Here is a 279,503-nt window from a genome sequence, read left to right on the forward strand (position 1 = left end):
CAGACACAGTCCATCGCAGGGAGTTTGCAGTCTTCTGCCTGGAAGATCCCTCCCTCCCCGCACTGCCCAGCCTGCTCCCCCCTATAAATATGGACAGAACTCACCTCCTCAATTTCTCAGGTCTTGAATCCACTCACCTTCTCCGTGAAAATGTCCTTTACTCACTTAAAACTGCAGGTTACTTGCCCCCCATCCCATCGCCCCCAATACTAATCCTTATCCTCTCTCCAGATTTATTTTTCTTCATAGTAGTTCTCACCACTTGATACACTACGCATTTTTCATTAACTTTGCTAGTGAACAAAGACCCATGTGCTGTGCCTTCAGCGCCTGAAAGGGTGCTTTGTCACACAGCAGAGAGCAGTCGCCTTCAGCAGAGTTGATAGAGGACCAGGAACTTAAGGGAGGAAACGGGTGAGTTCAGGAAGAGTTTCTGGAGGAGATGTGAGAGTTGGACTGTGAAGAAAGCTGAGCGCCTAAGAATTAATGCTTTTGAACTGTGGTGTTGGAGAAGACTCTTGAGAGTCCCTTGGACTGCAAGGAGGTCCAACCAGTCCATCCTAAAGGAGATCAGTCCTGGGTATTCATTGGAAGGACTGATGCTGAAGCTCCAATACTTTGGCCACCTCAGGCGAAGAGTTGACTCATTGGAAAAGACTCTGATGCTGGGAGGGATTGGGGGCAGGGGCGAAGGGGACGACAGAGGATGAGATGGCTGGATGGCATCACCGACTCGATGAACATGAGTCTGAGTGAACTCCCGGAGTTGGTGATGGACAGGGAGACCTGGCGTGCTGCGATTCATGGGGTCGCAAAGAATCGGACACTACTGAGCGACTGAACTGAACTGAACTGAACTGCAGTCCACCCCACCAACCGCCACTCCAAAATACCGCCCAAAAGGCGTAGGAGCCAGCCCCTCTCCCGCAAGCCACGCCCATCGAGGAGGAGCTATGGCCGGAAGCAGCGCCGCTAGCGGAAGCCGGGGCCGGCAGGCCGTCTAGGCCCTCCTCCCGACCTGCCCCGGGCTCAGGCCCCGCCCACCCGAAAGTGGGTGAAAGGTCGGCGGCGCCGGCGCCGCGGCTGGAGCAGTGGAGCGGAGCCGGCCGGGAAACCGCAGGCACTGTGACGGACGGACTGACCATGGCAGACGAGGTGAAGCCCATTAGCCCGCTCAAGAACCTGCTGGCCGGCGGCTTTGGAGGCATGTGCCTGGTGTTCGTGGGACACCCGCTGGACACTGTCAAGGTGCGAGGAGGCTGGGGCGCGCGGGCTGGATGGAGGGAGGAGGCCCTACCGAGTAGGGCGCGGAAAGCAGGGTCTCTCGCGACGTTTGGTCCGGGACAGAAGTGGGGCCCCGGAGAGCTTCCGTGAGAAATCCGGGGAATCTCCCTCTCGACCCTTTCGGGTGTGGAGGAAACTGTTCCTGCGCCCCATTAGACGGCGCAGAGTGAGAAGCCTCTAATCGCCCACCGAACACTCTTGATTTTAAAAAAGTTCTCTGTCCGGCAACCTTTTCTCATCTGGCGCCCCTACTTTGGGGATGGTAAAGAAAAAGCACCTGCTCAAAGTTCTAACTTCTGCAAACCCTAACATCAGCAAGGTTGAAACAGGTCATCTGTAAATCCTTCTTCTGGAAGAGAGCTAAAAGCAGGTTACTCTCGATATGTCTTTTGACACATTTCTCTGGGGCCAGAGTGCTCTGGCACTGTCTCTTTTGCACCTTTCGTAACCATCTTCAGTCTGTCGCCCCATGTTAACCTCAGCCGTCTCCTGTGGGAAGCAACAGTGCCCTCAGTGACTGAGTCCCTTCCAAGGAAATCAAATGATCAGCTTTGCCCAGGGCCAGGCTGATCCTCACAACTTGGTGTGGAAGCCATGGTCACATTGAGGCTCTGGGAAGGTGGAAACTCATCAAGGCTTGTTCCCTGGTTAGCCTCACATTGCACATCAACTCTTTCCCCTGCAGCACTTACAGCAAGGCCTTGCTGGAGACCAAAGTCCATACCCTATGACTTAGCATTCAAAGCTTCATCCTAGTTTTCTGACCTTATCTCTGCATACACTTGTAGCAAATTGACAGTTCATGGCCAGGGTGAGCCTGTGGGGAGCAGACAGGAGTCTTGCAGAGTGGGACTTCCCCTGTGTAGAGGAATTCTTGGATTGTTGAATTGGGTTTCCTCCACCAAAACAAATTGCTTTGGTGATGTTCTCTGAGTAAGTTTGGGCAGCAGGCTCTTTGCTACCTTTCATCTAGAATAAGATCTGGGGTCATTTTATCACAAGACTAGGATTAAAGCCATCGGGCTGGTTTGGGCACTGTGAAACATGAAATCAGATGTTTATTCAGTAGTTGGTAAATGCCATGTGTGTTAGGGCTTCCCCAACAGTAGTCGTTCTAAGCAACACTGATGTAGGGGAGAATTGTCTGGCCTCTCTTTCTACTCTTGATCTTGTTAGTTCTAGTTATCTGGGGCCTCCCTTTAAAGAAAAACAAAATCCTATTGCTCCCTAATACAAGTGTTGCTCCTATCTCCATATCCTTTGCCCTTCCTCCCCATCAGATGTCACTCCCAGGAAGGGAAGGATGATCTGTGTACTGAAATGTAAATGACTGAAAATGCTCACTGCATCTTTTTAAGTTTTTATCTTTTAAAAATCAATTACTTAATTTTACTTTTGACTGTGCCGAGTCTTTGTTACTTTGTGTGGGTTTCTCGCTGCTAGGTGCAGCGAGTCGGGGCTACTCCCTGGTTGCAGTGCACAGGTTTCTTATAGCAGAGGCTCCTCTTGTTGCAGAGCACAGACTCTCAGGCATGCAGGCTTCACTAGTTGCAGCACCCAGGCTCAGTAGCTGTGGCACTAGGGCTTCGTTGCTCCATGGCATGTGGGAACTTCCTTCACCAGGGATCGAACTATCATCTGTTACATTGCAAGGTGGATTCTTAACCACTGGACCACCAGAGAAGCCCTCACTGCATTTTAAAAAATCAGAATGTCTCCCTTTGATTTAAGCCAAACCCACAAATTGCTGACTACTGTCCTTTTGACCTCAGGGAGCCAGGTGGGCTCTGGTCAAAGCTTGGCCAAGAGATACTTTCAGAGACCCAAGGCAACTAACAGTGGTCTGGAAAGGCAGGAACTGAAGCTCTTCAGCTTGGAAAGATTTTATGGCAGGTGGTGAAGGGCTGGCTGAGTTCTAACTGGAGAAGTAGGGAGACCCAGATATTCCAGGCAGAGGGAAGGCAGGAGTGAAGGTGGATATAGGCTTGGCAGTGGGAACCAGGCTGTAAAAGAAGACCAGTCATGGAGGACTTTAATGTTCTTGCTGGGCCTAAATGATGGATGTCATGATGAGACAGGTATAAGTTTATACAAAATCACAAAAAAGGTATTAGTCAGAACTTTTGGTTCATCTCTCCTTCTACTAACTTGAGGAGTTTGTGCCTGACCATGGAGAATCTGAAGGCCAAGTAAGGGATATTGGATGTAAAGTAGTAGAGCCTCTGGGCATGTCTACTGTTCTGTTCCATAAACTCCTCAGCTTTGCATGTCACCTCCATTGCCTAGAGCGCAGGACTAACAAAAGCGCTCACAAAATCAAGAATGAAAAATTTGTTAGGTTGGTGCAAGAGTAATTGTGGTTTCGGACCCTGAATTTTAAATCATTATAGTTAGGCTCAAACACATCTTTATTAATCAAAATCAGAACCATTACAAGCAACACATTTTTGCCATTGAGAAATAAGTTTGTTGATTCCTGTAGCATAAAAAGCTATGCTTCAGGATTCGATGAACTCTTGAAAAGCATTTTCTGCATCCTGCTGATTGTGAAAGCATTTTCCCTGCATAAAGTTGTAGAGTTGCTTGAAGAAGTGGTAGTCGTTTGGCAAGAGGTCACATGAATATGGCCAATGAGGCCAAAGTTTGTAGCCCTATTCATTCAACTTTTGAAGTTTTGTTTGTGCAGTGTGCAGTCAGGCGTTGTCGCAGAGAATTGGTCTCTTTCTTTTGACCAATGCTGGCTGCAGGTGTTGCAGTTTTCAGTGCACCTCATTGATTTGCTGAGAATACTTCTCATATATAATGATTTTGCCAGGATTCAGAAAGCTGTAGTGAATCAGACCGGCAGCAGACCACCAAACAGTGACCATCACCCTTTCTTTGGTGCAAGCTGGCTTTGGGAAATGCTTTAGAACTTCTCAGTCTAGCCACTGAGCTGGTCATCACCAGTTGTATGCTATCTACTTTTTGTCACATGTCGCAATCCAATCGAGAAATGGTTTGCTGTTGTTGCATAGGATAAGAAAAGACAACACTTCACAACGATTATTATTTTTTTTTTTTTGTGATCCGCTCATGAGACACCTGCTTATTGAGCTTTTTCACCTTTCCAGTTTGCTTCAAGTGCCGAACAGCTATAGGATGGTAGACCTTGAGTTCTTGAGAAAATTCTCATGTAGTTGTGAGAGGATCAGCTTTGATGATCCTCTCAATTCAGTTCAGTACAGTTCAGTTGCTCAGTTGTGTCCACCTCTTTGTGACCCCATGGACTGCAGCATGGCAGGCTTCCTTGTCCAACACCAGTTCCCAGAGCTTGCTCAAACTCATATCCGTCGAGTTGGTGATGCTATCCAATCATCTTATCCTCTATCATCCCCTTCTCCTCCTGCCTTCAATCTTTCCCAGCATTAGGGTCTTTTCCAATGGGTCAGTTCTTCACATCAGGTGGCCAAAGTATTGGAGCTTCAGTTTCAGCATCACTCCTTCCAGTGAATATTCAGGACTGATTTCCTTTAGGATTGACTGGCTTGATCTCCTTGCGGTCCAAGAGACTCTCAAGAGCCTTCTCCAACACCACAGTTCAGAAGCATCCATTCCTGAGCGCTCAAATCCTCTCAGTTGGTCGTTGTCAACTTCTGATGGTTGGCCACTGTGCTCCTCATCTTCAAGGCTCTCATCTTCTTTGCAGAACGTCTTGAACCACCACTGCACTGTGTGTTCATTAGCAGTTCCTGGACCAAATGCAGTGTTGGTTTTGTGACTTGTCTTAGCTGCTTATGACCCATTTTGAACTAGTATAAGAAAATCACTCGAATTTGCTTTTTGTCTAACATCTTTTGCATAGTCTAGGATACATATAAAATAAACAGCAAGTAACAGTTCGTTAGCAAAAAACATAAAGCAGCAAATGTACATTAAAGATGTGTAATATAACCACAATTAAGAATGTATTCCAAAACAAAAAAAATAAATAAAGAAGAATGTATTTCAGTATCAAATGGCAGAGTTCAACAATCTAAAACCAAAATTACTTTTGCACCAACCTAAAAAAATAAAGGAACAGCATGATGAAAATGGTGTATTGGAAAGGTTAGTATGATAGCAAATTGAGAAGGATTAGGAAGTAGAACACAGAGCAGGAAAAAGACTGCAGAAATATAATGACTGGGTGTATCAGTTTTCTTGCAATGTAACAACTTACCCCAAAACTTAGTGGCTTAAAACGACAACAATAGGGACTTCCCTGGCAGTCCAGTGGTTGCAGCTCCGTGTTGCAAGGGGGCATGGGTTCGACCTCGATCCGTAGTTGGTTACCTAGGATCCTGCATGCTGCACAGCGCAGCCAAAACAACAACAGCATTCATTAACTCTCTTGATCTTTGTGAGACAGGTTTTGGGGAGCTGCTTAGGTGGGTAGTCTGGCTCAAGGATTTCTTGTGAAGTTGCAGATGTTGTCTGGGATCCAGAATATATAAAAGAACTCTTACAAGTCAATAACACAAAAAACAACCCAATTTAAGAATAAGCAAAGCCTCCTCCCAACCTTCTCCCCAGCCGGGCACTCGCGAGGGAGGCAGAGATGGCAGATGAGATCACCAAGGCTCAGGTCGCCCAGCCTGGCAGCGACACCATCTTCAGGAAGATGATTCGCAAGGAAATCCCAGCCAAAATCATTTATGAGGATGGCCAGTGTCTTGCTTTCCATGACATTTCCCCTCAAGCACCTACACATTTTCTGGTGATACCCAAAAAACATATATCCCAGATTTCTGCAGCAGCAGATGATGATGAAAGACTTCTTGGGCATATGATGATTGTTGGCAAGAAATGTGCTGCTGATCTGGGCCTGAAGAAGGGCTATCAAACGGTGGTGAATGAAGGTTCAAATGGGGGCCAATCTGTCTATCACGTTCATCTCCATGTTCTTGAAGTTTGGCAGATGAACTGGCCTCCTGGTTAAGCATGCTGTAGGGATAATTTTGCCTTCTGTCTGCAGTGATCAGGTTTGCAAGTTTCAATATGCTAAACAATTTTTTTTATTTTTGCCTGTGTATGGAGATATTGCAAAAATAATTGTAAAAACCCATATATAATAAAAGACATTGTTGTATGCCCTGAAAAAAGATAAAGTGCTTAAATATATATTTCTCCAAAGAAGATATATAATTGGAAAAAAACGTGAAAAAAATGTTCAGTATCACTAATCATTAGGAAAATGCAAATAAAAAATATAGAACGAATGGCTACTATCAATAAAACAAAATAACAAGGGTCAAGGAGGATGCAGAGACTCTGGAACCCTTGTGCACTATTATTGGGAATGTTAAATTGTACAGCCACTGTGGAAAACAGTATACCAGTATCTCAAAAAAGTAAAAATAGAATTACCGTATGATCCAGCAATTCTAGTTCTGGATATTTACCCCAAAGAATTGAAAGCAGAGTCTTGAAGAGATCTTTGTAGACCCTGTTCCTAGCAGCATTATTCACAGTAGCCGAAACATGGGAGCAACCCAAGTGTCCACAAATGGAAGAACAAATAAGCAAAATGTGGCCTATACATATAATAGAATATTATTCAACTTTAAAAAGAAGGAAATTCTGATACTTGCAACCACATGGATGAATTGAAACCATTAGGCTCAATGAACTCAGTCATTCATAAAAAGATATGTACTTTATGATCCTACTTATATGAGGTACTTTGAATACACAAAATCTTAGAGACAGAAAGTAGACTGGTTGCCCGGGTCTCGATGTAGGGCGGATGAGAAGTTACTGTTTAGTGGGAGGAGATAAAAAGAATTATGGATGATGGTGATGGTTGCACAACATTTTGAATGTATTTAATATCACTGAAAAGTGAAAGTGAAAGTCGCTCAGTTGCGTCTGACTCTTTGTGACCTCATGGACTATACAGTCCATGGAATTCTCCAGGCCAGAATACTGGAGTGGGCGGCCTTTCCCTTCTCCAGGGGATCTTCCCAACCCAGGTCTCCCGCATTGCAGGCAGACTCTTTACCAGCGAGTCACCAGGGAAGCCCAGTATCACTGAACTATGTACTTAAAAATGATCGAGATGGTAAATTTTATGTGTATTTTATGACAGGAAAAAAATTGGAAAGGGAAAAATGGGCAAAGAATCTGAATAGACATTTTTTCAAAGAAGATACACAAATGGCCAATAAACACATGAAAAATGTTCAACAGCATTATCCATCATGATAGGGAGATACCACCTAATATCCACCTAACACCAGCTATAATTTAAAAAAAAGGTAGATGACAGTCAGTGTCGGCAAGGATGTGGAGAATTTGGAATACTCATAAACTGTTTGTGGGAGTGTAAATGGTGCACCCTCTTTGGGAAACAGTCTGGAAGTTCCTCAAAAGGTTGAATAAACAGAGTTAGCATCTGACATAGCAATTCTCCTGTTGTGGTTAATTTTATGTGTCAACTGAGCCATAGGTGTCCAGATATTGGTCAAATGTTATTCTGGGTATATCTGTGAGGATGTTTTTTAATGAGATTAGCATTTAAGGCAGACTAAGTAAAGCAGATTTCCCTCCCTAATGTGGGTGATTATACAATGGAAGTGTATAATTATGATTATACAGTGGAAGTGAGAAATAGATTTAAGGGGCTAGATCTGATAGATAGAGTGCCTGATGAACTATGGACGGAGGTTCGTGACTTTGTATAGGAGACAGGGATCAAGACCATCCCCATGGAAAAGAAATTCAAAAAAGCAAAATGGCTGTCTGCGGAGGCCTTATAAATAGCTGTGAAAAGAAGAGAAGCAAAAAGCAAAGGAGAAAAGGAAAGATATAAGCATCTGAATCCAGAGTTCCAAAGAATAGCAAGAAGAGATAAGAAAGCCTTCCTCAGTGATCAATGCAAAGAAATAGAGGAAAACAACAGAATGGGAAAGACTAGAGATCTCTTCAAGAAAATTAGAGCTATCAAGGGAACATTTCATCCAAAATGGGCTCAATAAAGGACAGAAATGGTCTGGACCTAACAGAAGCAGAAGATATTAAGAGGTGGCAAAAATACACAGAAGAACTGTATAAAAAAGATCTTCACGACCCAGATAATCACGATGGTGTGATCACTCACCTAGAGCCAGACATCCTGGAATGAGAAGTCAAGTGGGCCTTAGGAAGCATCACTACGAACAAAGCTAGTGGAGGTGATAGAATTCCAGTTGAGCTATTTCAAATCCTAAAAGATGATGCTGTGAAAGTGCTGCACTCAATATGCCAGCAAATTTAGAAAACTCAGCAGTGGCCACAGGACTAGAAAAGGTCAGTTTTCATTCCAATCTCAAAGAAACGCAATGCCAAAGAATGCTCAAATTACCGCACAATTGCACTCATCTCACACGCTAGTAAAGTAATGCTCAAAATTCTCCACGCCAGGCTTCAACAATACGTGAACCATGAACTTCCAGATGTTCAAGCTGGTTTTAGAAAAGGCAGAGGAACCAGAGATCAAATTGCCAACATCCGCTGGATCATCAAAAAAGCAAGAGAGTTCCAGAAAAACATCTATTTCTGCTTTATTGACTATGGCAAAGCCTTTGACTGTGTAGATCACAATAAACTGTGGAAAATTCTTCAACAGATGGGAATACCAGACCACCTGACCTGCCTCTTGAGAAACCTATATGCAGGTCAGGAAGCAACAGTTAGAACTGGACATGGAACAACAGACTGGTTCCAAATAGGAAAAGGAGTACGTCAAGGCTGTATATTGTCACCCTGCCTATTTAACTTATATGCAGAGTACATCATAAGAAACGCTTGGCTGGATGAAGCACAAGCTGGAATCAAGATTGCCGGGAGAAATATCAATAACCTCAGATATGCAGATGTCACCACCTTATGGCAGAAAGTGAAGAGGAACTAAAAAGTCTATGCCCCAACCAGTAATGCTGAAGAAGCTGAAGATGAACGGTTTTATGAAGACCTACAAGACCTTTTAGAACTAACACCCAAAAAAGATATCCTTTTCATTATAGGGGACTGGAATGCAAAAGTAGGAAGTCAGAAAACACCTGGAGTAACAGGCAAATTTGGCCTTGGAATACGGAATGAAGCAGGGCAAAGACTAATAGAGTTTTGCCAAGAAAATGCACTGGTCATAGCAAACACCCTCTTCCAACAACACAAGAGAAGACTACACATGGACATCACCAGATGGTCAACACCAAAATCAGATTGATTATATTCTTTGCAACCAAAGATGGAAAAGCTCTATACAGTCAACAAAAAGAAGACCAGGAGCTGACTGTGGCTCAGATCATGAACTCCTTATTGCCAAATTCAGACTGAAATTGAAGAAAGTAGGGAAAACCACTAGACCATTCAGGTATGACCTCAGTCAAATCCCTTATGACTATACAGTGGAAGTGAGAAATAGATTTAAGGGACTAGATCTGATAGAGTGCTTCACAGTCATGACTGAGCGGCTGAACTGAACTGAACTGAACTGAACTGATGTGGGTGACCCTCATCTAGTCAGTTGAAGGCCTTAATAGAACAAAAGGCCAAAACTCCTCCGTCTTGACTGATTGAGCTGGGATGTTGGTCTTTTCCTGCCTTTGAACTCTAACTGAAATGTTGGCTCTTCTTGGGCTTTGAGCCTGCCAACTTTTGAAATGGGGCTTAGACCATCAGCTCTCCTGGTTCTCTCATCTTAACACTTGAAATAGAACTATCTCGTTGACTTTCCTGGGTCGCCAGCTTGCTGACTGCAGATCTTGCTGTTTGTCTGCCTCCGTAACTGTGTGAGTCAATTCCTTATAACAAACAAACAAATAAATAACTCTCCACATCCTATTGGTTCTGTTTCTCTGGAGAATCTTGACCCTTACAACACCCAAGAGAACTAAAAATGTATGTCCACACAAAAACCTATACACAAAAGTTTGTAGCACCATTATTCATAATAATAAAAATGGAAAAAATGTAATTTGTCATTATCTGATGAGCAGATAAACAGAACATAGTTTATTTGTATAGTAGAATATTATTTACCAATAAAAAGAATGAAGAACTGGTACCTTCTCTGACATAGGTGAACTTTGAACACTTTATGCAAGTGAAAGAAACCAGGCATGAAAGACCACATACTGTATGATTTCATTTACATGAAATACAGAAAATAGGAAAATTCATGGAGGCAGAAGGTAGCTTATTAATTGCCAGTGGCTGAGAGAAGAGGAGAGTGACTACTAATGGGTGTGGTGTTTCTTTTTGGGGTGATGAAGATGTTCTCAAATTGATTATAATGAAGGTTGCACGACTCTGCAACTGCTAAAAACCCTCTAACTGTGTAAAATGGGTGAATTTTATGGTATATGAGTTATATCATAATAAAGCTGTTTAAAAAAAAAATACTGAATCAAAAACCCTCCCTTCCAGTCAAAAACAACAAAAAGATGTTGGGCAGGACTGTACTCAGCCAAAGAATTGACTTGCATGTGGTTCATTCACATTCTGGCAGTTAGTGCTGGCTGTTGTCAAGAGGCCTTGTTTCCTCTACACATGGCCTCTTCAGGCTGTGTAAGTATCCTCATAGCATAGTGACGGACTCCGCAAAGCAAATAACCTGAGATGAACACAGGCATGACCTTTCTGTCACCTAGCCTTGGAAGTCACATGGCATCAATATCATCTCATTCTGTTTGATACAAGTGAGTCACTGAGTCTGGATCACATCCAAGGGGAGGGGATCTAGGTTTAACTTCTGAAGGGCAAGAGTATCAAAGAGTTAGTGGGCGTTTTTGAAAACTACCACACTGGGTAAGAATGGGCAAGCAGGAGGAAGACTTCAGATGGAGAGAGGAAGAAATTAGGATCCTGGAAGCATCTTGAAAGAACTTTCCATTTGCCATGGTGCCCACATGAATAAGAGGAGAAACACAGGAAATAGTTGGATGCTAGAGTTTCAAATCCCGAGAAACGGTAGACTGGTGGCTCTGGGACAAATGGGACATTCATCGAAAGGATGAGATTTTGGAGGTGATTTGAGTAGGGAGAGCTTCCCCAGGCAGTGAAATACAGCCCAAAAGGTGAGGTGAGAAGGTCTGAAGATGGCTGAGTAAAAGTCATCACTGAGCATAAGCTGAAGCCCTGGAATGTGTTTTCTGAAAGGGATAGTGGACCACCTGGGTAGGCTCCTTAGCCTTGGAGGGCACCTGGAATTGAACAGGAGACAAAGGAGGGAGTGCTAAGAGGGGATGTTTAAAGAGAGACAGTTGGAAGCATTGGATGCCCCGAAAGGTGGAGAAGGATGAGGACCAAGGAAAGCAGGGTATTAAATCGACCTCATTCCAAAATATCTTTGTCGAGCACGTTACCTAACCCCCAACAAGGCATTTCAGATGAGTGTGGAGAGTGCCTAGAATTGAGCTGAGCTTTGCAGTAGATAAATGATATCCAGTGTGGCTCAGATGGTAAAGCATGTGCCTGCAGTGCAGGAGACCCGGGTTCGATCCCTGGGTTGGGAATATCCCTTGGAGAAGGAAATGGCAACCCACTCCAGTACTCTTGCCTGGAAAATTCCATGGACTGAAGAGCCTGGTGGGTTACAGTCCATGGAATCGCAAAGAGTCAGACACGACTGAGCGACTTCACTTTACTTGCCTCAGCCAGGTCTAGTTACTGGCACATCACTGGACCTCAGTGAACCCAGTCTCCTCATTTGTAAACTGGTCATACCTATTCCATTTGGTCACCACGGGATCCTTTAGATAAGAAATAAATAGCAAAAGTAAGTGGCTGAGGAAATCAGAGGAACTGTCTCGCTCTTCAGAAGCATGCTACTGATGACTTGTGAGTACAAGGTTGTAATAAACTGGAAGAAAGAGAAGTCTGAATCCAGCAGATAAAGGGAATGCTGAAGATGTGCACACAGGTGCTGCTTTCTCTGTTGAGATTTTGGCAGATGGTCAGGCAGTTGCCTCCGACAGGCAGTTCTGCTTCTGGGAAATGACCGTGTTTTAACTTCTGGTTTTAGGTCCGACTGCAGACGCAGCCCCCAAGTTTGCCTGGACAGCCTCCCATGTATTCTGGCACCTTTGACTGTTTCCGGAAGACTCTGATGAGAGAGGTATGGAATCATGGTGCTGGGCATTTCTCCTATTCAGAGGAACACATTTTCAGATGGTTGGCGTGTTACTTCTCTGGGGGACTGGGGGATTGCATGGTTCTTCCAGCCCACATGCCTGGCTCTCTCACCCCCATGTCATCCTATGTCCTGTTGTCATCGCTCTGGAGTGTTTGAGAGTTCCAGTTACTGTTTTATGTGGATGAATGAAGCTAATAAAATGGTTCTTTCTCTCTTGGAAGGCAGAATCGAGACCACAGGGTATTCATGAGGAATAATTGGAGACATGAAATAAAAGAAAATGCAAAGCTGGTTCAGTCTGTTTGACAGGGATCAGTGTCAGAAGTTCACGTAAAATTTGGAGGAAAACTCAGCCTGTCTGAGAAAAAAGAGAGTGAAAGAGAGAATGAGTCTTCAAACCCATAGACAAGGAAACTAAATTGGTGTGAGGTTATTGAATTGTATAATCATTTTTCAGCTATTTCTTAGAGTGAAAACATGGGATTTTAAAAAAGTTTTAATGACTAGTGATGCTTATTACTGACTTCATTAGCACATAGGTAACAACCTTCGTTGCCTAAAATATAACTCTAATGTGAATAAACAGTAAATATATAGTCTTTATTAAATAAGTAGAAGTAAGAAGCAGGTATCACCCAGACAAAGAGGGGATGCTGGTAAGTGATGGACTCAGTCTAGAAGAAGCTGTTCCCAGGGCTCCTGCAGGACCCACGTGTGGGAGGAAGATTTTGAAGTGGAATCTACCCAATCATCCATGCTGGAGATGGTGCCATCTTTTCTTCTGTAAGGCTGTGTTTCTCTTATCAACCCAGAATGGAGTCTGATCGGTGTCCAGTGGAGGCTTTGAGCTTCCAGTCTGCTAAGAGTTCTCTGCCCTTACAGAGAGACAGGATTATATGCCTCTTGGTCAGCAAATATTATTGAGCACCTGTTTAGTGCCTCAGCAATGTGCTGGGTGCTGGAGGCTGGGTGAGAATGGCTTGTATAAACCCAACTCCCTGCAGTGTCAGAGAGGCTTCCTCAGTCCATATTTGTGCTTGTCTCTGGGTTTTGCTGTGCCAGATTGAGCTCACTTTCTGGTACTACTGGACGGGTCTTAGTTATTCTGCATGGAACTGGGTGGGCCAGACAGTGGAAGGAAGGCTGGAGGAGTTGTTGGGAGTTGTTGGCCCTCCAGCCTTGGGCATCCTTAGTCAGGTGGGAAGCTGTGGGAGGGGCTTTGGGAGGGTTTTGTCCCGAGGGGCTTTTGCAGATCCTTCCCAGAACCTTCTCTTCCTATTCACCCTTCCCTCTTTACCTCCTGTGCACACTGTCCTTGGAGAGTCTGCTTATAGCCTGTAGCCGTGTTAGACCTTTGCAGATCTGGGAGGAGTGCTGCAAGTACAGTTGTGCCCTTTAGTTCTGGAAAGAAGATGGGTTGTGAGCGCCCAGAGTCTGCAGTGAGGCAGGTTCTCCAGCCTAGGTCTGTGGACCCTCCCTTGTATGTAGCATCCCCCTCCCCTGCCCATTTCTCCTACCAGTTCCTGTAGGGAGCAACTGTAACATGTTTTTTAAAATCAGCCCTTATTTTGTATTAAAATGACACAAGCACTTAGTTTGTTATGAAGGACTTGTAACAAAGTAGCCCCCCACCCCAATCCTCTAGAAGTTGCTACTTTGTACCTTCTCGATTACCGTTTTTCCTCCTCCCTTTTTGGGAACTTCTCCCACCAAGGATTGCACCCCTCCCAGCTGCAGTGAAAGTTCACAGAGTCTTAACCACTGAACCATCAGGGAAGTCCCTCAGCTCCCTCAGTTATTAATGCTGTTTTCTACCGATCTGCATGCACGTATTTTATCCATTTAAAACTGTTTTAGCTACCTGTTTGTGGTAGATGGTTTTAACTCTTGCGTTCCTTAGCTCCTCTTTCTGCTCTGCCCAATAATTTTCATCATCCTTTGTGGTTTAATACAGTTCACTGTTTTCATGATTACAACTTAATGTATGTTTTTTCTCTGTTAACAAAGTAATGTCCTCCAGGGCACATTTCATTACTTGTACAGCTTTTTGTTTTTCTTGAGGTTGGGTGAACAATTGTGTCAGTTTCTCTTGCTTGTGTCTCTTTGAATCTCTACCTCTGTCATCCTGTGTCCTAAAGGTGCTGTAGAATGCTTTTGTTTGGTTTTTCACACTGCCTGTTTGTTGTTTGCTTTGTTTTTCTTATAAAACAAATAAACTCCTCCTGGAGTCCTGGGTCTCATACTCCCATGTCAACTGGCTTCTTCCCAGGCCTGCTGTACCCAACACCTTCCTGGGAACACCCCTCCCCTCTCTTGGGCCAAACCCTTGGTCTCTGGGTCCCAGATCTTCCTTGCCCTTGTTGTACTAACTTGTTTGGTTGGATTGTCTATTTGTCTGTCTGTTTATTGGCTACTACATAGTCAGTTTCATTATCTAAATGTACTGGTGAAAATTGATGTGCAGTCTTGCTGTTGTTTTTAACAATAAGAATCTTATGTCTTTTTTGGGAGGGGGCATACTGGGTGGCTTGAGTGATCTCAGTTCCCCAACCCAGGACCGAACCCAGGCCACCACAGGGAAAGCCCAGAATGCTAACCACTAGGCCACTAGGGAACTCCCCTCAGATCCTAATTCTTAGAAAATACAAAAATTTGTGTAATTAACCTCCAATTAAAATAAATAAATTTATATTAAAAAATTTTCATGTGAGAAAAAAAGATACATGCAGCCTCCCCCCAAAAAAAAAATTTCTTAAGCACCTGTATCTCACCCCCAATCAAGTCACATTGTACATTCTGTTTTGTAGCCTGCTTTTTTTTTTTTTTTTTTTACCAATTTAGTAATCTCATGTTACAATGTGATTGTATGGCTCTGTGATAGTCCAATATGAGGTTTCCGTAATTTGTCTCATTAATCTCCTATTTGGGAATGTTCCAAAATGCAGTGTGTAATAAATGCCTGATGTCATTCTTTTTTATATCTTTGAGTATTCCCTTAGAATATGTTTCTAGACAGGTAGTTTTCTGAGGGAAGTGTAAGCTACATGTTGCCAGTTTGCCTTCCAGACTAGAAGCTGTTTTCAGTTTCTCCAACAGTATATAAGAAGACAACCTTTTCTGATAAATGTGGGAAGATTCTTCCTTTTAAAGCTCTCCTTGCTTGGGGAAAGGAGGCCACAGGTCAGAGGACACACTGCTTCCATGCTTCAGTGATGTAGATGTTAGTTGTGTCTGTAAACAGCTTCCCCTCCTATGCTTCCTTGCAGGGCATCAGGGGTCTATATCGGGGCATGGCTGCCCCCATCGTTGGGGTCACCCCCATGTTTGCTGTCTGCTTCTTTGGGTTTGGTTTGGGGAAGAAACTGCAACAGAAACACCCAGAGGATGTGCTCAGGTGAGTACTTACTTACTAGCCCGGAGCACGTGATGCTGTTCTGCTGGTAATGTGATGCAGGCTACAGGAAAGAACTGTCAGACCGGCAATGGCTGTCCTCTTCTCCATATCAGGGAGGTACTTGGGTTTCCTTTGCCCTGTGGACCAACAGGGGAAAAGATAAAACCCAAAGCCCTCCCCCAACCCCCCTTACTAGATTGTCGTCATTTCTTATATGAAGTAGTCTTGCTTACTGGGAATATTAGTAATACCAGCCCCACAGCACTGGGTGGTCCAAATGCTAAAATGTGTATCAGATACCACCAAGGTACCTGGTGCTACAGTAATGACCGCAGCAGCCTTCTTTCTCATCCCCTGGATGGGAGAAAGGAAGGTTTCAGCTTCTGTCTTCCTTCATTTTCGTAACATGATTATAATTATTTCCAAGTATTGGTGTCTCTGTTGCAGGGAAAGAAATTAGTGTTTCCTTCCAGTAGACTTTCAGAAGTTGGATTTGGGTATGGAGAGGCAGATGAGGTAGAATTAGGGCTCAGAACTGACAAAGCAGTGAATGAAAACGGGCTTCTTGGGATGCAGGGCATGCTGAGTTGACACCCAGGATGACAAGGCACACTCAGTCTGGGATGACACCTGCGGGTGGGGCTGCACGCAGCACAGGGCCCACAGCAGCTGGCTAAGCTTAGATTCGAGAGCTCAAGGGAGGGAGCCTGGGGTGCCCTGTGGTTGACTTCGATCACTACTTCAGGCCGCAGCAGGCTGAGTAAGGGGCGAGGCATCAATAGAAATGCTCGTAACATGAAACTATTTCTGGAGTCTCCGTGACTCTCTGAATGTGGCCAGCTTCTATAAAAAGCCATAGGTAGCCCCAAATGTGAGTGTAGGGGGTGGGGTCCTTTGGAAGCTGTGTTTGACTTTTTTTAATGTATATTTTTATTTATTTGGCTGCGATGAGTCTAGTCCCCTGACCAAGGATCAAACTTGGGCCCCCTGCCTTGGGAATGTGGCACCTTAGCCCCTGGGCCACTAGGGAAGGCCATGCATTTGGCTGTGGTAGTCCAAATAGCCTATGGACACATGTCCTCTCTGAGCATCTGGGCTTTTAGCTCATATGCTAGCTCACAGCTGTATCATGAACCAGGGCCATGCCCAAGAATGTTCATGGGGTGACTGCTACTGCCTCAGCCTGTGGGTTGTATTCCCTGTACCGTCACATCAGTGCTCAGAGAAGTACCCTTCCTGCCTGAGCGAAGGTTGAGATACTCCGATCCCTGCCCCATAATCCTTCCATGTTCTGAATCCTCAATGTCAACCCTGCCACCTTCTCCTCCCCACTGTAGTATTTGGGCATAGTACAGAAAGGAACATTACCAGGACCTTGGGTGGAAGCTCAGGGGTCCAGACCTCACAGATGCTTCCCTGGGGTGAGTGAGGGGTGGCGGAATGGGCCACCCATGTTACCCTGTGTACATGCAGAGACCCTGTTCAGAGGAGAGTCCCCAGTCCCAGGAGATATGTGCAGCCTAAGGTCTGGGCATCCATGGAAGAAGAAATGTTGGTCTCACGAGGGGAAGTTCTGTCGCTGAAAGGGTGCCTCTTGGGGACAGCAGTGTGAACTAAACTGTGAAGGAGGCCAGGCATGAAAGCAGTTGAGCAAACAGCTCAGTGGCTGAGCAAACAGCCTGTGTGCTGGGCTTGCATGCCTGAGGTGGTTGTGTGAGGCCTGTCTGGGCTGAGTGCATGGGAAAAACAGCCATTGAGACCAGTGCCCTGCCTCGTGACCAAGGTTGTATTGCTCTTGGCACTGAGACCCCTGCCCTGGGAAACTTGATGTCAGGACTGGAAGTGGATGTCTCCCTATCTCCGTTTGACATCTCTTCTCCAGGTTTTGGGCTCCTTGTGGGGTGTGATAGTCCTGAAGGCTTGGCTTCTGGAGGCCTGGGGTCGGGAAGGGCTTGAGGGTCAGGCAAGAGGGTGAAGTTTTTCAGCAACTTGTTTTCAATTGTGGGAACTCTGTTGAAATCCATTGCCTCTGAGACCAGTCTGCCTGGAGACCAGATTTTCCTTAATCTTGGAAAGAAAAGGAGATGTCAGGGGCGGCACAGGCAGTGATGCTAGGAGCCTCCAGTTCCTCCATATACTCAGTGTGGTTCATTCTGTGAGGGCCACGGTGAGGATCCAGATCTCTGGCCACTGGAGGACTGTTCTCTGCACAGGAGCCATAGGACCCATCACACCTGATTGGGTACCATCCCTGACAGGGCATTTCCCAGCAGCTTACAGCACGTACCTCACAACTTGGCCTGTGGATATGGCCACAGCCATTCCCCTGGCCTTGACGCTGTCCTGTGTGAGTCTCTGCTTAAAATGTTATCAGGCTCTTGGTGATCCAGAGAAGGAGAGATTGGAGGACATCTGGGGTTAACCGAGGTCTACATCCTGGGTTATAGGCCATTTCTCACAACAACCCTGAACTTTGCAGATGAAGGCTCAGAGAGGCCTGGAAACTCGTCCATAGTCACCGCATGGCTGGCCAGGGGAGAACCTCTCCTGTGACTGAGGCCATCTGAGTGTGCCCGTGGGCCTTGTGACCAAGCTCATATTGTTCTCAGCACTGTGACCCTGCCCTGGGAAATTTGACGTCAGAATATACATAGAACTTGGCTTTGGTGTGAAACATAATCTATTTGTGCTGGACTTCCGCCCAGTCCGAGTACTTAATTTGATTTTTTTTTCTTTGCTGGGGCTGCCTCTGTTCTGAGTAGTTAGTCACAGGTTCTTGCCTCTTGTTTTTGTTTTCAATACAGCTACCCCCAGATATTTGCAGCTGGGATGTTATCCGGAGTGTTCACCACAGGAATTATGACCCCTGGAGAGCGGATCAAGTGCTTGTTACAGGTGAGGATGTGATCAGCGTTGGGGGAGATATTGCTTGGAGGCAGGCGGCTAGCTTTTCTCCTGGGTGTACAATTTTGTGTGGATGCGTATGTCCTTTTACCCTTTATAAAGGCTTCAGATCAGGTGTGCAAACAGTTTCAAGGTTTTCAGGAACATGGAAGCAGTTGTACTAGAGTCAAGAACCAGGACAGTGTAACAAATGAACCAGGTGTCACTCCTGTGATGGGTCAGTTCAGACTTATCCACCCTTGTTAGCAGCTACTTCAGGAACTCCAGAAGGTGAGTCGCGTGTCTTCAGAGGTGGAAGGGAGGCTGCTCTTGCCCAACATCGTCTGTCTCCACCCACTGCCCAAAGGCTCAGTGCCCTTAGAGTGTCTGGGCTTGTTCCCAGGCTAAGGCTGTGAACTGGCTGCCTGCCTTACCACACGGGGCTCCCTTTAAAAAAAAAGCAGTACTGCTTTTTTCTTCTAATGGCCAAAGCAATTTAATACATAGTCTTTGCTAGAAAAATTTTGGTAATGCAGAGAAGCATAAAGAAAACAATGTATTTATCACCCATGAGGTAACCACCATTATACTTTCTGTGTGAATTCTTCATCTTTTTAGTAAACATGTATATTTTTAAAAATTTATCTTTTGAAATAAAATTGGGGTCACATACTCCCGTAGTTTTGTAGCCAGCTTTTTTCATTTGCTATGTCACAGTATTTTTGTGATTATTTTTCTCAGACATCATTTTCTGTGCTTTATTTCAATTCAGGGCTGTAATTTACCCAATAATTCTTTATCTGGGGATAATCCAAATAACATATCATAGTGAACATCTTATGAATAAGTCTCTGTATGTGTTTCTTATTGTTTTCTTAGGATAAATGTCTAGACTTGAAATTGGTATATTTAAAGATACATACTTTTAAAAGAATTTTCAATGCATGTTGGGTTTCCTGGTGGTTTAGTGGTAAAGAATCCGCCTGCCAATGCAGGAGACTTGGGTGCGAACCCTGGGTAGGGAAGATCCCCTGGAGGAGAAAATGGCAATCCACTCCAGTGTTCTTCCTGGGAAGATCCCCTGGACAGGAGCCTGTGGGGTCGCAGAGAGTCAGACGTGACTGGGTGACTGAGTACACGCACATAATGTATGTGTTAGTAACGTAGGTTACTAAGTGGCCCTCCTAGAAAGGTCTGTCACTTTCTATTCCCATCAGTAGAAGAAGAGCTCTCCCTTCCCAGCAGATTCTGTAGCATCTAATCGACAATCTCTGCTAGTGTGCTGTGTGAAAAATTTGCAATTCTTTTAGTCTTTCTTGCTTTTTCTTGTCGGTGAGCTTAATTACTTTGATGCATATTAGCTGTTTATATCTCTCCTTCGTGAAATGCCTGTTTGTATTCTTTGCTCATCTGTCAGTTTGTTTGATTTATAAAAGCTTTAGACATGTTTTGATTTAGTATTATCGTAATAATATTAAACGTGGCGCATGGGATCTTAGTTCTCCGGCTAGGAATGGAACCTTGTGCCCCCTGCATTGCGAGTGCCGAGTCAACCACTGGACCACCAGGAAAGTCCCTGATTTAAAAAAATCTTTATACAATTTTTAGATGTTGCTCTCCTTCTACAGTTATTGCAAAATATTGGCTCTATTCCCCATGTTGTGCAATGCATCCTTGTAGCCTGTCTACACCCAATAGTTTATGCCTCCTACTCCTCCACCCCCTAAACACTTTGGACAGATTCACTTTGGACATACGAAGGTTATTAATTTCTTATCAAATGTGGCAAGTCTTTCTCATGCTTTGCATTAGTCGCTTAATTTTGTGCATTGTTTAGATTAAATGTTTTATTTTGAGATAATTAAAGGTTCACATACAGTTGTAAGAAATAATACAAAGGGAAGAAAAGAAATAAATATACAAAGAGATCCCACATGCTCTTTACCTCATTCTTCCACAGAGGCAACGTATTGTAAAACTGTAGTACAATATCGCAACCGGAATACTGACATTGATACAGTCAAGATGCAGAACAATTCTGTCATGCCAACGATGCCTCATGTAGCCCTTGAATAGCCACTTTCATTTTCCTTTCCCCACACCAGTCCTTTTTTTCTTTCGGCTGCCTGCACAGCATGTGGGATCTTTGTTCCCTGACCAGGGATGGAATCCACACTCCCTACATTGGAAGTTAGGAGTCTTAACCACTGAACTGCCAGGGAAGTCCCTCCACTTCAGTTCTTAACCACCCCAGCAATCACTAATCTGAGCTCCATTTCTGTAAATTTGTAATTTCAAGACATGTATAAATGGAATCATACAGTATGTAACCTTTTCAGATTGGCTTTTTCAACTTAACGTAAATTTTCTGGAGAGTTGTACAGATTGTGGAATGTATGAATATTTCATTCCTTTTTAGTGGACCCAGTATGGATGTACTACAGATACGTTTAATTTTTATCCATTGAAGGACATCTGAGTTGTTTCCAGTTTAGGGCTGTTATAAATAAAGATGCTATAAACATTCATGTACAGAGATTTTTCCAGGAAAATCCATCTTCATTTCTCTGGGATAAATGCCCAGAGGTATAATTGCTGAGTCATATGGTAGTTATGTGTTTAGTTTCTTTTTTTTGTTTCTTATGCCCACGCCACATGGCATGTGTAATCTTAGCTCCCTGACCAGGGATCGAACCCATGTCCCCTGCAGTGGATGTGCAGAGTCTTAACCACTGGACCCCAGGGAAATTCCATGCGTGTTTAAAGAAACTACCAATCTTTTTCTAGAGTAACTGTATCATTTTACATTCCCATGAGCACAGTATGAGTGATCCAGTTTCTGTGCATCCTAACCAACATTTGGTGTCATCACTATTCTTAATTTTAGCCATCCTGAGAGATGTGTAGCGATACCTCATTTTAATTTGTATTCCTCTAATAGCTGAAGGTGTTGAATGTCTTTTCATGTGCTCATTTGCTATCAGTATATCCTGTTTGGTGAAATGTCTGTTCGTGTGTTTTGCCCATTTTCTGATTGCATTATTTGGGTTTTTTTAAAATTATTATTATTACTGAGTTTCGAGAGTCCTTATTATTCTAGATACTATTGCTTTGTCAGATATGTGGTTTGCATATTATTTTCTCCCAGTGTATAGTTTACTTTTCATCTTCTCAACAGAGTCTTTAGAGCAAATGTTTAAATTTTGATGAAGTCCAGTTTGTTATTTTCTCTCATTTTGATGGAGTCCAGTTTGTTCATTTCTCTTTTATAGGTAGGGTTTTGGATTTTTAAGACATCAGATCTTAAGGAATCTTTACCTAGCCTGAAATCCCAAAGATTTTCTTATATGCTTTTTTCTGAAAGTTTTATTTATAGTCCACTTTTTCCACGTAGGTTTGTGAGTCCATTTTGAGTGAAGTTTTGTATCATGTATGAGAATTAGGTCAGAGTGATTTTCCCCCTCCGGGGCTGTCCAGTTGCACCATACCATTTCCTGGAGATTTACCTTTATTCTACTGAATTACATTTGCATCTCTGTTAAAAATCAGTTGAGCATATTTGTGTGGGTCTACTTCTGTGTACTCTGTTTTTTTTCATTAATTTATGCATCTTTCCCTTCACTAATATTACACAGTCTTCATTAGTATAGCCATAGGCTAAGTCTTAAAACTGTCTAGACTGATCCCTCCCACTTTATTCTTAAAAAAAATATTGTTTGGGACTTCCCTGGTGGTCTAGTGGTTGGAAATCTGCCTTCCAGGGCAGGGGGTGTGGGTCTGATCCCTGCTCCAAGAACTAAGATCCCACATGCCATGGGGCAACTAAGTCTGAAGACCACAACTGCTGAGCCCACACGCCCTGGAACCCATGCACTGCAACCAAGACCCAACGCTGTAACTAAGACTCAGCATAGCCAAATAAAATAAAAAACTGTTCTCGCTGTTCTAATTTCTTTGTTATTTCCATGTTAATTTTAGGATAATTTAGAAAACTGAGAAAATTCTTACTGAGAGTATGTTGAATCTGTAGATCAACTTGGGAGAATTAACACATTATTTTGAGTCTTCCAATACCCAGACATGTTACACCTCTCCATTTATTTAGAACTTTAATTTCTTTCATCAGCATTGTGTAGTTTTCAGCATATAAGCTCTTAATGTGTTTTCTTACACACCTAAGTCCTTTGTAAAGTGACATTGTAAATGGTATTATAATTTTAATTTTAATTTTGTTGTATGCATGTTCATTGCTAGTTTGTAGAAATACAATTGATTTTTTTAAATTTAAAAATATGTATTTATTTTTATTTTTGTCTGTGCTGGGTCTTTGTTGCTGCTCAAGGGCTTTCTCTAGTCACAGTGAATGGGGTCTAGTCTCTAGTTGCAGTGTGCAGGCTCATTGCAATGACTTCTCTTGTTGTGGAGTACAGGCTCAAGGGCACTTGGACTTCAGTAGTTGCAGCACATGAGCTCAGTACTTGTGACGCATGAGCTTAGTTGCCTGTGGCATGTGGGATCTCCCTGGATCAGGGATTGAACCAGTGTCCCTTGCATTGGCAGGCAGATTCTTAACCACTGGACTACCAGGGAAGCCTGAAACACAGTTGATTTTTGTATGTTAATTTTGTATCTTGTGAACCTTCCTGAATGCTTTTATTAATTCTAATTTTTTTTTTTTTAGATTCTTTGGGATTTCCTATGTAGATAATCTTGTTATTTGCAAACACGGACAGTTTTATTTCTTCATTTCTGATCTGTTTACCTTTTATATCCTTATTTCACTGGCTAGAACGTCCAGTACCATGTAGAATAAGACTGATGAGAATGGATATTTTTTCCTTGTTCCCAATCTTATGGGGAAGTATTCAGCATTTCACCATTAAATATAATCTCAGGGAGCCCAGGTGGCTCAGTGGGAAAGAATCCTCCTGCCAGTATAAGAGCTGCTGCTAAGTCGCTTCAGTCGTGTCCAACTCTGTGCAGGCCCATAGATGGCAGCCCACCAGGCTCCCCCATCCCTGGGATTCTCCAGGCAAGAACACTGGAGTGGGTTGCCATTTCCTTCTCCAAAGCATGAAAGTGAAAAGTGAAAGTGAAGTCGCTCAGTCGTGTCCAACTCTTCGCGACCCCATGGACTGCAGCCCACCAGGCTCCTCCGTCCATAGGATTTTCCAGGCAAGAGTACTGGAGTGGGGTGCCATTGCCTTCTCCAACCAGTTCAAGAGACACAGATGTAATTTTGGAGTGGGTTGCCATGCCCTCCTCCAGAACATCTTCCCAGCCCAGGGATCGAACCCAGGTCTCCCACATTGCTAGATGCTCTTTGTCAACTTGAGAAGGTTACCTTCTCTTCCTCTTTTTCTGAGAGTTTTATGGATATTGACTTTTGTCAAATGTTTTTTCTTCCTTTATTAATGTGATCGTGTGATTTTTCTCCTAAACTCTTAATATAGTGAATTACTTCCGTTGCTTTTTGAACACTGAACCAATTCTTCATTACTGGAATAAACTCCCCAACCTGGTATATGATTCTGTTTATATATTGCTGAGTTCTATTTTCTTATATTTTGTTAAGGATTTTTCATCTATAGTCATGAGAGATATTAGTCTGTCATTTTTTTCTGTATTGTCTTTGTCTGGTTTTTATATCAGAGTAACACTAGCTTCATAAAATGAATTAGGAATTGTTCCCTCTTCTAGTATAGAATATGTGTTGATTTTTCTGTAAACATTTGGTAGAATTGGTAGAATTTTATAGTGAAATCATATAGGCTTGAGATTTGGGGGAAGAAATTTTTAAATTATGAATTCAGCTTTCTTTAAAGTTACAGGCCTATTCAAATTACTTATTTCCTGTTGGGAAAATTGTGATAGTTTTGTTTTTTTATCTAAGTTGTCAAATATGTGTGTGTAAAGTTGTTTGTAGTACTCCTTTATTGTCTTTTTTATGTCTGCAGGGTCTGTGGTATTATCTTCTGTTTTATTCCTGGTATTAGTAATCTGTGACTTCTCTTTCTTTTTTCTTTGTCAGGCTCACCAGAGGTTTGTCAGTTTTTATTGATCTTTTCAAAAAAGATTTTTCTTTCTTTTTTTTTCTCAGCTGTGTAATGCAGCTTGTAGGATCTTAGTTCCTTGATCAGGGATTGAAACCAGGCCATGGCAATGAAAGCCCAGAATCCTAACCACTAGGCCAGCGGGGAACTCCCCTCTTTGATTTTCTTTATTATTTTTCTGTTTTCAATTCCATTGGTTTCTGCTTTTGTTTTTATGATCTCCTTCCTTTTGCTTGTTTTTGGGTTTAGTTTGCTTTTCTTTTCTCTCTCTCTCTCTTTTTTAAGCTTTTGAAGTGCAAGCTTAGAATATTGGTTTGAAGCCTTTCCTCTCTTCTGAAGTGTGCAGTCAGTGCTATAAAGTTTCCTCTCCGCACTGCTTTAGCTATGTCCCACAAACTCCAATATGTTTCAGTTTTCAGTCAGTTGAGTGTGTTTTCTAGTTTCCTTTGGGACTTCCTTTTTGAATTGCTTTGACGAGTGTTGTTCAGTTTCCAAGTGCTGGAGATTATTGATTTCCAGTTTGAGTCCATTGTGATTGAAGAACATATTCTGTATTATTTACATTCTTTTAAATTTCTTGAGGTTTGCTTTATGGCCTTGGATATGGTTTATCCTGTCTGTGCCACGGGCATTTAAAAAGAATGTGTGTGCTGCTCTTGTTTGGTGGCGTAATCTATAAACGTCGATTATATCCTGTTGGCTAATGGTGTTGAGGTCTTTATCCTTGATGATTTTCTGTCTAGTTGTTCTGTTTGTTGATGGAGGAATTCGAAATCTCCAGCTGTTACTGTGAGTTTGTTTCTTCTTTCAATTCCGTTAGTGTCCCTTCACATAGTTTGCAATTTTTTTGTTTAATGTATACACACTTAGAATTGCTATGTCTTCTTGGTGGATTGGCCTTTTTATCACTGTGTAAATGTTCTTCATATTACCATTATATAATATTCCATATTTTTGCTTACCGTGTTCTTCCTGATGTTCCAGAGTTCCTTCTTTTATAGTTTCTTTTCTGTTTAAAGAACTTCGTTTAGCGATTCTCTTGGGATATATCTGTGAATGACGAAATTGCTTAGTTTTCTTTCATCTAAGAATGCCTGATTTTCCCTTTATTCCTGAAGAATAATTTTCACTTGACATAGGATTCTGGGACGACAGTTCTTTTCTTTCAGCTCCTGAAGGATACTGTGCTACTCCTTTCTACCCTCCCTGGTTTCTGATGTCATTCTAAATATTTCAGTGTTGTGCTTCAGTTGCTAAGTCATGTCCAGCTCTTTGTGACCCCAAGGACTACAAGGCTTCTCTGTCCTTCACCATCCCCCAGAGTTTGTTCAAACTCATGTCCATTGAGCCAGTGATGCTATCCAAACATCTTCTCCTCTGTCGCCCCCTTCTGCTCCTATCTTCAATCTTTCCCAGCATCAACGTCTTTTTCAGTGAGTTGGCTCTCCACAACAGGTGGCCTAAGTATTGGAGCTTTAGCTTCAGCGTCAGTCCTTCCCGTGAATATTCAGGACTGCTTTCCTTTAGGATTGACTGGTTTGATCTTCTTGCAGTCCAAGGGCCTCTCGAGAGTTCAAAAGCATCAATTCGTCAGTGCTCAGTCTTCCTTATGGTCCAACTCACATCCATATGTTATTTTTCTCGGGCTACTCTTAAGCTTCTTTCTTTGTTTTCAGTTTTCGAGTAAGTTCATTTGCGATGTGCTCTGGCATGGATTTATTTGGGGGTATTCTGTTTAGGTTTGGGTCAGCTTCTTAAATCTCTATGTTTCAGTTCAGTTCAGTCACTCACTCATGTTTGACTCTTTGTGACCCCATGGACCGCAGCACACCAGGCCTCCCTGTCCATCACCAGCTCCCAGAGTTTACTCAGACTCATGCCCATTGAGTCAGTGATGCCATCCAACCATCTCATCCTCTGTCATCCCTTTCTCTTCCCGCCTTCAATCTTTCCTAGCATCAGGGTCTTTTCAAATGAGTCAGCTCTTTGCATCAGGTGGCCAAAGTATTGGAGTTTCATCTTCAGCATCAGTCCTTCCAATGAATATTCAGGATTGATTTCCTTTAGGATGGACTGGTTGGATCTCCTTGCAGTCCAAGGGACTGTCAAGAGTCTTCTCCAACACCACAGTTCAAAAGCATCAATTCTTCGGCACTCAGCTTTCTTTATAGTCCAACTCTCACATCCATACGTGACTACGGACCTTTGTTGGCAAAGTAATGTCTCTGCTTTTTAATATGCTGTCTAGGTTAGTCATAACTTCTCTTCCAAGGAGTAAGACTCTTTTAACTTCATGGCTGCAGTCACCATCTGCAGTGATTTTGGAACCCCAAAAATAAAGTCTGCAACTGTTTCCACTGTTTCTTCATCTATTTCCCATGAAGTGTTGGGACCAGATGCCATGATCTTAGTTTTCTGAATGTTGAGCTTTAAGCCAACTTTTTCACTCTCCTCTTTCACTTGCATCAAGAGTCTCTATAGTTCTTCTTCACTTTCTGTCATAGGGTGGTGTCATCTGCATATCTGAGGTTATTGATATTTCTCCCGGCAATCTTGATTCCAGCTTGTGCTTCATCCAGCCAAGCGTTTCTCATGATGTATTCTGAATATAAGTTAAGTAGGGTGACAATATATAGCCTTGACATACTCCTTTTCCTACTTAGAACCAGTCTGTTGTTCCATGTCCAGTTCTAACTGTTGCTTCCTGACCTGCATACAGATTTCTCAAGAGGCAGATCAGGTGGTCTGGTATTCCCATCTCTTTCAGAGTTTTCCACAGTTTATTGTGATCTACACAGACAAAGGCTTTGGCATAGTCAATAAAGCAGAAATAGATAGTGTTTCTGGAACTCTCTTGCTTTTTTGATGATCCAGCGGATGTTGGCAATTTGATCTCTGGTTCCTCTGCCTTTTCTAAAACCAGCTTGAACATCTGGAAGTTCATGGTTCACGTATTGTTGAAGCCTGGCGTGGAGAATTTTGAGCATTACTTTACTAGCGTGTGAGGTGAGTGCCTTTTGTGCAGTAGTTTGAACATTCTTTGGCATTGCCTTTCTTTGAGATTGGAATGAAAACTGACCTTTTCTAGTCCTGTGGCCACTGCTGAGTTTTCTAAATTTGCTGGCATATTGAGTGCAGCACTCTCACAGCATCATCTTTTAGGACTTGAAAGAGCTCAACTGGAATTCCATCACCTCCACTAGCTTTGTTCACAGTGATGCTTCCTAAGGCCCACTTGACTTCACATTCCAGGATGTCTGGCTCTAGGTGAATGATCACACCATCATGATTATCTGGGTCGTGAAGATCTTCTTTATACAGTTCTTCTGTGTATTCTTGCCACCTCTTCTTAATATCTTCTGCTTCTGTTAGGTCCATACTATTTCTGTCCTTTATTGAGCCCATCTTTGCATGAAGTGTTCCCTTGGTATCTCTAATTTTCTTGAAGAGATCTCTAGTCTTTCCCAGTTTACTGTTTTCCTCTATTTCTTTGCATTGATCACTGAGGAAGGCTTTCTTATCTCTTCTTGCTATTCTTTGGAACTCTGCATTCAAATGCTTATATCTTTCCTTTTCTTCTTTGCTTTTCGCTTCTCTTTTTTTCATAGCTATTTGTATGTCCTCCTCAGACAGCCATTTTGCTCTTTTGCATTTCTTTTTCTTGGGGATGGTCTTGCTCCCTGTCTCCTGTACAGTGTCACGCACTTCTGTCCATAGTTCATCAGGTACTCTATCAGATCTAGTCCCTTGAATCTATTTGTCACTTCCACTGTATAATTGTTAGGGATTTGATTTAGGTCATACCTGAATGGTCTCGGACTTCCCTGTTGTCTCAGAGGGTAAAGTGTCTATCTGCAATGCAGGAGACCTGGGTTCGATCCCTGGGTCGGGAAGGTCCCCTGGAGAAGGAAATGGCACCCCACTCCAGTACTATTGCCTGGAAAATCCCATGGACGGAGGAGCCTGGTGGGCTGCAGTCCATGGAGTCGCAAAGAGTCGGACACGACTGAGCGACTTCACTGTCACTTTCACTTGTCACTTTGAGTGGTCTAGTGGTTTCTTCAGTATAAGTCTGAATTTGGCAATAAGGAGTTCATGATCTGAGCCACAGTCAGCTCCCGGTCTTGTTTTTGCTGACTGTATAGAGCTTCTCCATCTTTTGCTACAAACAATATAATCAACTTGATTGCAGTGTTGACCACCTGGTGGTGTCCATGTGTAGTGTCTTCTCTTGTGTTGTTGGAAGAGCGTATTTGCTATGACCAGTGCGTTCTCTTGGCAAAACTCTATTAGCCTTTGCCCTGTTTCATTCGGTACTCCAAGGCCAAATTTGCCTGTTACCCCAGTGTTTCTTGACTTCCTACTTTTGCATTCCAGTCCCCTATAATGAAAAGGACATTTTTTGGGGGTGTTAGTTCTAGAAGGTCTTGTAGATCTTCGTAGAACCATTCAACTTCAGCTTCTTCAGCATTTCTTGTTGAGGCATAGACTTGGATTACTGTGATACTGAATGGTTTGCCTTGGAAACAAACAGAGATCATTCTGTCATTTTTGAGGTTGCATCCAAGTACTGCATTTCGGACTCTCTTGTTCACTGTGATGGCTACTCCATTTCTTCCAAGGGATTCTTGCCCGCAGTAGTAGATACAATGGTCGTCTGAGTTAAATTCACCCATTCCAGTCCATTTTAGTTTGCTGATTCCTAAAATGTCGATGTTCACTCTTACCATCTCCTGTTTGACCACTTCCAATTTGCCTTGATTCTTGGACCTAACATTCCAGGTTCCTATGCAATATTGCTCTTTACAGCATCAGATCTTGCTTCTATTACCAGTCACATCCACAACTGGTGTTGTTTTTACTTCAGCTCTGTTTCTTCATTCTTTCTGGAGTATTTCTCCACTGATCTAGAGTAGCATATTGGGCATCTACCGACCTGGGGAGTTCATCTTTCAGTGTCATATCATTTTGCCTTTTCATGCGTTCATGGGGTTCTCAAGGCAAGAACACTGAAGTGGTTTGCCATTCCCTTCTCCAGTGGACTACATTTTGTCAGAACTCTCCACTATGACCCGCCAGTCTTGGGTGGCCCTACACGCATGGCTCATAATTCCATTGAGTTAGACAAGCTGTGGTCCATGTGATTAGATTGGTTAGTTTTCTGAGATTGTGGTTTTCAGTATGTCTGCCCTCTGATGGAGAAGGATAAGAGGCTTATGGAAGCTTCCTGTTGGGAGAGACTAAGGGGGAAACTGGGTCTTGTTCTGATGGGCGGGGCCATGTAAATCTTTAATCCAATTTTCTGTGGCTGGATGGAGCTGTGTTCCCTCCCTGCTATTTGCCTGGGGCCAAGGCGGATTCTTGACCAGAGGGCTGTCAGGGAAGCTCTCTATGTTTATGTTTTGCCAAATTCGGGGAGTTTTCAGCAGTTGCTTCTTTGAGTACTTGTTCAGTCCTACTGTCTTTTCTCTTCTTCTGGGACTTTGAGGACACAAATATTAAGATTTTCTGACATAGTCCCATGGAGTTACAGTCCCTGAGGTTCTGTTTCATTTGTTTCAGTTTGTTTTGTGTCTTGTTCAGATTGAATATTTTCCAGTGTTTTGTCTTCTAATGCTTTTTTTTTTTTCTATCTCTCCTCTGTATTCTGCTGTTGAGCGAGCCATCCACTGAGTTTTTTATTTTGGCTGTTTTTCAGTTCTAAAACTTTCGTTTGGTTCTTCCTCATATCTTCTATTTCTGTGCGAAGATTTTCTTTCTTTGCTGTGGCTTTCTAATTTTTTGAATTTATTTCAAGCATATTCACGATTTGTCATTGAAGGATTTTTACAATGCCTGCTCTAAAATGTTTGTCAAAGGATTCGTACATCTCTGTCATCTTGGTGTTGGCCTCTACTGCTTCTTTTTTCTTTCAGTTTGAGATCTTCCTGGTTTAGGATATGATGTGCGATTTCCAGTTGGAACCCGGATATTTGCATATTTTATTGAGATTTTGGACCCTATATAAACTTCCTCTTTCTGTTGGCTTTCTCTGACACCACGCCAGTAGGAAGTGAGGGCTGCTGCCTTGTTACTGCCAAGTGAGTACAAGTGCAGGGGCCCCACTTGCCCTCTATTGACACTTGAGGGTGGGGCACTGCTTTTTACTGTTGGGTGGGTGTGGGAGTTCTAGTGACTCTGCTGACAACACAGGACAGGATACAGCTGTCAGGGATGAAAGTCCTCATTCCCTCCTTGGTCTTCTCTGACTACACCCGGGCAGCACGTTGGGTACCTCGTTACAGCCCTGCAAAGGAGGAAGTCCGAGCTCCCCAAATGGTCTTTGCTCATGTAGGTGAGGGTGAGGCTACAGTTTTTCCTATGATGTATGGGTGGAGTACAGTGCTTTTTGTCTAAAGATGTTCTGTCTTTCTAGGCTGTTCCTTTTCTGATCCTTTATCTAGGGAATGCAGGCTTTCATTGGGCCTTTTTAGTCGGTGCCTGTTGGCATTCCTGGATCACCAATATCTTTTGCCTCAAGTCTGAGATATGTCAACTGAGAATATACAGGGAATTCACCATGATGTCATTGCTCAAGGCCGAAAGTCCTTAGTGAGTCTGCTTCTCCTCTCCAAATTCTCAGAGCCCTCTTATATTTGTTTAAAACAAATAATGTTAGGGCTGTTTTTTTCTTTGGTATTTAGCAGGAAGAATAAAGACTTGCTAGAAGTATGTATATTGATTTTGAGTTAGTGAATGTTTATTTTCAGTAGCCTTGTCCATTAGCGTTTTCCATCATGGCTTCTTCCTTTTCTTTTATGCCTGAAGTCCTTTTTTTTTTTTTTTTGATTAATTAATTTAGTTAGTTAGTTTTGGCTGTGCTAGTCTTCATTGCTGCTCAAGGGCTTTCTCTAGTTGCAGTGGCTTCTCTTGCTGCAGATCACAGGCTCCAGGCACGCGGGCTTCAGTAATTATGGCCTACGGGCCCAGTTGCTCCATGGCAGGTGGGGTTTTAGTTCCCAAACCGGGGATTGAACCCGTATCCCCCGCATTGGCAGGTGGACTCTAAACCACTGGACCACCAGGGAAGTCCCCCTGATTTCTGCTCCTAGATAAGACAGGCCCTGTGCACTCCTCCACTCTGCTGGGTGGCTACTTTGTACCTCTCTTCTCTTCTTAAACCCGACCCTCTCACCAGATGACCTGGCTTTCTACTTCACAGAGAAAACTGAACCCACCAGAAGAGAACTTTACCAAATGCCCTCCACTGCCCCACTGGTACCTGACTACATCTGTGGCTGCCTGGCCTGTTTCCACCAAGAATGGCCCATGCTTATGCTTCTGCTTGACCCCACCTCCTAACCCCTCTTGCCCATTCAGAGACCTTGTTTCAGCAGTTCTTCTTTCTCTCCTTCAACATCAGTTTTTGCTTTCCAATAGATTGTTCTCTTTGGCAATAGAGGCATGAACCTGCTTCTGTTTTCGCCTTAAAAATACAGGCTTCTCTCTTTTACCATCCAGCTCCATTTCTGGACTTCCTGACTTTGCTCTGTGCATGGTTGTGCACGGGTACTTAGTCACTCAGTCATGTCTGACTCTTTGTGACCCCATTGACTGTAGCCCGCCAGGCTTATCTGTCCATGGGATTCTTCAGGCAAGAATACTGGAGTGGGTTGCCATTTCCTCCTCCAGGGCATCTTCCTGACCCAGGGATCAAATCCGAATCTCCTGTGTCTCCTGCATTGCAGGCAGATTCTTTATCCTTTCATCAAGGAAGCTCGGTCTTTACTCCCTCTTACATTGAAACTCTTTGAAAAGTTTTTCATTTTTGTTGTTTTTTCCCCACTCTTTGTCTCCAGTACCTCTTCTCTAATAGTTAAATATACATCAGACTGGCTTTTGCCTAACAACGCTAACAAAACTACTTTTATCAAGGTCACTAGTGACTTTTACACTAAGTCCAGTGTTCAGTTCTTGGACCTGGACATTGATCCATCTTGATTGGACTCAACTGGTCCCCTACTCTTCCTTGAAGAGGTATCTTCACTTGGCTTCTCTCCTGACTTTCTACCTACTTGGCTGCTCCTTCTCTATGTCTTTTGTTGATCCATCATCATCTTCTCGATCTTTTAATGTTCATGAGCACGAGACTCAGTGCTATTACACTCGTCTCACTGATGATTTTTCTTGTCTCATGATATTTAGACACAATCTGTATGATGATGATTTTCCAATTTGTATCACCAGCTCAGATTTTTCCTGCAATCTGGACTAGTTCATCCAATATTCCCACTGGACACTAATAGGCACCTCAAAGTCCCCATGTGCAAAGCTGAACTCCTGGTCTTCCTCAGTACTTGCTTCACTTACAGCCTTCTACAGCTCTGTTGGGGGCAATACCATCTGTCTAGTTGTTCAGCCCTAAAGCCCCAGAGTCCTCCTAGATTCCTTTTTGTCTCATTGTACACATGCCGTTTGTTGACCAATTAAGCTGGCTTTTACCGTATCCCGAATCTACTCCTTCCCACCACCTCCACTGTAAACCACGTGGCCCCAGGTCACCTTCATCACTGTGCTGGGTGCCTGTAAGGTCGTCCTCACTTGTCTCCCTGTTTATAGTCTGTACCGTACGTAACAGTGAGCGGATTCTGTTACTATGTCACTTCCGTGCTCCATCCTCTTTGTCCCCACAGGTCACTGTGAGTCAACTCTAGCATCCTCTGATAACATGGGCTACCCTGCCGTTCCTCAGACTTACCAGGTTCACCTGTGGCAGGATCATCTGGGGAAGTTATATTTTGTTTTAAAAGCCACTGATATGGAGAAGGAAATGGCAACCCACTCCAGTGTTCTTGCCTGGAGAATCCCAGGGACGAGGGAGCCTGGTGGGCTGCCGTCTCTGGGGTCTCACAGAGTCGGACATGACTGGAGCAACTTAGCAGCAGCAGCAGCAGCAGAGACAGTTTTTAATTGCTAAAACATGTTTTGCTTGTGGAACTATTCATAGCATCTACTGGGTAGGAGCCAGTCATGCTGCTAAACAACAAGTGCACAGGAAAGCCTCTTGCTAGGAAGAATGATCCAGACCAAATGTGTATAGATGCCAAGAGCGAGAAACCTATTCTCATCTAATAAGCTGTATGTCTATCTTACTGATAAAGTTACAGACTTGGGAAGTTGATGTTATCTGTTCAAGATAACTCAGTCTGATTCCACTGTTTTTTATATAATTAAATTTATTTTTAATTGAAGGATAATTGCTTTACAATATTGTGTTGATTTCTGTCAGATTCCACTGTTTTGACACTTAGCTTTTGTAGTAGATTCCTTGTTTTGGTCTGAATGTTTGTATCCTTTTGAAATTCCCATGTTGGAATTCTAGTGCCCACTGTGATGGTATTAGAAGGTAGAGCTTTTGGGAAGTGATTTGTTCATGAGGGTAAAGACCTCATGAGTAGAATTAGTAAGTACCCTTAAAAAAGATCCCAGGGAGCCCCTTAAAGCCACCCACCATGTGAGACAGGAAAAAATGCCAGCTATGAACCAGGAAGAATGCCTTTACCTGACCCTCTGGCACCTTGATCTTAGACTTCCTAGCCTCCAGAAGTGTGAGAAAGTTTTCCTGTGTACAAATCTCCCTGTCTGTGATATTTTATTATAGCAACCTAAATGGACTAAGACATTGCTAGACTTTGAAAAAGATATTTGGTGAGACACAGGCTCAGTGAGCCAGATTTTGAAGACATGTACCAATTGACTTCAAGGAAAGTGAACTCAATATTTATAGAACATCTAATTAATGTAACATTAAAGCGTGATGTTAGATCCTGTTACTAAGTGGTTCCTTTGGAGTATCGTTGTGTCCATTTTTCAGAGTAGGAAGCTGAGGCCCAGAAACAGTTTAATAACTTATTCAAATGCATAGTTACAGTAATGGAAGAGTAAGAATTTGAATCCAAATGTGTCTGACTCTAGAATTGAATGCTTATTAGGGCACAAAAATGGTAAGAGCTGAAACTGGGGACACGATAAAGGGTTTTTTTTCCCTCTTCCTTCTTAATGCAAAGTCCTTATGACAGTATTTTTTAGAACATGTACTAGATGTCTGAAATTGTGGATTATTCACGGCCTTTTGTTTCCAACCCCACATATCATAATTCCTAAAGGTACATGATAGCAGTGACAAGCAAAATCCAGAGTAAATTCATTCTCTAGTTTGTTAACCACTAAGTGATCACCTTCACTGTAACAAACTGCAGAATATATTTTGAAGAGATGTGGCTGTAAAATTTTTAATTGTTAAAATGAAAATAAAATATCTTTGTTTGAAATACATTATTAAAAAATGACTTCTGAAATTTATGATAATGAATAAAGTAGTTGGAGCATAGAAAAAAAAATAAAAATAAATAAATAAAAGCCACTGATACTCAGCTGACATTGAAGTTTATTATTTTTAGAGAAATTGACATCTTTCTGATTGAAAACTTTTCCTAACCAGAACTGTTGTTGTTGTTCTGCTGTTGCCAAGTCACATCTTACTCTTTTGAGACCCCATGGACTGTAGCCCTCAAGGTTCCTCTGTCCATGGAATTTTCCAGGCAAGAATCCTCGAGTGGGTGCTCTTTTCTTCTCCAGGGGATCTTCCTCACCCAGGGGTCACACCGCGTCTCCTGCATTGGCAGATGGATTCTTTACTAGTGTGCCACCAGGGAAGCCCAACTTTTTATTCACCTCTTCTTTTATATCCCTTGGAAAGGTTTTAGAGTTTTATTTACGCCAATCCTATGGCTTGATGCACATATATTTTGTTATTTTGAATAAGATTCTTTTCCATTATTCTTCCACTAGTTGTTGATATGTACAAAAATTGTCAGATTTATATATTTATTTTGTAACCATTTCTCCTTGGGAACTCTTAAATCTGAACTCCCTTTCCAACTTTAATTACTCTTTGGTTGATGCCCTCATATGTTTGGATTCCTCTTGACGCTGTACTTGCTTTGGATCCTGTACAGGCTCTCTTTCTCTCAGATCTTTTCTGGAATACCTCCTGCTTGCCCACAGGCTCTGGGCTCTTGGGGAAATGAACATATTTTCAGTAGGTTTCCCATATTTTTCTACATTTGCTTCCTTTTGTCCCTCTTCTCTACAAGGATGGTATTTTTAAAAATTAATGTACATTTAATTTTCTTAATTAATTAAGAGACTGGGACAGAGGGCCTCTCCTTGGCTGTCCCCTGGCTCTGCACAGGACCTCTGTCCAAGCACTTAGAACTCTGAATACAATTTCCAGTTTACCTTCTCTTAACCAAGCTTCATGATCACTTAGAGCTTGGAATGGATTTAGTATTCCATGGATATTTGTTGAATGAATAAGTAAATGACTGAAATATTTGTCTAGTCCTTTCTAGAACTTCCAACTACCTTTATTGGGGATAAAGATACTTGGGAATTTATTTTTCAAGTTACTTTCCAATTCTTCTGCTGTTTTTTATTTTTTCCTAATCAACGTGTGTATATTTTGTCATATTTTCACCTAGCCTTATTTCATAGTGACTTCCACCAATATTATACATTCTAAACAACTGTCGATTTGGCAGTGACGTCTTTCATTGATCTAACGCATAATGACCACTGGCACACTCACTATGTAATTTTCCGTATCCTTCTGAGTCTGTTGACTTGGATGTTGCTCTTGCTGACTTGATGACTCTTTCCTCCCTCTCAGATTCAGGCTTCTTCAGGGGAGACCAAGTACGCTGGTCCTTTGGACTGTGCGAAGAAGCTATACAAGGAGGCTGGGATCCGAGGGATCTACAAGGGGACTGTACTCACGCTCATGCGAGGTAACCTTTGAGCCCTCCACCTGTGGTGGATTTGCCACTGGGAGGCCTTGCCTGGATCTCTGGATTAGCCTTGGCACCATACATGCCACAGCCTTGATAGGGCTGGCACGGTGTGTCCTGGTTTTAGGCCATTTCACCTCTGGCCAGCATGGACACGCATGAGAATGGGGGGACCTTCCATCCTTCTGGTAGGCTGGCCCTCAAGGGTGGAAATCATGACAGTGGCAGTAGCAAGTAGATGGAAATCATGGCTGGAGGGATAAGTGGGAAAAAAGAATAACATACGAGGCTTCCCTGGTGGTCTGTGGTTAAGACTCCAAGCTTCCAATGCACGGGGCATGGGTTTGATCCCTGGTGCCATGTGGTGCAGCCAGAAAAAAGAAAAAAAGAATGACTTAGTAACAGTGGAGCTCTATTTGGCTTGAGAGGCATGTCCTACTGGAGTGGCACCAGGCATCAGAGATAGCCCTGAGATGGCAGCTTGGAGGAAGGCCAGATGTTAGCTCCAGTTAAAACTGCTTGGAGTGGGCATGTTAGTGGGGACCACTCAGAGGGCCTCTGAAGGTGAAATGATGTCATGCTTGTTTGTGCTCACTGACACCACTGCTGGCCCCAGAGCCACCTCTGATCACTGCAGGTAGGAAGTGCTGCTGAGGAACTTCTCAGGAAACCTTCAAGGGTCCAATGCCAAGGTTGGCTCTCCTAAGATCAAGAAATCTGTAAGGATTTTCTGTCATTTATTTTACATCTTTCTTGCCACTAACAGATGTTCCAGCCAGTGGCATGTATTTCATGACATATGAGTGGCTGAAAAATATCTTCACTCCAGAGGGAAAGAGGTGAGGAGAACAGAAGAGCTTAGAAGCCACTTTCCCTCATTACCGGTAGGTTGCCTTTTCCCATTAGTGGGTCTGAAGGCAGAAATGGGACCTGCTTCTGTCTCCATGTCTACTTCCCTCTTGTTACTGTTGAGCCCCAGCTAATACCAATACTCTTACTCTGTGCCTCGCCCAGTGGAGCAAGGGTTTGAAACAAGTACAGAAAACCTCCTCCAAAGAGCGGCAGCTACCTTGTCACAGGAGTCTTGGCCTTGGACCACCTCCGTCCAGCCAGTGCCTCCCTCTCTGTGGCCGCCAGGTCTGCACAGAGGGGGAAGATCTGAATGCCACTCCCGCAGCCTTTGTGTGACCAGGGCTGTGTTTGATGTTCTGCAGCGTCAATGAGCTCAGCGTGCCTCGGATCCTGGTGGCTGGGGGTTTTGCGGGGATCTTCAACTGGGCTGTGGCAATCCCCCCAGATGTGCTCAAGTCCCGTTTCCAGACTGGTTAGTAGGGGAGAAGAGGGGTGGATGGGGTTGGAGTGGGCCCCCAAACTGGTTGACCCTGGGATATGGAGCTCTTAAGGTCTTAGGCACACTCCCTCTCCACAGTAGCTCTCAGCGAGTATCTGGGCAGCACTCTCCCATGTAGTCATTTGTGTCCTGAGAATGTGAGACTCATTTTCTTGTCAGCCTAAACATAAAGTAACTGAGAGAAGGGCTTCCCTGGTGGTCCAGTGGTTAAGACTCCACTAGATGGGACACAGGTTCGATCCCTGGTGAACGAAGATCCACATGCTGCGCAATGTGACCAAAAAAGAGTGAGAGAAGAAGTCACGTGAGCCTTCCTTCCCCCACATGAGTGGAAGGACTATTTCATTGTTCATTCTTTTCCCCGTTTCCTCGGCACTAGTATAATCCAGACATTGGTTTGTTCCAGGGTGAACTGTGTTGTCTGTGGACTGGTCCTGGGTGACCCACACAGTAGCCTCTCCCTGGTGCTGTGGCCCTGCAGGAAGACTTGACTACAAAATTGTCCCCTTGTAGGTCACCATGGTCAGGTCAGAAAGCTTCTTGAAGCCTTAACGGTTGGGTTCTGCCCACAGCGCCTCCTGGGAAATATCCTAATGGTTTCAGAGATGTGCTGAGGGAGCTGATCCGGGATGAAGGCATCACATCCTTGTACAAGGGCTTCAATGCAGTGATGATCCGAGCCTTCCCAGCCAACGCGGTGAGTGACTAGCGGGGGCTATGCTTTTTCCGTTTGGGGCTCAGAGCAGAGTACAGGTGGTCCGACATTTGCTTGCTTCTGAGATTGAACTGGGGGCTCAGTTTTTCTGGAGTCCCACCCTCAGCCAGACCCTCCTTATTTGTCCCCTTTCCTAAACCTGTCAGATGAATTACCTTTGTGATTCCCCAAGGCGAGGAGCTTTGACTTCCTGCCATGGCCATCAGAAGTGGCCAGTTGTGGGACATTTATTTTCTTTCCCTATTAGGGATGAGAAAGCACAACTTGATTCCATGACTTGGGGGATGGGTAAGATTAGGAAGGGGTTTTGGTCCTGACAGGGCCAGCTGAGCACAACGCTGGGGGTCTCTGTGAGTAGCCACAATTCCTATTGGCTTTTCTCTTCCTTCCAACCCCTTCTCAGGCCTGTTTCCTGGGTTTTGAAGTTGCCATGAAGTTCCTTAACTGGGCCGTGCCCAACTTGTGAGGCTGAAGGCTGCTCCAGGCTTCAGGATGCCAGAAGCTGTCATCCAGGAGGAACAGTGGGCAGGACTAGGCGGTCCTGAGGTGTGAGGAGAGGGGGATGGTGGGATGAGAGCTCTGTGCATGGACCTGTCGAGACCATTGTCTTAATCACACCCTCTACCTGGTGTAATTTGCCATTTTGCAACTTGAATCCTCTCTTGTCAATTTAAGGGATCTCATGAGGACTTGGAGGTGGAGTAAGTAGCTTCTAGACCACATACCACCCGTGGCCAGGGTGCTGTCTGCCAGTTGACTACAGGCCCTCCTACACCCAGAATACTCTTCGAGAAAGAGGGACTGTCAGCCTCTCACTGGAGATACTCTGCATGTTTTCAGCCAGCTGACTAGGAGCTGGGGCCTTCCTGGATCCCTAGCCAGGAACACCCACCAGGGTATCCTCTAATCCTGGCCTGCACAGCTCCAGGTCCACTTGGGAACGTGGACCTGAGGCCCGCATCTGTCTGTCCAAGCAGACTGAGCAAATGTGCCTAGGGGCAGAGAGCCTGTTAACACTTGGGGTTTGTTTTGTTTTTTTAATGCATGCAAGTAATCAGAATTAAAACTAGAGTAGCCTAATTTCCCAGGAGTCGGTGGAAAGCTTTCCCTCCTACACAGCAGGGAGAGATTTGAATAGACCATCGCAGCTTGCTAGGATAAGTGAGAAAGTGAGAAAGCCCAGGGTGTAGGAAGACTCTTTTTATACACTCTTTTCTCATGAGAGCACCCTATTTGGACAGGAAATAATAAATATTGTTTCTAATTTTCGCATCGTGTGAAATTTTTTTCTTTTGATTCTGGGTCATTTCAGCAGCCAGGGGCCTCGGTGGAGGCTGTTAGGCATCTATCAGCCTTCCCTGGATGGAATTCAGACAGCAATTTCAGCAAGAGAAAGAGGAAGAAGTCTTGGCCCACCCGGCCTTCCCTGACTGCCCCGGCCCCGAGGGTCAGATTGGTGGGGTGGGATAAGGCAACCTGACTGGTAACTGTTCCCATAGCACTTGGGGGTCGCTGTATGATCTGATGTCTGGCCTTACTTATCAGGCTGAAGATGATGACCGGGTGCAGCCAGGGGAGATGAGGGAGTCAGAGTGGAGAGTGACACGCTAGCCCGTCCTTAGCTGGAGGAGAGAGAGGCTACCAGAGCTGGGCTTCTCTGGCTTTGACCCATCTGGCAGTCACACTTCCGCTGGCACTTCCTGCCTCACTGCAGCTGCACAGAGATCCTTGGACTTTGGCTTCAGAGCTATCAGTCAGCATAAATGGGTGAGAGGGTAAGGGACCCACCCCCATCTGGGAGTGGGTGTGGGACCCACCCCCATCTGGGAGTGGGTGTGGCCAATTTGCCCAGAAGCTGAAGATTTGGGGGTTTAAGGAAGGAAGCTTTATTCCTGGTAAGATATTTCTGGATGATGGTCAAGTAAAAAAAAAAATAACTGCTTCAAGGATGAAAATTGTTTGTTCTCTTCCTGGGAAGATTAATTAATTCAGTGTTAGGCTTTCCCATCTCATGCTGCAGGATACCTTTGTTTAATCTCTCACCGATGAGGAGATGGCCTCCGAGGTGTCTCCTGAAGCTCTTCTCGGCACTGCTCAGTCCTTGAGACAGTCCTGAGACCTCAACCTTTTCCCGGGAGCCCTGGGAGTGCGTTTGCATTCTAGCTAAATGCCAGCCATTCCCTTGGCTCAGGATCACCTTTACAGTCTCCTGCTTCTGAATAATTTGCCCTTTGAAACAGCTTCCATTGGAAAGTGGAATATTTTGATTCTTTGATGCTAGTGCTGGTGGATTCTTTTACTCCTCTGGGGATTCAAGAGATGTGAAGTCAAAAAAAGGGAAGCCCCTGGAGGCATATGTGTGAAGGGAGCAGAGCAGATGGTGAGTAACCCTCTTCTGGCTGGCACTTCCTGTTTATGATGCACTTTGAAATGCCACCTGTTCCTGATATGTCTCTTGTCTCCTTGATGGGGGTAAGGGTAGGGGAGAGATTGGGGCCCCCTTAAGGAATTTCTTAGACTGCTACAGACAGCATTAAGTAGAAGCCAGTAAGGGTTAAAACAACCAGCCAGTGAGAACAGCCTTATCCAAGCACAAAGAGGAGTATAACTGGGTCAAAGGTAAAGGACAGAGGGGAGGTTGTTCCAACCTCAGCCTGTTAGAAGCAATAGCAGCACCATTTCTGCTGTAAGGTCATAGCATCTCTACCCAGAGTTCTTTTAGGCTAGAGCCCCCTATTCCTTTCCTAACCTCTTCAGGGATTCATTCTCATCTTTTTACCCCATGTAACTCAGTGTTTGGGCTTCCCTAGGGGCTCAGTGGCAAAGAATCCGCTTGCCAATGCAGGAGATGCACGTTTGATCTCCGGGTTAGAAAGATCCCCTGGAGGAGGAAATGGCAACCCACTCCAGTATTCTTGCCTGGGAAATCCCATGAACAGAGGAGCCTGGTGGGCTACAGTCCATGAGGTCGCAAAGAGTCAGACACAACTTAGCAACTCAACAACAGCAACAAACTCAGTGTTTGATGGGTAGGGATTTATACCTCCACTTTCAGATGTGGAAGCCAAAGCTCAGATAGGGTAAACTTATTTACCAAGATCATTGCCAAGTGGATATCAGAGTGTGGCTGACAGAGTGGTGTCTCAGTGTCCACAGGCCTAAAGAAAAGCTTGTGACATTATCAGCAGTCCTGGGATTCCTTGACCCAAACTCCAAGAGCCTGCCTGTACTGCAGGATCAAACCCCGGGCAGCTGGCCTGTGTCAGGCCAGGGACGGCACACAGAGTCCCAGCAGACACAAGGAAGGTCAAGGGCTCCCCGAGGGCTCCTTTTTTCTACCTCTTTGCTCTAGTTGGCATGCAGGCCTGTGGCTCTCCAGCTAGGGCTCTCCTTTGCTTCCCAGGTTCTGTCCTTGCTCTGAGATGTCTCAGAGGCAGACCCTAGGTCCACTGTAGAGACTGACACTTCCTTGGGACAGTGTCTGGGGTTGGGGGTGGGGGGGAGTGGTGGTCATAAATGGCTCACAAGTGCAGAAACAAGCAGCCCAAGAATTAACTGCTCCTTTGAGCATGGCTGCTTATTAAAGTAACTGGACCAAAGGCAGTGGCTTCATGGGGGAGGCACTATGGAGGCTTGGGTGAGGGCAGAGGAAACAGTGTACTTCCTTACTCCCCTCTGGGCACTGGAGGCTCGTGGACACTTCTAATGCAAAATAGAAACAGGTGATGGTAGACACTAAGTATGAAGGGAGACTGGGCCAGGGGACTGGTATGTAGAGTGGGTCAAATGAACAAGTCCCAGGAGATGGGTGGGGGTTGGGCTAGGCTTAGAGAAGCAGCCCCTTGGGGCAGAGGAGAGGGAGGTGTTCCTGCTGGGGGTGAGTCCTCCAGACCAGGTGGAGGGCATCAGAGGGCAGACAGTGATGCCCTCTGTCTGCATCAGGGGGTCTGGGCCAAGAGCAGGGTGTCCTCCAGAGAAGTCTAGGGGACTATGAATGTCTCCCTTCTTCCTGGAAAGAGTCGGGGGTGGGGGAGAAACCTTTTAAATCATGAACCTGTCAAGAGCACAGGAAATAACTGTTCCATTGGAAATAGCAGTTGGTACCCTACCCATGTTCATTATCACCAGACTCACTGCTCTTAGACTAGACAGGTGCCCCACTTGAGTAAGCATCAGTTCAGTTCAGTCGCTCAGTCGTGTCCGACTCTTTGTGAACCCATATATTGCAGCACGCCAGGCCTTCCTGTCCATCACCAACTCCCGGAGTTCACCCAGACTCATGTCTATCGAGTCTGTGATGCCATCTAGCCATCTCATCCTCTGTTGTCCCCTTCTTCTCCTGCCCCCAATCCCTCCCAGCATCAGAGTCTTTTCCAATGAATCAACTCTTCGCATGAGGTGGCCAAAGTACTGGAGTTTCAGCCTCAGCATTATTCCTTCCAAAGAAATCCCAGAGCTGATCTTCAGAATGAACTGGTTGGATCTCCTTGCAGTTCAAGGGACTCTCAAGAGTCTTCTCCTAAGCATAGTTGTAAACAATTCTGAGAACTGGCCCATGGTGTCCATGTCTGTTCTGAGGTTGGTAGTGTGGCAGCCCGTGCAAAATGATGACTACCTTCTGGGTGGTGAGTATATCTGTGTTGAGTAGAGCATCTCGCAGGACTCTGGGGCCTCCTCTTCTGTCTACCATGGTCTCTGTATTTCTCTTGCTTTCGAAGGTCTCTGCTCTTGACCTTTCCCACCCACCATTACTGGCTGTTGGCAGCTGTTTCCCAGTTACTGGCTGCCTTCGGGTTCAGTTGCCATGGTAACCCCCAGTGGTTCTGGTGGACAGGCTTGAATGAAGGCAATCCTAGAAGGGTGAGGATCGAAAATGTGGGGCTTGGGCCTCTCTTATTCTCTCTTGTTCCAAGGCCCTGTTCTTTTGCCAGCTCAGCTGGACCCTCATGAAGGCCCTGGGAACTCCCCCTTGCTATTGAAGGGTTTCCCCAGAGGGTCAGAGATGGATCCCAGCTCTGAGGACCAGGTGCAAGGGGAGGAGAGTCAAGCTGGACCTGGAGGCTGGCTCTCCATCCTTCCTCTGAAGCTGGTCTTTGGAGACAGGTGAGGAGCAGCTATGCAATTCCCGATTTCTGTGGTCCTCATTTCCTCCAGGTCTGAAGATGCCTTTGAATGTCATGTTTGCTAGCTGGCTGGCTGGCTGACCAAGCTAGGGTATCTGAGACTAAGCCAGGAGGACCAACCTCCTTCAGGCAGGGGCTGAGAGGGGGTCCTTGGAGTGACTGAGAGAACCTGCCCACAGTCAGTTCTGTCGTCAGTCCTGGAGTAGCTTCCTCCTACCCTGTTTGCAACTGAAGTTGGAGTCCTGATTGTACAGCTGCCTTTCCCCTTTCAAATGTATAAAACCTGACAAATGGGAAAACTAGAGAGTGGAGTTGCGAATTTGCCTTTCTAAAAGGTTAATGGAAGGATTTCTTGAAGTAGGTCATATCCCCAGGTGTGGCAGGGCAGTGGGAGTCTCACCTTGGTTTCGAGTATGGGCTGACTCCTGGAAAACTTGGAAGGGTCAGTCTACACAGGAGCAGAGGAGAGTTGAGGAACCCTGCCCCTCCAGCTTCTCATTGCTCCGTCCTTACTGAAGTCTTTATATTCTGAGATCAGACACACAGCTTTGAATCAAAGGATCCTAATTCTGAGACTGAGGTCAGGAGAGCAGTCTCACTGGCTCTTCTTGCTGTGTGAAAATTTATTATTCATTTATTTAGTAAATCTTTAGCAAGACTGTGCAATAAGGACCCCAGCAGGGAATGAGCTGGACACTACCCTTCCCCTAACAAAGTTGATGGTTCAGAACTTCTCCCAGGAGTCAAGAAACTTGTCCAGGGAGACCTGCTCTTTGGAATCACAGACTTGCCTGGCCTGGGGGCTGGGTGGCTTCTGCACCAGTGGGGATCAGGTATTCCTGCTTCTAGATGCTCAGTTCCCGGCAGCACTGAGCTCCTGGATGTGTGCCAAGACAAAATGAGAGGTCCTAGTGAGGATTTAATTAATACTGGGTAATTACCAGGCAGAGCTTAACCATCCCAAATGCCTTTCAGATTCCCAAGGCTATATCTAGTCACTTTCTGACTTGACCCAGCAGAGAGACAGGATGCTGTCCCATGCTTACTGGGACTTTGGTCAGCACCTGGGCTGTGTTATGGACACACTGGGAAGGTTTCCACTTTTCTCTCTTCCTTTGCAATCTGCTGTAGGTGAAAGTGCAGCTTGGGAAATAGCATGGCCTCTCCAGATTGCTTAGGCCCCTTCCTAGGGACAAAGGATAACAGTGTTTTGCCATCTGCTGAAACACCATCAAGCAATGCTGGCCCAGGGCCCAGGGTCCAGGGCAGAGTATGGGGAGAGAATAGGTGTGCAGACCTAGTCCTGGGAAGCCTGATGGGAATCCTCAAGCAGAGAAACAGGCACAGTAGTCATTCCTGCCCTAGGCTTTATTCCTTTTTCTCAAGGAACATATTTTCTAACTCATTTTTCCAGATTTATCTGCCTGTGGCTCCCAAATTATTATACCATCGAAACTCCTACTGTCTACAAGGCCTTCTTTCTTTGACATCTCAAAGACCTCCTGCCAGACTTCGGAGGGTCCTGTGGTCATTCCACCATGCCACCCAACAGTCAGGGTGGTTGTGACTTTCCCTGGTCTTTACTCTTGTTGTCCTCTATGTCCACATGGCTTTCCTCTGGCTCTTCCTGTGGTTAGATCCTGCCCAGGTCTCGGAGTCAGCTTGAATGTCACCCCCTAAAGAGGGTCCCCTTGTTCTCCACCATATCTGGAACCACACCGAGATGGTAAGGTGGCATTCTTGCCTGTGGCTCTCAGCTATGTCCCTGGTACCCAGTAAGCGCGGGCAGATGGTTGGATCTTAGCGTTTGCTAAAAGAAGAAATGAAAGATAAGAGGCACTAACACTCCGCTTAGCGGGTAGACCTCTCATCCTTGTGCCTGGAGTGAAGATCACCAGGGTAGCCGGGCAAGCAGACGGCCCCTTGGCGCAAGCGCACTGAGGGCCGGCGCTCGGCGGGAGCGCGCACGCTCGCGGCCGCGTGCGTCACAACCCGGGCTCCCGCCCCGCCCGTCCCCCTCGCCCGCTCGTCGGTGCCCGCGGCGGCGGCGGCGGCGGCGGCGGCGGCTGCCCAGTGACAGCGGCGGCGGCGCCAGGCCGGCCGGAGTAGCGTAGGGTGGTGGGGCCCGGAGACACACACCCGGCCAAAGGGCGGCGTGGCGCGAGGAAGGCCCGACCCGGGTCGCGCGTGAGGAGACCTCGCGGGGCGCCGGGCGAGAGGCCGGCGTGAGGGAGCGCCCGCCTAGGCGGTGGCCGCCGGCGGCCCGGTCCCGCCTGCCGCCGCCGGCATGAGCCACATTCAGATCCCGCCCGGGCTCACGGAGCTGCTGCAGGGCTACACCGTGGAGGTGCTGCGGCAGCGGCCACCAGACCTCGTCGACTTCGCGGTGGACTATTTCACCCGCCTGCGCGAGGCCCGCTCCAGAGCCTCCACCCCGCCCGCCGCCCCTCCTTCCGGCTCCCAGGATTTCGATCCCGGCGCTGGCCTGGTCGCCGACGCGGTGGCGGACAGCGAGTCGGAGGACGAAGAGGAGTTGGACGGTAGGCGGCGGGCTGGGCAGGGGTTCGCGGTAAGGGGACCGAGGAAGCGGTGCCGGGGGGCGAGGGTCTCTCGAGATCCATAGAGGGGCTGCGAGGGGCCAGGCCCGCCACCCTGGGCCGGGACCTTGGAGTCCGCGAGGGGAGTTCGTCCGGGTTCCCCAAGCCGCCGGCGTGAGCCACTTCCAAATTGAGCTCGGCGATCCTACCAGCCCCGGAAAGCAGCGAGCGAGTTGTCAGATTCAGCTCGAGGGAAACGTGCGCGCTTTCGGCCCGCGTGCTGGCGCAGGGCCGGAGGGGCGTGGAGCCCACGGCCGCCTCACCTCGGCTGGAGAAGCTTCGCCCGGTTTCGTTGCGAAGACAAGAACGTTCGCCTACACCGACTCGAGTTTCCTAACCAGGACGGTAACTTGGGAAAGAACTCAGTTTGTGAAAAGTTATCGTGCAAAACTTTAAGCGTAGACAGAAATAGAAAAGGTGATCTGAACTCCCTATATACCGTCACCCACGTTACACAGTTGAAATATCTGTCACAAATGTTTCATCTCTCTCTCTATTTTTTCTCCTTTGCTGAAGTATTTTAAAGCAAGTCCCAGCATTTCACGTTCTTTCAGCCTTGGATACTTAAGTATATGTATAAAGATATATGTATAAAGATATATTTAATTTGCCTAAAATCACTGGATCAAATGTGGTGAGGGTCAACAATACACTTTTTTCTCATATGTGATGCAGGAAAGACGACTAGTAACACCTCTATATCTGATTTAAGCAAGATTGTCAAAAAGGAATTCCATTTTCCTTGATGGCTTCAACACAGACTTTGTCAGTTTAACGATAGAATTACCGTAGTTTTGAACAGCCAGAATTTAACAAAACAATGAAAACATTTGAGAGAAAACGTTAGAGACTTAGTGTTTACTAGCTCACACTGAGAAAACCCCCAACAACCTAGTTTTGAGTTGAATCCACATGTTAAGTTAGGCTGGCAGGGAGTTAATTATTGGTCATTGCTATTGCAGGTTGTAAGGTTCAGTGCTGTGGACAACTTCCCTTAGTTTATTCACGCTAAGAATGGAAATTGTTCGGCGGTGTTACCCTGGCTTTAATACACATTAAATTATGGGTTTTTCACCTTAAACCTGGAAATCAGAAATTATTTCACAAACCAACCCCTGCCACAGAATTGCTTTGTGGTCTAAGACAAGCCATGGAACTTGTCTGATTTCAAATTTGCTTATCTTTAAAATAGGGTTAGTGACCACAATCTCCCAGGAATAAATGTGTTTTTAAAAGATTTATTTCAGAAGTGACTTCTGCATTTGTTTCACTGTCATAACAATAAATCACAAAGTTGTAACTTGCTTTGCAACAATCTTTATTTACCCAAAATGTTATTGTTTTAGTCCTTAGTCGCAGGTGAGTAAAACAGAATTTCCAAGTTTTGTGTCATGTCTTTATATTTTGGTCATTTTTTATATATTTTTCAAAGTTGAATTGACTCAAATCTTTGTAACCCTGTGCTTTATTTTACTGGTATTTAATTTTTTTGTTTATATCTCTTCAGTGGCCAGGCTAAGTATAATTATAGCAGTCAACACAAGGTGAACTTCTGTTTACAGATAATAGACTAAAAATACACTGCACACAGTGAGATACCACTTCATAACCATGTGGTTGGCTATTATGGAAAAAAAAAAAAAAACCAAAAAACAGAAGAGCAAGTGTTGGTGAGGATGTAGTGAAATTGGAACTCTTGCTTACTGCAGGTGGGGATGTAAAATCTCCTGGCTGCTGTGGAAAACGGTTTGACTTTTCCTCAAAAAGTTAAACATAGAATTACTGTGTGATCAAGCAATCCCACTATGTGTATACCCCCAAAGAACTGAAACCAGGGAGTCAAACAGATACTTGTATGCTGGTGTTCATTGCTGCATTAATTCACAACAGCCAAAATATAGCCCAAGTGTTCTATAGACAGATAAATGTGTTATATATACAAACTGTGGTATATATGTACAATGGCACACTATTCATCCTTAAAAAGGAATGAAATTCTGATGTATACTGCAGCATGGATGATTCTTTTTTTTTTTCCAACAACGTTTCATATTTATTACTGAGTCTCATAGACTGATAGTGAGGAAACAAAGACCATCAGGAGCCAAGTATTACAGTAGTGATGTTCTTTTTTTTTTTTAGTAGTGATGTTCTCACTGTGATTTGGCTGGTTAAAAAAGTTGCCTTAACATGTGTGCCACTTTTTATGTGAGGCTTCTTATAGACCCAGCTTGGTTCTTCTCCAGTGTCTTCTCTGGGAATTGTACCTGATCTTATTGCCAGTTTTCATTCGAATCCATTGAGGAATGGGCCAATTCTGCTTTTGTTTCTTGGCCAGGAATCACTTGATCCTGAAAGTCTTGTGAGACGATATGGTGAGGAGAGAACTCAACCGCACATAAGATGGTGGAGAAGAGAAAAGAGGAAGAGCGTGGATGATTCTTGACGACATTATGCTAGTATAATATGCTAGACACAAAAGGACAGATATTGTATGAATCCATTTATAAGAAGTACCTGAAATAGGCAAATTCATGGAGACAGCAGAATAGATTACTAGGAGTTGGGGAGAGTGGACAGTGGGGAGTTACTGTTCACACTGAGGGCAGAGTTTCTGTTTGGAATGATGACACAGTTTTGAGACTGGATGGGGTGATGGTTGCGCAACGTTGCAAATGTTCTTAATACCATGGATTGTACACTTCAGTGGTTGAAATGGTAAATTTTATGTTATGCAGAAAACATATATTTTTGAAAAGATAAGAAATACTAGGATTAGAATGACCGAAAAGTTCATTCCGGCTTTTCTGTAACATCATACAGAACACATTGCATATCCAGTGATTAGGAACATTAGGATAATAAGTCCACAGTACCTAAAATTAGAAATAGGGTATATAGTATTAGAACCATAATATATCAGAGATGTTACTTAGTAGGGCTTCCCTGATAGCTCAGTTGGTATAGAATCTGCCTGCAATGTCAGTTGGTAGGGAATCCGCCTGCAGTGCAGGAGACTCCTGTTCTAATCCTGGGTCAGGATGATCCACTGGAGAAGGGATAGGCTACCCACTCCAGTAGTCCTGGGCTTCCCTAGTGGCTCAGCTGGTGAAGAATCCACCTGCAGTGCTGGAGACCTGGGTTCGATCCCTGGGTTGGGAAGATCCCCCTGGACAGGGAAAAGGCTACTCACTCCAGTATTCTGGCCTAGAAAATTCCATGGACTGTATAGTCCATGGGGCTGCAAAGAATCGGACATGACTGAGTGATTTTCACTTTCACTTTCACTAACCACCAGTTCAGTTTATGAAAGTGTATGCTGCTAGAAACACTCAAAAAGCTTCACTAATTGTTATTGGTTTAGTTTAACAACAGTTTGATATCAAACAACACATCAAATATGAAGTATTAGAATGAATATTTCATTCTTGGGAAAGCCTGAAGAGTTCAGACTTTCTTGACTTATTAAGTTACTCTGACTGCATCCTCATAAGAATAATAACTTGGCATCTAGACTTGATTCACTTCTGTAATTACAGTAAAACATTTGTGGGTCTCAGCATTTTTTTCTTTTTTGGTTTTTGGAGACATAATCCATATACCACATAATTAACCCATTTAAAGTGTATAGTTCATTGGTTTACTGTATCTACAAGATATGTACAACTGTCACCACAGTCAGTTTTAGAACATTTTTATCACCCCCCCCCCCAAAAGACACCCCGTACACTTCAGCCATCACCTGCCCACATCCCTATTCTCCTCAGTTTTAGACAGTTACTGATTTCCTTTCTGTCTCTATGAATGTGCCTGTCCTGGCCAGTTAATTTAAATGGAATCACAAAGTATATGGTCTTTTTGCTTCTGGCTTCTTTCCCTTAGCATAATGTTTTCAAACTTCATCAATATTGTAGCATATATTAGTGCTTCATCCCTTTTTATTGCTGAAACCTGCTCCATTGTGTGAATCTGCCACATTTTGTTTGTCCATCCAGCAGTTGATGGCCACTTAGGTTGTTTCCACTTGTTTATTGTTACGAATAATGCTGTTGTGAACACTCCTGTGTATAAGTTCCTGTGTGGACGTGGGTTTTCATTTCTTTCTGGTATATACACAGTAGTAGAATTCTTGCACCATGTGGTAACTTATACTTCATATTTTGAGAAACTGTTTTCCAAAAGTGGCTGTGCCATTTTACATTTTCTAACCAGCAGTGTAAGAGGGTTCTGATTCCTCTCCATCCTTGTCAATGCTTTTTATCTTTTCTATTATAGCCAGCCTAGTGGGTAGAAGAAGGCGCACCCTACTCCAGTACTCTTGCCTGGAAAATCCCATGGATGGAGGAGCCTGGTGGGCTGCAGTCCATGGGGTCGCTAAGAGTCAGACACGACTGAGCGACTTCACTTTCACTTTTCACTTTCATGCATTGAAGAAGGAAATGGCAACCCACTCCAGTGTTCTTGCCTGGAGAATCCCAGGGATGGTGGAGCCTGGTGGGCTGCTGTCTATGAGGTCACACAGAGTCGGACACGACTGAAGCGACTTAGCAGTGGGTAGGAAGTAGTAGCCACCTCATTGTAGCTTCACTTTGCAGTTTCCTAGTGATATTGAGCATCTTTCCATATGTGTGTTGGTCATTTGTGTATCTTTGAAGAAATGTCTATTCAGGTCCTTAGTCCACTTTTTAAAATTGGTTTGTCTTTTTATTGGTAAGTTCTGAGAGTTCTTTGTATATTCTAAACAAGTCCTTTACCAGATATATGACTAAAAAATGCACTCTGCATTTAGCAGGTTGTCGTTTTACTTTTTTGATACTGTCTTTTGAAGCATGAGTTTTAAATTTTTACTAAGTCCAGTGTATCGTCTTTTATTGTTTGTGCCTTGCTGCTACTGCTACTGCTAAGTCGCTTCAGTCGTGTCCGACTCTGTGCGACCCCATAGACGGCAGCCCACCAGCTCTGCCGTCCCTGGGATTCTCCGGGCAAGAACACTGGAATGGGTTGCCATTTCCTTCTCCAATGCATGAAAGTGAAAAGTGAAAGTGAAGTCGCTTAGTCATGTCCGAATCTTCATGATCTCATGGGTATCTTATTTAAGAAGCCATTGCCAGACCCAAGGTCATGAAGATTAACCTCTCTGTTTTCTTGTATGAGTTTTACAGTTTTAGCTTTACATTTAGATTGTAGTACTTTGGGTTTTTTTTTTTTTTTGGCCACACAACGTAGGAGAGAACTTAGTTCCCCAGGCAAGGATCAAACCTCTGCCCTGTGCAGTGGAAGTGTGGAATCTTAAGCACTGGACTGCCAACGTCCCTAGGTTGTAGTACATTTTTGTTATTTTTTGTTTAAGAAGTAAGGTACTTCGTTCTTTTATATGTGGTTTTTCCAGCACCACATTTTTTTTTTTTTTTTTTTTAGTATTTATTTATTTGGCTACACCAGATCTTAGTTGCACCATGTTGCAACTTAGTTGCGGCATGTGGGATCCAGTACCCTGATCAGGGATTGAATCTAGGCCCGATGCATTAGGAGCACAGAGTCTTAGTCACTGTGCCACCAGGAAAGTCCCCAGCACCACTTATTAAAAAGACTATTCTTTCCCCATTTAATTGTCTTGGTACTCTTGTTGAAAATCAATTGACTGTAAATGCGAGAGTCTGTTTTGAACTCTCAGTTCTATTCCATTGATCTGTATATCTGACTGTGTGCCACTTCTGCATTCCTTGACTACTGTAGATTTGTAGTAGTTTTGGAATCAGGAAATGTGAAATTTCCAACTTTGTTCTTTTTCAGAGTTGTTTTGCCTATTTGCATTTCCATATGAATTGTAGGATTAACTTGTCAATTTCTGCAACAAGGCCAACTGGGATTTTGATAGAAATTGCATTGAATTTGTAGATTAATTTGGCGAGTATTGTCTTTTAACAATGTTAAGTCTTCAGATCTGTGAATATAGAATGTCTTTTCATTTATTGAGATCTTCTGTAATTTCTAAATTAAAGAACCACAAGTGCCTTGTAGTTTTTAGAATATAAAGTTTTCACTTCTTTTATTAAATTTATTCCTAGGTAATTTATTTCTCATGAAGTGATTGTAAATGAAATTGTTTTCTTAATTTCATTTTCAGAGTGATCATTGCAAATGTATAGAAATACAGTTATTTTTAAGATATTGATCTTGTATCTTGCAGTCTTGCTGAACTTATTAGTTCTCTAGTTTTCTAGTGGATTCCTTAGGATATTTCCCCAGCATTTTTTATTCCACAGTATATGCCACATAACAGTTGGAGTTGGTTTAAATTGCATTATTGGAACTTTTTGAAACTTGCATAATTATAATATTTCTACAGTTCACATATCTGGGTCTCTCAGGAGGATTTTGACACAGTTGAACCAGCCCTCTTCGAACCTTTCTCCCTCCTTGGCATCGCTGTCTTTATTCCCCTGTGTCTTGACTCTCTCACCTCTGTTCTTTAAATGTCTGTTGATGATCCCCTGAATTTGGTTTGTTTACTGTTGCTCCCTCAGTGACAGTTCTCTTCCTAAGCACTGAACCTGCCTTGAACCTGAGCCTTCAGAATCAAAACTTGCTGTTAGACACACACACTATTTATGATTGTCTTGTCAGCTGGTCATCTCTCATTCATCTCTCAAACTCATGATGCCTAAAACTAATGTTGTCAACTTACCTGTCACACAGCTCTGTTTTCTCTGCAGTCACCTGTTTCTGATTTCTTCAGCAAGAAACGCAGAAATCCATCACTTTCTTCCTCTCTCTTTTGCACTCTTTCACTTTCATTTATTTTGATCTCTGGGTTCCCTCATCTTCTCTTTCCCTACTGTCCCTTCCCTGCCTTGGGTTTGCTTTTTATTACTTCTTAAAAGAGAAAAATTATTTGACTGCACCAGGTCTTAGTAGTGGCATGTGAACTTTCAGTTGCAGCATGTGGGATCTAGTTCATTGTCCAGGAATTGAACCCAGGCCCCCTGCATTGGGAGCATGGCATCTTAGCCCGTGGACCACCAGGGAAATCCTTATATTGCTTCTTAACTGGATGCGTCCTGTAGGTCTCCCACTCATCTGTCTTCCACCCATCTATACTCTACACTGTCACCAAAATCACCTTTCTTTCCTTTTACCTCCGTGTAAAGAATTGTGGTAAACTGTATGTAATGTAAAATTTGCCATTTTAACCATTTTAAGTGTACAGTTCAGTGCCATCAGCACAGTACATTCACAGTATTGTGCAGTCACCTTTCTTTTTCAGTCAGGTAAACTTTTTTTGAAGTAAAACGTGCAAAAAGGTGCACAAATCGCACATGTGCAGCATGATTGTTCATAAAGTGTACACACTATGTATTTCTTCAACTTGCTCTGGAAATATCAGCTGGAGGAGACTTTTTTTTTTACTCTTTTTCTACATTTTACGTAATTTACCCATAAATACTGTTCTGCGATTAGGACAGCTTGCATTTGTTAAGCCTTTATTCTTTATTAGTCTCAGTGCTCAGTTATTTTTTATGCATTATCTCATTGAATCCTGATCTTTTGAAAAAGGTAGGGACTATAATTATCTCCATTTTACAGATAAGGAAATTGAGACCTAGAAACTATCCAAGACCATATAATAAGCATGGTTTGACTTTAGGCTGCATTTAATGCCATTATACTATTCATTTTATTTCATGCCTCAACTGCCTCTCATTTTTTTCTTGCCTTATTATTATTATTTTTTTTTACAGAAAAGGCTATAAGCATTTAAAATTTTCTTTACATAGCTGTCATAATGCATTTTTTATTTTGATAGAATATACATAAAATGTACTGTGGTACCATTTTAAAGTATACAGTTCGGGGGCATTCAGTACATTCATGATTTTCTGTAACTGTCACCACTATTTTCTTCTTCTTTTTCAAGATTCTTTTGAGTTTTCAGGACTCCTTGCAATTCTGTATGAATTTTAGGATCAGGTTTTCCATTTCTGCAAAACAAAAACACAAAACTTGTTTTCTTAAACTTCATACTCAGTTTGTTGATTGTGAATATATGCGGCTGCACCTGATTTTTGTATGTTGATCTTGTACCCTGCAACTTATGGATTCTTTAGGATTTTTCTGTATATACGATCATGTAATTTGTGAATAGTTTTATTGTTCCTTTTTTATTTGAATGCCCTTTTATTTATTTAACTTGCCTAATTGCTCTGATAGGGCTTTCAGTACTATGCTGAATAAAGGTTACTGAAACCGGCATCAGTGGTGTTGGAAGCAGTGAACAGGTCAAATTGGATAAAGCCAGTGTTGAAATGATTGACTGAGCCGTGATTCTTGGGGATAGAGGCTCTAGTGGGGTTGTGATGGAAGAGGTCAGGTGCCAGTGGGTCAGGGAGTGTGTGTGTGAGAGAGAGAGAGAGGGAGGGAGGGAGGGAGGGAATGAAGGAGGAAATAAAGAAGGAAAGAAGACAGAGCCTGCAGAAGATTTAGATAAAAAATGGTGAGTATGTTTTGAAGAAGAAAGGACTTGGTGGTAGCTTGAAGAAGTACACATATGAAGGCAGGTCTCTGATTTTGTTTTGTTCAGAGTCACCATAAGCATGTTCACGTGCAGAGGGAAAGGAGCCCGTGGAGAGCTAGTGTCTGATGGAGCAAGGTCCTAGAGTCGGGGATGGGGAGCTGGATTAGAATGGAGGGAAAAAGTTGGGGACATCTCATATTCAGAAATGAGAGAGGAATGCTATTTGCTTTAGCTATTATTTAATTTAAAGGATAATTTAAGGTTTACTTCTGTGTGCTCTTAATTCAAGGCTTTGTCTTTTACTTATTTGAATCTCAGAGGTGAACATCTAAGCTAAGGGGAAACAGTAGGGAGGTTTTCCAAAAAAATTTAAAGAGAACTATTGTATGACTGAGCAATCCCAGTTCTGGGTTTTTTCCAAAAGAAAACAAAAACGCTAATTCAAAAAGATAAACACACCGCTGTGCTCAAGGCAGCATTATTTACAGAAGCAAGATAAGAACGCAACCTGAGTGCCCATTGTTAGGTGAATGGATAAAGATGTGGTATATATTTACAGGTGGAGTATTACTCAGCTAAAAAAGAGAATGACATCTTGCCATTTATGACAACATCGATGGACCTAGAGGGTATTATGCTGAATGAAATAGGTCAGACAGAGAAAGACAAATACTGTATGGTTTCACTTGTATATAGAACTTAAAAAATAAAACAGATTTACAAGTGTATTAAAACAGAAACAGACTAACAGATACAGAGAACAAACTGGTGGTTACCATAGGGGAGTAAAGTCAGGGGAAAGGTGAAATTGGTGAGGGAGATTAAGAGGTTCACACTTCCAATAATAAAACAAGTAAGTCACAAGGATGTAACGTACAGCCTAGGGAATATAGGTAATAGGATGATAATCATTTTTTATGGTGACAGTTGGTAGCAAGTTACTATGGTGATCATTTTGTAGCATATAAAAATATTAAATTACCATGTTATACATATGAATGGAGAAGGCAGTAGCACCCCACTCCAGTACTCTTGCCTGGAAAATCCCATGGTAGGCTGCAGTCCATGGGGTCGCTAAGAGTCAGACACGACTGAGCGACTTCACTTTCACTTTTCACTTTCATGCCTTGGAGAAGGAAATGGCAACCGACTCCAGTATTCTTGCCTGGAGAATCCCAGGGATGGTGGAGCCTGGTGGGCTGCCGTCTATGGGGTCGCACGGAGTCAGACACGACTGAAGGGACTTAGCAGCATACATCTGAAATTAATATAATATTGAAAGTCAATTATATTTCAAATAAAAAAAGATAACTTGATCTGCTAGGGCTCTTCTGGCATTTTGTATCATCACAATAAGTTTTTCTCATGTATGTATTTTTTCCTGTTTAGTGTAAAATGTAGTGTATGACTCTTTGGAATTAAAAGGTAATCATGAGGCTTCCCTGGTAATCCAGTGGTTAAGACTCCACGCTTCTACTGCAGATGAGGCCAGGAAAAAAAAAAAAAAAGACATGTTTATCTTATATTATTTCTTTTGCATTTGAGATTCTATTTAAATGAATTTAAGATTAAAAAATAGATGGTTTGAGTTTTTTAGTCCAAGCCCTGATATCTGCTAGGGAATTTCTTAATAACAGTTTTCAGATATGATACCCACAAGATAATGTGTGTGAAGACAGTGACTAAAGATGTCAAGATTTGGATGAAGATTTTGTTGGTAAACCAGTGGCCGGAGAATTATCGTTCAGTTTGCAATGTTACTTTTTTTTTTCTGCAGTATTATTATTAAACCTTTTTTTTTAGACATCCATTATTTTTAAACAAAAGTAGAACGATGATTAGAGGAGAATTTGCTTCATGCTGTAAATGCTTGATGACTGTCTTCAGAAAGATTATTAAAGCTTTTTGTTTGGTGACTCTATGATCATTAACAGGACAACTGCTCTGTCTTACTGTTACCAAACCAAGAGTCCAGTGTTCAACTAATGGGTTGGTTTCTCAACTCACAGAGAAGTCATGTCTGATTGGTGATGCTCTGGGTTGTTTTTTTTTTTTTTTTTTTCCTGTTGATAGTGATCCACAGATAATTCTCAGAGTATGGTTCAATTTAATGCATACCAGATTTTTAAGTGTTGTGTAGGTCTAGCAGATGATTCGGATCTGAAATGCCAACAAGTGAGAGAGGGATTTAACACCCTAAAATGAGTGGTCTTGTATAGCTTTTTTCATGCTTTCTTTATTTTTGTAAGTTGGCTAGAGAGTTTTCACAGTTTGTTTTTGTTGAATAATAAAGAACATGTCTGGCCTTTGTCCCAGATTCCTGGCACAGAACTTCTAAAACTCTTAGAATTTCCCAAGTAATGGAAATATTTTTGTTATACATAAGCCCCCTTGGATCAGACTTCAGTTTATGTGAATGAGATGATTCAAAATGGGGCCTGGTCACCAGAAAAACCAACCATGTAATTAGGACATTGGAGCTTTGAGCCAGTCTGACCTCTGGGGAAAGTTGAGGGACTGGAGATTGAATTTAACGTTGTAGCCCATGATTCAGTCAATCGTATCTGTGGAATGAAACCCCAATAAAGCTCTGGACATGAAAGCGTGGCAGAACTTCCTGGTTGATGATACGCTGGGAAGGTGAAGCACCCTGATTCTGTGAGAAGAGACAGAGAAACTCTTCAGGGTCCTCCCAGACTGTGCTGTCTGTGTATCTTCATTTAGCTACTACTGCTTTGTATCCTTTATAATAAAACCGTAATAATAGGTATGTGCTTGCTTGTGTGTGTTCAGTCATCTAACTCTTTGTGACTCCGTGGACTGTAGCCCGCCAGGCTCCTCTGTCCATGGAATTTTCCAGGCAAGAATACTAGGGTGGGTTGCCATTTCCTTCTCCAGGGGATCATCCCAACCCAGGGATCAAACCCGCATCTCCTGTGTCTCCTGCATTCTCAGGTGGATTCTTTACCCACTGAACTATCAGGGAAACCCCCAGGAACAGGTGTGTGTGAGTGCGTGCTCAGTCATATCTGATTCTTTGCGACCCCATGGACTGTGGCCTGCCAGGCTCCCCTGTACGTGGAGTTTTTCAGGCAAGAATACTGGAGTAGGTTGCCATCTCCTAAAGTCCTGTGAGTTGTTGTAGCAAATCAAACCTGAGAGTTGTGGGAACCTGTGAATTCGTAACCAGTTGGTTAGACATGTTGGTGGCCCAGGACCACTGAAGTGCAGTGGTCCCAGCTGGAGTAAGGGCAGTCTTGTTGGGGACCATGTCCCTGAAATGTGGACTCTGGTGCTACTCTGAGGGTTAGCATCAGAATTGTATTGAAGTTTACCAGTTGGTGTCAGAATAGTTTTATATTCCTGTTACAATTCAACTTAAATTAGTGGCCAGATGTGAGTTGATGAGGTGATATACCCAAGAAGGGGGGCATGGCTTTTAGTCCTTTCTGGCCCAACTAGGGCCTCATTCATTCAGTCCATCTACGTTTAGTGTCTGTGTATGACAAGGTCTGTGCCAGACAAAAGGTGGTAGGAACGTCCCCATACTTATTCCTTAGGAGTTTTTAATGTAATGTAGTAGACACATGGGATTTTTGCATTCTGTGGTAGAGAAGGAATCTCAGCTCTTGGATTGGCATTTTCATTCTTTGGCAGGACACTGGGGCTGGGTTAGAGATGGGTTTTCTAGGCAGTGGGTACTTTAGGACCAGAGAGATGTCCAGAGGATGGGGACAGGGGGTTGTGGGTGCCAATGGTTGTTTCAGAATAAATGACTGTTTGCTGGCTGGATGTGTGTATTAGGGCAGTGTTTTTGGAGAGAGGTTAAAATGGACCACTGTATCAGAATTTCTCTGTCCCCTGGCTCCCCTGTCCCCTCCCAGGAATGCTGGTTTTCTTTTCTACCCTTTTTTTAGTGATGAAACGTGTCGATGGACAGTAGTAAAATGAAGAGTGTAATATCCCCCATCGTCTCTTTATCCCCAACTCTGTTAACTCTTGGGCGGTGACTTGATTTATAGTGTTTGCTAATTTCTCTTGGGGAGTCTTTACCCATGTATTTACTATACCAGTATCAAGCTACCACACAATTTCACTGAACAAGAAGTTAGATACAGATTTTCAGAATCAGTTCTCCTGACCCCAGCTCGTGACTCAGACCACCTTCCTCTTTTATTACTTTTTTAAATATCAAAAATAATTTTATCCATAAGTATTTAGGTTTATGTTCCTCAGGACTAGTTCTAAAAATATATCCACAAAACTTTCACCATATCTAAAATAAACAATAATTCATTAATATCTAAAATTCAATCTCTATTGACACTTCTCCACACATCTTTAGATAAGGTCAAGAATTACATTTGACTGCCTTATCTTTTAAGCCTCTTTTAGTCTGTAGGATCTTTCTTGATCTCTCTCGTTTTCTTTGAAGACTATTTGTAGAATAAAGTTTATTTTATAGAGTTTTGCTGATTGCATCCCCATGATGTTTGCATCAAAGTTCCCCATCCCCTGTTTTTCCTCTCATTTCATAATTGGCACTAGAGCAGTGGTTTTCAAATGAGGTTCCAGGATCAGTAATATCAGCATCATCTGGGAAACTTATTAGAAATACAGATTCTTAGCTTCACTCCAGGCCTGTTGAATCAGAAACTCTGAAGAAGAGGCCTTCAGTCTTCTCAATGATTCTGGTGTATCCTAAAGTTTGAGGACCACTGCTACATCAGCTTGATCAGATTCTGGTTTGTCTCTCGCCCATCTCACTGCCTTACCCTCACCAACAATGGTAGGTGTCAGGGAGATGCAGTAGAATGAGGAAGGGACAGACAGGAAAGGTGAGCTGCCAGCCTCCCAGGGAGTGAGGAGCACGGCCGCGCTGCGTCTGGTGTCTGAGTTCTACTCAGGAGGAAGTTTTACTGTCCAGTGGGTACCTCCAACAGTGCTTTATCAGACAGACTGCCTTGATCATGAAGAACATTTATTTCTGAATTTGCTGACCTCCAATGCTTAGAAACATCTCTTTATTTTGTATCTTACAAAGTCTCACTATGCAGAGAGTTACCCTCTTCATGTTACTTAGTTTCTACAGGTGGTCAGCATGAATACTTTTTAGACTTCTCTCATTGCTGTAGAAAAATACAAATGTTCCAACTTTGCCTGCTTCCTTTCCAACTGACTTCCTTTAGTTTAGTTCATTAAATGTATTATAATTTCACCCCACAAAATCAAGATGAGCTCAGTCACAAAAGTGGCAAAGTGGTAGAAACAGTTATAAAGTAGTTAAGACTTTTTAAAAAGGTCATTCCATGTAAAAATTTTTTTTCTAATTAAATGAAAAAGAAGTGCTGGTCGTTGGGGATGAGAGTCTTCAAGAAAGAAGGTTAAATGGAGCGTGTCTGTAAAAAGGTAGAGCACACGTGCTCTGGTCCGGCTCCATTTTTTGGTCGCATCCCTAACCTCAGCACTTCCTTCATTGTCCGTCTCAGGCCAGAAAGTGGCTGTCCTGTGCCCAGACTGCAGGCTCTCACTTCTTCACCAAGTAGGCTTAGGAATCAACTCCACTAGATTTGAGTATTTATGGAGTGTTTGTTGACCTTATATAGAAATTCTACTTAATAGCGTATTTGAACAAATTGAACAGGATAGATTGAGAGTACTAAGGTGCCTTTCTGCTCTCACATAATCACATAATCATCAACTGCCCAATTTCATATAATAAAGAACTTTTTATCTAATTGAACCTTCTTTCAGGTTCCTCCTCCAAAGCTGTTTCCCTAAACATTTGTCTTCCAGAAAAGTATTTGGTGATGCGGGGAGAGAAGGAAATAGAAGCAGAGGTACATCACCATTATACTAAAAGTCGTGTGGGGAGTCAAATTTGATTCTGTTGGGCTACAGTTTCATAAGCCAGGTCTTAAAGAATTTCAGGTATCTCAGATTTTGCTCCTAGTAGCATGAACACTAATTCTGGCCTTAAAGGAATGAAAAGAAATGGTAGCAGAGTGGAAGCTAATGAAACAGTTGAACAATGAATTATATTTTCTTATTCGGATAGTGGTTTTTGTCACATCTCCTCCTACTGGATATGTGATACATTGTTCAAAGCAAATGAGGATGTTCAGGATAAGCCATTATTTAATCAGTGAGAATGAATATGCCCCTGCAGATGTTTTCACAAATATTTAGATAAACATTTTAACTTTAGTGTTTCTAAAGAAAAATAAATGATCAAAGTAACTTCTACCTATTATCAGTAATTGTAACAGATAATCCTTTGAAGAACAAAGATTCAAGGCCAGCAAGAAAGCAGTTATTGTAAAGTCCAGACTGGCTTACTGATCATGGACTTGAGAACTGTTTCTCAGCATCAAGTCACAGAGGAGAGGAGAGAGTATTTTTTTTTTTTTAAGATGATAGTGAATAAAAATTTGTTAGCTCTTCAGAAATAAGGATTTTTAGCAGTAATAAATAAAACTTTACATCAGTCATTAGAAATGCAAATCAAAACCATGATGAGATACTACTTTATACCCACTGTTATAACAGTAAAAAAGTATTAACAAGTGTTGACCAAGATATGGAAGAACTGGAACCCTCCCATCCTGCTAGTAGGAGTGGAAAATGGAAAACAGTCTGGCCGTTCCTCAAAAACTTAAGTATGGAGTTACCATGCAACCCACCAATTTCACTCCTAGATGTATACGCAAGAGAAGTGAAAACGTGTGAAATGTGTATACATGAAGGTTCATAGTAATGCTATTCTTAATAGCCAAAAAGTGGAGAAAACCCAGGTGTTCACCAGCTGGTGAATGGATAGATGAATGTGGTATATCCATGCAGTGGAACTGTCTGACAACAAAAAGAAATGAAGTACTAAAAGGTGCTGTGAAAGGCCACATATTGTATTCTGCTTATACAAAATGTCCAGAAAAGGCAAATCTATAGAGACAGTAAATTACTGGTTGCCTAGGGCCAAGGGGATTGGGTGGAATGGGGAGGGAGTGCTAATGGATATAGGGTTTCTTTTTGAGGTGTGGAAAAAGATCTAAAATTGATTATAGTAATGGAGACACAATTTTTTGAATATACTAACAACCGTTGCATACTATAAATGGTTAACTATGTGATATGTGGATTATATCTCAATAAGGCTATCACATTAAGAAAAATAAAGCTTTTTTTTTTTTCTTCCCATCTTATCTCTAGCTATTGCAATCCCAGGCCCCCCCTGAGAGGTTAAGCTGTCAAGTACAGTTATGGTTACTTCTGTTTTTCTTTATATTGACTCAGTCTTTATACTTAAAATGAACTTAAGTAGGGGAAAAAAAAAAGTTTTTAAAAGAACTGTTAATGCTGATCTTAGAAAAGTACTCAGTTTTGGACCAGGTTCATCAGTAAATTTTGATTAGTTGGTAAGTACTAATATTTGATAAACTGAATTAGTCTCATGTCAAGATTCCAAATGCAGATTTCTACCGGGGGCTCTAAACGTCATTTAAAAAGACATTTTAGACATTTCAAGAAGGAAGGTGCATTCAGACAGTTACAGTGATGTGAGTGTTACCTGGTGGCATTCCCGGGCTGATTTGGATGTTGTCCTTCCATGGCTGAGAGCATGGGCTATGAAGGTGAGAGTGCCTGCGCTCAGTCTGGTTCCACCTTTGTTAGTAGAATGAGTTATTTAACCTTTCTTGCCTTAGATTCTTTATCTAAGTGTAATAGCACCTCATAAGTTTATGTACTTAATGACTTCATAAATATGATAGTACCTCATAAAGTTTGTATCAGAGTTAAGTGACTTAATAACCATGAAGTGTTCAGGGCAGATCTTGGCACATAACTTTATTTTTTTTTCTTGACCAAGACGCATGTGGGATCTTAGTTCCCTGACCAGGGATCAAATTGGGAGTGCAGAGTCTTAACCACTGGACCTCCAGGGAAGTCCCTTCCTGGCACGTAAATGTTATATGTTTTTATTTATTTTCATCTCCATAATTTCCAGCATTGTTTGTTATCTGGATCAGCAGAATTTCCTTTGGCTTCTGCATTGACTTAAGATTAGGTTTTTTTAGATATATATCTGAAGAAAACGGAAACATTACTTTGGAAAGATACATACGCCTCTGTGTTCACAGCAGCATTCTTTACATTAGCCAAGATACAGAAGCAACCTGAGTGTCCATCAGCCAATGAATGCAGATAAAGACGTGGTGCAGGGACTTCCCTGGTGGTTGAGTGGTTAAGACTGTATTCTCTCGTGTAGGGAACATAGGTTCCATTTTTGGTTGGGGAACTAAGATCCCACATGAATCATGAACCAAAAAAAAAACCAGATGTGATGTATACGTACACATACACACACCCAGTGGAATATTAGCCATAAAAATGAGTGAAACCTTGTCATTTGCAGTAGCATGGATGGACCTGGAAGGTATTATGCTCAGTGGAAAAAGTCAGACTGAGAGGGAAATATGGTATGTTTTAGCTTATATGTGAAATCTAAAAAATAAAGCAAATGAATAAATATAAAAAACAGAAACAGACTCACAGATATAGAGAATTGGTGGTTACCAGTGGGGAGAGGGCTGAGGGAGGAGGGGCAAGATAGGGGAAGGGAATTAAGAGGTACAGACTACTAGGTATAAAGTAAATAAGATATGAGGATGTAATGTGTGGCCCAAGGAGTATAGCCAATGTTTTGCAGCAACTTTAAATGGATATAGTCTATAAAATTTATTGAATCATTGTGTTACACAGTTGAAAGTGAAAGTCGCTCAGTTGTGTCCGATTCTTTGAGAGTCCGTGGAATTCTCCAGGCCAGAATACTGGAGTGGGTAGCCTTTCCCTTCTCCAGGGGATCTTCCCAACCTGGGTATCAAACCCAGGTCTCCCTCATTGCAGGAGGATTCTTTACCAGCTGAGCCACAAGGGAAGTCCATTATACAGCTGAAACTAATGTAATATTGTAAAGCAACTATACTTCAGTTTGAAAAAGATTAGCTTTGTCTGTAAGTGGCAAAAAATTCAGGACAAGTAGAACAGGGGGCTTCGTGAGGTTAGGGATCCATGTCCTGCTACTTGGTAAGCCTTTTCCTATTCTTTTCCAGAGTTGAAAGACAAAGGGTAATTAAAACACATAAAATTCGTAGTGTAAGTTTGCTAAGGTAAAATAAATCCCAGGAGAAATAGCCAAAAGAGTTGATGCAGTTGCCCCTGGGGAGCAGGAATTGCAAGTAGGGAGAGATGGATTAGAAGAGGGCTCTGTTTTATTGATGTTTTCTTCGTTATAGCCTTATAGTACTAACTGGCTTTTAAATTTATGACATGTTAAAGTTTGATTTTTAGAAAATTAGGGTTATTTCATATAATGATTGTCAAACTTTTTTCTAACTTAACAGTATATCTACCTTGAAGGTCTCCCTGGCAGTTCATGTAGGTCTGTGGCATCCTAAATTTTAATGTGTGCGTAGAAGTTCATACTCTAGCTATACTAGTATTTCCTTAACTTCTTTTTCTAGACAACTTTTATTTTCACTTTTTCTGTTACCTAAAATACTATAGTGATTATAGTATTACATATAGTATTTTATATACATATATAAAACATATTCTTAAAAGTGGAATTATTGCTAGGTCAAAGGCAGTTCACAGTAAAAGTTTTGACAGAAACTGCCAGATTTTCTTCCAAAATTTTGAGATCACTCTGATGACTGTGTGGGGGATAGATTGATGTAGAGCGAAATGGGCTGTGGGAAGACAGGTTTGGAGGCTGTTGCAATCATCCTGGCAAGAAATGATGCCCTTCAGACTGGGGTGGATATGGAGAAAGGTAGACTGATTGAAGAAACAAGAGTGGGTGGGAGAGCAGATGGAATTGTTAATGAAGCAGATGTGAGCAATGAACGAAAGGAAGGAGTCAGGATGATTCAGGTGGACCCGTGACATCAATTACAGTTGTCATGTGAGATGAAACTTGCTTGCCATGACCAGATTAGATGAATTCATAAATGCTTTGCCACGCTGACATTTTATAACTTGGGGGTCCATGACAGCACCCTTATTTATAGACTGAATGAAGCGCATATTGAATACTTTTTCTTTTATAATTGTAGATGTATAACTTCAGTTGATGTTGTTACGGAGCAAACATTGAGTTTATCACTAAATGTTATAGATTTTAATCTTCTGTAAATCGTTAGACTCCTTTTATTTTCCTTCTGTCTGCAGCAACACATCTGACCAGTGCACTACCTCCTTCCACCAGCTGTAGTCAAGAGTGATCTTTATAAAATCCAGTCTGTGATGACTGACTCCCTTTGCTCCAGTTTCTTCATATTGAACAGAAATGCTGTGTCCACAGCTGATCCACTCACAGGGATCATTTCCAAGTGGTTCTCTCCAACTTCACTTTGTCTGGGGGTGTCTGAGCCCCCATCCTCTTTCCGTTGGTCTCACAGGTGTTCAAGACTGGGGGGAAGTAGAGAGCCCTCAGGTGGGGAATCAGTGGAGCAAAGGGATGGATATTCTATACTAGAAGACTTTGCTGCCACTCCCTAGTATTGGAATAGGGAATCCTTTCTTTCTTCTTCTCTCAACTGGTACTTCATCTCTCATTAAGCCTTGGCCACTCTGCTCCATATATTCCCTTCTGGTTTTGCAGTCATATCCAAGGGAATCTTTTTCAGGTTAAATCTTTGTTCCTCCTCTTCTCCCCCAGCTGAACAAAAAAGAAAAGATATTGCGATAACCATAGTTTATTACTTCTGAATATGGCTCTGCCACAGGTTGGCTTCCAAAATGACCCTTGCCCACTTCTTCTCCCTCGTCTCTGTGTTCCTCTCCCACATTGCTCATGCCGTACCATACGCCTTTCATTTCCCCAAATCCTAAGTCCACTCAGCTTCCATCCCAACCATGCCTAGACCTGACTATAGGCCCAGGCCTTCCTGGGCTTTCTGTAGGCACTCTTCCTGTGTGCTCACAGAACACTCTGTACTCGCCTTTGTTGTAGTATCAGTAGATATCACATCCTTATGGTGATAATTATTGGTCATTTTTAGATAGCTCCTAAGATCTTTGTTGGGCCTTCCTTGTGCTCAGCTGGTAAAGAATCTGCCTGCAATGCAGGAGACCTGGGTTTGATACCTGGTTTGGGAAGATCCCCTGGAGAAGGGAAAGGCTACCCACTCCAGTATTCTGGCCTGGAGAATTCCATGAACTGTATAGTCCATGGGATTGAAAAGAGTCGGACATGATTGAGCGACTTTCACTTTCAAGATCTTTGTGGGCAGGGGCCATATCTGAATCACTTTTATTCATATTTCCCCACTAGATCGCACAGTGCCTGTCATAGAAGGGCTCAGTAATTATTTGTTGAATGAATGAATATGTTTTTGGCACCAACCAATATTGAATTTATTGATTTTCATAAAGCCAATATTGATTTTTATTTAGCTCAAGGATAGAGGAAATAATACAGAAGAATAATATAAGGAAAATTGTGATTTTGGAAGAGGCTACTTTAATTATAGTTGGAAGCCAGGTTGCAAAAGCCTCAAAAAAAAAGAAAAAAAAAAGTGGTCAGCTCACAAAACAGTTCATTTGAGAAGTTTGATATTGGAGGGAAGTATTTATGTGCATGATATAGCTAGAGGCGCAGCAGGGTCTGCTAGGAGTTCTCTCTGGGTAGATTGTGGGAAGATGGATATCAGATGTTGGACAGACTAGAGAAATAGTTCAATGGGATGGACTTCATTATCATCATATAGTCACAGGTACTGGCAGAAACTACCATACCAGGGCAAACATACTGTTGGAGTTTTTGCTCTAAACCTCAATGACCATGTACCTTGTTCAACCAGCACAAGATTCTAGAAAGAAAAAGTGAAGAAAGGATAGCAGCATTCTTTCCCTCTTCTGACGCTCAGAGAAAGCAGAATTAAGTTGTGTGAACTCATGGAAGATACTTTATCTTTTCTCTTTTCCTTCTCTTTTCTTAATTGTGAACCAAGAGTGAGTCCTATAGTTTACTGATTGGGTCTCAGAACCCTAACTGGGTTGTGCTCAGTTGCTTCAGTCGTGTCCGACTCTTTGCGACCCCACTGACCGTAGCCTGCCAGGCTCCTCTGTCCGTGGGATTTTCCTGGCAGGAATACTGGAGTGGGTTGCCGTTTCCTTCTCCAGGGGATCTTCACAACTCGGGGATCAAACCTGAGTCTCCGTGCCTCCTGCACGGCAGATGGATTCTTTACCATTGAGCCATTAGCCAGCACTTTTTCTTGGGCTTCTCTTGCTTCACTGAGTGGTCCTCCCCTGACACCCTACTTCTCCCTCATCTGTTTCCAGGCACCCTGGGATATTTCTCCAGTCCAAAAACCTTCTTGCCTTTGGGGCTTTCCTCAAGCTTTGCCCAGAGATGCACTTTCACCCCCTGGCCTATGAGGGCCCACGCAGCACAATGTCACCCTTTGGTGGCAGCCCTTCCTGGCAGTCTCCATGTTGTGATTAACCGTGCTGAAGGGCCTGCCCTGACAGCTGCTCTGTATTCCACTTTTGAGATTTGCTATGCTGTGCTATGTTATAGTAGGCCGAGGTCCCCCAGACACAAGGCCCTCGTTAACGTCCTTCTTCTGTTCTCTGCCTCTGCACGCAGCTGGTGCTGCTAACATCCTACCAGCCTGGCTTTGAGTGTGCCTATTTGCCTTCCCCGGAGTCGCAGAGTCTTTCGTCCTGAGCTGTAGTAGTGTTAGTCGCTAGTCGTGTCTGACTCTTTGGGACCCCACGGACTGTAGCCTGCCAGGCTCCTCTCTCCATGGAATTCTGCAGGCCATTCCCTTCTCCAGAGGATCTTCCCAACCCAGGGATTAAACCCAGGTCTCCTGCATTACACATAGATTCCTTACTGTCTGAGCTACAGGGTTCTGCCCTGCCCTAATCGTGGTTGGGTTTTGTTCTCCAGGCTTTTGTGCCATTTCCTGCCATGGGAAAATTCTGTTATCTTGTCTATCATATTTCAATTTAAGAGAGACTTTGGGAAATGTTTTCAAATTCTCCAGATGTTCTTAATATTTACCACATAAAATATTCTGCATGCTCAAAGAACCATGTTTTAATTTTCAGAGTATGTCTGTGTTTAGGAGTTCATTTAATCAGTAATAATGATTTTTAGTTTCCATTGAGACTGCATTGGTTAATATTTTTGAGGCGCATGTTTTCAGATCAGATAACCTAAATTTTAAGTTTTCCTACTCCCTATCAGTATTTGTTTATGATAGAAAAGGAGAGCATTTTAGGCATTGTTTTCTGCTGGAAGATTTTCTCAGATTTACACTGGTTGAATACTTGGATTCACATAAAGTCTGATCTGCTGTGTTTTGAGCTCTCTAAGCAGTGGTGAAATTAGAATGGGTGGTCTCTGACTGCTGTAGTTACTGACTGCATCCTCTGTGTGCCTTGGCATTGTTATCTTCTTCCAACTGCAGCTGTTTCCACTGACCCTATAAAAGTTTTTAAGATGTGTACTAATTTAAAGTTAAATAACACATAGATTTATTAGGCAGCATGTCTGTGCCCATTTTGTTTACCTTTTCATCCAGCTAGTGATCCATTCGAGCTAAATGCCTTAAGTCTCTTGTTTTTAATTACATTTTACACTGCAAGTCAATTTTTTTTTTTTAAACACTTGAACTCTTTCAGTTTGTGGGAATGCTTTAGGAATTTTAAAAACTAATTTTGTCTTTTTTTTGCATGATAGATGGAAGTAGTGATTTTAACTTCACATTTAAAATTTTTGATTCCTTCTTTATGTCTTTGTTTTAAACATACAGTTCTTATTTTATGATAGGTCTATAATTTTTCTGTCTAGCCCTTTGAGGTATCCCGATAGCACCCATGCTAATTTGTTTCACTATGTGCTTTATAATTTCAGGTTGTATACTAATATTTGGTGGGGTTTTAATTATGGAAACCCCATGAGGCCTGGATTGAGGGCTTATGCTGGTGTATTTTCATCTGTTTACTGAGTGATGAGACGTGTATTTTCAAACGATCAAAGTTAACTCTCCCGCATTGCTCAAGCTTCATAAAATCAGGGATTTTTTTTGTTCACTAATGTTTTCTAAATTGTCTACTACAGTGCAAGGCATATACTAGGTACTTTGCTTGTATTTTTAATCCACTCTTTTATTGAGGAAGTAGTGACAGATTATTGTAGATACTTTTAGGAACCACTGGGATTTTCTTTTGATTATTGGCCTATTTGTTCCGGTAACATACCTTTGACCCTGTGCTATGCAAAATGATAATTCTAATCCTATAAGATGAGCATTTCCCTCCTTCCTGGGTCTATATTTGTTTCAGAAACTTTGCATTAGAGTTTGGCTCTCAGAGCCATCTTCAATTTCTTTTTCAGTAACCCTCAAATTTCTGTTTTTTGGAGATTAATAAGGCATATTCTGTATGTTTTTTAAAAATAAAATTAATCAGATTAATCTTCAAAGATAGAAAACCCCACCTTGTTCAGATGATATAGTTCAGTAGTAAGAATTCAGATAACCATCAAACACAAGGAATGATATAGGTGAGAAGCAGGAAAAATTAGCAAAAAGAAAAAAATTTTTTTAACTGAAAGACATGTGATACAGTTTTCTAATTAATACACTGACCATGGGTGGAGAAAACCCATCCATATTGAAAGGGAGTATAACTTCATGGTTCATTTTTTTATTTTTAGTGTAATACTCATTAAATTATTTTAAAAGGAAATGTAAATCCTATTAGTTAGCAGGTCTTGTAATTATTTTTAAAAGAAGAATATTTAAATGTTTGATATCATGACATTACCAGTAAATTTAGTAGACTTCTTACTTATCTGGTGTGATACAAATTAGATAGAACTTGAATGTGAGCAGAAATAAAATTGCCACTCATGTTAAAGTTATAAAGAGTTTGTTTTCAAAGACATATATATATTTTTTATGTTGTCTGTATGTGATCATGTTGAACCACTGTCTGTGGTTGATGATGAAAGAATATGAATTTACCCACCAACTTGATATTGAGTTTCCTGGTTCTGCTGTGAAAGATCTTTACAAAAAGGGGAAATAAAGATGGGTTGTGTGACAATGATGACTAAACGTTATTTTTTTGTTTTGCAGTTCCAATTCCTGGCAGATTTGATCGGCGAGTGTCAGGTATGTATTCTTTTTCATAACATACTACTAAAATGCTATTTTAAGATGGGATTATCTTAAATAAAAATAAGTTCATCTTTTTAATAAAAAGGTAAGTTGATAGCATTATAGAACATTATCAGAATTACCTATGATACCTTTGTTCTGTTTCATTTTGTTTTAAATAAATATGTGCTTATTGTTAGATTACTATAGTAAGTTTGTCTCATTTATGTCATTGATATTTTTCCATGTTCATAATTATGGCTTCTAAAAACAACTTTTCATATTACTATTTCTGGCATTCTAGATTATGCTTGCCATTAATTTTTTTTTAAGGTTTATTTATTTTTATTTTTTGGCTGTGGTGGGTCTTCGTTGCTGCACATGGGCTTTCTCCAGTTGAGGCGAGGGGGCTACTCCGTGTTGTGGTGCATGGGCCTCTCCCTGTGGTGGTTTCTCTTGTGAGGCACAAGGCTCTAGGGCGCTCGGCCTTCAGTAGTGGCGGTTTGCAGGCTCTGGAGCCTGGGCTCGATAGTTGTGGAGCATGGGCTTGGCACGTGCGAGCCTCCTGGAGCAGAGGCTGAATCCATGTCTCCTGCATTGGCAGGCAGATCCTTAACCACTGAACCACCGGGGAAGTCAGCCATTAACTTCTTGCTCGTGTTGTTGAGCCCCTTAAATTGCTTCCTCGGTTGCAGCGCTGGGAGTAGCAGTCTCTGGTCAGAGACGGAGCATTGCTTTGGCTTCTTCTTTGCACTGCTTTCAAGAGACAGTCTAGAAAATAGGCTACAGGGAGAAAGATGCCCTGCAAGACCTGTTCTTCACCTCCGTCTCACTAATATAGGCGGTGCTGACTCCTTTCATTTATATTTTAAATATATTTTTATATTCTTGACTTACAAATGTACTCCTTTAATTTAGAAGTAAAATAGTGCTTCGGATTGTTTTATCTGGCATTCCTTTGATTATTAACAAAAAATGAGTATTTCCAAATACAGGAGGTCTATTTTTATTTTTTTATATGCGACTAGTTTAATAATACATTTCCCATTTAACTGTTGTGATCTAGATCATTTAATTTTGCTCTTTTTTATTGACTTAAAAATTTGATCTGTGACTGGTACCTTGAATACTTGCTGGCACACAGCAAGTACTCAGTAAATCTGTATTGACTATATACATCTCTCTTTATTTCATGATTGTTCTTAAGCTGAGAAGGTCCCCATTTTTTCATAGAACTGATAAATATGTTTTCTGAAAGTTTTTCTTATAATTAAAATGCTAAGCTTCTGGATATATCTACTTTATTTGGTCGTACAGTTGGGATGTTAATGTGTTTCAAAATTGCTATGCAAGTTATATGTGTCCTGTCATTCTTTCATATCCCCTTGTTTGGGGAAAGTTTCTTGATTTTAAATTGTCCTGTGACCTAATATTTAGTAAGGCTCCAAATCCCTTTTCTAACAGTCCTTTTCTTTGAGAGAATCTGCTCATTTATGTTTTCAGAAAGTTTTTGCTAAGACTGTACACCAAAGTCTGTTGAAAGGAGATGGAAGAATGTGTTGTTTCCTATAAAAAGTCATTTACAGAGACAGGAATTTCCTGTGGTCCAGTGGTTAGGACTGAGCTGTCACTACAGGGGGCACTGGTTTAATCCCTGATTGGGGGTGAAAAGGGACTAAGATCCCTTATGCCTCAAGGTGCAGCTAAAAAAGAAAAAAAGAGTCATTTATGGAGAAGAAATAGAGTAGGAATTAAGGCTGGTATGAGACTTATGAGCTGCTATCTCCCATTTCTGTTCTTCCCTGCACCTCGTTTTATCCAAAGTTTCGTAATATTAGCTGTTTGCATCTGTGGGACAGGCCTGGGAAATGGAGAGTGCAGTGACACCTCCTCCAGAGGTCACAGAGGGTCACAGATGAATTGCTGCGTAGGCTCTTTGTCAGTGTGTTCAGTCCTCGAACTCTGCAGAACGCAGACAAGTGCTTGGTATTATCCCTCACCCTTAGCTCCTACAGTCTTATTGAAAAGTTAAAACTTGTTAATATCACTCAAATGTTAAATGAAAATAAAGAATTCTTAACGGAACCAAAAATGATTATGCAGCAGAGAAAATAGCTTGTTAGCAAGAGCTAATGGTTTTTTGAGTGCCGGCTGTGTACTCAGTACACATTTTTAAGGTCTTCCTAAATGCCTGCCTTGTGTTGTTGAATATAATCCTTACACTAACACTATGAGTTACATGCTCTGATTACCCCATTATTCGGGTGGGGAAACTGGGGCAAAGCAGAGGTTACACAACTTGAAGCAGTCAAGGTGATAAAATGCCCAAAGATAGCTTAATGCCTAAGTACTAACCGTCCCATCCCCAAGTACCCATTCTTGTACCCACTAGAACTCTTGCTCAGTCTTCAGCTACATCCCGTAAATTTCTTAGCCCATACTCTCAGTTCAGTCTTCATCATCATGATCTAGCTAAAGCGTGGCTTGCCCTCAAGCCTCACTTCTCTTTCCCTTTCCTTGTAACACTGATGGCAGATGTGTGGATGTCTCTGTTGATCCGCGTTGCTTCTAGACCTCTCTCTCTTCTCCCTAAACCCCTCAGCCTCAAGCCTCACATTATATTCTCCCAGCCACCCCCTCCTTGTTTTAGTCCTCTAATAACTCCAGGTTCGTTCTCATTTCTACATAAAGAATCCTCTCAGCGTCTGGTCCTTCCATTCCTTGACCTCTTCTTCTCCAGGGTTGTGGTCTTCCACCTGCTTCAGCTACTCACTGCTGTGGTTGTGCTGTGGTAGGACCAGCATCACAACTCTCCGTATTCTCAGTCAGTGCTCCAGGTCGCCCACCGCTGCCCGCTGTCTTCTGCCAGCTCCTGTGCTGTCCTCCTCCAGCTCTCACAACTCATTGATCTGTCTCCTTTTCGTTTTTTCTCAATTCCTCTTTACTAACCTTAAATTTCTTGATCAGTGATTATAACCACTTCCCTCAGTTCTCTTTTCCTTTTTTATTTGCTTGGCTAAGCCACACTCTGGTTAAACCCATTCCCCACATATTCTGTGTCTGCACCGCATCTGTACTTGGTAGAGGAAAGACACACAGCCTTGCTGACTGATCTTACCCTCAGTTCATGATCATTAACCTCTAGTACGCTCTTGGTGACCACAGTCATACTGTTTCTATACTTCTTTCACTCTCTTGTTCTCCTAGGTAAGTCTTTCATACCTTCTTTCTCCCCAAACCTATAACACCTCCTCCCGCTCCTATTCCTAGCAGATAATCTTCTCAATTTAACTAAAGAAACAGAAATAATAGAAGAGAATTTCCATAGACTCCCACGTCTGTCCTTCCCCACCTGCCTGTGAGTCCATTTGTCCACCTGTACACTAGATCTCAACCCTCATCCTTCCAGCAGTTACCTCCTCTTTATCCTGCATGATCTTCATCCTTCAGCTGGATTTTCTCAGCAGCATATCATTGGTGCTCCCTTCTTAAAATGAAACTTTTACAAATCACTCTTCCCTCTCCAGCTGCCACTCTTTCTCTCTGCCTATCTTTATAGCAAAACCTCTCCAAAGAGTGGTCCATACATGCTTCCCGTTCTCTTCTGTTCTCTCTTGAGCCCATTCTAGTCAGACTTTTGTTCCCATATCTCACCAAAGCTACCTGTGTGGACTGCTCACTCACATTCTTCAGACCCTCATGTGAAGGATACCTTCTCAGGCCTTAAGTAAGGCCTATCTGAAATCCTTGCCCCTCCCCAGCACACAAACACAGCCTATCTCCCTACTTTATTTTCTCCTTAGTGCCCTTCCTCTTTTAACTTACTTATCCCATTTACCATCTAGTTCACTATGCAAGGGTATAAATGCCAGTCAGGCAGGGGTATAAATGCCAGTCAGGCAGGGAATTTCATCTGTTTTGTTCACTGGTGTATCGTTAACATTTGCAACAGTGTTGGTAAATATGGCCGGATCAGGAAGGATCAGGAATCAGGAAGAGAAATTATTGTAGGCAGAAAAAAAATCAAGAAGCGCTTCTTGGAGGGAGGCAGAAATTGCACTGGAAGTTGAAAAACATGGTTATTCTTGGGCTAGTACCAAGAAGGATGCATTCCAGGTAGAAGAATGTCTGAAGCCTTGAAGGAGGATAAACGGGACCCAGCTGCTCTGGCCATAGGAGAGGAGATGAAATTGGAGGAGCTTCTCTGGCGGTCCAGTGGTTAAGACTCTGCTTCCACTGCAGAGAGCATGGGTTCAGTCCCTGGTCAGGGAAGATCTGCATGTGCCAATGAGGTGCAGCCAACGGAAAAAAAAAAAAAAGTTAATGAAATAAACTGGAAAGAGAGTTAGGGAATGGACTCCTGATGTGATCCAAGGATCTCAGCTAAACTATTTGTGTGAATACATGTGCTTCTGTCAGACACTGCAGAAGAGAATTCAGCTCTCAGGATGTCTGACTCAATAATAACCTGGAAGGTAAAGCAGCAGAGGAGAGCTCGCAGTTGTTGAGTGTCTCCTGTGAGCCAGGCCTTGTATTTAAATGTCTCCTCCTACTATTAACCCTTTAACATGGTTCTAGGATTGTTATACCGTCATACCGTTGAAGAGACCAAGGACTGGGGACGTAGAGAAATAGTGTGGAATAATGGATCCACCCTCAGACTGTAGTGTGAGTAGCTTCAGAGATGAGGCCTTCCCCTCTTTGATGCTGCCTCTCCCCTCCAAAGTATTGGAATTGAGAAACTGCAGCTTCCAAATCCTACGTTCTAGCAGAACAGCCCCTCTACATCAAGCAATGAATACATCAGTTGGAAGACAGTCCATAAATTCTTTAAAGGCAGATTTCTTGAATTTGTCCTAGATTAGCATTGACTGTCCTTGAGCTTGAAATATCAGTTTGATTCTGTTACTTTAAAAACTTAAAAAAGAAAAACCAAAAACCTTTCATTTTACAGACTACTGCTGTTTAAAAAGGCACCCAGTCTGTAGTGTTTTGTTATGGCAACCCTAGCTCTCTCATATACCAGGCTGTATCAACTCTTCACGGGAACCAGCAGGACAGCGCAGGGCCTGAAGCCAGTGACCAGGCCTGGTAGAAATGAAGGGGTTTTCTCTCACAAGTACATTTTAGTGATTCACATTTCTGGATGAAGAAAGCAGCCGTTAAAACCTAGAGGAGGAAGTAATGCTGGCTGATCTATTGTTCCTTTATACAGTTCCCTGTTACTAACTAGTGACATCTGCTGGACAGTGGGGGCAACATTGACTCCCTCAAGTGAGGGGCTGTGCTGTTCTTTTAGCCTTTGTCTTCAGCAGGTCTTGAGCATCTCAGGACATTCAGTGTAGTTCTTGAGGCTGCAGAGAGGATCACACTGACGCTGGGACTCCCCAGGTAACTTTTACACTGAGATAAGCTTCCTGATATTTAGAGCCATAAGGGACAGCAATCACAGAGACCTAAGAATAGATTTTTACATAGAAAATGAGAAAAGTAATTTGGGATCAGGATCAGGAAGAAGTAGAGAGGTTGAGGTAAACAGAGGAAGAAGAAAAAGGAGCTGTCTGGTGTTCAAAAAGAAAAGCGAAAACATCCAAACCAATTAAAAAAAATAAAGATACACTGTTTTTCTACTAATGTCTGTGTACTCAGTCGTATCCAACTCTTTGCGACCCCATAGACTGTAGCCCACCAATTTCTCTGTCCACGGGATTTCCCGGGCAAGAATTCTGGAGTGGGTTCCTACTTCCTTCTCCATTTTTCACAAATAGGAAACATTAATGATTTTAATGAAAATAATTGCTTTTGTTTAAATCATAGTGCTGTGTCTTAAGACTTCAGGATGTAACATTTGTTGCCTCAGTTACATTAATGTCTAAAAATACAAAAATGAGCTAAGTGCTACAGTACTTTCCTCCAAAATCAGAAGAAGAGCAAGCCTGAAAATAAGCGAGCTCAAGACTAAGTGTCATTATCAGTAAAATCCTGTCAGTCTCATCATTAAAAGACTTATTATTTTCAACTTTTTAAATGAAAAATTTCCATACATATGCAAAAGTAGAGAAAGTATAATAATCCCCATGTACCCACCTGTTTCCCAAATGAGGGTTTTTTAAATGCATTTTTCAAAGAAGACATTTTGAAATCCTGGACCAAGGAGTAACAGGGTAGATGGAATAAAGGTCAAGTATGAGAATATTTCTGAGGCAGAATTTGATGTAACAAATTTGGGTAACAGGTGGAAAGAAGGCAGTAATAGTGAGTTCCAAATTTCTAGTTTAGAAAACTGGGCTGACAATGACAGCATTAATCAAGAGCACAGAGAACCAAGAAGTTTGCAGTTTAACATAGTATCTGATGAGCTGCCTTCAAAACAGCTTCCTCAACCCCCTACCCAAATACCTATGAAAATGTGAAAAGTGACAGCAGTAACATCTAAGAACTCAGGAAGGTGTCTGCCTTAATCTTTAGGACAGACCTAAGATGAACTTGTTTCCTTGTGGAGACAAGAACGGCTTGGTGAAAGATAAGGAATCATTATATTCCATCCCTTACCTGGCTCAGCTCCAAAAGCCTGTGCTACCAGGGATTGGGCAGCGCTCTATACAGAACATTACCTGATGCTGTTTTAGGAATTAGAATGATGTCTGTTCTCTTACTCCCTTCTCCCGAGTTTTTCTCCGTCTCTTTAAGGATCCTGGTTTCCTATTAGGCAGAGAATTAATGGCAGTGCAGCACAGAAGGCATGGCCCACACCTATAGGCTGGACAAGAAAGGGCGTCCTGTCTACAGGTCATGTGGGGAGTCACCGTTTCTCAGGTATTCCATTAGTTCAGAAAATCAGTGGGAAGGAGGAAGCTGGAGGGCAGCTAGACCAGCACTGCAGGGAGTAAATGTCTCTAAGAAATCAGGGATTGAGAGTGGTATGTATCATCTCATCCCTTCATTGTAGATACATAGAGATTTTTAGCCATCATACAGAAGAATGGAGTGTAGGGTCAAGAACCAGTTATATTCCTTACCTGCTCACAAATAAGACGTAAACCCTAACAAACATTATAAGGCTTGTAAATGAACTTGGTGGATTAAGGATATAAGAAGAATGAAGATTAGAAGGGTCCACTACAGAATGCTAATTTGTTGTTCAGTTGCTCAGTCATGTCTGACTCTTTGCGACCCCATAGACTGCAGCACGACAGGCTTCCTTGTCCTTCACCATTTCCTGGAGTTTGTTCAGACTTATGTCCATTGATTTGGTGATACTATCCAACCATATCTGTCCTCTGTTGTCCCCTTCTTCTTTCAGTCTTTCCCAGCATCAGGGTCTTTTCTAGTGAGTCAGTTCTTCACATCAGGTGGCCAAAGTATTGGACCTTCAGCTTCAGCATCAGTCCTCCCAATGAGTATTCAGGGTTGATTTCCTTTAGGATTGATTTGATTTGATCTTGCAGTCTGAGGGACTCTCAAGAGTCTTCTCCAACACCACAGTTCCAAAGCATTAATTCTTCGGCACTCAGCTTTCTTTATGGTCCAACTCTTACATCCATACGTGACTACTGGAAAAACCATAGCTTTTGGAAAAACCATAGCTTTGACTAGATGGACATTTGTCAGCAAAGTAATGTCTCTGCTTTTTAATATGCTGTCTAGGTTGGTCATAACTCTTCTTCCAAGAAGCAAGCATCTTTTAATTTCATGGCTGCAGTCACCATCTGCAGTGATTTTGGAGCCCAAGAAAATAAAGTCTGTTGCTGTTTCCATGATTTATCCATCTGTTTGCCATGAAGTGATGGGTCCAGATGCCATAATCTTAGTTTTTTAATGTTGAATTTTAAGCCAGCTTTTTCACTTCTCCTCTTTCACTTTTATCAAGAGGCTCTGTAGTTCCTCTTCACTTTTTGCCATAAGGGTAGTATCATCTGTATATCTGAGGTTATTGGTATTTCTCCCAGCAATCTTGATTCTAGCTTTGCTTCATCCACCCCAGCATTTTGCATGATGTACTCTGCATATGCGTATAAGTTAAATAACCAGGGTGACAATATACAGCCTTGACATATTCCTTTCCCAATTTGGAACCAGTCTGTTGTTCCATGTCCGGTTCTAACTGTTGCTTCTTGATCTGCGTACAGATTTCTCAGGACGCAGGTTCAGGTGGTCTGGTATTCCCATTTCTTTAAGAATTTTCCACAGTTTGTTGTGATCCACTCAGTCAAAGGCTTTGGCATAGTTGCATGAGAGGGCAAGAGAAGTAAAAATTTTAAGGGCAAAATCTGTAATACAAGACAGCCTTGAAGAGAGGACAGTTGTTGAAAGAGCTCGGATAGAGAAAAGAACCAAGATAATGGCAATTAAAGTTCCAGAAAACCAGAACAAATGAAACGTGATAATAGCAGTAGTTCAACGAGTTGGCATTTACTGCCTCCTTACCGTGTGCCCCGCGCTTGTTTACTTGAAACCTTACAACAGTCTTCAGAGGGGAATTGCTACTGTTAGCTCCAGTGTGCAGAAGAGAAGGTGGAGATTTGAAGTAAACCAAGCCAGGTCACACAGTTATTGCAAATAATTGAGGATTTTTTAGAAGAAAAACTTTTCCTTAGCTGTAATGACGTATACTAAAGCTCTTGTGAGGAAGGAACAGGTTTGTAGCTTTCTGGGTAACGCCAGTGATCACATCTAGACATTCCTGACAAAATAGTTTATGAGTAAACTAACTTTTTTATTCATTACATAATTCATTGTGTCTACTATTGTCATCCCTAAGGGTAAGATTTTAAAAGCATGACTTGTATTGCATCTCCAATTCTAACTCATCTTGTGTTCTGTATTTGTATTAATATTCCCCTTTTTTCCAGTGAAAAACTAAGTATATATTTTTTTACTCACAACTGTAGTACACAGAGGAGTTTTGGAATTATTGTACCACTGCCGACATCAGTTCTTTTTTGTCATTGGATACATCCCACTGGTCAGATTATTATGCTCAGAAGCTACTTAAAATCACTCCCCTTTCCTTTTCTGTGGTTATGTTATCAACCTGATATGTGGTTAGATTCATTAGTTTCTCTTGGTTTTCAATTTTCGGGTTCCTCTATCAAATTTATTGTTAAGACTATATAAAACATTTTAACAGGCTTAAATGTCAAAACTATGTAAAATTTTGTTCTCAGAGAAGTTTCATTCCTTTCCCTACCCTGTCCCTTTTTTGTTTCTGCCTACCTTCTAGGAAACAATTTTATTATTTTTTGGTTTATCCTTCTCTTGTTTCCTTTTGGAAAAATAAATACATTAAAAATTTTTATATGGGCTTTCCTGGTGGCTAAGCTGGTAAAGAATGCAGTGTGGGAGATCTGGGTTCGATCCCTGCGTTGGGAAGGATCCCCTGGAGAAGGGAAAGGCTACCCACTCCAGTGTTCTGGCCTGGAGAATTCCACGGACTCTATAGTGCATGGAGTTGCAAAGAGTCGGACACGACTGAGTGACTTTCACTTTCACTTTTGTGTATGTGTGTGTGTGTGTGTGTGTGTGTGTGTATTCATACTTATTCCCTCTCCCCATCGCTTTTAGCTCTCCTTCTTTCTCATGGAAGTCCTTCTTTATGGAAGGACAGTCTGCTACATATTAATAGTATATTCTTCACCTCCTTTTTTGGCCTTTTTTCCCATAGAGCTGACTGTTAATTAGCCAAAGGGGGTCTTTCTCAATCTTCCTCATAGCTGAATCATTCAAATGCATACTTACATCATTTATGATATTCTGGTATTGTAAGCAATTGTTTAGTTAGCATTTTTTTTTTTTTTTTGGTTAACATTTTTAAAATCTTTGAATTACGATAAAGACAAGTCCTGCAGCCCATTGGTGCAAACACAGATTACCTACAAAGAAAACCGAGTCGGCTTTAAATTATATAATATTGTATTTATAAGAGAGCCTGACAAATAGTATTATATTCGTTTTGTTAAAATTCATTCTTTTAAGTCATTCTAATACATAAGGAGGTTGAGATATTTAGATTTTTTTGTGAGTACTCCAATTCCATATCCATATGTCTATACTGCGTGTATTGTACTTGGTGGTTTTCTGTTCCTGCTTCATAGCTCAGCAGAGACAGCACTTCCTTGCTTATCCTTGTCACTACCATAGAATTTAGTAGATGAGGTTTTTTTATGGTTTCTCTCCTGTTTAATCTGCCAATCCCTGGATAGCTGACTATTCATCACTAGCAAAATGCCTGGCATTACTAGGTACTTAGTATATTTGTTAATTGAAGGAAGGGGTTGCAAAGTTCATTATAGCTTTAGAAAACAGTGAACAAAAGGAAATTATGTTTACTTCCTATTTTCCAGTAAAATACACATGTTTTATTCATTTTTCTCTTTATTTTTTTTCTCTCCAACTTTAGTCTGTGCTGAGACCTATAACCCTGATGAGGAAGAGGAAGATACTGATCCAAGGGTAAGAACTGCAGCAAAGGGATTGGGTAGAATAATTTCAGTCCCCACTCACTCCCCTTTTCCTCTATACCAAGTCTAATTATGCTGATATTTAAAATGAATACAGATTAAAATCTCAGCAAGATACCATCTTTTATCTAACAGACTGACAATTATTAAGAAGAATAGGAAGCAAGATTGGTTGAGGATATGGTAGGGGTGCCTAGTTGTAGCTATCAGCTTTACACTTAGTCAAGCCAACTGACTCAGCAGTTACCTGCAGGAGAATTCATGCCTATCAGTTGCATCCTTCCTAAGGATCCTTTCTAAGGAGGTTAATGCAGTACTATAATAGTGAAAGATGGAAGCAACATAAATGAACTAAAATAGGGGTTTCCAGGAGCTAAATTCTGGCGCATTCAAATCAAGAAGATCTGAAGCCATTGGAAATGATGGTACAGGACTGGTTTAATGACGTGGAATGATGTAAATTTGAGGTACAGTTTATACAGCATTTTATAATAAAAAAAATTTTAAACATCTATCCATCTTCATACCTATTTACTTGTTTACTTATTTGTAAAAAGATTTATGCCTGGAAGGATACATCCCAGATTTTAATCCCAGTAGGGATTTTACATCCCAGTAGTTGTTGCAAGACTACAGTTGATTTGGGGGTTGCTTTTTCAAAAACTCAGATTTTTCAACTTTTATATAGTGAACAAGTTACTTTTATAAAAGCAGATTTGAACCATCTTTTTAAAAAGATTGATGTTATAAAGAAACTTTAATGATTTTTCAAATATGTCTTAAAGTGAGCAGACTAGAAAAGATTTCTGAACTATTCTAATAATAAAACGCTACCATTGTGTGAATATAATAGACATGTAGGTTTTTAAATTTTTCATTCTTGATGTTATAAAATTTTGAAAAGACTTTTAAAAGTTAAAACTTTTTCAACTGACTATTTAATATTATAAATTTAAATTACTTAGCACTTTTGACATCTGTTATTTCTGGTCTAAATTAAGTGATGTAGATTTTTTAGGGTGAAGACAATACTTAGGCTGGTGCTTAATAGGTTTTTCAATTATAACAGCAATGCTGGGCAATAATTCTTTTTTTTTAATTTTTTTAAAAATTATTTTATTTTATTTTTTTACTTTACAATACTGTATTGGTTTTGCCATACATCAACATGAATCCACCATGGGTGTACATAAGTTCCCACTCCTGAACCCCCCTCCCACCTCCCTCCCCATACCATCCCTCTGGGTTATCCTAGTGCACCAATCCCAAGCATCCTGCATCAAACCTAGACTGGTGATTCATTTCTTATATGATATACATGTTTCAATGCCATTCTCCCAAATCATCCCGCCCTCTCCCTCTCCCACAGAGTCAAAAAATCTGTTCTGTACATCTGTGTCTTTTTTGCTATCTTGTATACAGGGTTATCATTACCATCTTTCTAAATTTCATATATATGTGTTAGTATACTGTATTGGTGTTTTTCTTTCTGGCTTACTTCACTCTGTATAATCGGCTCCAGTTTCATCCACCTCATTAGAACTGATTCAAATATATTCTTTTTGATGGCTGAGTAATACTCCATTGTGTATATGTACCACAGCTTTCTTATCCATTCATCTGCTGATGGACATCTAGGTTGCTTCCATGTCCTGGCTATTATAAACAGTGCTGTGATGAACATTGGGGTACATGTGTCTCTTTCAATTCTAGTTTCCTTGGTGTGTATGCCCAGTGGTGGTATTAGTTCAAAAAACATGTATTGACTATCTATAGTATTAGTGGTAGTAGTAATAATTTTTGAGCACCTACTGAATGCCAGGTTCTATTTTAAACACTGCCTGTGTCAGCTCATTTAATTCTATGGCAACTCTGATTTTGTAGGCACCACTGTTATTACTGGTAATACTAAGTTTGTTGATGTTTGAACTCCAGCTTATATAGTGGTTGTTTACTTGCCATCTCCATTTAGATTTCAATAGACAGCTTACAGTGAGCTCCTGATGATTTCCACTGAGACATTCTTTTTCACCCACAGTCTTCCCCAGCTCATTAAATAGCACCTCCATCCTTCCTGTTGCTCAAGCCCACAATTTTAAGGCCACCCTCAGGTCCTCTTAATTTTTTATACCCACATTCAATTTTTCAGCAAATCCAATGGGCTTGGTCTTCAGATCATATCCAAAATTCCAGTACTTCTCAATACTTCACGGCTACCACCTTGGTCTTAATCACCAGTTTAACACTAGGATAATCACAGACGCTTCCTGGCTTCTGCTCCTGTGTCCGTCAAGGCTGTTCTTCACTTAGGAACCAACTTGAGCCTTTAAAATCATCAGTCAGATCTCTTTCCTTCCTCAGTCAGAACCCTGAGATTGCCCCCAGGTCACTAGAGAAAAGTTCCAGTTCTATGATTTACACTGCCCTCCACCTAACCCCCAAACCAGGTCTCTTCCTGATCTTTTCCCCCCGCTCTTTGTCACTCACACCTGTCTCCTGGTTTTTCTCAAACATGCTATTCACCCATCATATTGTTTCCACTTGCTGTTCCTTCTGCTGGAGGTCATCTCACAGAGATGTCCACATGACTCACTCCCTCAGGTGGTCCTCAGCTCCTTAGGATCTTGACACAAATATCACCTTCTCAGGCCTCATCTGGACACATACCTGCATGTACACACACAGTTTTAATCACCCTTCCCTGCCTTATTTTTCTCCTTAGCCCTGTCACTCTCTACCATCCTTTATGTATTTATTGATGGTGAGAGCAGGTGTTTGTGTCCTGTGTTCACTGCTCTGTCCGGAGAGCTGAGATGGTGCCTGGCAACTAGTTGATGCAAATGTTTGTTGAATGAATGAACATGTAACCTTCTGCTTTATGGATGGGGCTTCTGGGGCTCCCAGCGGATAGCTGACTTGCTGCCAGCCATACCCCCATCCCATTGCCTGTCCACGATCAGGGTACTGCTTGGTATTTGTATAAAATTAAAATTATGGTAAACGTGCTCTTAATTTTTCCCATTTTTAGGAGAAAGAAATATTCTAATTTGTAAGTTAAGTAATATTTTAAAATAGAATATTAAAATTTCCCTTGTTTTCTTGGATTGGCAGGTGATTCATCCTAAAACTGATCAACAGCGGTGCAGACTTCAGGAAGCTTGCAAAGATATTCTTCTTTTCAAAAATCTTGATCCGGTAACACTGACTTTTTAAAATATTTTTGTCTTTTAGCTTTTCATCATTTAAACAGTTTTAGCATCTTAGCCACAGCCATATGAAGCAATAAAACCTTAGCTTCTTCTTTTGCATTGTGTTTAGCACTGTAGCTAAACACAGATGACTTTCAATATTTCTCTGACCTGCTTTGGTACTTCCTCCAAGGCAGTACCATTTGTGAACCATGCATTTGGGTCATGTCAAAAGGAAATGCTCAGGTTTGCATGACCCTGGCTTAGTTCGGAGGGTCTCTATTTATGCTGCAGAGTAATTTCTCTAAAGATGCCATGTGGTGTCCTCTTTACCGATAGCAGTTACACACTGGAAGTGGGTGACTGCTTCTCACCTCCTTGGTGTGAGGCATCTCTTGTGATTATTCTCAGTGAAGACCTCAGGCCTGGGACACACAGAGTCATATGTGTCTATAGGGCTCTGCACAGGATCTGTGTGTGCCTATCCTCCCTCTGTTGGTTAAGATGGAGAACAGGGCTGCCTCCTGAGCACAGAGATGCTTCAGATTTCCTATTTCTTCAATACTTTGAGGGCCATGTGCTGAAAGCCCATGGATGACTGAAGTGCTGGGCCTGCTAGGGAATCCCAGAATGTGCAAAGACAGGAGGGATGGGAAATAGAATTTTCCTACTACCCAGTTCCTACAAATAAAGTCTTCTGAAGATATTCCCACAGCCTTCTGGGAATTGGATTGGTCAGACACAAGTCCATGATGTATTCCTGGCATCTGTAAACCAGTCTGTTTGGTAGCTTTGTGGTTATAGGAATAGCTGGAACTTTAATCAGAAATTTATTAGTCTGAGATTGAATAAAACAAGGACAGTGAGTTCAAGGAAAGGCTGGTTGTAAGAAATACTATTCTGTCTGCTGTTTTCCCTGAAAGACCCATCTGTATCAATAGAAAAGGGACTTACTTCTTTATCTACTGTGAATAAAACCCCTTGTAAATGTTATACTAGCAGATGTTCTAAAGGAAGTTGCTATGTCAGTCTGGTATTCCGATTTTTCTTAGTGATGAAGAACATCATTTTACCATTTCAGTATGGAAAAATAAAATTTTCAGATATAATTATATTTTTCTGACATTTTATCATGAAAATATTCAAATACAGTGAAGTGAGAGGGTTTTACAGAACATGTATTTATCCTCTGCCTTGGTTCTAACATTAAAATTTTACTATGCTTGTTGTGTTATATACCATCTACCCTCAACAAAGGGGTTAGCAACCTTTTGCTTAAAGAACCAGATATGTGCTGTGCTTAGTCACTCAGTCGTGTCCTACTCTTTGGGACCCCAGGTACTGTAGCCCACCAGGCTTCTCTGTCCATGGGGATTCTCTAGGCAAGAATACCGGAGTGGGTTGCCATGCCCTCTTGCAGGGTATCTTCCCAACTCGGGGATCGAACCCAGGTCTCTCTCATTGCAAGCGAATTCTTTACCATCTGAGCCACCAGGGGAGCCCATAGCAAATACGAAACATTTCTGTCACAACTACTCAGCTTCATTCTTGTAGCAGGAAAGCAGCCATAGGCAATGCATAAATGAAAGTATGCGGCTGTGTTCCAGTAAAACGTTTCCAGTCAGCTGTTCACTGCCCTACAGTAACCCACCTTATTTTTTTTTTTGGATAGTCTCAGTATATTCCCTTAAATATTTTGGTGTTCATATCATGAACTGGAGTTCAATATTTGTTTGTTGCCTTTTAATATAAAGTTTACATGTAATGAAACGCATGCATGAGTTTTAAATGTACATTCCCTTACGTCTGACAAATATATAGACTTAAGTAATCCAAGCCCTTGTCAAGAATATAGAATTTCGCAGACTCCCCTGGTAGTTCAGTGGCTAAGACTCTGCACTTCCAATGTAGAGGGCCCGGGTTCAATCCCTGGTCAGGTAACTAGATCCCTCATGCCACAGTTAAGATCTAGCACGGCCAAATACATAAAAATAAATATTTTTTAAAAAGAAAGAGGATTATAGAACTTAGGACTTCCCTGGCGGACCAGTGGCTAAGACTAAGACTGCACTCCCAATGCAGGTGCTTATCAGGGAGCTAAAGTTCCGCATGCGACACAATCTATGCAGCCGGAAGAAAGATACAGAATATTACTACCACTTCAGAAACTTCCCACATGCCCCTTCATGATCAATTCTTATTCCCCTCCCCCCAGAGGCAACTTGTATTTTGATTTATTCTACCATAAATTCATTTTGCCTTCTAGAATTTCGTATAAGTGGAATCATACATGATACGCAATCATATAAGATTTCATATAATAAATCATACAAGATTTCTCTCCATTGTGAGAAACTCCTTTTGCTCAGCACAATATTTTTGAGATTCTTTCGTGTTGTTCAGCATTCCGTTTTCTTTTTTCACTTTTTCTTTGGAACTAGTTTTAGCCTCACAAATAAGATGTAAACATAGTAAAGAGTTCCCATATGGCCCTCATCTAACTTCCCCCAATGTTAGCATCTTACATAACCACAGTACAGTTCTCAAAACCAGGGAATTTACATTATTACAGTATCATTAACTAAACTAAAAGCCTTGTTCAGATTTCATCAGTTTTCTCCCTAAAGTCTTTGTTTTGTCTTTTTTTCCATAGTTAATGATCCAGTCCAGAATCCCATATTGCACTTGGTGGTTATTTTTCCATAGTCTCCTCCAGTTTGTGATAGTTTTCAGTTTGAAGAGTGCTGGTTAGTTACGTTATAGAATATACCCCAATTTGAATTTGTTTGATGTTTCCTCACGATTGAAATGTGGTTATACATCTTGGCCAGACTACTCTAGAAATTGTACTGTGTCCTCCTCAGAGGAGCAGATCGAGGGATCCGTGTTGTCAGTGTGTCACTGTTCATGATGTCACTTCATTCCCTTTTATTTCTGAGTAGTCGTCCATTATATGAAGATGCCAGTTTGCTTATTCATTTTTCTGACGATGGATACCTGGTTTAATTTCTTGTTTTTTAACTCTTGATAATAATGCTGTGGACATTTTGTGCTCTAAAGTAAAACACCTGAGGACAAAAATTGCTGAGTCATAGGGTAGATGTATTTTTTTATTTTATAAAAAACTGCTGGATCTTTTTCAAAGTGATTTCACCATTTTGTATTCCTTCCAACAATATATGATATTCCCAACTTTTGATATTATCTGTCTTTTAAAATTTTAGTCATTCCGGTGAGTGTATTTGTTTCCCCTTTATTTATTTATTTATTTACTTTACAGTATTGTATTGGTTTTGCCATACATCATCATGAATCTGCCACAGGTGTACACGTGTTCCCCATCCTGAACCCCCCTCCCACCTCCCTCCCCATCCCATCCCTCTGGGTCATCCCAGTGCACCAGCCCCAAGCATCCTGTATCCTGCATCAAACCTAGACTGGCGATTCGTTTCTTATATGATATTATACATGTTTCAATACCATTCTCCCAAATCATCCGACCCTCTCCCTCTCCCACAGAATCCAAAAGACTGTTCGATACATCTGTGTCTCGTCTCGCATACAGGGTTATCATTACCATCTTTCTAAATTCCATATATATGCGTTAATATACTGTATTGGTTTCCACTTTAAAAACAATTTGCTTCTCTAACTTTTGTGTTTAAATTTTCAAATTTACAAAAAAATCAAAACTTGCGTATATTCTTTACCTAGACTGACCAGTTGTTAACATTTTGCCATATTTACTCTGTCTCTTATGTGTACATGCAAGCACATATATAGGTGCATATAAACTGCTTTTTTAGGTCTTGAGCCATTTATGAATATATTGAGAACATCATAGCTCTTAGCCACTAAATGCCGTAAGTTATATTTTCCAAGAACAAGGATATTCTCCTCCATTAACACACTATCATTATTAAGCCCAAGAAATTTAACACTGTTGTAATAATATTACCTAAACACAGTCCATATTAAGCTTTTTCCAGGAAAGTTTTCTATAGCTTTTTTGTTTTGTTTTCCAGTCCTGAATCACATGTTGCTTTTGGCTGTCATGGATGACTTTAGTCCCCTCTAACCCAGAATGCTTCCCCCATACCTTCTTCTATATCTCATGACACTGATGTTTTTGAAGAGTCTGGGCCAGAAGATTTGTTACTCACAACATGAGGCTGCCAATGGACAGCCCACAGGCCAGACACACCAGGGTAGATGTATGTGTTTGGCCTGTATTGTATGTGAAAATTTGAATTTGTTACCTGTATTTAAATGTGCGATTTCAGGCAACACTGGGCTCACACTCCACATGAATGTGGACACATGAGTAGCAAGACTTCTTTTATAGTATCTGTCAGCTTGTACAGTATTCACCACCCATGGAACTATGGAACTAAGGAGCTGCTTGGTGATACATTATTTTAAGTAGCAGAATGCTAAATCATATGGAATTATGCAGCAATACAATTATCTCCTTGCCAGGCCTTCAATCCACAATCCTGCAAAGAGAAAGTCTTTCTGTGAGTTGAAACTGGTCTTTAGTGCTCCCTAATAGTCACTGGGGCTTCCCAGGTGGTGCTAGTGTTTTTTGTTTTTTGTGGGTTTTTTTTGGTGCCAATGTTAAAGAACCTGCTGGCCAATGCAGGAGACATAGAAGTTGAAGATTTGATCCCTGGGTTGGCAAGGTCCCCTGGAGGAGGGCACAGCAACCCACTCTAGTAGTCTTGCCTGGACACTCCCATGGACAGAGGAGCCTGGTGGGCTGCCGTTCATAGGGTCACACAGAGTCGGACACTACTGGAATGACTTAGCACACACACAGGCTCAACAGCCACTGACAGAGGGATGCTGGCCCTAGACCGAGGCCACTGTATCATTAGAATTTAATAGCACTGTTTTGATTATTTTAATATTTGTTGATACAGTTACCTTCTGGTTATTGCAGGTGCTATTGGTAAGTAATTGTATGTATTGTATATAAATAACTATAGCAATATTAAGTGTCTGATAATAGAGCTTATTTATTAAGTACCTATTATGTGATAAATATTTTTCATAGATTTTTTTTTCCTTTAGTCCTGAAAGTTGATGAGCTGGAAGCTATTTATTAAACACTTTTTTGTAATGAAGAAACAGGCTCAGATTAAGTGATGTGCTTGACTAGGAAGGGCAGCTGTGCTGCTCCATGAGATAACCTCTGAAGCATCTCAGCCTGTTAGATTTGACAATCCTGTTAGATCAACACCTGTGGGAAGGTGGCGTCGCCACATGACATGTGATATAGTAGAGCCATGATGGCTGTACACGTGTCATCAGGGCAGTGAGAGTCTTGTGGTGTGGCTGGGTGAATGGGCACCGTCGTCTAGATGCCTGTTTCCACGTAAATTGTAGAATGTTGTGGGTTTTTGTGTTTTTTTTTTCCAAAAACAGTACTGCCTCAGAGAGCTTGGCAACTGGGCTGTGTATGTGGACATGCAAAGCTGAATGGCCACAGGAAGGCATTTGTTTCAGACCCTTAGGTTTCTGCTTGGATGTGGGGGATAGTCTGATGTGAGGACTTCTCCCATGTAGTCACCACCTGAGATAAACACAGTTAATTTTTTTCCTCATGAACATAAAGGCCATCTTTTCTCCTTGTGTGTTCCCTGCAGGAACAGCTATCCCAAGTCCTTGATGCCATGTTTGAAAGGACGGTCAAAGTTGATGAGCATGTCATTGACCAAGGAGATGATGGAGACAACTTCTATGTCATTGAACGGTAGGACATGGTGTTTTGCAGTTGTGCACCTGTACTCAGGAAGATTCGCGGTTCAGGGCAAGAGCTTTGCCCTGTGCCTTGTTCAGCCCGGGCAGGACTTAGGGCCAGGTTAACAAGCTCCTCAAAGTTTGCTGCTCTCTGTCCACAGCCTGCCCTCTCTATCTTCTGCTGTCCTGAGTCCTGAGTATAGAGCATACTTGGGTTGCCACTATCTACAATTAGGTGAGCTGTGCAAGATGCGCTTTATAAACATGTTATTTGCAAGTGTCCAAGAGAAGTAATTTCCATGACACTTTATTGTCATCCGGACCATTCAATCCTAGCCTGATTTTACACTTGAGTATATTTCCTCAACCTCCATACCTCTGGCTCCTTTTAGCTCTGTTCCAGGTTTAGGTCTGTTGGGAGACATGAAACATGAGGGTTTAACCTGCTCACCCTGGTGTGTTTTCACCTCTTGAGCTATTACTGTTGGTATCATCTGGGGGACTCCCTCTGACTCCCTCTCAGTCCTGAAAAGAACACTCACCAGAGTTTAGGATCAATAAGATGTTGCTTCACCAGTATCTCCCATTAGTTAGTTTTCATTTTTTCCTTTCAAGTAATTTCACAGTTACAGAATTGTTACACAACTAGTACAAAAAATTCTTAGAAACCTAGGTTCCCTGGGTTAATGTTTTACCAGATTCGCTTTGTGTTTGAAAGTAAGTTGCAGGTATAAGCCCTTTTATCTCCAAATATATGTATATATTTCCTAACATAGGACATTTTCTTACATAAGCAGAGACCAATCATAAAAATCAGATATTAACATTTTATACAGTACTCTCATCTACTATGCAGACCTTATTCAATTTTTTCCAATTGTTTTCCTGATTTTTAAGGGTCTTTTTATCTGTATCAAGTAGCTATACTAGATTCAACTAGTCCCTTTTCTTATCGAAGCCTTTTGCTCATTCAGAAAAATGTTCAAGAATGTATTCCTTGGATAACCTTTGGGCTCTTGATACCGTGACAAATGATTCCAATCAGAGTTAGGAAGGAAATGCTTTATTTAAAGAGGAAAGATGATACAAGTAGTATTGCCTTAAAGAGTCTTGTACTTCGATCTGTCATGCTTAGGCTTCCTCCATAGAATTCTATAAGTAGTGGCAGAAAAAAGTTTTTTAAGTTACATCACCGCTTCTTTGCTTCTTGTGTAACATGTGATACCTAGTGATTTTTATCAGACAAGTGGAGGCTGTTTGTAGGAAATTTAAGAAAAAAAAAAAAAAAACACACACACACAAGCGAAACAGGGAAGAAAGTAATTTTGCCCTAATTTTATCACCAGGGTATAATCTTTCTTTTTTTCTCCCTTTGACTTACTGTTAGGTCAGATCCGTTACCCCAGATTTGGTTCAGATATCAAGACTGATCATTCCATACACACAGACTAAGAGGATATGAAAAGACTGATCATTCTCGTAATGAGTGTTTTAAAGGCGAACAGGGTAGGCTCCCAAGAGGTTCAAACATGACTTAAGACAGCGCAGAGAGGTGACTGGCTTGGTATTTCATGGTGTTTAGAAAGTAGAGCTAAGGTAGAGTACTCTTGTATATGGGCAGGCTCTTGTGTGATTTGGATCTCCCATCAACACCAAATGAGGGAGCATCTAGGTTTTCTTATCAACTTTCCCAGATGTGAGACAGAAGAGGAAGAAATATTGGAGTGGTAGCTCTTCAAAGCTGATAACAATCAAACATGTAAAATGCAGTTAACTATTAATTTATATATATATTGCTTTCATATACATTGACTTCATTTAAAAAATCTGTTTGAAGTGGTTTGCCATAGGATATAATATTGTTCTATATTGACTGCATAATATGAATATAGACATATATTTGACCTATCTTTTTGTTAGCAGATTAAATTGTGATTTTTGCTGTCATAAATATTACCTGGTGAGCATCCTTGCAGTTAAATATTTTCCAGTATCTTCCATTCTCTCCTTTAGAATACCTAGAAATGAAATTACTGTGTAAAAGGGTCTCTTCAATAATTTGTTCTGTTGTTAATATTTTGGAGAAATTTGGAAATGTTTACATTTGCTTCAGTGGTATATTGAGAGTACCTATTTCTCCAAATGCCATCCATTGTGAATGTTTTTCTTTAGCCACTGTTAATGAACAATCAGTAGAGAGAAAATTGTATTTTAAAAAATTTTTAATCAATTCTACATCCTAGTTTTCAACAGACTACAAAAGAAAACCCAACCAGTCATTTCAATACCTACAGGAAAAGCACTTGACAAAGTTTAGCACCTTTTCATGGTAAAAACTCAGCAAAATAGGAATAGAGGGGACTTTTTATCCAACCTGATTAAAGGCATTTATTTTAAAAAATCTATAGCTAACCTCATACTTAATGGTGAAAAACTGAATGTTTTCCCTTTGAGATGGAGAACCAGAGAAGCGTGTCTGCTTTCAGCTCCTCATGCAGTGTTACACTGTAGGTCCTCGCCAATGCAGTAAAGCAGAGAGAGAGACGGGGTGAGGAGAGAAACTGACAGGAGGGAGGAAGGGCAAACAGGGTGGAAAGGAAGAGAAATAAAGCTGACATGATCCTCTAGAAAACACCAAGTTCACTCATTAGAACTAATAAATGAGTTTAGCAAGGTCACATAATACTAAGTCAAATGCAAAAATCTATTATATTTCTATATACTAGCAAAAAAATCTGTGGGAATTCCCCCAATAACAACATTGTATATCATACATACCTGCTATTCATATATACCTGCCCATTATAAATGAAATTGTTTCTTTTTGTATTTCCAGGGGAACCTATGATATTTTAGTAACAAAAGATAATCAAACCCGCTCTGTTGGTCAGTATGACAACCATGGAAGTTTTGGAGAACTGGCTCTGATGTACAATACCCCGAGAGCTGCTACCATTGTCGCCACTTCAGAAGGCTCCCTTTGGGGACTGGTGAGTTAGAGAAATGGTTGTCCTTGCATAGCATGGTATTAATCCCCCTTACTTTGGGTCTCTGTCCTTGGCTGTTGGTTCATGGTATATTTTATAGCTGATTATCTGAGAGACACTGTGGATGGTCTTGACCAATGTGTTTTTCCATTTCCCTGAAGTGATTTGTCAACAGACTGTTTATTGCAAATTACATGGGAAAGACTGGGTCTTGTGGCTTCGCAGTTGTGTCAGCTCTTACTGCATTTTCTCTTTAGGTTTACATCAGACAAGCAGAGAGAGGAAGGATAACTACAGAAGAGACCAGTCTAGAAAAATAAGTGTCACTGAAAGCTCTGCCAAAAGTGTTTTCCATCTCTAACTATCCTAGGACTAACTTTTTACTAATAGATGGTATTTGACCATCTGTTTATTCATTGGTCCATGCCAATAGTCAGTAGATTTAGATGACCAGAAAGGCTGATAGCCATGTTCTGGGAAACAGAACTTTCCCAGAATATCTTAGGCATAGACTGCTAAGGTCCTATCCTCTATTATACATGACCCACCTTACATCCTTCAGTATCAAGCCTTCAAAATTATAACTCTCTTCCTTCTTAAAAGAATCATCCTCTTGTATAAATTCCAGATTTCATTTTTTAAATGTTCACTTCTATGGTAATTTGTTTCCATTTACCCTACAAGCAGAATTAAATGTATACCTCGAAATTATCAACATATTTCCTCAAATGAAATCACATTTTAAAGACATACTCAAGCACTTTATTGTGCTATACTAGTGCAGAATTAGGAATGCTCCTGAGCAGGACTTCCCTGGAAGTCCAGTGGTTAGAACTCCTTGCTTCCGCAGCAGGGGACTCAGGTTTGATTCCTAGTTCCCACAGTGAACTAGGACCCTGACTGTGATGTGGTACAGCCACAAAAAAAGGCAAAACGATTGGTCCTGAGGAATGAGAGATACACTGGCTTAAGAAAAATACATCACACACTTGGGAACCCGGTGCTTAAAACATTCAACATAGATCAAGACAAATGGAGGAAAATAAACTCAGTTTTAAAATACGTTGATGACAACTTCTAGTCCAGGCCAAGACAGAATAGCCCCATTCCTCCCTAGTCTTCCCTCTTAAAGCTAGAAAACTCTGGATATCATACATCAGACAAACATAGGCAACCCTGAGAGAGGGAAATGAGAAGGTGCACTGGTTAGGGATTTCAGGACTTAAGGAAGGATACAACAGTGAGTTCCCCAGGTTTTCTTACTAATTGCCATGTATCCCAGCTTTTTTCAATAACTGAAAGAAAAGAACTGTCAACTGAAAATTCTACACCTCGAGAGAATATCCTTCAGAAATTAAGTTTCCTTCAGAAACTTTGTCACCAGCAGGCCTACCTTGAAAAAATGACTAAAGGAAGTTCTGTAAACAGAAAGGAAGTGATAAAAGGAGATTTGGAATATCAAGAATGAAGAAAGAACAACCAAAAGAGTAAACATATGGATAGACATAAAAGTCTATCCTCCTCTTTAGTTTTCTAAAATAGTTTAGATGCTTGAAGCAAAATTATAACATTGTCTTATCTGATTCCCACTGTACATAGAGGAAATATTTCAAAGGGGCTTAAATGAAAGTTAAGCTTCTACACTTTACTCACACTTCTAAAATGTTGACACCAGTAGACCATGGTAAGTTACATATGTAAATACAATACCTAGAGCAACCGCTAAAGTAACCTGTGCAAAGAGATATACTCAAAACCTGTACAAATCAAAAGGAATTCTACAAAGTAATTCAGGTAACCTATGGAAAGGCAAGAAAAGTGAAATAGAAGAATGGAAAAGAGAGAGGAGAACAGAAAACACTGAATAAAATGGTAGATGTAGGCCCTAACATATGATTTGTTACTATAGATGATCTAAATAGGCCAATTAAATAATAGAGACTGGCAGAATGGATTATCTTAAATGACCCAACAATACGCTATTCATAAGAAACTCACTCAAATATAATAATATAGGTAGGTTGAAAGTAAAAGGACAGTAATAGATACACTATGCAAACATTAACCAGAAGAAGTCAGGAGAAATTAAGTTAGTATCAAATAAGTAGATTTCATGGCAGAGAAAATTACCAGAGGCAACAGACACTCTAACCCTATTATTTTCATAATAATGAAAGAGTTAATCTACCAAGAAGACATAGAAGCCCTAAAGCTGTATATACCAAACAACAGAGCTTCAGAATATGTAAAGCTAATACTGATAGACTGAAAGAAAAAACAGATAAATCCACAACTGTATTTGCAGACTTCAACACCCCTTTCTCAACAATCAATAAAACAACTAGAAAGAAAATCAGGAAGGTTATAGGATTTGGCACCACCATCAACCAAAAGGGTCTAATTGAAATTTATAGGACATGTCACATAACAGCAGAGAATACACATTCTTTTCAAGCTCGTGAATGTTTACTGAGATAAACTACATATATCCTGGGATATTAAAAGTTAGCAAATTCAAAAGAATTGAAATCAAACTGTGTGTTCTCTAACCACAGAAACCAGAAATCAGTAACAGATAACAGGAAAATCTCCAAACACTTGGAAATTAGCCCATTCCTAAGTAATCTGAAAGTCTCAATAGAAATTTATTAAAACTGAACTGTAAACTGCTTGCCTTCTGGTTGGGATATGAGAATTAAACAGAAGGACACAAGACAAGCCATTCCCTTAGTGCCTGGCATATGTTGGGTGCTACCGAGTGGGGACACCCGCGCCCCTTGGTTGTGGGGCTGCTCCCCACCCTTTTCTTCCTGAAGCTCCCTCTCCTAAGACCCCTGCTCTGCCTTTCTAGTTCCTCACCTTATCCTGTGCAGTCTTTCTTCCTGTTCCTGCCATCTTAAGTGAGATTCATCTCCCTGCTGCCTTAAGTGATCTTTTTAGATGTCTTTTTCTCCTGCTTTACAGTCCAAGCCCTTCCAACACTCCAGTACTTCCTTCAGGAGAGTGACCCCCAGAGTGTCCTCCACAGTGTGACTTCTCACTTGTGCCTCCCAAGGTCTTGGAAATGCCTTCTGAGGCTAAAGCAGGAGGACCTGGTGTTGCCACTGAGTTTCTCAGATTGGATTCCGTATGGCTCAGACAGCAAAGCATCTGCCTGCAAGGCGGAAGACCTGGGTTCAATCCCTGGGTCAGGAAGATCCCCTGGAGAAGGAAATGGCAACCCACTCCAGTACTCTTGCCTGGAAAATCCCATGGACAGAGGAGCCTGGTAGGCTGTAGTCCATGGGGTCACAAACTGTCGGACACAACTGAGCGACTTCACCTTCACTTTCTTTTACTAGGGGCAACTGCTACACTTAGTCTCTGCTCCCTCTTTGTCTTGCTTGCATGAAAGTCAGTAGAATCTTTCTCAGGGAACTTCTGCAGTCAAAGGAAAGGGTTGCATTCTTTTTCTCTTTTGAACTTCAGGGCTATTTGCTGAGGGAGCTACCATTTCACAGTAGGAGATTCCTCTTCACAGCTCCATTGGAAGCTCCCTGGAAGCTGGGGTGGTGCTTTTTTATACCCTTCACAGTCACAGGAACTGGCCTTGTTCAGCACGGGAGCTCTGGGAAGTGTGAAAGCATACATAGAAAGGTTGGAACACAGATAAGTCACTCTAAGAGCTATCAGTTGTTTTCTCTTTAGCTGGAAATACAGTTTATTGCTGCAATTGTGGTAATCTTTGTTATGTTATTGGTGGCTCAGATGGCTAAGAATCTGCCTGCAGTGCAGAAGACCCAGGTTTGATCCCTGAGTTGGGAAGATCCCCTGGAGAAAGGAATGGCTACCCACTCCAGCATTCTTGCCTGGAAAATCCCATAAACAGGGGAGCCTGGCAGGCTATAGTCCATGGGGTCTCAAAGAGGCAGACACCACTGAGCAACTAACACTTTCACTTTGTAACGTTAAAAATGAATTTAGAAATACTAGTTTTTTGACAATGTCTACTCAGACATAAGGAAGGGAACTTCATAACTCCCATTGTCTCAATCTTGAGTATTCTCTTTCCACAGCACCCTTGGCCTCAATTGGCCCAGAAAACACATGGAAACTGATAATGGAGTGATATTCCAAAGTACAGCAGTAACATTTTAAATGATATTAGTACATCTCCAGCCTTGGACTTCAAAAAAGTAGTGGCAAGTCGTGCAGCCCATTAGAGCAATCAGGGATTGCATGGCTCTTTGCAGGCAGACAGATGGAAAAGAAAATGGGGACAGAGTCTGGCTTAATGGCAGAGAGCAGACATTGTTTGTACGTCAGTTTAGGAAGGGAGGGTAGGAGTCTGCCACGTTTTACCCTAGGAGCACAGGGCACAGGAGGTGACTTCTGCAGATGGAACTTGGCATGGGGTTGGACCAGGGGACTGATGGTGTGTGAGCCGGTGAAGTCTGTTTAGACATCTCTGCTCAGTTGTCTTCTGTGTGTTTCCTCCACCCAGCTCCCACCCCATCATCAAGAATACTAAAATAGCAAACCTACACCTAAATTTGCCCTTACCCCCTTACTGTTTCTCATTCTTTCAGCCTTTAGGATGTCATTAGTGTACTTTCAAAAAAAAAAAAAATTTCTATTCCTGAGAGCCCAAGGTAGAAGAAAGGTGCAATTAACTTAGGTATAAAAAACTGCCTAGCCTTGTAGGAGCCTAAGCAATTAACATTCTCCTGGCTGCATGTCCCTCCCCATACATGCATACATGTATTTGAGAAGTACCTGACCATAACTCTGGTTAACTGTCTCGAGTTTGAATCCTTGACTTGCTGGGGTCAAGATATGTTTCACATGCCTGCCTTCCATCTTGAGTTTCCTACTTTCTCCATTAATTTATAAAACCTACCTCTCCTTCGGATACCAGACAAATTTATATTTTTGCAACAAAATTTTCCTTGATCACTCCAGGCTATTGTGAATGCGCTCTCTCTTCAGAATTCTTGTAGGACTTGTTTTGTCTCTCTAGTTCATCTAGCAAATTTCATATGCAGTCTTGAACTGTGGTTTTTTTTATTCCTATAAATTTTGTATCACTTCCCCATTGAGATTATAGTCCTTGAGGGCAAGAACCATCTTACTGTTTTATCTGCTTTTTTTTTTTTGAAGGTGTATCTTTTCACCTGAACAGTGTCTGTGAGCTTTTTTAATTTTTTATTTTATTTATGACCCATAGGTGGCACTCATTGAGTACTTGACAGCAAGTGACAACATGAGACATCTGTCTTGTCCAGGCTAAAGATCTTTTTCTTCCAGTGATGACTCAAATTGAAATATCATTAAATACTCAGTTGATCCAGTACCTTCCAAAGACCTCTATTGCTGTGGCACAGTTTCAATTAAATGACAGATGCTCTCTTATATGAGCACTCACCAGAATTTTCATATTCTTTCTTACAGGACCGTGTGACATTTAGAAGAATCATAGTGAAAAACAATGCAAAAAAGAGGAAGATGTTTGAATCATTTATTGAATCTGTGCCGCTTCTTAAATCACTAGAGGTAAAGCCTATTTTAATATGAGACTGTATATGGGGACTTAAGAAAAGCTGTTAAACCAATTCTCTTGTTAGGTTTCTTAATTCATACTATTCTAGCCCATTTCAATGTTGTATAGATACTGTCAGTATTTGTGACTTTAATTTAAGGTCTTTTCCTTAGAATTTGTGTGTTCATTGTTTCAGGTATCAGAACGAATGAAGATCGTGGATGTAATAGGAGAGAAGGTCTATAAGGATGGAGAGCGCATAATCACTCAGGTGAGTCATCTCCTGAAGGACTAGTGCGTCATTTGTCCACTCATCCTGGGGAGCTCCTGTTGCAAGGTACTCAGGCACACTTGCTGCAGAATCTTGTGAAGCCCATCGATGTTCACCTCTGGCCTCTGTTCACCTTTCCTTGGCTTCTGGTTTTGTTCTTTTGGATATCGCTTTCTTTTAACCCTGAGTAAGCCTCCTTCGTCACTGTTAAAACCTGGAGGTCAGAGAGTTGTGTACTTTCTTTCTCTGTTTGGCCCAAAGTGTCTCTTAGCGAACCTAATACACAGCAGTCTTCAGTGATTGACCAGATTTGTAAGGTGCCTTTAGTGTTTCCTTTGTACCCTTCTGTCATGTTACTTCAGGTACTGTAAGGATCGCCACACAGTGGACTTGAACATTATGATGAGTGCTGTGTAATAATTTTCCTTATCTACTGTGTTTGCTTTTTTAATTATATGTAGAAGATACTATGGTCGGCTTCCCGGGTGGCTCAGAGGGTAAACCGTTTGCCTGCAATGCAGGAGATGGGGGTTCGATCCCTGGGTCAGGAAGATCCCCTGGAGAAGGCAATGGCACCCCACTCCAGTACGCTTGCCTGGAAAGTCCCATAGACTGAGAAGCCTGGTAGGCTACAGTCCATGGGGTCGCAAAGAGTTGGACACGACTGAGCGACTTCACTTCCCTTCACTTCAAAAGGTATTATAGATTTTTCCATTTTATATTTCCATTTCCATATTATAAACTTCTCTGTGAGTGGTTCTGGCAAGATCACTGGGAAGAGGACTTCCCTGGCAGTCCAGTGGTTAGGACTCTATGCTTCGACTGCAAGAGTCACGAGTTAAATCCCTGGTCAGGCTGGGAGCGAAGATCTCACAAGCCACACACTGAAGCAAAAAAAAATTAGTTAATTAAAAAAGCGAAAGGAGCACTGGGGAGATGTCTGGTTAGTCTGGGTGGAGGAATGTGCCCTCCTTGAACCTCAACTTGGGGCTAGAAGGAAGACTCAGAGTGGACAAACCTAAATCCCCAGACCACCCTTGGGGCCTGGAGGTGGAGTTGACCCAACCAGTGCCACAGAAATTAATCAGACTGATGGCAGAAGGAGAGAGAGAGATGCTCCCAGAGAAAAAGGACTAATGAATAAATGGTGTCTAAGTGGCATCTCCAAATGCCTTTGTTTTCCAGATAGCCCCACTGTTAATAATTCCTTTAATTAGAAGTTGGTTTGATTCAGTATTTGTTAAGATAGACAAGTAGGACCAGATTTAAGTGCTATAATGAGAGGGGAAAGAATGACAGTGAGAATGTAGAGGAGGAAGCATTCCATATGGTTTCATGGAGGAACCAACCTTTGAACTAAGCTGAAAGAACAAGTGCATTTTCAGCAGTTGGGGTCAGGGAAAGATCTTCCAGGGCAAGAGAACAGTATAAGCAAAGGGCGTGGATGTGAGCTGTGTTCCAGGCCAGGTGTCCTGGTATGGGAAGAACGTGCAGCTGAGTTGCCGAGATGGAATGTGTTGACTGGCCGCATTTGTTTCTGACCCTGCAGCACTTTAATTTACCTCCAGAGGACCTCTACTTTGTCCTGAAAGCCCCAGGCCTTCAGGAGGTATATCAAGAGGTATAAAAACCCACAGTGTTTTCTGGGATATGTGTGTTCTTGAAGTTAGGAGTGCTACGTGGTAGTGCAGAATGGCCACAAATTAAGATGATACCCACTTTATAGACCCCTTTTAGCAGTGTCTCTTGACTAAGACGTCTCTAAGGACTAGCAGTATTAGCATTATATCAGAATGTTAGAAATTGTTAGGGATTATGGTTCCTGGGCCCCATGCCAGACCAACTGCAAAAACCATACTTCATGTTGTTTTGTTTGTCTCCTTGTTTGTTTGGTCAGCTTTGTTACCCTGTATTTGACATACAATAAAATTACCAAGTTCAAGTATACAATTTGGGAGTTTTATGACTACCCCTATAATTATAGTGTAGAGCTTTTCTAATCACCTCAAAAAGCTGCTTGTTTGTACTTTAAGTAAATCCCCTCACCCACCCCCTTATTCCTGAAAACCACTGATCTGCTTTCTATCACTTTAGAAATTCCTTTTCTAGAATTTCACACAAATGAAACCATATAATGTGTAGTTTTTTTGTGTCTGACTTATTTCTCTGAGCATAATGTTTCTGAGGTTTATCTATGTTGTATGTTTCAGATGTACCATAACTTGTCTTTCCACCCACCAGTTGAGAACTATTTGGGGGTCTTTGCAAATTTTGGCAGTTATGAATAAAGCTGCAATAAGCATTCACATACAAGTCTTTGCATGGATATATGTTTTTATGGAATTGCTGAGTCACATGGTAAACATTTGTTTCACAGGTTGCCAAAATGTTTTTTAAGATGTCTGTACCACTGTGCATTCCCCCAACAGTGTTCAAGAGTTCCCGTTGCTGTGTGTCCACATCAGCACTTAGTACCGGGTCTTTAATGTTAGCCATCCTAGAGTGAATATCTCATTTTGGTTTTATTTTGCATCTACCTAATGTCTAATGATGGTGAGCATCTTTTCCTGTGATTGCTTTTCATCCATATTTTTTTTTTGGTGAAGTACACCTTTTGCCCTATTTTAAATTAGGTCATTCAGCTTCTTAATATATTGAGTTGTAAGAATTCTTTAAAAAAAAAAAGATTTATCCATTGATTTATGGCTTTGCTGGGGCTCATTGCTGCATGTAGCCCTGCTGCCGTCGTGGAGGCTACTTCCTAGCTGTGGTGCCCTGGCTGCTCACTGCAGAGCACCGGCTCTGGATCACTGGCTCGGTAGTTGTGGCCCATGGGCTTAGTCACAGCTTGTGGGGTTCCCTGACCAGGGATTGAATCTCTGTCCCCTGCATTGGCAAGTGAATTTTTTACCACTGAGCCGCCAAGGAATCCCCTGAGTTGTAAGAATTCTTTATGTACCCTGAGAACAAATCCTTTACCAGGCCAACGATTTGTAAATATTTCTCCCAGAATGTGGCTGTGAGGCTTGGCTCTTCATTTTATTAGTAATACCTTAAAAAGCAACAGTTTTAAATTTTGGCAAGTCCAGTTTGTCATTATTTTCCTCTTATAATTCACTCTGTTTGTGTCCTACTTAAAAAAAAAAAAGTTTGCATAATCAATAAGATTTTCTCGTATTCAACTTCTAGGCAAGTACTGTTCAGTAGAAATATTATGTGAGCCCCAAACAATTTAAAATATTTTAGTAGCCAAATTTAAAAAAAAAAGGTGAACTTTAATTTTAATAGGGTATTTTAACTTACTAAATCTAAAATATTACATTTCAACATCTAAGTGATATAACAATTTAATAATGAGATATTTTACATTTGGAGGATATTCAGTCTTTAAAATTCAACGTATATTTTACACTTACAGCACCTATGAATTTGTACAAGCCACAGTTCAGGTGCCCAGTAGTGACATGTGACTAGTGGCTCCTATACTGAACCATGCAATTCTAGTCTCATAGTTTTAGATCTTACATTTAGATCTGTGATCCATTTTGAATTAATTACAAGAGAGAGAAGGTTAGAGCTTTTCATATGGATGTCCAGTTACTTCAGCACCATTTTCCTATTCCATTGCCTGGACACTTGCAATGAGAATCAGTCGCCCAAATATGTTTGGGTCTATGTCTGATCTCTTTTGTTCCACTGATCTATGCCTGTCTCTCAGTTAATTCTATGTTGTCTTGATTATAATCGCTTTATATAGTAAATCTTTCAATCAGATAGTTTAAAGCCCTCCAAATTTTCTGTTCTTTGTCCTAATTATTTTGTCTGTGCTATGCTCTTTGCATTTCTGTATACATTTTACAACCAGCTTATCAACTTCTACCAAAAAAAACTGCTGAGCTTTTTTATTGGGATTACATAAGTTGAATCTATAGATAAGTTCGGGGAGTAGTTGACATCTTAATAGTGAGTCTTTTGTGACAGTCTCAGCCTATTGAAAGTGATGCTGTTTGCACTTATCTTTGCCCATACTGTTAATACTTGCGGTGAGCCTTCACAAACATTTACCCTGGCAGAGCCAGCGCCATAGCTGGACCAGCCCTTCTGGTTCTTACTATGATTGCAAGATGCACCTTGAGCAACAACCATCTGGGAACTTTGAAAAAACAAGGTTTATTACTCACAGGTCCTGAGGGCAGGCCCAGAGCCACACAGTGAGTTCACAGGGGAAAGTCCATCCATGCGCACGTACTGACCTGGAATTGCCTTTACTGGGGATGACGGTGCTTGTGGTGCCCAGGGTTGTGTAGGTTTACTCCTTATTGGTATGCCTCAAACGTAAGAGTATCTTCCCTGGTGGCTCAGACGGTAAAGAGTCTGCAATGCGGGAGACCCGGGTTCGATCCCTGGGTTGGGAAGATACTCTGGAGAAGGAAATGACAACTCACTCCAGTATTCTTGCCTGGAAAATCCCATGGACAGAGGGGCCTGGCGGGCTACAGTCCACGGGGTCACAAAGAATCAGACATGACTGAGCGACTAACACACACAAACAAAAGAGCAGGAATTTGGGCACAAGAATGTAAAAGGGGTCACTCAGGCAGTTTTCATTTGTTCTAGGGGTGGCTACACAGGTGTGTACAAGTGTAAAACTTCCTCAAGCTGCAGCATTGAAATGAGCACTTTAAATTATGATGGTTGTATACCTTTCTCAACAAAGGGCTCAGACACCGCCCTTTACCACTTCTCACTTACAGTTCTTGTCTACCGCTCACTACTCTCTTCCTGGTCACCAGTGTTTCCACACATTTGGCTGTTACTCTTGACCTCCCGGCAACACTGAACACTGGTAATCACATCTTCCTTTATGAAACTCCCTCCTTGGACCTAGAAATGATTTTCCCTCTTGGTGGCCCTGTGTCTGGCTCCTCTTTAGTTTCCTTCATGGCTTCCCATCCTTCATCAACTTATATCCGAAAGTTTTACATCCTATTTGTATTACACAAATAGAACTTATTGGTGATTTGGTTATGCTTATTGGTGATTCGGATGTAGGGTCAATTCAGTCGCTCAGTCGTGTCTGACTCTTTGCAACCCTATGGCCTACAGCTTGCGAGGCTTCTCTGTCTATTACCAGCTTCCGGAGCTTGCGCAAACTCATGTCCATTGAATCGGTGATGCCATCCAACAGTCTTGTCCTCAGTTGTCCCCTTCTCCTCCTGCCTTCAATCTTTCCCAGCATCAGGGTCTTTTCCAAGGAGTCAGTTCTTCCCATCAGGTGGCCAAAATATTGGAGCTTCCACTTCAGCATCAGTCCTCCCAATGAATATTCAGGACTGATTTCCTTTAGGATTGACTGGTTTGATCTAACAAACCAAAGGATGGTTTGATCTATTTAGGTATGCAGGGTACCTACCCAACATAGCAACACAGAAATCCACAGACAGCCCCTTATAAAGCTATGGAGCAGTGATTATTATGTGGTGACCTAGGACTAGATTAACGCAGGAGTGTCAGCCTGAGCTGTGTGTGGTCCCTGTGTGATGCATGAAGGACATGAAGTCTTATGGAGACATACAACCTGTCACATGCAATGAGAGCGCATGATTAGTACTGGATTATTCAGTGTAGATGGCCTTTGCTTCAGAAGTTAGGTGAGAAGCCAGAGACTGATGTGTGCCTGAGAGCCTCCTCTTCCATAGCTGCTTGCCTGCCTCTCACCTCCTTCCAGGCTTCGCTCACATCTCACCTTCTCACTGAGGTGCTCCTGTATGCTACGTAACATCTCTTCCCCCACCACTCCAGATCCCACATTCCCTGCTCTACTTTTTTCCTATGGCCCTTATTGCCTTCCAGTACAGCAGCATAATTTACTGATTCATTATGTTGGTCATTTACAGTTTGTTTACTCTACCAGGCTGTAATTTCCACAAGGGTAGGGATATTGTTTATCCACTGATTTATCTCTCACGGCACATAATAATTATTTGTTGAATTACCTGAATAACTGGTTCAGCTAAGTGGTTTAACATCAAAACAAGCAAAGCCAAGCCTGAGGCTTAAAGAGTGACATCAGCCCCCATGAAGGCACCTGTCTCACTAAGGTGGTGCTTTCTCCAGCTCCACGCTGTCCTCTGGAGGGCTGTATTTGATGGTGGAGATCATCGCTGGGCTTCATGACCCAGGGTTAGCCAGGAGTCACCTTGACACTGCCTGCAGCTGACTTGGCTACTTACCCCTTATCATAGGTCTTGTTAGCTGACCAACATGAGCTGTAAGAATACGATCTGTGCAGTTGCCAGCCTGGGTATATTCACGGAGACAGATGGGAATATTCCATGTTAGGAAGGAGAGATGTTTGTCAGTCGTAGTTGGTCTGACATCAGGATCCTCCTGTTTTTGTTCTGAACTTGTTAGCCATCAATTGGTTTGTAGGTTTGGAAAATAATAAAATTGGAGCTCAGGCAATGTGAAGATTGTCTATTTCTGTGTCCTTCAGTACATATGAATGGCTCTGACCTCCCCTCCTCTCCCTTTTCAGGGTGAGAAGGCTGATAGCTTTTACATTATAGAGTCTGGTGAAGTGAGCATCTTGATCAAAAGCAAGGTGAGTTTATGTGTGATGATGTGGGTTGTTCCAGGGGAGATACAGATGCCAGGTGTATGCACAGAATGTAACTGTTCACTTTAATAGTGTGAAGTGTGTTTCATGTGCCAGAATCATAATTGATATGTGAGATTATGTGACTGACAGAGACTAGGGTTTAACCCCACTCATTGATAAAGATTTAGTATATATATCTTTTTTGTTGCTTTTACCTCTGTTATGTAATTAAGGATATGAGAAGTAGTGGCCTATAAATCAATAAGAAAAAGGGTAAGTACCCTAATAGAAAATGGGAAGATTACTGAATATATAACAAAGAATACATTGAGAGTGTTGGTTATGAAAAAGCTTCCTTTTTAGCATGCTAGGAAGGGAGTCTCTAGGGCAGTTATTATTGTGGCCATTTGATGGATACGGAGACCTAGCAAACACAATGACCTATAAGTGGAAAGAGTGATTCTTAGGATAAATTCATCATCATTAGATATTGTTTCAGTTTTTTTTAAGAGTAAATAATTTTTTAAAATACTGACTTACTATATGATACTAAATCAACTTAGTGTGAAACCTTTTACAGAATATTTTTTGTAAAAGTCAAGTGTGGAGAAAGAGGACTTCCCCAGTGACTCAGTGGTAAAGAATCTGCTGGCCACTGCAAGAGATGCGAGGTGGATCCCTGGATCAGGAAGATCCCCTGGAGAAGGAAATGGCAGTATTCTTGCCTGAAAAATCCTGTAGACAGAGGAGCTTGGCAGGCTACAGTCCATGGGGTCACAGAGAGTCGGACATGAGTGAGCAACTAAACAGCAACAATGGAGAAAGAAAAATATGATTACTGCCTATAAGATGGCTTGATTCCTAATTAAAATTTTTTTACTTATAGTTTTTGGACTACTGATATATGTTTGGACATTTCTCATATTTATTGACACCTACTGATCACAGCATAGTATTATGTTTGTAGGTCCAACAGCACTGTGGCACTGGATTGGGAAAGAAGGCAAGCTTGTCAGAGATTCAGTCTTGTTCTCTGCCCAGACCTACCGAATCAGAATCTGCATTATATCAAAACCTACAGGGGGCTGGTGTTCACAATACAGTGGGATAAGTGCTCTTCTAGAGAAGGGATTAGGCGGACATGAGCATGTCTGGAGTCCCAGAGAATACGACAGACACTGGAGAGAGAACATTGGCTCGGAAGGGGTAGATCAGCTTCAGAGCAAACAGGTCAGGGCAGAAGTGTGGAAGGAGGGAAAATCAAACCATGAGCATGGTGCTTTTATTTATTTTGCTAAATTAACCTTCAAAAAATTATTTATCTGCCCCTGCCATAAAGTGGCTCTTACAGGTTGAAACTAATTCTTGCTAATAAGTTATAAGTATTTTTTTATTTAAACAAGTTATTGATTAGCTTAGCAGATAGATTTGTTAAAAAAAAAACTAGATAAGTAAAATATAGTACATTATTCTCCGTAATTCTAAAAGCACAAAATCTAACCTGTTTGATTTCTTAAACTATCATTTTAAAATTCAAACTACTATAAAAATTTTTTAGTTACTTAACTCTTCTGCACAAATGTAGTGGGACCACTAGTTTAAGATGCAGATAGTACATAAAAATGAAATTGTTCTCTGTAATGTATTGTCTGAGTCCTGCTGGGCCTTAAGTCAGAAAGAAGTAGCTCTGGATGTGACTCTAACCAAAAGAAGCATTGGCATTATTTAGGAAGAATTAGCCAAAGACCTTGTCTTTTCCCTTGTGTCTCAGAAGTTAGCATCTACCAAACGGATTGCGTTCATATATATATTGAAATGTACATGTAATATATTAATATTCCATACATTTAATATATGTTAAAGTATATTAACATAATATTATATGTTGGTTTATATACTATATTAGATTAATATGTGATATTAGTATATAATATATATACTACAATAATATTTATATATATATACACGCACACCTCACCTCTTGGTAAAAGCCAGCTCCTTTGGTTAAACCAGGCCCCGGAGAGTAGCCCATGCAGTTTACACAGTGTAGTCAGTCTCTGCAACAGGAATCTCTAGGTAATAGTGGCAAGTGTACTGAGAAGGGACCGCAAGAGTGTGCAACTGGACGTGTCTACTTGTGATTCTGGAATCAGTCGTGTTCTCTACCTGTTCTAGACTAAAGTCAACAAGGATGGTGAGAACCAGGAGGTCGAGATTGCGCGCTGCCGCAAGGGGCAGTACTTTGGAGAGCTTGCACTGGTCACGAACAAACCCAGAGCTGCTTCGGCTTATGCAGTGGGAGATGTGAAATGCTTAGGTAAGAAAGATGCTTTGTGCGTTAATTTTTTTTTCCCTAATATGCAGTACTTTTTCCCCATCAACACACCTTGACTTACTCCACCAGTTCTCACATCTAGGCTTGCAGTTTGTGTGACCAACTAGAAATGGGTGAATGTGTTCTTTTGGCAAACATTCATGAGCACTGACAATAGCCTGTGAACGAGACGGACATAGAAGCCCCCAGCCTGTGTGGAAAGAGCAGAGATGGAGACTGGTATGCAGGGCTGTGTGGGGACAGAGAGAATGGGTGCTGCCTCCACATAACACCCTGTCTTTTTCAAGTGTCCAGTATCCAGTAGTCTGATTCCTTCGACAGGAATGGACATGTTTAAGAAAAGGTTTGCGTGAGGGAAGCGACTTTGACTTGCTTGTGTGGAGAACTCATCCTGTTCCTCACCTCTTTCTAACAATACAGTTATGGATGTGCAAGCGTTCGAGAGGCTGCTGGGGCCCTGCATGGACATCATGAAGAGGAACATCTCGCACTATGAGGAACAGCTGGTGAAGATGTTTGGCTCCAGCATGGATCTGATGGATCCCGGGCAGTAGGTGTGCCACACCCCAGAGCCTTCTCAGTGTGACACCAGAAACTTCCGGTCAGCCACAGAACACAAACAGAAGACACGACAGAACCGTTCCTGCTGTTGCCACTGCTGCTGCCATCGCCATGGCCGTGGGCACTTAGAAAACTTGAAAGTCAGCACTAAAGGATGGGAGAGGTTCCACCCACACCTCCACTTTGCTTCTGAAAGTCCATTGTTAGACCACTCGTCACGATCACTCCAACCCAGTCTTCACATCTTTGGTTCCAAATGGCATGTCTCTCCAACAATTTAAGTGCCTGATACAAAGTCCAAAGTGTAAACATCTTCCTTTCCTCTCTTGCTGCTACTATGGCTTTTGAAAGTACTGTAGACGCCCTCCCCCAACCTCTCTCAAGGAGGGACATGTTGTAGCCTTCCGTCTCCTCATCTGTCTTTGGAGAAAGTCAACATTTGTTCACAACTGTAGCCTTTTTGGTTGTACCGTTTAAAGTGGTGGCAGATGTGATGGAGGTGTGTGGGCCTGTGGCACTGTACTGTCTGCTGACAGTGGCACACGACAGCTGTCCCCCAATTCTCGGTGATACTTAGGGAGAGGTCCTGCCCAGGGCCCAGCAGGTCAGCACCCCAGAGCTCACTGATCGGTCATCAGAATCCACGTCAGAGCAGAAAACTGGGGTTTGGCACATTCTTCAGGTAGCAGAGAGCCGGGGAAGGTTTTCTGGGTTGGGGGGTGTGTTTTCTTTTGTTTTAGTACATTTCTTTTCGTTTTGTTTAATCTCTGTGCAGTGTGCATGAGTGGACTGCTGTCCATCTATGAGGAGTCAGGGTCTGGGACTGCCACTGCTCTATCTGACCTAAGTATGTTCCCAGGCCACTCCTGCCTGTCTCATTTCCAGTCACTCCTCCCAGCTGATGGCAGTGTGCTGGCAAAGCCCTTCCCTTCTACTCCAGAGTGGTTACGTAGCTTTGCTATTGAACCATGAGTTTTTAAACTCTTTAAAGAAAAAGCAGCTATCTTTGTGGAAAAAAAAATTTTTTCCCTCTATTTAGAGAATTCCCCTTGCACATACTCCTTTATATCAGTTTGTCAGCTGATTCAAGCATTCATCCTAAAGATCAACTCTTTTTGTTTAAAAAAAATTGGTATCGTGTACAATTTCATAGAATTACTGCAAAGACCTTTCTAATTAAGATGTTGGGATATTTGGGGTTCCAGTTGTTAATCCCATAGGAAAGTAACTTAGCTTTTTTTAACCTTTTGATTATATCAGGTAGAGTTCTGATGAATTATCATAATTAACTAGATATATTTCAGAATGAAATTTTTTTCTTCAGAATGACCTAGAATCAGATGTTACAAGAGATCCTAAGAGCAGTGTGACATTTACCTAAAGATAAATTTGGATGTCATAGCCACGTTTATATTAAATCAAGAGGCCCTTTCTGATAGGAATTTTTTAAACTTCTATATCTCAGTGAATCCCTGGGAGATTAACATGCTGGGGCTCAGCTCATCCCTGTTGTAGACAGCGATGGAGCCCATGCAGTCACCATTGCCCTCTTAAACCAGGCTGTCTGCTTTTGCCGCAGACAGTATAGTTGAGAGATCTTTAGAGCAGCGGCTCATCATCGCCTTGCTCGGTTCTCCCTTTTCCTTGTTCTCCATGAAGTGAAAGCAGAAAGACTCTCAGTCGGCAGCCTGCGTTGCAGCTCTCAGAATTGGGAAAGGTTGTAACTAATACTCCAAAACCGGCAGCTAGCACTGGGAAAGCCTGTGTGGTTTCTCCCCATGATTTTCCAAGGTTCTTCTTTTTGTATGGCGTTGCTTTATTATCACATAAATTAAGAAACCAGACATTGCACTTTAGCAGACAAGAGCCATACCTGTCTCTCACGCAGGTAACAGGTACATTGGGCTTCAGGAGTGACACAGAGATCTCGCCCCCAGATTGTGTAAGGACTCCGTGTGAACACGTGCCCCCTTACACCGCCCCACCCTATCCCCATGCCAGCATTAGTTAGGGCCAGCTGTGAATTCCGAGCCAGTCACTCCTGCAGGCTGCTAGGGGTAGGACTTCTCATCCTGCCCTCTTTCACATCCCAGTTCAGTCTTCCCCTTCATAGAAACTCTGTGACACCCCCAGCATCCTGACGTTTTCTGTTTTACAAAGTAGTATTCATCAGGTTTAAGTCTTCCTGCTCTAACTGCGGATGGACATATGGATCACCAGTCCAGACTCTCACTGCCTGTAGGGCCCCTTGAGGGTCTGGCTTGAGGAAGGGAGTCAAGGGACCAGTGTGAGTGAAAAGGACACAGCTGTTACCAAGGCACCAGGAGCCTGACAGTGTTCCAGCTTTTCCTTATAGCACGGGGAGTCGAAGGCAGCAGACCAGGTTCGACTCTGGACTCTGCTGTCCGCACCATGCTGTGCAAGCCCTGTGCTGAGAGCTGAGCCTCACAGGGAGGAGCACCTATTGGGAAGAGATCTTTCTGATCATTGTTTTATATCGTTCTCTTCTAGGATGGGTTAGAACTTCATGCCCTCCGTTCTGGCTTTGCTACTGATTTTGCATGGTGGAGGTTGTTCCTGAGAGCCTTGAGGTCTAACCTGCAGTATTATTTTTCCCACTGGCCCCACTTTATCACACCCCCCTCGCCCTCTTCTTTTGGTTGTATTCTCTGAAGGAAGGGTTCATCTTTCCTGTCCTCTTAATCTGTCATCCTTATATACAGATGTGTCATATATGATTGTGGTAGATCCTCAGAAATCTGGGTGGAGCTTTTCTTTGAACGGTTTAATGAGTGAATTCAGCAGCGAAGTGTCAAGAGCTGATTCCCCAGCTAGGAGAGGTACTGTTCATCCTCTTACTTCCCAGATTCTCTAGTCAGAATGGTCAGTGAGGTGCCACTGGCGCCCAGCCACCCCTGGACACACAGCATCTCCATGCCTGTCATAGTGTACAAGCAATCCTCTCATTTATGGAAATTAAAAGAGCATTTTTGCACAGAGCAAAAGGAGAAAGACCATGAATGTCATCTTTTATATTTTGTTTTCAGTTGGCCAATGTTGGAATTTTTGTTCTTGACATGCACTTGTAAACCAATCTCGCCAAGATACAAGTTGTTTTGGCTTTTCACTACAATTACCTCTTGTTCCTCCTGTCTTGACTGCTGACGTTGCTCAATGTTTCTAATGTCTATTTTATGGGAAGCAGCCTTCCCGTGGGTTTCCTTTTACACACTGCAGGGCTATCTTTATACTTCAAGAAAAAAAAAAAAAGGAGAAAACTGTCACCAAACTCATGGGGGATTTGCAGAAAACCATTTAGGCCACCTTGAGTGAAAGGTAGATTCCTCATTGTTTTCCTGAACTCATTGTAGTAAAAGAAATCTAATTCAGCATTATTGTGCTACCTCAAAGGTAAAAATGTTGTAAGGTCTTTTTGGTCCTGAGTTCTACATGTAGTGTTTGAAATGTCTTTCAATTGGAATTATTTTTAAATCATGGGGGAGAATCTTGTTTTAACCTGTTTTACACTTGTATTTTAATCTCTGAAGAATAAGTGATTAGAAAGTAATCAATTCTTGCTCTGTAGTATTGAACATATACTTAAAATCATTGTTTGCCATAAAGAAGGTTGGGTTTTTTAAAAGGAAACTCTAGGGCTCGGCTTTGCTCTTGGTTAATAAAGGCTGACAAATCACGTCTGAATCTTTGGTGCAGCCTGTGTTCTGTTTTTGTCCTCTCATTTCAGGACCCTAGGCCATCACAGCATTCATCTGGCAGATACATTATTGAGATTGGGGTGTGAGCTCTTAAAAATTAGAAAGGAGGGGACTTCCCTTGTGGTTCAGTGGTTAGGACTCAGTGCTTCCACTGCAGGGGGCACAGGTTCAATCCCTGAGCAGGGAACTAAGATCCTGCAGCCAAAAAGGCAGGCAGGTAGAAAGAGAGATTATAGAGAATTGGCTCACACAGCTATGGAGGCAGGCAAGTCCCTAGATATGCAGGGCGAGTTGGCAAGTTGTAGACCTAAAAATGCTGATAGTTCAATGCCAGGCTGAGTCTGAAGACCTGAGAACTGAGAGTCAATAGCATTGTTCTCATGCAAAGACTAGCAGGTTAAAGACTCAGGAAGAGACGACATCCCAGTATGAAGGCAGTCAGGCAGGATAATTCTCTTTTTCTTGGGAGAGCCAAGGCTTTTTGTTACGTTCAGACTTTCAACTGATTGGATGAGGCCTGCCCACATTAGGGAGGGCAATCTGCTGTTCTGAGTTCATTGATTTAATGTTGTGTGCATGCATGTTAAGTTGCTCCAGTCGTATCTGATTCTTTGCAACCCTATGGACAATAGACCACCAGGCTCCTCTGTCCATGGGATATTGCAGGCAGGAATACTGGAGTGGGTTGCCATGCCCTCCTCCAGGGGATCTTCCCAACCCAGGGGTCAAATCTGAGTCTCTTCTGTCTTCTGCCTTGGCAGGCAGGTTCTTTACCACTAGCGCCACCTGGGAAGCCTGATTTCAATGTTAATGTCATCCAAAACCACCTTTACAGAAACTCAGAACAGTGTTGGACCAAATACCTGGGCACCCCATGGCCCATAAGTTGGCACATGAAATAAACCACCACAGCATGCTATTTGAATTGTTTGGGGATGGTATACAAGAGCATCCAGTATATCTCTTGCTGGGGAATGATATACTCACTAATGAAGCCCGGTAGAGAACATCTCCTGTCTGACGATATTAATTACTTCCTTCTCTGCAGCGTCGTTATTGGCTTCCTTAGTGGCTCAGCGATACAGAATCTGCCTGCCAACGCAGGAGACCCAGTTTCTATCCCTGGATTGGGAAGATGCCCCAGAGAAGGAAATGGCATCCAGTCCACTATTCTTGCTGGGGAAGTCCCATAGACAGAGGAGCCTGGCAGATTACAGGCAATAGGATCACAAAAAGTCAGACACAGGGACTAAACAACAACATTTTTACAAACAGAACTAGCAGTGCCTCTGTGATAGCCCAAAGGAAGCTCATTCTATAACAAAACCATGTTCCACATTGATCTTGCCTTCATCTGACATTACAAAAGGGCTAAGTAACAGGTGAATATACAAAACACTCATGTGAGAGGGGTCTGAGAAGCTGGTCGCTGAACTACGCAAAGCCAAACTGGCCTTGTTTTGAGGCTTTAAACATTAACTATGGTTTGGCCTGTGTGGTTTTGGTGGTGGTATTACTATGAACAGTTAAGAAGTGCCAGGAAAATGACAGGATCGTATGGTCCGCAGCCTTCACCTTGAAGAGTGAACATTATATGAGGACTTTGCTTTCTATATATGTTCTAACAGGAAGCTAGAAAGTTGTGCCATCAAATTAACTGAATATATCTTTAGTGACTTCAGTGCATCAACTTTTTAACAACAGAATTGAAACAGTATTACTTATAATGTGATAAAGGAGATTAGAGTTGTTTCACATCATTCATGTTAAATATGAATTTTGCTTTCTTTACACATCCTCTCTAAAGACAAATGTCCCATCACAGATGATGGCCAGCAATGCATTCTGTTATCTGATTGTTTGGAGAAATGCAGAGCATCAGCCAGGAACATATTAAATAATCATTTGTGAATTCAGATGAGTATTATCTAAGTTCTGAATTAGAATGTCAGTAATTAGGTCTGAAAGTGTTAGTTGCTCAGTTGTGTCCAACTCTTTGCAATCCCATGGACTATAGCCCACCAGGTTCCTTTGTCCATGGAATTCTCCAGGCAAGAATACTGGAGTGGGCAGCCATTCCATTTTCCATGGAGGGGATCCTCCTGACCCAAGGATCAAACCTGGGTCTCCTGCATTGCAGGCAGATTCTTTACCATCTAAGCCACCAGGGAACCTCATGAACAGTGTGAAAAGGCAGAAAGAAATGACGCTTAAAGATGAATGCCCCCAGGTTGGTAGGTGTCCAATATGCTACTGGAGAAGAGCAGAGAAACAGATCCAAAAGGGATGAAGAGGCTAAGCCAAAGCAGAAACAAAACACAGTTGTGGATGTGTTTGAAAGTAAAGCTGTAACAAACAATACTGTAGAGGAACCTAAGATGTTAGGTCCAAGAATGAAGGTACAATTGGAAGTGGTCAAACAAGATGGCAGGAGTGAACATCGACATTTCAGGAATCAGTGAACTAAAATGGATGGGAATGGGCAAATTTAATTCAAATGACCATTATAGCTACTGCTGTGGACAAGAATCCCCTAGAAGAAATGGAGTGGCCCTCATAGTCAACAAGAGTCTGAAATGCAGTACTTAGCTGCAATCTCAAAAATGATAGAATGATTTCGGTTCATTTCCAAGGCAAACCATTCAGTATAACAGTAATCCAAGTCTATGCCCTAATACTGAAAACCTACAAGACCTTCTAGAACTAACACCAAAAAAGATGTCCTTTTCCTCGTAGGGGACTGGAACGCAGAAATAGGAAGTCAAGAGATACCTGGAGTAACAGGAAAGTTTGACCTTGGAGTACAAGATGAAGCAGGGCAAAGGTAACAGAGTTTTGCCAAGAGAGCACACTGGTCAAAGCAAATACCCTCTTCCAACACCACATGGACATCCCCAGATGGTCAATACTGAAATCAGATTGATTATATTCTTTGCAGCTGAAGATGAAGAAGCTCTATCAGTATGTTCAGTCACTCAGTCATGTCTGACTCTTTGCGACCCCATGGACTGCAGCACCCCAGGCCACCCTGTCCATCACCAACTCCCAGAGCTTGCTCAAACTCATGTCCATCAAGTCAGTGATGCCATCCAACCATCTCATCCTCTGTTGTCCCCTTCTCCTCGCTCCTTCAAACTTTCCCAGCATCAGGGTCTTTTCCAGTGAGTCAGTTCTTCGAATCAAGTGGCCAAAATATTGGAGTTTCAGCTTCAGCATCAGTCCTTCCATTGAATATTCAGAACTGATTTCCTTTAGGATAGACTGGTTGGATCTCCTTGGAGTCCAAGGGACTCTGAAGAGTCTTCTCCAACACCACAGTTCAAAAGCATCAATTCTTCAGTGCTCAGCTTTCTTTATAGTCCAACTCTTAACACCCATAAATGACTACTAGAAGAACCATAGCTTTGACTAGACAGACCTTTGTTGGCAAACTAATGTCTTTTTAATATGCTGTCTAGGTTGGTCATAGCTTTTCTTCCAAGGAGCAAGTGCCTTTTAATTTCATGGCTGCAGTCACCATCTGCAATGATTTTGGAGCCCCCCAAAATAAAGTCACTGTTTCCATTGTTTCTGCATCTATTTGTCATGAAGTGATGGGACTGGGTGCTATGATCTTAGTTTTCTGAATATTGAGTTTTAAGCCAACTTTTTCACTCTCCTCTTTCACTTTCATCATGAGGCTCTTTAGTTCTTTGCTTTCTGCCATAAGGGTGGTGTCATATGCATATCTGGGGTTATTGATATTTCTCCTGGCAATCTTGATCCCAGCTTGTGCTTCATTCAGCCTGGCATTTCACATGATGTACTTTGCATATAAGTTAAATAAGCAGGGTGACAATAGGCCACCTTGATGTACTCCTTTCCTGATTTGGAAGCAGTCTGTTGTTCCATGTCCAGTGGAAGTAGCTCTATACAGTCAGCAAAAAGAAGACTGGGAGATGACTGTGACTCAGATCATGAACTCCTTATTGCAAAATTCAGACTTAAATTGAAGAAAGTAGGGAAAACCACTAGGTAGGTATGACCTACATCAAATCCCATATAATTATACAGTGGAAGTGAGAAATAAATTCAAGGGATTAGATTTGATAGAGTACCTGGAGAACTATGGATGCAGGTTCATAACATTGTACAAGAGTTGGTGATCAAAACCATCCCAAAGAAAAAGTAATGCAAAAGGGCAAAATGGTTGTCTGAGGAGGACTTACAAATAGCTGAGAAACGAAGTGAAAAGCAAAGGAGAAAAGGAAAGATACACCCATTCTAATGTAGAGTTCCAAAGAATAACAAGGAGAGATAAGAAAGCCTTGTTAAGTGAACAATGCAAAGAAATAGAGGAAAACAATAGAATGGAAAAGACTAGAGGTCTCTTCAAGAAAATTAGAAAATATATGTATTAGAAAATTAGAGATATGAAGAGCAAAGATGGGCAAAATAAAGGCCAGAAACGGTATGGACCTAACGGAAGCAGAAGATATTAAGAGTTGGCAAGAATACACAGAAAAGGTCTTAATGACCCAAATAACCATGATGCTATCTATGATCACTCACCTAGAGCCAGACATCCTGGAATGCAAAGTCAAGTGGGCCTTAGGAAGTTTCACTACGAACAAAGCTAGTGAATGTGATGGAATTTCAGCTGAGCTATTTCAAATCCTAAAAGATGATTATATTAAAGTGGTGCACTCAATTTGCCAATAAAGTTTGGAAAACACAGCAGTGGCCACAGAACTGGAAAATGTCAGTTTTCATCCTAATCCCGAAGAAAGACAATGCCAAAGAATGTTCAAACTGCCGCACAACTGCACTCATTTCACACGCTAGCAAGGTGACACTCAAAATTCTTCCAGCTAGGCTTCAACAGTATGCGAACTGAGAACTTCCAGATGTACAAGCTGGGTCTGGAAAAGACAGAAGAACCAGAGATCAAGTTGCCAACATCCACTGGATCATAGGAAATGCAAGGGAATTCCAGAAAAATATCTACTTCTGCCTCATTGACTATGCTAAAGCCTTTGACTGTGTGGATCACAACAAACTATAGAAAATTCTTAATGAGGTAGGAATACCGGATCACCTTACATACCTCCTGAGAAACCTGTAGGTCAATAAGCAGCAGTTAGAACCAGACATGGAACAATGGACTGGTTTCAACTTGGGAAAGGAGTACATCAAGGCTGTATATTGTCACCCTGCTTATTTAACTTCTGTGCAGAGTACATCATGCAAAATACTGGGCTGGATGAAGCGCAAGCTGGAATCAAGATTGCCAGAAGAAATATCAATAACCTCAGATATGCAGATGATACCACCCTAATGGCAGAAAGTGAAGAGGAGCTAAAGAGCCTCTTGATAAAGGTGAAAGAGGAGAGTCAAAAAGCTGACTTAAAACTCAACATTCAAAAAAACTAAAATCGGGACTTAACTGGTGGTGGTTCAGTGGCTAAGACAATGTGCTCCCAGGGCAGGGGGACTGGATTTGATCCCTGGTCAGGGAATCCTAGGGACAGGGGAGCCTGGTGGGCTGCCATCTCTAGGGTCGCACAGAGTCGGACATGACTGAAGCGACTTAGCAGCAGCAGCAGGGAACTAGATCTCACATGCTGCAACAAAATTCTACCTGCCACAACTAAGATCCGAGATCCCAAGTGCTGCAACTAAGACCTGGCCCAACCAAAATAAAATAAATATTAAAAAAAAAACCCTTAGATCATAGCATCTGGTCCCATCACTTCATGACAAATAAATGGGGAAAAACGAAAACAGTGACAGACTATTTATTCTTGGGCTCCAGAATCACTGTGGATGGTGACAGAAGCCATGAGATTAAAAGACACTTGCTCCTTGAAAGAAAAGCTATGACAAACCTAGACAGCATATGAAAAAGCAAAGACATCATTTTGCCAAAAAGGTCCTTCTAGTCAAAGCTATGGTTTTTTCAGTAGTCATGTACAGGAGAGTTGGACCATAAAGAAGGCCAAGAACCAAAGCATTGATGCTTTTGAACTGTGGTGCTGGAAACGACTCTTGAGAGCCCCTTGAACAGCAAGGAGATCAAACCAATCAATCTTGAAGGAAATCAGTCCTGAATATTCATTGGAAGCACTGATGCTGAAGCTGAAGTTCCAATACTTTGGCCATCTGATGTGAAAAGCCAAGTGGCTGGAAAAGACTGTGATTCTGGGAAAGATTGGGGGCAGGAGGAGAAGGGGACGACAGAGGATGACATGGCTGGATGGCATCACTGACTCAATGGACATGAGTTTGAGCAAACTCCAGGGGATAGTGGAGGACAGGGAAGCCTGGCGTGCTGCCGTCCATAGTGTTGCAAAGAGTTGGACACAGCTGTGATGAACAACAAACAACAGTTAGGTCTGACTCAGCTCATTTGCTCATTGAACAAAATCTTGATGACCTGCCGTGGATATTCCTGACAGTGCTTAAATCCAGAAATTATCAAGAGTTATGATACTGGGGTCTGAAGGGCATTCCTGGACCTTTCCTCCAGTGCTCTGGAGCTTATCCTCGTGCTTCTGGACTCACATGGAGAGCAGCCCCAGTCTCCTGCCTCAAGGATGATCACGCTTCCAGTGCCTGTGGTTGCCCTTGGTCATGCTCCTCTTCTGTATATGGCTCTCACAGCCTTTTCTTTTTTTTTTTTAATTTTTATATATTTATTTATATATACCAGGTCTCTGCTGCAGCAAGTGGGCTCTTTTTTTTTAGTACTTTTATTTGTTTACTTGTTTGGCTGTGCTGGGTGTTGGCTGGGTCATGTGGGATCTGATTCCCTGACCAGGCATCAAACCCAGGTGCTCAGCATTGGGAGTGTGACGTCTTAGCCACTGGACCACCAGGGAAGTCCCAGCAGGTGAACTAGTAGCTGTAGCGTGTGGGATCTAGTTCACCGACCAGGGATAGAACCTGGGCCCCCTCCATTGCGAGAGTAGAGGCTCAGCCATCAGACCACCAGAGAAGTCCCTCCCTTTGCCTCTTGAAGTGAGCAGTTTGGATACACAAGCACGCAGCGTCCCTCACTGCCTTGACTTGCATCACACAATTATGGTTCTCAAAGCATCTGGGGAGCTGACAAAAGAGAAAGACAAGATTTAAGATTTTTAAGCAAGGCTCCCTCCAGGTAAGGACTTCTCAGAAATTGTCATCTTCATGCTGCTGCTAAGTCACTTCAGTCGTGTCTGACTCTGCGACCCCATAGACGGCAGCCCACCAGGCTCCCCAGTCCCTGGGATTCTCCAGGCAAGAACACTGGAGTGGGTTGCCATTTCCTTCTCCAGTGCATGAAAGTGAAAAGTGAAAGGGAAGTCGCTCAGTTGTGTCCAACTCTTAGCGACCCCATGGACTGCAGCCCACCAGGCTCCTCCGTCCACAGTCACCCTAAATATCCAGATGAAATTTGGCCAGAGACGCCTTGCTGACCTGGTTGTTTCTGTGTCTTTAGTGTGTGACATTTCTTCCCCTTCCTCTTTGACTTCTTCCCCAACAGAACTTCTTTCTATTCTCTAAAATTGGTCATCTAGCTTGTTTTTAAGTATGCAGGGTCAAGCAGTGCCCAGCCCGTCTGAAGACTATGGTGCTAGAGGCTGAGTCGACTGGAAGATGAAAGCAAAGAGGGACTGGAAGCTGTCCTGACACTCGGAAGCCAGCAGGACCTGACTCTTCACAAATTAGTCCATCCCCACAGGCGGAAGAATGGGTGTATGCCAGTCCACTCTTGGGGAAGGCAATGGAAATAGATGGTATCGGCCAGATCTCCACGGCCCCTCCTCCCTTGGCAGAACTGCACTGAGGCAAGGGTCAGAGGTCACTGTGTGTGCTCCTGAGAGCAAGGATCTAGCAGTCTCCTCTCTGGCCAGGCCCTCCACCCCCAGAAAGAGGAAGGAGGAGTGTGCACTTGGATTTATTTGTTTGTTTTAACACACAACTGAAAAGGAAGAGCTGAAGTCCAGACCGACCCGATAAGCAAAAACAGCACTTTCAAGCATAGTTAAACTGGACGTTTTTCTTCTGGGCATGAAGGGACACCTGTAGTTAGTACACATTCCCTGGCCTGCCCTCAGCCCATCCCAGGCAGCTGAAGGAGCAACTGAGCCTCAGGCCTGTAGGACAGGCGGGGAAGAGGCCTCTTGAGGCACATGCGCATTAGTCCCAGGCAAGTGGGAATCCTGCAGGAGACCCCTTGGCCCCTGGGTGTCCTGTCCCAGAGCTGCGCAACTGGCTCATGCATGGGCTAAAAGGCCCCCAGGAATTGGCCTGGACCCCAGATGATGGGCTCTGCCCCCTGGCAGCTCTGGAAGCCTGAACACTTTCCCAAGCAGGATGGAGCTGGGGGACAGAGGGTATATATGACCCCCACAGACCCCAAACTCAGGCACTGCGTCTGCCTGAGAACTCACGATGATTCCACCCAGCTGACAGCTCCTGCCCGAGGCCCCACCAAACAAGGATGAGTTGGAGCCCTCATCCAGGGCCTTGGCTTGCTCCACTGTGAAGAAAGAGGTAAACTCATGGGAAGGCATCCACACAACCCCTGCCTTTGGCTTTGCGCACAGGCAACAGTCCAGGAGGTTCCCAGCCTTGCCTCTCATCTGCCTGGGCTGGGCCAAGGCACAACTACTGTCAGGGGCTGGGGCCTGGTGGCTGGTGCAGTCTCTCCCGCTGTGCTCACTTTAAGCTGGACATCACCAGCTCACAGAAAAAGCAACCCCTACTCCCTGACAGAGCTGACCTCAAAATTTCAGACTAGGGTGAGTTATCCTCATACCTGATCCAAGGGTAAAACTATAACAGGAGGGTGAGCCTCACATCCGGGACTAGGTTGAACTGCCAGGTTGACAACATGCTGGTGAAAGTACCGTAAGAGTACAGATGCAGGGCCTGCCGAGACCAGCCTGGCTTCCAGCACAGTGAAAATTCTTCCAGCTGCCTCACTAGACTCTTTACTCCCCGCATGAGCTGGTGACAAGGGTGTATGTGTCAAGGATATATGTGTTGAGGGAAAAAAAGAAAAATCTTAGGAGTGATCTGCAGCCAGTCCCTCCCACCATGGCCTAATCCCAGGGCTGGCCGGGGGTGAGAAGGAGACGTGGGATTTGAGTCCCTCTCCTGCCTGGGTGGGAACATCATGTTCCCTACTCAGAGATGCTCATCCAACCGATGAGGACTAGGGGTCCTGGGAGGACTCCAGGCAAGAGGAGACAGGGTTGAGTGAGAAAGGCCAGCTCGGTTTGAGAAACCGGAAGGGAAAGGAACTCCAAGAGACATCTGATTCCAGAACAACTCTATGTACTCCCAGCCCCGGCCCTCCCCTGGCCCAGGCCCTGGCAGAGAGGAGCACTACCTCACTCCCAGCCCCAGCCCAGGGCTGGAGGGAAGACAAGGCGCCACAGCTGTTCACACACATACCTCAAGCTCTCCCCTGCCGTCGTCTCCAGCACAGAAGGGCTGCCTTGATCTCCTGGTCCAGTGCTGGTACTCTGCACCTTTGGATGGCCTCTTTCACCTCATAGCCCATTCCTGCCTGGGGCCTGGTTACTTCTACGTCCCTGAGATGAGGTCTCTGAGCAGCACCTCCCCTCCATCCTTCACCTCCAGGCCCCTCATGCTGCTCACAGTCCAGCCCTGTCCTCTAGCCTCTTGCAATCCCTGCTCACCCTCCCCTAGCAATGGCCTCACCTGGTTTTCAGGCAGAAAAGAGAAGCGATGGGTCGGAAGCGCCAGGCTCCTCCTCTGATCGCCATGTGCTCTGCTCTCTCCTGCCCCACTGTTCTCCCTTCACTGGCAAAAGCCCTAAGGCTTGCCTGCAGTTGCGCACTCACCTCTCGCCCCTCACAGCCCAGCCCTTCCCGGTGGCTAACAGGGTGGACAGAGTTGCTGAGCAGCTAAGAACAGAGCCGACCCTCTGGAGTCTCAGCCTGATCCACCATGGCAGACTTCTCCCTTCTACCTCAAGAACCACCTTCCCAGGAGCATCCAGGTCTCCTGGTTTTCTTCCCACCTCTGTTGCCAGGTGTAACCCAGACTATAGTTAAAGGTTGAAATGACCCAGGGCTCCACTCTGGGTTCTGCTCTCTCCCGCCTTGGAAGGTTTCAGCAGGGACAGCCCTGGGGTGTTACCTCCCTGTTGAACACCTTGGATTTAGACCTCCACGTGGGACATCCGCTGATCTGAGGGTCTGGTGGCCCCAGGTCAGAGTCCTCCTGGCTCTTCGCTCTTTCTACTGGGAACTTGCTGAAAGGCTTGCTTTTCTTTCATTTTTTTTTTCTTTTAAAAATTTTATTATTTAAAAAATGTTTAATTGGAGGATAATTGCTTTACAGTGTCATGAGATTTTCCACTGCACAACATGAATCGGCTCTAAGTATCCATATATCCCCTCCCCCTTGAGCCTCCCTCCCACCCCGCTTTAATTTTTGAATTAAAAAATTTTTTTAAATGTGGAATATACCAAAGGTGTGCAAGACAAAGACATTCCACTCAATAGTTTCCCACAGGCCAGAAACTTGGAGGGCAGCCCAGATGAAGACACTGTCAGGGCCCTGCAGCCCCTCTTGTGGCCCACCAGCCATTCCCTCCTGCTCTATCCTGAGTTTTAAGGTAAGGTGGTCGTCACTTTCCTGATTCGTTTTTACCACCTAAACATATCTAAGGAATCACTTTCCTCATACAGTGAAATATATACCTGTAATTAAATGCAGAAAGGAGAAGCCATCCTCACTGCTAGTTTTGAACAGTCTTGTCTTTCTCTCTTTTGCTTCCTCTGCCTCTCCCTTCTATCATCCCTACTCTCTGGAACCTGTGGTTACCAGAGTATGTTCCCTATATTTCTCCTTGCTTATATAATCATATGTATACACACATATATAGTGTGTGTGTATATATATATATACTATACATATATACACACATATACATACTATATACACACATTCACAGAGTGGTTTGTCTTTGTTTTACATATTTAGATCATCTTTGTATACATTTTTCTTCATCTTTTCTCATCTCAACTTTGTGGTAGGTCCCCTAAATCAAGTGGTATTATTTATTCAAAGTCCTCATTTTTGATGGTGCCTTAAAACAGGTCCCCACACTTTTTGATACTTCTCCCACAAAATGTGGAGTCTAATTTCTCTCTGCTTGGATAAGGCCTGGTCTTAGTGACTTTGACTCTAATGAAGAGAATGAGGCAGAAATGACTCTGTGACTTCTGAGTCTAGCTTAGAAAGATAATAGAGCTTTCATCTGGCTTCCTTTCCTCTCTCTCGGGACAATCATCCTTGGAACCTAGCCACCCTGTTGTGGGGAAGCCCACACATGGAAGGGCCAAGTGTGGGTGTTCCAGCCCCAGGTAAAGTCTTAACTGACAGGGAATTCCCTGGTAGTCCAGAGGTTAGGACTTGGGGTGCTCACTGCTGAGGGCCCGGGTTCCATCCCTGGTCAGGGAAGTCATACAGCGTGGCCAGAAGGAAAAAGTCTTTGCTGACAGCCAACATCAAACACCAGACTTCAAGTGAGGAGCCTTCAAATGATTCCAGCCCTAGTTTCTAAGATACTGCAGAGAAGAGCAGTCTCCACTGAATTCTTCACAAAGGGCAGGTTTGTAAGCAAAATTAAAATATTGTTGTGTTAAGCCACTAAATTTGGGTAATATATTACACAACGTAGTAACCAGAACAGTATGGAGATACAAAAATGTCCCGATGGTGCCCCGTGGATGGGCCATCACTTTGCAATTTTGTTTTTACTACACTTATTTGTATAAGTGAGAATCTTAACATTGGGATTAGAGTCCAAAAACATATGTATTTTTATTTTATTGGAGCTTGTTAAATTGCTTTCCAGGGCTTCCCTGGTGGTTCAGTGGTAAAGAATCCACCTGCCAATGCAGGAACTACAGGTTCGATTCCTGGTCCAGCAAGATCCCACATGCCACAGAGCAACTAAGCCTGGGCATCTCACACACACACACACACACACACACACACACACACACACACACAAACACACAATTGCTTGCTTTCCAAAAAGGCTATAACTGATCTTAGCTTTAGCAACAGTGTTTGGACAAATATTTTTCCTCACATCCCTGAAAGCCAGACCTGGTGTTTTCTCTTTTTCCTTTGTTTTTTCTTCTTGTCCACACCATGCGTCATGTGGGATCTTAGTTCCCTGACCAGGAATTGAACCTGTGCCCCATGCAGTTTAAAGTGATTTATTCTCATTATTATTCTTCAAAAAAAAAAAAAAACAGACTTTCTTAGATCAGTTTTAGGTTCACAGCAAAATTGAGTGGAAAGTACCAACAGTCCTCATATAACCTCTTCTGCAACACACAGCTTTGCTCCCCATCAGCACCCTGCACTAGTATCATAGTTTGTTCCAGTCAGTGACCCAGTGGTAACACATCATCAACCAAAGTCCATAGTTTACAGAGTCCGTTCTTTGTGTTGTACATTTCATGGGTTTTTACAAACGTCTAATAACGTGTATCTACCATTATTTCAGGGCTTCCTAGGTGGCTCAGGAGTTGCATGTTTGATCCCTGGGTCGGGAAGATCCCCTGGAGAAGGAAATGGCAACCCACTCCAGTATTCTTGCCCAGAGAACCCCCTGGACAGAGGAGCCCGGCAGGCTGCAGCCCAGGGGGTGGCAAAAGAGTCAGACACGACTTAGAGCAACCAAACAACCACCACCATTGTGTCAATAGTATCAAACGGTATATTTTCACTGCCCTAAAAAATTACTTGTGCTCCACCTATCTCTCCCTCCCCATCAAATGCCTGGCAACCGCTGATCTTTTTACTGTCTCCATAGTTTTCCCATTGTTAAAGTTTTCACTTTGATTTGCATTCCTTGCTTTCTGATGAATTTGAACATCTTTTCACTTTGTAAGGTTTTGTTGGTTGCCTCACAATATCCTTTTCCCCTTCATCTTTGCTAACAAACCTGAGTTTTGTCTAGAGCAGCAAGTGTCCAGTCCCGAGTGATCCCCTGACCCCATTCCCTCATCTCTTAATCTCCTTATATCTAGGAGTGGCCACAGATGACCCAGTTTTAATCATTGGGAAATAAATATAAGTCTACTGGGAGTTCTGGAAAGGTGTTGGCTTACCAGATAAAGGGGAAAGATGTGGGTGGTGCCAACAGCAGGATTTTCTTCTGCTTTCCATACTAATGTGAGGTCTGGAGAGACAATTACCACCTTGTAAAGCTGGGTCCACAAGCATGAAGACAAAAGTCAATAAGCTAAGGATGATGGTGGTATATGTAGTCATGTAGTGGAATACTGTAAAGACATGGAAAAGACAAAGACAAAGCAATACACAACAGTATGGAGGAAACTCACAGATATAATGTTAAATAAAAAAGCACTATGAAAAGTACATATTGTATAAGCCAATCTATATGAAATTTTAGATGGACAAAATTTGTCTATGGTAATGAAAATCAGAATAGTGGTTATCTTGGCAGGAGAAGTAGTAACTAGGATGCCAGGGGGTTACCTTCAGGGTGGCAGTGATTAACCTTGGGTAAGGTGGTTGCCTTCGCTGAGGACCATTCTCAGAGAGAGAGCTGAGAGTTGAGATCTGGACCACACACCACATCAGGAATTTAATATCTTTCCACTTGTTCTTATCTTACCCTTTAATAATGTTCTATGAGTTTCATGTCATTTAATAAGATTTTAGAGGTTTCTCACCCATATAGTTCCTATACTTTTCTTGATAATTTTATTCCTAAATATTTTATAGTTAACTAAATGTTTTTCTTGCTTATTTTTAGTAGATGCTCTTATTTTAAATATATTTTTCTTATATTTATCACCTTAACATTTTCTCTTATCTCTTGTAATAGTTTTCAAGAAAACTATGTAGTAGTTTTCTATATTTACAGTCATTGCATTAACTAAAGAGAGGATAAGGTTTTGGTAAATCATTTGAATTCCTGCTGTGTCCATTCTTGCCAGGTACCCAGTGTCAAGCCTGGAGAAGCCTGCGTTAAGCATTATGGAAGGAATGGAAGAGTGAATTAAAACTGAATGGCCTCCAGGGAGACCTTGCCCCATCCAGCCTCCTCCCCACACATAGGAGCACTGGAATGGGAGATTGGGTGGGCAGGGGAAGGGACAGGATACATCTGTGAGCAAAACAGATTTTCATCTGAGCCATGAGAGTGCACAGAATGTGAGATGTTAGAAATTTTGGGAGGTGAGCTATGGTGCCAGAGGCAAACAAAGGAGATGCTGGCAGAGAGGTGATAGGGAACAATGGAGCCCCTTCCACTCTGGCTTTTCTTTGAGGGAGTTGCTACTGCAGGGTTCTGAGCAGGGTAGGAGAGGTTCTGATTTATATATACATAGGCTGATGTGTGGGGAAGGCAATGGCACCCCACTCCAGTACTCTTGCCTGGAAACTCCCATGGACGGAGGAGCCTGGTGGGCTGCAGTCCATGGGGTCGCTAAGAGTCGAACACGACTGAGCAACTTCACTTTCACTTTTCACTTTCCTGCATTGGAGAAGGAAATGGCAACCCACTCCAGTGTTCTTGCCTGGAGAATCCCAGGGATGGGGGAGCCTGGTGGACTGCCGTCTATGGGGTCGCACAGAGTCGGACACGACTGCAGCGGCTTAGCAGAAGCAGCAGCAGCAGGCTGATGTGAGGAGAACAAACTGAAGGTGGCAAGAGCAGCAGGAAGAAGCTGGGACATGACTGAGACATTGTCCCGGCGAGAGATGGTGGTGGCTTGGACTAGGTGGAAGCCATGGACCTGGTAAGAAGTGGTTTCATCGTGGGTAGATGATCCTATGGAAACAATTGTACTTTCTGATGCATTGACTCTAAGTGGGAAAGAAAGTCATCAACATATACTCTGAGGTGACTGGCCTGAGCAGTAGGAAGGAGAGAGCTGCCATCACTTGTGCTGGTGGAGCTGGGGTGGAGTAGGTTTGGGGGATGAGCTGGAGCTAGGGTGGCACAAGTTGAGTTTGAGATGCCAAGAGGAAAGTCAGAGTAAGATGCCTAGTCCACAGCTGGACATTGATTGAGTCTGGCACTCAGAAAAGGTCTTACTGGACATACACCTTTGGGACTGATTGGCATGTGGGTGGGATTTGAAGTCATGACCCTGGGTAAGATTACGAGAGCAATAGTGTAGACAGAGAGAAGATGAAGAGGATAAACCACTGACGGCAGAGGAAACCAGGAGGCATGGAGCCCCGGGAGCCACACAGGGAAGGTGCTTCCAAGAGAGGCGAGATCAGCTGGTCACAGGAAATCTTTCCAGCCTGTCATCATAAGGGCAGGCTTTTTCTTTTTTTCCCCTACTGCTTTTGTTCACTCACTGATATTTTTCCAGTATGGTGCGTAGGTGCTCCATAAATACTTGTTGAATGAATGGGTATCTTCATGAATCCACACCTCTGCAAGCTCCCAGCACACAGGTGATTTTGATTTTTTTTTTTTTTTTTTAAGGGCAGAGAACAGGTAGGAGGCCCTACCCAGTCTCAGTAGCATCCTTGTCCTGCCTTGCCTTTGACAGCCACATTGACATTCACTCAGGTGGGAGCCCTTCTAGCCAACACAGGGCATAGGACAAACAAGCTTCAGACAAGCACTGAAGGGTGGAACTTGGTGGAACCTGGGTTGAACACTGGATCATCTACCAGTCCACAAAGGGACTATACAGTCCTTCCTCTGTTCACCCCTCTATTATCCAGTCATTTGTCCATCCATCTACATCCGGTCATCTGTGCACCTATGCATACAACTGCCCTTTATCTCCCGTCTACAGCCACTCTTTTGTCTATCTTTCTATCCAACCTCATCCAGTCCTCTGTCTATCTACTAGGGTGACCAACTTGCCAAATTGCTGCACACACTCTCGATGTGAAGTCCTGCATCCCAGGAAACTCCTCGGTCCCAGGAAAAATGATACAGCTGGCTCATCCATCTGTATCCCTGGCATCCCTTATTGCAACCACGGGCTCGAAGCCCATCTGTCCACCCACCCTGACCTCCTTGGCCACCCTCTCCCTTGAAGGCAGACAAGACTCCACCTCTCTCCCTAACTCCGCCCATTCCCCGCCCCTTCCGGAAGCGTCTACAACGAATCCGGGCGCCCTAGCAACAGCGCTTTTTGGGCCGTCCAGTCCGCGAGCTGGGCTCCCGGTGCGAGCCAATAGTGAGGGGCTCAGGGAGTGAGACGCAGGGGGCGGGGCTCGGCGCGGCGGCCGCCATCTTGGTGGGAGAGAAACAATAGGAAGGAAGCTCCGCGGGACCGGGCTGAGGCAGCAGGTAATGCCACCATTCCTCGGCCTACGGCCCTGCCGCCCCGGGGACTTTGGAGGAGGGTTTCTCTGGGTCTTCAGGGAGCGAAGTCTCTGGTCATTCGGGGTGTCCCCAGGTTTTGGGGGAGGGGTTCTCCCGCGATTATGGGTGTAAGAGAGATCTCTCAGGGTCCTTGTGGGGCCAGATTTCCCCCGGTCATTTGAGAGAGGCATTATTTCTTCAGGTTACTGGGGAGAGAAGATCTCCCATGGTTTTGAGGGGCAGAATCTTCCCTGGTCATTGACCGGTGGGGGGGAGTCTCCCGAATATTTTGGTGATACGGGGTCTCTGTTGGTCATTGGAGTCTCCGCTCTTTGGAAGAGGGCAAGATCTCTGGGTCGTTGAGGGAGGTCTCCCCAAGACATTGGCGTCCACGATATCTCGGGTCATTAATGGGGGTCTCCCTGAGTCTTCTGGAGAACTCAGCCCAGTGCCTCAGGTACGCTTACCTGAGGCTGGCAGCTGTGCAGCCATTTTGAGTGTTGAATGTCAGTTGGGTTTGTCAGCTGGTGTCAGCGGGGGCGGGGGGGTGGGTATTTGCAAACCTAACAGTCTTATCCCCCAAAGCCCTAAAATGGATCCGGGGACGTCTTCATAGTGATAAGCTTCACCATGGATGGAACTTGCAGATCTTTCACGTTGGGTTGATTGCAGACTGCATTTTGTCTCTTGCGTCCAAGTGATTAGTTTCGGTTTTGGATTTTATTCAATTTCTTATAGCCGAATTGCAGAAAAATGAGTCCAAATGTTGTGAAAAGAAAATGTAGAAACCAGTAACATCTAGTGCTCTTAGATACTGGGGAAATAAAACTAATCACTGCTTGGAATGAAACATTTTGGTAGTGAAATGTACATAGAACAAGAATAAGATAAAATCATCTGAAAGAATAGTTTTAAGCACTGAAAGTTCTGAAAAGTGGTAACAAAAAAATGTTGCAGATCACAAGTTTTATGATACTTTGTATAAAGCACCATGATTACAGTAGTTTTGATGAATTCTAGTATTATTTGCTGTATTTGCATTTTTAGCAGGGTAACATTATAAGTGAACTAAAATGCTTATTTACATAGATTGCTGTTGTGGAGTTTGTGTAATTTCATCCTGTAACCTGGTGTTTAGGATTTAAAGAGAAGTTTCAGGCTGGTATTGTTATTGTTTTAACTTTAACCACTACCCAAATTAGAAACCTGAGCAAGATATATGCTTTTATTAAATTGGCGTAATGAATACGTTATCATGTTGACGAATAAACCAGTTGATCACTTGGTAGTTTTTTCTGGAGGAAAAAGTCAGTTGAATGGTTACCTGGTATTCTACTTGGTTTACCTGCTTTGTAACTTTAGACTTGAGAGTACAATTGGCAGGAATTGTTAGGAATAGGATGGATGAGAGCTAGGACTGGAGTTGATACAGTTGTAAAAGCCAGTTTAGCAGATGTAATAAACTTCGTTTCATTTCAAGGCTTTGCAGGTGACATCCACCAGCCCTATATCTATCTGAGCAGTGGAAGGTATGAGGAAGGCACAACTACTGACTGATGAACTGTAGCCAGTCTTTTTTGCAGAGGGGTGCAAGGGGTGCCAGAGCCTTCTGTAAGCACCGAAGATGTCACCCGTTGCTAGGCAACAGGGCTAAGACTGAGCCTCCCCAAGGCCAGCTTGCTGAGGTGAAAATTTTCCATTGTTTGGCTCAAGGAGGATGCGCCGGGGATGAATTTTTCCTTCAAGTGAAGTTATTTTACCTCATGGGGTAATCACCTTAAAGACATTGAACACATTTTTGTATAGTAAATGATTGCTTTCATGTGATTACATTTTAAAGCATATTTTTGTTTTTTAAATAAATTATATTTTTGCTTATTTGCATACCAAGTAGCAATAAGCAGTTCTAGTGTTTGCAGTATATTCTGGTAGCCAGGAAGAGGCCTTTTCCCCCAAAATTGAGTTGTGTTTACCTCAGAATTTGAAGGAAAAGAGTCTCCGAAAATGATGGAAAAGGTGGTTTAGGTCTGTTAACCGTCCATCCATCACCAGCCTCTGCAGTTAGGAACTCCTATCCGATCTTTACACTCGGCCTTCCTCCCTTCCCCTTAAAAAAGAAGTTGAAATTTTGGGAGGCCTATCCCCAAACTATAATATCCATTGCATATCACTAAAACAAGGGGCTACCCACAGTTTCTACACCAGTAGGCCTTTTGTTTATTGTTGTTCACTTGCAAAGTCACGTCCAACTATTTGCCATCCCATGCAGCACACCAGGCTTCCGTCTCCTTTACTGTCTCCTAGAGTTTGCTTGAACTCATGTCTCTTGAGTAGGTGATGCCATAATTTCTTGATTTTTCTCAAATATTTAGTCATGGTCAGATGGCCCTGATTGTTTCATTTTTTTTTTTTATAGTCAGTTTGTCCAAACTAGGATCCAAATAGAGTCTGCAATTGCATTTGATGAAGGGTCTCTTAGATATGTATATGATCACTCTGTTTTGCAATTTATCTGTTGAAACAACTGTCATTTATCTTGTAGGGGTTCCCACATTCTGGCTTTTACTGATTACAGCCTGTGTTTGAGACCTTTTGACAATGGTGGCCGCGTTTGAAGGGGGTCACGACACCTGTATATCTTTTTAGTGAAGAAGTTGTGATGGAGTGGCCAGGACTCATTCAAAAGTGAGCCCCAAACCGTGCACTCTTGAGGACTGTCAGGGGCCTACAGGGCCACACAGCGTAAGGCCCTCCTCCTCCCTCTGTGTCATATGGTCCAGATTTTCCACAAGGAACAGAGAGTCCTACCCTTCCTCCAGGAGAATGTAGGTATTTTGCTCCTTGTCTCCTCACAGACCTCTTCGTCTCACCAGTGTTGCACCCTCTGCCCACAGGCTGTTCATTTACAGGCATCTTGACCCAGTGCTCTTCTTTCTTTGCATGTTACTCTTGGAGTGCCATCTGCTCTTTCCTTTGCAGCTAATTTCCACATCTGTTTTCAGGTTAGGTTCACTTAGGCTTCACTCCCACCTTACCAATTACCTGCTTTACATTTCTTATTGATGGCTTGATCATCCCTTATATTTAATTGTTGGCAGGTCAGTGCACATCTTCTCAGCTGTATCTGACTTTATGAACAAAACATCCTTGTTCTGACTTGTTTTGAAGACTCAGTATCTGACTCATTCCTGTAATTTGATTCCGTGTATTAGGGGTTCTGAAGAGAGGGTCTGTGCTTGCCAGCTCCACGCATCGTATGCAGAATTCAGGGAGGGTATGCGTTTTCAGGACAGGGGCCTACAGTTGTTTCAGATTTTCTTGGGGGTCAGCTGCCCCCTCAAGGGTTGAGAGGGGCTACAGCGTGCTACACCTCACCCTCCACCAGATCCTTCTCTATCTTCTCCCCCTCCCTCCTTAATTCCCTTGTGTGGGCTGGGCTCTATGGGTGCAGTGGAGAAGACAGAAGGCCCTGTGCCCTGCCATGTGTGCCGCTGAGTAGGGGAGATGACATTAATGAGGTCACTCCAGGTGAGACAGGTGTCTGGAGATGGCAGTTCTGATGTCTTAGTGGCCCTAGAACCTGGAGGCTGTCAGGATGTTTTCCCACCTGCCCTCTTGGGACAAACAGATGCAGAGAGACTCATAAGAGGAGGAAGCCCAGGCGGTGAGATGATGGAGAGATCAGCCTGGTTGCAGACCTCCTCCTGGGGGGGTCACAGCTCTATTTGTTGGGGGGTGGCTCTTCCTGCTGTCATGTCCTCCCTCCAGGGAACTCCCAAGCTTGGGACTGGGAGGGTGTGTTGCCTCCTTCTCTTTTACCTTTAGCTTTGACATCTTCCAGTAACCAGATATTAAATTCATAAGCTTACAAAGTTACCTGAAATATTTCTATGTGACAGAGACAGAGAAGCGTGAGAGAGTTTTCTAAGGCAGTTTTTCTTTAAAAGCCTAAGGATCTTTCTTCTTTTGAACACCTTTTATGCATGAGCTTCTAATAAATATGAAGAAGATTGGTATCTTCTAGGTAAGAATGCAGACAGAGAAGGCTCCCAGTAAATGCTGGTTCCTGCTGTCCCCATCCCTCCACTCATGTCACTGTAGTAGTGACCGGCTGGATCTCTCTGAAGCCACGTTTTTCCTTGTCTCTCTGCCTGGTTAATTGGAATGTTACCGCAGTGCTCCAGGATTCAGTAGCTCACATACCTTGTGGATCAGGTCGGAGTGAAGAATAGGTGCAATCTTTTAAAATTTATGCTCTGTCCCAGTGGCAGTTCTACTTCTAGGACTTTTTCTTCCAGAAATACTTCACAGGTATGCAAAGACAGATACAAGCATGCTCACTGCATTTCAAAGTTGGAAATAGTGTTGGTAGGGAAGTAGATAAATACATTACGATTTTGTGTGACTATTATGCAGCCTTTAAAGGGAATCATATATAGATAGATGTAGCAGGCTGTCTAAGTCATATAGTTTAGTTGGGGGAAAAAGTGGCAAAACAGAAGACAAATGTTGAATAATTTTGCTCAAAATCATAGAGACAGAAAGTTGAATGATGGTGGCCAGGGGCTAGGCAGAGTGGGAAGTTACTACTTAACATGTATAGAATTTCAGTTTGAGATAATGAAAAAGTTCTGGAGATAGTGGTGATTATTGTACAGCATTGTGAATGTACTTAATGCCAGAGAACTGTCTACCCCGAAATAGTTAAAAAGGTACATTTTATATTGTGTGTATTTTATCAGTATTTTTTAAACATTAGGTGAGAAAAATAAAGCTGATTTTACTGGCGGGAAGAAAGGCCAAACAACGTATATAGCCTGATCCTATTTCTGGAAAGAAGAGAAAAGTGCACTGAAGAAAATGGACAGGATGAAGAGACCCCAAACTAATGACTAATGGTGGTCATTTTATCACACTTGTAACCAGTTTAAAAGTCTCTTGTAAGAAATGAACAGGCTGTCTTTTGGCACTCTGTTCCTTTACCTGTCACCGCTTTCTTCACCCTCCCCCTCCACCAGGGCAGGCTTAATATGCCCTTATCCACTTACACTGTCAACTCCATCCTCTGACCTCCATCTCCCATTGGACTTTCTGTAGGAACTGGGACAGTGGACAGAGGACCGCTCACGTTTGAGGAGTGCATTTCTCACCCGTAAACCAGGCAGGAGGCTAGGTTTTTAATTGTGTTCCCATCTCATGGCACCTCCTTAAAATTACCGTGCCTGGTGTACAGATAAAGACATGAGAGTAAGTCAAGCACCGTTTATACCCAAGTATCAGACAGGCCCCACTATGTCAGGGAGAAGGTTTTAAAAGGAATTTTTTGGTACAGTTTAAGTGTGCAGACTTACAGAGAGGTATTGAAAGTTGGATTTCTTGTAATATTTATCTTTAATTGCACATACGTGTTATTATTTCTTTGTAAATAAATAACTTCCAGTAGAAGTTACGCTTTTTATCCACACAGGAAATGGCACCCCACTCCAGTACTCTTGCCTGGAAAATTCCACGGATGGAGGGGCCTGGTAGGCTACAGTCTGAGATCGCAGAGAGTCAGACACGACTGAGCGGCTTCACTGACTGGTCATGAATTGGTTCTCCAAGGTGCCTGTGTGCATTTCTGCCATTGCCGTGGCCACATTTGGAGACGCTCTCCTCTTGAATACTGTCCACTCCTCTCAGTGTTGACATTGTCACTGGAACCTTTCTCCCAAGCTGGTTGTGACCTCTGCAGTGTGGCCCTTTTATTGTGTTGATATTTTAAAATCATAGCTTTATTAAGATACAGTTCACATCCCCAAAGAAACTCTGTATCCCCCACCCGCAGTGTTACCCCCTCCCCACTGACCCTCACTGGCTTGTTTGAAAGGACACCACTGCACTGCGTCCCACCCCTGAACTGGAGAGAGGAAGTCAGTGCAGCCCAGCTGGCCCTGCTGTCAGTTGTGGTGATATCTTCCAGAAGCAGTTGCCTTGTGACCGGGGAGGCTGTAGCCTTTTGCCATTTTGCCATTTTCCATATGGGAGATTGGAGGTTGAGGACTTGCACTTACTCAGTAAGAGTTAGCTGCCCCTCGACATGTGAAGTCTTCCCGGATCAGGTATCGAACTCGGGCCACCTGCATAGGCAGGCAAATTCTTAATCACTGGACCACCAGGGACGTCCAAAGCTGCTCTGTTGGTCCTGTTAGCATGGGACGCTTTGCATGCCCTTGAGGGGAGTGTTTACCTGAACGAGGTATTGTGAGACCCGGAGGAAACTGCCCTCCAAGCACGGGATCTGGTGTAGTGCAGGGCACACCTTGGTTCCTCCACCAGCGGTCACAGCACTCATTGTGCTGGCCTGCGCAGCTCGGGGCTGCCTGGGTTCTGTTGGCGCCCATGAGGACTGAATCATTTTTGGCACCATTTGTTTCAGAGAATGGGTTCATGGTCATCTGGTTTGGGAACTGCTGAGAAATGAGCAGGGTAAACACTTACCACAGGCAGGGAGTATATGATCTTGCCTGAAGCTAATGGACTGTTGCTTTACTGGCACAAGAGAGAACCGTGAGTCAGGGTAGGAAAGTCCCCCATAGATCAAGACCAGTTTTGGCCAGTCTTCAAGCATCACTTCTGTTGTTCCTGTTGGGTATGTTGCCTACACGGTGGTAGTAGTTGTCGTTGCATCAAGGAGGAGGAAGTGCCAGGTGGAAAATGGCCCTTGAAGAGGGGTAACAGGCTTTTTAAGGAGGACTTCTTGGTCTGTGTATGGAATACATTTAAGTTCAGTTCAGTTCACTCGCTAAGTCGTGTCTGACTCTTTGCTACCCCATGAATCGCAGCATGCCAGGCCTCCCTGTCCATCACCAACTCCCGGAGTTCACCCAAACTCATGTCCATCGAGTCAGTGATGCCATCCAGCCATCTCATCCTCTGTCGTCCCTTCTCCTGCCTCCAATCCCTCCCAGCATCAGAGTCTTTTCCAGTGAGTCACCTCTTCGCATGAGGTGTCCAAAGTATTGGAGTTTCAGCTTCAGCATCAGTCCTTCCAATGAACACCCAGGACTGATCTCTATTTATAAGTAAATTTGACATTCTGGTAAAGGGAACATGTGATAACTTAGAATCAATAATTTAGATTTTTTTGAAGTAGGAGTGCTCCAGTTTTAACTTGAAAAACTTTTTAAATTGTTCAAACTCTGTCATTCAAGCATTGTAACTGATAAACGTATTTCTGGGTCGGCTAAAAGCTCCTTCTCCTTGTCTCCCCTTCATCTTGGGGCCCTCAAGTCTTTCATTCCGGAAATCTGGTCTGATGAGGCAAAGAGATGGACCAGTGTGATCTTCAGAGAATGCTCTGAGAGGCTGCTCTTCGCCTTATGGAAAAGTTTGTCTGCATTTTTGGAACAGAATCTGTTGTTTTATTTGTTCCTCAGAATTGGTGGAAGGATCTGCAATGTTGTGACTGTCATGAAATACACTTACAACTTGTGGTTTCTTCTTTATTAAAACTAGAAGAAGATGCTAATGAGGGGAAAAATGAACACCTGGTGTTGGACCCCAGGCATCTGTGTCAAGTCACTGGCAGGGCTTCTGTGTTGTCTCTCCAGCCCTGCTGTGTTCTTTGGTGGAGCCACCGCTTGCTGTGACATGAGGGTGACCCTTCCACCTTCTTAGCAGTGACTCGTTCATCTCAAAGAACATCTTGTTTTCCATGATGAGGCCGAGGTGGTCTGGTGCCTCCATGCAGCCATGTGTAGGGGAGTGATCTTAGTATTTACTCCAGAAGGCTGTTGTAGGAGGGAAGGAGTTACAGAACAGACTGCGGGCTTGGTAAACAGTAGCTCTTGTCTCTGGCATGGTTGTATCCTGTCGTCACTGAAGGTTGAATTGGCCACTTCCTCTGACCTTTCAACACCTTGTACACACTTTGGGGGCTGGATTACTGGGATTATTATCCTCACTTATTTACATGTGGTCGGTCTCCCAGTGTCTCCATTGTGCAGTAGAGCTGTGAGCTTGCAGTGTGGGTGGCATCAGTGTTTTTTTGTGGATGAGTTCATAACCTGCAAGAGCTGAGCAGCCATCTGCGTTTTTCTCTTTCGGTCATAGTGAATTCTTTTGTTCTTCCTCCTAATGTTTTCACTCTCAGTTATAAAGGTAACAGACATGATCTGAGTTTGAGAAAATTTCAAGAAGTTTGGAGTATTCAGGAAACTGAAGAGAAGGGAATAATGATCTTACTACTTAGTACAGGGCAGATCCAGCTTTTCTGGTGGCTGAGGTTTATATAATGTAACATAAATATATGTATCATCCATCTTTAAACAAAAGAATTTACAGTTATGAAAACAGTAAGGTTAGAAAATGAACTTACCTGCAAAACAGAAATAGGGTTACAGATGAACAAAACAAACTTAGAGTTACCAAGGGTAAGGAGAGGGGAGGGATAGACTGGGAGATTGGGATTGCCATATGTATACACTACTATGTATAAAATTGATAAGTAATAAGGACCTGCTTTATAGCACAGGGAACTCTACATAGTAACCTGTAATGGTCTATATGGTAAAAGAATCTAAAAAAGAGTGGATATGTCTCTATGTATAACTGATTCACTGTGCTGTACATCTGGAACTAACCTGACATTGTAAATCAATGATATGCCAATAAAAGAAAAAAACACCACTAAGGTTCAAGAAAGTAAATTTGGATTGAAAGAAGAAAACCAAAAAAAGTTATACATTTAAAAAATCAGTACTACAATACTTTTTTTTTTCCTGCTGTGGTGAGCGACATGTGGGATCTTAGTTCCCTGAACAGGGAGCGAACCCATGGCCCCCTGAGTGGAAGTGTGGAGTCCTAACAACTGGACTCTAGGGCAGTCCTAATACTACAGTACTTTTCCCCCTACCTTTCGGGGCTGTGTGTTGACCGCCTCATTTTATGACAGCAGTGTTGTAATTTTTCTATGAAAAGGTCACATAGGGATTTCCCTGGCGATCCTGTGGTTTAAAATTTAATATTTTTTTTATGCAGTGACTCCAGGGCCTTGGAAGGAGATGAACAGCCATGACCCCTGTGAGTCCGTGTTACTTTTTTAAGTGATAGCTTAGCAACCTGAAAGTTGGGTCTTTGGGATGCCAGCTCAATGCTAACGCAGAATTTCTGAATGCTGATTAGTATATTTGTAAATGGTGAGAGGATTTTAATTTTGTATCCACATTTTAAAGTTTTCTTCTTCAGTGACCATGCTTTTGCCTGATTTTCTACAGAGAGAATTTTCCAAGAGGTTGGCTTTTATTAGATTAAGAGCTTAGGCTTTGTTGACATGAAACGGTTCCACAGCAGCAGGTACCAGTTGAGTGTTCAGGTGCAGGGCCCTTCATTTACACGCCCTGGTTAATGCAGACTTAATACGGTGGGCGATTATAAATGCAAAATTAACACCTAGTCGATGCCGAGAATGCAGTTGTTGAAGGTTGTGGCTATTTATTGGTGGTACTCCCTGTATGGTTGGGGTGGGTTTGGATCATTGCAGTGGGTGCCTTTCGAGTTCTCTGTTGATCTGTGTGCAGCAGATACTCACGACGAGGAGGTGATTTGAGGCACCTCCTGTGGGGTGCTGACTCTGTGCTGGTGCTCTTCTGGGCTCTGGAGATTGAGCAGTCAACAGAACAGTCAAAAATCTCCAGCTTTATGGACTTGGTTTTCTGGTGGGGGCAGGGTGGAGGAGACAGAAAATGAACAGGACAAATAAAACATATACAGTATGTTAGATGGTGGTAAGTGCTGAGGAGAAGATAAAGCGGAGTTGTGTAAGGCATGTGGATGGGGAGATGCGGCACTTTCAGATGGGGTGGCTAAGGAAGACTTCATTAGAAAGGTGATGTTTGGATAGAGAGCTGAAGGAGGTAAGAGAGTGCATGCAGAGGGAATGGCAAGAACGGAGGCCCTGAGGTAAGTGTGTGTCAGGCACGTTTGAGAAATGGCAAGAAAGCCAGGATAATTGAAGCAGATTTGCTGTTGATCTTTCTTTCATGATGGGTGCTTTACTGGAGGGCTTATTGGACCATTTTGCGTCTCTTCTGCTTATTTGTGTGTAAAGGATGCTTTTGCTTTGACTTTACAAGAATTAAAAAAGGTAACCATGCAACTGGTATAGGTCTCCTAGTATTAGCCGTGTGTGCCTGCTCAGTCCAGTCCAACTCTTTGTGACTCTATGGACTGTAACCTGCTGGGCTTCTCTGTCCATGGGATGCTCCAGGCAAGACGACTGGAGTGAGTTGCCATTTCCTTCTCCGCTCTTAGTATTAAGAGTAAAAGCCTGCTAAAAACTAGGCTTTGAAGGTGAGCAGATGGCTTCAGGATTAACAGTGGGTGTCATGGATTTCAGGGACATGGCTGTCCCTGAAAGTCTCTATCATCAGGGAGCACCCTCACAGAAAGGGCAGAGCCCTTTCTTTGACCAAGATGGCGACCCAGGCTTACCTTGCTTGGCATGAGTGACTCAAGATGCTCAGTGGAGGCAAGTGAGCCCAGTTAGAATAGATAGGAGAGTAGATAGGGGGTGAATTCCAGCTAGTGCGTTTGCATGTAGAAACTATTTGTCAGCTGATAGGATCTTTTAATTACAATCTTTTCTGATTATTTTAATTTGTACTTGTTATGAAATTTTTGTAAATTAAAAAAGTATAAGGAAAAATTCAAGCTCTTTGCTGCTGCTGCTGCTAAGTTGCTTCAGTCGTGTCCGACTCTGTGCGACCCCATTTACGGCAGCCCACCAGGCTCCCCCATCCCTGGGATTCTCCAGGCAAGAAAACTGGAGTGGGTTGCCATTTCCTTCTCCAAAGCATGAAAGTGAAAAGTGAAAGTGAGGTTGCTCAGTCGTGCAGCCTACCAAGCTCCTCCGTCCATGGGATTTTCCAGGCAAGAGTACTGGAGTGGGGTGCCATTGCCTTCTCCGTCAAGCTCTTTATTGAAATATAATTTATATACAGTAAGATTCATTGACATTAAATCTCTAATTTGATGAGTTTTGACAAATTTATGCAGCCATATAATCACTGTTGCAGTCACAGCATAGAACATTTTCATTACTCCTAAATGTTCTCTTGGGCCTCTTTGCAGTCAGTCCTGGTCCCCTACCCTCTGCCCCCTGGCAAATACTTTTCTACTTTCTGCTATTGCTTTTTCTTGAATGTCATGTAAATGGAATCATACAGCAGACATTCTTTTGTGATTGGCTTTTTTTCAGTTAATCATAATGCTTTTGTGATTAATCTTTGTTGTTGTGATTAATCTTTGTTGTGTATATCGGTACATTCCTTTTATTGCTGAATAATATTCCATTATATGGATACATCGCAGTTGGTTTATTCATTCCCCCATTTGATGGACACTGGGATTTTCCCCACCTTTTGGTTATTGTGAATAGTGCCACCGTGAACATTCAAGTACAGTGTCATTATGTGGACATTTGTTTTCATTTCTCTTAGGTCAGTACCTATAAGTAGGATTATTGACTCATATAATAAGTATATGTTTAACTTCATAAGAAACTGCCAAACTGTTTTCCACGGTGGCTGTACTTCTTTTTTTCTACCAACAGTGTTTGAGAATTACAGTGACTGACCCTGGTGGTATAGTCATGGGTTGTCAGTGGATGTGGGCACTGGCTCTGAGGCTCATGGAGGAGGTTCAGCTGGTAAAGGTTGTTTGTTGCTCCCTGTGACTGCTCAACCCTGGGGCTTTTCTTGAGGCAGAGTAGGTGTCCCCAGCAGATCCTGTCTGTAGCCTCCCATATTAACCAAATTCTAAATGTGTGAGCTAAGGGCCCAAGGGTCTTAGTTGTTTTCTTTTCAGTATTTTAAAGGATGCAACTATTAAGGCATTGTTTCCAGCAGAACCTTAAACAGGTTTAGGGCATGAGCTGTGGGGGAAATATGTGTCATGTCCTGGGATGAATTGTGTTCTGCATTTCTCACCGATTGATAGTTTCGTGGACAAATGTGAGGCAATGTGGAAAGCTAAAACAGATGCTAAACGTGAAGTCAGTATTTTCCGCTTATTCCCTTTCACACTAGGTTCAGGGTCCATCACATGGACTTCTTAGTAACCATTAATGTTTTAGGATTCCTGGGAAACCAGGCCTTAGACTACTCAAATGTTGAAAAACCTTTAAGAGACCCAACTGCTCAAACCACACGTGGGAAAAGAGTAGCCATGAAATGCAGCAGGTTCTTGGGCATTTTTCTTTTGACCAGGCTGAAGCCACTAGAGAAGAAGCTGATCTATGGTATGCTGCTGCTGCTGCTGCTGCTAAGTCGCCTCAGTCGTGTCCAACTGTATGTGACCCCCATAGACAGCAGCCCACCAGGCTCCTCTGCCCCTGGGATTCTCCAGGCAGGAATACTGGAGTGGGTTGCCATTTCCTTCCGATCTATGGTATAATCACTGGGAAATTGCTCCTTCATTTTCCCACAGGCATTCAATCTTTAAGGGCCCCTAGAACAAACGCTCTATTTCTCTGCAGCCCCAATGTGAGAAATATGTTGTACAGTGAAGCCATAGTTTTCTTCACATTGAGTGACTGACCATAATTGAAATAAAAGAATCACAAAACAGGACTTACCTTATTATCTGCGATGCAGTGGGTTTTGTTCTTTTTCTCTTTTCCTATTTGATTAAAACAGACTCCTGGTTGCCACTCACTAATTGGATTATCCCACCCTCAGAGTAGATATCTGGTGATGGTAGTTTAGTTGCTAACTAAAGTGTCTGACTTTTGCGACCTCATGAGCTGTGTAGCCCACTAGGCTCCTCTGTCCGTAGAATTTTCCAGGCAAGAATACTGGAGTAGGTTGCCATTTCCTTCTCCAGGGGATCTTCCTGACCCAGGGATTGAACCTGCCTCTCCTGCGCTGCAGGCAGACTCTTCACTGACTGAGCCCCCAGGGAAGCCCTCAGAGTAGATGTCCACCTCAGGTCTTTCCTTCCCGCCTTACAGACCAGAAAACTGGACCCCAAAGGGAGCCAGTGACTTGGGAGTCTTCCTCCAGGCAATGAAATGGCAGAACTGGGGCTAGAATCTGGCTCCACCTAACTACAGCATCAGTTTTCTCCCCAGTTCTGCCATTTAGGAGTTTCCTCCATCATCAGGCTTGGCACAGACAGGAAAGGGCCTTAGTTTTCTTGCCTCTATGTAAGGTGATGATTCTTCTCCAGGGAGCAGTGTTCTGTGAAGTGCCAGAGTTGGGTGCTGGAGGGAGGGTGGCAAGGTTCCAGCCACTAATGAACACACGGGAGACCTGGGAGAAGGTGGAGACCCTCACTGGGCTTTTCAGCCTCCAGCCACACCCATGAACCATACTCCAGAGAGCTTTTATGAAGGACCAGATACTGTTTGGGATTTTGCACTGGAGGTGGGAAATGAGTAAAAGAGATGCCTGGAGAGAGATTTTTTTTTAATTGAATACATTTAAGGAATCTTGAACAGAGTTATTAGAAAGGGTGTTAGGCATTTGGTGTTAACATTGCTGTGGCAACAAAAGGAGTTTTCACATTTATCAAAGGTTTGAACTGTGTTTCTAAAGCCTGGCCGATGAAAAACATCTTGTGCTTTCATAATTTAATAATTACGGTACCTAGTTCTTTCTTGGGTACCGGCAGACCGATCAAGAGTCAGTAGCTTCCCTTTGGGGTTGCTCTTACTCCACAGGTCTTTTTCATTACTGAAAAACTGGTGTGAACAGCTCTCTATAAAGCTAAAGGACTTGTGTGGCCACGCATCTCAGAGCTCCACCTTCTGTAGACTCTGGAATGGCTGGAAGGTACTCGTCCTTCTAGCTGATCGCCTGTGTTGTGTCTTGGGACGCTTCTCAGCACCTGCCCTCCTGAGGGCTTCTGTAATGAGAAGGTAGTGTCGAGTGTGAGAAATCAGAACCTTTGACTTTCTGCTCTTTGCATATAGGAAAGCGTATTGATTTTTAATCCCTGAGTCTAGTGGGAGGGAGTCCACTGTCAGTTCTGTCTGAAAGGAAAAGAGAAACACCAGCTAAACTCTTTGAAAGAGGCTGCTTTATAAATAGAAAATATAAAAACATGGTGAGAACACTATCACAGGACAAGCTAAGTGTCCCATGAGCGTCTGAGTGCCGTACTAAAGAGCATGTGCCAGAGACCCTGGGCCCCAGAGGCAGCTGTGGAGGGACAAACAACAAATTGAGGTTTGTTTGGAAACTCCGGCTTCTTGGCTCTAGCCCTGGATGAGTTTCCTTAGCTCCCCAAACCAACTGAGGGAATAATGTCTCCCTCATAAAAAGTATCCAGAGGATCAAATTAAGTCCCTGCAGTGAGCCTAGCACAGAGTGGGTGCTTTACCCACCCTAGAGGACAGTGGGCAAACCTCCATCTGACCCATTCTCACCACCACCACCATCTCATTTGGAATCATGGGAATTGGAGGAGTTCCTAGTAAGAACCCCTTACAGACACTGAAATAAGCCCAAGGCGCTGTAGCCGCCCCCCCCACCCCCGCCCCCCGCCCCCCGCCCTCCGTCCCCCGTCCCCCGTTAGTATCGCTAGTAGCACCTGGGTAGTCTGTAATTCTAGGCGGAAAACAGCATGAACCTGACATAAGCTGAAACGTCTCACTAACGTGTGGAGGAGTGCTTTGCTGAGATCCAATGTGCCTGGGGATCCGAAGTTCCTAGACCTCAGTGGACAAGTGCCCCAAGAATGCAGCTTTGGTTTAAAGGTGTGCCCCAGCTTTTGGAGATAGGGAGAGAACCAATAAAAATAGTCTGTGACCTAGAACACTGTGTATCTTTTTTAAAAGAGTTAGCCAGCCGAGATCTGTTGTTTTTAGATACAGAGGTTAATCATTAAAGCTGGGCCCAAGCTCCACTGCTAATAAGGTTAATGGGGCTTGCCTTTGGCCTTGAGCAGGGGCAATGCGGCACACCTGTGGGGGGCGGATGGTGGGTAATCTTACTAGGTGGTGCATAAGCAGGTTTCCCTTTAAATAGCATTTTATAAAAACATAAATAACGACCAATAGGGAACCCTGTTACCACCATGTAAACTATTCTCTGTTAGTATAGATTCATCATCATATGTAACCAGTGTACCACTCTGATGGGGGATATTAATAATGGAGAAGGCTGTCTATTTATGTGTGGGGCAGATGGGTATGTGGGAAACCTATATTTTCTCAGTTTTGCCATGAACCTAAAACTGATGTAAAATATAAAGTCTATTAAAATAATTAACGGAGAGCCTTGGATGTCAGTTACTCTTAAGTCTAACAATTGTAGTAGAAAATGGTACGATTTAATGCGACTATTAGGTTTGAAATTGTGATTTCACCTCATCGTGGCTTCGTGGTAATGGCCTTCTAAGGCCTGGTGGGGGTGATTGGAGCTGTTTGGGGTTCGCAGCCAGTCCCTGCGAGTCGGCATCCGGCCCCGCCCGGGACGACGGCGGCTGTTTGTTTCTGCGGGCGGGGGCGGGGCCGAGGGGGCGGCGTGGGCGGACCCCGCGGGAGCTCAGGCTGTTTTGTCTTTTCTGCTGGAAGAGGACGGCCAGCGCCTCTAAGGCGGTGCCTGGCCGTTTCCAACTCCGTTGTTACTCTCCGCAGAGCGTCCTGGCCCACACGGCCGCGGAGCTGAGGCCAGAGAGACGGACGCACGGACAGACGACAGACGGAGGACGCGCTGGCCGCTGGACCCCGCTGCCCCCTCTTCTCCCTGCTGCCCGCACCTGGAGGATGAGCCCAGCCTTCAGGGCCATGGACGTGGAGCCCCGCGACAAGGGCATCCTGCTGGAGCCCTTTGTCCACCAGGTCGGGGGGCACTCCTGCGTGCTCCGTTTCAACGAGACGACCCTGTGCAAGCCCCTGGTCCCCAGGGAGCACCAGTTCTACGAGACTCTCCCAGCTGAGATGCGCAAATTCACTCCCCAGTACAAAGGTGAGCCCCCAGCTGCCTTAGGGGTCGCCAGCGCCTGGCAAGGACCCACGAGCCCGCGGCCAGAGGAGGTCCCGGCAGCCACCCCGGGGCCCTCACCCCTCCCATCCGCTCTGTGTTTTCCCTCCTCCTCCTCTTGGCCCTCCGCCCAGCACCTCACACCCTCAGTTTTCAAGCCCTGGTAAGATTGCTCAATTCTGTTTTGTGGGTTTGTTTTGAGTTTATTTTTGGTGGAAGTGTAGTTGTGTTTTATGTTCAGGTGTCTCTTGATCACAGTAACCCATAGTCCCCCATGAGGGGACATCGGGGAAGACTTTGAGAGGATTTTACCCAGAACACTTGCCGCCTGCTTTTTGTCCTCCAGGAAACCAGAAGCCCTGGTGATTAGGTAGGCTGGGAGCAGGGTTGAGTCAGATGGAGCGCAGGAGTGGGAGGCTTGTGCTGATGAATTGAAGCCCTTTGCTATTACGGAATGTCCCTGAAATTGCTATATTACAACAACCCTTTGATTCACATATGGTGACTCTCTTCCTTTTTATAATAGGGGGAATCAGCATGGTGTGGTCTTTCCTGGGGAGGGGGGATCCTTTGTAAATCAAGGAAGAATCCTTTAAGGAAATTAATTGTAAAGCTGCATTGCCTGCTTATGCAAAAGACTCTTGAACAGCTTGGGTTCTCTGGGACTGTTGGAACATAGTCTTTGAGGATAGAATGGTACAGTCACCTCTCTCTGTATTCTGAACATGCATGGTGCTTTGGGGGGGGCGGTGGGGAAGTTGGGGGCCCTCACTTGGTCCTCTCTGTTGTTTTTTCCAGGACAGAGCCAAAGGTCCCTTGTTAGCTGGCTGCCCTTGCCCCCATTTTTTCCCTGGTTCTTTCCCACCACAGGAAAGTGTGGTCCCCTGAATTCCCCACCCCAGCTCCTCTGCGCCCAGAGCCGGGTACCACCTCAGAAGCGTCGTCTCTCTAAGCACGCATTCCCTTGCAGCGAGCGAGCAAGTGGGCAGGCAGCAAGAACTGAGCAAATTGAGTGATCCCAGGCCAGAGAGGCCTGGGAGGAAAGGTGTTCAGCCAGTCGGTTTTAAGGCACTCGTCGGCACCTGCTGAAACCCTCCCACCCGACAGCCCCCTCCTCAAAGACTGTCTCATTACCCATGGCAGGTTCTAGAGACTCGGGGAGAGCTGCTCTCAAGGCCGCTACACGTCTGTGCTCCCAGCCCAACCCCATTTGCCTTGTGTTCATCTTGTTCTTTTGCGACATGAGACTGCAAAGACCAATAAAGGAATATATCTGAGAAGGACCGAAGGCTGGGGTGCCCACCGTGCGGGGCGCTCAGGAAGCCTTCGCCAGGGTGTCTGTGCTGTGTGCTTTGCTTTGTTTGCTCCTTTATTTGTTTTGCTTGCCCAGTCTTCCCTTACCCTCGGACGCTTCTTACCTCTCAGGCAAATCTCTGTTCAGGCTCTGCTTTAAAGCAAGCCTCAAGGCCGTCGGAGATTCTGTTTAAGGTAGTAAAAAAAATCCCACGAGATTTAAAAAGCAAATGTCCTCATGTCTCTCTCAGGATTAGAAGAATTACATAAAAATTAATAAACATTTTCAATGATGGAAAAATGTGTCTTGTAATTCTTTGGCTCTTGCCTCGTTGAGTGAATCATAGAGGAACTCTCAGCCATGTTTGCTCCCTAATCGCTTGTCTTGTATGGTGTCATCTTTTCTAGCTGTTTTGATATTTGTTAGGTTTGCAGATGAGTTTGGGGCCTCTGGCAACATAGAGACTAAGGAACAGGGTAAGAAAAAAACAAATGTTCCAATCATGTTATTTGTAACACATATTCCTGTGGAACTGAAAGTCTTCCGTGTTCACCCTCCTTCTAGGTGTGGTATCCGTGAGCTTCGAAGAAGACGAAGACAGGAACTTGTGTTTAATAGCACATCCATTAAAAGGGGACCACGGAACTGTGGACAGTGTAGATAATTCAGACTGTGAACCAAAAAGCAAGCTGCTCAGGTGGACAAACAAAAAGCATCACGTTCTAGAAACAGACAAGACCTCTAAGGACTGGGTGCGGCAGCACCGGAAAGAGGAGAAGGCGAAGAGGTGGGTACAGACTTGAGAGGGACTGGACGCGGGAGGAGGGGAGGGATCTCAGTCAGGGCCCAGTGCCCCGGGGCTGAGGGCTCACCCGATGGACTTGGCAGGCGCCTTGTCACTTGGGTCAGTTCCCGCGTGGCATGCCCAGCTTCTCTGCTTGACTCTGAGTTAGACTGTACCATTTCAGGTAAATCTACTGTCGTGGCAGCTGTAAGAGAGTGTCAGTCACTCGTTCCTCCTGCGGCTGTCCTGTGCCAGGCCCTGCGTGGCATCTGGGAATGTAGCAGTGACCCAGACAGAAGCCGTCCCGTTACCGCAGGCTGTTCACTGATAGTGGGAGACAAAAGGGACGCATCTTGGGGATCCCCCTAGGGAGAGCCCTCCCAAGTGGCGCACCTTGACAGAGCTTATGAAAAGATAAATTGTGTATGCTGCTGCTGCTAAGTCGCTTCAGTTGTGTCTGACTCTGTGCGACCCCGTAGACGGCAGCCCACCAGGCTTCAAAACATAGCTAAGGACTTCACTGGTGGCTCAGTGATCAGGAATCTACCTGCCAGGGCAGGAGCCACAGGTTCAGTCTCTGGTCTGGGAAGATCCCACAGGCCTCAGAGCAGCTGAGCCCAGTGCCCCACAACTGCTGAGCCTGCATGGCCTAGAGCCAGCACCGTGCGACGGGATGCCACCGCAAGGGGGGCTAAGTGCTGCAACTGGAGGGGAGCCCCTGCTTGTCCCGGCCAGAGGGAGGCCCTCAGAGCACAGCCGAAGAGGGTTGTTTCTCTTCTTTAAGTGTAGCCAAGTAGATTGACTTATTCTCATGGAATTTCACTTCAGCCTCTGTCTCCAGCGTCCTTAGTTAGGGAACTTGGATGTTCTAGAAGCCAGGGGGTGGTCCTGCCTAGAAGGTGGGAGCAGGGAAGGCTGCCTTGTGGGGTGTGGGCTGGAGGCAGAGGCTGTCCTTAACATCTTAGGTTTTCCTAAAGCAGCAAGCTAACCCCTTAATTTTTTTTTTTTAAATCAACTGTCTTGAGGTATGGTATACTACAGTAAAATGTACCCGTTTGAAATGTTTAATGTGTCCGCTGAAACAACCACCACATCAGAACATCAAACTTCCTATCACTGCAGAAAGTTCCTTCATGCCTCTTTGCCCCTGACTTCTGATGAGATGTTACGATTTATCAGCTTCTTGTCTCTTTATAGCCATAAGTTAGAAGAAGAATTTGAGTGGCTGAAGAAATCTGAAGTTTTGTACTACAGTGTAGAGAAAAAGGGGAATGTAAGTTCTCAGCTTAAACACTACAACCCTTGGAGCATGAAGTGTCACCAGCAGCAGTTACAGAGAATGAAGGAGAATGCGAAACACCGGAACCAGTACAGTATCCTTTGCTCATAGGGCCTCTCTGCGTTGGGGAGAGGGGAGGACAAGGGAGGAGACCCTTCAGGCTTGGAGAGAGACATTGGATTTTTTAAAGTCATGGTTGTGCCAGGACACCCTGCGTGATAACTGGGCAGACATCACTTCCCTCTGGGCTGAGCACTGGTCTGGGAATGCAGGTGCTGGGGAGGAAGTTTGATGGGTTCCTGGGGGTGAGGGTCACCTCATGGAGGGACCAACTTGCATTCAGGGTGCTTTACCCTGGAGTGCAAGGAGCTGGTTTGTGTTTTCACACACTTGCAGAAGTCCCCAAGTAGCGCTTAATTGCTGCAGTGGGGCTGGACTGGGCTTTCAGTCTGGTTTACCAGGCTGCCACTTGAAGAAATCACAAGGGAAAGGTTCCTTTCTTTTTTTCGGTCAGGGAGCCTGGATGTGCACTGTAGAGTAACTCATTGAACCTAATGGTTCCAGTCACCCAGTTCCAGCAGTTGGTTAACCCACTCATGTCAGTCTCCTGTCTATACACCCAGCACCCCCAATTGAGCTCTCTCTGAAGCAAGTGTCAGATAATTCACCTGTATACACTTCAGTATATATCTCTAAAAGATAAAGATATTTTAAAACACTATCGTTACTCCTTGAAAAGTGGATCGTAATTCCTTACTGTCAAATATCTAATTTGTTTTCCCATTTTCCTTATTGTCTCATAAATGTTTTATTTATGGTTTGCTTGAATGTGGGTCCAAATGGTGTTCACATGTTGCATTCAGTTGAAATGTTTCAGTCTTTTAAAATACATTTCTGTTTCTTTCTTCCTGGAAATTTCTTGTCAGAGAAACTGGGTCTTCTAGAGTTACCCATCCTCTGGATTTTACTGATTACATCCTGTGGTGTCTTTTACACATTACTGTTTCCCCTCTGTTTGCATTAAGTTGATAATTTGATCTACAGGCTTGATCAGATTCAGGGTCAGTTTGAGGGAGCGGGGGCAAGACTCCTTCAGAAGTGGTATTTACCTGTTGATTGGGAAGCAGAATTTCATCGTCCTTCTCTTTTGTATTGCCATTGCCTTACATCCGTTTTTTAATTAGGTGGTTTTTTGTCATTCCTTTTTCATTCATGAGCTGGAATCCTGCTGTAAAGAGAAGCTTTTCCTCATCAATTACGTGCTTATCATGAAGTATAGTTCAAATAGGAAAGGCAGGTTAAATGTTATTTTCCTTAGTTTACTATTTGAAATAATGAGATGGTTTCTTAACATCCTCCAAAGGTAACTAGTGAGGTTTTCTGCATCATCATGAACTCATGAATTTGTTTAAGTTTTTGAATGCAGCATGTGGGATCTTAGTTCCCCAACCAGGGATCAAACTTGTACCCCCTGCAGGGGAAGTAGGAAGTCCTAACCACTGGACTGCCAGGGAATTCCCTCAACATACTTGATGTGTCGTAGTTCATTGCATTATCTCTCATGCTCAAATTGTCCCATGCGTGGTGAGTGGGAGTCTTTTAAACTAGGCTCCTGAGTCATTTTTACACAAGCACAGCCATCTGTGTAGCTGCCTTACTTTTCTGGAATGCAGAGATGGCACAGGGTCAGGTATGTTCGTACTCCAGATGTGGATTCAATTATTCTTTTAAGGCAGGGGTTGCCAGCTTTTTCAGTAAAGGGCCAGATACTAAATCCTCCAGACTGCAGGCACACACTGTGTCATAGCTCTGTCATTTGTGGCATGAAAGCAGCCACAGCTGATGTACATGAATGACCCTGGCTGTATTCCAGCTAAGCTCTTATTTATGGGTGCTGAGACTTAAATTTCATTCCACTTTCATGTGTCATGAAATATATTTACTTTTTGACCTCTTAAAAACAGAAAACTGAAAATTCCCTGGTGGTCCAGTGGTTAGGATGCCATGCTCTCACTGCCAAGGGCCCGGGTTCAATCCCTAGCCAGGGAACTAAGACCCCACAGGCCATGTGACCAGAAAAAGAAAAAATTCATTTATAAGAACCACTTGTTCCTAACTCATCAGCTGTAAAGCGGTGAGCAGGGGGCCATGGGTCACCAGTCCACACTCTAGGAGCTGGTCTGGGCATTGTGCTAAGTCACTTCAGTTGTGTCCAACTCTTCATGACCCTGTGGACCGGAGCCCTCCAGGCCCCTCTGTCCATGGGATTCTCCAGGCAAGAATACTGGAGTGGGTTGCCGTGCCCTTCTCCAGGGGATCTTCCTGACGCAGGGATCGAACCAGCATCTCTTATGTCTCCTGACTTGGCAGGCAAGTTCTTTACCACTAGCGCCACCTGGGAAGCCCCAGGGGAACTCATACATCTGGTCATTGTTTCTTGGCCTTTTCAGTGTCCCCATCTGGGAAATACATATTTATTTGAAAAGAGAAAACTTGATGAGTTCCTAAGTGATATTTCTAGTTCTTATTTAAGATTGGGATTACTGAACTTACTGATGTTCTGATTTAGGACAGGATGTTGCTGGATTGTGGTCCCACATCTTGCTGAGTCAAGAAATGGTGTGTATGGGGCCCATGCTGCTCTCACGCCAGTTCCCTGGCAAGAGTTGCGGGTGCCTTTTAGCCTTCTGGTCAGCCCTGGGCCGCCCACCTGGGAGACAGAGCAAGATTTCTGGGACGCTGTGTGTAGGCCCTGCACCCTGGGAGTGTCATGTAGCAGCACCTTTTCTTTAGAGGGGCCTTATCCTTAACCACTCAGAATTTATCTTGCTGGAGAACCTGACTTCCCGTTACGAGGTGCCTTGTGTCCTGGACCTCAAAATGGGGACACGCCAGCATGGTGACGATGCTTCAGAGGAGAAGGCAGCTAACCAGATCCGCAAGTGCCAGCAGAGCACGTCGGCAGTCATCGGTGTGCGTGTGTGCGGCATGCAGGTGAGAGGAGTGTCAGAGCATGGCGGGTGTGGGTGACGCTCTCTGGGGCTGGCCAGACTGGCTGAGTCCAGAAGCTGTGGGCCAGAGAGAGAGGAAAGGGGAGACACTAGGCACTCTCCAGTAACCCACACATTAAGCAGAGGACTGGCGGTGGTGCCCAGGTCAGAGGGCTGTATCCGAGTGGGTGTTGACTGGCAAGGACAGGGCCTTGTGTGACTGGTGTACTTAACAAGTAAAGGATCGGGTCCAGGGCTGTCGTCTTGCTGCCACTCTCCTGGGGCCGGGCCATCTCTGCCTGAGATGCCTGTCGGTCCCTGACCTGCTGGTCTCCCTCCCACAGGTGTACCAGGCGGGCAGTGGGCAGCTCATGTTCATGAACAAGTACCACGGACGGAAGCTGTCCGTACAGGGCTTCAAGGAGGCACTTTTCCAGTTTTTCCACAATGGCCGGTACCTGCGCCGGGAGCTCCTGGGCCCGGTGCTCAGGAAGCTGACTGAACTCAAGGGCGTGCTGGAGCGACAGGAATCCTACCGCTTCTACTCAAGCTCCCTGCTGATCATCTATGACGGCAAGGAGCGGCCTGAAGTGGCCCTGGACTCGGACGCGGAGGACTTGGAGGACCTGTCGGAGGAGTCTGCTGACGAGTCGGCTGGCGCCTATGCCTACAAGCCCATCGGCACCAGCTCGGTGGACGTGCGCATGATTGATTTCGCACACACCACATGCAGGCTGTATGGTGAGGACAGTGTGGTCCACGAAGGCCAGGATGCTGGCTATATCTTTGGGCTCCAGAGCCTGATAGACATTGTCACAGAGATAAGTGAGGAGAGCGGGGAGTGAGCTCTGGCTGCACCAGCACCTGAGAGACTCTGTGTGTCCCGGGCACAGCTGTGCTGCGTCGGGGAGGCGGCCAGTATGGCCAGGTGGTGGCCCTGCAGCCTGGAGCTGATGCGCAGAGGCCTCTGTGAGTCCCAGCCTGAGCCAGCCCCAGCCGCGCTCGGAGTCTTTATTTATTTTAACTATTTCTTCGACATTCCACATTTGATGATGCAGATACCTCTTTCTTCCCTGAGTGTAAATGTTCTAATACAAATCTTTTTGTTAATTGTAACAGTGCTGCTGTCGTTCTTGCCAGGGATAGGGGGCTGGCAGCCAGCCCCCCTCCCAACCCTCGGAAATGTCACACATGCCACGACCTCCACCCTGGTCCAGCAGTGTCCTCCTTGCCACTGCCCCCACCCCATGGGCCCTGAAGTCACCATAGTCTCTTGGCTAAGTCCTCAGTCCACTAACCAAGTACCCACAGGCATAACCTTAAATGGGTCCATCCCAGCACCCTTATGCAGAGAACTGCGCTTGACTCTTGACACAGGTCTTTCCCTGCCCTCAACGTAGCTTCAGTCAGAGTTGGACAGCAGGTGTGCCTAACCTTGGGTCCAGCTCCTCTGCCACTGGCAGCAGCTAATTGGCCGGACCTTGTGATGTCAGGCATCCTGGAGCCAATCCTGGGACCTTAGGTGGCCACCAGTCTTTCGTCTGTTGGCGGCCGTTGGCTCTGGGGTCAAGGTCCCAGGAGGTCCCAGGAGGTGGGGGGCTTGACGGAGGGGGTCTTCTGGGCCGAGTGGTCCTCTTGGCCACACCATCTGCCAGCACTCCTACCCAGCCCTGGAGCCCACTGCAGCCATGCCGGTGCCATCCTTCATGTGGTTCCAGCCGGGCAGCCCCCAAGAGAGCTGTTTCTGCTCTGTTCTCAGAGGGTTTCAGGGAGGAGTGTGGCACGAGATCTTGAACTGCTGGCACAGGCACGAGGGAGAAGGACCCGGAACTAGTGCCAAGAAAGGAGGATCTGGATGTCCAGGTCTAGCAGCCCCACCTCTTGCCTGAACCTCTCAGCACCTTCTCTCCCAGGTCCTGTGCCTATATCCACTATATCCAAAATCACCCACCTGCATACACTGGCTGGGTTGTGCCTACCTGCTCCCTGGGTCCAGGCTTCCAGAGAAGAATGTGACTGGACCAGCCTCTGGACGGCGATGGGTGGTCCCCAGGACTCTGGGTTTATTGAAACCCAGGTCCCCTTGGTTTTCCCTGCTGCTTCATAGGACTACAATGACCTCCCCAGGTCAGGGCTGACTGGAAGGTGGGCCAGACAGGCTCTTAACGCCACATGGTACCCCAATCCTCATCCACCAGCCCTTCTATCTGCTCTCAGAAGGAAGCATCAGAAATAAAGATAACGGATTTATAAGTCTCCAAAGACCGCAGAAGAGAGTGATGTGGAAGTGACTGATAAGGGTGGGAGCCTGACCTTATGCTGTGAGGAGGGAAGTAGTGTCCCAGGCAGAAGAATGGATATGCAAGGACCCACGTTAGAGAGGAAGAGAGTAGTTAGTGGTAGAAGAGAAGCGACGGGGACTGAGGATGGGAGGACTATGGGCAGCGAAATGGCCTGACCTGGTTTTTGTTTCTGCAGCCCCCTCTCCACTCTTGCTCCCCATTGCCCACCGCTGGCGCTTAAAGAAGTGAGCTCAGCACGCCTCGAGACACAAGAGACCCAAGAGACCCGGGGTTGCTGTCCTTAATTTAGTAGGTCAGGATCCACTTCCCTGGGGTGGCATAGATGCAAGAGGCTTATCAGCACAGGACACAGGCTCTGCCTTTGGGCTGCGGGCGGAGCTCTCCTTTGTGAAGTAGGGTGGGCCGCAGTACTAGGGCTTGAGCCGGTAAAAGGAGTGGAGGGCCGGGCAGGAGCAGCTGGGGCTGGGGGCTCTAGGCGGGGTGCCGGGTCAGGGAGTCGAGCTTGGAGAAGACCGAGTCCTCGGAAAGGGCGGTGGACTCTCGAGAGCCGCGCCCCTCGGGGCCGCCAGGGGGCGCCGCGCTCCCGCGCAGGAGCCGACACTGCCGGGGCGGGGCTGCGGCGGGCGGGCGGGCGCGCGCGCGCACGCGCCGTGTGTCACGGGGCAGGGCGAGCACGGCGAGGAGCTGCCGGCCTGGCGTCCTGGTTCTTCAGCCCCCCGCCGTCTCCCCTGCCCCGGCGCGACTCGGCCTCATGTACCGCGCGCTGTACGCGTTCCGCTCGGCGGAGCCCAACGCGCTGGCGTTCGCCGCGGGCGAGACCTTCCTGGTGCTGGAGCGCAGCAGCGCGCACTGGTGGTTGGCGGCGCGGGCGCGCAGCGGTGAGACCGGCTACGTGCCGCCCGCCTACCTGCGCCGCCTGCAGGTGAGTGTGCCCCTCCCCGGCCCGGCCTCCGCCGCCCCTAGACTGAGCTCCATCACCGGCCGGTCGGGACCTCCAGCAGATGAGGACTTTGAGAACCTGACCGAGAGACCCCGCGGGGACTGGGACCCTGAGAGCCCGCTCCCTCCACAGAGGACCAGGCCCTTGACAGCCAACTCTTGAGGACTCCAGACCTACCTAAAGCCTAACTCTGGGACCGAGGCCCCAGACCCCACATCTGAATCCCCAGCCGAATACAATTCAAGAGTCAGCCCCAAGATTCCAGTACACCAGATACTGAGCAGTTCCCCAGGTCACGGAAACCCCTGACTTAATTGGCCCCTCCCCTGGATCACCAGGATCCCAACACTCTTGCCTCCTCTTCCACAGCTTCCACCCCTGAGACCCCTGGCAACCCTGGGCACTTTCTGTTTCCCCAGCCATCTTCTACGTCTTCACCCTCCCATCCCACCCCCTGCACTTGGACCAGGAAGCCGTGGACACCCCCATCCCCTAAGTGACCCCCCAAGCCCTGAGACCTCAATATCTTTTATTGTCCTGTACTTATTCAGCCCCTAAGCTCTTCCCAAAACACTTTCGTCAATCTACTTTGAGCCTGGGTTCCCAGCTCCTGCTGACACTCCCTACAAGCCTCAGGCCCTGACTTTTCAGACTTCCTTTCTTGGAAAGTGAGGGAGCCTGAGCCTTCCTTGTCCCCAGCCTGGGGTGGGAGCTGCTCCCTTAGCAAGGAAGTGGGACTTCCCCACGGCTTCCCCTGGTGTGGCCATGGCTCCCCTGTTTCCTTCCACTGGAGGTACAGCCCCAGTTCCTGTTTCCCCCAGAATAGACCTGGTGTGGGGGTTGGGCTGCATTGTCTCCAGCTGGTCTATTCTGATCTCAGGGGGAAGGAGGGCCCAGAGCCTCCAGGCCTGCCCTGTGCCAGACACCCCCGCCCCATCCTAGTCTCTGGCTGAAGGAAGCATCCCAAGCCGGCCCAGTTCAGGACAGAAATAACAGGATAAATTTGGAGATGTCATCTGTGGCTTTTACCCGAGGGGATGGGCCCGAGGCCCTGGACCCTTGGCCTCGTGGCATCCAGGAGTGTCTGGGTGGGAGTGGAAGCCTCGGACACCAGGGCTGCTGGGTCTGGAAGTGAGCATGTCAGAGCCAGTCTCTCTGGGGCTGGGGGCTTGTTGGAGGCCTCCAGGGAAAGTCCCCCACTTTCCCCCAGGGCCTGTGAGGCCCCTCGCCTGCCTTGGCTATTGGGCTGGGTGTTTGGGGAGGGCAGAGAGGGTACCACCTTCTCTGTCTCTTGGTTTCTTGCTGCGTATCTCCCTCCGTCTAGGTCTCCCTGGCTGTCTCTGTGTCATTCTGACTCTCCCCTTGTGTGTGTCCACATCCTCCAACTCTCTCCCCTTCTCTGTCTCCGAATCTCAATTTCTTTCTGCGCTGTCTCCCTCTGCTTCTCTCTTTTCCTCTCTCTCTCTCCCCCTCCCTCTCTCTCTCACCATCTTTCTTGCATTCTGTGCATCGTCTGCCGGTCTTGCTCTGTCCCCTTTTCTGTCTGCTATCTCCTGCACTCTGACACGCCCCCTGTTACCTTTGGGGCTCTGCTGACCTCTGAGTCCATCTGTCTGTCCCTGTCCGAAAAGCCTCTCCAACCCACTCTGGTGTGATCTCATCTTAGTTCTGAGGCCCCTGTGCCTGATGGACCATGGGTGCCAAGGGCAAGGGAGGGGTACGAGTGACTGGTCCCGCAGTTGCCAGCCCCCCTACTCCCCCCACCCCATGCCAGCCAGGCTGGGTCAAGGGGACCCCTGAGCTGCGGTGGATGGCGACACAAACTCTGGGGCAGGGGCCAGGTTCCACGCTTATGTCTGTCTTCTGCCATAAACCCAGAACTGCTGTTCCCCAGCACAGCTCTGGAGAATTCCTTTCTCACAGCTAGAGGGGATGAGGGCTGGCAACACGGGTCCAAAGAGGAGGTCCCTTTGGCCTGTCCTCAGCTACCAGGGCCTGCAGAAGGCTCTCTGAGGATGGGGCTGTCCTGGAGTGTGGCCTTGGTTTTGTGACGGGTCGGAAAGATCCAGAGGGTTTTGTTCAGAGCTCCAGACCCTAGAGGCTCCCTGCTTGGCATCTCAGCCTGGGATCTGAGCCAAGCCTGACGATAGAGTAAGTGTGCACTCCTGGCCTCAAACTAGGGGTCCGTGGGCTGTGTGTTTGCTTCAGAGCCCAGACTTTCAGAGATGACTTAGCCGAGAGCCTCACCATAGGTAAAATCGCGAGCGGGGGCCTGATATATAAAGCAGCAGCCTGGGCCCCTCCCTGTGGCCCAGCTTCCCAAGTGACGCAGTTTGAGAGCCCCGATTGATATCTAGTTCATCTTGCTGTGTTGGTCTCTAGTATTCCAGGCTTTGAGAGCAGCTGTGGCCCTCTGCCTGCGCCAGGCTCCCTCCAGGGCTGACTCTGGCCTCCGTGCCCTCACCTGGCCCCCAGGGCTAAGAGCCCACTCCTGCCCCCCTCACAGGGCCTGGAGCAGGATGTCCTCCAAGCCATTGACCGGGCCATTGAGGCCGTGCACAATGCAGCCGTGCGGGACGGTGGCAAATACAGCCTGGAGCAGCGCGGGGTCCTCCAGTGAGTGTGTTGGGGGGCTTCCCAGTGGGCCCGGGGGATAGGTCCTTCCCAGACTCTAGAGGGCAGGGTTGGCAGTGCAGAGGTGGGTGGGGCATGATGGTGGTGGGAGGTGGGGGGCCTGGGCGAGGGTGGGCAGTGTCCCTCAGGGGGCACGGGCAGACTTGGGGAGTTGTAAGGTGACTCCCCCTGTAACCTCCCTGCCCCTGCCTCAGGAAGCTGATCCACCACCGGAAAGAGACCCTGTCCCGCAGAGGCCCCTCCGCCCCCAGCCCTGCAGCTATGACCCCGTCCACCAGTGACCACCATCTGGACGCCGCCGCCACCAGGCAGCCCAATGGCACGTGTCGAGCTGGGTTTGAGCGGCAGCACAGCCTGCCCAGTTCTGAGTATCTTGGGGCGGATGGAGGCCTCTACCAGGTACATGGTGAGAGCTGCCTGGGCAGGGGAGGTGGCGGGGGGCTTAAGGCTTTGTCCGGAGGCTCCCAATGTCCACCCCAGTCAGCGATGCCACCTGGAGCTTTGGTCCTGCCCCTGCCGAGCTCAGGCTGCACCCCAGATGGCAGTCTGTGCCCTCAGATCCCATTTGTATCCTCCCAGATCCCACCACAGCCTCGCCGAGCAGCACCCACCACACCACCCCCACCCGTGAAGCGCCGAGACCGCGACGCCCTGATCATCTCGGGGAGTGGTGAGAAGGCGGAGATGGGGAGCTGAGGGCACCCTTAGAACAGCTGCTGTGCCTATGTCAGAACACTGGGGGCTCCAGGCTTGGGAGTGAAGACAGGGCAGGGGTTGGACGGCTGGGGGCTCTGGGCTTGGGGGGATAGGGGTCCCCAGGGGGCTGCCGCAGCACAGCATCTCCTCTCTGCTCACAGGCGGCCGCAACACCACGCCCTCCGGGGGCAGTTCTGTGTCCAGCGGCGGCTCCATCAGCAGCACCTCCCTTGACACGCTGTACACCGGCTCCAGCTCATCCGAGCCGGGCCCCAGCTGCTCACCCACGCCCCCACCTGTGCCCCGCCGAGGCATGCTTACCGCTGTGTCCCAAGCTCAGCCCCCTCCCTGCAAGGTGCCAAACCCGGAGCCCCCTACAGAGGAGGAGGCAGTGGCGGCAGTGGTGGAGACAGCCCCAGCCCCGGTCCCTGATGAGCTGGAGGCCCTGAGGGCACTGAACCTGGGGGCCACAGAGGAGAAGGCGGTGGCTGAGCCTGCCGTGCCCAGAACCATCGGGGCAGAGCTGATGGAGCTCGTGCGGAGGAACACTGGCCTGAGCCACGAGCTCTGCCGCGTGGCCATTGGCGTCGTGGTGGGCCACATCCAGGCCTCTGTGCCGGCCAGCTCGCCTGTCATGGAGCAGGTCCTCCTCTCGCTGGTGGAGGGCAAGGTGAGGGTGGGCCAGGGCCGGGGCCAGGGGCCGCCCCGCCACCCCTGCCCCTTCCCCGCCCGCACATGTATCCAGCCTTTACCTGACAGGTATTTGTTGAGCTCGAGCTCTCGGCTTCCTTGTGCTGGGTGTTGGGGACTTTTGGGGACAATCCGTGAAGGAGAAAGGGAGGAAGAATACTGCAGGCAGAGGCTCAGCCTGGATGAGGGCCATAAGGCAGCACCTCGTGCTCAGCTCACAGGAGAGATTGGAACGAGGCCAGCATGGCTGGAACGCCGCAAGGGGGAGAGGGAGGGAGCAAGAGGTGTGGTTGGAAGTGAGACTAGGGCAGGGGACAGAGGAGACAGCTGTGGGTGGCCAGGGGTTCTCTCAGGCTGCAGGAAGGAATGGACAGAGGGTGTGAAAGAGCGCAGTGCCACGCTGGCCTTGGCAGTGGAGAGCACTGGGTGTTTCGAGAGCTATGATGGAGGCCTGAGTGCTGACTCAGATGAGGGGGCGGTGGGCATCGTGGGATGGGTGGCATCCTTTGCCAAGGGGGGCCACTGATCAGGGAGCAGGATTGGGGGCCAGATGGGCTAGAAGTGCCTCCTTCCTTGGGAGCTGCAGCTCTGGTTTGGGGTGTGGGGAGCGGTGAGGCCACGGGCTTGCCTGTGCGGGAGCAGTGGCCATCAGGGCCAAGAGGAATGCGGGTGGCGGATTGACAGGCCTGTCCCACTTTGTGTAGAATCAGAGGGTAGAATCTTAAGTCACATACAGGCCGTGAGAAGTCCGTGGCCTTCCTCACAGAGGACGTTTATCCAGGGACAGGAGGCAGGTTGTTGGAAAATTCCCCGCAGACGTGTCTCGTGCAGAATCCTGTCTCAGGAGGTTATTAAGACTTGGGGGCGCGGGAATTCCTTGCAGTCAGTCCAGTGGTTACGACTCCATGCTCTCACTGTCAAGGGTTCAATCCCTGGTCAGGAAAATAAGATCCCATACGCTGCTGGTTTATTGGGAGAGGTGGGGGGGAGGGGGGAGACAGGGGGGAAGACTTGGAGGCAGTGGAATTCCTTGGAGAGGGTGTGCAGAACAGGGCTGGTGCCCCTGGGGGCCTCGATGTTGGATGGGCCATGGGAAGTTGATGGGGAGCAGCGGGGACGAGGGAAGGGAACCGGGGGCTGGTCCACTCACTGGTCCTGGGAGGACGCTGGCTCCAGGCAGCCCTTGTAGGTGAGGCCCCAGGCCCCTGGTCTGACACAGGCCAGGAGCGCACACCTGGATCTCAGGGTCTGGGTTGAGCCCCAGGCCTCGCGGGCCTCCTGGAGATGTTGCTGGGCAGGTGTGCTGAGCCCCGCCTCACCCTCTGCCCACAGGACCTGAGCACCGCCCTGCCCTCAGGGCAGGTCTGCCATGACCAGCAGCGGCTGGAGGTGATCTTTGCAGACCTGGCCCGGCGGAAGGACGACGCCCAGCAGCGCAGCTGGGCCCTGTATGAGGACGAGGGCGTCATCCGCTGCTACCTGGAGGAGCTGCTGCACATTCTGGTGTGGGCTGTGGGCCCCCAGGTGTCCCCACCCCTCCCCCGTGCTCGGGAGTCTCCCCTACTGGTCCTCAGCATGCTCATGGGTGGCCACACACACTGAGTGACTCCCTCACATCTCCTCCCCGCTGCAGACGGACGCAGACCCTGAAGTTTGCAAGAAAATGTGCAAGCGGAACGAGTTCGAGTCTGTCTTGGCCTTGGTGGCCTACTACCAAATGGTGTGTGTGTGGGAGCGAGGGGAGGAGGGGGGGACACGGAGGGACCCGGGCAGAAGTGGGGCGTCTGGCCACTGAGCGCACACGGGGTCCCCTGCCAGGAGCACCGGGTGTCGCTGCGGCTGCTGCTCCTCAAGTGCTTCGGTGCCATGTGCAGCCTGGACGCGGCCATCATCTCCACGCTTGTGTCATCCGTGCTGCCCGTGGAGCTGGCACGGGACATGCAGACAGACACGCAGGGTAAGCGAGCGAGGGCCAGCTCCCTGCCCCCTGGGGGGGGTCCCGCCACCTTCAGGGGCTCTGACCAGCTGCTCTGCGCCCCTGCAGACCACCAGAAGCTCTGTTACTCTGCCCTCATCCTGGCCATGGTCTTCTCCATGGGCGAGGCAGTGCCCTACGCACACTATGGTAAGAAGGCAGGTCGTGGCCCAGCTGACTGCAGGGAGCCCACAGCCTGAGGGCTGGGGACCCACTGACCAGGGTCTCATAGAGCGTCCCCAGGGCTCACGGGAACCCAAGGAGGCTGGGCGGGGTGGGCGGTGGGTCTAGGCTGCAGACCTCGGTGTGCCCCTCTCCTAGAGCACCTGGGCACACCCTTTGCCCAGTTTCTGCTGAGCATTGTTGAGGACGGGCTGCCCTTGGATACCACGGAGCAGCTGCCGGATCTCTGCGTGAATCTACTTCTGGCTCTCAACCTGCACCTGCCAGGTGAGGGCGGGGCCTGCCTGGGGTGGCTGCCTCGCGCTGCGAGGGTGGAGGAGGACCCTCCAGGCTCAGCGCCAGTGCCCTCGTGCACACCCGTGTCCTTCCTCAGCCCCGGACCAGAATGTCATCATGGCCGCCCTGAGCAAACATGCCAACGTCAAGATCTTCTCCGAGAAGCTGCTGTTGCTCCTGAACAGAGGGGGTGAGCGCCCAGGAATCTGCACAGGGCCACTTGGATGTCCTGTGACTCCTCCCCACCCCGCCCCCGTGACGCCTGTTGGCCCTCCCCAGAGGACTGCCCTGAGCCCTCTTCCCCACCTTCTAGATGACCCCGTGCGCATCTTCAAGCACGAGCCGCAGCCGCCACACTCCATCCTCAAGTTCCTGCAGGACGTGTTCGCCAGCCCCGCCACAGCTGCCATCTTCTACCACACGGACATGATGGCGCTCATCGACATCACCGTGCGACACATCGCGGACCTGTCGCCCGGAGACAAGGTGCCTGGACGTGGCCGCAGCGGGGTGGGAGCTGCCACACCCCGGGGGAGGGGGCACCTGAGACTAGGGTGCGGGGCACTGCTGGAGCCTGTAAGTAGGGGAGGCCGCTCAGCCAAGACAGGTGTGCCAAGACCCAAGGGAGCCCGCCGTGTGGTGGTCAGGGGATGCGCTGTCTGGAGACAGGAGGAGTGGCGGGAGGTGAGAAGAGCAAGTGGAGTTTACATGAAGCCTTGGGGGCTGCGGCAGGAGGTGGTCACCTTGTAGGGGAAGTGATCTGATTACCATCCTGAATGAAACAGAGGCTGTGGGATCACAGCGGAAGCGGGAGGCCTGTGCGGAAGCGGCCACCGCCCTCCAGGTGGGACACGTGGAGTGGGAGAGGAGGTCAGGCCTGGGTGTGTTGGAGGTGGGTTGGCAGGACTCGCTGCTCAATTGGTCTGGATCAGCCCGGTGGAGGAAGTGCTGATCCCTCTTGGTGGGGAAGACCTTTTGAATAGAGTTGTTTTGATGCGTTGAGATTGAGAAGGTATCTGCTGGACATCCAGGTACAGAGGACGTCAGCGAGGCACTGGGGTGTGAGTGGGACGGGAGAGAGACACTTGGGAGTGTGCTGTGCATACGTGTGCTGGGAAGCCTGTGATAGTGCGGTCACCTTGGGTGTGGGATGCATGGGTCAGAGGGAAGCTTAGGCTTCAGTCGGGGCACACAGGAGGTACTCAGGAGGAAAAACCAGGAGAGCAGGAGCCCAAAGAGAGAGGAGGGGATGAGCCGTTGTCACAGGTAGGAGCCTGAGTGAGACGAGGCCTGAGAAGGAGACATAGAATTTGCCACACGCAGGTCAGGTGTGACTGGCCAGCAGTGTCGGTGGAGTGGAGGGAAGAGAGTCCAAGTGGGAAGTTAAAGGGAAGATTTGACGTTGGAGGGGAGTGGAAAGAGAGGGAAGGTGGGAGCACTGAATGGCAACAACCCTCGTGTGTTTTTATGTGAACTTGAACTTGTGACTCAGTCCTGTCCAACTTTTTGCGACCCCATGGACTGTAGCACATCAGGCATCCCTGTCCTTCACTATCTCTCAGAGCTTGCTCAGACTCGTGTCCATTGAGTCGGTGATGCCATCCAGCCATCTCATCCTGTCACCCGCTTCTCCTCCTGCCTTCAATCTTTTCCAGTATCAAGGTCTTTTCCAGTGAGTCAGCTCTTTGCATCAGGTGGCCAAAGTATTGGAGCTTCTGCTTCATCATTAGTCCTTCCAATGAATATTCAGGGTTGATTTCCTTTAGGATTGACTGGTTTGATCTCATTGCTGTCCAAGGGACTCTAAAGAGTCTTCTCCAGCACCACAGTTCAAAAGCATCAATGCTTCAGCACTCAGCCTCCTTTATGGTTTTTCTTTATGGAAAAACCAGAGCTTTGACTCTTTGGACCTTTGTTGGCAAAGTGATTTCTCTGCTTTTTAACACACCGTCTAGGTTTGTCACAGCTTTGCTTCCAAAAAGCAAGAGTCTTTTAATTTCATGACTTCCTCAGTGATTTTGGAGCTCAAGAAAATAAAACTATCACTATTTCCACTTTTTCCCCTTGTATTTGCCATGAAGTGATGAGACCAGAGGCCATGATCCTGGTTTTTTTACTGTTGAGTTTTAACTCAGGTTTTTGACTCTCCTCTTTCACCCTCATCAAGAGTCTCTTTAGTTGCTCTTCACTTTCTGCTATTAGAGTGATATCACCTGCATTTCTGAGGTTGTTGATATTTCTCCTGGCAGTCTTGATTCCAGCTTGTGATTCATCCAGCCTGGCATTTTGTATGATGTACCCTGCATAGAAGTTAAATAAACAGGGTGACAATATACAGCCTTGTTGTATTCCTTTCCCAATTTGAAATTAGTCTGTTGTTCCATGTCTGGTTCTAGCTATTGCTTCTTGACTCACTCATAGGTTTCTCAAGAGACAGGTCAGGTGGTCTGGTATTCCCATCTCTTTAAGAATTTTCCACAGTTTGTGTGATCCACACAGTCTAAGACTTTAACATAGTCAGTGAAGCAGAAGTAGTTGTTTTTCTGGAATTCCCTTGCTTTTCTATGATCCCTCGGATGTTGGCAATTTGATCTCTCATTCCTCCCTTTTCTAAACCCAGTTTGTACATCTGGAAGATCTCAGTTCATGTACTGCTGAAGCCTAGCTTGAAGGATTTTGAGCATTACCTTGCTGGCATGTGAAATGAGTGCAATTGTGTGGTAGTTTGAGCATTCTTTGGGATTGGAATGAAAACTGACCTTTTCCAGTCCTGTAGCCACTGCTTAGTCTTCCAAATTTGCTGACACATTGAGTGTAGCACCTTGCATCACCTTTTAGAATTTTATTTTATTTTATTTTGACCTTTTAGGATTTTAAATAGCTCAGTTGGAATTCCATCACCTCCACCAGCTTTGTTCATAGTAATGCTTCCTAAGTCTCTCTTGACTTCACACTCTAGGATGTCTGGCTCTAGGTGAGTGACCACACCATCATGGCTATCCAGGTCATTAAGTTCTTTTTTTGTATAGTTCTGTGTATTCTTGCCACCTCTTCTTAATCTCTTTTGCTTCTGTTCTGTTTATGTAAAGGGGAGCAGAAAAGTTGGGGGATCACTGGAGGGAGACATGGGATCAAGGGAAAGTCTTTTTTTTGTAAGTTTATATATTTTATTTGGGCTATGCTAGGTTTTGGTTGCTGCACAGGCTTTCTCTAGCTGCGGTGTGCAGGCTTCTCATTGCAGTGGCTTCTCTCGTTGCAGAGCATGGACTCTGGGCATGGGGGCTCAGTAGTTGCAGTTCGCGAGCTCTAGAGCACAGGCTCCGTGGTTGTGGTGCACGGGCTTAGTTGCTCTGAGGAATGTGGGATCTTCCTGGACCAAGGATCAAACCCGTGTCTTCAGCATTGGCAAGCAGATTCCCAACCACTAGACCACCAACTCCAAGAGAAAGTCTTTTCAAGGTGGGAGATGCTGGTGGATGTCTAAGCCAGAGGGACTCATCCAGCAGGCCAACTGTGGAGAAGAGGCTGAGGTGTTGGGAGGGTCAGCCACTGTGGGAGTCAAAAGTAGGTCAGGCGGCTGGTGAGAGTTCAGGCCCCCATAGAGGGATGGCGCCTGGCAGGAGCCGGGCAGTCCATTCAGTAGCGGGACAGTCGTTGAGAAGAGGGTGCCAAGGGAAGACCAGGAGTTTCTGAAATTGTGCTTGTTTTCTCCATGAAGCACAAGGCCAGCTGGTCAGGGACTTTAGATTTGGCAAACGCAGAGAAGGTGGGCAGTGGCCCTTTAAGGAGCAGTGGGCCTGGTGGAGAAAAGTAGCAGTGGCCGTGGCCCTGGGCAGTGTGGTTTGTGGCGGGGAATGGTGTTCAGGCTTGTGCACAGCTCCATAATGGTCTGCTGCTTAGCTGTTCATACTAAAATTTGATGGGCAGGTGCTTTTCGGCCTGACCAAGTTTGGGAGTTAGCAGGGTGATATTGCCTAAGAAAGGTTTGGGTATTGACTCCTCTAAGCAGAGGCGGAGACGTGAGAGATGATGGTAGGGGGCAGATGGAGAAGAAGTACTGGGGCCAGGTCAGCAGATCAGGGTCTAGTGAGGATAAGGAGCAGCTGGGGTGTCACACTGGAGGGGCTGTTAGAGCCATTAAAGCCAGAGGTGCTGGGAAGGTGGGTTGGGAGGGAGGTTGGAGATGGATTCAGGGCAGGTAGAAGGTAAGACACCAGGTCTCAGGGATGGGTTGGGTTCAGGATGTGGGGAGAAAGGACTCCTAGAGGACACCTGTAGTTTTGACTCGAGCATTTGAACGGACAGCAGTGCTCTTTATTAAGATAACACAGGAAAATCCTTCAGCTTTGGGCAGATGGGGACGATTCTGAGTTTGATGGTAGACATAGGAGTTTGAGTTCTCTCTGAGATAAGTAGGGCATGACCAGTGGGCAGCTGAAAATTCTCATCTGCAGCTCCCTGGAGAGTCTAGGAAAGAAGTCTAAGTGTGGGTCACTGTTTGATGCTGTGGGCGTGAATGAGATCTCCCAGGGTGAGAGGAAAGAAGCAGAAGGGCCTCCAACAGACAGATAGCGGCCCCACGAGGGCCCATCATTAGACACAGGTAGGGGCTCACTGCTTCCTCCTGCCACCTCTCTGAGCCAGGACTTCCTGGGCCAGCCACGTTCTGGGACTGCGTGTGGACTGCGAGGACTCACTTATTTACTCACGCAAGGACTGTCAAAGGCCAGCTTGGTGCCAGGTTACATGCTGGGTGCTGGGGTGCAACCCAGTGGTGTCAGGCGGTCATATCCTTGTGGCCACCAGAAGGCGGTAGTGGCCTGTCTGTCCCTGTCTGGTGGCAGTGGCACCCAGTACCTCCCTGGGACCCCTGAGCTTGCCTGCTCTCCCCACAGCTGCGCATGGAGTACCTCTCCCTGATGCATGCCGTGGTCCGCTCCACGCCCTACCTGCAGCACCGCCACCGGCTTGCCGACCTGCAGGCCACACTGCGACGCATCCTGACGGAGGAGGAAGCCTCGCCCCAGTGCCAGATGGACCGCATGATTGTCCAGGAGATGTGCAAGGAGTTCCCGGTGCTGGGCGAGGCCCCCAGCTAGCACCTTCCTCTCCTCCCTTCCCTGCAGCCCTGGGCAGGGTGCAGGGGACTCAGAGGCTTGGCCCTAAGAATGTTTTGCACAGATAGTATGAGGGGAGGTGATGGTAGAAGGGACCTGAGCGGGGACCCCCACCTGACATAGAGCTAATGCCAGGGGCCAAGCACAGAATTGGGGACCACAGGCCAGGAGCTCTGCTGGGGCACGGGGAGCGTGTGAACTGAAGCCCCTCCATCTCCTGGTAGGCTGCCTCTTCAGCATGCCCCTACCCCCGCCCTTACACACTCACAGTCCTGCTGCTGCTCCAGGCTGGGCCCGAGCCCTCAGCCCCCACGCCCGCCTGGTCTGTGTCCCGGGCTTCGGCACACCGTGTCCCTGGGGTGAGAGGGGGCATCCTCCGCCAGCTCTGTTCTTTGCCTTAGCTTCACAGTGAGTGCCGCTCGTGTGCTCTGCCCACCCCCAACCCCTGCCCCATGGGGGCGGTCGCTGCCCCTCACTCTGACCCCCAGAGGTCTTGGCCAAGCTGCTGCTTTGAGAGCAGAATCTTAGAGACAGGCCATCCCTCCTGGAGCCTCACAGAACGGGTGGGGTGGGGGTGATGGCACTAAAGCCAATGACAGAACCTATTTTCTCTGGAAAAATGTAGACTGAGAAGCCATGTGTATTTTCCTATGTGCTGCAGCTCACCTTTGGAAATAAATCACAAGGCATCTGGAAACAGGCCTCCCTGTATGATCCTGAGGGGTGGTGGGAGAGGTGGGCAGGGGTGGGGGAACCTCAGAACCTCATCAGTAGCTTGCCCTGCCCTCTGCAGCCCCCAGGTGGTCTGTCAGGACCTGAGGACCATCTGTCAGGTGGTCCCTGACAGGCCCCTCCATCGAGGTCCCTTGAGTCCCACGTCTTCCCTGGGTTCCCACTTCTGGGCCACAGCCACAGCCACCGGGAGCCCAGTGGACCATCTGCAGGTGGCTGCCCCTGCAGACTGCACTTACATCTCTCTCTGCCTTGAATGCCGTGTCTCTCACCCCCATTAAAACCCCTATGATCCTTCACAGCTATTCTCAAATGAAGCCTCTCCCCCCACCCCCCAGCCCCAGCCTCCCTGAACTCCTTGCCCTGCCCAGCTGTTTCCATTCCTCATTTGTCTTCCACTGGATCCAGCAAGATCCCCTCACCTTGCAGGCTTAGCAGGGATTTGGTAATTACAGTAGGACCAAAAGAGTATCTCAACGAATATGGGGTTAGATGCACACTGCTGTCTGAGGGGAATCAGAGGCCAGTGTTGGGCAAAATCTTTCCTTGTGGGCTGCTGAGTTAACAAGGGCTTGTTGCTGTAAGTCGGGGAGGAGAGTCAGAACCCATAGGCAGACACCAGACAGCAGTGGTTTTCAACAGTCCCTTTCATTTTGTTACTCAAGATGATTCTCATAGGATTCCACACTTCGACAATCAGACACCGTGACTTCTGGCCATGACTTTCCCTTTCTTAATGGGATGCTGACGGCTGGGAGCTGTTCCTCTCCCAGCAGAGCGAAACGCAGCAAAGAAGAACCCTTGGGGTGGGGTCCCAGGAAAACAGGTCTGTGGGTGCAAAGCACGGGAAGACAATGAGACGTCCTTCCTGAACTGTTGGCTCTTCTAGAAGGTTAAGTGTACAGGCTCACCTGGACCCGAGGAGGAGCTGACACAGTGGCCGGCAGGAAAGCTTCATGTGGTACAGCATGGTCACTTCATCCTGGCGGCCTCTGCCTCCCTTTCACAGCCAGAATCAACACCGCTGACTTCCAGGTACAAGTCCTTTCTCATTGGAGAGCTGAAGGCAGAGCCCTGCGGTTCTCCTCCTGAGAGCGTGTCATTCAGGGATGAGCTCAGGCCCTCAGGAAGCTGGGACGGGGACATTCGGTGGCCTCCATGCCTTGCTCTGTTCACTGCCAGGCTGCACACACTGACCTCGTGGGAAGAGCAGGGCTGGGTTGAGCCATCTGTCCCCGTGCTGGCCCCCTTGAGGAACAAAGCTCAGCCCTGTGGCGGGAGGGTCAGAGGCCCTGCCCACTTCTGCATGACTGTCCAAGGGGTCCTTGCTCGCATTCGTCAGGGGTACTTGAGCCCCAGCTGACAAATTTAAAGAAATGCCGGCTCCAGGCAGCAAACGGGGGCCAGGACTCTAGGACCCCTCAGCAAACACCTTGATGGTGGTCTCGCCGCACAAAATTACAACCACCAGGGAAAACAGCCAGAGAATTCCTCAGGGAAGGAACTATCTGGGAGAACAGCTCTGCCTGCTTGATGGTAGATGTGGATGTAGTTAGGCAGGGGAAAGGGCAGAGATGGAGAATCAAGCCACTCAAGGAAAGAGGGGTGTTTGGGTGGGGCTGAGGAAAACTCACAATTTTGAGGGGCCCTGCAGGCTGGGGGTTTGGGCCAATCTCTAGGCTAGAAGTGGGTCCCTACAGGTGTGGCACACGTCCGTGTGATGCAACTGAGGACAACAGGCTACACATGCCTAAGGCAACTCCACGGTAAGGGGGTCAGGTGAAGACCACCTGCCTGCTCAGCCCCCAAAAGATACTGACTCAGGCTCCAAGTCCGTGAGGACAACCTTTCCTTTTTTTCCCGTTTAATGGAAGAACATACTGTGAAAAGTGCAGTATGCAAATGTGAATGACAACGAGATGCTAATCTCGTCACCACCCAGTGTCACCAGCTCCCAAAGCCCACTTAATCATTAACTCCTCCCTTCTCCCCAGACCTCCTCCCTAGAGGTAATTCCTCAGGAGTTTTGCCTGTTTTCCAACTTCACATAAGTGGAGTCGTATGAGCACTGGCTTCTTCACTCCCCGCCAGATTTCACAGTTCACCCACGGTGCACTCTCATTTATTTATCCATGTTGACAATCTTTCAGTTGTTTCCAGGTTTGTCTATTACAAATCATGCTGTCAGGAGCACCGTTGTACTCGTCTTTTGGTTGCTCATATGCATTATATTGAGGGGGCGGTATATTTTCAAAAGTGGAATTGCACTGAAAATGCCAAATAGCTTTCCTGAGTAGTTGTACCAATGTATGCTCCTCCACTGGTGTCTGAGTGCCAGCTCCTCTGTCTCTTTCCCTAAACCTGGTATTGTCAGTCATTTTTATTTTAGGCATTCTGGTGGAGTACAGTAATACTTACTTTCACATTTAAATTTCCCTGATGACTAAAGAGGTTGAGCATGTTTTCATCCGTTTACTGGCTATTTGAATCTTCTCTTGTGAAGGACCTCTTCACATCTCTTGCCCATTCATTGACTGGGATGTGGATCTTTTATTGGTTTATAGTATGTATTCAGGATATGAGTCCTTGGATTGTATATCTTAACTTATCCACCCTATCTTATCTTAATGTCTTAACCTTATCTTAACCTGTCTTATCTTACTGTCTTTGGATGAAAGAAGTTCTTCATTGTAATCCATTTTCAGTATTTTCCTTTATGGTTAGTCCATTTTGTGTCCTCTTAAAAAATATTTGCTTAAAAGTCATGAACTTTTATGTTCTCTTCTAAAAGAGGCATTGTCTTGTCTTTCTCATTCAGATGTCATCCATCTAGAATTGATTATGTGGGTAGTATGAAGTAGGGGGTCTCATTTTTGTCTACATGGATATCCAGTTGATGTGGCATCATTTACTGGAAAGCCCATCCTTTGCTTGTGTTGGCTCTTAAGAGCCACTCGTGTAAATATTCAAGTCTTTGTGCACCTGTAGGCCCCTCTCTGGATTTTGTTCTGTTTGTCTGTTCCTGTACCAGCACCATACAGTCTTGGTTTTGTCGCTGTAGCCTTCCTGATCTCTAGTAGAGGAAGTTGTTCTCCTTCTTGGGTTTCCTTTGGACTGTCTTGGGTGTTCTTGGCCCTCATACATTTTACAATCCAGTTTGACAGTCTACACACACACGTACGCTACACAGTCTTTACTGAGTTGCACTGAATCCATGTATCATTTGGGAAGAATTAGCACCTGCACAATACAGGTATACCACATTTTATTGCACTTCACTGATACTGTATCTTTTACAACAAATTGAAAGGTTTTGAAGGTTTTGTGGCAAACCTTCAATAGCTAACAGACGATAGAAAGTCGATCGTCACCAATCTTCCAACAGCATTTTCTTACTTCATGTCTCCGTGTCACATGTTGGTAATTCTCATAATATTTCAAACTTTATCATCATTACTATATCTGTTATGCTGATCTGTGGTCATTTATCTCTAATGTTATTTATTATTGGCTGTACCAGGAAGCCTGCTGTCTATGGGGATTCAGACACGACTGAAGCGACTTAGCAGCAGCAGTACCAGGAAGCATGTGGGATCTTAGATCCCCAACCAGGGATCAAACTTGGCCCTCTGCAGTGGAAGTGCAGGGTCCTAACCACTGGACTGCCAGGCAATTCCTTGATGTTACTTTTAAAAAGATGATGTTTAGGCCCACCCAAGGATGCCAAAAAAGAAAAAAAAATTGATTATGATTCACTGAAGGCTCAGATGATGGTTAGCATTTTTTAGCCATAAGGTGTTGGTTTTTTTTTTCTTTTTCAGCCATTTGTCATGAAAGATCTTAGTTCCCTGAGCAGGGACCAAACCTATGCCTCCTGCAGTGAAAGGTGGAGTCTTAACCACTGGACCAACAGGAAATTCCTAGCAATAAGGTATTTTTAATTAAGGTATGTACTTTTTTTTTTTGACATAGTACTGTTGCACACTTAACAGACTGTAGTCTAAACACAAATTTTTTATTCCCTGGGAAACCATTTGTATAATTCACTTTACTCTGATATTTGCTTTATTGCAGTGGTCTGTAACCAAACCCACAGCATCTCTGAGGTATGCCTGTATTAAATCTTCCAATCTTTGAACATAGTTTTGCACACATAGTTTTGTGTTCAGCCGTGTCCGGGTCGCAAAGAGTCGGACACAACTGAGCGGCTTCACTTGCACTCCATTTATGTCTTTATGTTTCTATTTTTTCTTTTCAGTGTTTATTGAGATATAATTTGACTATATAGTTTAAGGTATACAACATAATGATTTGACTTCACATACATCATCAAATGATTATGATAGTGTTCAGTGTCAATGTTTTATTGTATGTGTGAAGAGTCATTGCACATTATGACTGGCATAATATTTTTATTCCTGGCATTTTATGTTGCACGATGCTACTGTAAATTGCATCATGAAAAAAAGTTTTCACTTGTTGAGATATAGAAATTACAACTGGTTTTTATATATTGAGTTTGCATCCAGTGACTTTGCTAAACTCTAGTAACTTATCTAGGAGAAGGCAACGGCACCCCACTCCAGTACTCTTGCCTGGAAAATCCCATGGACGGAGGAGCCTGGTGTGCTGCCGTCCATGGGGTCGCTGAGAGTTGGACACGACTCAGTGACTTCACTTTCACTTTTCACTTTCATGCATGGAGAAGGAGATGGCAACCCACTCCAGTGTTCTTGCCTGGAGAATCCCAGGGACGGCGGAGCCTGGTGGGCTGCCGTCTCTGGGGTCGCACAGAGTCGGACACGACTGAAGCGACTCAGCAGCAGCAGCAGCAGTAACTTATCTGTAAGTTCTTTTGGCTTTTTTGCATATGCATTCCTGTTGCCTGTGAATACTTTTTTATCCCCTTTCTAATCCTTATACCTTTCGACTATTTTTTTTTTCTTTTTTTACCTTACTGCACTGTTGAAGCCCTCCAATATAATATTAAGGCTTAAGGTCAAGAATTCAAAATGTTGTTTTTCTCTAGTAATGCTCTGCTGCTCCAGAGGTAAGGAGTTCACAAATTGTCTAACTGGGGTTAGATTTTAGCCCAGTGAGTTTGTCTAAGAAGAGCCAGGGTAGGAGAATTTTTATCAGACTGGCTAATGGTTAAGGTAAGGACTTCCCAGGTGGCTTCATGATAAAAGAATCCCCCTGCAACTGGTGACAAGGGCAAATACTGGGTAGAGAAAGGGGCATGAGGAGAGGGTCAGAAATGTCCTAGGGGGCAGTGGAGAGAGGAACTCTACTTGCTTTGCCTTTACGAGGAGCATGAGAAGCTGTCACCAGGGGTGGGGCATAGAGGTGAGGGCAGAGGGAGAGGGACAGGCTTCCATGGAAAAGCAGCCAAAGGGAGAGGACAGCAGTGGAGGCAGAGCTTCAGGGAGGACACGGAGGGTCTTGGTGACCCTCTGCAGTCACCAAGGGTCTAGCCCTAGGACAGGGAGCAGGGCATAACACGGCCACGATCCATTTAAACCTCAGAACATTTGCCCACACAGCCTCCAAGACCTAGGGTGGCTCCTCTATCTTTTGGTTATTCAAAGATCTACTCAGGCAGATGGTTACACTGGCTCAGACACCTCCTCTGGGATCCAGCATCCCTCTCCCTAGCGTCCCATCTATCTACCGCCTTCGTTTGCGTAAAGCTTTCCGCCCTCCACTCGTTAGATCGTGAACCCTGAGGGCGAAGGTGCGATGGAAACCATGTCTTTGGCTTCCCTCCTCCAGCCCCTGCACCGAGCTCCCATCCAACCGAGGTCTGCCTTCAGCGCCTCTCCAACGCCCATAGTAACCCAGACCGTACTTTCTTGGCTCTGACCTTAGGAAGTCCTCAGATTCTGAGACACCAGAGGGCACCACTGGAGCCCACCCACCGGCTCTCCATAGTCACATGAGGTGCTGGAACGAGGAATCCCGCCTCCTGGAAGCGAAAAAGTCAAAGAGGAGGCCTAAGAATGCGCCATTTGATTGGTTGGTGGTGATGTCATAGGCACCGTTTGGGGCGGGCCAGAGTCCGAAGCCGGAGTTCTCCGCTGGTTCCAAGCAGGAGCCGCGCCCCTTGGAGCGTTCGGGGCCTTAGCCCTAAACCCCTCCTGGATCCAGGGACGCCGATGCCATCTGACCGTGGCGTTGCAGGCCCCTGTCGGTGCTGCTTTGCAGGCTGGGCCGTAGAACGCCTCCTGGATTGTCTCTCCCGGCTCTTCTGGAACCAGCGGAGCCTCCTCCCCCAGACAATAAGTCTGCAGTGGGGGCGGAGCCACCCATTGTCCCAATAGAAACAGTGACTTTCTGATTGGAACGCTCGGTGTTCACGCCCCACGCCCTCGCTCGTCTTCGGTGACGTTTATTCCCCGGCGTCTGCCCATTGGCTCTTACTTGAGTCTTACTTGAGCCGAGAGTAGAACAGCGCGGGCAAAACTGAGCTTTTCCATTAGTTCCTTCAAGGGTCTAAGGGACGCAGTCGTAGCGGGCAAGGGAGGGGATCTGAGGAATCCGAGCCTCAGTCTTGCGGCAACGCAGGGTTGCATGTAGCATTCCAGAGCGCTGGAGACTCGCTGCCTAAGAGAGGGGTGTAATTTCCAGTGGAAGAGCAGCCGGCCGAAAAACCAGGGAAGTTTAACCTCTGTTCCGGCTTCGGGCGGGTCACCTCTGGTCCCTGCTCGGTTGGAGCGCTCCAAACAAGCAGATGCTCGCGACATGTTTCACGAGTTAAAACTCGCTGATCGAACGGTTAAGGCTGTTCGGGCAGCTGGCACCCCAACTCACTTCCGACCCCATGATGGTATCTCCACCCAAGAGTTGAGAGAAAACTCTGCACATCGTAGGCACCAAAATTTCAGACCAAAATCCGGGACAGGGTTCGGAACTAGTGGTCAGGAAGGCGGGGCATAAGAGATCGGCAAGCAGGAGGCCGAAGACAGAGCTGAGACAGCGCCCTAGAGGGAGGGAGGCGGGTGAGGGCGGTGGCCAAGAAGAGGAGGGTGGGACCAGGGGCGGTGAATCTCCCTGCCCGGTTCAGCACCGTGGGCAGCACTTGCGTTCTGCCCTCAATAAAGATGGCGGTCATGACTTCTAAGTCGGCAGCTGCCATGCGCGATGGCCTGTACCATAGGATTCGGAGCTCCGGGGCGGGGATGGAATGAACCATCGCAGCGGCCGGGAGCCATGTTGGAGCGGCGGGAGGCGGCAGCAGCGTCAGGGATGCTGTGGTGGGGGCGGCAAAAGCCGGGGCCGCTCGCCAAAGGGCCTCTGGCCGCGAAGTAGATGGTGCCCAGAGGGTGGCGGCGGCGTGGAGCGACAGGCCTAGAGGCAGGGGACTGGGGTGGCGGCAGGGGTCCGGGTGGGGGTCCGAGCAGCGAGGCGGGCCCAAGGCCTGGACCCGGGTGGAGGACAGTGGAGGCAGTGTGGGGAAGTGGGGGGTGATGGCGAGGCGGCAGCCGTGGTGGGGTCTCAGGGGGCCGACGACCCCGCTACTCCTGCTCCTTTCCCTCCTCTCTTTGTTCCCTCTTAGCCGGGAGGAGCTGGGGAACGGTGGGGGCCACGGCTGGGATCCGGGGGTAGCTGCTGCTACGGGACCAGGGGCGCGGATCGGCAACGGAGCCTTAGCTCTTTGTCCCGAGCCGCCCGGGGTCCGAGAGGATGGAGAGCCTGGCCTGGGAGTCAGGGAACCTGTCTTCGTGGGGCTCCGAGGGGGAAGGCAAAGCGCCCAAAACGGTCGAGGGCCCCCGGAGCAGCCGGGGCTGGGAGCGGAATATGGGGTCAAGACATTTGGCAGCCGCGGGCGAGAGACAGGACAAGGACCAGGGTCTCTGTTATGCTGGCGCCCAGAGGTCTCCTCTTGCAGGCTGACAGGGCCTTTGCGAAGAGATAGTCTGTCACCAGAGGGTTTGTCCCCAGGGGTCCCAGGCCCGGAGAACAATCCTCCCTTCCCTTCGGACCTTCTGATTCGGCCCCGTGGTTCTCAGCCTGTGTCCTCTCAGAGGAATACTGGGAGAGGCTCCTCCCCAAAAGTGGGAACCACGCGCTGCTGCGGAGAACTGTGGGGACCAGGGCGCAGGGGTCAAAGCGAGAGAACAGCGACATCCCGAGCGAGGAGGACAGGGTCGGACCGCCCTCCCGGGGCCGTGGGATCTGGCCCCGGACTGGATTCAGCACCTCGCACAGCGAGGACAGCTCCCGCGTCTGGTTCAGCACCGCGCGAGTCTCGGACAGCTCCCGAGCCGAAGCCCGAGCGCATGCGCTCCCGAGCTCTCTTCCGCCTCCGCTTCCTCCCGCAGCGCCCCGGGCCGCGCCCCCCTGGGGCCCCGGCCCGGCCTGGAGCCTGGAGAGTACCTCTAGAGGGCCGGGCCCGCCCCCGTCGCGCCGCGAACCGCCATCCACAGTTTCCGCAGTACAACTACCAGGCACTAGTGCCGGAGAATGAGGCGGCGGGTACCGCGGTGCTACGCGTAGTGGCGCAGGACCCGGACACCGGAGAGGCTGGGCGCCTAGTCTACTCGCTGGCTGCGCTCATGAACAGCCGCTCTCTGGACCTGTTCAGCATCGATCCGCAGAGCGGCCTTATCCGCACAGAGGCTGCTCTGGACCGCGAGAGCATGGATCGCCACTACCTGCGCGTGACGGCGCAGGATCATGGCTCACCGCGCCTCTCTGCCACCACCATGGTGGCCGTTACAGTGGCCGACCGCAATGACCACGCGCCGGTATTTGAGCAGGCGCAATACCGGGAGACGCTTCGCGAGAACGTGGAAGAGGGCTACCCCATCCTGCAGCTGCGTGCCACAGATGGTGACGCTCCCCCCAACGCCAACCTGCGCTACCGCTTTGTGGGGCCGCCAGATGCGCGCGCCGCCGCCGCTGATGCCTTCGAAATTGATCCGCGCTCGGGCCTCATCAGCACTAGCGGTCGCGTGGACCGCGAGCACATGGAAAGTTACGAGCTGGTGGTGGAGGCCAGCGACCAGGGCCAAGAGCCCGGGCCGCGCTCCGCCACCGTGCGTGTGCACATAACCGTGCTGGACGAGAATGACAACGCGCCCCAGTTTAGCGAGAAACGCTACGTGGCACAGGTGCGCGAGGATGTGCGCCCCCATACGGTGGTGCTACGCGTCACAGCCACGGACCGGGATAAGGATGCCAATGGACTAGTGCACTACAACATCATCAGTGGGAACAGCCGCGGCCACTTTGCCATTGACAGCCTTACAGGCGAGATCCAGGTGGTGGCCCCTCTGGATTTTGAAGCAGAGCGAGAGTATGCCTTGCGCATCCGGGCTCAGGATGCAGGCCGCCCCCCGCTGTCCAACAACACCGGCCTGGCCAGCATCCAGGTGGTGGACATCAATGACCATACTCCTATCTTTGTCAGCACACCCTTCCAGGTCTCTGTCCTGGAAAATGCACCCCTGGGCCACTCAGTCATCCACATTCAGGCAGTGGATGCAGACCATGGAGAGAATTCCAGACTGGAGTATTCCCTAACTGGTGTGGCACCTGATACACCCTTTGTGATAAACAGTGCCACTGGCTGGGTCTCTGTGAGTGGTCCATTGGACCGTGAGTCTGTGGAACATTACTTCTTTGGTGTGGAGGCCCGAGACCATGGCTCGCCCCCACTCTCAGCCTCAGCCAGTGTTACAGTGACTGTGCTGGATGTTAACGACAATCGGCCTGAGTTCACCATGAAGGAGTACCACCTCCGACTGAATGAGGATGCGACTGTGGGCACCAGTGTGGTCAGTGTGACTGCTGTAGACCGTGATGCCAACAGTGCCATCAGCTACCAGATCACAGGAGGCAACACTCGGAATCGCTTTGCTATCAGCACCCAGGGGGGTGTAGGTCTGGTGACGCTGGCCCTGCCCCTGGACTACAAGCAGGAACGCTACTTCAAGCTGGTGCTAACTGCATCTGACCGTGCCCTTCACGATCACTGCTATGTGCACATCAACATCACAGATGCCAACACTCATCGGCCTGTGTTTCAAAGCGCCCACTACTCAGTGAGTGTGAATGAGGATCGGCCAGTGGGTAGCACCGTGGTGGTCATCAGTGCCTCTGACGATGATGTGGGTGAGAACGCTCGCATCACTTATCTCCTGGAAGACAACCTGCCCCAGTTCCGCATTGACGCGGACTCAGGGGCCATTACCCTGCAGGCCCCCCTGGACTATGAAGACCAGGTGACTTACACACTGGCTATTACAGCTCGGGACAATGGCATCCCACAGAAGGCAGACACTACTTATGTGGAGGTGATGGTCAATGATGTGAATGATAACGCTCCACAGTTTGTGGCCTCCCACTACACAGGGCTGGTCTCCGAGGATGCCCCGCCTTTCACCAGCGTCCTGCAGATCTCAGCCACTGACCGGGATGCTCATGCCAATGGCCGGGTCCAGTACACTTTCCAGAACGGGGAAGATGGGGATGGAGATTTTACCATTGAACCCACCTCTGGCATTGTCCGCACCGTGAGGCGGCTGGATCGGGAGGCAGTGCCAGTGTATGAACTGACTGCCTACGCAGTGGACCGAGGTGTGCCCCCACTCCGGACTCCAGTTAGCATCCAGGTGACAGTGCAGGATGTCAATGACAATGCACCGGTCTTCCCAGCTGAGGAGTTTGAGGTGCGAGTGAAGGAGAACAGCATTGTAGGCTCGGTGGTGGCCCAGATCACTGCAGTGGATCCGGATGAAGGCCCCAATGCTCATATAATGTACCAGATCGTGGAGGGGAACATCCCCGAGCTGTTCCAAATGGACATCTTCTCGGGAGAGTTGACGGCACTCATTGACCTGGACTACGAAGCTCGCCAGGAATACGTAATTGTTGTGCAGGCCACATCAGCCCCTCTAGTCAGTCGGGCCACTGTACACGTCCGCTTGGTTGACCAGAATGACAACAGCCCTGTGCTCAACAACTTCCAGATCCTCTTCAACAACTACGTATCCAACCACTCGGACACCTTCCCCTCAGGCATCATTGGGCGCATCCCAGCTTATGATCCAGATGTCTCCGACCACCTCTTCTACTCCTTTGAGCGGGGCAATGAGCTGCAGCTGCTGGTGGTCAACCAGACCAGCGGGGAGCTCCGGCTCAGCCGCAAACTAGACAACAACCGCCCACTGGTGGCCTCCATGTTGGTGACTGTCACAGGTGAGGGGCGGGGGTTAAGCATGTGAGCCAGTGACCTTAGCCTGTCAGGTCCTCAGGGCCCCCCACAAGGCACTTCAAAGAGGGGTTTCCAGACTTTCCAAGAATCCCTTAAGCACTGGGTTCCTGCATCCCACAGGACCTGCCAAAGACCTCCCAGGTTAGGGTCATATAGTCTCTGCTTAGGGTCTTGGACAGTCTCCGCAGAACCCCAAAGATTCATTATGAGCAGACCTCATAAAGACTCTTAAAGAACTGTCTGCTTTCTTTAAATAATCATTTCATTTTTTATTTCTTTTTGGCTGTGCTGGCTTTCTTCCAGTTGTGGCAGGCAGAGTCTCCTCTCTAGTTGCAGCATGCGGGCTTCCCATTGCCATCGTTTCTCTTGTTGCAGAGCGTGGGCTCTGGGGCACTTGGACTTCAGTAGTTGAAGCACAGGGGCTCAGTAGTTGTGGTTCCGGGCTCTACAGCACAGCTCAGTAAGTTGTGGCACACGCACTTAGTTGCTCTGTGGCACGTGGGCTCTTCCCGGATCAAGGATCAAATCCCATTTGTCTCCTGCATAGGCAGGAGGATTGTTTACCACTGAGCCACTAGGGAAGCCCAAGAACCGTCTGCTTGTTAACTAGGGATTGCTCTCCTCCTTCTGAAAGGCTGCAGTAATGCTCTGGATATCCCAGGAAAAGCCAGCATCATACCCCTGTTCAGATGAAGAGTTACTTTGGGTCCATTCTGACCCTCAGCCTGTGGAGAAGAGGGAGGCCAATCGTTTAGTGGTCGGGAACAGCATCTTCCTTTGGCAGCTTCAGACAGAGAGCAGACCCATATTAGCCTGGCTGCTCTCGATGGAGCTGACTAAGGCTCTGGCCTTTGGGAGAAGGTCTGGAGATCCACTTGTCTCTTCTGCAGCCATGGACCAAGGTTTTCACAAACTGTTCCCTTAGAGGAGAGTGCGGGTGGGAAAAGCTCTTGCAGGCCTAAATACTGGAGGCTGCAGGGGTTGGGACAGACTTTACCAGTGCTTATTCTCCAATTCTGAGGCATAGGACTCCTGGCACTGCCAAAGAAGGCACGTCTGCATTCATCCCTCAATTCCCTGGACAACAAACCCTGTCAGCCACCCAATGTGTGGAGACGAGGCATATAAGCACCTCATCCTCATTTCTGAGGGTGGCCACTGAAATCGCAGGACCCAGGTCTGGGGTGATGGGCAGCTTGCTGATCCAAGGATGCTGCGGAGGAGGTCAGGGTCCAGGGTTCTCTTGGAGAGAAGAAACTTGCTGACCCAGGGTTCTGGGAGATGCGGTTGAGTGGTCACAGGCCTAGGGACCCTTCTAGTGAACTGGGAAGGCAGTTAGCTAACCAGAGATAGGGAATAGGTGATCCCTCACCTAGGGGATATTCTTGGAGGGGATGTTTTGCTAGTTCTGCAGTGCTGGGGAATGGGAGGAAAGACAGTCAGTCATCAGTGGCCTTGGCTCCTCTTTCTATCCTGATTGGCCTGCTGACCATAAACCTGGGGAAGGGTGGGTTACTGATCACTTAGGGACCATCTTGTGTGCTGTAGGAGGAATGACCTGCTGACCCCTGGGCCCTACTGGGGGGCAGAGAGCGGGTGGGTTGATCCCTGGCTCAGGCCCTTCCCCATGCGGGAGGGAGGGGACAGGAAACAGTACCTTGTTGACACCTTGGTGCTGAGAGAGTTGGTGATCACAAGCCCAGACCCCCTTGTGTCCTGGTAGGGTCAGCCCACTAACACAGAGGTGCTGGGGGACTGGGCCAGTAACCCTTCTCTGTCCCTGGGGTCAGCCGCTGACTCCAGACTGACCTCTTCCCCCCACTTCCCCCGGCAGATGGGCTGCACAGTGTGACCGCCCAGTGTGTGCTCCGCGTGGTCATCATAACAGAGGAGCTGCTGGCCAACAGCCTGACCGTGCGCCTGGAGAACATGTGGCAGGAACGCTTCCTGTCGCCGCTACTGGGCCACTTCCTGGAAGGCGTGGCTGCGGTACTTGCCACCCCCGCCGAGGACGTCTTCATCTTCAACATCCAGAACGACACGGACGTGGGGGGCACCGTGCTCAACGTGAGCTTCTCGGCGCTGGCGCCCCGCGGGGCTGGAGCCGGCTCCGCGGGCCCCTGGTTCAGCTCCGAGGAGCTGCAGGAGCAGCTGTACGTGCGCCGCGCCGCCCTGGCCGCCCGCTCGCTGCTGGACGTGCTGCCCTTCGACGACAACGTGTGCCTGCGCGAGCCATGCGAGAACTACATGAAGTGCGTGTCGGTGCTGCGCTTTGACTCCTCTGCGCCCTTCCTGGCCTCCGCCTCTACGCTCTTTAGACCCATCCAGCCCATCGCAGGCCTGCGCTGCCGCTGCCCGCCCGGTTTCACGGGAGACTTCTGCGAGACGGAGCTCGACCTTTGCTACTCCAACCCCTGCCGCAACGGTGGCGCCTGTTCGCGGCGTGAGGGCGGCTACACCTGCGTTTGCCGGCCGCGCTTCACGGGTGAGCGGGGCGCGGGGCTAGATGAATATCAGGCAGAGTGGGGGCGGAACTACAGTGCAAGTGAGCATTGGGCATCACTCTTGAGCCACCCGGGGTCAAGTTGGGCGCGGTTAGTCCAGAAGCGGTAGAACCTGGCAGAGAGGGAGCCTAAGGCCGTGAAGAAATAAAGGTCTTGGCTGGGCCAACCCCCTGGTGGCTCAGATGATAAACAATCTGCCTGCAGTGCAGGAGACCTGGGTGGGAAAGATCCCCTGGAGAAGGGAATGGCTACGAACCCCAGTATTCTTGCCTGGGAAATTCCATGGACACAGGAGCCCTTCAGGCTACAGTCCATGGGGTCGCAGAGTCAGACACCGCTGAGCAAGCGACGAAGTTTGATTGGGCAGAGGAAGAGGAGGGGCGTGACCCTGGGCAGGGGCGTGGCCGGAAGGGGAGAGGGGGCGGGGTCTGGTATAATTGGGGCATGCCCACAGCAGGCGGGACTTTTGCATCTTGGCTCTCACTCGGAGATCGCGGCCTTCGGAGGGGCGGGGCCCGCTGGAGCCGGGGGCAGGGCGCGGTCTGACCCCGCCTCTGCCGCCGACTTGACCCCCTAGGCGAAGACTGCGAGCTGGACACGGAGGCTGGACGCTGCGTCCCGGGCGTCTGCCGCAACGGGGGCACCTGCGCCAACGGGCCGGACGGCGGCTTCCGCTGCCAGTGCCCGGCGGGCGGTGCCTTCGAGGGTCCGCGCTGCGAAGTGGCGGCGCGCTCCTTCCCGCCCAGCTCTTTCGTCATGTTCCGCGGCCTTCGACAGCGCTTCCACCTCACGCTGTCCCTCTCGTAGGTGCTCGCCCGCATCTGCGCGCCCGCACGGGGTCCCCACCACCTCCAAGACCCGGCCTCCTGACTGCCCCCATCCTGGCGTCCCATGGGACACCCCCCCTCCCCGCCCTCCCTCATCACTTCCTCCCTCACCTAGCCTGGGTGGGCTCCCTCAGACCTTCTTGTCACAGGGATGGTGGGTGTGAGCAGGGGGTCTTGCTTGTGACGGGCCCCTCCCCGACCCCAGGTTCGCCACGGTGCAGCCCAGTGGGCTGCTCTTCTACAACGGACGCCTGAACGAGAAGCACGACTTCCTGGCCCTGGAGCTCGTGGCTGGGCAAGTGAGGCTCACATATTCCACTGGTGGGTGCCCCCTCCCGTGAATCAGTGTAGGGGCGAGGGGGTGCATGTGTGGGTGAGTTGGCGTGGGGGAGGTGTGAACCCCCCAGGCCCTCCTGAGCATGTAGCTCCACCCATGCCCAACAGACCACTTTCTCCATGAAGGCTGTGCTTCTCCCACGTGTCCAGAGGCACTCTGGTCCGGCCAGTGTGATCACCAGCAGGGGGAAGCTATCTGAGGCATCCAGGGTCACCCTGGGAGTAGCTGTGCTTGCATGACTGGGTAGGGGGAGGGGAGGCCCCGCAGCTCCAGACCAGCCCCCATACACATCCACCCTGCAGGTGAGTCCAACACAGTGGTCAGCCCCACGGTTCCAGGGGGCCTCAGTGACGGGCAGTGGCACACAGTGCACCTGAGATACTACAACAAGGTGGGCACCGCCCTCGGCCTGGGAGTGCGGGGAAGGAGCTGGGATACCAGGTTCTGGGATACCAGGTGACCCCTGGGGGTCCTGTTGAGTGACGTGCCAGGTCTCTAGCCCCGGACAGATGCCCTGGGGGGTGCTCAGGGCCCCTCCAAGGACAAGGTGGCTGTGCTGAGCGTGGATGACTGCGATGCGGCTGTGGCTCTGCAGTTTGGGGCTGAGATTGGCAACTACTCATGCGCAGCTGCCGGCACGCAAACAAGCTCCAAGAAGTGAGCTCCCCAGCCCCTGCGCCCCAAACCCCCTGCCTGCCAGAGCCCACCCCCACCCTTCCAATACTGCCTCCAAACTCCCCGTCCTTGCCCAAACCACCAGGGTTTACTTTCCCCACTCGAACGCTGAAACCCCACCTCACCTTAGCCCCATCTCTGTGTTCTACCCCGGACTCCCCGCTTGTACACATTCCCCCAGGCACCCAATCCCCCAAATTCTCTACTCACTTGGTCTCGCCAATGCCCCACAGCCCTGCCTGACCCTTATCACCGCCCCCCCCAGCCACCCTTCTGCCTCCCTTTTTCATCCTCATCCTCAACCCCAGCCTCTTCCCCCTTTGCCCAGACCATCTGCCCATCAGAAACTCTCCTTTGCACCCCACAGCTGAAGTCAGGCCCTAGTCCTTCCTCAGCCTGATCTCACCCTCCCCATTCAATCACTTTACCCTCTGAGTCCTACCCCCTCCATTTCCTATCCCCTCCCCCAGCCCAGGAGCAAACCTACCCTGGCCCCAGTCCCACCAATGACCTGGACCCCTGACCCCCAGGTCCCTGGACCTGACAGGCCCTCTGCTCCTGGGGGGTGTCCCCAACCTTCCCGAGAACTTCCCCGTGTCCCACAAGGACTTCGTTGGCTGCATGCGGGACCTGCATATCGATGGCCGCCGAGTGGACATGGCATCCTTTGTCGCAAACAATGGCACCGTGGCAGGTAGGCCACGTCCCCATCATAGGGAAAAGATGGAGGGCTTTATGGATGGACTCAAACTCTGACCTCCTCCTTGTCTCCTTTTCTGGCAAGCATTCTGCTGCAGTCTGGCCTTTAGGACCTGAGTCCTACCAATTCCACCCCCTGCGAGAACATGGGGCTGAGATCTTGGGCACTTTCAGCCCCCCGGGCCCTGTGCTTTGTCCATCGCTCATGCCCTCTCTCGTATTCGCATGTCCTCCATGTACTTTCCTCTCTCAGGCTGCCAGGCCAAGCTGCACTTTTGTGACTCGGGCCCCTGCAAGAACAACGGCATCTGCTCAGAACGCTGGGGTGGCTTCAGCTGCGACTGCCCGGTGGGCTTTGGAGGCAAAGACTGTCGGCTCAGTGAGTGGGCAGCCCAGGGCAGGAAGGGCCTGTGGAGTATAGCTTCCTCAACATGAAGCTGTGACTCTGCTCTTTTACCCCACCAGCTATGGCCCATCCCCACCATTTTCGTGGCAACGGCACACTGAGCTGGGACTTTGGAAACGATGTGGCCGTGTCTGTGCCCTGGTACCTGGGGCTGGTGTTTCGGACGCGGGTGAAGCAGGGGGTCCTGATGCAAGTCCAGGCCGGGCCACATAGCACACTCCTCTGTCAGGTGTGTCTGTCCTCCTGAGCCCTTCCCTAGACCCCCAGCTCTCAATCTTTGAGGCCACCAGCACCATTCCTGTGGTTTCAGGCCTGGTCCCTGGTGGCTCAGATGATAAAACAGCTGCCTGCAATGCAGGAAAACCTGCATTTGATCCCTGGGTTGGGAAGATCCCCTAGAGAAGGAAATTGCAACCCACTCTAGTATTCTTGCCTGGAGAACCCCATGGAGAGAGGAGCCTGACAGGCTACAGTCCATGGGGTCGCAAACAGTAGGACATGACTGAAAGACGAAGCGTGCGCGCGTGTGTGGACGTGCACACACACACACACACATCCACAGCATACTTCTCTGCTAGGAGCACTGATCATGCTTGACCCTGCTCTCGACCTTGGCCCTTGACCCTTTTCCCCACTATCATATCCTCTGCAGGTGCAGCATCCCAGCCTAGCTCTCCCCGCCACTTGCACTAATCCATGACCCCTGCCCCTAAACTTTACTCTCAGAAGCATAGAGTGCCCTGGCACGGGGCCCTCCATGCCAAATATAGCCTGTCCCTCTTGTACTGACCTTTGCTCTTCGTGACCCCACCTCCTGACTCTCCCGGCCCCAGCCCAGTGTGGGGCTCTGACCCCAGGGCTGTGCCTCTCTGCCTGCAGCTGAATCGGGGCTTGCTGTCTGTAACAGTGACCAGGGCCTCAGGCCGGGCTGCCCACCTCCTCCTGGATCAGGTGATAGTCAGTGACGGCCGGTGGCACGATCTGCGGCTGGAGCTGCAGGAGGAGCCAGGTGGCCGGCGGGGCCACCATGTCCTCATGGTCTCCTTGGACTTCAGCCTCTTCCAGGTCTGACTTCTAACCCTGGGGTGGTCCATTCTCAGCCTTCCGACCAGACCCACCTCATCAGAACCCCCCTCAGTCCAACTCCTCTTCTTCCGTCCACTGCACAGTCTGATGTTGTCTCCTGAGTCCCCGTCCTCATGACCTTGCTCTAAGCCTACCCTGCTCCGCCCTCCTCATGTCAGGGAGGCTATGCAGATTTCTGGCCTGGTCTTGGGGTACCTCTGTAGCCAGCACTTTGCCAAACTTCTTCTGGTCTCCTGATCGTCCCAGCTCAAAATCATGGAATTTCAGGGTCTGGTTGGAGTCCAGGAGAGAGGACCCAGTCCGGAGCCCAGATCTTGACTAAACCTTCCTGTCACTCATCCCCTGTGCTCCAGCAGGTCCTCTGTGCTCAAGAACATCTCATGCCCAGACCAGCCCTCTGGTCCAGAGGTCCAGAGCATGGTGCAAGGCTAGGATAAGGCCAAGGCTGACACTGGGGTAGGGCAAGGGTTCATCGGTCCCCCCTTCACCCCCAGTGCTGACTGTCCCCTTCCCCCAGGACACTTTGGCGGTGGGGAGTGAGCTGCAAGGCCTGAAGGTAAAGCGACTCCATGTGGGAGGCTTGCCCCATGGCGCTGAAGAGGAGGCTCCTCAGGGTCTGGTTGGCTGTATCCAGGTGAGGGTCAGCGTGCAAATATGAGGTGGAGCATTAGGGTGAATGGTCAGAGATCAGGGATGTCTTGAGACCCGAGATGCATTCACCTGGAGGTTGCTATAGGGGTAGTGGTGTCCAGAGCCATCAAAAGCAGGTCAGGCCCTTCTGTGCTGCTGGAGGTGAGTCCAGCTTGGATTATCAAGGGCCATTAGAGGCCTGTGTCAAGGAGAGCGTAATTAGGGTTCTCATGGGGGCACTAAATGGGAGTATGGGATCAGGGTTTAGGGTACCCACTCCAGCATTCTTGCGTGGAGAATTCCACGGACAGAGGGGCCAGGGGGGCTATGGTGCATGGAGTCACAGAGTCAGACACAACTGAGCAACTAAGCACACCGGGGTTTGTAGGGAGATTGCATGTCAGGGGTCACCAGACCATGTGGGTGGCTCTGTTGGACTCGGCGCTGAGGTGCTTTGACATGGGTCTCACCTTGCCGGTTATGCCCACAGGGAGTATGGCTTGGCTCCACGCCTTCGGGGTCCCCAGCCCTGCTTCCCCCAAGCCACCGAGTGAATGTGGAACCTGGCTGTGTCGTGACCAACGCCTGTGCCTCTGGGCCCTGCCCTCCCCATGCTGACTGCCGAGACCTCTGGCAAACCTTTTCCTGTACCTGCTGGCCAGGTGGGGCCTGGGTCGGGGCAGGGTGATCTGGGGCTCATGGTGAAGACTGGGGGACCTGGAGAGGAGGCAGGGGCTGAGAAGGACAAGTGCTGCTTCCTCCCATGCTCTGTAGCCAGTGTCCTCAGCTCCCTGACCCGACCTACAGGTTACTATGGCCCAGGCTGTGTGGACGCCTGCCTCTTGAACCCCTGTCAGAACCAGGGGTCATGCCGGCATCTCCCGGGGGCCCCCCATGGCTATACCTGCGACTGTGTAGGTGGCTATTTCGGGCACCACTGTGAACACAGGTAAGGGGCTGGGGGCTGAGGTGATGGAAAGAGCTAGAGAGGGTTAGGGAGGGTCCCTGAGCTATGGCGGAGGCATCTCACCTGGTTCTTCACCCCAGGATGGACCAGCAGTGCCCACGGGGCTGGTGGGGGAGCCCGACGTGTGGCCCTTGCAACTGTGACGTTCACAAGGGCTTTGACCCCAACTGCAACAAGACAAATGGACAGTGTCACTGCAAGGTGTGCCGGCCCCTGACCTTTACCTGTGCTGCAGACAGTCTGTGATTCTTACCCAGCTTGCTGAGCTCTGCCACCTGACGCAGCCCCTGACCCCTTCCCCTACCCTACCCTGTGACCTAACTGCCACCTCTTGTCCTTGACATCTGACCCCTCCCTTATGTTTCCCTTGAGGCCCGTCTTCCTTCTGGCCTGTGAGCACTGTTCTCCCGACCCTTTGCCCTTGATTCCACCCGCTCCCCAATCCCTGACCTGAAATCCTCGCCTTAAGCCCTGACCCCTGACCTCCGGCCCCTGACCCTTTCTCAAACAGGAGTTCCACTACCGACCGCGGGGCAGCGACTCATGCCTGCCGTGCGACTGCTACCCAGTCGGCTCCACCTCACGTTCCTGTGCCCCCCACAGCGGGCAGTGCCCCTGTCGCCCAGGAGCCCTTGGCCGCCAGTGCAACAGCTGTGACAGTCCTTTTGCAGAGGTGACAGCCAGCGGCTGCCGGGGTGAGCAGACTCCACAGCAGGCTGGCTCTGGCATGTTGCCGCCAAGGCCCATGGCATGCTTGGCTCTCTGGGTAGGGGCTCTGGGTGGCTTCTTGCGCTGCTCAGGGGCTCCCACATTGGCCCCAAGTATTTTGATGGCCTGTCACAGAATCTGACGGGCCAGCTCCCCTGAGGCCAGCAGCAGAGTGGTAGGCAGTGGGCCTGGCGTAGGTGAGGGGTCAGCAGATGTGGCCGTCCTTGGCCCCAGCCCCTGGCTGCCTGCCTCACTGTCTTGTTCCTCCCTAGTGCTCTATGATGCCTGCCCCAAGTCCCTGAGATCTGGTGTGTGGTGGCCGCAGACCAAGTTTGGCATCTTAGCCTCAGTGCCCTGTCCTCGGGGGGCCCTAGGTGAGTACGTGGGGGACAGGCACATTGCTGAGGGTGGCGATCGGCCTGTCCTCTGACCGCTAGAGCCACCTCTTTCCCTGAGTTGGTTGGCCTTATTCCTGCCAAGAGGTGGGAGTGGGGTGGGGGGCGACATTGGTCCCTCATTACCTCTTTGGGGCTCTGGCTCCCTCCCCCTGACCCTCACTGAGCCTCCATCTGTTTCTCTTGGCTTCTGGCAGGATTGCGGGGTGCAGGTAAGGGGTACGTGTTTGCTCAGGTGCGCTGCCCCCTCCCACTGCCAGAGCTTTTGCAGACCCCTCCTGCTGCCTGAAGTCCCTGCAGACCCCTCCCCACTGCCTGAGGTCTCTAAAAGCTCCTCCCAACTGCTTGAAGTCCCTGGAGGCCCTTCCCCCCACACACACTTCCTAAGGTCCTTGTAGACTCCTGCTCAGTTCCTCAGCTTCCCGCAGGCCTCTTTCTACTGCCCGAGGTCTTGAAAGACCTCTGCCCTCCATTGGAGGACCCCACGGACTCCTCTCTGTTGCCTGAGGTCCCCACAGGAGGCTCCGCGCTGCTTGGGGCCCCCGCCGTGGCTGGGCCAAGGCTGTCTGCGTGTGCATGCTCTCTCGTGGTTCCCTGTGCCTGTGCACGTGCCTCTGTCTGTCTTTTGGGGACCCTTCCTGCCCCTCTTGCTGGTGGCAACAAGCTCTCTTAAGGGCCAGGTCAATTTCATTCAGTTCTCATTCCAGTCTCACAGATTAGGGAGAGATGGCAGCAAAGTCTTTGGGGCAGTTGAATTTTGTGTGAGAATTGTGATCCCCACCCTATTTTGGTCACAAAATTCTACTGGAAAACCTGGATGTCTGTGTGTGTGTGTGTGTGTGAGAGAGAAAGAGAGAGAGGGAGCATTGTGTGTCTGTGTGTTTGTCCTGGGTCACATAGCATCTATTTGTGTGTAGGTGTGAGCATTGGCTTGTGTGTTTGGGTGCGCACGTACCCACCCACCCACACACACACACACACACACACAGGGTTTCCTTGGTAGCTCAGCTGGTAAAGAATCCGCCTGCAATGCAAGAGACCTGGTTTGATTTCTGGGTCGGGAAGATCCCCTGGAGAAGGGATAAAATACCCACTCCAGTATTCTTGGGCTCCCCTGGTGGTTCAGTCGATAAAAAATCTGCCTGCAGTGTGGGAGACCTGGGTTCGATCCCTGGGTGGGGAAGATCTTCTGGAGGAGGGCATGGCAGCCAACTCTAGTATTCTGGCCCAGAAAAGTCCCCAAGGACAGAGGACCCCGGTGGCCTGCAGTCCACGAGGTCGCAAAGAGTCAGACATGATTGAGCGACTAAGTGCAACATAGCGCACACACACACACACACACACACACACACACACACGCACGCACACACACGCAGTCCTGCCCTTGTGTCCTCCTTTATGTCATGGCTGTTTCAAATGGTCCCCAGACCTCTAAGAATTGACTGATGAGTGTCTGGGGCCCATCTGAGTTGGGGATTGGGTCTTCTCCATCCAGGGGTGCAGCCATGGATGCCTACTCCCTGGTCCCTGCATCAGAGCTTCCCCTGGGGTAGAGGAGGGTGCTGCGGTTGCTCCTCAGTGAAGGGGTCCAGGCCCCAGAACTGACTGAGGGTTACCCGCCTTCAGGTGCGGCCGTGCGGCTGTGTGACGAGGACCGGGGTTGGCTGGAGCCTGACCTCTTCAACTGTACCTCCCCGGCCTTCCGAGAACTCAATCTGCTGGTGAGACTGCCTGTACCTTGCCCTGCACACAAGACTGGCCCCAGCAGAGCCCTGGCCCGTCTCCCTAGGCCCGAGGCGGGCCCTACACATCATGCCCCAGCCCTTGACATCCTGGGCTTTTCTGTGTGGCCTTTTAATCTGGCCAAACCCTTCTTTCCATGAGGCTTTTGAGAAAGGCCGAAGAGACCACCGAGTGACCGCTTCTTCTTTATCTGGCAGCTGGATGGTCTGGAGCTGAATAAGACGGTCCTGGACACGGTGGAGGCCAAGAAGCTGGCTCAGAGGCTGCGGGAGGTGACCGGCCACACCGACCACTACTTCAGCCAGGATGTCCGAGTCACTGCCCGCCTGCTGGCCCACCTGCTGGCCTTTGAGAGCCGCCAGCAGGGCTTCGGGCTAACAGCCACACAGGATGCCCACTTCAATGAGGTGGGGCCACAGCCGGGGCTCCCAATCCCCTGGCCCCGGACCCCCGCTCCCCTGCTCAGGCCCCTCCTGATCCCCGGGAAGTGAACCTCAAGGGCTCTTTCTCCCGCCTTGTCCACTCCAGACCTACTCCCTGCCTACTGGGGCCCCCCTGAGCACCTGGCCAGACCCCTCAGGCATGCCCTCACGTGTCCTCACCTGGCTGGGCCCGCTTTTACCTCCCTCCTCCCAGAATCTGCTGTGGGCCGGCTCTGCACTGCTCGCTCCAGAGACCGGGGACTTGTGGGCCGCGCTGGGGCAGCGGGCCCCCGGGGGCTCCCCAGGCAGCGCCGGGCTGGTGCAGCGCCTGGAAGAGTACGCAGCCACGCTCGCAAGGAACATGGAACTCACGTACCTGAACCCTGTGGGGCTGGTGACACCCAACATCAGTATGTGGAGGGTGGGCTGGGGCAGGGGGCTGTGAACTCAGACCCGGAGATCTGAGGGGCGGGGGCTACGGATGGCAACATTAGTGGCTCAAGACTGTGCTTGGCAGGGACACAGGCTCTGCGCTGGTAGCCGGGAGGCCATATGGGTGGTGGGACTTGGGTCCAGAGTTGGGGGAGGCAGGAGGCGGGGATCCCTCAGCACAGGGTGGAGATCCTTGCTGGGTCTCACCCCTCTTCCTCCGGGGCAGTGCTCAGCATCGACCGCATGGAGCACCCCAGTCCCACCCGGGGGACCCGTCGCTACCCTCGTTACCACAGCAACCTTTTCCGGGGCCAGGATGCCTGGGACCCTCACACGCATGTGCTGCTGTCTTCCCAGGCCCCACGGCCGTCCCCTGCTGAAGGTGAGAGGTCACCCCTGGGCCGGGTCCCGTTTCCCTGCCCCACCCCCACTCAAAGTGGAACCCCACATGGCCCTCCTGTCACTTCTCCCCTTGCCCAGACCCTCCCCCTCACCGCAAATGACCTCTCACAGCCCTGGATACTTGGGATTCAGCCCCAGGGGCCCGTGAGTTCTTCACTGGCACCTGCTCCCTGCACTCCCTGGTTCTGGATCCTCAGGGAAGAGATTCCCATGCTTGATGCTGGCTCCGGGTCAGAGCTGGGTCTGTGGGTGCTTGAGGGTCAGAGGTCACTGACAGCGGCTCCTCCCCCTCCTCTGGCAGTTCTGTACCCCAGCGGCAGCAGCATGGAAAATGCCACCACCTCGAGCGTGGCGCCCCCACCAGCCCCTCCAGAGCCCGAGCCCGAGCCTGGGATCTCCATTGTCATCCTCCTGGTTTACCGCACCCTTGGGGGTCTGCTTCCTGCCCAGTTCCAGGCAGAGCGCCGGGGTGCCAGGTATGAGTAGAGTTACCCCCAGGCCTGTCACCCCTGGGCTGCCCGCACGCTCCGCCCCAGCTTAGACTCCGCCCCGCACTTATGGTGGACAAACAAGCAGGTTCACCATCATCCAGAGACGCGCCTGGCCACACCCCTGCTCTGCGAGTCTCGTCCTTACCGGGCTCCGCTGTGTCAGTGTGTTTGGGGGACTAGATAGACACACAGCCACAGCTGGGCCAGTCACAAAGGATACAGGAGCCAGCCAGGCAGGCAGACTGGCTGATGGAGATGGGCTGACCGAAGCAGGCCAGCTGGGGGCATGCAGGGAGACAGTCTACAGCTGCTGAGGCTGCAGGCTCCAATGTGAGCAGTGGGTCCAGAGCCCCTCAGCTGTAACTCTGCAGAACCAGGCCAGGGACTCCTGGTGTTGATGCTGCTCAGTGGAGGCTGAAGGGGTTCTCAGAAACAACACCCAGCCCAGGGCGCCCCAAGCTCTGGGCAAGGGAAAATAGGGAGGCGGGCAGTCAGAGCTTGGGAAGGCTGGCGCCATCCAAGCCCAGGTGGGGTGTCTCCTCAGGGTTCCCCAGAACCCAGTTATGAACTCCCCGGTGGTCAGCGTGGCTGTGTTCCATGGACGCAACTTCTTACGGGGTGTCCTGGAGTCCCCAATCAGCCTGGAGTTCCGCCTGCTACAGACAGCAAATCGCAGCAAGGCCATCTGCGTGCAGTGGGACCCGCCTGGCCCGTGAGGACCTCCACTCTGGAAACCCTTGGTCCCCCTGGTACCCCCTGGGAGGCCCAGCCTGCCCCTGGGGGCCCCACCCATGCCCCTGTGCACCCAGACCCATGAGGAATGCAGCTCCCCAACTCTAGGCACCCGTGGCCCCGCCCAGAGCCTCTCATAAACCCCTGCCTGGCACTGGGCTCTCCCCCGAGGGGATGGTCGGTCTGACTGCGCTGTGGCCACAGGGCGGACCAGCACGGCTTGTGGACTGCACGGGACTGTGAGCTGGTGCACAGGAACGGGTCCCACGCACGGTGTCGCTGCAGCCGGACGGGCACCTTCGGGGTCCTCATGGATGCCTCCCCCCGTGAGGTGGGGCTGGGTTCAGGGAGCTGAAAGAGTGGGAGGCTCAAAGGGCAGGGGTGCCCAACAGCCCCTGTGACCCTCCCTGTCCCTGCAGCGGCTGGAGGGCGACCTGGAGCTGCTGGCGGTGTTCACCCACGTGGTCATGGCGGTGTCTGTGGCCGCGTTGCTGCTGACCGCGGCCGTCCTGCTGAGCCTGCGCAGCCTCAAGTCCAACATGCGGGGAATCCATGCCAATGTGGCTGCGGCCCTGGGGGTGGCTGAGCTCCTGTTCCTGCTGGGGATCCACAGGACCCAAAACCAGGTGCAGGGGCCGCATCGGGGGACCCGTGTCCTGCTGACCTCGTTGGCCCAGGAAGGCGGGGGGGTGCTCAGTCACTTTGGGGCGGGGTGCTGGGGTGGGGTGCGGTGGTTGGGGGTTCAGAGGCGGGGTGAGGCGGAGAGGTCCTGATGCCCCCCCAACCCCCACCAGCTGCTGTGCACCGCGGTCGCCATCCTCCTGCACTACTTCTTCCTGGGCACCTTCGCGTGGCTGCTCGTGCAGGGCTTGCACCTCTACCGCATGCAGGTGGAGCCCCGCAACGTGGACCGCGGCGCCATGCGCTTCTACCACGCCCTGGGCTGGGGAGTGCCTGCCGTGCTGCTGGGTGAGGACCTTGCTCCCTGGCCCGTCCAGGCCTGTGACCCCTGACCTCCATCCATCACGTGGGCTGAGCCCTGCCCCTAATCGTGACCCCAGCCTCAGCCCCCCGTGCCACTTGTTCGGGGAGGAGCCTGCCCTGCCCCGACCCCAGCTTCTCCCCGGGTACATGAGAGGGTTGGTCGGCAGCTCTGGGACACACCCCCTGCATCCTGTCCCTTCTTCCCCGCAGGCCTGGCGGTTGGCCTGGATCCTGAGGGCTACGGGAACCCTGACTTCTGCTGGATCTCGATCCATGAGCCCCTCATCTGGAGCTTCGCCGGCCCTGTCATCCTTGTGCTTGTGGTGAGTACCCTCTACTCAGTCCCACCTTGTGCTCCCCTCGGTGGGATGGGGTGGGAGGTGGCCCTGCAGCGGGTGTGGTGGTATCAGCCGAGGGGTGCCAGGTGGCAGTCTGCAGGCTTCCTGGGCTCGGCCTCCTCTTCTGTTCCTGCCCAGCTGGCGTGGAGATGGGAGATGTGGGGTCACAGACTCGGCTGCTCTCCCTACCTGTCTGTCTCTCCATCTCTATTTTTCCATCCCTCTCTGCTTTCTTTTGATGGACTTCCTTTTGTTGGACTTTGCCAACAAGGGTCTGTCTAGTCAAGGCTATGGTTTTTCCAGTAGTCATGTATGGATGTGAGAGTTGGACTATAAAGAAAGCTGAGAGTGGAAGAATGGATGCTTTTGACCTGTGGTGTTAGAGAAGACTCTTGAGAGTCCCTTGGACTGCAAGGAGATCCAACCAGTCCATCCTAAAGGAGATCAGTCCTGAATATGCATTGGAAGGACTGATGCTGAAGCTGAAACTCCAATACTTTGGCCACCTGATGTGAAGAGCTGACTCATTTGAAAAGACAATGATGCTGGGAAAGATTGAAGGCGGGAGGAGAAGGGGATGACAGAGGATGAGATGGCTGGATGGCATCACCAACTCAATGGACATGGGTTTGAGTAAACTCCAGGAGTTGGTGGTGGACAGGGGGGCCTGGCATGCTGCAGTCCATGGGGTTGCAAAGAGTTGGACACGACTGAGTGACTGAACTGAACTGCTTCCCTATCTCTGACTTTTTCTGTGATTCTAAGCTCCTCTGTTTCTCCTTAGTTTTGATCTATGTATTGTGTGTGTGTGTCTGTGTATATCTGTGTCTGTTTCTCACGGGCTCCGCCTCTCTGTGAGTCTCAGTGCCTTCTGCCCCTGTCTGTCTGTCTGTCTCTCACTCTCTCTATCTCTCTCTGCCCTGCCCCTGATCCGTATGTCTGGCTGTGGCTCCAGATGAATGGGACCATGTTTCTCCTCGCGGCCCGCATGTCCTGTTCCACTGGGCAGAGGGAGGCCAAGAAGACCTCTGTGCTGTGAGTCAGCTGGTTGGGGAAGTGGGGGATTCTCAGAATGGCAGCCCTCTCCTGGGTGGGGTTGGGGGGCTTCCCGGAGCACCCCTGGCTCAGGCTGGGCTCCAGATTCTGGGTAGGGTGATGAAGTCACCCTTCATCCCCTAGCCAGCGGTCCCTCTCTGGTACCCTTGCCTTACTCTGGCCCCACACGTCTGTCTCCACCCTGCTGTCTCTCCAGTCTCCCAAGGCCTGGATGGCTCACTTTGCCCTTTGCCTTGCGTGTTTCCATGTGCTTTCCATGCTTTCTCTCATGCCCCGCCTCCCAATTCCAGTCGGCTTTCCCCATGTCCCCTCGTGGCTCCCTGAGTACTCTCCTGGTTCCGTCTGTGGCCTCCAGACTCCCCTAGTGCCCTCCTGAGACCCCCACGTCTCTGTGTGAGTTCCTTTCCCTCCACGTCCCTGTGTCCTCCCACGTCCCCCACGTGAGCCCCGCGTGACCCTCGCGTGTCCTGTCCTTTCACGTTCCCGCGGCAGGACCCTTCGCAGCTCTTTTCTGCTCCTTCTACTGATCAGTGCCTCCTGGCTCTTTGGCCTCCTGGCGGTCAACCACAGCATCCTGGCCTTTCACTACCTCCACGCTGGACTCTGTGGGCTCCAGGTAACCCTGGCACCCCTTCCCTGACTCTGGGCCAGATGGGGCTTCAGTAGGGTGGGGCCCGGGGCCTGAACCCCAGGCCTGGAGCTGATGCCCACCCGATGATTGACAGCGGACTGCTGCTGAGCCTGGACTGACCTTCAGCAGTGCTGAGGTCCTGGCCGCTTGCTGGTGCACAGTGACCTTCACGACTTCTCACTACTTCTGTTGCCTTTCCCTCACTCCCTTACGGGTGCCCCCGGGGGCTCCGCACTGCCTCGCTTTCATCTGCAGTGACTGATCCCACTTGCTGACCCTCAGTGACTTCCACTGGCCCTAGCTGACCCCCTCACAGCCCTGCTCTGACCTCTCATGGCCCTCACTGTCCCCTCTCTGATCCTCGCTGACCCGCAGGGCCTGGTGGTATTGCTGCTCTTCTGTGTCCTGAACGCAGACGCCCGGGCTGCCTGGATACCAGCCTGTCTGGGCAGGAAGGCAGCGCCCGAGGAGGCCAGGCCGGCGCCTGGGACGGTGAGGGGCCCTCCGGGCAGAGGAGTCGGGGTAGGGGACCCAGGAGGCCAGTGTTGGAGGCTTCCCCAGGGCTGGCTCACGCGCCTGTCCCCTCCACTGCCCCAGGGGCCTGGTGCCTACAACAACACGGCCCTCTTCGAGGAGAGCGGCCTCATCCGCATCACACTCGGTGCCTCCACCGTCTCCTCGGTGAGCAGCGCCCGGTCCGGCCGGACCCAGGACCAAGACAGCCAGCGGGGCCGCAGCTACCTCAGGTGAGGGCAGGGCCGCCTCGTGAGGGGGCACACAGCCCGGGGCTGGCATTACCGGGTCCTCGCGCTGGCTGCACCCGTCTTGGCATCTGGGCCTCTGCTCTGCTGCCTCTGCCCAGTGCCTTCTGACACACACCCAGGGGCACCTTCAGAGCCATACTGTGTGCAGCGGGCTGGGTGTTCACAGGTACCCCGCCTCCAAAGCACCCCATCACATCCCTCTTTGATGGGGGCTCCTGCGTTTCCAGGGACAACGTCCTGGTTCGACACGGCTCGGCTGCTGACCACACCGACCATGGCCTCCAGGCTCACGCTGGCCCCACTGACCTGGACGTGGCCATGTTCCATCGAGATGCTGGTGGAGGTGGGGGCCCGGGGCCAGGGAGGAGGGACTCAGAGGGTCTCTCCCCCGCTCCCCTTTCTTCTGCCTCCAGGTGGGAGCGGCAGCTGACAGGGCCGGGGCAAGCTCCCCCAGGGTTGCAGCTCCAGGAAGCACCTACCCAGCCAGCCCCGGTTCTCCTGGCCATGACCCAGCCCTCCTGTTCCTGCCCCCTACTCCAAGCTTGCCCCGAGTTCCCAGAGCCTCCCTCCAGACCCTCACCTCCCCGGGCCACTGCTGTGTGTTCCTCCTGACCTTCCCCATTCCAGGCGCAGACTCCGACTCTGACAGCGACCTGTCCTTGGAGGAGGAGAGAAGTCTGTCCATCCCATCCTCAGAAAGTGAGGACAATGGCCGGACGCGGGGCCGTTTCCAGCGTCCACTCCGCCGGGCAGCCCAGAGCGAGAGGCTCCTTACCCACCCCAAAGGTAATAGGACCCCTCTGACCCCATGCATGACCAAGACGTACCCCATATTCCACTTGGGTGTGAACCCAGGAGCCCTGCTAGCCCCTGAAGATTCCTGGGACTGACTTTGGAGTCATCGTGGGGTGCCCCCGCACCTCTCCCCATCCAGCCTCCCAGCTGAGCTCTGCTGGCTAGAGACCCAGAAGGGGCCCAAGCAACAGACGAGCAAGGTCAGGGACGTTACAGGGTGACATGTCATCCCTCCTCTTCCCTGAGGGTTGGGGTTCAGCCTGGTCTTCCTGACCCCTCAGTCATCAGGTTCCCCCACCTCCAGTCTATGTCTGCCTCCAGTCAAGAGTAGGGGGAGCTTATCAGTGCCTCAGTCCCTGGATGGGTCCATGGATCTCCGAGAGACATCCTCCCATTCCTACTGCTGCTGTATCAGAAAAGCCCAGATCTCAGGTGTCATTAGGGTTAGGGGGCCACTGAGTCCAGATCGCGGGGTTGCCGCAGTGACTTTTGTAATCTACCCCGGCTCAGCAGACATGGACGGCAATGACCTCCTGTCCTACTGGCCAGCCCTGGGGGAGTGCGAGGCTGCTCCCTGCGCTCTGCAGACCTGGGGCTCTGAAAGGCGCCTGGGGCTGGACACCAGCAAGGACGCAGCCAACAACAACCAGCCCGACCTGGCCCTGACCAGTGGGGATGAAACCTCCTTGGGTGGGGCCCAGCGCCAGAGGAAAGGTATGGAGCCCTCAGGGTTTCCCTGGGGATCCAGTGGTTAAGGCTTCTCCTTCCAATGCAGGGAGTGTGTAGGTTGGATCCCTGGTTGAGGAAGCTAAGATCCTATATGCCCTGGCCGAAAAACCAAAACAGAACAAAACACTGACTTTAGCCTGTGCTCCAGGGACCCTGGGAAGTGGCCAAGCCCTGAGCCAGAGGATTTCATCCTCTTAATCCAAACAGCCTCACAGGGACCCTGAGGGCTTGTCTCCCTCGCGTGGGGGGTTCTGCTCCGCTATTCTGCTTCACGGTTCCACAGGACAGCCCCATTCTGGCCTGAGACTTGCTTGCCCCACAGAGACCCCAGGGGCCACTCTTGCCTTAACTCAAGGGATTCCTCCCTGTCCCCCTGGAAGGTTTCTTCCCCCTAGTTGTGCTTTCCAGGGGTCCCAAGGGGTTGTCCCTGACCCAGCTCAAGGGGGTCTTTGCCTCTACTCCTGGGGGACTGCTCCTGCCCCAACCCTGAGGATCCCTGTCCCTTTGACCCTGACCTGGGGGCTGCTCCTCCTCTGATCTTGGGGGATGGTTTGCCCCTACCCCCACAGCAAGGGGACCACCCCTCTCCTGAGACCGCGGGTTACTGCCACCTTACTCTAACCCCTGTCCTGCAACCTCTCTGTGATTCCCAGGAGCAGCCTCTGTACCCTCTCCCCAAATGGTTTCTGCCCCCAAGTCCGTTTTGCAGGGATCCCAGACGCTGCTGTGTCCCTAGCCCCAGGGGAGTTCCTGGCCGCCGGACACACGCTGTCCCCCGCGTGTTCCTCCCGCAGGCATCCTGAAGAACCGGTTGCAGTACCCACTGGTGCCACAGACCCGGGGCGCCCCTGAATTGTCCTGGTGCCGTGCAGCCACCTTGGGCCACCGCGCCGTGCCGGCTGCCTCCTACGGTCGCATCTGTGCTGGGGGCACTGGCAGCCTGTCACAGCCCGCCAGCCGCTACTCTTCCCGAGAACAGCTGGATTTGCTCCTGCGGCGGCAGCTGAGCCGCGAGCGGCTGGAGGAGGCCCCCGCCCCGGTCCTGCATCCCCTGAGCCGGCCTGGTTCCCAGGAACGCCTGGATGCTGTGCCAGGCCGCCCGGAGCCCAGGGATCGGGGAAGCACCCTACCACGGCGGCAGCCACCCAGGGACCACCCTGGTGCCACAGCGGGCCGCTTCGGGTCACGGGATGCGCTGGACCGAGGGGCACCCTGCGAGTGGCTGAGCACGTTGCCCCCGCCCCGTGGTGCCCGGGACCTTGACCCACAGCCCCCGCCTCTGCCCCTGTCTCCCCAGCGGCAACTCTCAAGGGACCCCCTCTTGCCTTCCCGGCCCCTGGACTCTCTGTCCAAGCGATCGAACTCAGGGGAGCGGCTGGACCACACACCTAGCCGGCACCCCTCACGAGAAGGCCTTGGGCCACCCCCGCAGCTGCTCAGAGTCCGGGAAGCGCCCACCAGCGGCTGTAGCCACGGGCCCTCCACAGAGCAGCTGGACATCCTCTCCTCCATCCTTGCCTCCTTCACCTCCTCGGCTCTCTCCTCCTCCGTGCAGTCCTCAGGCACGCCCTCGGGCCCTCACACCACCGCCACCCCTTCTGCCACTGCCTCTGCGCTCGGACCCTCCACGCCACGCTCCACCACCTCCCACAGCATCTCGGAGCTGTCGCCCGACTCAGAGTAAGTGGCGTCCAGCCACCTGCTCACACCCCCGTCAGTTTAGGGCAAGCTCCCATGCACCCTGCCATATATTCCGCCACTAGATGGGGTCAGGTTTGGCAGAGAGCGTGGGCTGCCCCGGGCTTGGCACAGCCAGGGAGCCACAGGCTGAGGGCAGAATTCTGGCAGTGAGCGGGGTGATAAGCAGGTGGCTGCGTGACCTGGGCCTCCACCTCCTAGATGCAGGAGGCGAGTCAGGTGCCTTCCAAAGGGCTTGAGCTCCTGGAGAGGGGAGGGCAAGAGGTAGCCTGGAATGTGGAAGGGGAAGGGAGGAGTCTCTGCTTGGGAACTTTGCTTAGGGTGGAGTGTGGATAAGGAGAAGTCAGACATAGGCTCAGGCTGTGGAGCTTCAGTTTGAGAATGAATCATTCATTCTCTCGCCCACTCAGTCGATACACAGCTCCTCCTGCCTGGAGGCACTGTGGGGTGGGCCACACAGGAATTGAGCTGGGACCTGGTGCGTCTCGGGCGATTGTGGGGTAGAGAATGAGACTGGGTACAGCAGTCAGAGAGGGAGTGGGGAGGAGCCAGGAAGGACCAGGCCTTGGAAGCCAAAAGCGGAGCTGAGTTTTAAGGAGGAGGAACAACTAGGCCAGGTTCTATGGAGGTCCGTAGGGTGACAAAAGGCTTTGGAGGGAAGGAGACCCTGGGACTGGGGAAGGAGACCATCAGAACCTGAGCAGAGATGAGGGGGAAGACAGGAAGGTGAGGGTGCAGGAGGAGATCTGAGGTGCCCAAGGCTCTGGAAGGATGCAGGGGTGGGGATGAGGGAGCTGGGAGCACCCTGGGCCCTCCTGCAGCCTAGCCTTGGGGTCTGACTGTTGTGGAGGGCTGGGAGGACTGAGCAGGGGTTCAGGCTCTGGACTCACACTTGACCTCTCTGAGCCTGTTTCATCATCTGCAAAATAGGCCTGCAGTAGCAAACTTGTTGAGGTGCAGAGATTTGGGAGGTTTTTTTTTTTGGTCAGGTGTTTAACAGAACCTGTACATAGTAGGTGCTCATTCAGTGCTTAAGAGAAAAGACATAGGTGGCTAGTCAAAGGGCCTGGCTGGTGAGACTGGGTTCCAGAATGGGTAAAGGGCTCTAAGAACCGCAGACTGGACATAAGGAGGCTGGGGACTGAGAGGCAAAGGTGATGGGGGAGGCGGCCCGGGTCAGGTATGGTGGGGTGTCCAGGGGGACCTGACTCTCAGCAACCACCTTCAGTCTCCACATTCAACTCTGCAGAGTTCCCAGAAGTGAGGGTCACTCCTGAGGAGCGGCTGAGCAGAAGAGGACCAGCCGGGGTCAATGGAGGATCTGGGCTATCAAAAGAGACTCCGGGACTTGAGGGCCAATCCCGGGGCAGCCTCCCACAACCCCGCCCCCAGCTCTCCCTGTTGCTGCAGCACCGACTGTCCATGCTCCACTGTCCATGCTCGTCTTTGAGTGTGTGCAAGCATCTGTGAGCGTGTGCAAGCATGTAACAGGCGCGGGGAGTGAGGGAGCTGGGGGGAGGACTTTTATACGTTTTGTACCTTTGTAACCAGAGAGATATGCTTATGTTATTTTTCATCTTTTCTGTCTCCCGGGGTTCTGAGGCTGGGCTGGGAGGGGGAGGGGGACAGAGGGGAAAGAGGTTCAGAGTTTGGGCCCATCTGGGTCCCTGGCAAATTATTGGCTCTTTCCTCCCATCTTAATGGGGAGGATTCAGACAGGAGGGGTAAATGCACCCCCACCCCCCTATTCCCTGGTTGATCTGCATACTGTCGGGGCCCCAAGTGCAGAATTAATCTTTGCTTTTGCTTGGATGTCCCACAGGGCACACTTTGGGGATTCGGGGTGGGGGGTGGTCTTGAAAACAGGGGTCCTCTGACCTCCTCACAGGGGCTTGCTCACGCTGCCCCTCCCCGTGGATGTGTGTGTTTATTATGCGGAGTCCCTGCCACTTACTGCCTTATGTCCCAGGACTGATGCTGTGGGGCGCTGGTGGATCAGCAGATGTCATGTTTACAGATCTAGGCTTCCCTTCTCCCACAGGGAGAGGCTCAGGCCTCTATTCAGACATTCCTGCAGAGGGTGGACGGAGTCCTTACCGCCCCTGCCCCTGCCGTGTACAAATGTCGTGGTGCCATTGGGTTCCCTGACACTGCCCCCTGCTAGAATTTATTCTGAAGGGTGATGTCGGAGGGGGAGCAAAGGGAGCAAAAACAAGGGAATTAAAGACTCAGAATGTAGGTGCCACTGCCTCCCATGTTTACAGGAGCCTCCCTGGCCCCAGGCACCGGGCTGCAGGAAGTGACTCAGTTCCATCGCTCCTTGATTCCCTTGTAAAGGGAAAAACGACTGTTAGGACCCAGTTCACAAACTCTCCCTTTTATTACTTCGTCTGATGTCCAGAACTGGGGGCTTTGACATTTTGTTACTTTGTTTACAGGTCAAGAGTTTAAAACAGTTTTTACACTTTGTTTACAGTTTAAAACTTTGTGAACTTTTACAATTTGTTTACAGTTGAGAATTTTTTCCCCCCTTTGTTTACAAGTGAAAGGTAGAGAAAGTGGGAGAGGGGCTTGGAGGACCCACCTTTGAGGACCCTGAATCTGGTCATCTTGAGGGGTTTCTAACCCCCTAGTCATTCCAGGCCAAAGGTCAGCCCTGAGTCCCCTATTGAACAGCAGGCCCAGAAGGCCCAGTGGTAAGAGTAGGCATCTTCCTACCTACCACTGGGAACAGCGGCCATGCAGGGCTGTGGAGGGTCTGTGCTGACACCCACCTCCTTCACGCATACTCTTGGGAGGCAGTTTTCAAGGAGATTAAAAGTTCTACTTTACTGACTGGTGCCAAATCCCGCCAGCCAGGACCCCAGCTCTCCTTACCTAGAGTGACCCCAGCCCTTGAAGGGTTGAAGGGTCTGCTGCAGGGAGAGGGGGTTGTCCTTGCTATGTCCTAGGTTCTGCAGTTGCCCCTCTCTGGGAGGGGGAGTCCCCCCTCCAGCCCAGTGGCTCCTTTTCCTGTCTGTGTAAATTGTTCCGTGAAGCGGCGCTCTGTTTTGGGAATAAACTTCTATAGAAAATGGTTATTGCCTCATTCTGTTTGGGGGTGGGGGATGGGGTTGGAGGGTGGCTATGAATGATTTCCCGGGGTTGACCTTGGGGGAGAAATCTGAGCACTGCCCCCTCCTCCACCCCGAGAATATTCGGCTATTTTTAGCTCATTTCATTGAAGATCTGGACCAGGTTGCAATCTCATCCTGAATTCTGTCCCATCGACTTGAAGTCGGGCTTGAAGTATGAGCACAGGGTAAGGCCCCATCAAGGCGGCAACCTGACGGCTTCCTAAGTCTGCCCGGCCTGCTGCCCTGACTTGGCATTTGCTCTGGCTCTCAAACCGACCCTAGGAACTGCCCTCAGTCCATTGACACCACTGACCCCTAGCTGTCGGCACATCCCGCTCATCAGGAACCCAGGCAGAAGCTTTTCGACCTCATGTGCTTCCTTTGGGGAGGGTGGTCGGGGGTGGGGGTGGGGGGCGGAGCTCGCAAACTTTCAGGTCTGTGTGTCCAGCGTTGAAGGGAGCCCTTGGGCCCCTCGGATCTTAGAGACATGCCAAGTCTCAGGGGCAAAGCCTGAGGGTGGTGCCCTCATGGAGGCATGGCAGGCCCCACGGACCCGGCCACCCCACTGCGAGCTAAGTCTCTGGTCATCAGCCGCGCCCCTAGACACTCTGCTCCCCACCCCGAGGGCACCCTCCGCAAGAAGCCAGGACCTGATGTCAACCCCATACCACTGAGGAACCAGCTCAGGTCTTTAATCCCGCTTAGTCCCACAACCCGCTCAGGCAAGAGAGTTAGTCGGGCCACGAGGAGGAGCCAGAGCCAAGTCACAGGGGAAGGAAAGGGTTAAATCTCCCTCCTTAGGGTTCGCCGAGGCGGCGGAGCGTCCCTGAAGCCCCGCTCCGGCACGCTGATTGGCCCAAGCCTTCCCCGTTCTGCCCGGGGATTGGCCGCTGGAAGTGAGCCTCAGGCCTCGCCTCTGTCCCGGCCCCGCCTCTCGGGCTGTAGCGGCCTCCTGCCCGAGCTTGGGAGCTACTGCCTCGCGGATGCCCACCAGCCATGGGGCTGTCGGAAGCGCAGGGGTGAGTGCAGGGCGCGGCCTCAGTTCCTCGTGTTCGAGTGCCCGAGGGGCGGACCACCCCTTGGCCCCCGAGCAGGCGCCCGGCTTGGGCTAGTTAGGAAAGGGGAGGGAGTACCACCGAGTTCCGAGCAGGCATTTCCCGCCTGGCGCGCCTCTGTTTACCGCTTTGTGGATTTTCTGCAGGCGGCTGCCCAACCGTAGCGAGGGATGGGGCGGGAGCCCGCGCGACCCCAGCCCCTATAGGCTGCGAGGAAAGCCGCTCCAGCGCCGTCCGAGGGCTAGCCAGGAGCCGCCGGGAGGCGGCTGTGTGCGGAAGAGCTCCGGCCCAGGAGGTGCGCCGGTGCGGCGCGTTGGGGCCCTGGACGTGGCTGCAAGAGTGTCCATAGCGGGGGCTTGAGTACACCCAGCGATGCAACTGGTCCGGGAATGAGCGCTCCGGCCCTTCTGGGTGCCGGGCCCTCCTAGGGGGAGGGGCCAAAGAGCTAGGCCCCGCCCTCCAAGCGCGGGTTCGGCGGCGCGGGGGGGCGGCGAGGGGGCGGGAGTGGGCGCCCTTTAAGACCTCGAGTGACTCACGGAGGAGGGGCGAGGGGGGCTCAAAGATCTCTGTGAGTCGGCCATGCCAATAGTCTCAGGATCGTCCTTGCACCCACTCCACTCCCTCCTTCCACCGGGACATCCAGGTTAGAGGCCCTTTCCAGGTGAGCTCCTGCCCGCCAGCTGGGAACCTTACCTTAGGTCAGAGCTTTTCACAGGTCAGAAATTTCCTGACAGGTTAATGCTTTCCCCCGAAGAGGGGAGCTACTCTCCAGGTAAGCTTTCCCCCTCTGAGATCCCTTCCTAGGGGAGAGCTTTCCCCACTCAGAGCTTACCTTAGGTGAGAAGTCCCTCCTGATCAGAAGTTCCCTGGCAGGTGAAAACTTTCCCCCAGGTAAGCGCTCACTCTCTAAGAGCTCCTGTTCCCAAGGGAGAACTATTTCTGGGACAGCTTCTCCCAGGTGAGAGTGCGCCCAGGTAAAATCTTCCCCATGCCTGTGAGTTCAGCCATGGCCTACTCGGCGACCCCATGGACTGTAGCCCACCAGCCTCCTCTCCCCTGTCCATGGGATTCTCAGGGATCGCACCTGCGTCTCCTGAATTGCAGGCGGGGTTTTTTTGTTTGTTTGTTTTACCACTGAGCCGTCAGGGACCCCTAAGAACTCCCTCCCCCCGACCCAGATCTTCTATTCCAGCGAGATCATTCCCCTTATTCAGATGGTAGCCACTGGGCAGATCAGAGATTCTCCCCAGGACAGACCTCACCTAGTTGGTGAAAACTTACCTGTCAGGGAAGAGCTTCCTATTAGGCGAGATCCTCCCAGAGATCATCTTCTCAAGTGAGATTGTCCCCCATTAATAAGGGAGCGTCCCTTTCCAGGCTCGAAAGTCTTCCCTCCTGGTGAGAACCAAGCCCCTGGGTTTCCCATTATGGGGCCTCAGTTGTCTACCACCTGGGCCGTGTGACTGGAGCCCTGCGGGCAGTCTTAGCCCCGATGCTTTGCTTTTCTTAGAGCCGCCTCCTCCTATAGAGAGGCTTGCCTGCTATGCTGGATTCCTCCTCCCGTGTCTGCACTCTCAGACAACATGCACTGGGCTCGTGGGGCGGCTGGATAAAGACTCAGACTGGTGGGGATTGGCTGGCGGAGAGCAGGGGTTGGGGGAGGAGGCTGGGAGGAGCAGTCAGCCTGCAAGCTAGATTGGCGAACACCAAAGGCTGGGCAGCCACACCTGGGCCGAAGTGTGGCTTATGCTCATCCTGCTGTCTCTTTGTGGGGGACTTTGGCCCAGCGAGAGTCTTCCACTAGCCAAAGTTCAGGTACTGCCCCTGCCTGGGCGTGGGCCTTGGGGCCTGCAAGAGGCAGCTAGGGGGTTGGACCTGTCTAGATCTTGAGACCTAGAAAAGCCAGGTGGGGCATCCTCCAGTCCCGGGTGGAGGTCTAGGGGTGGCTGGGCCAGGTCGTGCCCTCACTGTTTCTGGCCTCACCGCCACCCCCCCCACACCCACCAGAGAGAGGGACACGCAGGCACTGCTGTCCAGGACACAGGCCATGGAGCTGAGGCAGCGAGACTACCATGTGGATCGGCCACTGCTGAACCAAGAACAGCTGGAGGAGCTGGGGAGCCGGAGCCCAGCACCAGTGACGCTCCAGTGGCGAACCTGGTTTCGGTAAGGTTGACGGTGGGCCTGGCCAGAACCGAGGGAGCCCCTGCCTCTGATACCAGAGGGCTTGGGCTTGGGCTTGGTGGCTCAGTGGGTGAAGAATCTGCCTGCAATGCTGGAGACCCAGGTTCAATTCCCAGGGTCGTGAAGATCCCCTGGAGAAGGAAATGGCAACCCACTCCAGTATTCTTGCCTGGGAAAATCCCGTGGACAGAGGAACCTGGTGGGCTGCAGTCCTTGGGGGGTCACAAAGAGGAGGACACGACTGAGCAACTAAACCAGCACCTAATACCTACCCTGGTGTCCCCAGGTGCTCCCGTGCGCGGGCCCAAGCCCTTCTGCTTCAGTACCTCCCGGTTTTGGCCTGGCTCCCCCAGTATTCTGTGCGTGACTGGCTTCTGGGTGACTTGTTGTCTGGCCTGAGTGTGGCCATTATGCAGCTACCACAGGGTAAGCCGCACTTGACCTGGAGACTGTACCCTCAGCCCTTGGATGGTGATCCTGACCCTTCAAGGCCTTAGCCTGTGGTCTGTGCACCCCACCCCCACCTCAACCCTCGCCTTCCCCACGGCCCAAAGCATGACTCCTGCCCCTGGGACTATGGTGCATCACCCAGGGGCAGCATTTCCGCATCCTTTCAAGCCCCTGACCTCGAGTCTACATTGCTACCATTCCACCTCTAGGCCTGGCCTATGCCCTCCTGGCTGGACTGCCCCCCGTGTATGGCCTCTACAGCTCCTTCTATCCTGTCTTTGTTTATTTCCTGTTTGGCACTTCCCGGCACATCTCTGTGGGTGAGTGGAGCCAGGCCTAGCCTTGCAGGAGCATGCCTGCATTCCCCATGGGGGCAGGGAGAGGGGGCACTGAGCAAGGCAGAGAGACCTAGGGAAGAGGGAGAGAGGCATTGGTGTGGGCATTCTAGGTAGGACTGGGCCTCTGACCATGAAAACACAGATTCAGATGATCAGAGGCCCTGACTTGGGAGGATGTGGTGGGTGAAGCTACTCACGGGGCCCAGACTTGGCACAAGCCTGGAAGCCTGAGTCAGGCCTTGCACTCTTCCCCATTCCACTTTTTACTAGGGGAGCCGTCCTGAGCCCATGGACACAGCTTGGGCAAGGGAAATGATGCTAGGCACCCTCAAGAACCTTGGAACTTGGGGTGCATACCTGACCATCAGCACTGCCCTCCATTAGCACAGCATAGTCTGGGGACATTTGTCTAGAACTGGTGTCTCCTGGTCGCTCCCTTAAGACCCAGAATCCAGGGCAAGCCGTGTTCTCCCTTCTTCAGACCACCCTGATCTGCCCCTGCAGGCACCTTTGCCGTCATGTCCGTGATGGTGGGCAGTGTGATGGAATCGCTGGCTCCGGACGACGCCTTCCTGCTGGGCTTGAACTCCACAGTCAACGTGACAGCCAGGGACGACACCCGGGTGCAGCTGGCCTCCACTCTCAGTGTCCTCGTGGGCCTCTTCCAGGTGCAGAGCCATCAGGAGTACATGCCCCTGACTGCCAATCCTGCCCCGCACCCCCACCTCACCCCATCTGACAGTTTCCTCTGAATGTCTGACCATCACCACCCCCTCATCGCTCATGATCTCACCTGCCCTGGGCTCTGCCCCGGCCACCGCTAGGACCCTCACCTCCCCTGATTGTCCCGTGCACCCCACAGGTGGGGCTGGGCATGGTCCACTTCGGCTTCGTGGTCACCTACCTATCAGAGCCTCTGGTCCGAGCCTACACCACGGCCGCGTCTGTGCACGTGTTTATCTCGCAACTCAAGTATGTGTTTGGCCTCCATCTAAGCAGCCGCTCTGGACCGCTGTCCCTCATCTATGTGAGTGAGGGCAGGGAGGAGGGGCGGGTGGATGGGCCCGGACCGGGAGGGCTGGCCATGACCCTGCCCCCCTCAGACAGTACTGGAGGTCTGCTGGAAGCTGCCCCAGACGGTGGTCGGTACCGTGATCACTGCCATCGTGGCAGGAGTGGTGCTCGTGCTGGTGAAGCTCCTGAATGAAAAGCTACGGCGACATCTGCCCATGCCAGTCCCTGGGGAGCTGCTCACGGTTGGAATTCCGGGGGCCCTTGGGGGTGGGGATGGGGTGGGGGGTGACGTGGGGTAGGGGGGTGGTGGCAGACTGGGGGAAGGGTGAGGAGAGTCCCTGCCTTGTGGGCACCCCCCAGGTATTTAGAAACTAGCTGGAGTGGGGACTGAAGACGGGGTGGTGGGGAGGGGGAAGGCCCAGCAGACTGCTCCTGGCAGCATCTCCCTTTTCTCAAAACGGTCGGTCGTGTGCTGCTGTCAGCCTATCGCTGCCTTCTCCCCACCCCTCTGAAGGTTTCTCTTCAGGCTTCTTGCTTTACCCGCCAAGTGGTTTCTCTGATTTCTCCCCCGTTTCACCGCGATGGTGCCAGGCCCTCCCCTGACCCGGTCCTTTCCCTGCAGCTCATCGGGGCCACAGGCATCTCCTACGGCGTGGGCCTGCAGCAGGCATTTGGGGTGGACATCGTGGGCAAAATCCCCGCAGGGTGAGCTCCGGCCCCTGTGGGGTCAGCGAGGGTTGGGTGGCCAGGCCCAGAACCTTCCTTTGGCCTCACTGATGCCCCTCACAGGCTGGTGCCCCCGAAGGCCCCCCACCCCCAGCTGTTCGCAAAGCTTCTGGGCAATGCCTTCGCCATCGCTGTGGTCGGGTTCGCCATTGCCATCTCGCTGGGCAAGATCTTCGCCTTGAGGCACGGCTACCGGGTGTACAGCAACCAGGTCTGGGGAATGGGATGCGGGTCACGGGGTCCCCAGACCCCAGCCCCTGGGAGGGGGTGGGGGGATGGAGTACCAGGCGGGAGACAGGGAAAGAGCACACAGATGTGCGGGGGCCGCGTGGGGGACTCGGGACAGTGGCCGAGTCTTTGTGGCTGCAAAGTGGATGTGGAGGTGGGGGTGCATAGGCCTGGACACCCCGCACCGCTAGTGACGTGTGCTCGCTCCTCACTCCCCGCTCAGGAGCTGGTGGCTCTCGGCCTCAGTAACCTCCTTGGGGGCATCTTCCAGTGTTTCCCTGTGAGCTGCTCTATGTCTCGGAGCCTGGTGCAGGAGAGCACCGGGGGCAACACCCAGGTGGGCATAGGTGTGCCTCTGTGGGCCTGCTGCTTTGCTGGGTGGTCCTCCCCCTGCTCCCCCTCCCCTGGCTCCCCCTTTTCCCCCCAGCTCTCCCCACTTCTCTCCTGCACTCCAGCCCACCCGCCCTGCTTATACCCACTCCACAGGTGGCTGGAGCCGTCTCCTCCTTCTTCATCCTCATTATCATCATCAAACTGGGAGAACTCTTCCAAGACCTGCCCAAGGTGAGCCCCTAGCCCACCCAGCCAGGCTCGAGGGCCTGGGCCAGGCCAGGAGCTCAGAGCAGTCCATCAGGTCCCAGGAGATGCGGAGGGATACAGGGTCAGGCTGGAAATCTCTGGGGAGAGATTTGGAGTGGAGGGGCAGGAGTAAAAACTTTTGAGCATCAGAGCGCAGGCGTTAGGTTCCGAGGGAAGGTGATTGGTGTCTAAGGGTCCTACCAGGCGCTCCAGGACAGTCTGGCTCATCTGGGGGATTCAGGGTGGTGAGCAGCCAGCACCTCTCACCAGCCCCTGGTGGCCCTCCTCGTCCCCTAGGCGGTCCTGGCCGCCGTGGTCATCGTGAACTTGAAGGGCATGGTGATGCAGTTCACCGACGTGTTCTCCCTCTGGAAGGCCAATCGAATGGATCTGGTGAGATGCCTGGGACGCTGGGCCGGGGTCAGGGCCCTCAGCCCCAGTGACCCTGCTGGAGTCTGTGGACCGAGACCCTTCTGTTTGCAGCTCATCTGGGTGGTGACCTTTGTGGCCACCATCCTGCTGAATCTGGACCTCGGCCTGGCAGTGGCAGTAGTATTCTCCCTGATGCTAGTAGTGGTCCGCACCCAGATGTAAGTCACCCCTTTGATGTCGTCCCCCCCATTCCAGCTGGTGAGGGGACGAGGTCCCCACTGGCTTCCTCCAGCTTTCCCATATCTTGCGGCGGGAGGAGACCCCAGGCTCCTCAGAAAGCCCCCATTGCCCCCTCTCCTAACGCCCCCTTCTTGCGGCACTGTCTCCTTCTACAGGCCCCACTACTCTGTCCTGGGGCAGATGCCAGACACAGATATTTACAGAGACCTGGCAGAGTACTCAGGGGTGAGCAGCAAGGGCTAAGCCGGGGGGTGATGCGGATGGGGAGGGATGGGGCAAATGGGATCATCTCTTATCAGCACCTTCCATGCCTGGTGCGGCCAAGGGAGTGGGGTGGGGTGCTAACGGTGCTTTGGTCCTTGAAATTTCAAGAGAGGAATTTGGGGTCCCCCTACACATACACTCAGAGTGTGGGCCTTGGGCCCCAGGGGTGGGATCCGTCTCGGAGGCAGCAGTACAAGCCCCATCCTGCAGAAGAGGCCTGGGTCAGGAATGCAGAGGGGCAGGATCCAGGGCACCAGGATGTAGGGAAAGTTGTTTCCGGATCTGATCAATGGGGTTACTGTCCTTTACCTCCTGAGAAGCTTCACGCCACGCTCTGAGAACAAAGGCGGGGGCTCTGGAATCAAATCAGCTCATTTCCTCTCATGGAGACTTGAAGGTTGAGCCCAGTACATGAGGCAGAGTGGCAGGGTGGCTGGGGGGGACATGCATGGAGGAGCTCAGCTGGATGGCAAGGGAGGTGGGGGAAGCGGGGGTTGGGGTGGGCGGGGACATGGTTCAGGCCCAAAGGCCAGGCAGAGACCTAGAGTGTCCTGAGATGCGTGGGAGCTGGGGAAGCCTTGGCTGGGCTAGCAGCTGTGGAGGAGCTCTGTCTGCATGCAGGAAACAGCCCCCCCAGTGCTAGGGTTGGACACCCAAGCAGAAGCTGAGAGCCACTGAAACCTGGCCTGGCTGCAAGGCTTTCAGGATCTTAGTTCCCAGACCAGGGATCAAACCCGTGCCCCTGCAGTGCTAATGTGGAGTCTTAACCACTAGGCCACCAGGGAACTCCCCCGGCCTGGGTATTGGCAGAAGGACTGGGGGATGGGGTGGGAGAGGTTGAGGACCCCCTGGAGGAGAAAGAAGAAGCTCTGACAGACCCTGCTGAGGGGTCAGGATGACCTCACCAGCTCCAGGGCATGGGCCACAGGCTGGGCCTTGTGTTGGCTGGGGAGCAGAGGGCTGGGGTGGCAGGTATCGGGGCACACGGGGAGGAAAGAAACGAGGGCACGATGCAGCTAGGAGAGACGAGGGCTCAGCCACCCCCAACCTGACCTGTCCCCAGGCCAGGGAGGTCCCAGGCGTGAAGGTCTTCCGTTCCTCAGCCACCGTGTACTTTGCCAACGCCGAGCTTTACAGTGACTCATTGAAGCAGAGGGTGAGACCTGGGGTCCGCGGGCCAAGGGCGAGGGGCAGTGGGTCCCTCCTCTCTTGCAACCTGCACACCCCTTGTGCTGTCCTTTGCTGCAGTGCGGTGTGGATGTGGACTACCTCCTCTCCCAGAAGAAGAAGCTGCTCCGGAAGCAGGAGCTGAAGCTGAAGCGACTGCAGAAGGAGAATAAGCTCCCCAAACAGGCAGGGCCCTCCGACCCCTCCCAGCCTGCCTCCCAGCCTCCTGGCTACTCACCCTCATTCTTCAGCCCTTCTCCTCGCTCCCTGATGCCCCCAGGGACCCTGCTTTCCTCCCCTGGCAGGTTAAGGCTCTAGGGGGAGTCTGATTTTTTCTCCCACCTCCTAAGCCAGTGGTGGCATGAACCATCATGGTCCTCTTCCCATAGTGGGTCACAACCCCACAGCCTTCAGCCTGGCTGCTCCAGGTCCCAAGCTTCAGTTCCTGGTCCACCTACCCACCTGCAGAAAGCCAGGGGACAACGCCAGGCCTTCCCAGCCTGATTGTCACCTGACATCTCAGACACCTCTTTCCCGGCCCACCCCCTTTCCCGGCCTAGGCTGCTGCCTCCAAGGGCACGTCCATCTCCATCAATGTCAACACTACTGTCGTGGACATCGAGAGCAACAATGATGTGGAGGGCTCCAAGGCCAAGGTGAGACTGGAGGGAGGGGGCAGCTTCAGGGATCAGGGTGCCCAGGTGATCCCGGGAGGAAGTCCATGGACCTACCAGCTGTGGGTTCAAGGTTGTCATGCCAGTGGCAGGAGGAGGGGAGTGATGGATCTGATATTCTGCAGGGAGACCTCTCATGATATGCCATAGACTTCTGCTTGGGGTCTCCAGTCTGTAATCTGATGCCTGGACAAAGACCTTGAATTTGTGGATCCCACAAGACTCCACACTCTGTGCTCATGGACAGCGGGGAAGGGGCTGGGCGTGTGGGGAAAATCTGGGGTCAAAGGGGACGCCAGCCTCAAGCAGAGACTCTGGTAGACGTCAAGCAGGATGTCTGCATGAGCACGTGTGTCCATGTGTCTCTTCTGCTTTGCTCCAGCAGCCCCTAGCCACTGCACTCTGGCCCCCTGAAGATGGGGCATGGTCTCCTGATCCCCGTCCTTCTTTTTTCTCTTTAAATAATTTTTATTTGCTCATTTGTTTTACTTTTGGTCACGCTGGGTCTTTGTTGCCGTGCGGACTTCTCTAGCTGTGGAGAGCCGGGGCTACTCTTTGATGCGGTGCACGGGCTTCTCACTGTGGCGCTTCTTTTGCTGCGGAGCGCAGGCTGTAGGCGCATGGACTTCAGTAGTTGTGGCACGCGGCTTAGTTGCTCCGTGGCACGTGGGATCTTCCGGGATCAGGGATTGAACCCATGTTCCCTGCATTGGCAGGCGGGTTCTTATCCACTGTACCACCAGGAAAGTCTCCCCTTCCTTCTTAAATGTCCCTATAAGCGTGGGCCCAGGTGGTAACAGAGCACGGTCTGTGTGCTCCCCAAGTCTGGGTGTCCTTTCCTGGGTGTCCCCATGTGTCCCTCCTGTCTTTGCATACCAGCTCCCCGTGTCCATGTCCTCCCGTGTTCCCTGCGTACCCAATATATATGTGCATTTGCATGTATGCGCTCACGTCTGATTGTGTGTCTCCACACATCTGTGCGTGTTCCCTGCCTGCCCCTCTGCTCCCTGTCCGCCTGCCCTCCCGCCCTCACCGTGGGTGGCCCTTGCAGCGTGTCTGGTTCCCCAGGAGGCGAGCACAGGGACTGAGCTAGAGGAAACAGGAGCCTGGGCTCCAGAAGATGCCAAAGCCTCAGACATGTCCTCGCTGAAGGCCCTAGGCCTGCCTCAGCCAGATTTCCACACCCTCATCCTGGACCTGAGCTCCTTCTCCTTCGTGGACACTGTGTGTCTCAAGAGCCTGAAGAATGTAAGGGGCCAGGGGCGTCCCTAAGAAGGGCCTTCGGGGAGGACAACCCTGATCTTCAACCCTGACCCTAAACTAGCTCCAAGAGCCCTCTGAGCCTGGCCCCCCGCCCACCCCGAGCTACCCCTCTGAACTCTCTCCCCCCACCTGCCCTGAGCCCCCCTTGGAGCCCCTGAGCCCCACTCTGAGCCTGGTGCCCCCCCCGAGCTACCCCTCTGAACTCTCTCCCTCAACCTGCCCTGAGCCCCCCTTGGAGCCCCTGAGCCCCACTCTGAGCCTGGTGCCCCCCCCCGAGCTACCCCTCTGAACTCTCTCCCCCAACCTGCCCTGAGACCCCCTCGGAGCCCCTGAGCCCCCCTCTGAGCCTGGCCCCCCACCCCTGAGCTACCCCTCTGAACTCTCTCCCCCAACCTGCCCTGAGCCCACCTTGGAGCCCCTGAGCCCCCTTTGAGCCTGGCCCCCTTTCGTGCCGCAGATTTTCCGTGACTTCCGGGAGATCGAGGTGGAGGTGTACATGGCCGCCTGCCACGGTGCGTGGGGTGGACACAGCGAGAGAGGTCCGGGCAGGGGGTGAGGGTTCTGGCCGAGGAGTCTGCCGGTCAGCACAGGGAAAAAGTCTTTCTCTGAAACTGGAGGTCAGAGGTGTCCTGGGAGGCTGGGGTCAAGGGTCATGAGTTGGGGATTAGCTATAAGCCACAGAGGTGATGGTTAGGGGGACGTTCTGTCAGCGCCTGGGGGTTCCTGGTGGCTCTGGAGTCAGGAGAGACCTACTGGTTGCCCACAGCTCCCGTGATCAAGCAGCTTGAGGATGGGCACTTCTTCGACGCTTCTGTCACCAAGCAGCATCTGTTTGCCTCGGTCCATGACGCTGTCCTCTTTGCACTCCAACAGCAGAGGTCCAGCCCCGTCAACCCTGTTTTGGTGAGTTGACCTCTGGCCTGCTGAGCTCTGTCTGTCTATCTCCTGCTTGTCCCCTCCTGACCCCATTTTGGGAAGTCCGCCCTTCCTGGATGACTTAGAATGGCTCTGTCCCGCGGGGACCCACCGCCTTCCCCTCCTGCCTGGAGAGAAGGCTATCCTCTGGAAACTGACAGGACCCTCCTCTTCTCCCGTCCCTGCCCAGGTTACCAAACTCTGACCATGCTGCCGTTCCGCCTGAGACTATCTGCCTCTGCAGGTTTGGCAGGGTACCTGTGAGAAACCCCACAACCCTGGGCTGCCTCCGGACGTCACCAGGAGTCCCCTCCGTGCACGCACACTCACACACATAACTCAGGGATGGAGGTCCTGGGACTCCAAGTTCAGTGCTCTAGGCTGGGGATGAGACACTGGCCAAGTTGGAGGAGCAAGCGTGTTTTTAACCTCAGGAATAAAGATTTGTTTGCCTGATACCAGGGTCTGCTGTGGCTTGGTGGGGCGAGGGTGTGCTCCGCAGTCCCGGCTTCTGACCCTTCCTGCACCCCAAAGTTGGAACTGGAGTCAGAAGTTGGGGAAAGGTTTGGGGAGGGCAGGATCAGGCAGGGGGAGTGTGGGGCGAGGGAGTGTGCAGCTGGGGTCCAGGCCCAGGGTAGGGGCATCCCCGTCCTCATCCCGCACCCCATCGTCCTCTGCTGCATGCAGCCCTTGGCACCTGTGCCCTCATCTATAAAGTGGCTGGAATCAGAGCTGCTTCTCAAGAATGACCTGTTCACAAGGACACCCAAGCGGGTGAGGGAGGCCAGGTGCCGCTGGGCAGCCCTGGGGGCTGTGCTGGGAACACCTGCGGTCAGTGTCGAGGGTCTGCAGTGAAGACAATGTGGGCATTCCCTGGCAGTCCCGGGGTTAGGACTCAGCTTTCACTGCCAAGGGTGAGGATACGATCCCTGGCTGGGAAACTAAGATCCCACAAGTCACACAGCACGGTGAAAAGGAAAGAAGAATGCGCGTGATTGATTTACTTGGGGAAAAATTGCCTATTCCTACAACTAGACTATCTGGACTTGGCAGGTCACTGTTGGCCAAGAACCACGTGTTGATTTCAGCCATAAAACACTGACGTCTGGGTGTGCGGCCCTGTGGACAGCAATGGTCCTTTGGGCCAGCTGATACTGAATGGTCAGGGCTAGGGTGAGGGGTTGAATCTTTCTGGGCGTCTGTCCTCCTCAGGAGAGAATAAGAATAGTACCCTCTTCTTGGGTTGCTCAATGAGTGTTCAGTGAGTGAATGCCACAGTTAGCTTGCGGCAGCGCTAGATCACGTCACCTGCCGAAACACGTGAGCCTGCCCTTTTCAGGTGCTGGGCCTGTGGACGGGGGCCCCCCTTGCCTGGCCCCCCTGCCTGTCTCCCTCCTGGCCTTCAGTGCCTTGCTCTGTGTTCACGAATCATCTGTCCTTGCCTCCACCCCCCACATCCTTGCCCAGGAAGTCAGGGTGCTTTTTCACTCGGTCACACTGCCTGTCACGATGTCACAGTCTCCAGCCACAAGGAACAGTGCCTGGCACCTGGAGGTGCTGGGTAAATACTGGTCAAGTGAAGCGTAGGTGCTGGAGTGGAAGGGAAACCACACACATAGACCTGTAGATACAGGGAGACTTTGTGTCTTGCGCTGTATTTTTTTATTTTTTTACAGATTGAAGGTCTGTGGCAACCCTGCATTGGAGCCAGTCTATTGATACCATTTTTCTAACAGTTGCTCACTGTGTGTCTCTGTTACATTGTGATTCTCACAATATTTCATACTTTTTCAATTTTGTTATGAGGATCTGTGATCAGTGATCTTTGTTAGTGTTATGACTTGCCAAAGGCTCCAATGATGGTTCTCAATTTTTAGCAATAAAGTGATTTTTTTTTTACTAAGGTATGTACTTTTTCTTAGACATAATGCTATTCCATGAGTCATAGAATACCGTGTAGTGTAAACGTAACTTTTATATGCACTGAAAAACCAAAAAAAGTCATGTGACTCACTCTGTATTTTGTTTGGTGGGCTGGGACTGAAGCACAGTATCCTTGAGGTGTACCTGTACTTAGAGATGCTTTGAAGAAAATAAAGCAGGGTCACGTCGGAGAGACGGGACTGTGTTACCCAGGATGGTTCTAGAAGGGAGGCTCAGGGAGCAGGTGACGCTTGAGTTGCCATCCAGTCATCTTTTTGGACAGTGCTCCTGGCGTAGGATGTGTTTAAGCAACACCAGCATGGTCTGCATGGGTCAGCAGGGGAGACCAGAGCATGGAGCGCCTCACAGGCCAGGGCGAGCCTTCAGACTTTTTTCCTGAGAGTATGCGCCCACATTTTTGGGTGTTCACGAGTGGTCCTTGGGGCTGAGTCTGGGAAGCAGGGAGCATGTCTACACTCAGCTTGATTGGCCTGTCGCTGGTGGAGAGCCGCATTAGGAGTTGTGGGGGCTAGAATTTTAGGGGTTGGATGCTAGGTGAAGAGGAGGGGAGAGGGGGCATGCCTTTGGCTCTGGACCCCCAGCCTGCCCCCCCATCCCGTGGTTCCTGGCCGTGCTGCCCCTCCTGAAGTCCACGGGCCCAGCCGGAACCTCCTGCCTCACCTGCTCGCCCGGGGGAGGGGTGTTTGCCCGTTGCCAGGCGCCCAGGTTCTGGCCCCCGGCACTTGCCGCAGCCATGCTGCACACGCAGTGCTTCCTCCCATGGCTGCTTCTGCTGACGAGGCCCATCTGCACCCACGCCTGGTCACGGCCCATGTGGTACCAGGTGGGGCTGGACTTACAGCCCTGGGGGTGCCAGCCACGCAGCCGGGAGGGTTGTGAGAGCAGCCTGGGCTGTCCCGGCTACTGGACAGGCCTGGGGACGAACCGCATCTACCCAGTGGCTGGGGTCACGGTCACCACGACCATGATGCTGATGCTCAGCCGTGCGCTGATGCAGCGGCGGCGTTCACAGGCCTCTAAGAGCGAGGTGAGCCGGGCTCCGTCCCCACTGCCTCCTACCTCTGTTCCCACTCATGTCTCCTGCCGCCCCTCCCCCATCACTTCCTCCCCAGGGGCCTTACGTCTGTCCACAGCCAACAGTCCCCGGCCATTTCCTGTGGGTGGTACCCTATCCCATCCTCCCCCTGGCCACTTCCCGTGCTGGGGGGGTACCTGTCCCGTCTTCCCCCTGTAATATCTCTAGCCTCACCCAGCCTGCATGGGCCCCACGACCACATGGGGCTCCCTGATCCTCCATCACCCTAAGCCCCCACTTCCCAGCACGCCTCTGTCCCTTCCCTGTGTTCTCACTCCTGCCTCTTGGTCCTGTCCTCAGCATCCACAGCTGGCCTCCCACCCTTGCGCCACTTGGAAACGACAGCGCCCGATCTCAGACCGCGCCCTCCTCCTCGGCGTCCTGCATATGCTGGATGCCCTCCTGCTCCACATCGAGTGCTACCTGCAGCGTCTGGCCACCCAGCAGCGCTCCCAAATAAAGGGGACTCCCGCCCAGACCGGGTGACCCAACACTCTCCTCTCTCTGCGTGGTGGCTCGTTGTGGCTTGTTGGACCAGGCTCAGGCCAGTGTGTCTCATTCTCTCCAGACCTGTCAGGACCCTATGCCCCTTTCCTACTTTTAGATCCAGCAGACCCATCGAGGCCTCAGTGCCCCTCAATGGCGGGGCAGGTAGGGCCTGGGCTGGCTCACACTGCTCCATGCTCGCCCCATCCCAACTCAGCCCTCCTCTTTAGGGATCACGCTCACAAATACAACTGTTCCTCTGGGGCTTCTCAGGGGTCCTCAGTGTGGTGGGGAGGAGATTTGGCCATCAGGGTAGATGTGGGTGGTCCGGGGAGGGCAGCCCAGAGGTGACCATGTGGCTGAGTCAGCTAGGGCTCCTGGTTGAGTCTGCGGGGCCTGAGCTGGGGCTGGGGGTTAGAGGGTGGGCCCTGGGAGCCTTCATCTTTATGACATCTTAAACACGCTGAGGCACCTAAGTGGCTCTTGCTCTAAGACCCCTTGGAAGTGGGATGAGGGCTCCTCAAGGGACCTTCACCGCCCCCTCCTTCCCTTCCTCGACCATAGGCTGGGCATCAGGATCTCCTGATGTGCAGAAGAGAACTGGCTCCTCCCTCACCCACTCACAGACAGGGGAGGGTGGAGGTGGTGGTGAAGCAGACTCAAAAAGGCAATTTCTCTGCAGAGAGGTATGCTAGCCCAGTTGGGGTGGAGCAGGGCTGATTGCTGGAACCTGAAGGATGAGTGGAGTGATAAGAGGAGGAGGAGATCTCCAGGCAGAAGGATTAGCACATACAAGGGCCAGATGGGGAAAGAGACTTTGACCTGTTGCAGGAGCTGTAAGGTGGTCAGGATTTCAGGGGAGAGAAGGAACTCTGAGGCACAGGAGAGAGCAGGCTGGGGATGGGGGCAGGAGTTGGTCAAAGAGAGTCTGTAGTAGGCCAGAATAATAGTCCTCAAGATATCCATGGAATCTATAAATATTTTACAGTCCATAGTGGAAAGGATTTTTGCAGCTGGAATTAAGCTGAAAGACATTACAATGGGAAGATTGTTCTGGATTATTTTGGTGGGCCCAGTGTAATTGCATGAGCCCTAAGAAGTGGAAGAGGAGGGCAGGAGAGTTGGTCAAAGTGTGTGGTAGTAATCCTCTGCTGCTGGCTTTGAAGATGGTGGCAGAGATCTTCCACCACCCAAAGATCCAAGGAATCCAGCTGGCCTCTAGAAGCTGGGAATGACCCTTGGGTAACTGCCAGCAAGAAAACAGAAACCTCAGTCCTTCAACCACCAGGATCTTAGTTCTGCCAACAACCTGAATGACCAAGGGCACATACTCTGCTTGAGCCTCCAGAAAGAAACAACAGCCCTGCTCATGTCTTGATTTTAGCCCAGTGACATCCGTATTGGATCTGGGGCCTACAGAACTGCGAGATAATAAATTTGATTTCTTCTAAGCAATTAAGTCTGTAGTGATTTGTTGTAGCAGCAGTAGAAAACTGCTATGGATGTTGGTATCAAGAGTGAGAGGTACTGCTGTAACAAATCCTAAAAATGTGGAAGTGGCTGCGGAATTGAGCAGTAAGCAAAGACTGAAAGGATGTCAGAGAGCACAATTGTTGTTGTTCAGTTGCTAAGTTGTGTCCAACTCTTTGCGACCCCATGGACTGCAGCACGCTAATCCTCCCTGTCCTTCACCATCTCCTGGAGTTTGCTTAAATTCATGTCCATTGAGTAGGTGAACATAACAGAAAAAGACAAAAGTGTCTTCAACCAGCTGTTAGCAGAAATGTGGACATTAAGAATGTTGCCAGAGAGGGCTCAGAAGAAAAATAGGAACATGTTACTGGAAACTAGGAGTCAGAGGAATCTTTGTTAAATAGTCGTGGGAAGCTTAGTGGAATCATAACCCATACTGAATGGAAAGCAGGACTTGTAAATAATGAACTTGAATACTTAGCAGATGAAATTTCCAAGGGAAGTGCTGAAGGTGCTGCCGGATTGCTTCTTGCTTCAAAATGCTGCTGAAAGAAATTAAAGAAAATCTAAATAAATAGTCATTCCATGTTCTTTGATTGTAGGACTTCATACTGTTAAAATGGCAATACTACCCAGAGTGGTCTACAGATTCAAGGTAATCCCTATGAAAATCCCAATAGTGTTTTGTCAGAGAAGTAAAATAGCCCATCCTAAAATTTATATGGAATCTCAAGGGACACTAAATAGCCAGAACAATTTTGGAAAAGAAGAACCAAGTTGGAGGACTCTTACTTTCTGATTTCCAAGCTGTACTATAAATGTACTGGAATCAAAACAGTGCGTTATTGGCATACAAGTCAGATGTATAGACCAATGAAAAATAGAAAGCCCAGAAAGAAATGTTCACAAGTATGTTCAGTTGATTTTCAAGAGTGCCAAGGCCATTTAACGGGGAAAAGAGAATCTTTTCAAAAAATGGTGCTGAGAAAACTCAATATCCACATGCAAAAGAATGAAGTTAAACCCTTACCTGATAACATATACAAATAAAAGGATCAAAGATTTAAATTGAAAAGTTAAAACCATAAAACTCTTAGAAGAAACCATAGATGCAATTTTCATACTCTTGGAGATTCACATTAAAAGAACAGGTAATGGGGAAAAAAATAGATAAATTGGATTTCATCAGAATAAAAAATCTGTGCATCAAAGAATTATCAAGACAGTCAAAAGAGACCTCACAAAATGGGAGAAAATATTTGCAAATTGTATATCTAATGAGGGACTAATATCCAGGATACCCAAAGAATTCCTACAATTCAATGACACCAACCAAATTCAAGAATGGGCAAAGGACTTGAATAGATTATCTAAAGAAGATATACAAGTGGCCAATAACTGCCTGAAAAAATGCTCAACATCACTAGTCATTATGAAAATACAAATCAAAACCACAGTGAGATATGATGTCACCCCCATTAGGATGGCTATTATGAGGAAAAAAAATGGAAAAATTATAAATATTGGTGAAAATATGAGAAATTAGAACACTCCTGCATTGCTGGCAGGGATGTAAAATGGCACAACCGCTATTAGAAAACAGTTTGGTGATTCCTTAAAAAACTACAAATAGAATTACCATATGACCCAGCAATTCCACTCCTCTGTAAATACCAAAATAATTGAAAGCAGGGTCTCACACAGATGCTTGTATGTCAGTTGGCGTTCAGTGTAGCATTATTCACAATAACCAAAAGGTGGAAAGAGGCCATGTTCGCCTACAGATGAATAGATAAACATCATGCTAAGTGGAATAAGCCAAACATAAAAGGACAATGTTGAAAGATAAACGGAGGCATGCTGAAATTTTTAAGAGTTTATTTGAACAAAATTTGATTCAAATCAGGCACATCCAGTCTGGCAGATAGGAAAGAGTTCCACCATTTCTTGGTGGCTCAGGGGTTAAGATCCACACTCCCAATGCAGGAGGCCTGGGTTCGATCCCTGGGCCACAACTAAGGATTCTGCGGGTGCACAGCAACTAAGGCCTGGCACAACCACCCAAGTAAGTAAATAGATAAATATTATAAAAGAAAAGAACTCCCAGGAACTGAACAAAAGTGGAAGACTTTTATAGGTAAAAGGGAGTATGAACAAAGATACTATAGTTGGCAAAAAAAAAAAAAAAAAAGCAGTTGGTTACTGCAAATTTCTTGTCCTTTAGGGAATGGCATGGTTTATTAGGCAGATGAAGTAGTATTGATCAGGTGATTCCTGCTCAACTGCTTTAAGAGTTAATTTCTAGGAGGGCCCAAGCTAAAATTAAGACTTGGTTTGGTGGCATGCTGCTTAGCATAAGCGACTCTATTTTGGGCCTGTTATCTTTTAAACAACAAATACTGTATGATCCCAGTTATACAAGGTACCTAGAATAGACAAGTTCATTGAGACAGAAAGTAGAATAGAGGTGGTTAGAGATTCAAGGAAAGTGGAAATGGTGAGTTATTGCTTAATGGAAATACAGTTTCTGTTTGGTATGAAGAAAAGTTTTGAAAGTAGATAGTGGTAATGTTGCATAATATATATGTATATATTTTTTTGCCACATCACACAGCTTACAGGATCTTACTTCCCAGACCAGGGATTGAACCTAGGCTTTGGCAGTGAAAACACCAAGTTATAACCACTGAACTGCCAGGGAATTCTCTGCAGAGCATTTTGAATGTAACTAATACCACTGTAATTAATACACACTTAGCTGTGTAATAATTAAGATGTAATAATACAGATGCTAAATGTTATGTACATGTTAGCATGATTTAAACACTAAGATAAACACATAAAAAGAATAACTCAAGACCAATAAGCTTAAGTGTATATCAAACAAATATTAAGTGAGAAGAATAAGGTGAGTGTTAGAGCCCTCTCAGACAGCCTACATGGACTGCTTTATAGTTTTGAGAATTTCTGGGGGAAATAAAAGGAGTCCCAGACATGGATAGAGAAAGGCGGCCTAGTCAAGAATTGCTGTTCCAGCACTTCCCTGCTGGTCCAGTGATTAGGACTCCACATTGCCACTGCCGGGGGTGTGGATTCGATTCTGTGTACAGCACAGCATGGCCAACAAAACAAAACAAAACTTGTTACAAAAATCTGCTTGCAATTTAGGGGGGAAGATATTTTGATCTCACCTCCCCCCATATGCCAAGTAAATTTCAGAAAATCAGTGACTCATCCAAGACTCTTGCCACATTATTGCAATGACCATTACTTGTACTTGACCTTTTAGTAGCATTTCCTTTTTGACCAATCTCTTGAAACAGCATCTACCACATCACACTTCCTGGTTGTCTTTGTCCTTCCCTTCTCACCCCAGGGTATCGGGGTGGGGGGGGGGGTGAGGAAGCAGGGGTGGGGGGTAGGTGCTGGGTGTGGATTTAGAGAGAGAGGAGTCAAGGACGAGTCCTAGATTTTTAGCCTGAGCAACTTGGCTAATGGAAGCATCATTTACTGAGATGAAGACAGTTATGGAAGGAAGGAACAAGTTTGGGAGGGAAAGTAAAGAGTTTAGCATGTTAAATCGAAATGCCTGTTAGCTCTCCAGGGGAGACGGTGAGTAGATGATGGGAATACAGGAGCCTCTGTCGGTGTAGACGCACTGAAGCCATGGGACTGGATGAGGTGACCAGAGAGAAGGCTTTGATCAGGAAGGGAAGAGGTGCCAGGATTGAGCCCTGCGCAGTCATTGTCTACAAGTCGGAGGTGAAGCAGAATTAGCAGAGGAGCTAAGGAGGAGTGTCCAGGGAGGTGGGACAGTAGGAAAGAATGGGAAATAAACGTGGAGAAGAGATGAGGCTCTAAGGAGGAAAATGTGTCCAACCAGGTTAAACGAGACTGAGAACTGGCCACTGGATTTAGCAACCTGGAGTTCACGGATGACCTTTACAGCTGAGGTTTTGGAGGAATGAATAGGGGGTGGTTTTGGAAGAATGAATAGGGGTGGACTCGGAGTCGCTTTGGGAGAGAGTGGGAGGAGAGGAATTGAAGGCAGTGAGCTCTTTGGAGGGATTCCCAGGTGGCTCAGTGGGTAAAGAATCTGCCTGCAATGCAGGAGATGTGGGTTCAATCCCTGGGTCAGGAAGATCCCCTGGAGGGGGAAATGGCAACCAGTCCAGTATTCTTGCCTGGAAAATCCCAGTAACAGAGGAGCCCGGTGGGCTCCAGTCCATGTGGTTGCAAGAAGTTGGACACGACTGAAATGACTGCGTGCGCAGGCACACTGCTGGAAGGAAGGTACGCAGTGTGCTGGTCACTGGAAGGAATTGCGTCATAGCAAGAGGAGCCTAAGAAAACATGACAATGAAATGTAATGTGGTATCCTGGACAGGATCCTAGAACAAAAAAGGGCATTAGATGAAAATGAACTAAGGGAATCTGAATAAACTATGAAGTCAAAGTTGCTCTGTCATGTCCAACTCTTTGCAACCCCATGGACTATACAGTCCATGGAATTCTCCAGGCCAGAATACTGGAGTGGGTAGCTTTTCCTTTCTCCAGGAGATCTTCCCAACCCAGGGATCCATCCCAGGTCTCCCACATGGCAGGCGGATTCTTTACCAGCTGAGCCACCAGGGAAGTCCAAGAATTTTGCACTTTAGTAATAATAAATGTGTCAATACTGATTCATTAATTCTAACAAAGTTATCAGAATAAGGTAAGATATTAATAAGGCAAATTGTGCATGGCTGTATGTGGGCAGGTATATATGGGAAATTCTGTACTTTCTGCTCAGATTTTCTGTAAATATAACATGGTTCAAAACACCAGTAATTTTAAAAAAACTGTACTTCTACATGATAATGTCATTTTAGTTTACAAGATATTAATCAGTGCACACTTAAGCATCTTCTCTGTGATGTTTAACATAATTTTGCTTGTTTATTTTTGGCTGTGTTGTGTCTTCGTTGCTGTATGGACTTTCTCTAGCTGCAGTGAGCCAGCGCTGCTCCTCCTCGGGGTGCTCAGGCTTCTCACTGTGGTGATGCCCTCTTGTTCCAAGCAGGGGCTCTAGGGTGTGGGGGCTTCAACAGTTGTGGCACAAGGGCTCTGGGGCACAGGCTCAACAGTTGTGCTGCATGGGCTTAACTGCTCTTTGGCATGTGGGATCTTCCCAGATGAGGTCTCAAACCAGTGTCTTCTGCACTGGCAGGTGGATTCTTTACCACTGAGCCACCAGGGAAGCCCCTTCTGTTTCATTTTCATAAAAGAAAGTTCTATTTTCATTGAGTGATATTTTGAAAGGTCACAAAATATCTCACATACCTGTATAAGGAAGTTCAGTTCAGAAATATACCATTATTGCAAAAGCAACAAATACTTTTAATAAAAGTTTTATTTTACTTTTTTTTTTTTAAATTTCTGACCATGCATAGCCGCTTGTAGGATCTTAAGTCACCCAACAAGGGATTGAATCCCAGCCACTGCAGTGAAAGCGCCAAGTCCTAGCCACTGGACTGCCAGAGAATTCCCTAAAAATTTTAAATCATGTATTAAAAGAAAACAGAAGTGTGAAAATGGTAGCCTCTTTCCCCTTCCCATGAATTTATTTTCTGTAAGTCATCTGACTGAGACTTTACAGTGAGTTTCTAGGAATTCTCTATGTTGTCTATGCAAGTCCTCTTGTGTGTTTTGTTTTCCAAACAAGGAATCTTTTTCACAAATTAGTCTCTAAAATGGTTCCTTTTTTCTTAGCAATATATTGCTAAATTCTTTCCATATCAACCATCTGAATTTACTCGGTTCCTTTAAAAAGAAAACCGTGACTTTTCAATAGTCGCCCAGCAGTCCTAGGTTCCAGCCTGGTGCTTTAGCCCTCGGGTTGCGGTTCGCAAACACGCTGTGCTTGCGCTTCCGGCCCGCTCGCCCACTCCGAGCACTCAGTGCAGTCGAGGCGCGCACGGTTCGTAAGAAACGTCGGGCACTCTTTCACGAGTGAAGGGGGAAGATGAACTGGATCCAGAACAGACCTGAGCAGGACGATGCCTAGCCAGGGGCATTGATGCGCGCTGGTACCCAGGGACGCGAAGACAGGAAGCAGCGACCTGCAGGGAGTAAATGAATATTTCCGGTCTCCTCCGCCAGGGGGCGGCCGAGCGCCAAGACCCCAGTACTGCGCCTGCGCCTGGCGCCTCTACGCATGCGTGGCGCGGCCCAGCGTCCGCTGTGGCTTAGAAGATGGCGGCTTCCGCGGTTTGCCGGGCAGCTGGCGCCGGGACGCGAGTGCTGCTGCGCACCCGCCGCTCGGTGAGGTGGCAACGAGAGCGCAGAGCTGTGGGGAGCGGGGCTTCGGAACGCGGACTGGGAGCGGGCTGTTAGTGCCCGTGGAGAATGGGGAGGTCGCGGGGTCAGGGCCGTGGGAAGGTCACGGCCGAGGGCGTGAATGGGAGTCTCGTGGACGGGGATCCCACACTGCAGGCCTGCAAGCTGAGGAGCGACCCCCTATTCTAGTCCTCAGTCCCGGTCGCCCTTTTCCAACAGCCGGCCCTGCTGAGGTCGTCTGACTTGAGGGGCACCGCCACCTACGCCCAGGCCCTCCAGAGCGTGCCAGAGACTCAGGTCAGCCAGCTGGACAACGGGCTGCGAGTGGCCTCGGAGCAGTCTTCCCAGCCTACCTGCACGGTGAGCGGAGTCCGCTGTCAGGAGGGTGCCTCCGTATGGGGCACGGCCTCCTTTCCCAGGTCGGGGTGTGACCTTGGGCTCTGTGGTTTCGGTCAGACTCTCCTCAGTCACCCTGAGGATTGATCCTCCCACTACAGTCGCGATTCTACCCATGGAGGCAGTTCTCACTAAACCAACACTCACTTAACATGTGATGCCTGCCAGTCAGGAGGCCAACCCCCTTTTCAGCTTTTTTTTTAGCAGCCCATATGAAAGAAGTCATCCTTCAATGAGGAAAATGGGATTCAGAGACTTAGGTAATTGCCAGCCTCATGGCCCAAAGTCATAATCCCTTGGCTAGATTGGAAATGTATTGCAAAAGAAAACCACTTGAAAATTCCAGTTAATGGATAATTTTCCTGAAGATTGGCTCAAAGATAGATATCTTGGTTAGGTAAACAGGAGAGAAGATTCTCAAGAGGCGATCTTTCTCGTTCTCATTCCAACCCCATGCCCTCTGCAAGTGGTTTGATTGGTAAATTGGTAAATTCTTTTTTTTCCAGGAATAATGTCCTGTGATACAGGTTGTGACTGAACACTGCAAAAAGTGATGGGCCACTTTCTTACTACATGACACCTGTATAAGCAGGCACACAGCCTGTTAAGAAAACTTGATCGAGAATGCTGTATTTCATGGACACTAAGATGCCCAGGGCTTCCCAGGTGGCTCAGTGGCAAAAGAACCCACCTGCTAATGCAGGAGACACAAGAGAAATGGGTTCGATCCCTGGGTCTGGAAGATCCCTTGGAGAAGGAAGTGGCAACGCACTGTGGTATTCTTGCCTGGGAAATCCCATGGCAGAGAAGCCTGGCAGACTACAGTCCATGGGGTCACAAAGAGTCGGTTGTGACTTAGCGACTGAGAGCAAAAACGAAACAAAAGATGCCCTTGATCTTAAGGAGCACTGCTGTGCTCAAGTGCCAGAGAAAGGATGCTGCCAGTTGTAATCAAGGAATACTGTGGATTATAAAACGCATCTGTTGAAGATGTTAGATGGGTAGTAGATGTTGTTCATGTAAGAATTTATGGTACACAGCATACATGTACATCTCTTAGGGTGAGCATTTTCAATCAGCTATGATACAAATAGTAAAAGAAAAGATTAGATCTGTGTTACCATGGGGGTGAGTAGTGTGATGTGCATTTCACAGCACACAAGGAAGCTATTAAAATTATAAGAATCTCTCATTGGGTGCCAAGGTGTGTTGGCAGTGTTAGGTGTCCAGGTCTGATTAAAAAGATTTTTTAAGTATGAATGAGCCTCCTCTAATGGCGAAAGAACGCAATCTCCAGAACAAAAAGATGGTGTAATTTATAGGAAGGAGAAAAAAAGTTGTTTGCAACTGATTAGTAGTTTGCCAAGAAGAAACAAAGAATCAACTGAAAAGTGAGACTGAATTTTAAGAATTTTCTGCAGTGATGGGACAGGCGAACGTGCAGTTAGGAGCCTCCCTGGGAGTCTCGTCACTAGTCAGAAACTAGAGCAGGGACTAGATAGAGGTGATGCAGTGTGACTAGTCAGTCAGCTGGTGCCCGAGCATCGGATCTCAGGGCTCACTGAGAACGTCTTCCCCCGCCTGGAACCGTGAGCCCCTGTCTGGGGCTTGTTCTGGATCCCGCAGGGTTGGGTGTGAGTGGGGGCTGGGGTCTGTTCTGTTTGTTTGTTAGCTTTGTTGGTGATCTCTTGTCCAGGTGGGGGTATGGATTGATGCCGGCAGCCGTTACGAGACTGAGAAGAACAACGGGGCTGGCTACTTTGTGGAGCATCTGGCTTTCAAGGTGAGGCTCCTACAGTGCTGCATCTCCCCTGTACTGAGGGCTTCCTGCTGTCCCTCCTGAGTGCGCAAGTCAGAAAAGTTAGCCTCCTCACTTAGGACTTTTAGCAAGGGGGTGGAGGGAAGCGATCTCTGTCTGGATTTCCTGGGAGACGCCCCATGGGCCAGCCCTCTCCTGAGTGAGCGCCTACCTGGTAAACCCCTGCACAAGGCCCCCAGAGCCAGAAAAACCCCAAGGAGCATGGGAGCCCTGCTCTTCACCAGAAGCCAGGCCTGTGTTGTTTGCCTGCGTGGACGTAGAATTGTGGATGTACACATGCACTGTAACAAGCCCAGCAACTTAGTTTTTGTAAAATGCTGTGTATCTCTGATTTGTGGAATCGAGTAGGAGCTTTCGTGAGGATGAGAACAACCCCTTAGCCACCCTGTGTTTGCATGGAGTAGACACTGAGTTTCTAAACGAATGAGAAAAATAGAGAAGATACAGGGTTGGTGAGGGTGTGGAGCAGCAATGGGCAGCTAGCCAGCTCCAGCGTCACAGATGTGCGTGTCAGTCTCAGCATGCAGGTGTGTGTCACTGAACAGCAGTACTCACACACACACACGCAGGACGAAGGCTGAACCCCACAGAGGCCCCTGGCACACACACAGAGTCATAAATGGTGTGAAAGAGAGTGGGGAGTAGCATTGCCGGAGCACGGGTGTGAGGTCACCTGACTGTGACTGTCAGTAAGCGAGTGCTGGTGAGGTCAGGCTGGTATGGGTGCTCTGCGGTCACATGCGCTCCCCCTGAGCTGTCCCCCCTCTTGGTTGGGGGTGCTGGCTTTCAGGTAACACTTGCTTTGGGCATGCCCTTCTTCCCTGGCCCCGGGATGTCTCCATTCTGTCGGTCCACGATGCTGTGGCCTTGATCAGCTTAAGGCCTGCTGAGCACTTGGTGAGCACAGACTCTGGGCCCTGCAACCCCAGAGTCTTTGCTGAGGGCGCTACCTGTGGACCAGTGGTCCTGCTGGGACTTCAGCCTATGAGGATGGGGGATCTTGGGCTCCCATGTGGCTCCTGTCTGGTTCCAGGGAACAAAGAATCGGCCTGGCAATGCCTTGGAGAAGGAAGTGGAGAGCATGGGGGCCCATCTTAATGCCTACACAACCCGGGAGCACACGGCTTACTACATTAAGGCGTTATCAAAGGACCTGCCAAAAGGTAAGCCTGGAGCGCGAGGCCAGCACACGGTAGGACTCTGGGGGTGCAGAGGACAGGCGCTCGGGAGCCCCTGGCCTGACTGAAGAATGGGGTGACCCTTAAAGAAGGGCCTTGGCACCGAGGGGCTCAGGCCTGGGGGGTTTATGCTGTCACTGTCTCCACATCTGTCCTCCTTGCACCCAGCTGTAGAGCTCCTGGCCGACATCGTGCAGAACTGCAGCCTCGAGGACTCCCAGATTGAGAAGGAGCGGGACGTGATCCTGCAGGAGCTGCAGGAGAATGACACGTCCATGCGGGACGTGGTCTTCAACTACCTGCACGCCACGGCCTTCCAGGGCACACCTCTAGCCCAGTCCGTGGAGGGGCCCAGTGAGAATGTAAGGTGCGAGCTGGCCGGTCCAGGGGGCAGGTCGTCCCCTTACTGGGGCCTGGGCGGGCCACAGCCGCAGAAGTTTGCATTTAGTTGGCCGAGTGCCTCTGCTATTCATTTTCCTAATTCGCACAACTGGAGACATTTTCTGTGTTGTCACATGTTCCCCAGGAGTCTTCTTGAATGTTTGTGTGGTCCCCACTCAAACTGCAGGCTTTGTTTCCATGTGTGTGTCCTACCAGCCTGAAGGAGGGTGCTCTGGGGGTCCCTCCACGTGGCTTCTTGTTCTCTGGTAGGAGGAGCCCTGCCGCTGCCCCTCAAGCCCCCATGTCAGCCCACACCCTCCTTGGAGGGGACTCCAAGCCTTTCCTAAAGTTGGACATGAGAGGCCCCAGTGAAGGCTGCCTTCTTGGCCCCAGAGTGGCAAGTGCCAGAGACGGGGCAAGGATCCAGTGAAGCCGCGTCTCCTTGTCTGTCTCCTCAGCCCCATTTTGTGTGACCCACATCACTGCGGTTTGGGAGCAGTGTTGACCCCTTGGTGGTGTGTCTTTCAGGAAGCTGTCGCGGGCAGACCTGACCGAGTACCTCAACCGGCATTACAAGGCCCCCCGAATGGTGTTGGCAGCAGCTGGAGGTGAGCAGTGGGCTGGCTAAAGCCCTGTGGTAATGGGGGTTGGGCTGGGCTGGGCTGCGGCCTTGATTAGCAGGGCCAGGTCTCCTGGTTCTGACTGTGGGGGATCCTCCATTCCCGCAGACCCTGGTCCCGCCCTGTCCTGTCCTTGAGGGCCGTGACCTCGGTCCTGTGCTCTCTGAGGTGGGGTGGCATTCTGCTGCTGCCTGGGGCTGCGGCTTGCATTTCATGCATGCCTCAGTTGGCCTGCTGGCCTCTGCAGGCCTCAGGACTTTCTCAGCCTCACCTGGTCCTTGGAGACGCAGGTTGAGGCTGGGGGGAGATTCAGGCCTCCAGCCTGTTCCTCACGGCCTTGTCAGTGGGAAACTGGACGTCGGATGGTAGATGGAAAGTGCCCTGAAAGGAAGGCACGGTGTGGTTGGCGGATTTTTGTGGGGGACTCAGAGGTTAGGGAGGTACTTTTGAAGCACGTGTCATTTGAACAGAGGGCTGAAGAGTGATGGGGTATAGTTACATGGGGAGCGGGGGTCTGTGCAGAGGGGCAGGGCGGTGTCACGGGCTGCTCTGTGATTGGAGGCTTGCTCTGCGGCCACGTGGGCGTCCCTGGTGGCTCCGCTGTAATGAATCAGGAGACGCGGCTTTGATCCTTGGGTCAAGAAGATCCCCTGGAAAAGGAAATGCAACCCACCCCAGTATTCATGCCTGAAAAAATCCCATGGACAGAGAAGCCTGGTGGGCTACAGTCCATGGGGTCGCAGAGTTGCACACAACTTAGCGACTGAACAACAGCAGCTGCTGGCACATCGGGGCCAGAGCGGAAGCAGGCGGATGCAGGGAGGGCTTGCGGCAGGTGCCTGGTGGGAGGTGGCAGGAGGAAGGGAGAGAAGTGGATGAACTCGAGATGGGTTTGTAGGTGGAAGCCTGTTGGACGTCTGAGCCAGGAGGGGACAGGAGCAGGTCAAGGATGCCGCCCCAACTTAACGGCAGCTGGCTGGACAGGAGAGACTGATAGGAGGAGCTCAGCTGGTGACCTTGGGGCTAGTGAACCAAGAGCAGTTTGAGCTCCTGACACATCAGACCTGCAGGATCTGAGCTCAAGGAAGGAAGGAATAAAAGGCAAAGGCACCTGGCGGCCTGTAGCTGGGGCCGCTGCTTCCTACCACAGCGCCTGCTGGTTGGGGGGCTGGGGCAGCGGAAGCCTCTGGTGGAGGGGAGGTCCGGCAGGGCATGAGACCTGAGTTTGTGACATTGCTGCTCCATGTCCTTGGCACAGGGACCCCAGAGCTAGTCACAGCCCTGCATGGCGTTTTTTTGTGCCCTCTCACCCGCCAGCCCTAAAGAATCTGCTTGAGGAAGGGCTGGAGGGGCGAGGCAGGATGGGTGGCATTATGCCCAGGGGGCACCAGTCTTGTGTGTGGTACCGTGCGTCACATGAGGGCCCGTCCTTTGGCCTGGCTGACCGGTAAGCACGCTGTCCGTCTCTGCAGGGCTGGAGCACCGGCAGCTGCTTGACCTCGCCCAGAAGCACTTCAGCGGCCTCTCTGGGACGTACGACGAGGACGCTGTGCCCACTCTCACTCCGTGCCGCTTCACCGGCAGCGAGGTGGGCTGTGGGGTGGGTGGGGGTGGTGCTCCCGTGTGCCTGGCTCTTTCATGACTCTGGGGGTGCCTTGGGAGTCGGGCCGGGGTCCCACGGCTGCTGCTTCCCAGGCACACGTGGTCACGCTCGCGTGCACATGCTCCCAGCCACAGTTGGCAACTTTGCCATCCCTGGGGAGGTCTGGCTGTCCCTCAGCTTTGCCATGTCCCGTTTCAGATCCGCCACCGTGAGGACGGCCTGCCTCTGGCCCACGTGGCCATTGCAGTGGAGGGGCCTGGCTGGGCCAACCCAGACAACGTGGCCCTCCAGGTGGCCAACGCCATCATCGGCCACTACGACTGCACCTATGGTGGCGGCATGGTGAGTGGGCATGGGAGGGGACCTCGTCTTCAGGGAAGAGGGGCAGCTGGGCGCCGGGCGCTCATCCTGCCGGGTTCAGGGGGCGGGTGGCAGAGAGGAGGGTGGGTGCTGACCACCCTGGCCCCTGGTAGCACCTGTCCAGCCCACTGGCTTCCGTTGCTGCGACCAACAAGCTGTGCCAGAGTTTCCAGACCTTCAACATCTGCTACGCAGACACCGGGCTGCTGGGCGCGCACTTCGTCTGCGACCACATGAGCATCGACGACATGATGTTCGTCCTGCAGGGCCAGTGGTGAGTGGCGGCCTGCTGCTGCTGGCCCCGGCGGGTGGGAGGCTCGGGGGCCACAGCATCTCTCAGGGTGACTCCCACCCCGCCCCTGCCCTAGGATGCGCCTGTGCACCAGCGCCACAGAGAGTGAGGTGGTCCGCGGCAAAAACCTCCTCCGAAATGCTCTGGTGTCTCATCTGGATGGTGAGTCCTGCAGCCCTGCAGCGAGGGGTGGGGTGGGTACAGGCGGTGACAGTCCCAGCGCGACCAGTGCCCCTGAGCGAGACTGGCAAGGACGACGTTGGCGGCCACGTCATGTCCCACCGCTGCCCCTTCCCCAGGGGCCTGGGGTTTCAGGGACCCCTTGTGGGCGGGCCCGAGAAGCCCATGGATACTGGTTAGGTTGTACAGGTGAGGAATGTGGTCTAGGGTCAGGCCAAGGGCCAGGTCAGCGCAGAGCCCTGGGGGTTCGGTGCGGCCCTGTGAGTTTCCTTCACCCTTGCAGGCACCACTCCCGTGTGTGAGGACATCGGACGCAGTCTCCTGACATACGGCCGCCGCATTCCCCTGGCGGAGTGGGAAAGCCGGATTGCGGTAACAGGCCGCTGGGGGAGAGGGCTTCGGGAGTCTCGAGCTGGCCGACTTGCAGAGGGTGGGGAGTTGAGGCAGACTGCTCCTGTGGGCACCTCGGTGTCCTCCAGTGTGGTCTGCCTCGGTGGTGTAACCCACGGGGCAGGGCAGAGGCATGGGTGGCTGTCGGGTGCCTGGGGCCCATGGAAGCCTATAGCCGGGGGAGCCCTGCCGCCGTTCGGGTGCGGGGTCAGCTCCTCGGTACACGGGGAAGGTCTCGGCTGGCTGGATGCTGTTGACCGGTCCCCAGGGGCCTTGCCACTCAGCGTGCCCTCTGCATCGTCCTGTAGGAGGTGGACGCCAGGGTGGTGCGTGAGGTCTGCTCCAAGTACTTCTACGACCAGTGCCCAGCAGTGGCTGGATTTGGTGAGTGGCCTGGAAGGTCCGCTTTCTGGCCGCCGCCTCAGGCTGTTGTCTGGGCCTCCCCTCTGCCTCTGCTTCCCCCAACTTTCATTGGGAGCAGCAAGTTGGGGCCCCCAAGAGGCTCTGCCCAACTGCCTGGCTGCCAGGGAGTTCTTGCTCAGAAAACCTGTCCTGGCAGCTCCCTGACTCCCTGCCAAGGTGCCTCCATCAATACCCCACACCCGCCAGGTAACGGACACCTCCGCGTGTGGGGTGGGGCTCCAGAGGCCAGAGCATGAAGGGGCAGGCTCAGCACCCCCTGGAGGAATGTTCTTTACCTTCTTTCCACTAAAGCCTGCCTTGTGCTGCTCTGGGCAGCTCTTGAGTGGGGAGCGGCGCGGGGCCAGGTGTCCCTGTACCACCCAGGTACCCCACCCTGACGCCCCACCCTCTCCCCACAGGCCCCATTGAACAGCTTCCAGATTATAACCGGATCCGTAGCGGCATGTTCTGGCTGCGCTTCTAGACAGGAAGCCTGTGCAGGCGAGAGGGCGGGGCCGGGGTTCGCCGTCCCTCCACCATAAACACACCACCTCGGTCCTTCAGACCTCTGCTGCTGCTGACCCACCAACCAATAAAGTCTTGCATTGAGAACTGCGTCGACCCTCTCGTCATTGGCGTGGAGCCCAGTGGACCATGGGTGGGGGAGTGGGGACTTCCCCCGGTCCTGCGTGTCCTAGACGCTCTGCCTTCCCACAGGGCGATATGTCCTTAGTTGGGGGTGAGTGTGGGGGCTGCGGCATGGAGGCCGGAAGCCTTTGATGCCTGCGGGGAGCTGAGGCCAGCTGTTTGCAGTTAGCCATATGGGGGATGCTCCTCACCAGCCTGTCCCAGGAGAGGGGTGTGGGGGGCCATGGGAAATGCAAACCCAGCCTTTACCCTGCTAAGGCTCCCAGCCTAGGGATTCAGGTGGGAAGCCCCTTGCTGTGGGTCCTGTGGGTCGCCCTCTGGGGGACCCTGGACCTCCCCCAGACCAGGAGAGGCCAAGAAATGTCCTCGAGGAAGCCGGCTTTGTGTGTTTACTCTGGATTCTGGGAGGAGGATAGCCCGGGGCGTAGTGTTCCCATTTGGCTTCTCACTGCTGCCTGAACAGGCAAGGCAAGAATCCTTTGCCTCGATTTGCCGCTGACTCAGGCTCTAAGAATATCCCTGAGCTCAGTGGGGCCTGAGCCCCCTCCCTCGACGCGCTCTGTCCCAGGCAAGTCCTGAGCTGCTGGCCCAGCAGTCCCCTCCCCGTCTCCTGAGGACCTGCTGGAGCTCACAGCTGTCTAGCCCCCTTGCCACCCCTGGGCTCTGGTCCCCGCAGCAGGAGGGGACCCTCTTTCCGTGCCCGCCCGCCCTTCCAGTCAGGGTTCCTGGGAGCCCACTGTGGGGCCCAGTTTGCCTGTGAGGGAGGAGGTGCCGGCAGTTATGGATGGGACTCTGGGACGCAGTTTGCTGAGAAGGCGGCTATTCCCCCGCAGTTCATTCCCACCACAGCCCGGTATCCCTCTCCCTTACCCTGTTTGTTGCCATGGCCGCCTGCCGTCCCATGTTTGAGTCCCGGGAGGATGGGCCTTGGTTTGTCCGCTAAGCCCAGGCCTGGCCCTCAAAGGCCACAGGTGCGCTGGACACAGCAGTCAAGCTCCTTGGGGTGGCGTGGTCCTAATGGGCCTTGCAGACCCAGCTGGGGAGTTTGATCTCTCCTCCGGAGGCATACTGAGGGAGAGGTACTGAGGGTTACTGGAAAGAGGAGTGGCTTGCTCAGCTGACAGCCTGGGGACTCGAGCATTTTGGTGTGGTTTCCGCGAGCCAGCACTGTGGCAGCTCCAGGAAGAGCGGGCCTGGGCTGCAGGGGGCACAGGCTGGACAGCATCCCCAGCAAGGCTGGGGTACCACAGAGGAGGGGTAGGTTGAGGGAGGATAACCTGCCCAGCTTTGGCTGCGGTTCTGAGAAATTTGGAAGTGTCTTAAGACTGGGATGTGTGGGGTGGAACCCCCAAGAGAGGCCCCAGATGGAGACATATGGTGCAGAGACTGAAGTAGAGGAGGAAGTGTCCAGGGGAGTGTAAGAGGGAGAAAAAGACCTCTAGGGCCCCACTGCCTGGATGCAGGGAGCTGGTTTCTGGGGCTGGGCCCTAGGCTATGTGCCTGCCAGGAGGCTGGAGCCAGGGGCCTCAGAGGGCCACACCCCTGCTCGTGAGCCTCCCAGACAGGCGTGCGTCCTCAACCTAGCTTCCACCAACAACCTCTCCTCCCAACCTCTGAGCGACCCCTCTCACAGCAGGCTGCCCTTCCTTTTGGGGGGGTCACCCATGGTTCTGATGAGATGGACACCCGTTCACCTGTTCCTCCAATCTCCCCTAAAGGGCAGACCCAGATGTGTGTCTACACTATGTGCCAGCCCTGCTCTGCGCAGCCACCCTTCTGTGCAAGAAGGGGTAAAGGTCTTGAGGCGGGGCTGCCTCTGTAATGAGAGCTGTCTCGTTCTCTGCAGCCCTCACCTATAGGACCTATAGGACGGAGGACTGGGTGATCCTTGGATGTGGCTGAGATTTTCACCTTGGGAAAAGGTTCTGGGCCCTATGGATCACAGTGCTGTGCCCATGATAATTTGGGGCTGTCCCTGCTGGACAACAGGAAGACCAGCAGTGTGGAGGGGCCTCACCATGCCCAGCTCTGGCCACACCAGAGACCCTCAAGCCCTAGAGGAGCTCAGAGCAGACAGGTTCAATAGACGTGCTGTCCCCATCTCTTCCCCCATTAGCCTATGGAGCCCCAGGAGAGGTTGGGGGAGGTCACGCATGTTGGAAGGGGCACAATGGCAGGGGTGAGTATAGGCATAGTCTCCAGGCTTCCCAGAATTACTCAGGAGTAGCAGAAAAAAAATAACAGGGCCTGCTCTTGGGAGTGACTCTCTGCCTCGGTATTACCCCCTATAATGAACACAAATGCATATACAAAGAGGGTCTCTGGCCTCATGATCACAGAACCTGCAGGAGACTGATGGGAAGTCAGCCTGGTTAAGGGGAGAGGAGCGGGGTGAAGGTAGTTATGAAGGTGGACACTATAGGTGGAGCAGGAAAGGGAGGGGGGCCCAAGATGACCTCTGGGCCTGGCGGAAGTGATGCGTGGACAGCGGTCTCAGAATGTGTGGTTGGGGGGCCTGGCTGGAGCAGGTCAGGCCCACCAGTGGGGGTGGAGGCAGGAGGGGAGGGATTCCTGAGAGAGGAGCTGTCACTATGGGTGGTCCGCCCTCCACACATGGATAGCCCCTCCCTGCAGCACAGCTGGACGGCATCTGCCTAGGCATAGCCGGGGAGGCAGATGCAGGGCACTGGGATGGACACGTGTGCACAAGCACGACCCAGATTCTCTCCTGGCTTCCCCCTCCACAGTGGGGGCAGACTGACGTGTCCAGTGGTGGACACGGTGCAGACCAGCGGTGCCTCGGGTTCCCTGGGGCGAGCCTGAGTCCCTCGTTTGCTATTGAGGGGATGGGGTGGGAAACAGGAGACCCACCAGACAGGGATGGCTGAATCAGAGGAGAGGCCGGCGGGACTCATGGCCTGAGGGCTGTCTGGGTGCCCCTGTGGGGGGGCGGTGAGTCATCTCCAGCTGCAGCTCCCCCCACCCCACCCCACCCCACCCCAACATCCTGCTGTGTCTTGGGTCCCCAGGAACCTCTCTGGAGTCCGGTCTCCAGTAGTCACGTCTATGTTTGACATAAAGCAGCCAAGATCCCTGACCCTACACGGGATGGAAGGGGCTCCCTCAACCTCTCTCTTGTAAAGAACCTCCCAGGGGAATCCCAAAGTCACCAGCGGTGGGGGGCTTTACACTTAAATGGAGCCTGATCGTCGGTCGCGGAAAGGGGTAGCAGGGGCGGCGACCTCTGGGACGATGGGTGGGGGCGGGCCGCCTGGGTCCCCGCCCGCTGCTCCGCCCCCTTGGGATCTGGGACTTTTCTCTGCTGTGGCGGCGGGACTGCGGCGCGTCTGGCGACGGGAGCCTCGGACCAGCAGGCAAGACCGGGACTGGGGGTGGGAGAGCGCCGAGCTCGGACCAGCCGAGGCCGAGGGACAGAGGCGGGAGTGCTGGCTGCCCGTCTCCCTCACCGAGGATGAGGCTGCGGCTCCTGCTGGCTGCGCTCTGCGCCGGGATCCTGGCAGGGGCGCCCCGAGTGTGGGCCCAGCCCAGGGAGAGAGGTGGGTACGGCAGGGAGGGACCCCATCCAGGGCACTGCACCTTGTCACCCGGCTCCACTCGGCCTTCATCCTAGAGCCCGCCTCCCACCCGCTGCAACTCCGCGCGCATTTCTCCTAACTCTCCCCCGGACTCCCCAAACCCTCCGCGACCCACGCTGCGTCCCCCCAACTGCATCCAGATGTGCGTGGGTCCCCTACCCCTATGACAGCCTGCGCTGGTCCCCAGAGGCCATCCTCAGTCCCTGATTCACGCCCGCACCGGCGACTCTGCCTCCCCACCAATCCTCCGCGGGAGAGTCCGCTCCAGGCTCCACCTCTGCTCCCTCCACCGCTCCCAGGCCCAAGCCAGCCTGGGCCGGTTTGCATAGTGGATGAGGCCCTCCCGCCCCCTCCCCAGACCCAGGGGACCACTGTGAGGGGAGTGGGTAGATGGGCTCCAGGAAGAAAGCCTGATGACTCTTGCCGGCCACAGTGAGCTGCACGCGCCTCTACGCCGCTGACATCGTGTTCCTCCTTGACGGCTCCTCGTCCATCGGCCGAAGCAACTTCCGCGAAGTGCGGGGTTTCCTTGAGGGGCTGGTGCTGCCCTTCTCTGGGGCAGCTGGGGCACAGGGTGTGCGCTTCGCGGCCGTGCAGTACAGCGACGACCCACGGTCAGTAGACGCCCCACAACTGGACCCACCAGGGGCCCTCCCCCAGTCAGAAGCAGAGAGCTCCAAGCCCCTAGGTCAGGTTTTAGGGAACCCAGGGGGTCCCCTCCTTCCACCCACCAAGGCATCCTTTTAAGAAGCAGGGATCTCCCAGGTGAAGCCCTGACACCTGAGACCCCCCCCTCCCCACTGGCATCCTGCCAAAGTCAGGGGCTTGAGATGGCCTGGGTCTGCTGGACTCCCCATGTCCTAGCCTCCTGATGCCCGTCAGCCTGTCACTCAGCAGAGGGCCTCCCTGTCTGGCCAGTGTCCACTTCCCTACAACAGGGCCCTTCCTCCTACCATTATTTAATTAAACAGACATCCCGGCCCCTGAGCCTGGGAGCCCCATGGGGGCCAGGCCTGCTCAAGCCCAGCCCCAGGCAGGACACACAGAGGCACCTAACGACTTTGTTAGTTTGGGAGCTTCAGGGGTGGAGGGAATCACAGAATCAGAGAACTGAGAGGACCCTCAAGGGGGCCTGATAACTCACCACCCTCACCCTAGAGACCTCTGAGAGGCCAAGGCCAGAACAAGTTCTTGTCCCTAGCCTCCCGCCACCCGCCTCCCCACAGGACAGAATTTGACCTGGATGCGCTTGGCTCAGGCGGCGATGTGATCCGTGCCATCCGAGAGCTCAGCTACAAGGGGGGCAACACACGCACAGGGGCCGCGATTCTCCACGTGGCTGACCGCGTCTTCCTGCCCCAGCTGGCCCGACCTGGTGTCCCCAAGGTGATCTCTCACCCTACCCTGCCTTCCAAGGTGACCCCACGTGGAAGGTCTGAGGCAGTCCTGACTTGACCCTGCCCCTTCCCCAGGTCTGTATCCTCATCACAGATGGGAAGTCCCAGGACATGGTGGACACAGCTGCCCAGAGGTTGAAGGGGCAGGGAGTCAAGCTGTTTGCTGTGGGTGAGCACCATGCTGGGGTGACAGGTCAGCTGGGGCAGGGGCAAGTCAGAGGGCATGTGGGCAGCTGAGCCCTGACTGGGCGTCACCTCAGGCATCAAGAATGCTGACCCTGAGGAGCTGAAGCGAATCGCCTCACAGCCGACCAGCGATTTCTTCTTCTTCGTCAATGACTTCAGCATCTTGAGGACGCTCCTGCCTCTGGTTTCCCGGAGGGTGTGCACAACTGCTGGTGGTGTGCCCGTGACGCTGCCCCGTGAGTTCCCGCTCACCCTGACCTGAACCCTGACCCAAACCCCAACGTGGCCGTGCCAATTCCATCCCGTGTTCCTAACCTTTGACCCTGGTGCTGACCCTGCACCCTAAGTGCTGACCCCTGATTCTCTTGCCTGGTTGCCTGACTGCCCCCTTCCCCAGCTGACGACTCGACCTCTGGTCCACGAGACCTGCTGCTGTCTGAGCCGGGCAGTCAGTCCTTGAGAGTCCAGTGGACAGCGGCCAGCGGCCCCGTGACTGGCTACAAGGTCCAGTACGCACCCCTGACGGGGCTGGGACAGCCACTGCCGAGCGAGCTGCGGGAGGTAAGGTTGTCGGCAGTGGGAGGTGGAGGGCTGAGGCTTAGCTGGGCAAGATGGAGTGACCTCTGATCCTGGGCATCACAGGTGAGCGTCCCAGCTGGTGAGACCAGCGTGCGGCTGCAGGGTCTCCGGCCACTGACTGAGTATCAAGTGACGGTGGTCGCCCTCTACGCCAACAGCATCGGGGAGGCCGTGAGCGCGACTGCTAGGACCAGTGAGCAGTTTTGCTAACCTCTGACCTCACTCACCCAATCACCCATCCCTGTAACCCTTCTCCGCTCTGGACTCACTAATCCCCGATGGGACCTTCCCCTAGCTGCTCTGGAGGGGCCGGAAGTGACCATCCAGAACACCACAGCCCACAGCCTCCTGGTGGCCTGGCGGAGTGTGCCAGGTGCCACTGGCTACCGGGTGACGTGGCGGGTCGTCAGGGGTGAGTGAGAGGTGCTGTGGGTGGAAGGGAGTCCCTGCGCCTCAAACAGGATGGTGGCGTCCTGAGTCTGCAAGACCCACTGACCCTTCTGTGCCCCCCTGGGCAGGTGGGGCCACGCAGCAGCAGGAGCTGGGCCCTGGGCAGGGGTCAGTGTTGCTGCGGGACCTGCAGCCTGGCACTGACTATGAGGTGACCGTGAGCGCCCTGCTTGGCCGGAGCGTCGGGCCGGCCACCTCCCTGACTGCCCGCACTGGTGAGAGGGCTGGGTGCTTCCTTCGGGCTGGGTGGGCAGGCTGGCCGGGCACAGAGGACCACTGACGTCCCATGTGCCCTGGGCAGACACGTCTGTCGAGCAGACCCTGCGTCCTGTCATCCTGGGCCCCACGTCCATCCTCCTCTCCTGGAACCTGGTGCCTGAGGCCCGTGGCTACCGGCTGGAGTGGCGGCGTGAGAGTGGTCCGTGCAGGAGGCCGGGGTGGGCAGATGGGGTAGAGGCCTGGCCTCGGCTGGCCTAATCCCGTCCTCCTGCAGGCTTAGAGGTGCCACAGAAGGTGGTGCTGCCCTCTGACGTGACCCGCTACCAGTTGGATGGGCTGCAGCCAGGCACCGAGTACCGCCTCACACTCTACACGTTGCTAGAGGGCCGCGAGGTGGCCACCCCAGCGACCGTGGTCCCCACCGGTGAGGGCCCCCGTGGGCCTGGTCAGGTGAGCAGGGATGGGAGGGGGGATGTCCCAGGCCACCTCTCATGCGGTGTTCTCTCGCCGGTCCAGAGCTGTCCGTGGGCCCCGTCACAGCCCTCCAGGCCACCGAGCTGCCTGGGCAGCGCGTGCGAGTGTCCTGGAGCCCAGTTCCCAGTGCCACCGAGTATCGCATCACTGTGCGCAGCGCCCAGGGTGAGGCAGACACGCCAGACCGAGCAGACCCTGAAGTCCCAGCGCTCGGGGTCTGACTGCACCCTTTCTGCATCGCTTTCCACTCCTGGGGCTCTGCCGCCGCCTCCTGTCTCCTTCATCCATCTCCCAAGAAGGCCCTGAAGCCACACCTGTCACGGGGCCTGTCTTACCCCTGTCCTGCCCCTGCCTAGCTCTACACCTGGATCTGTCTCCACTCCCCGCCCCACATCCCTGACCATGGCTCTCACCTTCTCCAGAACCATGAGCTCAACCCCTGCCCTTCTATAAGCCTAGCTGGGACCACTGTCCTCCCATGCCCCCAATAGTGACCCGACATCACTGTTAATAACCTGTCAGCTCACATCGTCATCCACCAGCTTCTGGCATCCTGCATCTCATGTCCCTGTCTGCTCCCTCTCATCACTATCGCCATTCGTCACAGGCCCGTTCTTCCTGTGTCACTGTCCCTCATGACGCCTTTTATCCCCCGTCCTTACGTCTCACCCTTTTCTGTCCCATGTCCCATCCCTCACTGACCCTTTTCGCCCTGTATCTCTGTCCATCACTGACCGCCTTCGCCCCCCGCCCCCATCCCTCACTGACCCCTGCCTGCCTGTCCTACCTTCTCTTGTAGGGGTTGAGCGGAGCCTGGTGCTTCCTGGGAGTCAGACGGCCTTTGACTTGGATGACGTCCGGGCTGGGCTCAGCTACACGGTGCGGGTGTCAGCGCGAGTAGGCAGCCGGGAGGGCGCTGCCAGCATCCTCACTGTCCGCCGTGGTGAGCATGGCACGCGAGAGCTGGGGGGACAGCTGCCTGACTCACTCTGGGGTCCTGATTTTGATCCCTGACCTCTGTCTTTAACTCCCAGAGCCAGAAACCCCACTGGCCACCCCAGGGCTGCGGGTTGTGGCATCGGACGCAACACGAGTGAGGGTGGCCTGGGGACCAGTTCCCGGAGCCAGCGGATTTCGGATTAGCTGGAGGACGGACAATGGTCAGCAGGGTGGGGAGGGGAGGGCTGTTGGGGTGGGGGGGACAATCAGGGTGTGGGGGGCCCGAGGGCAGGCAGGGGCCATGTGTACCAGCACTCCCCTCTGACACTAGGTCTGGAGTCCAGCCAGACAGTCCCCTCAGACTCTACTGCCACCGACATCGTGGGGCTGAGACCTGGGACCTCCTACCAGGTGGCCGTGTCAGCGCTGCGAGGAAGAGAGGAGGGCCCCCCTGCGGTCATCGTGGCTCGAACCGGTCAGGGCCTGAGCCGGCCCCCTGGCGCTCGCTCTCCGTGCTCTGTCAGACCCGCATGGCTTCCCTCTCAGACCCTTGCTTCTGCACAGAACTCGTCTCCCACTTTAGGTCCCCGCTGCCTGCTCCCCCGAAGTCTCCCTTAAGTCCCTGCTTCTTCGGGTTCCTCTGCCTCTCTCTCAACACCCCACTCTTCTTGCCCTCAGGCTTCCACCCCTCACCTCTCAGCCCCATTGGCTATTTTCTGCCGGCTCTGACCCTCCTCTTAGACTTAGACACTTTCTACTCCTAACACCTCCGCCAGAACCCTGTTACCTTCTCTATCAGACGCTCTGGTCTCCCAGATTCCTGTCCGCTGCGGCCTCAGATTTCCACTGTCCCTTCTGTCTGAACCCCTCTCCTTCCCCATCTGACCCGCCCACTGCTTTCTGCTGTCAAATCCCTGCCTCCGGTTAGACTCCCATTGCTTTCCTCTAGTAGATAGATACGCAGCACCTCCCCTATCAGACCCTCCGCTGCCTCTCCCATCAGACTCCCCCATTGCCTCTCCCCTCCAGACCCACTGGGCCCAGTGAGATCGGTCCATGTGACTCGAGTCAGCAGCTCATCTGTCACCATCACCTGGAACCGGGTTCCCGGTGCCACAGGGTACAGGGTCTCCTGGCGCTCAGGCCGAGGTGGGGACCAGGGATTTGGGAAAGGAACTGAGGTTTTGGAGGTTGTGGGGGGGCAGGTCTGGGTGGAATGGGAGCAGGGGGTTTCTTAGGGGTCCAGGTGAGACATTGGGGGTCAGAGTCAGGATAGTCCTAGGGCTACCTTCATCCTCACTCCTAGGCCCAGAGAAATCCCAGTTGGTTTCTGGGGAGGCCACGGTGGCCGAACTGGATGGACTGGAGCCAGATACTGAGTACACCGTGCGTGTGTGGGCCCGTGTGGCTGGTGTGGACGGGACGCCTGCCTCTGCGGTTGTGAGAACTGGTAGGTGGACCCTGGCCAGCTGCTAACCACATGTCACCGACTGGCCCGTCCTGCTGTGTGTTCCTGAGTGCTCCAGCTGCTCGCTCCATCGCTGATCCGCCCGTGACTTCTCTTCCCACACTGACCTGCCCCCCACTGACTAGCGGGCCATGCACAGTGACCTCCTGGCTGCTCCCCACTGCCCACTCCGAGGCAGTGAGCTCCTCCCTCTCAGGGAGCTGCCTACACTGACCTGTCACACTCAGCTCGCACTGAGCTTCAGATAGCCCTTCCGGCATTGAGGAAGGTCTCAATGCCTGTTCCGCCACCCGCTTCTCTGCCAGCTCTCCAGTGACCCCTTTCCCTGCCTCTGCCCCCAGACCCTCAGCCCGTGGGCAGCGTGTCGAAGCTGCAGATCCTTAATGCTTCCAGTGACGTTCTGCGGGTCACCTGGGTGGGGGTCACTGGAGCCACAGCCTACAGACTGGCCTGGGGCCGGAGCGAGGGTACGGTTCCCTGATCCTGCCCTTGCCCTTCCTGGCTGGGACTGCCCCTCTCTGGCCCGCCTCCTCCATCTCTGACTGCTACCCTATGCTCACCAGGTGGCCCCACAAGACAGCAGATTCTCCCAGGAAACACGGACTCCGCAGAAATACGGGGCCTCGAAGGCGGAGTCAGTTATTCAGTGAGAGTGACCGCACTCGTAGGGGACCGCGAGGGCGCGCCTGTCTCCATAGTCGTCACCACCCGTAGGCAGAGCTTGGGCTGGGGCGAGCCTTGGCTCGACGCCTCCAGGGCTTGGGGGCGGGGTTTGTGCTCGGGAATGGAAAAGGGACCAGGGATTGGTCGTCGTGAACCTGTGGGGGTGGGGTCTTCTGGGGGAGGCGGGATGCAGCCTGGATCGTGGGCCTATTGGGGGCGGTGCGTCTTCCAGGGTTGGCCTGGAATTGGCACAGATGGGGGCGGGGGGGCGGAGCCTCCCTGATGGGCGTGCTTTTTTTCTCTAGCTCCTGAGGCTCCTCCAGCCCTGGAGACACTTCGCGTGGGGCAGCGAGGGGAGCACTCGCTGAGGCTGCACTGGCAGCCGGTGCCTGGTGCAAGCGGCTTCCGTCTGCGTTGGCGACCTGAGGGTGAGAGGTACCCCCGGTGGGGGGGGGGGTGTTAGGGATCACTGGGAGAGGGGCTGGGAGTGGGGTCCATGAAATCCGTGAGTGAGCACGGATTGTCAGTGAGGGGTCTGCGGGATTGCTGAAGGTACCTGGGATCAGTCACTTAGGTGTGGGGGATCAGTGAGGATCATTCAGGCAGAATCAGCGAGAATGAGGATCACAGTCAGGAGGCAGGCCTCACTGGCAGAGTCAGTCAGTGAGGCTGGTGGGGGTCGTGGTCAGTAAGGTAGGTGAGGGTCAGTGAGGTGGACGTGCCCATTAATGCCAGCCTGTAGCATCCTCCTACATGCCCCCGACCTCCACTCTCACGCCTGCCCCAGGTGGCCAGGAACAGTCCCGAGTCCTGGGGCCGGAAGTCAGCAGCTATGACCTGGATGGGCTGGAGCCAGCGACCCACTACCGCATATGGCTGAGCGTCTTGGGGACGGCCGGAGAAGGGCCCCCCTCGGAAGTGACTGCATACACTGGTGTGCTCCTACCCCTACTGATGACCTACACCTCTACCCCGACTTCCTGCACCTGATGACCTACCCTGACTTCCTGCACCCCATGACCCCGAGTGACTCCTCCTGTAGCCCCCTCTACCATTCTTAACCTGGGGTGATCCCAGCATGACTTCCGGTGACACTTCCTTCACCAAGCTGAATCTGCCCCAGGGTCTCCTTAGATCTCTCTGGGTTCTCAGGACACAGACTCTGATCCCCAGTCTTTGATTCCTCCTCCAGAGTCACCTCGTGTCCCAAGCACTCAACTGCGTGTGGTGGACACGTCAGTCGACTCAGTGACTCTGGCCTGGACCCCAGTGTCTGGGGTGTCCAGCTACATCCTATCCTGGCGGCCTCTCAGAGGCCCTGGCCAAGGTGAAGGGGAGGCCTGGGTTGGGGCAGGTTGGCAGTGGGGGCTCCATGGAAGGCGTCCTGTTTAACTGAGTTCTGTCCTCCGCAGAACTGCCTGGGGCCTCACAGACACTTCCGGGGACCTCAACTTCCCAGCGGGTGATAGGCCTAGAGCTGGGCAACTCCTACCTCTTCTCCCTAACTCCTGTCCGGGACGGTGTACGTGGTCCTGAGGCCTCTATCACACAGAGCCCAGGTAGGGTGGGCACCACAGGAGGGGCCCACCAGCGCAGTTGGATGGGCCGGGTTCCCCAGAAACTTAGCCCCCTTTCCTGCAGCGTGTCCCCGTGGCCTGATGGATGTGGTGTTCCTGGTGCACACCACTCGAGACAACGCTCATCGCTCGGAGGCTGTGAAGCGAGCCCTGGAGCACCTGGTGTCTGCACTCGGGCCTCTCGGGCCACAGGCCGTCCAGGTTTGGCCCCAGAGGCAGCCAGACTCCGGCCTGTCTCTGCCCACCCCTGGCCCCCACACCATTGCCCTGCCCTGCCAGCCGTCCTGGTTTTCTCCCAGCCCTTCCGCAGGCTCCAGATCCCCTCACTAGCTGGTTGACTCCACATCCTGCCATCACCGCTGACCCTCAGTAGTGCAGGTTCACTTATACACGTTGGGCTCTGTGTCCCCCGCCAGGCTCTGTGTCCCCTCTGCCTGCTGGGTCATCTTCCCCAGGCTCTGTGTTTTACCCACGCTAGGTCGGCCTCCTGTCCTACAGTCACCGGCCCTCCCCACTGTTGTCGCTGAACAGCTCCCATGACCTTGGGGTCATCCTGCAGAAGATCCGCAACATCCCCTACACGGACCCAAGTGGGAACAACCTGGGTAAGGACTCCATGGACATGGACTCTTGGGGCTCTCCCTTGGGGGGCTCGGTGCCCCTGGGTTCTGACATGTCCTTTCTCCCAGGCACAGCCGTGGTTACAGCCCACAGATACCTGCTGGCACCAGATGCGCCTGGACGCCGCCAGCACGTGCCGGGGGTGATGGTTCTCCTGGTGGATGAGCCCTTGAGAGGTGACATCTTCAACTCTATCCGTGAGGCCCAGGCTGCTGGTGAGGAGCAGGGCTGGAGGGAATGGGACCTGGGAGCAGCCTTGGCCCTGGCAAGGTCATCATGCAGGCTGCTGGACCACTCCTTAGGGCTCAAAGTGATGATGCTGGGCCTGGCGGGAGCTGACCCAGAGCAGCTGCGTCGTTTGGTGCCTGGCATGGACCCTTCCCAGACCTTCTTCGCTGTGGATGATGGCCCGAGCTTGGAGCTGGCCGTCAGTAGTCTGGCAGCAGCCCTGTGTCAGACAGCCTTGACCACACAGGTTTGGAAGGGGCGTTTGGGGGACTAGGTGGTGGAGAAGAGTGGGTCTGGGGGCTCTTGGTTGAACTGCCCGACCTCAAGGAGACCCTGTATCCACAGCCACAGCCAGAGCCTTGCTCAGTGCATTGTCCAAAGGTGAGTGTCCAGGGTTGAGAGTGTGAGTGAGGGCCACTCTTGGGGCAAGCCACTCTGACCCTCACCTGACTTGTCTTTCCCCAGGGCCAGAAGGGGGAACCCGGACAGATGGTGAGTGGCTCCGATGCAGGGTAGAGAATGGGTTGGGAGGCCCAGTGGGGCAGGGGAGGCCAGCAGCAGAGGACTCACTGATCACCTTTCCTAGGGCCTGAAAGGACAAGCCGGGCCTCCTGGCCCCCCCGGCCTCCCGGTGAGTGCCTCCCCACGCCTGTCATCTGCACCCCTAGTAGTGAAGTGTCCCCTCACCTGCTCTCTCCTCGCAGGGCAGGATTGGTGCTCCTGGCCCCCAGGGACCTCCTGGAAGTGTCTCTGCGAAGGGCGAGAGGGTGAGTGTAGAGAACACTGAGGTTCCCCTAAGACAATCCTTGAAGCTTCCTCAGTGTCTTTAGAAGAGACAGTGGAAACACAGAGTGTTTCTGGAAGCCTAAGTGAGTGTGATAGACGGTGGCAGAGACTTTGGGGAAGGGCCTGAAGTGGAGGGGGCCAGTGGGGTTTCGAGGGCCCCGGAGAGCCTGGGTGGAAGTTCAGAGTCCTTGAGGCATGGAAGGCCCTGACCTCATCACTGCCCCTGTGCCTGGGGTTTGGCTCCCTTCAGCTCAGGGGCAGCATCCTGGCCCCACGGCTCCACCCCCAACAGCACTTGGGCCTGTGGGGTGAGGGGTCCGGGTGAAGAACAGTCAGTCTGCACCCCTCCAGCGAACCAGGGGCACCGAGGGAGGGTCCCTTCCTGCTCTGACCCTTTGCCTCCTTAGGGCTTCCCTGGGGCAGATGGGCTTCCAGGCACCCCTGGCCGCCCTGGGACTCCTGGAGCCCCTGGTCCGAAGGTGAGCAAGCCTTGCCCTCGCAATTCACATGATGATTTGCTTGAGTGGGTGGGGTGGTCTGACTGCTCTGACTCTGGCTTCCATTTACAGGGCTCCCCAGGGTGGGCTGGCCCTCGTGGAGAACCAGTAAGTTGCTCTCCCTCTCAGCGTCTTCCCAGAGCTCTTTCTGTGGGGTGGGGACCTGGGGTGGTGGAGAGGGATTGGCCTGTGGGGGCCCAAACTGAAACGCACTGAGATCAGACATCACCCTTTGCTCTTTTGCCCTCAGGGAGAGCGAGGACCTCGAGGCCCAAAGGGGGAGCCGGTAGGTGAAGGACGGAGGGGAGGGAACCAAGCTGGATGTCCCAGGGAGGAGCAGAGTTGCCCCCCAGCCTGACACTGTGCAGGGCCTAAGGCATCATAAGGAATAGCTGGGGACTTCTGGGGCTTCTCCCACCTCAGGGTTCCCATACTCTGAATCCTGCCTGCTGTTCTCTGTCCTGCAGGGAGAGCCCGGACAAGTCATTGGAGGCGAGGGCCCAGGGCGTCCTGGGCAGAAAGGGGATCCTGGACCTCCAGTAAGTTCTAGAGTATGGTGGTGGGGGGAACCTACGGGGGGTGGGAGAGAATGGGGGTCATGGGGCTGTGCTTTACACTTTGTCTCTTCCATCAGGGTCCCCCTGGATCTCGTGGGCCGTTGGGGGACCCGGGACCCCGGGGTCCCCCCGGATTTCCCGGAACAGCCGTGAAGGTGACAGCATGACCACCATGGTCTCATCACCTCCATGTGACCCAGTGACCTGGTGACCTCATTTGAACCCACACTACCCCATCTGGTCACTCTGAGCCCATAGGCCCTCTTGGTCACCCCCCGCCCGTGACTCCTCAGTTCTTCCACAACCTTTGTAACCCAGTTTGGCCACAAGATGCCCATTCCTCCTGGGATCTTGGGAAGTAGAGGTGTAGCCATGGGTCATGATCTCTCTTCCAGGGTGAGAAAGGCGATCGTGGGGAGCGGGTAAGTAAGGGGCAAGTTAGGCTGGGGGTGGCATGGAGCCTGACTACCCCGGCCACCTCCCGACTTGCTGTTCTTTCCCAGGGCCCCCCTGGACCAGGTGACGGCACTGCTGCTCTGGGCGAGCCTGGGCTGCCGGTGAGGGACCCCGGGGGCCACACTCCGGGTGTGGATAGAGGAGCTGGGGGCTCTGCTGGGGCAGTTGGGGGGTGGGTGCTGGGCCTGTTTGCGGCTCTCAGTTTCTCCTCACTTCCTCCTAGGGTCTTCCTGGAAGCCCTGGACCCCAAGGCTCAGTTGGCCCCCCTGGAGAAAAAGGAGAAAAGGTGGGAGATGTGACCTGTTGCTGTCCCAGTTCTTGGGTAGAGGGAGGCGTCCGGGTGCAGGGAGCAGGGTCTTTTACCCTCTGTTCCTCCTTCAGGGTGACTGTGAAGATGGAGCCCCGGGCCTCCCAGGACAACCCGGGATCCCGGGTGAGCGGGTGAGTGTGGGGGCCAGGGGGTGGGCAAGGCCCCAGCCCTTAGCCATCAACCCTCTACTCCATCCTTATTACCAAACCCAAATCTCTGAACCCCTTTCAGGGCCTTCGGGGACTTCCTGGAGATGCTGGCCCCAAAGTAAGTGCTGGGACTTCCCTGGGGGCCCAGTGGTTAAAACTCCGAGCTTCCAATACAGCTCGTGCAGGTTTGATCCCTGATCAGGGAGCCGAGACCTCACATGCTCCATGGCCAAAAAAAGAGATCATAAAACAAGAGAAGCAATATTGTAACAAATTAAATAAAGACCAAAATAACTTAAAAGGGAAACCAAAAACGTGCCCTTTGGGGAGGTCAGGTATGAGCGGTGACACACTGGGACCCTTGCAGGATTAGGGGGCGCGGAGGACTGGAGGTGAGAGTTCTCTCCAGGCCTGAGGTTGCGGTTTCAGGGGTGGATGGCTGGAGCCTGAGACCCCTCGTCTGGGCTTCAACAGTGAAGGCCCCTTTCCTGTCTCTCCCCTCAGGGCGATCGAGGACTAACAGGGGCCGCTGGTGAGGCTGGAGAGAAGGTCAGTGAGCCCTGGGGGGTGTCTCAGGGCCCTGTAGGGTCTAGGGTGGACTTGGTTCTGACCCATTCTGTTCCATCAGGGTGAACGTGGATTGCCTGGCCCAGTGGGACCACAGGTGAGCCTACTGACCCCAGTGTCACCTGGCCTTGGCTCCCTACCCCTCCTGGTTCTGGCTTCTTGCCCTTGACCTCCACTGCCCCTGACCCTCCACCCCTCCTCACATGACTTCTAATCTCTGCTGCTGCAGGCTCTAACCCTCAACCTCAGGGACCTGCTTTTGGGTCTCTGACCCTGCTGAACTGACCTTGACTTCTACTGACCTGGTCTCTCTCTTCCTGTTGACCTCAATCCTGATCTTCTGGGACTCCCATCCTGAACCTCCAGCCCTTCTCTGCCATCATGCCTCTACCCTCGCCTGCCGCACCTGGGTCAGCATTTCTGCTTCTCTTCCCCAGGGGCTGCCGGGAGTTGCTGGACGACCTGGACCTGAGGGTCCTGAAGTAAGTCTGTGACTGTGGGCCCAGGAGGGGGCTTTTCATGTTCTTCCCCATCCTGGGCTCACGCTTTCTCCATGCGCAGGGGCCACCAGGACCAACCGGCCGCCGAGGAGAGAAGGTGGGTCACGGACTGGGAGTCAGTCCCCCCTATACTAGGGATTGTGGCAGGGGGGACCCTGGGCCTTTGAGTCCCCATGTGTGTCCCTGACCCAGCCCTGTTGCTATCCTCTGTCCACAGGGGGAGCCTGGTCGGCCTGGAGACCCCGCAGTGGTGAGTGAAGGGAGGGTGGGTCTCTTGATCACAGCACAGCCCCTTGAGGACTGTAACCCACCTGGAAACCAGCACTGTGGGCTCAGAGCTCTGTGACTGACGCTGTAACAAACCTTCCAACTCCTGGCTGTGATGCTGTGACCCCATGACCCTTGTACAGGCCGTGAGACCCGTGTAACCCCTGCCCTGCTCCCAGTGGTGACCCTGTAACCTCTGGGCAGAGACTTCCGGTTTCATATATACCCCCGACCTCAATCAGAGCTGTCGTACTATGATCCCTTGGCCAAGCCATGTCTGTCTTGTTTGTTTTCAGGGACCTGGGGGTGCTGGAGCCAAAGGAGAGAAGGTATGTCTGGCGAGAAGTGAAGGGCAGCTGTTACAGGGTTGAGATCAAGGTCACAGGGTGCGCCTCAAGCAGGGCCCCTGGAGGTCGTGACAGTCGTGGCATGACTGTTGGGTGGTGGGGCTCATGGAGCTGGGGCTGAGGCTGATCTCGTCTTTGTCACCTCCAGGGAGATATGGGGCCCCCGGGGCCCAAAGGAGCTACCGGATTCAAAGGGGAACAGGTGAGTGTGGGAAGTGTTAGGGGGTCGGGCAGGTGATAGTTATGTCCCCTGACCTCTGATCCTTCCTTCCACAGGGCTCACCTGGCTTGGCTCTTCCTGGAGACCCTGGCCCCAAGGGAGACCCTGGAGGCCGAGTGCGTAAATGTGGGGAAGGGGAATGTGACGGAAAGAGATGGGGTGCTGCCTGGGAGCCCCAACTAAGTCCTGTCTCCCCTCCCCATGCCCTGCAGGGTCCCATTGGCCTCACTGGCAGAGCAGGACCCCCGGTGAGTGCCTGTGACCTTGGGTACCATCAAGGTTTCTGGGGTCCCCTCCCCTCAAGGACTGGCTATACGTGCAGCGTCACTCTCTCCTCCTCCACAGGGTGACTCAGGACCCCCTGGAGAGAAGGGAGACCCTGGGCGGCCTGGTTCCCCAGGACCCGTCGGCCCCCGAGGACGAGACGTAAGAGGGCTGGACTAGGGGAGTGCTGGGGGTGGGGAGTAGAGTATGCTGGCACCCCTGGGAGTTGGGGATCAGGGCTGACCCTCATGTCTCACAGGGTGAAGCTGGAGAGAAGGGCGACGAGGGTCCCCCGGTGAGACTCCTTCCCGCTGTGGTTTCTGATCCTTTGTCCTTGAGTGGGAATCCCAGGGGGTGGGCTCCACCAGGTTATCCCGTCCATCCTCCTGCCGCCTGTCCAGTCAGTACCCAGGCCCATTCGGCCGCCCCTCTCTGAGTTAGTTTGAGCCTAACTCACCTGTTTGATACGGGGTTCTCTCTACTACCAGGGTGACCCAGGTTTGCCTGGAAAAGCTGGCGAGCGTGGCCTTCGGGTGAGGCTTTGCAGGGAGAAGTAAGGGGGGTTCTGTATTAGAAGAGGTGGGAACAAAGGGGATGGGAAACTCTGACATGGTTTTCGGGGTGATGGAGAACCCGGGGCACTGTGGAGGTCATAGGGTGATCTGCAAAATCCTGTGAGGGGGAGGCTCCATCTCACACCAGCTACTCTTCTCAGGGGGCGCCTGGAGCTCGGGGGCCTGTGGGTGAGAAGGGAGACCAGGGAGATCCTGGAGAGGATGGACGAAATGTGAGTCACCACCTCTGACCCCTGAACTCTAACCTCAGCTTCAGTCTCCTACCATCCAGCTCCCAGCTTCTGACCCTGCCACCCCAACCCTACAATGCCCAACCCTCACAGTGATTTCCTGTGACCCCTCATCACAACCCTCAACAGCCACAAGGATCCCCATGAGTCCCTCGGGTGTTTCCAAAGCCCCTCAGACGGCCGCCCCTCCTTACTGACCCTGACCCTCTGCCTCTGCAGGGGAGCCCTGGACCTTCTGGACCCAAGGGTGACCGTGGGGAGCCAGTGAGTAGTGCTGGTGTTTTGGGCACAGAGGGTATGGAGGGTTGCGGTGCTCTGTCTGGTGAGCATCTCCGCTAAGGGCCTGGAGATCAAGGTCAGGAGCTCTGGTGGTCATCCCTAGGCCTGATCTGGCTTCTGGGGCTTGGCATAGAGGTGCAGGGAATTTAGGAGCAGAGCTGAGCTTGGGGCAAATCTGAGCTACCCCGTGGGGCCCCAGAGTTCCTGTTGACTACAATTATTCCCTTCCCTAGGGTCCCCCAGGAGCCCCTGGACGGCTGGTAAGAGCTGACTCTGTCTGGTCCTCTCTCATCTCCCCCGCCTGCCCCTGCTGGCCCCACACATCCCTTCCACTGACTCCCACTTTCCCCACTGTCCCTGGATGTCTTCACTGGCCCTCACCCACTCCTCTTCCCCTAGTTGGACTGTTCTTCTCACTGGCCATTCCCCCCACAGGTGGACGTGGGACTTGGAGCCGGAGAGAAGGTACCAGGCTCTGGGGTGGAGTGAGGCTGTGGCATGGAGAAGCATTCCAGCACCCCCATGGCCGGTTCTGCCCTGGGTGCGCCTGTGGCCCCAGTGGTGTTCCCTCAACACGCTCATCTCTGCCACAGGGAGAGCCTGGGGACCGAGGACAGGAGGGTCCACGAGGACCCAAGGGCGACCCTGGCCCCCCCGGAGCTTCTGGGGAGAGGGTGAGTGTGGCTGGTCCCGTGGGGCCACATGGGCCCGGGAGACCCTGCTCTGATTTCTTCCTCTCCCATCATCAGGGCATCAGTGGACTTCGGGGGCCTCCAGGCCCACAGGTGAGTGATGCACTTGGTACCATCAGCCTGAGTGTCCATCTTGCCCTCACCTCTCACTGACCTCGTGACCTTGTTCCCTTCAGGGGGACCCAGGTGTTCGGGGCCCAGCAGGAGAAAAGGTGAGAGGGCGTGGAGGGTTTCCGACTGTCAGCCTGGGCCCTCAGATCCATCTCATCCTTCGAGGCCTCTTACCACTCACTCTGTTTTCCCCAGGGCGACCGGGGCCCTCCTGGCCTGGATGGCCGCAGTGGGCTGGATGGGAAACCAGGAGCCTCTGGTCCCCCTGGGCCGAATGTGAGTTGTGGCGGTCACTGCGTGGTCGCGCCTCTTCCCTTGTCCCTTCGTATGTCCCCAGTCTCCGGAGCCTTGTGGGTCTTGATGAGCTCTGGGGCCAGCTGGGTTATCTGCGTCTCCTAGTACGCCACCTGGCTGGGGGGTGTTACTGCCTGGCAGGCCTTGGGTTCACAGGAACTAGTGGCCCTGTCAGAGGACAGCGCCCCTGACCCCATGACCACTGTGGACTCCCTGACTTGAGTCTCTCTTCAGGGTGCCACGGGCAAGGCTGGAGACCCAGGGAGAGATGTAAGTAAGGGGGGATGTTAGGATGGAGGGCAGCTCAGGGGTCCCGCATAAACTGTAGCCTGGTCGTCATAGTTACTGGCAGTAGGGGCATTGGTCCAGCCCTGTCCTTGGTAGGGTCCTGGGCCCCTGGCAGAGTTCTGCCTTCCAGTCTTCTCTGCCTTGGGGCCTATAGTAGGACCCCCAAAACCTGAGGCTTCTTCCCTTTGGAGTTTCAGCAGGGGACACCCTACCCTATTGAGTCTGAGCCTTGGGATCTCAATGGTACCTCCCAATTCTGGGGGGGTCTCCACCCTGGAGGAGGTTTCTGTGGGGTCCTCCAAGTCCATGGATGTGCCCCAGGGGATATCTCAGTGACCCTCTCAATCCTAGCAAAGACTTTTTCCAGGGACTTCCGGGCCTTCGAGGAGAACAGGGCCCTCCTGGCCCTGCTGGTCCCCCCGGAGCACCGGTGAGTCCCACTTTCATGGTACCCTTTTGCCCCCTTCCTGCCCTCACTCCAACCCTGACTTCTGACCAGTGATCTCTTCCCACAGGGAAAGCCAGGCGAGGATGGCAAGCCTGGCCTGAATGGGAAAAATGTGAGTGTCTACAGTAGACACAGGGAAACCTCCAGAAAAATGCTAGCACCTGGACACAGCCCAGATGTGCGACACACAAGGGGCACACACATAGATACAGGCTGACATGCACTGACACCTGTGTACCTAACCCTCACACACAGACACATCTGGAAACACATGTCCACGCGCACACAGAGGCAGCCTCACAGACACGGTCAGTTAGGTGGACATGTCAACCTGTGCCCGGATGGACCAACTCAGGCTAAAATAACCAAGGCCACGGGCACAGGCGAAGGGCACAGACACAGATGGAGAGGTGCAGACACACAGGTGTGAAGCCCCCATTCAGGGACACTGAGGACACAGACACACAGACCCCGCAGCCACACTCGGACACGTGCTGTGACAGGGCCCCAGGGCCGCACGTGGACCTCTGTGGAGGTGTGGGACACACCGCCAAGGCTCTGAGGGGGGACACACATGGCGACATCCCGACATATGCATTGGTATCCACACTCACTCATACACACACGGCCACACGGAGAGAGGCACACACAGGATTTGCCGACAGCAAGACACACGGACAGTTCTTAACTCTGTTGGATCTGATGTGCGTCCTCTGCCTGCAGGGAGAACCCGGCGACCCTGGAGAAGACGGGAGGAAGGTGAGCTGCCCTCACTTGGAGTCTGCTCTGGCTCAGACTGGGGCCGGGTCTGAAGCAGCCTTGTCTTCCTTAGGGAGAGAAGGGAGATTCGGGCGCCCCTGGAAGAGAAGTGAGTGTTGGCGTCTTCTGCAATCTCTGACCCCTGAGCCTGACCCTGTGATACGTGACCCCACTCCTTCCCGGGGTCTCAGGGTCCTGATGCTGGCTGCATCCTCCACAGGGTCGTGATGGCCCCAAGGGTGAGCGTGGAGCTCCTGGAAGCCCTGGACTCCAGGGCCCCCCGGGCCTCCCGGGGCAGGTCGGCCCTCCCGGGCAGGTGAGTATCTGGGGTAGTTCCAGGACTTGGGAGCAATCAACAGGGGCCTTAGGTTGCTACCCCTGGAGGCCGTGATCCCTGTGACCTCTTTGTGTCCTGTCTTATCTCAGGGCTTCCCTGGCGTCCCAGGGAGTTCAGGTCCCAAGGTGAGTGTGCAGATGCTGGGTGAGCAGTACGGTGCGGGGGGCTGCCCAGAGTGGGGGCATTTTCCCACCAGTCATTCTTCTTCTCAGGGTGACCGTGGGGAGACTGGACCCAGAGGGGAACAGGTGAGGCCCCCACCTTTTTCACTTGTCCCAGTGGCCATAGCATCCACACATGTACCCACACGCCGCACCCCAGGCTGGGTCCAGCAGCTTACCTCTTGGTGTCCCCAGGGCCTCCCAGGAGAGCGTGGCCTGAGAGGAGAGCCTGGGAGCCTGGTGGTGAGTGAAGCCTGGGACATGGTCCTTGACTGTTCCTCACATGCCTGTAGGGGTTGCCTCCGCCCCTTCCACTTGCAGCCACAGGTGCTGTCCTGTATGCTCGGGCCCCTGCCCTGTTGGGACTCCTGTGGGCTACATAGACGGGAACCTGGGTGACGGGACATGCCAGGCATGGGCTTCCAGTGGCCTCCAGTCACCCCAGCCAAGGGCTAAAGGGTCCTCTAGGCAGGAAGCCAGGGGACGAGGGTATAGAGGCTGTTTTGGGGGGCAGTGTGGGGCCTTCTCTTCTGTGGGCATCCCCTTATCCAGTTTGTGTCCCCAGAATGCAGAGCGGTTGCTGGAAAATATTGGCATCAAGGTAGGTTGATGGGGGCTGGGCATGGGGGCTGCGGGGAGCCCCACGGGACAAGTAATGCCCCAAGGGCCGGCCAGGGTGGCTGCAGCTGTGGTCTCCCTCTTCTGACCTTGCATGTCACCCAGACATCTGCCCTGCGGGAGATCGTGGAGACCTGGGAAGAGAGCTCTGGCGGCTTCCTGCCTGCGCCTGAACGGCGTCGTGGCCCCAAGGGGGACCCAGGCGAGCGGGGCCCCCCAGGCAAGGAGGTGTGTGCTGGGTACTCAAGTGGGGAGAGGTTGTTCCATGGATGGTATCGGTGACCACCAGCATGTACTGTTTTGCTCCTCCAGGGCCCCATCGGCTTTTCTGGAGAACGTGGACCAAAGGGAGATCGTGGAGACCCCGGCCCTCAGGGGCCACCTGGCCTGGCCGTGGGGGAGAGGGGCCTTCCTGGACCTCCTGGCCTTGCTGGGGAGCCTGGGAAGCCTGGTATCCCTGGGCTCCCCGGCCCGGCTGGGAGTGTGGGGGAGGCTGGAAGACCTGGAGAGAGGGTGAGCCTGGGGGCTGCTGGGAGTGGCCGGGGGAGTGGGGTTAGGAGGAGCTGGACTCCCCATGGGCATACCCCCCACCTTGGTATCTGCTTTTCAGGGAGAACGGGGAGAGAAAGGAGAACGTGGAGAACAGGTGAGCTGGGTAGGGCTTCACCGGGCGGGACTGCCTGCAGGCTGTGCTGGGACGGCCATCCATTTCCTTCTTCTCTTCAGGGCAGAGACGGCCTTCCTGGCCTCCCTGGACCCCCCGGACCTCCAGGCCCCAAGGTGATCACCCCAGCTCTGCCCAAGCCTGTGACTGCTGTCACCAAAAGGCCACCAGTGGCTTGGGCCCCAGAAGCTCCATTCGGTGACTCTGAACCCACAACCCTTTGGGATGACCCCTCCCTGCCTCCGTGACAGCGCAGCTCTGCCCTGTAACCCTGTGCTTGTAGGTGGCCGTGGACGAGCCAGGTTCTGGGCTCTCTAGAGAACAAGGACCCCCTGGATTCAAAGGCGCTAAGGTCCGTGTGCGGGCTGTCTGGGGGCCACCCCTGCCGTGGCACCCGGGTCTGGCTTGACATGTCATTCCCACAGGGGGATCCAGGCAGTGATGGCGACCGAGGCCCCAAAGGAGACAGGGTGAGACCTCCCGTCATCCCACCACGCCGTTCCCCTCCTCTGCAGGGGGCATGCAGGGATGGTGTGTCCGTGGGCACCCGGCAGTGATGTTCAGGGTGCGACACTCTGCTTGCAGGGTGAGCCGGGCATCAAGGGCGACCGGGGAGAGCCTGGACAGAGGGGTCAGAATGGCAGCCCGGTGAGTCCTTGCCCCACAGCGCCACGTGCGTGCAAGCACACGGCTCTCACTTGTGTTGTCTGGGCTGGGGTCTGCTCTGCCTGGGACTGTCTCAGGGGAAGCTGGGATGGGGGACGAGATGGTGTGGCCATAAACACGTTCTCTCTAGGGTCTGCCAGGAGAGCGCGGCGTGGCTGGGCCCGAGGGGAAGCCGGTGAGTGGCAGCAGGAACAGCCTGGGCTGAGTTCTGGGGCACAGTCACCCGTTTGCAGTGTGCTGGCCCCTGCGTGCAGGGCCACCCGTGTCCAGTGATGGGGTTGCCCAGGTCCACGTGCACATGTCTGATGGCTGTGTGTGTGCACAGGCCCATGTGTACTGTCCATGAGGGGCAGTTCATGGGTACGGGGTGACTTGTACCTGGGAGGGGGAGGGTCCAGAGGTGGGGCCTCCAGGCAAAGGTCTCCAGAGGGCAGGAACAGGCCCATGGCAGGCCAGATTGAGGCTCAGCAGCCCCCTTCTCTATACAGGGTCTGCAAGGTCCACGGGGGACCCCAGGCCCAGCGGTGAGTACCCCAGAATCCTGCTCCCTTCCTAATGGGCACCCCCTACAATGGGCAGTCCTGCCTCAGTTTCCCTGGTAGGGTGGGACTGACTCCCCAAACCCCATTTGGCTCTTTCTCCCACAGGGCGGCCACGGAGACCCTGGACCACCCGGGGCCCCGGTGAGTGACGGGGAAGCACCGCCTGGTGGGCAGGGACAAGCATCAGTCCCCACATCGGGTGGAAAACTAGTTTGTGTTAGTCCGTAAGTCCAGGTGCAACTCGGACCCATTTCCTGCCCTTGATATTTTTTTATAGGGTCTTGCTGGCCCTGCGGGACCCCAGGGACCTTCTGGCCTAAAGGTGAGTAGAGGCATGTGTGGGTGTGTGGCTGGAAGGAGGCAGGGACTCAGAGCAGCCTATCTGCACCAGGACAATGTCTGCCAGCCTCCAGGGACATCACTGCCCCCTGAGCACCAAGGTGCCCCGTCCATGCAGGCTCACCTTGTGACCGGGGCTGAGGGGCCTCTGGTCCATCTGTCGGCTCATTCAGTGTCTGTGTTTTTGGCAGGGGGAGCCCGGAGAGACAGGACCACCAGGACGGGTGAGTGGCCCAGTCCATGGGGAAGTCACAAGGAGCTGGGCAGGGTTGGCACTGCTCTCAACTCCTGCTTCCTCCAGGGCCTGCCTGGACCTACTGGAGCCGTGGGACTTCCCGGGCCCCCTGGTCCTTCAGGCCTGGTGGTGAGTGAGGCCCCTGCGGGGACACGAAGTCCCTGCCCCACTGGGTCCCCTGCTCTCCATGTCCCTCTCACACCTGACTTTTTCCCTGCAGGGTCCTCAAGGGGCACCGGGTTTGCCCGGACAAGTGGTGAGTCCTGGGGGTCAGGGCTGGGCTCCGGGGCTCGGGAGTCAGAGGGCAGGCCCCTGACAGAGCTCTTCCCTCTCAGGGGGAGACGGGGAAGCCGGGAGCGCCGGGTCGTGATGGTGCCACCGGGAAAGATGGAGACAGAGGAGCCCCCGGCGTGCCGGTGTGTGTTCAGAGGAGCTCGCTACGGGCCTGCGATGGGAGCTGTGCAACCATGTGCCTGCAGGGAGAGAAGGGCTGGGCGGCAGGGTAGCGGAAGGAGAGGCACTGACTTCTGCCCGCTGTTCCGCCATAGGGGTCACCAGGTCTGCCGGGCCCTGTCGGACCTAAAGGAGAGCCGGGACCCATGGGGACCCCTGGACAGGTGATCTTTGCTCCTGACCCCCAGCTTCCACATCAGCTCCTCTGCCCAGCCCCCAAGCCTAGTCTGCCCCTCCCATCTGGACGGCGGGGCAGGGGTGGGGAGGTGGCAGGAAGCGGGGTGACTCACCAGGCGTTCCCCGCAGGCTGTGGTCGGGCCCCCTGGAGCAAAGGGAGAGAAGGTGAGTGTGGGGGAGGCCCTGGGGTGGGGGGCAGGGGTGAGGGCTGAGGAATCCCACTGACCCTTCTCTCTCGTCAGGGCGCCCCTGGAGCCCTTGCTGGAGACCTGGTGGGAGAGCCGGTGAGTGTGGAACCCCCAGCGCATAGGTCACCCGCCCCGTGACCCTCACATTCCATGATACGCCCCACCCGGCCCGGGCCTCCCGCTCCTTCTTTGAGTCTCTGCTGTCTGGGACCCTGACACCCATGTGTTCTCCTGACCCCTGTATCCACAGGGAGCCAAAGGTGACCGAGGACTGCCGGGACCGCGGGGCGAGAAGGTGAGGTCGGCCTGGCCCCAGGGTCTGAGCGTTGGGCAGGGAGGGGTACGGTTGGGTGGCCACACACCCTCACCCCACTTTCTATGCAGGGTGAAGCCGGCCGTGCGGGGGAGCCTGGAGACCCTGGCGAAGATGTGAGTCTGGGGTCCGGGCGAGTCCAAGTCCGGGTTGAGGAGTGTAGTTGTGCACGTCAGGGGACATTCCTGGGCTTGGGCACCTCTGAACCTGAGCCTGGCCGAACATTCCAGTTCTTGGGGTCCTGCTACCGGAGCACACAGGGGTCGAATCTCCTGGCTTCCACATGCTCATCCTAGGTCTCCCAGTGCTCTCTTGGGAGCATGCATGCTCCGGTCTCATCTCCTGGTCTCGGAGCCTGTGGGAGTTCTGTGGGCCACTCCTTGGGCGTGTGTTGGTGCTGACCGTTCCCCCCCCCGTCTCTGCCCCTGTATCTGAGCTCCTGTCTGTGGTCATGTTTGCGGTCATATCTGTGGTCATTGCTAAGCTCCCTGGACTGGGACACATCTGAGATCCCGCCTCTGTCTGCACCCCCACGTACCTGCGCTCACATCCTCGGTCCCAAATGCCCGTGGTCACCTCCGAGCTCCCCTGGGAATGTTTTGGGACCATACCTGAGCTCTGGGCTCATGGTCCTGCTCTCAAGTGCTGTTTACTTCATTTTCTCTTAGGGTCAGAAGGGGGCTCCAGGACCCAAAGGTCACAAGGTATACGTGCCCTAAGGCATTCCCAATGCGGGGAGGTGGTCATCGTCCCAAGATGCCCTGAGCCTGATCTGACTCCTCTTTCCCTTGAAGGGTGACCCAGGAGTTGGGGTCCAGGGGCCCCCTGGGCCAGTTGGTCCTCCAGGTCTAAAGGTAAAATGGTGCCCTGTGGCTACTGGTGGGGGAAGAAGGTGGGACGGGGGGCCTGGAGGTGGGAGGAAGAGGGTCTTCAGGGGCTAGTCCTGGGAAGGGGTCCTGCTGGGGCCATTTCTCCCTTTGCTATCTCTGTTCCAGGGAGACTCAGGCCTCCCCGGACCCCCCGGACCTCCTGGTATTGTGGGGTTCCCCGGTCAGACAGGCCTTCGAGGAGAGCAGGGGCAGCCGGGCCCCAGTGGAGAGCGGGTAAGGGAGCCGAGGGCTGCGTGGGGGACTTGGTGGGCCCAGGACCTCTGGATCTGGTTGTGGGTGAGGAGGAGGAGGGGGCCCAGCCCTACCCAGGGGGCTCCGGGTCTTGGGGGAACAGTATGGGAGGAAGGTTCCCCAGTCTCCCTTCCCCTCTCTTGCCTCATTTTTACCATAGGGTTTGGCAGGCGCCCCAGGGAGAGAGGGAGCCCCAGGTCCCTTGGGGCCGCCTGGACCACCTGGGTCAGCGGTGAGTAGAACACCCCAACGCCCCCATGTCTCTGATTGCTGTGTGTTGGGGACTTAGCTGGGGGCTAAGCCACAGACTGATTTCATCTTGCTGCCCACAGGGAGCACCTGGGGCCCCTGGACTCAAAGGAGACAAGGTAGATGTGACAATGCTGCTGGCCCCTCCTGCACCGCTGGCCCCTCCTGCACCGCCGCCCCCGGCCTCCGCGGGCGGGCCCCCCCCAGCCTTCACTGACCCGCCCCCCCTCAGCCTCCAGCCTCCGCTGACGCGTCCCTCCCCCACCCCCCCAGCCCCCCCAGCCTCCGCTGACCCGTCATCCCCTCCAGCCTCCGTCTGACCCATCCCCATCTCCAGCCTCCGCTGACCCGTCATCCCCTCCAGCCTCCGCTGACCCGTCATCCCCTCCAGGCCTCCGCTGACCCCATCCCCTGCCCCGTAGCCTCCCATGACCCGCCCCCTGCAGCCTCCGCTGACCCCCCCACCAGCCTCCACTGACCCGCCCCTCCTCCAGTCTCCGTTGACTCACCCCCACCCCCCAGCCTCTGCTGACCTCTAACTCTAACCTCATTCTTTCTAAATCCCACCCACCTCCCGTGACCCTCTGCCCTCCACCAGTTCCCCTGACTGACCCCTGGTGTTCCCTTGATCTCCAGGGGGACACTGGAGCAGGGCTGCCTGGGGCCCGAGGCGAGCGTGGGGAGCCTGGTGTCCGGGTGCGTATGTCCTGCCTTGAGGCCATGGCTACTGCAGGGAGCCACATTGGGACTCCCTCGCGGCTCTTGCCTCTGATTTCCAACTTACTAAGTCACCGAATCTAATGTCACCATCCAGGGTGAAGATGGGCGCCCCGGCCTGGAGGGACCCCGAGGACTCGTGGTGGGTCCCCTGCGGGAGAGGAGCAGTGGCGTGACCCAGTCCCTTGCCTGAGCCCTCTGTGCCCTTGGGGGTCTCCACAGCCTCTGCTGCCCTCTGCTTCTCCACGTCTGCTCTCTGGCCCCTTGTCTCCCCCATTCCCTGGGGCCTTCCAGTCCTCCCCTGCACCTTGAGCCATCTGCCCACTGGTCCCCCCAGATTCCCTTAGCTCGGTATCATCTTCTCTCATGCAGGGCCCCCCAGGCAGCCGGGGAGAACGTGGGGAGAAGGTAAGGATGTGGAGCAGAGGCCCCTGGTGTGAGTGTGAGTGGGGATGGGTCTTGTAACTCAGGATCTGGGGCTTCAGTACTGGAGTGAGACCCACATTCTTCTGCCCGACAGGGTGACCCTGGTGCCTCAGGACTGAAGGGTGACAAGGTGAGTGTGGGCACGGGAGAAGGCAGGGGACTCAGTGCTCCTGACTCCTCTGACTTCCCCCTGTCCACTCAGGGCGACTCAGCTGTGATTTTGGGGCCTCCGGGGCCACGGGGTGCCAAGGGGGACTCGGTGAGTGGGTCTGCTGCGTGTGTTCAGGGGGGCTTCTGTGCAGGGTGCACCAGGGGATCTGAGATCTCAAGCCTTCAGAGGGTAAGGGACTTGTATCCCCTGACCCTGATTTCTGGCCCTGACCCAGGGTGAAAGAGGGCCTCGGGGAATAGATGGTGAGAAAGGGCCTCGGGGAGACAGCGGGGAACCTGGAGAGAAGGTATGTGGACGAGGTTGGGCTGTTCTATGAAGGGTGAGGGAGGGAGTCCTGCAAGCTGAAGGGCCCCGGGGAGGGTCTGTGAGGACAGAAGCAGAGGATGGAAGAGGGATTTCTGGGGGTCTGAGGGGAGGGGGTTCTGTCAGCTGTAGCAACTATGGGGCGGCTGAGAGGATGGGGGCTCTGTGGAAGGGGCTCCAGGGCCTGGATGTGAGGTTGGAGGGCAGTCTTGGACTGTGGCCCCTGTAGGAGGCCTGTGGGAACAGGAAGGGGGCTCCTTGGGTGTTAGGGGTACTCCAGGTAGGGCTGGGGGCCCAGTGGTAAGAGGAGTGGCAGGAATCGGGGGTCCCAGCATAAGAAATGAGCCACCCCACGGCCAGGGTCTCCAGTCCCAGCCATGAGCGTGGACTGGAGGGAAGGGGCCTTGGGGGCCTGTGTGCGAGCAACTGGCAGGTTCCAGTCTTGCTGGGAGCCTGCAGCCTGCTCTGGTCTTGATCCTGGCCTTCTCCTGTCACTCCTGCAGGGCACCAAGGGAGAGCCTGGTGACAAGGGCTCAGCCGGGCTGCTGGGAGCGCGTGGACTCACAGGACCCAAGGCAAGTCCCATCCCAGGCACTGACCCGGAGCCATGGGGCACGCCTGCCTGTCCTGGGTGTCCCCTGAGCACTGGAGGGCTCCCGCCTCCCTCGCTGTCGGCCCCACACGTACTCACACGGGCTGGTGTGCAGACCGGGTTCTGGCTGCAGTCACCAAGGGAGGCAGATGGGCCGACACGGGGACAGTGGCACTGAAGGGCGGCCCTCTCCCACCTGCGTTCCCCACAGGGTGAGCCTGGCGCCCCAGGGATCCCCGGCGAACCGGTAAGTTGCCCCTGCCACCCCACCAGGGACCCCAGCCCCGTGTGGTGACCTTTGACCTTATAGTGAACCAGCACTCTCCTGTTGTCCAGGGACCCTACCTTCACAGTCACCCCTGTGGTGGCTCACACGTCCCTGCAGAAAACCCTGCCCTTCCAGTGGCTCTGGCCCCCTGACGATGTTCACAGCCAGAGTGATTCCCTTTGAGCCTTCACTGATCTCATTAACACTTTTCCCACAGGGATCCCCAGGAAAAGACGGAGTCCCTGGTGTCCGAGGAGACAAAGGAGATATTGGCTTCATGGGTCCCCGGGGCCTCAAGGTGGGAAGGGGGCTGGTTTTTTTCCCCGTAATCAGGACCTGATGTTGGAGGGTGAAGTATCCGGGGTCAGAGATCAGGTATCTGGGGTCAGATGCTGTGGTATCTAGGGTTGAACGTGAGGTATTAGGTCAGAAGTGGGAAGGTCAGAGGTTGGAGTACCTAAGGGCAGTTTGGAGAGGGGTTTCAGGGTCAGGGGTCATAGGTGAGGTATCTAGGAGGTCACTTTCTCACTTCTTTTTTCTTTCAGGGTGAACGGGGAATTAAGGGAGCCTGTGGCCTTGATGGAGAGAAGGGAGATAAGGTACAGGGGTGATGAGGGAATGGGGGGATGTGGGGTCTATGGGGCCTGGGGCCTAAGGCTGACCCCTCCACCTGATTGCTGCAGGGAGAAGCTGGTCCCCCGGGCCGCCCAGGGCTGGCAGGACGCAAAGGTGAACTGGTGAGTGTGGGGCACCCCCAGAGTGAGGAGCGGATGGGTGGGCCAGGAATTGGCTAATGTCTTCTCTCCTCCAGGGGGAGCCGGGTGTTCCAGGGCAGGCAGGGGCCCCTGGGAAGGAGGGCCTGATTGGTCCCAAGGTAAGGGGTCCCTCCACAGTGGACAGTGGGGTTCAGGATTGGGCAGGGACGGCACGATAAGGTCATGAAGGTTTTGGGTCGAGGAAGGTTGGGACACTGCGGGGTGGAGTGGGGTTGGTCCTGAGGTTGGTCCTGAGTGGGGTTGGGGTCACAGTGGGGATTGAGGGTTAAGGGGTGGGAGGTGGCACAGTACATGCCTCAGGGCTGAGGGTTAGGGTGGTCGAGGTCAGGGGGAGGTTGGAGGGTCCGTGAAGGGGAAATGGGTGAAGGGGGCGTCACAGTGGGGCGGGGTCTGGGGATCATGGTGGACTCAGGGTCTCTGGCTGGTAGGCCACAGGAACTCGAGGTGGTGGCTATGGGGCCTGGGGGCTCATGGGGGCTGAGCTGGGGAGGCCGAGGCAGAGGGACTCTCGTGCCTCTTTTTGTTCCCAGGGTGACCGAGGTTTCGATGGGCAGCCAGGACCCAAGGGTGACCAGGGCGAGAAAGGGGAGCGGGTAAGTGGAGGCTGAGGTCATGGCGAACTGAGGGGCCTGGGGTCTCTGGAAGCTCTGATCACTGACCCTGGTCTCTCCCTCCCCAGGGACCCCCAGGAGTGGGGGGCTTCCCAGGTCCCAGGGGCAATGATGGCTCTAGTGGTCCTCCCGGGCCGCCTGGCAGCATTGGTCCCAAAGGCCCTGAAGGACTTCAGGGTCAGAAGGTGAGAGGCCCTGACTCCTGACCCCTGAACCTCACTGACCCTTCCCCAGCCTCCCTGACCTCTGGCTCTGCAATCCATTCCCCCAATATCCTTGCCCTGGCCTCTGAAACTATGGTCCCACATTGTCCTTCTTCTGCCCCCACTGCCTCTGACCCTGCTCACTCAGTCCCTGTGTCTGACAGGGTGAGCGAGGTCCCCCTGGACAGAGCATGGTGGGCGCCCCCGGGGCCCCTGGAACCCCTGGAGAGAGAGGGGAGCAGGTGAGTGGGAATTCCTGGGACTGGGTTCAAAGGCTGGGGTGTCCGTGAGGTCGGAGGTCACAGCCCAGCCCTATCCATTGCCCACAGGGGCGGCCAGGCCCCGTGGGGCCCCGTGGTGAGAAGGGAGAAGCTGCACTGACGGTGCGTGTGTGTGGGGTGGGGTGGGGGCCCTGCCTCCTTCTCCTGACCCCCTGGACCCTGGCCCTGACTCTGCACTGTCCCTCCACGATCCCTGCATCATGTACCCTTTGTCCTTCTGTGACCCCTGGGTTCCTTCATGACCCTTGTGGTCTTGGGCTCCTAGGAGGATGACATACGGGGCCTTGTGCGTCAGGAGATGAGTCAGCATTGCGGTGAGTGGGGTCCAGCCTGGAGTCTCCTGGGTCCCATCCCCACTGCATCCCCGCACCCCTAGACAGAGGCAGGCAGCACCCCCAGAACGTCCAGGGGGCAAGCAGTCATGGAGGCGGGTGGAGACAGATGGATACACAAAGTATGGGTGTTTCTGGACGGACATGCTGACAGGACTCCCCCAAGTGGAGACCCAGGCAGAGGTGGGCGCACATGTGCTCCTGGGTGCCCAGGATGGCCGTGTGTGGAGGGGGAGGAGGCGTGAGCAGAGCCGGCTCCTCGGGCCAGATGTGGCACCGGGGTGCGGGGCGGGGGCTCTGAGGGCCCTTGGGGCATCAGAGAGTGAAGCTCGTCTCCTCCCGCCTTTGCCTCCTCCCTGTCCTCCTCCATTCCGGCTGGCTCCTGACCCTTTGCCTCTCTCCCTCTCTCTCGCCTTTGGCTGGCCTGTTCCCCTCTTCTCTCTTGCTCTTGGTCCGCTTCTCCCCCTTGGTTTCTTTCTCCCTGTGTCTGCTTCCCTTCCTCTCCCGCGCCGTCTGTCACTCTCTCCTGCCGTCCCCTCCGTATGCCTCTGCCCGCTGTGAGCCTCTCTCCCTGCCTCTTTCCGCCTCTGTCTCCTGTTCTCTGTTATTGTCTCTCTCTCCTTGTCCCCTTCTCTGCCACCTCCAGCCTGTCAGGGCCAGTATATCGCATCTGGATCACGTGAGTAGTTTTCTAGTATTTTCTGCTCCCGGAGCCTGCCTCATGCCAGGCCCTGCTGTGCCCATTGCCTGGGTCGTCTCAGCAGGGGCTTGGAGAGGGCAGCCACCAGGCTGACGCCTGGGCCCCGCGCCCCTGCTCCCGGCTCCAGGGCCTCTCCCAAGTTACGCAGCAGACACCGCTGGGCCGCAGCTCCACCCCGTGCCTGTGCTCCGAGTGTCCCACGCAGAGGAGGATGGTGAGGATGCCTGCAGCGTGGGGGACATGTGGGACGGGAGCACACACACACACGGGGTCGCTCGTGCGTGCAGGGCCCACACCACGTGTGCAGAGGGCACATGCAGGGAACACGCATGGGAGGCCAGGGTTGGGCCGCACGAACTGGGCCCTGCAGTGGCCCTGCTCACAGCATCCCCTCACTGTGTGTGCAGGCCAGGTGCCCCCTGAGGATGATGAGTATGAATACTCTGAGTATTCCGAGGAGGAATACCAGGACCCCGCAGCTCCTTGGGATGACGATGGTGAGGAAGGGGGCTGGGCTCAGAGGGGCGTAGGGAAGGGCAGGCTGAGCCCATCCCAGCTGACCTCTCTGCCCCCATTACCCCCAGATCCCTGTTCGCTTCCACTGGACGAGGGTTCCTGCAGCGCCTACACCCTGCGCTGGTATCATCGGGCTGGGGCAGGGGGCACGAAGGCCTGTCACCCCTTCGTCTTTGGTGGCTGCGGAGGGAACGCCAACCGTTTTGGGACCCGGGAGGCCTGTGAGCACCGCTGCCTGCCCCAGGCGGCCCACAGTCAAAGGACAGGTACGAGCATACCTCCATTCCAGGAGGGGCCTGCCCAGATTATGTCCAGGGTCAGGATCCGGGGTCAGAAGCCACCCCCCCCAGACTGGGGGACCTGGGACAGACCCCGCCTCAGACCAAAGAGCTGATAGAGAAGCCCGGCTCTGGGAGGAGTCCCCAGTACGGTACCCCTTGGTGCTCCCTCCCTTAAAGACCTTAGTAAGGACCCCCTTCTGTGGGCAGAGCCCCCACACCCACTGTGCCCCCGGCTCCCCCATCCTCTGTTGCCCTTGCATTGGGTACGGTTAGACAGCTGAACCCTGCCTGCCCCACCCAGGTGCTGCCCAGAGCTGAGGTCCAGTCCAGCATCCCCTGGAGGAGTCGGTGTCTCAGCTGGACCCTGCCGTCCCTCCCCCTTGGTGCTAGAGGCCTGTCTGCACGTGAGCGTGCATGAGCTTGTCCGTTATTTCAGTGACTTGTTCCACGGGTCTCACCTTCCCCCCAGTGGACAGACCCCTATTGTGGCTGCTGCCTCCCCGGCTGATGACTCAGTGTTGGGGAGGCTTTGGGCAGTGAGCGGAAGGGACTGAATCCAACCCGCCCCTTGCCCCACGCTAGTGATGACATGGTGCTGATTCTGGGGGGTCATTAAAGCTGCTGTTTTAAAAGGCCTCTGTCGTGACTGTTTGAGGGGGGTGTGGGTGTCAGGGGGGCAGGTTTTCCCTGGGAGGGCTGCGCTATCCCAAGTGGGTACAGAGTCCCTCTGTCCAGCCTGTCACTGTCCTGTAACCCTCAGTCCCCAACTTGTCCCTAGAAAGAAGGCAGGGTAGGGGCTGAGGGTTTGCCTTCACTGCCCCCCAGGAAAGGATGAATCATGGGTGGGGGGCGGCCTCAAGCCAGATAAATGGGCCCTGAAGCGGGTGGAGGAGCAGACCAGTGCAAGGGAGCACTGCCTGGCACAGCTCACCCCAGAGGAGGCTGCTACTGGTGAGCCTGGGGTCGGGGGATAGACAGGACCGTTGGGGTAGAGTGGATCTGGGGTTTGGGTCAGTGGAGGTCTGGAGTCTGAGACGCCTTGGGACTTCTGATTGCTTCCTTGCCCCAAGGGCCCGCATTCCTGCCTGCCTTTCTGTGCCCTGGATCTGCGACATGCTTTCTCGGGCAAACCTCAGGCTCCCCTTGGGTCCCTCTGTGTCTCTCTTTGCATCCTTATTTCCATCACACTCTCTTTTTCTCCCTCTGTTTTGCTCCATCCCCCTCTGATACATCTCCATCTCTTTCTCCCTCTCCCTGCCCTTTCTTGTTCTTATTCTTCCCCCCGCACCCCTCTCTCTCTCTCTCAAATACATCCATATCCAGATATACCTGTGGCTTTCTGTCTCTGGGTCACTCCATCTCTTTGTCCATCTCTGTCTCATTCTCTTTCTCACTCTTTCCGTCCCGCCGACCCCTTCTCTGCCTGGTTCCATCTCAGTTTTCTGTGTCGCTCTGGCTCTCTCCTTGTCCCTTCACCTCTGCTTCTGTCCCTCTGACCCTGGCCTGGCCGCTCTCTCTCTGCTTTCCCCATCTGTCTCTATCCATCGGCCACAGCCAACCAGAGCCCCTGCCTTGAACCTGTTTTCTCCTTACAGCCTGACTACACGATGACCAGGTGGGCTCTGCTCACGCTGATGGTCCTGACATTGGGCAGGACCCTGCTTGTCCCAGCAACCCCCACCCCAGGCTTCCAGCTCCTCCCTCAGAACTTTCCCCAGGCCACTGCCTGCCCCGTGACCTCGGAGAGCCCCTCAGCCAGCACCACGGCACCCTCCACTGCTTCGGGCCGCGCCAGCCCTGACCCCCACCCTGGCGCCCGCATCGCCCTCTCGCTGGACGTCCCCCTTGGCCTCCTGCAGATCTTACTGGAGCAGGCCCGGGCCAGGGCTGTGAGGGAGCAGGCTGCTGCCAATGCCCGCATCCTGGCCCATGTCGGCCGCCGCTGAGCCTGAGGGAGGCAGTCACAGGGATGGAGCCACCCTGCATGGGGGAGATCGGCAGGGCCGCGGTGCATCTGGACCCCGCCACGTGGAGTCAGTCATATCAAAGCGCCTCACAGAGTCACAGTGTGGGCGGACAGCACGCACGTTGCCACGCCAGGTTGCCAATGGACTCTAGCCACTCCTAGTAGGAGCCCCCCGGACTTACGGTATATGTCTGGAGAGCTTGGACACTACCGTGGATGATCCCTGCCACATGGAGTCTGGTCATGTCTGGGTCCCACAGTCAAGAGCCTCCGGACACCATCATACAGGGGCTCTGTAATGCCACTTACAGGAACCTCAACACAGGACACCATGGCTGCACTGGAGAGAACGGCCCATCTAAGGCCAGACCCAGAGGTCTGCGCTGCCCTCACGTGTCACCAGACAGGTGCTGGCGGAGGTTCCCAGGCAGCACCCACTCCAAACGGATGGGGGCATCTCCAGGCATAGATGGACGCTCATACGTGGGAAGTCTGTGGCTGCGGCAGCCTTGCCTTGTGTGTGTGTGTTGGGGAGGGTGTGGTTTATATGCATGGGTGGCCGCGTCTCCGTGTATCTGACAGCTGTTTGTGTGTGTGAACAAGGTGTGGGCCTGTGAGGGGGCTGTGGAGAATGGGAGCCTGTCCCCCAAATCTGCATGAAGCATGCTCAGCACACACCCAGGTGCTGTCTTACCCACACCTCTGCGTACCCAGGCTCTGCCCTTGCACACACATGGCTCAGGGGAGAAGGGAGCGCAGGCTGAGGGGGCTCTGGCCCCTCCTTCATTGAACAGTCCTGAGCCTCAGTTTTCCAAGCCTCGGTTTTCTCTTTTCTCCTCCGTAAAGCCGAGTGATGCCACCACGCTTCTTGTGAGCACTGAGTGATGTAATAACGTATATGAAGGTTCCCGCCTGCAAAAAAAAAACCCTCAATAAACATAGTGACTGGAGAATGAGCTAGACAAGAATCACACAGTCCTGTGCCCCCAGGCAGTGACACACAGGAGGGCGGAGTCAGAGCCGCTCCTCTAACCCCCTTCCCCCGCCCGGATTTCACTGACCTGTCCTCTGTGTGGAAGGCTGCAGGTTTGACCTAATCTCCCAACCCAGTCTCCATGGCGGGTTTGGAGATGAGACCAAGCCTTCTGGAGTGTGTGGCCAGGCTTGCCAGCAGACGGGGCAGGAACTGTGGGTAGTGTAGACGACTCGGGCTGGAGACGAGGGCAGACACTGGGTCCTAGCTGGAGAGAAAGTTAGCACTGTCGGAAGTGTGGCCGCTGGGGTTTGGGGGCTGGGGGCGGGGTTGGGGGGCCACTGACCAAGATCTCATAGTTATCAGCAGCCCTGGGGGGCGGGCCCAAGGCGGGGCGGAGAGGCGGAGCCACGGGGGGGCGGTGCTCTCCGGAGCCTGGAGGGCGGGGCCACCCCAATCCCGGCCGCAGGGGGCGGCGGCCCGGGCCAGTTCGGGAGCAGGATGAACAGAGGTATGGAAGGAGGCAGCTCCCCGACGGAACCCGGGTCAGGGAGCAGCAGACGGGGTAGGCGCAGGGCAGGGTGGAGAGGGTGGGCGGACTGGGAAAAGACATGGGCGAAGTGGAGGTGGTGTTAGACGGGGGTGTGAGAGCTTTGGGGGTCTCTCTGGGATTAGGGGTGCTCTGAGGGGGCATCGGTCTGTCAGTGGCAGGGAGGGGGTGGGCACTGGCGCCTCACCGGGGAGAGGGAGCTGGGCCAAGGGGGGAACTATAAATAGCTGCTTCCTCCAGCCCAGGGGGAGGGACAACCCGCTGGAGCTGCCCCAGGGCCTCCAGCTCTGCCCTTTGCTGGCCTCCAAGGGGTCATACTTGTCCAGGTCCCCCCTCAGGGGTCATACCAGCTTGGGAAAGTTCAGAGGCTCATTTGGGAAGCTCTTCATACGATGTGATTTTAGCCCTTAAACCACCATTTCTAGGGCAACTACTGTGTGCCTTGTGTGGGTCCTGAGCTGCTCTAAGCGCCTACTGTGTGCTCTGTCCCAATCGCGAACCTCTCTGAGCACCTCGGACTGTGTGCCCCGGCTGGTCCTGAGGCACTCTGAGCACCTACCGTGTGCCCTGTGCCAGGCGGGAATCAGCAAGTGCAGACCAGGGCTGCTTGGTCACATGGCTCTCCACTCACGAGTTGGAACCTCACACCCTGTGTGAGCTCGGCTCCCAGGGAGACATGAGATGATCCTTGGCTAGAAATGGCCAGAGCCATTGGGACTCCTGGGAACTCCCCAACCTCCCAGTGGCCGCAGAGAGGAGAGGAGGAGGGAATAAAGGGGGAGGGAGGCAGAGGAGAACAGCAGGCCTCACTGCCACCGGCCTGGGCACGGGGCTCGGTAGTGTGTGTGCACGCATGACTATGTGCGCACCATACGTTTGCGGACTGGTGTGTGGGTCCGTGTGGGATGCACTGAGGTCCCTGGGCCTTTCTGCTGCAAAGGGTGGCATGGTGGTTGGGCCAGGACTGCCCAGCGGATATGGGGACTGGGAAGAGTTTGAGGACTTCCCGCAGCTTGGAGCATGGGACACTGGGAAGAGGTCCAGTGGTCAGTGCACAGGGCACCACAGGAGCCCTCCGGCACAAGCCAGGCAGGGTCACGGGCGGAACGGGGCGGGGGGGGGGGGGCTGAGGCTGAGCAGGCTGTGTTCATACACAACATCCCAGCACACCTCCCACCCCTGGGCCAGGAGAGCTGGCTCACTCTTGAATGGCCCCAAGGAGGGCAAGCCACAGGGGCCAGTTATTCTATTGGACACCTGCTGATGCTGAAGGAGCGGAAAGCCAGGAGGGCATTTCAGCGCAGGGAACGTGCAAGAGCGCAGGTATGGAGGTGGGGTGTGTGGGTGTAGTGCGGTTCGCGAGGGCTGGCAGTTGAGCTGAGTCCATCCTGCACGGCGGGCAGGCAACTCTGTGACTCTGGGCCCTTCTCCCTTCCTCAGCTTCCTGTCTGAGAGGTGGAGCCACAGCAGGGGAGATGGGGAATATCCTCAGAGCAGATGCTGACCCTGGCCGTGGGGAGGGGCTCCAGGCTCCTTCTGCTGTTGACATGTGGCCTTGCCCTGGGTATGGGGACTTGGGAGGGAGTGTCTGAGTCAACCCAGAGTCGGACTGTTTGGGGAAGAGTGGGAGGTACAGAGTCACCGCTTCCCTGGCAAGCCGAACTCAGACTTCTGGACATGGAGTTGGCTTCCCAGACCTGGTTCTGGCCTCCTGCCCAACCCTGGCTGTCCCCGATCCCCAGTCTTTGACTAACACTCCCAAGAGGGCTAGGGAGGAGAATGGCAGGTCTGAGAAGGTACGGGATGTCTGTGGACGTTAGAGGAGGTAGACTCTGCAATGAGTGCTGGGGGCTGGATAGGGTGTGGGTGTGTGGTGACAAGGTCTCTGAGGCTAGCATGGCCCCAGAATGGCCTTGGTAGTGGCCAGGAGACAAACAGGAGGGCTGTGTCAGGAACAGCATGAGTGGCTTTGGAGAAGGAGGAAGTGGGTGGGAGGTCACCAGGGGCATGCCGCTCATCGGGACCTGCCCGTGGGTGTGCCGGCTGCTGGGCATGAGGCGGGGAGGGAGGTGGCCCGTGGACACTGAAGAGGGAGGCTGAAAAAGAGCGGAAGTGGTTGAGTAGGTCTGAGGCAGGGACTTCCCTGGGGAGGCAGCTTGAGCTGCTTCCAGGGAAGGTCTGTGTGGGCTTCTAGCACGTGGACCTCCTTAACCTTCCCTTCCTGGGACATGAGTGAGACATCTGCATCAGTCATCTGAAAGGTCCTTGCCAGGCTTTGAAGGGCTGGGCTGGGACTTGGAGGACTGACTCAAGGCAGGAGTGTGGCAAGTTGGGCAGAGGAAGCCACGCTGCCCCTGTGGCGCACTGGGTGGAGCCTTTGCTCCATGCCCCAGCCGGGCACAGGTTCGGTAGAGAGGCCTTGGGGATGCAGTGGTCCTGCCAGGGGATGTGGTGGAGGACATCGCTAGAGGGCAGTGTGACCCAGACTGGAGCCGTGTCAGCTAAGGCCTTGGCAGAAAGTGTACAAAGCTTAAGAGGCTGGGCTGAGGAGACAGGAGTTAGGACTGGAGAGAAGGAGCCAGGAGGGAGATAAATAACATAATAAATGACAGCATTACTGGGCTTCAGAACGGATTTCTCAGACATGGACACATTTAATCCATACCAGAATCTTGTCCTCGATGACAGTACATATTCTGTTTTCCTGATGAAGAGGCAGAGGCTCATTAAAGAACAAGTGTGTAAACTTAATGATGTAAAATTTAGTTGGTAAAAATGAAGTCCTGGAAGGAAAAGGAAGATACTGTCAGAGTTGGATGAGTCCCCTGGGAGCTTGGTCCTACTCACCTGCTCCAGGTGTGCTGGGGTTTAACCCGAGCTCCCCAGCAGCTAGGGCAAAGAGGGAAACGGTCAGTTTTGAGATTTGTTCTGTGTCCCTGTCCATGAGATAAATGGGCTTTTTCAGCGTGGTTGAGCAGGTTGTTCCCGTGTGCAGTGGAGAGTCCCGGGACTCGGAGGGTCAGGATGCAAGGCCAGCGGGAGAGTTGACAGCCGTGCCAGTGGGCCGGTGACCAGTCACGCAGGTGCCTCCAGGTTGTTCCTGACCAAGTTCTGGGGGTCACGCAGACCTGCCCGAACCCATGCAAACCCCTTCTTCTGAGGGTCCTGAGGTCGCGCAGAACGGGAACCGCGTGTCCTGGGGGCACGCTGGGGAGCCCAGGGCGAGGCTGTGGGTGAGGAGTATGCAGATCAGCGTCGGGTGTGCGGGGCTCGGGCATCCAGGGCGGGGCCTGTACCATCCGAGCCCGGAACCTGTGGGGAGCTGGGCATGCGCGTCCTCCATCCTGGCACGTAGGGCGGGCCCGCTTGGTCTCAAACGGGCTCTCGGGCGAGCTGGGCATGCGTGGTCGGACGCCAGGCCCTCCTCGGTTGGGGTGGAGCCTACTCGGCCTGGGGCGGAGCCTGCGGGGAATGGGACCAGCGTCAACGCGGCTCTGGGAGGGGCGGGGCTGAGGGGCGGGGCCTCGAGTGGCCCGAGGTGGCCAGGCTGCTGGGTTGGCAGCAGCGCAGTCGGACTTATCCAAGCCCCAGGATGGCGTCCCCGCGGGAACTGACCCAGAACCCCCTGAAGAAGATCTGGATGCCGTACAGCAATGGACGGCCCGCTCTGCACGCCTGCCAGCGCGGTGGTGAGGCGGGGTCCGCGGGGAAGCGGGGAAGGCAGTGCACGGGGATGGGTATTGATCTCATATGCACAGATGCGAACCGGAGACAGGTGAGGCTGCCGCGGCTGGTGGCCGGGAAGCAGGAACAGATGTGAGGCCTCGGACAGGTGTAGCAGAGCAGGAGGCAGGTACAGGTGTGTGGCGTCTCGGCTCAGCGGGACTGCGTCTGGCCGCCATCACCTAGGGAAGGGCTCTGGACCCTTGGCACACCACTCTGTCCCCACCGTCTCAGGCCGGGGAGGGAAGGACTTGGAGCCTCGGTCTTGCTCTCTCCGCTGGCCAGAGAGCGTGGGCCAAATGGTCAGACTAGGATCTGCCGCTGTGTTGGCCCTCGGAGAATCGCTCGGTCTCTCTGAGCCTAGAACTTTCAAAGACGCCAGGGTGGGAGGAAAGCCCATCTCTGGGCCTAAAAACGAGTTTTGGGAGCAATTTCAGGAAAGTGCAGATGTGTTCAGGAGAGAGACAGTGAGACCACTTTGTTATATGGGCCTGTCTTTGTGTCTGTGGGTGTGCAAGCGTCCAGGTGGGGTTGTGGGTGAGTGGTAAAACTGGAGGGTGGAAACATCTAGAAGATATGCTGGAAAATCATAGAATTGTTAAGGGGCTCACTTCCCTCCCTAGGGTCCTAGGTGTTTATTCCATTTCACTGATTGCCTGCTTGTCCTTAAATGAGTCTGCAACTTCTTTCTTTATTACCAGGAAAAACAGAGATTTATTTTAGGAGTTGCTGAAACATTGTAATGAATTTGCAACTTGGCAGGGTCCTCAGAGAACATCTAGTCCAGGTCCTGATACCTACTGGGAAATGGAGGTTGGGAGATGGTGTTACATGCTGGGCTATCCTTACCTCCTGACCTCTGCTTGGGAATGACAGAAGAGAGAGTACTTGGTGCTTGTTTTGCTTTCAGGCTGGCCTGAGGGCCTTGGCCTTGGCCAGGATGTGACACCACCTGGAGGAGGAGTGTATATATCTCTTAGTACATTATTGGTCCTGGTAGGGGTGGCCATGGCTGGGGCTTTGATCAGACATTCTGGGGGGTCCTGGCTCTGATTTTGATGTCGGTCCTGATGGGGTGCTGAAACTGTGATCCTGCCTTTAGCTCTGGGGCCATGGCTTTCCAGTCAACATTCAGTCCTAAGGGACCATGGCTTCACCCTAGCCAACCCTCCTTCCAGACTTTTCTGGTGGTGTGGAGGGCCAAGGCCCCTTTCTCTTGTGCTTCGAGTCAGTCTGTGTTGCCCTGAGTTGGTGGGTGCCCTCTTCTGTTTCATAAAGGGAAAGGAGTGAGAAGGTGGACTTTGGAGGCAAGAGCACTCAGACTGTGTCGTGGCTCAGCTGGGTGACCTTGGGCACAGAGCTGACCCTGCAGGGCTCAGCTTCCTTATCTCTGGGACTGAGACAGTCAACAGCCTTGCCCTGTGAGCCTCTTGATAAGTGCTTGATAAGTGATAGCAGTTACTTTAGTATCTTGTCACCACCCTTCTTTCTTTGCTTCTCCATTCCTCACCCTCAGGGAATGAAGCATCCGTGAACAGCTCCGTGCCAACCCCCTTTCAGGTGGCAAAGGAGCTGAGGCCCCGTGGGAGGGAACTTGCCAGGTCTCATGGCCCCTGGGTCAGGCCTGTATTTTTCCAGCTCTGCGTGTGCAACTAAAATGTGGCTCTGGCCTGAGCACAGGGGCTCGCCACCTGGCACTGCCTCAGGGTGTTGCAGTGTTGTGGGACTGTGAGCTGACTCGGCACAGGAGGCCTTCCTGGAGGAGGCGGTGGCACCCAAGAGGCCAAAGATGAGACCTGCAGATGGTTATGGGGGTTTGGGCCCCAGGCTAGGGTCCCGGGGTTCATAGCAAAGAGGGAGTAAGCGGTGAATGAGCATGGAGACGGCATCTTAGGTTTCATGCAGCATTTTACCCTCTGCTTGGTGGGCTCCTAACTAGGTTGGAGGACCACAAGGACAGGTGGGAACCTGAGGTTGGGGTCGGTGGAAGCTGACTCCATCACAGGGCTTTGTAGAGAAGAGGATGTGCTGTGCAGTGGGTTGTCCCTGGGGTCTAGTCCAGCTCCTCAGGGCACCAGAGGCTGGTTGGCAGGAGGATGTCCCTGCCTCCGCCCACTCTCCGCTAGCAATTCTGCCTCCTTTTCATAAATCCAAAGCTACACGGAAGGCCTAAAAGCTGTTACCTTTCTGCTCATTGACCTGGAGGAGCTCTGGGGGCAGATGGGGTAGGAGATGGAGACGGGCTTCGGGGAACATGACAAAAAGGGCAGTATTTGATAGCTTTTCTTAGCCAAAAGTGTGCAAGACTTCCTGGGTAAGGGCACAACTGATGTGTGCCCGGACAGAAGGCCAGATGACTTTCGGTTCCCTCCGAACAGGACCTTGATGCCAATTTCCTTGGTTTTAAAGAACTCTCCCTCCCTAGCCCGGCTCAAGGCAGTGGAAGCAGATACAGGTCAGGACTCAGTTCTAGAACCCCCTCCAGGGACTTGAGGCTGCCCCCTGCAGATGTCACCAGGTGGTAGTCACAAGCACCACACTTGTCTCAGCTTCCTGGCTCCTTGGGCTGGCTGGTGGCCTTAAGTACGTTTACAGATAATCTATAGGAACTTGCGAGAAAAGCTGACTTGCATATTTTCAGATTTCCTTCCGCACATGCCCTGCTCAGCGTCGAGGGCCTGAGGGCCTGGAGCTGAGCTCCAGCAGCAAGCACCTGCTATCCTGGGCGCCTGCCCTCGGTTCAAGTGTGTCCCCTCCGTGGGGGCCTCAGTTTGCACTTTCTCCACTGCTCGGACGTCCCTGGCGCTCTGCTGTTGCAAGCAGAGCTCTTGTGAACACACTTGGACTCTGCTTTTTCTTTTTGAGTGTTTACTTGGGATCTTATCTTGAGGAACAGAGATGATGGGTAGCTTATGGTTCTGCTGACCTGCTGTCCTGCCTGCCCTGACCTGCTGTCCTGCCTGCCCACCATGGCTGTGTAGGTGGCCAGGGGACATGGGGAGGAACGCTGTCGCCAAATGTATGTGAGGAGGCCAGGGACGTCCCTGGGGAGATGGAAGCTGTGAAGAGGGGATGCGGAACCCCAGCCCTGAGGTCATGGGAGAGCCCCTCACGGAGCCATGGGAAGGGGTAGGCCAGATGACTTTCGGTCCCCTCCGAATGGGGCCGTAATGCCAGTTTGTTTTATTTAAAGAACTCTCCCTTCCCCAGCCCAGCCCAAGGCAGTGGGAGCAGGTACTGGTCAGCACTCAGTTCTGGAACCCCCTCCAGGGACTTGAGGCTGCCCCCATGGAGACACCACCAAATGGTGGTCACTGGCCAGCACCACGCTTGTCTCAGCCTCCTGGCTCCTTGGTCATCAGAGGGACCAGGGTGGGTGCAGGTTCCCCCTACCCCGCAGTGAGTAGCTGACGGTATTGCCCTCCAGTTGCTTGGGAGTCAGCCGGGTAGGAATTGTGCAAACAGCCCAGGCTCCAGCAGCACTGGGCTGGCCCTCAGGATGCAGGGCCTTGCCTAACTTGTTTTTCTCTCGCCTTAGCCAATGCTGAGGCTTTTCTGCAAGTTTCCTCACTCTTGCTCACCGTCAGCAGGGTCCCCTCCCCCTCACTCCTGGGACTCAGTTTGGGTCCCATTGGCCCAAAGGTATTGCATAGGAGCAGCTGAGTGCTTCCTGCTGGCAAGCAGGGCTCTTTACTTCTCTTCAGGGCCTGTCTGGAGACAAACAGATGCCTTCTCACCCCCAGTCCCAAGGGCAGTCTTGAGGTCCATGTTGTTCCCTAGCCAGGCAGGCTGCCAAGGCCGGGCACAGGACACAGTTTCCTGGAAGTGTTCCGGCTCTTACCTGGGGAGAATGCTAGACCTTGCTGAGGGATTATCATCCCGTTTTACAGATGACGATACTGAGGCTCGGGCTTCCCAAGTGCTGCTAGTGTTAAAGAACTCACCTGCCAATGCAGGAGACATCAGAGACACGGGTTCGATCCCTGGATCGGGAAGATTCCCTGGAGGAGGGCATGGCAACCCACTCCAGTATTCTTGCCTGGAGAATCCCATGGACAGAGGAGCCTGGCGGGCTACAGTCCATGGGGTCACAAAGAGTCTGACACAACTGAGCAACTAAGCACGCACGCACGCACACACACACACTCAGAGGCTCAGAGTTGACAGTAAGTGTCAGAGTTAGGAACTCAGGCCTGCCTGACTCTGACCACCAGGCAGGGCTACCAGTGGGGGCTCTGCACTCTGGCTCCAGCCGGGGAGACAAGTTGAAGGGTGGGGCCCAGCACTTGCAGAGCGTGTGGGCAAAGAAGGGGCAGCGACAGGTCTCCACATCTGTCCATGTGTCTGTCTGCTGTGGTTTCACCTGGCCCAGGCCCTGAGGACGATGAAAGGGAGGCTTCCAGAGGCAAGACCACGCTGAAAACTGAGCTGGGTCGTGCGAGGTTGGCACTTCTGCTGCCTTGGTGTCCGTCGTAGTGGCCGGGGCTTGGGGGGCTGGGTCCAGACTCTTCCCTGCCTCCAGCCTCAGCACCTCCTTTCTGCCCCACTGGCCTCGTGCATGGCACGTGGAATGGCGGTGGGTGGCTCTCGGCCAGACCACCCTTGTGGGTATTGGCCTGTGTCTGGTCTCAGCCCCTTGTGGCCCTCACCCTGGTGGATTTTGAGGTGCCTCCCTCTCCCTCCCTGCCCACAGGTTTTGAGCACCCAACTCTGCCAGACCTTGGGATCCCAGATGACTCAGACACTGCAAGGCTGCTTCCCCGCCGAGTGACGGGTTGTAGTGAGCAGACTGGGTTGGGTTGAGGGAGAGAGCGCACCAGGTGGGATGCAGGTACCTTGAAGGAAGCACTCACTGCAGAAGCAGCTTCTGGGCTTTGTAGATGAGAAATCCACCCCCCCACACCCCCGCCCCACCCCGGGATGCGGAAGCAGTGATGCTGTGCCAGCAGGAATGCTGAATGACTCTTGGGGTGGGGGTGCGGGTTCCTGGATGACAGACTGGTATCGGCTCTGTCCTGCCTGCTAGGGAAATTCCCCCGTGGTGTTTCACCAGGCCTGTGGCAGCTCCAGCTTTGTATCTGGTGGTGCAGGGCAGGGTAAGGTCTGGTGAGATCCCATGGTGTCTGAAAGGCCCGGGGAATGGTGCATGCCAGCCTTGGTTAGAGACCCCAGCACCCACCCCAGAGTCTGGGGCTCCTCAGGAAGCTCTCTGCTGCCAGGAGCCTGGAAAGACACATCGGAGGCCAGTCCTGTGCCCTGAGGCAGAGGAACCCTGGGCAGAGAGGCAGGGGTGCCCTGGGAGGGGTCCAGGCCTCATGGGACACCGTGTTCCTTGCCTTTCAGTTTGCATGACCAACTGTCCAACGCTCATTGTCATGGTGGGGCTGCCTGCCAGGGGCAAGACCTACATCTCCAAGAAGCTGACTCGCTACCTGAACTGGATTGGCGTGCCCACTCGGGGTGAGACTTGGCCTCGGCTTCCCAAGTGGGGCTTGGGGTCTCTGTTGGGGAGGAGCAAGAAGGCTGGACTGCAGCGGGGCCAGAGGGGTGGGTCAAGGTTGGGTGTTCAGAAGGGATGCTGTTGTGTGATAACGGAGCCTCTCCTTTCCCCCAGAGTTCAACGTGGGCCAGTATCGCCGGGACATGGTCAAGACCTACAAATCTTTTGAGTTTTTCCTTCCAGACAACGAAGAGGGCCTGAAAATCAGGAAGTGAGTGTGTGTCTATGCGTGTTTATGGAGAAGGCCCTGGAGCCCAGTTGCTAGTGATGACCAGGCTGTTCCCTGAGCCCGGGCCTTGCCCTTCCCCGTGGGCTGTGAGCTTGTTTCTTGGCATCTCAGGCTGTGGTGGGGGTGGAGATATGATGGGCTTGGGAACAGAAGGAAAGGATATGTGACCACTGGTGGCTGCCCTGCCCTGCCCTGCCCTGCCATCTCTGGGAGGGAGCTTCAGGGAGGTAGTAGGGTCTTAGCCAGGGCAGGTCTGCATAGAGGCTATACTCAGGGTGGGCTCTGGTAGGGAGGGGAGCTCAAAGTGAAGCAGAGATTCCAGCCTCAAAGGTGGGGCAGAGTGGGCCTGGCATCACTTCCTGACACCTTCTTTTACAGACAGAAAGTTCAGACCCGGGACCTTTCCTCCCTAGCCCCAGGGTAAGCCCCTGCTGATACAGGGAGGATGTTTGCTACATGTTCCTTGGCATGTGACAGGAGGCCTCAGCTTTCCCTGGCAGTTGTCTCGATGTTGCTGGGTGACAGGATGCAACGTTGTGTATGATACCCACTCCCCTCCTCCATTCAGCCATGGACTGAGTGCTTTCTGCAGATTAACTGAGCACCAGCTGTGGTCTGAGTTGCCGTGCTGTGCCCTTCTCGGCAGGTGTCAGCTGAGGGGTCAGGAAGCGTCCTGCCCTTTCTCTGGGCCCAGCCACTGTGGGAGGGCTTTGAGCAGAGGCTGGCCCAGCTCTAGTGGGTCACTGGAATGCTAGGCCAGAAGCCACCCACTGTTGCTGCCGTTTGCCTGCTCCCTCTCTGGCCACCAGGGGGCAGGAGTTCCCCTTCATGGGGCTTGGCCAATCAGGTTCTCTGCTCTTGGGTCAATGAACCTGGCAGTTGCTGCACCAAGAAGGGAAGGGGAGCCTGACACTCAGGCCTCTGGGGCCAAATTGGGAGTAAGACTCGAGGGTGGGGCCTCTGGTGATAATGACAAAAAGGAGGGGACTGATACTTGAACCTATGGTGTGCTGGGTGTGTGATGCCCATTGCCACCCCCCCCCCACCGCCCATTTTACATATGAGGAAATCGAGGCTCCGGGGGTCTCATACAAAATACCAAGTAACTTCACAGAGCCCAGAATTAGGTCTAAGCCCCTGTTTCACTATCAACTGTCCTGTCCATCATTCCCAATTCACATTACCCAATTCGTAGATCAAAGGTTGCATCAAGTGCAAATTCTATACCCATCTCAAGCTGTGGGCACTCATTAGCTGCTTTGATCTTCCCTATAGTGGGTTGTGGTGCCTCCCTCCCCCAGATGCTGAGGCTGAGGTCAGAAGTAGTGGTACTGTCTGGGATCACTCAGGGTTTGAGTTAAAGCCAGGCCTGTCTGAATCCAAAGTGTTTGTAGGGGAGAATAAGGAAGCTAGTGCATTCCCAGAGCTTGTTGGGCATTCTGCTCAGACTGCCTATTGAAAGTAGCAATTGGGATTAATTCTCATGGCGAAACCCAGACTCAGAAGAGGTTAGGGAATTAGTCCGAGATCCCCCAGTGGGAACAGAGGTCCTAGCAGTAGAAGCTGGGGGCAGGTTTGCACGTGCGTCTCTGTAGGCACACCCTCTGGCTCTTCCTAGGAACTCTCCCTTGTGTTTCCAAAGCCTAGGTCTGGCCCCTGCACCAGGGCCCCATTTCCCATTAACCAGCCCCAGATGTCCCACGGATAATTGGCAAAATAGAAGGACCAGACTTTTTAAAAATGGCAAACCTAGGAAGAGAAGCCTACATTTCCCAGAGACACAGGTTTGTACACATTGTTGAGGTTCCTGGAACTATACAGCGTGGAGGTCCGAGCCTGACGCTGGGCACAGTGGAAGGTCTAGAGGAGGGCAAGCGCAGCCA

The 279,503-nt window shown here is 50.3% G+C and overlaps 11 protein-coding genes and 2 pseudogenes across 20 annotated transcripts in view; 12 read left to right on the top strand and 1 right to left on the bottom strand.

The window, feature by feature from the left end:
- On the top strand, positions 945-39,914 carry SLC25A20 (solute carrier family 25 member 20). Its single transcript, XM_005695982.2, has 9 exons — positions 945-1,248; positions 12,311-12,403; positions 15,688-15,815; positions 18,620-18,710; positions 36,462-36,579; positions 37,346-37,418; positions 37,794-37,903; positions 38,503-38,627; positions 39,049-39,914. Exons 1-9 carry the CDS (start codon positions 1,144-1,146, stop codon positions 39,109-39,111), a joined length of 906 nt encoding a protein of 301 aa, XP_005696039.1. The 5' UTR covers positions 945-1,143; the 3' UTR covers positions 39,112-39,914.
- LOC102186532 lies at positions 5,813-6,259 on the top strand (annotated as a pseudogene).
- Positions 45,753-111,424, top strand: PRKAR2A (protein kinase cAMP-dependent type II regulatory subunit alpha). The gene is made up of 11 exons (XM_013973513.2): positions 45,753-46,308; positions 70,039-70,074; positions 80,459-80,511; positions 83,631-83,714; positions 89,356-89,462; positions 92,286-92,439; positions 97,867-97,968; positions 98,151-98,225; positions 104,764-104,829; positions 107,002-107,143; positions 107,582-111,424. Exons 1-11 carry the CDS (start codon positions 46,056-46,058, stop codon positions 107,713-107,715), a joined length of 1,206 nt encoding a protein of 401 aa, XP_013828967.1. The 5' UTR covers positions 45,753-46,055; the 3' UTR covers positions 107,716-111,424.
- Positions 48,559-48,832, bottom strand: LOC102187086 (annotated as a pseudogene).
- IP6K2 (inositol hexakisphosphate kinase 2) lies at positions 127,629-151,196 on the top strand. 2 transcript variants are annotated; one of them, XM_005695985.3, is made up of 6 exons: positions 127,629-127,750; positions 143,388-143,718; positions 145,592-145,814; positions 147,009-147,184; positions 149,909-150,084; positions 150,425-151,196. In XM_005695985.3, the coding sequence occupies exons 2-6, from the start codon at positions 143,517-143,519 to the stop codon at positions 150,923-150,925; spliced, it is 1,278 nt and encodes a 425-aa protein (XP_005696042.1). In that variant the 5' UTR covers positions 127,629-127,750; positions 143,388-143,516; the 3' UTR covers positions 150,926-151,196. The 2 variants fall into 2 exon arrangements, with proteins under 2 accessions (XP_005696042.1, XP_017922672.1); XM_018067183.1 differs by lacking the exon at positions 127,629-127,750 and adding an exon at positions 136,806-136,828.
- Positions 153,019-165,591, top strand: NCKIPSD (NCK interacting protein with SH3 domain). Its single transcript, XM_018067184.1, has 13 exons — positions 153,019-153,305; positions 155,830-155,939; positions 156,152-156,356; positions 156,537-156,627; positions 156,815-157,323; positions 158,676-158,846; positions 158,977-159,063; positions 159,162-159,300; positions 159,388-159,468; positions 159,640-159,768; positions 159,875-159,967; positions 160,091-160,263; positions 164,673-165,591. The coding sequence occupies exons 1-13, from the start codon at positions 153,135-153,137 to the stop codon at positions 164,874-164,876; spliced, it is 2,163 nt and encodes a 720-aa protein (XP_017922673.1). The 5' UTR covers positions 153,019-153,134; the 3' UTR covers positions 164,877-165,591.
- On the top strand, positions 172,837-200,371 carry CELSR3 (cadherin EGF LAG seven-pass G-type receptor 3). Of its 2 annotated transcripts, none has more exons than XM_018038271.1 (36): positions 172,837-176,828; positions 178,679-179,329; positions 179,926-180,151; positions 180,381-180,496; positions 180,815-180,903; positions 181,012-181,169; positions 181,718-181,881; positions 182,140-182,265; positions 182,352-182,521; positions 183,172-183,357; positions 183,896-184,012; positions 184,499-184,670; positions 184,816-184,957; positions 185,056-185,176; positions 185,487-185,670; positions 185,956-186,057; positions 186,276-186,290; positions 187,705-187,799; positions 188,019-188,228; positions 188,458-188,653; positions 188,902-189,057; positions 189,379-189,553; positions 190,113-190,280; positions 190,505-190,631; positions 190,720-190,926; positions 191,095-191,269; positions 191,495-191,607; positions 192,578-192,657; positions 193,171-193,294; positions 193,685-193,801; positions 193,907-194,055; positions 194,301-194,416; positions 194,701-194,859; positions 195,379-195,582; positions 196,392-197,277; positions 198,545-200,371. In XM_018038271.1, exons 1-36 carry the CDS (start codon positions 173,093-173,095, stop codon positions 198,570-198,572), a joined length of 9,960 nt encoding a protein of 3,319 aa, XP_017893760.1. In that variant the 5' UTR covers positions 172,837-173,092; the 3' UTR covers positions 198,573-200,371. The 2 variants fall into 2 exon arrangements, with proteins under 2 accessions (XP_017893760.1, XP_017893761.1); XM_018038272.1 differs by having other exon boundaries at positions 195,382-195,582.
- On the top strand, positions 201,324-212,338 carry SLC26A6 (solute carrier family 26 member 6). Of its 3 annotated transcripts, none has more exons than XR_001917011.1 (21): positions 201,324-201,430; positions 203,474-203,632; positions 203,937-204,076; positions 204,310-204,420; positions 204,943-205,106; positions 205,301-205,465; positions 205,542-205,694; positions 206,075-206,157; positions 206,242-206,389; positions 206,630-206,743; positions 206,893-206,970; positions 207,283-207,378; positions 207,469-207,575; positions 207,753-207,822; positions 208,925-209,017; positions 209,110-209,214; positions 209,589-209,684; positions 210,754-210,950; positions 211,423-211,477; positions 211,732-211,868; positions 212,071-212,338. XR_001917011.1 is itself a non-coding variant. In XM_018038273.1 (21 exons), the coding sequence occupies exons 1-21, from the start codon at positions 201,408-201,410 to the stop codon at positions 212,083-212,085; spliced, it is 2,292 nt and encodes a 763-aa protein (XP_017893762.1). In that variant the 5' UTR covers positions 201,325-201,407; the 3' UTR covers positions 212,086-212,338. The 3 variants fall into 3 exon arrangements, 2 of the variants coding, with proteins under 2 accessions (XP_017893762.1, XP_017893763.1); XM_018038273.1 differs by having other exon boundaries at positions 201,325-201,430; positions 210,771-210,950; XM_018038274.1 differs by lacking the exon at positions 201,324-201,430 and adding an exon at positions 202,020-202,127 and having other exon boundaries at positions 210,771-210,950.
- On the top strand, positions 214,532-215,407 carry TMEM89 (transmembrane protein 89). The gene is made up of 2 exons (XM_005695987.2): positions 214,532-214,851; positions 215,200-215,407. Exons 1-2 carry the CDS (start codon positions 214,558-214,560, stop codon positions 215,383-215,385), a joined length of 480 nt encoding a protein of 159 aa, XP_005696044.1. The 5' UTR covers positions 214,532-214,557; the 3' UTR covers positions 215,386-215,407.
- Positions 223,044-231,409, top strand: LOC102188264 (cytochrome b-c1 complex subunit 1, mitochondrial). The gene is made up of 13 exons (XM_005695988.3): positions 223,044-223,161; positions 223,396-223,536; positions 225,269-225,355; positions 226,425-226,554; positions 226,738-226,936; positions 227,479-227,558; positions 229,043-229,158; positions 229,372-229,515; positions 229,647-229,807; positions 229,902-229,987; positions 230,289-230,377; positions 230,704-230,779; positions 231,217-231,409. The coding sequence occupies exons 1-13, from the start codon at positions 223,093-223,095 to the stop codon at positions 231,279-231,281; spliced, it is 1,443 nt and encodes a 480-aa protein (XP_005696045.2). The 5' UTR covers positions 223,044-223,092; the 3' UTR covers positions 231,282-231,409.
- COL7A1 (collagen type VII alpha 1 chain) lies at positions 234,775-265,314 on the top strand. 2 transcript variants are annotated; one of them, XM_018038312.1, is made up of 118 exons: positions 234,775-235,002; positions 235,475-235,655; positions 236,268-236,427; positions 236,514-236,607; positions 236,699-236,860; positions 237,022-237,185; positions 237,267-237,396; positions 237,499-237,615; positions 237,722-237,868; positions 237,955-238,071; positions 238,147-238,296; positions 238,389-238,511; positions 239,146-239,289; positions 239,381-239,506; positions 239,617-239,760; positions 240,315-240,434; positions 240,592-240,735; positions 241,095-241,220; positions 241,317-241,463; positions 241,722-241,844; positions 242,204-242,350; positions 242,609-242,743; positions 242,829-242,975; positions 243,058-243,194; positions 243,472-243,598; positions 243,683-243,829; positions 243,917-244,089; positions 244,188-244,223; positions 244,308-244,334; positions 244,429-244,473; positions 244,547-244,609; positions 245,036-245,107; positions 245,198-245,233; positions 245,376-245,411; positions 245,593-245,664; positions 245,760-245,837; positions 246,078-246,104; positions 246,186-246,239; positions 246,362-246,424; positions 246,520-246,579; positions 246,680-246,715; positions 247,102-247,146; positions 247,226-247,261; positions 247,602-247,646; positions 247,726-247,761; positions 247,882-247,914; positions 248,228-248,260; positions 248,427-248,480; positions 248,555-248,614; positions 248,711-248,746; positions 248,844-248,924; positions 249,022-249,057; positions 249,251-249,295; positions 249,478-249,549; positions 249,787-249,831; positions 250,080-250,106; positions 250,282-250,311; positions 250,440-250,520; positions 250,596-250,631; positions 250,715-250,750; positions 250,845-250,925; positions 251,178-251,213; positions 251,599-251,661; positions 251,747-251,791; positions 252,403-252,438; positions 252,512-252,547; positions 252,659-252,754; positions 252,865-252,900; positions 252,988-253,023; positions 253,132-253,179; positions 253,502-253,537; positions 253,660-253,782; positions 253,867-254,067; positions 254,165-254,200; positions 254,281-254,334; positions 254,502-254,570; positions 254,644-254,688; positions 254,804-254,866; positions 255,015-255,059; positions 255,373-255,408; positions 255,532-255,567; positions 255,704-255,748; positions 255,957-255,989; positions 256,067-256,129; positions 256,221-256,256; positions 256,336-256,416; positions 256,549-256,617; positions 256,760-256,795; positions 256,873-256,914; positions 257,069-257,113; positions 257,203-257,247; positions 257,800-257,835; positions 257,926-257,985; positions 258,127-258,234; positions 258,413-258,484; positions 258,585-258,620; positions 259,138-259,197; positions 259,316-259,360; positions 259,591-259,626; positions 259,739-259,774; positions 259,847-259,903; positions 260,031-260,102; positions 260,623-260,694; positions 260,923-260,958; positions 261,197-261,277; positions 261,525-261,578; positions 261,663-261,716; positions 261,791-261,853; positions 262,286-262,348; positions 262,435-262,551; positions 262,734-262,811; positions 262,899-262,952; positions 263,116-263,164; positions 263,829-263,861; positions 264,010-264,096; positions 264,290-264,379; positions 264,467-264,664; positions 264,981-265,314. In XM_018038312.1, the coding sequence occupies exons 1-118, from the start codon at positions 234,918-234,920 to the stop codon at positions 264,995-264,997; spliced, it is 8,805 nt and encodes a 2,934-aa protein (XP_017893801.1). In that variant the 5' UTR covers positions 234,775-234,917; the 3' UTR covers positions 264,998-265,314. The 2 variants fall into 2 exon arrangements, with proteins under 2 accessions (XP_017893801.1, XP_017893802.1); XM_018038313.1 differs by lacking the exons at positions 261,663-261,716; positions 261,791-261,853; positions 262,286-262,348; ... (7 more) ...; positions 264,467-264,664; positions 264,981-265,314 and having other exon boundaries at positions 261,197-261,354; positions 261,525-261,579.
- UCN2 (urocortin 2) lies at positions 266,047-267,555 on the top strand. The gene has a single exon (XM_005695992.3). It carries the CDS (start codon positions 266,287-266,289, stop codon positions 266,623-266,625), a length of 339 nt encoding a protein of 112 aa, XP_005696049.1. The 5' UTR covers positions 266,047-266,286; the 3' UTR covers positions 266,626-267,555.
- The window catches only part of PFKFB4 (6-phosphofructo-2-kinase/fructose-2,6-biphosphatase 4), a 39,180-nt gene continuing 27,742 nt past the window's right edge, over positions 268,066-279,503 (top strand). Inside the window, exons 1-3 of one of the 5 annotated variants that reach the window (XM_018067018.1) lie at positions 268,066-268,183; positions 277,235-277,351; positions 277,506-277,602. In XM_018067018.1, coding sequence (XP_017922507.1) covers positions 268,120-268,183; positions 277,235-277,351; positions 277,506-277,602 — 278 coding nt within the window. In that variant the 5' untranslated portion in view covers positions 268,066-268,119. Of the gene's footprint in view, positions 268,184-271,623; positions 271,858-276,377; positions 276,723-277,234; positions 277,352-277,505; positions 277,603-279,503 lie in introns of those variants that run through there. The other 4 variants (XM_018067019.1, XM_005695991.3, XM_018067021.1 and 1 more) reach the window with 4 other exon arrangements.

This window comes from Capra hircus, chromosome 22 (genome assembly GCF_001704415.2).
Source record: "Capra hircus breed San Clemente chromosome 22, ASM170441v1, whole genome shotgun sequence".
Classification (NCBI taxonomy): Eukaryota; Metazoa; Chordata; class Mammalia; order Artiodactyla; family Bovidae; genus Capra; species Capra hircus.

Coding starts and splice junctions, on each gene's coding strand:
- SLC25A20 (XM_005695982.2), top strand. CDS start 1,144: ATGGCAGACGAGGTGAAGCCCATTAGCCCGCTCAAGAACCTGCTGGCC. Junction 1,249..12,310: donor ACCCGCTGGACACTGTCAAG/GTGCGAGGAGGC, acceptor TTCTGGTTTTAG/GTCCGACTGCAGACGCAGCC. Junction 15,816..18,619: donor CACCCAGAGGATGTGCTCAG/GTGAGTACTTAC, acceptor TTTTCAATACAG/CTACCCCCAGATATTTGCAG.
- PRKAR2A (XM_013973513.2), top strand. CDS start 46,056: ATGAGCCACATTCAGATCCCGCCCGGGCTCACGGAGCTGCTGCAGGGC. Junction 89,463..92,285: donor AACTTCTATGTCATTGAACG/GTAGGACATGGT, acceptor TTGTATTTCCAG/GGGAACCTATGATATTTTAG. Junction 97,969..98,150: donor CGCTTCTTAAATCACTAGAG/GTAAAGCCTATT, acceptor TCATTGTTTCAG/GTATCAGAACGAATGAAGAT.
- IP6K2 (XM_018067183.1), top strand. Junction 143,719..145,591: donor ATTCACTCCCCAGTACAAAG/GTGAGCCCCCAG, acceptor CCCTCCTTCTAG/GTGTGGTATCCGTGAGCTTC. Junction 147,185..149,908: donor GAAACACCGGAACCAGTACA/GTATCCTTTGCT, acceptor TTAACCACTCAG/AATTTATCTTGCTGGAGAAC.
- NCKIPSD (XM_018067184.1), top strand. CDS start 153,135: ATGTACCGCGCGCTGTACGCGTTCCGCTCGGCGGAGCCCAACGCGCTG. Junction 155,940..156,151: donor GAGCAGCGCGGGGTCCTCCA/GTGAGTGTGTTG, acceptor CCCCTGCCTCAG/GAAGCTGATCCACCACCGGA. Junction 160,264..164,672: donor ACCTGTCGCCCGGAGACAAG/GTGCCTGGACGT, acceptor CTCTCCCCACAG/CTGCGCATGGAGTACCTCTC.
- CELSR3 (XM_018038271.1), top strand. CDS start 173,093: ATGGCGAGGCGGCAGCCGTGGTGGGGTCTCAGGGGGCCGACGACCCCG. Junction 176,829..178,678: donor CATGTTGGTGACTGTCACAG/GTGAGGGGCGGG, acceptor TTCCCCCGGCAG/ATGGGCTGCACAGTGTGACC. Junction 187,800..188,018: donor TCCGAGAACTCAATCTGCTG/GTGAGACTGCCT, acceptor TTTATCTGGCAG/CTGGATGGTCTGGAGCTGAA.
- SLC26A6 (XM_018038273.1), top strand. CDS start 201,408: ATGGGGCTGTCGGAAGCGCAGGG. Junction 206,390..206,629: donor ACCGGGTGTACAGCAACCAG/GTCTGGGGAATG, acceptor CTCCCCGCTCAG/GAGCTGGTGGCTCTCGGCCT. Junction 209,685..210,770: donor TGGAGGGCTCCAAGGCCAAG/GTGAGACTGGAG, acceptor CTGGTTCCCCAG/GAGGCGAGCACAGGGACTGA.
- TMEM89 (XM_005695987.2), top strand. CDS start 214,558: ATGCTGCACACGCAGTGCTTCCTCCCATGGCTGCTTCTGCTGACGAGG. Junction 214,852..215,199: donor CACAGGCCTCTAAGAGCGAG/GTGAGCCGGGCT, acceptor TCCTGTCCTCAG/CATCCACAGCTGGCCTCCCA.
- LOC102188264 (XM_005695988.3), top strand. CDS start 223,093: ATGGCGGCTTCCGCGGTTTGCCGGGCAGCTGGCGCCGGGACGCGAGTG. Junction 229,808..229,901: donor TTCGTCCTGCAGGGCCAGTG/GTGAGTGGCGGC, acceptor CCCCTGCCCTAG/GATGCGCCTGTGCACCAGCG. Junction 230,378..230,703: donor AGTGGGAAAGCCGGATTGCG/GTAACAGGCCGC, acceptor ATCGTCCTGTAG/GAGGTGGACGCCAGGGTGGT.
- COL7A1 (XM_018038312.1), top strand. CDS start 234,918: ATGAGGCTGCGGCTCCTGCTGGCTGCGCTCTGCGCCGGGATCCTGGCA. Junction 249,832..250,079: donor AGGGTGACCGTGGGGAGCCA/GTGAGTAGTGCT, acceptor TCCCTTCCCTAG/GGTCCCCCAGGAGCCCCTGG. Junction 256,257..256,335: donor CGGGTTTGCCCGGACAAGTG/GTGAGTCCTGGG, acceptor CTTCCCTCTCAG/GGGGAGACGGGGAAGCCGGG.
- UCN2 (XM_005695992.3), top strand. CDS start 266,287: ATGACCAGGTGGGCTCTGCTCACGCTGATGGTCCTGACATTGGGCAGG.